General features: G+C 42.1%; 2 protein-coding genes across 2 annotated transcripts; one reads left to right on the plus strand and one right to left on the minus strand.

The window, feature by feature from the left end:
* Nucleotides 1–82,129: 82,129 nt before the first annotated feature.
* On the plus strand, nucleotides 82,130–173,419 carry LOC126177315 (probable G-protein coupled receptor AH9.1). Its single transcript, XM_049924450.1, has 7 exons — nucleotides 82,130–82,223; nucleotides 116,139–116,288; nucleotides 141,438–141,706; nucleotides 150,950–151,147; nucleotides 167,381–167,576; nucleotides 173,246–173,346; nucleotides 173,408–173,419. Exons 1-7 carry the CDS (start codon nucleotides 82,130–82,132, stop codon nucleotides 173,417–173,419), a joined length of 1,020 nt encoding a protein of 339 aa, XP_049780407.1.
* A 19,875-nt stretch (nucleotides 173,420–193,294) lies between these two features.
* On the minus strand, nucleotides 193,295–240,844 carry LOC126174955 (replication stress response regulator SDE2). Its single transcript, XM_049921425.1, has 6 exons — nucleotides 240,632–240,844; nucleotides 233,829–233,943; nucleotides 213,829–213,940; nucleotides 203,643–203,812; nucleotides 198,921–199,017; nucleotides 193,295–193,579 (listed from the first exon to the last, which is right to left on the minus strand). Exons 1-6 carry the CDS (start codon nucleotides 240,722–240,724, stop codon nucleotides 193,435–193,437), a joined length of 732 nt encoding a protein of 243 aa, XP_049777382.1. The 5' UTR covers nucleotides 240,725–240,844; the 3' UTR covers nucleotides 193,295–193,434.
* Nucleotides 240,845–269,265: the final 28,421 nt, after the last annotated feature.

Consider the following 269,265-nt stretch of genomic DNA (forward strand, 5'->3'; position numbering starts at 1 on the left):
TCATTTTCACACGACCTGTTTCGGACTGTTATAAGCCCATCCTCAGGTGTCGCACTGGAAACCGGTCGTGTGAAAATAAAGTAATTTACAACTGAAGCGGTATTTTCAACCTCTGCAACACTGAATAACTTCTACGTACGGTGATAATCCATCCATCAGCCTGGAAACCGGATTCTAAACTTTTCACATTCGGGAAAAACTTTTGGAGCGTGTAACTTCTCTGTTACAAACTTCGTATCATTTAAAACATATCATGTGCGTGTAAATGGACGTAAGAAGGTAGTGTGAGAAAGAAATAATCACAGATACTGTAGGAGCGACATGAGCTTACTAAATCATCATCAGTGATGAGTGTTGGAAGTATGCATTTATAACACATCCAGTAACTGAAACTGTTAGCCATTATTACTTGATAAGATGACAAAATAATCATTTTTTTAAATCAATAACATACGACGGCCGTTCAATAAGTAGTGCAACACACTTTCTTTTGAAAGAAAGTTGGTTATATTCAGCGTTCCAATACACCACATCATTCCTCATTCTTTTGGCTACAAAACCCTATTTTTCACGATAATCTTCGTTCAGTGCGATGGCCTGAACACCACACAACTGAGAGGACCTGTACGTCGGCATGGTACCACTCTACTCGTCGACGTTGAAACTAGCGTCTTGCTGCATCAATGATCTCCCTTCATCCAAGTACTGCTTTCCGCGGAGTACATCCTTCATTGGGTCATAGAGATGGAAATCGGAAGCTGCGAGACCCGGGCTATAGCGTGTGTCATTTATATAGACTGGCTTGCAAAACTTAAGAGCGGAAGTAAGTTTCGCATGATGTGTCACTGTCAGGTAACATAGCTCGATGAAATTTGAACCGTACATAGAAAGAAATCCTACAAAGTAGCACAAAAGGTAACTCAAAGAAAGACACAGAGGAACAAAAACGAAACTTTTATTCAGGAACAATAATTATACTGAATTATGGAGTGGGACACAGTGCCGAGTTCCAGTTGATGTGGTGGCTCTCCAACTCACCAGAAGTGAACCCGATCGGACACATCTGGGATGTGATTCAAAGTGGCCACCGCCACCCTTCCAGGAATTTACGGAAATTAGGTGACTTGTGTGTGCAGATGTGGTACCAACCCTCCAGCGACAGACGAAAGCCTCATTGTTTCCATGGCACAACGCATCGTCGCTGTTGTCCGTGCCAAAAAAAAATGGCTCTGAGCACTATGGGACTCAACTGCTGAGGTCATTAGTCCCCTAGAACTTAGAACTAGTTAAACCTAACTAACCTAAGGACATCACAAACATCCATGCCCGAGGCAGGATTCGAACCTGCGACCGTAGCGGCCTTGCGGTTCCAGACTGCAGCGCCTTTAACCGCACGGCCACTTCGGCCGGCGTCCGTGCCAAAGGTGGACATATCAGCTACGAGGTTGGTGGTCATAATGTTCTGGCTGATCAGTGTACGTACTTACGTTTAGTACCCGCTCCTTGGACAACGACTGTCGTTTCTTGCATTTCACTGGAGACGGGATTTGTGGCTCCCTGTCTGACAAGGATGACGCACTACATCTGTTTAATATCACCATCACTTGTTAAGCACGTATGTCATCATTGTACTATTCATGTACATTGTCCGCACAGTCGAGCGTTTACGACATCGTAGAATCAACTAACTCATCTTGCAAAATCGCTAATATTTCATCTGCCACTTCTTTCTAACTGCTGAATTCCTCGGGCTCTTTTCTGACAAAATGTCAACTTCGGAAACTGATGCTGTAGATATAACGCGATGTTTGTTGTTTACCGTTGCCAGTGTTCTGCTTTGTATCACCACAACTAGCACGGTATCGCTGTTGTGGATTACTCATCGATTAAGCAGTTCATTTACACGCCGTAGCCCCATGCTGGTCTCATTATTTGATACCTCCACTCGCGCCCCCTGTTGCCATTATCTACCTGACATGGTACGCAATATGTGTGGGCGTCGAAGCCGTAAACTTAGTTGGCCTTCTGCGACGTCGCACTCAAATGGTAACTCGTTAGAGATTTTATTTCAGAGAAATTTCCTTGAGTACGCGACGCCCTGTGTTCTGACGTCCTTAACGTAATATTTTCTTTCGTACCAGTATAAATTACGTTCTTAGAAATCTCGGATTGTTATAGCTCCAGTGCGTCTCGTACTGAGAGGTGCACTGCAGTTTCCATATTCACTTGGCGTCCACCATTCATTCTAAAGTACCAAAATCTGTTGAAACCTAAGGAAACGTTGCAAAAATGCTTTCAAGCAGTTTCTCCTCCCCCCTAATACCATCGGCTTTTCCCAGCCTCCACTTAACACTCATCGGCATGTTGCGATGTCATATACCTTAGCTATCCTCGATTACCTCTTGGTAATTGTTCAACAAATTTTCCTTACGTGCTCAACCGAACGTCTCATTTTACTCTTCATCCGTCCGCTGAATGTGAAACGTTATTTACTGTGTCCGCAGCTTGCACGAAGGAATTTTCCACTTGCCACATTTCACTTCCACACTGCGCTCTGTCACACGCACGCGCAATTTTAGAATTTTCGCTCTAGCTAGAGACTAGTGCTCGACAGTAAATGCGGCTTTAATTAAAATTCTGACCCCGTGTGCCTGGGCAGACGCGTGGACCCGTGGTGCGGTTGCGCGTCGGCAGCCGCACAGTGCAGACAAAAGACGAGGCCAGGAGGCGGCCTGTGTTTGTGTCGGGCCGGCTCTGGCCCTTGCCGCGGTAGGGCGCTTTGTTAGCGCTTCCATTAGGCGCCGACCGGCATCTCCCTAGCGTAGGTGTGACAGCCCACGCCGCCGTCTCAAGGACGCTCCACAAGCAGTGTTACCTCCACAACCCCTCACACGAGCTGGCGGGAGCGTCACACACGCACGCGTTCAGTATCACTGTTATACAGGGTGAGTCACCTAACGTTACCGCTGGATATGTTTCGTAAATCACATCAAATACTGACGAACCGATTCCACAGACCGAACGTGAGGAGAGGGGCTATTGTAGTTGTTTAACACAAACCATACAAAAATGCACGGAAGTATGTTTTTTAACACAAACCTACGTTTTTTAAATGAAACCCCGTTAGTTTGGTTAGCACATCTGAAGATATAAACAAATACGTAATCAGGGCCGTTTGTTGCATTGTAAAATGTTAATTACATCCGGAGATATTGTAACCTAAAGTTGACGCTTGAGTACCACTCCTCCGCTGTTCGATCGTGTGTATCGGAGAGCACCGAATTACGTAGGGATCCAAAGGGAACGGTGATGGACCTTAGCTACAGAAGAGGCTGGAACAGCACATTACGTCCACATGCTAACACCTTTTTATTGGTCTTTTTCACTGTCGTACATGTACCGTACACCCCGCAGTACATCTGGTGTAATGTCGCCGCAGGCTGCCACAATACGTTGTTTCATATCCTCTGGGATTGTAGGCACATCATGGTACACATTCTCCTATAACGTACCCCACAGAAAGAAGTCCAGAGGTGTAAGATCAGGAGAACGGGCTGGCCAGTTTATGCGTCCTCCACGTCCTATGAAAAGCCCGTCGAACATCCTGTCAAGGGTCAGCCTAGTGTCAATTGCGGAATGTGCAGGTGCACCATCATGCTGATACCACATACGTCGACGCGTTTCCAGTGGGACATTTTCGAGCAACGTTGGCAGATTATTCTGTAGAAACGCGATGTGTGTTGCAGTGCTCTCCGATACACACGATCGAACAGCGGAGGAGTGGTACTCAAGCGTCAACTTTAGGTTACAATATCTCCGGATGTAATTAATATTTTACAATGCAACAAAGGGCACTGATTACGTATTTGTTTATATGTTCAGATGTGCTAACAAAACTAACGGGGTTCCATTTAAAAAACGTAGGTTTGTGTTAAAAAACATACTTCCGTGCATTTTTGTATGGTTTGTATTAAACAATTACAATAGCCCCTCTCCTCACGTTGTTCGGTCTGTGGAATCGGTTCGTCAGTATTTGATGTGGTTTACGAAATATATCCAGCGGTAACGTTAAGTGACTCACCCTGTATTTCTGCATTACCGGAAATATATACAGGGTGATCCATTGATAGTGACCGGGCCAAACATCTCACAAAATAAGCATCAAACGAAAAAACCACAAAGAACGAAACTCGTCTAGCTTGAAGGGGAAAACCAGAAGGCGCTGTGTTTGGCCCGCTAGATTGCGCTGCTATAGATCAAACGGACATCAACTGCGTTTTTTTTTTAAAGATAGGAAACCCCATTTTTATTACATATTCGTGTAGTACGTAAACAAATATGAAAGTTTTAGTTGGACCACTTTTTTCGCTTTGTGATAGATGGCGCTGTAATAGTCACAAACGTATAAGCACGTGGTATCATGTAACATTCCGCCAGTGTGGACGGTATTTGCTTCGTGATACGATACATTACCCGTGTTAAAATGGACCGTTTACCAATTGCGGGAAAGGTCGATATGGTATTTATGTATGGCTATTGTGATCAAAATGCACAACAGGCGTGTACTGTGTGTGCTGCTCGGTATCCTGGACGACATCATCCAAGTGTCCGGACCGTTCGCCGGATAGAACGTTATTTAAGGAAACAGGAAGTTTCTCTGCCTCGTGAAGACTGGGTGTTGTGTGATGTCCTTAGGTTAGTTATGTTTAAGTAGTTCTAAGTTCTAGGGGACTGATGACCATAGATGTTAAGTCCCATGGTGCTCAGAGCCATTCGAACCATTTGAATTTGAAACAGGAAGTGTTCAGCCACATGTGAAACGTCAACCACGACCTGCAACAAATGATGATGCCCAAGTAGGTGTTTTAGCTGCTGTCTCGGCTAATCCGCACATCAGTAGCAGACGAACTGCGAGAGAATCGGGAATCTCAAAAATTGCGGTGTTGAGAATGCTACATCAACATCGATTGCACCCGTACCATATTACTATGCACCAGGAATTGCATGGCGACGACTTTGAACGTCGTGTACAGTTCTGCCACTGCGCAGAAGAGAAATTACGGGACGATGACAGATTTTTTGCACGCGTTCTATTTAGCGACGAAGCGTTATTCACCAACAGCGGTAACTTCAACTGGCTATTGGGCAACAGAAAATCCACGATGGCTGCGACAAGTGGAGGATCAGCGACCTTGGCGGGTTAATGTATGGTGCGACATTATTGGAGGAAGGATAATTGGCCCCCATTTTATCGATGGCAATCTAAATGGTGCAATGTATGCTGGTTTCCTACGTAATGTTTTACCGATGTTATTAAAAGATGTTTCTCTGCATGACAGATTGGCGATGTACTTCCAACATGATGGATGTCCGGCACATAGCTCGCATGCGGTTGAAGCCGTATTGAATAGCATATTTCATGACAGGTGGATTGGTCGTCGAAGCACCATACCATGGCTCGCACGTTCACCAGCCTAGACGTCCTCGGATTTCTTTCTGTGGGGAAAGTTGAAGGATATTTGCTATCGTGATCCACCAACAACGCCTAACAACATGCGTCAGCGCATTGTCAATGCATGTGCGAACATTACGGAAGGCGAATTACTCGCTGTTGAGGGGAGTGTCGTTACACGTATTGCCAAATTGGTTGACGGACATCATTTTGAGCATTTATTGCATTAATGTGGTATTTACAGGCAATCACGCTGTAACAGCATGTGTTCTCAGAAATGATAAGTTCACAAAGGTACATGTTTCACATTCGAACAACCGAAATAAAATGTTCAAACGTACCTACGGTCTGTATTTTAATTGTTCGTCTAAAATTGTGAGCCATATGTTTTTGACTATTACAGCGCCACCTATCACAAAGCGAAAAAAGTGGTCCAACTAAAACATTCATATTTCTTTACGTACTACATGAATATTTAATAAAAAATGGGGATTCCTATTTTTGAAAACGCAGTTGATATCCGTTTGAACTATGGCAGCGCCATCTATCGGGCCAACCATAGCGCCATCTGGTTTCCCCCTTCGTTCTTTGTAGTTTTTTCATTTGACGCTTATTTCGTGGGATATTTGGCCCAGTCACGATCAATGGACCACCCTGTAGGCTGTTCAGAATCACATTGAGGCGACAAAAGTCACGGAGTAGCGATATGCAGTATCGCGGGACACAACATATAAAAGGGCAGAGCTCTCATTTGTACCCAGCTGATTCATGTGAAAAGGTTTCAGACGTCATTTTGGGCTGAATATGGGAGTTAACAAACTTTGAACGCGGATTGGTAAATCGAGATACAAGCATGGGACATTCCATTTCGGAAATCGATACCGGATTTAATGTTCTGACATCCACAGTGTCAAGATCGTACCGAGAATATCAAATCTGAGGCATTACCTCACACCAAGGGTAACGCAGTGGCCAACGGCCGTCACTTAACAATTGAGAACAGCAGCGTTAGCGTGGAGTTGTCAGTGTTAACAGACAAGGAACACCCCGTGAAATAACCGCAGAAATCAATGTGGAGTGCATGGCGAACGTTTCCGTTAGGACACTGTGGTAAAATTTGGTGTTAATGGGCTATGGCAGCAGACGACCAACCCAAGTGCCTTTGCTAACGGCACGACATCGCCTGCAGTGCCTCTTTCAGGCTCGTGAACACACGGGTGAACATATCGGTTGAACCCTAGGCGACTGCAAAATTGTTGCCTGGTCAGATGAGTCCCGATTTCAGTTGGTATGAAAAAATGGCTCTAAGCACTATGGGACTTAACATCTGAGGTGATCAGTCCCCTAGACTTTGAACTACTTAAACCTAACTAACCTAAGGACATCATGCACATCCATGCCCGAGGCAGGGTTCGAACCTGCGACCGTAGTAGCAGCGCAGTTCCGGACTGAAGTGCCTAGAACCGTTCGGCCACATCAGCCGGCTCAGTTGGTATGAGCTGACGGTAGAATTCGAGTGTGCTGGAGACCCCAAGAACCGATGGACCGAATTTGTCAACACAGTACTGTGTAACGTGGTGGTGGTTCCACAATGGTGTGGACTGTGGTTGCATGGAATGGGCTTAGTCCTCTAAATAGAAATGGTTATGTTCAGCTATTTCAAGACCATCTGCAGCCGCTCATGGACGTCATGTTCCCAATCAACGATGGAACTTTTATGGATGAAAATGGGCAATGACGCTGGGCCACAATTACTCCCGATTTGTTTGAAGAACATGCTGGACCGTTCGCGCGGTTCCCCCGGTCGGAGGTTCGAGTCCTCCCTCGGGCATGGGTGTGTGTGTTGCACTTAGCGTAAGTTAGTTTAAGTTAGATTAAGTAGTGTGTAAGCCTAGGGACCGATGACCTCAGCAGTTTGGTCCCATAGGATATTAGCACCACCACTGCCATTTGGGTACCAAGATCGCCCGACATGAATCTCATCGAACATTTATGGGACATAAGCGAGAGGTCAGTTCGCGCACAAAATCTTGCACCGGCAACATTTTTCACAATTATGGACGACTATAGAGGCAGCATATCTCAATATTTCCGCAGGACATTTCCAGCTACTTGGGTCTGAGCCACGTCCAGTTGTTTCACACGCCAGGCAAAAGGAGGTCCGATACGGTATTAGGAGGCATCCCAAGAATTTTGTCACCTCAGTGTAGTTTGCTATTGACCATCTGGAGGAGAAGAGTTGTAACGTCCAGCACTGAGCACACGAAAAATCTTACGTTTCATTCAACTAGCTCAAACTCGCAAACTACTCACTTTATAAATATGGAACTTGCGCCAACGTGTACTGAAAGAGCTGCACCAAGTTCTCATTTTCGAAAACACATTATTAACACGATACCAGGGCACTTGTAAGGAGTGTGTCAGAACTCTCCATTACATTGATTAAATATTATTCTGAGTATCGAAAATAATATAACCAACTTAAGGCTATTCTTCGCATTGTTTAAGATTGGAAATAAATGAGCACTCAGATATAGATAGTTACAATCTGAGGGCGATTGTAAGCATTGCTGCAAGACGAGTCAGTATTGTTGATCGAGAACTCGGAGACAGAAGACGTGTCATACTCCCCTCACGTCGGTGATGGCAGACCTTACCACACAAGGCCTGATTTCATTTATGTAGCCGGGAGATATTTAGATGGCTTACCTACGCTTTAAAACGGAATTCAATGTAAAATTCGCAAGCATAGCGTAAAGCGCAATTGCAGGTTTAGGCTCGTGATTATTAGTCCGAGTTTGCAATAATTCCATGTTTTGCTTGTCAGTTAAAGAAGCCTCCTTATCCTCCAAATAATAATAATTATTCTCCACATCTAATTCATAAATATGCTGTGGTTATTAAATGTTAATGTAACTTTGAAACTGAAATAATTTTGTTACTCTGGCACTCAGACATTATTGACTCTTTTGAAGTCTTTGACAGGCATTTCGCCATTATTAATACTTGTCAAACTGTTATTGGTCATGATGATTTCTGAAGTTTTTTAACACACTTCTTTTATGAAATCCCTTCTTACAAGTTATTTAGGAGTTATCAGGACTCTTTATTAAATTCCTTCTTAGTAACAATAAGCTTTAGCCGCTGCTTCTGCATGCTGCTGCGAATTGCTGTAAACCACTTGGAAAAAGGCAGTCATCTAAAGAGGTGAGTGCTAAACTTCAGGTCAATACAGAGACACTGACACAACACAACATGTCATGTACTCTAATCCAGTAAATTCCGTTGCACAAGTCAGATTCTGTAATTCTTATTCAAATGCGCAGTCAAATAGCCTAGGTATTCATTGTTACAGATTCATTTCTTCCCGTAGTTTTTCATATTCAAATACGCAGTCAGATAGCTCATCCAAATGTTAGTTTTAAGTTTTTCATGTAACGGTCTGTTGAGGGCTTAAATGACAGTGAATCTGACACTCATACAACACGCACACAGTGTTACGCAGGTCAGATTCCTATTACTGACAGCTCAGGTTGCTTATCGAGTCCATTTGCACAAATGAACATAGGACATATTTGTTGTAGGTAAGTTACACATGTGTGGTAGACACGTTACTCACTTTACGAAAATGCTTTTTCTGACGACGTTATCGAATTTTCGACCTGAGGGAAACTTTTTTGTCACTGAACACATAAACACATGAACAGAATGTAATCTTACGAATGCATCAAATTATCATCTACATAAAATCGGAACTCTTCCATAGTTTTGTAACACCAAATAATGTCATTTAAATGCGAAGCACAATGTTCCGTTCACGCAGCAAGTACTAAGTGGTCGTACGTTTGGTTTTGTTACGAGAAAGCTCCCTGAAACACAGTGCAAGTGGGAAGTGTTGTGGTGGGGAGGAGGTTTGGCGGCTTGGAGTGGTTTCTGCGGCTACAGGTATTGTGAAATTGCGGAATGCGGATCGTGCCTCGCGCGTGGATTCCTCTCCTATAACTTCCGTCGCAGCTGTCGATCCCTAAAGTAATTTTGAACATTCTATAGTAGGGAACAGCTCAATTATCAGGTTTTCCCTAACATCAGATAGTAGGATTTCCTTTCTTGTAACTGCCCCACTCTACCGTAGTAAGCGTGAAGTTATTTGCCTTCCCCTTCTACGCGACCACTTTGAGTTTGCTTGTAAGAAGAACAGGCCTTATTTGTTTAGCGGGAACGTTGTGAGAGCGCAGTTGAGGAATATTTTGCACCCTTCAGTGCATCTCAAGACATCAGCTAAATGTAAACATTTACCATACACTGAAGAGCCAAAGAAACTGGTACACCTGCCTAATATCGTGTAGGGCCCCCGCGAGCACGCAGAAGTGCCACAACACGACCTATAATGGACTCGACTATTGTCTGAACTGGAGGGAAGTGACACCATGAATCCTGCACAGCTGTCCATAAATTAGTAGAGTACGAGGGAGTGGAGACCTCTTCTGAACAGCACGTTCCAAAGCATCAATAATGTTCATGTCTGGGGACTTTGGTGGCCAGTGGAAGTGTTTCAACTCAGGAGAGTCTTCCTGGAGCCACTCTGTAGCAATTCTGCACGTGTGGGATGTCGCATTGTCCTGCTGGAATTGCCCAAGTCCGTCTGAATGCACAATGGATATGAATGGATGTAGGTGATTAGACAGGATGCTTACGTACGTGTCACCTGTCAGAGTCGTATCTAGACGTGTCAGGGATCCCATATCACTCCAACTGCACACGCCTCACACAATTACAGGGCCTCTACCGCCTTGAACAGTCCGCTGCCGACACGCGGGGTCCATGGATTAATGAGGTTGTCTCCGTACGCGTACACGTCCATCCGCTCGATATAATCTGAAACGAGACTCGTCCGACCCGGCAACATATTTCCAATCAACAGTCGAATTTTGATGTTGACTGGCCCAGGCGAGGCGTAAAGCTTTGTATCGTGCAGTCATCAAGGATACACGAGTGGCCCTTCGGTTTCGAAAAGCCCATTCGACGATGTTTCGTTGAACGGTTCGCACGCTGACACTTGTTAATGGGCCAGCATTGAAATCTGCAGCAACATGCGGAAGGGTTGCATTTCTCTCACACTGAACGATTCTCCTCAGTCGTCGTTGGCCTGTTCTTGCAGGATCTTTTTCCGGCCGCAGTAATGTCGGAGATTTCATGTTTTACCGGGTTCCTGATATTCACGGTACACTCGTGAGGTGGTCGTACGGCAAAATCCTCACTTCATCGCTACCTCAGAAATGCTGTGTTCCATCGCTAGTGCGTCGACTATAACACCACGTTCAAACTAACTTAAATCTTCATAACCTACCATTGTAGCAGCAGTAAACGGATCTAAGAACTGTGTCAAATACTCGTTGTCTTATACAGACGTTGCCGACCGTAGCGCCGTGCTCTGCCTGTTTACATATGTTATTTGAATACCCATGCCTATACCAGTTTCTTTGGTGCTTCAGTGTATACCGTTATAAGTAGTCTTAAAGTATATGTTTCGAAATAACCATATAACTTCTGATTTATTCAGTACATTACATGTTTTTTCTATGCTTGTTTGTTTTCGTGATGTGAGTGGTGCTCTTAATCGGATGGTTAGAGGGTTAGCAGTATCGGATATCCGATATTAGGTTTGGATTAGTTATCTCGTATTGACAACTTCATGTCAGAAGCGTAAATAATGGAATCACAAGTTCATGTTCGAAGCTGTTAATGCAGTTCAAGAAAAAAAAAAAGGGTCTTTAAAAGCTTTGAAAGTCTACCATGTGCCGAAATCAACTCTTGAAGACTATATAAAACATGAACCAAGTGATATATTTTATTTAATAAATACGAAAGTTGAACGAAAGTGCATCGTAGGAGATGAACTGGAGGAAGAGTTAATTAGGTACTGCAAGGTCATGGAGTGCAGGTATTATGGAATAAGATCTTCCGAGGTCAGTCAACTAGCTTTCCAAATTGCTGTGAGAAACAGTATTGACCACCCATTTCGACTCGTAAAAGTAACGGTGGGAAATAAATTGTTAAGGAGTTTTTAAAGCGACATCCATCTCTCAGCTAGCTAGTGTGAGAAGCTTTTCCAAGGAAAGGGTGAACTGCTTAAAGACATACTAAAGCCAGAGATAGAGGAAGCAGGTTTCAATGGACCGAAAGTATTTATTGTGGATGAAATTGGATTAATGTTGTACGAAGTCGACGGTCGAAGATAGTTCATATTAAAGGGAAGAAATAGGTTGGAAATCTGCCTTCTCAAGAAAGAGGAACTCTTATGACGGTGGTTTCCTGCACGAGTGCGACAGATATGTTTGTTCCACCTTTGATAGTCCTCCTTCGAAAGAACATGAAGGCTGCTGGATGGTTGTCCTCCAGTAAAAGTAGCTAGCTGTCACCGTTCTAGATGGATTCAGCGCAGTATCTACGTGGATTGGTTTCATCATTTCTTGAAGAATATAAAACCGACTCCAGAAAACGCAACTTTTCTCACTGGTTGAGCATTTCTTCCACGTAAGGGTCATCGACGTCATCCACCCAACACGAAAACATGGAGTTGTGATTGAGTGTCTAACTCCCCATACGACCCACAAGTTGCAGCTCTTGGAAGTGTTCTTCAGGGATCCGTTTAAGACTTACTACAACCCACATGTAGAGTCTTGGGTATTTGAACATCCATTAAGAATCTAAACTTCGTATCAGGTACAGGGCGAGTTACTAACTGTTGCCACCAAGAATAACTCCGGAAGTATGATAGGAGCTGGAAAGTTTGTGGGACAAAACTTGTATGGGACAATGGGGGCCATAATATGACGTTGGTTTCTTGTTGCTAGGTAGGGTCGCTTCAGAGATATCAAGGTCAACTTTGATTTTTAATTGGGATGCTATAGTTTGGTACTTATTTTATGATAGCGGCTATCGAGACGACTCCAATGATGTGTAACAGTAAGGTCTTTGAACGTCAACGAAGGTTGCAAAGGTGGCCTGAACGTCCGTTTACAGAAGGTATTCGAAGTGATGACCATTGGTATCAATGCAGTGCTGCAATCTTGTTATCATGGATTGAGTGGCATTCCTTAGCACATCGGCACTTATCGAAGCACATGCTCTGACAGTTCTCTCTCGCCTATCTTCAGGTGTAGTTGGAAAGTCTTAATAAACAATGTCTTGTACGAATCCCCACAAGAAAAAATCCAGAGACGTCAAGTCTGGCGAACGAGCCGGCCACGACACATCTCCTTCGCGTCCAATCTAACGATTGGGGCATTGTCTCTGCAACTCATTTCTAGTCATCAGCGTAAAATGTGCCGGACACCCATCGTGTTGATATCACATTCTGTCCCTTGTTCCTAAAGGTATTTCTGGCAATAACAGACCTAATATTTCTTGCAGGAATGTGGTGTACTTCCTACCATTAAGATTTCCTCCGATAAAATAGGGGCCTATAATTCTGTCCTCCAGAATCCCACACCATACATTCACCGACATGGTTTTTGGTGTGCAACTTGCCGCAGCCAACATGGATTTTTAGTTGCCCAATAATGCATGTTACGCAAAATTAACATTTCCATGGTTCATGTATGTAGCCTCATCATTAAATAAAATCAAATTAATAAATGTGTCATCCCTCTGAATCTGAAGTTGAGCTCATTGGCAGAATTCAATGCTAATTTTTGGTGAAGACTGATATGGTAAGGATGATATTTAGCGCGATGCTGAACACGAGCAACACTACTCTGCCTCATGCCAGATTCCCTTGCGATTTGACGCGAAGTAACACAAGGATCTCGAGCCACAATGGCAAGAGTACCAACTTCCGTTACCTCGTTAGTAACTTTCCTTTGCTGGATATGTTTCCGATGCGTTAAAGATCCAGTCGTTCTCAATTTATCATACATATATTTAAATGTACAACGTGTAGGGTGAGTACGTTGAGGATATCTTTGAGCGTAGAAGTCTCTAGCTCTCACTGAATTTCGTTGGCACTCTCCGTAAATGAGAAGCATATCGACATGTTCTTCGAATGAATACGTCATTCATATTCCCTTGTTCGACAATACTAGTCCTACCGTTCCTAACAGTGTTTTACTGCGAAACCGACGAATGGTGTTTACACGTCAATGGCACGTTAAATGGATACTCCGTATTCGGCGAATATTTACTATCTGCACGATAGACGAGAGAAAATTGTCAGAGCATGTGCTTCGACAAGTGCCGATAAGGAATACCACTCAATTCATGATAACAAGACTGCAGAACTGCATTGATACCAATGGTCATCACTTCGAACACTCTCTGTAAATGGACGTTAATGCCACCTTTGTGACATTCGTTGACATTCAAAGACCTTACTGTTACACATCATTGGATTCGTCGAACCAAACTATAGCATCCCATTTTAAAAAAACAAATAGAAAATAAAAAAACAAGTTGAACTTCACATGTCTGAAGAGACCCCGCCTAGCAACAAGAAAACAACGTCATATTATGGCCCCCGTTGTACCATGCAACTTTTGTCCCACAAACTTTCCAGCTCCTATCATACTTTCGGAGTAATTCTTGGTGGCAATAGTTAGTAACTCGCCCTGTATATTGCAAGGTGGGTGTCGATACATCTGAACAGACTGAACATATACAGGTCTATAATGGTAATGTACTTTCGTCGCAGTGAGAGAGACAGTTTGAACTCTTAGCCTTTTCGGAAGTTGAGAGAGCTGAGGCAAGTGTGATGCATTAGATACTGCGAAAGATATTCCAGTTATTTATAGTGGAGAGGGCAGGCTCTTCAGTGTAGTAGAACCTTCAGTTCTTGAGGCTTTTATATAACAGCTCACTTAACAACTGCAAATAATTATCAAATAAACGCCGGCCGCTGTGACCGAGTGGTTCTAGGCGTTTCAGCCTGGAACCGAGCGACCGGTACGGTCGCAGGTTCGAATCCTGCCTCGGACATGGATGTGTGTGATGTCCTTAGGTTAGTTAGGTTTAAGTAGTTCTAAGTCTAGGGAACTGATGACCTCAGATGTTAAGCCCCATAGTGCTCAGACCCATTTGAACCCAATAAACTGCACAGAAGTCCGCTACATAAACACGAGCTCAGCGAAGTTGCTGTGTCTGCTCACGTAAGAGAACTGGACAGCAAAAATGCTGGAGATGTATAGCCTGTAAACAGAAAAGCGAGCTGCGCTCTTGGTGGGTGTAGATGCCTTTCCTGGAATAACGCTACAGCTGCTGTACTGGAGGGCCAAGAATCAATTTCTCCTCTAGCAGAGTAGAACAGCTTCAGTGATCCACGTACGTTCTGTTCATATTCGCTGGTATTATTAGCAACTAATTTCTATATTCCATGTAGTGTTAACGCACTGTGTCGCCAGTGATTCATAGAATGCGCTGCGGAGTGGTTGGTATATCTTTAAGAAACTGTAGTCGATTCCTGTGACGTAGTGGAGTAGAAATTATGGAGAATCGGTTGCTCGCTCTTCAGTTTGTGGAGCTGTGGAGGAAGGAAGCGATCTACCTTCCCTCGTGGGTCTACCTTGTAGTCTCGCCTCTCCAGCCCGTCACACCCCCAGAACACAATTTATCTGTTACTGCGGTTCTACAGCACTTCCGTGTGGCGCATTTAAAATTTGTTCTTAGTCCATTTCTTTAAAAATAAACATTAATTTTATACCATTAAATATAATTTTTAATAATCTGCAATTATTCGTTCCCTGCAACATGGAAAGTAATAGTTCTAGGGAAAAAAATGAATAGGATGTTTTCTGTGGGAAATTTAATGTAGTTTAATTTTGTACTGGGAAACATTTTCGCTAGAAGCTGCAGTTTTCGAGTTATTTAAGAACACGAAAATATGACCTTTGAACGCCCTGTCACTCTCCCCATACCCAACTCATACTCCACCAGTAAGGATTTTTAATATGTTGCTTATGGAACTCTTCCCTACCGTTCTACAAAAATTTACAGCAACAAGAATTGTGCCTTTTCCAACTACAAATATCATGTAGACAAGCTGCTCTTTCTGTCGAGCCATCTCAAATACGCAAACTCAAAGAAACACGACAACGGAAATACGCTCATAAATAGCTAACCAAATCATTCAGTACGCAGGCTCTTGCCTCACTGGTTCAAGAAGTATGTACGGGGAGACACCTGGAAGTACTTCAGTGTACCCTCAACAATTGGTGGGCAAAATTCAAATTGCGGGAACTTTTGCCTACCACCTGGTATTTACTTGCGTATGCATCACCATGACAACAAACAAAACTGACGTATGATCTGACAATGAAAGAATGGTCAGAGATACGCGTTCAGAACCACCGTTTGTTGTAGTACGGCAGAGAACTGTAGAGCATTGTTCCACTGGCGTGACTGGCTCCCATCCGACGCAGCGGCACGCTAAGGCGACAATACGAACCGCACCCGCAGGAGCGCCGGAAACCGTTACCCCTCAGGACCGCACGAACGGCGTTGAGTAATGCCGCTGCCAGCACGACGCCCCAACAGTAGACACGTGGCCGTAATAGGGCCAGAGAGACCTGGATACTCTCTGGCGAATAATAATTTTGTTCCCTGGACACTGCAACGAAGAAGGTCGGAGGCAGTCATTTCAGCTTGCAGACGTGTTGAGAGGTGCCGCATTTCGGGCCTCTTAACACTTCATGATTACTATATAGTGGCAGTATTACGTACTGTGGCATGTATTTATTTGATGATGCACCGCTTATATCGAGTACAATGAGAACTATTTTCTGTTATACCTTTGTTTTAACGGTGTTTAGCTGGTGGTAACGTCTTTGGAACTATACTTTGCTGGACCCTCTCATCCTACTGTCACGCAGCGCTTCCTTACTACGTACACGCCTGTACATCATTGATATGCTGCCCTAACGTTTCTCTTGAGAACAAGCAGAAAATTAAACCCAAAATTTATACCATTCTAAACCACTCACCTTTACCTGTTCACTCTGATATTCAAAGCAGATCTGTTTCATTAGCATCACTGCGAAGGTACATACAACACGTGCAATGGTTTACCTTTATTTCTTGTGAACATGACGAAACAACATGAAAAAACAGAATATCTATTAGTGAAATTTGCCTGGTGCTATCAAGAGCCGCAATACATTCCTTGTCAAAGGCTGCCATTAATTTGCTTGCCTTATTGAACACTTTGTTAAATGACTATTTTTATTAGGTGCATGATTAGTGCTTCGAACTCATTTAAATACGGGGTTCTATTCCTGTCGCAAGTAATTATTATACAATATTTTAATAAAACGTAGGAAAAGCTTCTGTCTGTGGAATTAATGATTTGTTAAATGTAGTTGATAAGATTCACTATGGAACCGAAGTATGGGAAATTAACGTTTAACAACAGCAACGCTTGGTCCTTCGTTAATAGACTGACACTCGATCTTCGAGTTGAAAGACAGTAACGATGCCAAATTATAAACGTAATTTTTTAAAAATGTCATAAAAGCTGTTACACCTACTGTAGACAGAAACAATAACTCTTCCGTTATTGCCCTGATCTAAACTGCTTTTAAAATTACATAATTTTTCTTTGAATTTATGATTATGTCACGTAATGACAGTTACTCCAAAGAGTAACCAAGCCAGTTAAAAGTATTTAAGGAACTGAAGGCAAAGTAGTTGATCTACGCTCATTTTTTTTGTTTTTTTTGTTTTGGTTTTTAGGACGCAAAACTGCTATGGTCATTAGCGCCCGGTCCGTGACTTGGGAAACAGTAAAAAACCGAAAATGGAAACCAGCAGCAATGGGAACGAAAGTCATAAAATTGGAGAAACTAAAAGCAGAAGGAAGGCTTAAAAATCCACTACAGAAAGGGGTTGGTTGTCCCAAAAAAAAAAGCTTCAAATGACTGACGTCATTTCACTGGCACTAATAAACTCGAGAACGCGATCGGCTGAGCGCGTGTCATCTGCTAAAATCGACGATATATCAGGCGACAGCTGTAGACGGGAGCGTAACGGATTAAAATAGGGGCACTCAATTAAAAGATGTCTTACCGTCCACAGCTGAGAGCAGTGGGGACAGAGTGGGGCAGGATCGCCGCTTAAAAGATGTCGATGGCTAAAAAGACAGTGCCCTATCCGGAGTCTAGTTAAAATTACCTCCTCCCGACGACGCGTTCGGGAGGAAGAGGTTCAAGCACAAGGAAGAGCAATTTATTATGGGGAAGTGTCGACCAATGTGAGTGCCATAAAAAAACAACACGACGACATAAAACGCTCCGTAGATCGGCGAAGGGAATCGATTGAATAGCTGGCCGAAGAAGAGAGACTGCAGCCTTGGCTGCTATGTCGGCCGCCTCATTTCCACAGATACCAACGTGTCCCGGGAGCCAGAGGAACGCCACCGAGACGCCCCCCAGGTGGAGCAAGCGCAGACAGTCCTGAATCCGGTGGACCAGAGGGTGCACGGGGTAAAGAGCTTGGAGACTGAGGAGAGAGCTGAGAGAATCTGAGCAGATAACGTACTGTATCCGCTGATGGCGGCGGATGTAGTGGACAGCCTGGAGAACAGCGTAAAGCTCCGCAGTATAAACCGAACACTGGTCGGGAAGCCGAAAGTGATGTGGGATGTCGCCAACAATATAGGCACTCCCTACACCTAACGATGTTTTCGAGCCATCGGTGTAAATAAATGTGGCTTCCGTCATTTGTGCGCATAGAGCAGCAAATGCCCGACGATAAACAAGTGAAGGGGTACCATCCTTGGGAAATCGACAAATGTCACGGAGCAGGCAGATCCGGGGAGATCTACGCTGAGTACGCCTCTAAATACTAGTAGCCACTAATCATAGCAATATAAATAATTCAGAATTACAAATTAAACGCACAAATTAGAGACAGGTGACGTCCGTTTAAAAAGTTTGTCAACGAGGAGTAACAGTAACAGAGATGCACGTTGACTGAACAGATTTTCTGACAAGTAGGGTGTGGCAGTGAGTGGCGTAGTGCCTCTGGTATACGCACAAAAATGTACTGAGCTTTGCAATGGTTTCAATGAGGAATGGCGACAGTTGGTTAATGATTTCGAACTGACGGGTTCATCTTCGTATGGCTCTTCACGCTTATATTTATTTGTTGTTGTAAAAATTGACAACAGCTAAGTAAACAACAAGAAATCCATTCATATTATGGAAATGAAATACGCTTTGGCGTCATTGGCCGGGTCCGGCTGCCTTGTTGCAGGTCTTATTGCATTCGACGTCACAATGAGCGCTCTGCACGACGGATGGGGATGAAATGGTGATGAAGACAACACAACACCCAGTCCCTGAGCGGAGAAATCTCCGACCCAGCCGGGAATGGAATCCGGGCATGTAGGACGGCAATCCGTCATGCTGACCAGTCAGCTATCGGGGCAAATCATAGATATTATAAAAATGGATATATATATATATATATATATATATATATATATATATATATATATATATATGTGTGTGTGTGTGTGTGTGTGTGTGTGTGTGTGTGTGTGTGTGTGTGTACATGTATGTTCCAGGTCTCCTCCTAATCCACTGCATCAATTTCAAACAAACTCGGTACACATACACCATACTGTCAGTCAACAGTAGCTGTAGGGGTAAAAGCCAGCTACGTATCAAAGGGGTGGGGGTGAGGATGAAAGAGAAGCGTAGCCCGCGACGCATTAATTCCCTAACTTCATTGATCCAGTATCTGAATATGAGAGCAACTAGCGACTTGCAACCAACTTGACTCATAATTTCAAAGCATTACGAAACATTTTTCTCGCTGACAACCCCTAAAAATGACAAGCAGAAACGTTTATCGCTTAATAGTTTTCCGCTTTTCACGCAGTAAAATCACTGTACGAGGCATGACATAATTTATTACAGCTTTATTATTAATTATATTCGCAACACATGTTGGAGACAGTATACACGTTTACTGTTGAATGTAACCGGAAAATTAAGTCATTGTACGATGTAATGTTAAGGAGACATGACGTCGTAAACATTAAGCACAAAGCCAGGCGCTGCACGGCACAGGTGCGGATGCAGAGCTGTAAATAAGTACCTGGGCATCGCCGGGTTTCTGTGCTGTTGTAATATAAAAGTTACCAGCAGCTCGAAGATGAACCTGTCAGTCCGAAATCGGTAACAGCGCTATTTGCGTAAATAAGCAGAATTATTAATAGCGGCTGGTTGCTGCCCTCTTCTTCACAGGCATCAACTTCTAAGAACGTATTTATTGGCACCTAGAAACAATCAGTTTCGTGGTATGGGACTTAGATCGTTCTTAATAAAATAGTTGTTTCCTAGTTTGTCTCATTATTTTTTGGGGTCATGAGGCGAGCACCATAATCCTGTGCCATCGGAATACCGTCTCAGTTCTTTTGGATACAAGTCAGTTACTTACAAACAGAGAGATTTTTTTTTCACTCCTGACAAACGTCAGATTTGGTGCTTAGAACGCTTCCCATTTCCATTCTTCACATGAATTATGCTGCCTTTAACGTCCGTAAATTGTATTATCATGATATGTCTAACATTCTTGTAAAAGTTGTTGTCATTGTGGTCTTCACTCCTGAGACTGGTTTGATGCAGCTCTCCATGCTACTCTATCCTGCGCAAGCTTCTTCATCTCCCATTGGTGTATTCATCTCTTGGTCTCCCTCTACGATTTTTACCCTCCACACTGCCCTCCAATACTAAATTGGTGATCCCTTGATGCCTCAGAATATGTGCGACCAACCGATGCCTTCTTCTGGTCAAGTTGCGCCACAAATCTCTCTTTTTCCCCAGTTCTGTTCAATACCTCCTCATTAGTTATGTGCTCTACCCATCTGATCTTCAGCATTCTTCTGTAGCACCACATTTCAAAAGCTTCTATTCTCTTCTTGTCTTAACTATTTATCGTCCACGTTTCACTTCCACACATGGCTACACTCCATACAAATACTTTCAGAAACGACTTCCTGACGCTTAAAATCTATACTCGATGTTAACAAATTTCTCTTCTTCAGAAACGCTTTCCTTGCATTGCCAGTCTACATTTTATATCCTCTCTACTTCGACCATCATTAGTTATTCTGCTACCCAAATAGCAGAACTCATTTACTACTTTAAGCGTCTCATTTTCTAATCTAATTCCCTCAGCATCACCCGATTTAATTCGACTACATTCCATTATCCTCGTTTTGCTTTTGTCGATGTTCATCTTATATCCTTCTTTCAAGACACTGTCCATTCCGTTCAGCTGTTCTTCCATGTCCTTTGCTGTCTCTGACATAATTACAATGTCATCTGCGAACCTCAAAGTTTTTATTTCTTCTCCATGGATTTTAATACCTACTCCGAATTTTTCTTTTGTTTCATTTACTGCTTGCTCAATATACAGATTGAATAACATCGGGGAGAGGCTACAACCCTGTCTCACTCCCTTCCCAACCACTGCTTCCCTTTCATGCCCCTCGACTCTTAACTGCTATCTGGTTTCTGTAGAAATCGTAAATAGCCTTTCTCTCCCTGTATTTTACCCCTACCACCTTCAGAATTTGAAAGAGTATTTCAGTCAACATTGTCAAAAGCTTTCTCTAAGTCTACAAACGCTAGAAACGTAGGTTTGCCTTTCCTTAATCTATTTTCTAAGATAAGTCGTAGGGTCAGTATTACCTCCCGTGTTCCAACATTTCTGCGGAATCCAAACTGATCTTCCCCGAGGTCGGCTTCTACCAGTTTTTCCATTCGTCTGTAAAGAATTCGTGTTAGTATTTTGCAGCCGTGGCTTATTGAACTGACAGTTCGGTAATTTTCACATCTGTCAACACCTGCTTTGTTTGGGATTGGAATTATTATATTCTTCTTGAAGTCTGAGGGAATTTCGCCTGTCTCATACATCTTGCTCACCAGATGGTAGAGTTTTGTCAGGACTGGCTCTCCCAAGGCTGTCAGTAGTTCTAATGGAATGTTGTCTACTTCCGGGGCCTTGTTTCGACTTAGGTCTTTCAGTGCTCTATCAAACTCTTCACGCAGTATCGTATCTCCCATTTCTTCTTCATCTACATCCTGTTCCATTTCCATAATACTGTCCACAAGAACATCGCCCTCGTATAGACCCTCTATTTTTATCCACAATGAAACTATTACTGCTGCTACTACACGGCTGCCAATCTGGTTTTGAGGATCTCCCGTGTCATGGCCGGTGCGACTGTCTGTGACGACGGCTAACACGGCGCGCCCGCCGCGCACGCAGCGCAGCGCTTGCCTACTCGCGACAGTTCCTTCCGCTGCTCTGCTGCGTGGCGTCTTCCCCTCCGGCCAGCTCGTTGGACCTGCCCCGCGCACGGACAGAGAATAGCGGCTGGTCGCCCGATGGCCTCGCAGGAAGCGGCTGTCCATTGCTTTCAGGCCGTTGACCGCCATACACGCCGCCGTAGGCCCTGATGCTGGCGCAGCAGTTTCGTAAAACGACTTCTGACGCACTTTCGCAACAGCCAACAAAAAAAAAAAAAAAACTTTTCTCAGTACAACGGCGGCACCCTAACTGCCCTTCCCCAATTCTTTATTTATTCGCACGATACAGAAAGTCCACACACACACACACACACACACACTCACACTCACACTCACACTCACACTCACACTCACACTCACATATACTCGGATAAACTTAACGGCGGAAACAAATGCGAACACTTGCGAGCAACGCTGCTAACTCAAAATTCCAGAATTAACAGTGCCTGACCCGTTATCGCCTGAGCCAGCGCACAAAAAGAGACGTTAACATGGAATGGCAGGTATCTGCAACTGGCTACCGAGGTCTCCAACTGTGTCAGTAACGTACATTGTAAAAGCTCAATGAAAGCCATGTGTATCGTAATTCGTCCGTGAGGCGAACTATATATTATATGCAGTAAATATTTGAAAATCGTTCGCGAGGATACCAGGACAAAAACCTGTATCAGAGAGTAAATATGGCGAGTTTGCTAATAACGGTTCAAATGGCTCTGAGCACTATGGAACTTAAAATCTGAAGTCATCAGTCCCCTAGAACTTAGAACTACTTAAACCCAAGGACATCACACACATCCAAGCCCGAGGCAGGATTCGAACCTGCGACCGTAGCGGTCGCGCGTTTCCACACTGAAGCGCCTAGAACCTCTCGGCCACAACAGCCAGCCGCCGAGTTCGCTGTTAGTAACGTAATGAGCTCTGAAGTTAAGATCTGCGTATCACAAGAAAGACTCATTTCTTTGTTTTGTCATTTGTAGTGGCGCCTTCATACTGGAACAGGTTGCTTGTCGCAGGTTGCAGAAGAAACATGTATTCATATTTTTGAAACTGTTGTTGCATCTCCCGCGTTAAAAACGCTGCGATGCCAGCAGCATTACTACTGACAAATCGCCACCGCCACAACATAAGTCACACTCTTTCAACTCTGGTGAAATGATTTGTGGTTTTTACTTACCTGAAGAATAAACGTCACACTACGCTGCTCACTGAAAAACTGTCGCAATCGACACACGTGTATGTGCAATGTTCTCCGATTTAATAGATAATTGCTTCCTGTATCACAGCAAACTTCAGAAATATTTCTCCCCTTATAGCTGTAAGTTACTTAAAATGCAACAGGCTGCAATCTGAATAATGGAAATTAGTATTTAAAGTAACTGACACTGTATTCCAGTACCCAAAAAAATCACCATCCAACTCTCATTTACAATATCTCGAAACATTCTTAACAGTTCTCAATGCCATTTATTTTTACAGTCTCCGAACAAAATCGTCTTCCTCGACCACAAGTTCAGAGATCTCTTTTCAATCTCTCAGGAAAAAAAAAAACAAAAAACAGAATATTTCTTTGTCCGAAATGCCACAGAAATTAATCGTAATGCTACTGTCAAATATTTAAAATAACCAATATTAATTATATATTTTGAAATAAGAAGATGCTGTTGATTTAAAGGTCATTGACTCATTTCCAGTTTACATCATTTACTCACAGATGTCACTTGCACCGACGGCCCATAATTTTCTCTTTCAAGTTCCCATCATTCACATCGGATGGCAACACCCTCGTTTGTCACGAATCGTCTCCTTTTTTCACACGTGTTACGAATATTATTCTGCGGTATGAAAAATAAAGAAATAATTAACTCATTCTTACTCTTTTCTTAATCATTTTTAAATAAACTTTTACTTAAATTATAACTTCATGTGGGTGCTAAGAAATTTATCTGTATTTTTATGCGACAAAAACACGCAGCGTGCTATCTGAATTCCCTAATCCTGCCAGTGAAAATCTACGAGAAAAACATGATCCTAACAACTCGCTTTGTAATTTTAGTGCATATGTAAAATACGAGCTGAGCTTCAGTAAAACAAACATAAAGCCATCAATTTATACTACCGCTTACGTTTATTACATATCTTCAAGACAAAATTGTCTAGAACCTTGCGGAATACTTAGGTACACGTGAAAACAGTTCCAGTAGTACGCATTTATTTGCCAAGCATCTTGATATAATATTAACGAGTGCAAATGCCTCTACACAGTATAAGTAGCAAAAGCCAAGCAGAAGTGAGCCATCTACACCTCGTACCTGTCGACGAGCGAGTGACATACAGCACTTCCTGCTGGCTGCGTAGCGGGAAACAGAGCGGGATTCGTATTGCTACTCAGCAAAAAAATGGTTCAAATGGCTCTGAGCACTATGGGACTTAACATCTGAAGTCATCAGTCCCCTAGACTTAGAACTACTTAAACCTAACTAACGTAAGGACATCATACACATCCATGCCCGAGGCAGGATTCGAAGCTGCGACCGTAGCAGCAGCGCGGTTCCAGACTGAAGCACCTAGAACCGCTCGGCCACAGCGGCCGGCGGGCATACGTTGAGATATCAAGGAATAATTTCTATTGCACTTGAGACGGCTCTAGCTGGTAAAAGCCTTGAGGGAACAGACATTGGAATATGTAAAATAAAGTGGATTTCGTGTGCAAGTGCTATTCACAGGTATAGAAAAAAAAAACATGAACAGGCACGCTTGCCGGAGTCGCCCGTAGATTGTGAACCTCACTGGGCGACAAATCTAGAGCAAACTTTATGCATAAGCTCTCAGATCAATTCTCAGTTTTTTTAAATCGTTACGCACTGCTTACGGTAGTTACTCTGTTGAATCAAGATGTTGATATATAATAACATATGCATTTTCATAAAGATTTGCAATACAGTGTGAATGACAGGTGAAAGTATGTTATACGTCATGTGGTAACAGCATCGTATGGAGTATGTAATGCGCAGAAAGAGAGGTCTAGTTGCAAAGTTGGAAAACTTTCGAATCACCAATACACGTCCGAACCTAAAAAAAGAAAGAAAGCTAAAGAATTAAGGTACAGTATGTTGAAATCGATGAGACAGCAGCCGAAGTACAATTTCAGTTGGACAATGAGTTGAAGGAACCGTTTGCGCATTGAATTAAAATAATTTTGTACCAACAACGAGAAACCTAAATGAGGGAGACCTAACTGGAATGAATGTTTTAATGCGTCACTGCGTGAGTTAAGAGTTTTTCGCCGCTGAAGATGGAGTATACACAATAGCCAAAAGTCATTGCTCGTTACAGCTTTCGCTTTCGTTTCGTTGTTCCTTAATTCAGTCTGTGTCAAGCAGGTTCTCCAATAACTTCAACTTTCCCCATTTGCCATAACTTTCTCGTCTAGTTTCTTACCGTATTGTTCTTAAATCACTTAATCTGCTTTAGCACAAGTAACCCCTGAAGCAGTGAAAGGCCGTAAAGAACGGTACAATATTCTCAAAAGCCTGAGAGTAATGGGGTGAAAGTACAGAAAGAAACTAATAAAATAAACGGCAAATAAACATGTGGATACATTGAAAGCAAAAAAATTCTAGACGTAAGACTTTGTGTTAAGAAGGCTGTAAGGCACAAGTGATCTAAATCCAGTAAGAGGGCAATAATGGCATTTAAATAAAAAGGTTAGTAAAATGGGCACGTATTAGTAATACTTCAAAGAATCGAAGGTCACGATTTTGACCTCCCATCGACGGCGGTGTCATCGGAAACGGAGTAGAAACTAGGATTGTGGAAAGATGGGGAAGTAAATCGGCCATACCCTAATAAAGGAAACCCCTCGGAAGTTGTCTTAAGCTATTTAGCGAAGCCTAGGAAAACCGAAATCTAGATGGGCGGTCGGGAATTGGAACCGCCTTCCTGCAGATACGAGTCCAGTCAGCGTCTTGGCACTGCGCCATCTCGCTTGGCGAAAGCAACACGAGAGGAAACACACCGCGTATGGAAGCATTCAGATGTTTTTGTTCCCAGCATCAAATGCGAATGCAATGCGACAGGAAGTGGTTACTAGTGGAACGTCATATCCTCCGCCTTTCACTGCATGTGGCTTGCAGAGTTATTTTTATGTAGATGTAGAACTAATCAAATAAGATTATTTAAGATGACAGAAACGAGAGAAAAATCATGGTTAGATTGGTAAACGAAGAAATCATTTTTTCTTCAAGAGTCCTGTACTGGCACGAAACGTTGACGATTTACTGAAGCGCTTATAAATGTCCGTTGGGAGAGCATCAATATGTCTAACGGATCTGCACGGCTAGCCAAAAAAAAAACGCGTAACTACAAAAAAAAAAAACGAATGGTTGCGGGATCGAATCCCAGTAGGCCCATGAAAATTCGTTTAACCCTTAACCGTCAATGAAACGAGGATACGACAGAAACAATATGCTGTTAGGATTTCGCGTTAAAATGTATATCCTCTTTCTCCGGTTCGATAACTGGGATAGGTTAGGAACACGCATGCTGAGGGTTGAATAACACTCAGGCGGTTTTTTGTTCTACTGATTTTTATTTGTATGAACTAGTTTTCGGCTTATTAGGCCATCTTCAGATAACTACTGGCTATTGTTTACAAGAAGCTTGTGTTCTTATGAACCAAACATTCTGGCCAAAGATACAACGCCCTTACATACGTTCTTTAGTTGTGGTATTTTCTTTGGAATTGTCAAACGGGTATTTTGACTTTTTGTTCTGTAAAACTTTCTTTAACATTAAAAATCATGTTGTATGGATTCCCAGTACCATGTGTGACAACAATAAGAATCATTTAGAATACACATTATTACAACTTTACAATTTTTTGGTATTTGTTGTGAACAGTTGCTCTGTACATTAATTGTTGGTTGTACAACAACGATGTTTTCTTTGGCGGTTACATTTTGTTATTAGAAAGTTGTGCATTAATATATACCAAATATTATAGTGTTACAGTTGAGTTACAGTTAGGAATGTAAACACATAAGGGATATTACATTATATTGGGGTGCGAATTTGTTTACTGTTGGGACACTTTGTGGTTAGTAGTAGGTTTACTTTCCTGTGTAAAGTTTAAGAGTGGTGACGTGCTCAATTGCAATTGGTCATTTAGGACCAGCTGGGGATTTAGGGATAAGTGTCTTAATTTCAAGTGCTTCTAGTAGGCAGAGTTTTCTGCCTTTGATGGCTATATATAGTACTTCTGTGTGCGTTAGGTATTTGTGACCACCTTTGAGCACTTGTTCAGCAAAGGTGGAGTCTGATTTATTTAATCTCCAGCTGCGTTCATGTTCAGTCAGCTTGACCAATCTACAGTTTATCGCAGTCAGTGCAGGTTATTTTGTAGACCCCACTGTCGCTTAGTTTATTTGTTTTGTCCTTGCTGTTGAATAGGAGATTAGCTGTAGTACCTCTTACATAAAATGATGTTTTATAGTTTTGGGCTTTCAGTCTTTTGGCTAGTTCGCCTGATAGCTTACGTAGATGGTTCAAATGGCTCTGAGCACTATGAGGTCATCAGTCCCCTAGAACTTAGAACTACTTAAACCTAACTAACCTAAGGACATCACACACACCCATGCCCGAGGCAGGATTCGAACCTGCGACCGTAGTAGTCCCGCGGTTCCGGACTGCAGCGCCAGAACCGCTAGACCACCGCGGCCGGCGCTTACCTAGATATGGTATAGTGCACCAGTTGGTTTTTGGTGTAGTTCTTATTGCAGAGGGGGCATAAATGTAGGGCAAGATTTTCCTTCTTTGTTTCTTGTGCAGGATTTTGACAACTAATTCAGGGTTGTTCCATCACATAATTCAGGGTTATATGCAATATATTTAATGGTGTCTACTTTTGTTTGGAAATTCTGTTTTGACATTGGTGTGGATGTGAGGCGATGTACCATGGAATGGAGGGCTGCATGTTATCTGAAGATGGCCTAATAAGCCGAAAACTAGTTCATACAAATAAAAATTAGTAGAACAAAAAACCCTCAATATGGAAGAATCCATAAATAAGACACGCATGTTGCCTAAAGTAGCGTCCAATTAAAAGACGCAGTCGGTCATTGAAACGTACGACTGAGCTGTGCTGAGCATTGTATCTAACTGAAATATGCACTGAGGGAAAGCTGTTAACCAGAGACTGGATGCATTTCCAACCGGAGTCGCCGAGTGGTCCTAGGCGCTTCAGTCTGGAACCGCGCGACCGCTACGGTCGCAGGTTCGAATCCTGCCTCGGGCATGGATGTGTGTGATGTCCTTAGATTAATTAGGTTTAAGTAGTTCTAAGTTCTAGGGGACTGATGACCTCAGAAGTTAAGTCCCATAGTGCTCAGAGCCATTTGAACCATTTTTGGATGCATTTGAAATCTGTTTATGAATTGTGTGTACAGATAAAAACGAAGTGAAGAAGTCAGGAAATCAGACTATAGAACGCAGGCTAGAAGAACGTGCAGGTTAACAAAACAGTTATACACCTACATACCTGAATGGAAATAACGTTATCAGGCAGAAACAGGAGTGACATACAGACAGGCCCTTTAGGATGCTTATCTTAGTAGATTTGCAGAAATGAAGACATCGGCGCACATTAGGAAGAGATCGAGGTCAGTCGAAGGAGTGAGAACATCAAAGAGGAATATGAGCCTTGAATGACTGAACGCGTATTGTGGTGTCCAAGTGAGAAAATTTGTTATTCGATTTCCAGGTCGTACATGAGTCCCACGAGGTTTCATTGGCCATTTCATACGACGGCAGCTGCTAGTAAGGCTGATACAGATCGCGTTCTGCTCTTCAAGACGACTGGTGACGCCGTAACGCCCCGCGACATCACAACGCAATATCACTTCGTCGGCAGTAGCTGGCTGCTTCGCTCACCTAATACGGCAACAGCCAGTCGTAAAAATAACACTTTGCCGGCGCACGGGGGAGATTACTTTCTCCCGGTGGCGTGGCCGAGCTGCCGTGGCTCCTCACGATATACGACCACCTAAAGGAGAAGGAAACCATCGCATCAGCGTCTTCTCAATTTCGTTATCGATGATTTATTTCTGTAATTAATAGCACTTCATTTCGTGAACTGTAGCTTTGTGAAGATATAGGCGATCCTCTAGAATGCATCACACAACATGCTATCCCTAACTCTGCCTATCTTCACTCCACTTTTTTGGTTTGTTGATACTTATTTAAAATGTTACAAAACTGCAATTCCTATTGAACGATAGGAAATAACGAGAGGTTATTCACTTTTTTAAAACCATTTGCGGTCTTAGGGTTATGTGGATCACTTTTCCAATATTTTTCGATTTCCAGGATACTTTCCAACACATAAGAAGCTGCTTGGTTTCAGTAATAATACCACCTCAGACAAAAAGGAATTTTTGGTAAATTTCTGCTTTAGTGAGAAGCTGCTGTTCTGTGACTATCGTCCGCAGCTCGTGGTCGTGCGGTAGCGTTCTCGCTTCCCGCGCCCGGGTTCCCGGGTTCGATTCCCGGTGGGGTCAGGGATTTTCTCTGCCTCGTGATGACTGGGTGTTGTGTGATGTCCTTAGTTTAGTTAGGTTTAAGTAGTTCTAAGTTCTAGGGGACTGATGACCATAGATGTTAAGTCCCATAGTTCTCAGAGCCATTTGAACTATTTGAACCTGTGACTATCTCTTTCCAAGTGCCTCGAAAAATCTGCTCCATTTGCGGCATAAAATGTATCACCAGTAGACGTAAGCATGTAGCGATATCCCATTGCCTCTGCTTTGAGAGTCAAGAACATGAATGGCCTAATCAGCTACCTTCATGCAGTCATGTCGCGAGATTGTTATGTAGGGAAATGACTACATGGAATACCTTTAGTAATTATTACGCGGGTAACAACAACTTCTAGCGCCACTAAGGAATCTTCTAGATTCATGAAACAACCTGAGCAGAGAGATAATAAAGCGATGTAAAGTACACTGTGAAGCCGACCAAGGACAGTGGAGTGACGCTTACCGCGCGTGTTGTACCTCAGCTAGTGGCACACAGAACGTCGTCATCGTGTATGGTGCCCTGATGTACGAAATTGTAGGACGAAAGTAACTTTCGCATGATGGGGCACTGCCAAGCAATATAGCCTGATGAAATTTGGACCTTATACAGAAAAAACTACTGCAGTAGCATCAACTGCGCAATTCTTTTAATGAGACTATGAAAAAACCCCTTAGAAAAATTATGAATGACTGTGCTAGTAAACTTCTACGTTGTTTGATACAAACACAGCTGAGTAAAACTGAACGTACTCAGACAGTTCTCTCTTTACTTATTCTGATCATCACTAAACTGACACACAATATTTTTCAGCGCAACGCAATCAGACTTTCAATAATCCCTACAAAAGAATGGCCCCGACTAACAATAAGCTACAGCTTTCATGAACCACTTACTTCACAAGAATCTTCATTACTCGAACTATTGCAATACAGCGATGGCCAAGACTGCCAACTAAATAAAAGATTCTACCTACTGAAGGCACTAACTACTGATAGGCATAGTCATCAAATGAAAGATTTTGATAGAGAACGAACAATGTATTTACCTTAATAATGTTCAAATGTCACCATTATATATATATATATATATATATATATATATATATATATATATATATATATATATATATATATATATATATATATATATATATATATATCTTTACAAATTTTCTTTTTCTGGCGGACACACGTCCAGATCGTCCGCTTATAGTAACATATAATTCGAAAGATACCTTGCTATAGATGTGCACAAAAAATTGTGTGTGTACGTCACCATTAAGAGAGGTAAAAGAAAGTAGACATACACACATGAGAAAAGAGAAAATGTTTCCTCTGTCTCTCACATTGCTACCCCTCACACGTACCGATCAGGTGCTGTTGTACCAATGACTCACGAAAGCAAGAACGTTTCGTGAAACCACATTCTAGGGACGTACATGTTTAAAAGCTACAGACAGTGATTTGCAGTAACACACGCACAACAGACAGCTACAATGCCACAACTACTACTAACGATCCAGATGATGCAGATTTTCTGTGGTTTTCCTCAGTCGCGTAAGCGGATATCCGGGTAGGTCCCTCTGTACAGGACACGAATGGTTTCCTTCTCCGCCCTTGTACTATTCGAGCTTGTGTTTCATCTCTAATGACATCGTTGTCGATAAGACATGAAATCCTAATCATCTTTCATTTCCTTTTACAAAATACGTTAACGCAACGTCAGACTATTGCGTAAAATATTGAGTTAAATTATTTTTGTCTTATTACATATTATTACCGAAAAATGTATTTGTAAATTTTTAAGGACAGTATCTGTTGAGTGACTCTACAGAAGCTAAATACATTCTCCTTCGAGACGATTATTTAGAAAGTCTTTCGTGCAAATTACGCGTCATATCTTCATGTAGCGTTTCGACGAAAAGATAGAGGGACACAATTTTTGTGTAGACAAAATAATAAGAATAATGCGGACGTTGATAATTGTAATTCTATTGTTGTTTTTAAAGATACATTTAAATGTGCACTGGTCGTAATTTCAAATAATTTTCAGATTTATAATTGCGGTTTGATGAATCTGCAGTCCAAATTTAGTAATGCGTATGATTTTGCACCTGATATTACTTTACACATTACAACGGCATTCAAATTGTGCTGTCATAAGTTATTTTGTCCCCATTAACACAAAATTTATTTTTCAACGCACTTCAAATGATCAAACAAATAAAGAGAAATCAAATAATTATTTCAAGAATAACCGAAGCTACAATATAGCATTTGCTGTTGGTCATTTCTGAGTGTATCACTTTAAGATAGACAACATGTTTTGTCACAGATCAGATCCACTGACTTAGTTGGTCGAATTTTGACCATAGGCGATACTAGTTTGGATTAAATACGTAAGCATAATTAAGAAGAATCTTAGCACCAACGTGAGTCTCGTTCCTCTAACATTCGCCGCTTATAGCAGGGAAGTAATCTCCATCTCGTTTTGTTCTGCGTTAGGTTTTTTGACTTGCATTTTGTTATCCTGTTGTAACAGCAATGCCTACCACATTTTCAAAAACTTTCTCCTCTCGCCAGTAGGGTTACTTGCAAACATTACTGCTCCTAACATTGATTCAAAGAGTCCTCACCGCTCTGAGAAATTTTCCAGCTGGGTTTCCTGGTATCTATCATACAAGTATATGGCGAACATTAATAAAATGGAGAAAGAAAGGTGCTCTGAAAGTATGTCCGGAAACGCATCCTTGCCACGGCAGCTGGCGCTGACGAATGAAAGTTCCTGTGACCAAGCGCGTGTATTCCTTGTGTGTTGCAGGCTGTGTGATGGACGCAGCGTACTATAAGCAGTAGAATGGTCTGGTATTCATGTCGAGAACAAGCCGAGATGGTGTTTGTGTTGGGCCAATCAGATGGAAAAGATCGAGGGGCAGCACGGCTAGACCGAAACAACTACCCTCACAGACACCAACCACATCGCACAATATTTCAAGCCCGTTTTGGTCGTTTGTGTGATCATGGTCCCTTTCAGACAGACGAACGTGCAGGTAGGCGGCGGACTGTGCGTACACCAGATTTGAAGGACCGGATTCTACAGGATATTGAGTCGAATCCTAGCGCAAGCTCCAGTCAAGCAGCCTGCCAACATGGTGTAAGCCGAAGTACGATTATGTGACTACTGCACGACAACCACTACTATCCCCATCACCTGCAACGAGTGCAAAGGTTATCAACAGCGGATTTCTCTCTGTGAGCAGGATTTTGCCGATGGTTTTTGCACAATTAATAGGGTTTCCGTCATCAGTCCTCTTTACTGACGAAGCAGCCTTTACCAGAACTGGCATCATCAATATCCGTAATCGTCTGAGGGCTACATACAATCCTCGATGAATGGTTGAGGATTCTCATCAGCACCGGTTCAGCATCAATATGTGGACAGGGATTCTTGGCGACCACACCCTTGGACCGGTTATTATTCCATAACGCCTCGACGGAGGAACGTACCCGGACTTCCTGCGGAATACTCTAGCTGGGCTGCATGAGAATGTGCCTTTGGCAGTACGACAGGTTATGTGGCTTCTACATGATGCCAGGATAGCCGAGAGCGCTAACGCGCTGCTTCCTGGACTCGGGTAGGCGCGCAGGTCCCGGATCGAATCCGCCCGGCGGATTAACCACGGTGGCTGGTGTGCCGGCCAGCCTGGATGTGGTTTTTAGGCGGTTTTCCACATCCTCCTATGTGAATACCGGGCTGGTCCCCACGTCCCGCCTCAGTTACACGACTTGCAGATATCTGCAACACATTAACACTATTTCACGATTTACACTAGACGCAGACAGCTGGGGTACACTAATTCCGTCCCAGGGGTATGGGGTGGCGGCAGGAGGGGCATCCGGCTACCCCTTAACCATTAACCATGCCAAATCCGTCCTTCACCCTGCCGACCCTGCGCGCAATGCGGGATAAAGGCAGTAGCGAAAGAAAGAATGTGGTTTCTACATGACGGAGCACCACGCACATCCGCATTACAGTTCGCCGAAACCTCAACAACGTCTTCCACGGACGTTGGATAGGACGAAGGTCACGTAGCATGGCCTGCTAGGTCACCGGACTGGATTTTTACCTCTGCGTTCCTGATGTGCAGGCCCTTCAACAGCGTGTTCACAACGCCTGTGATGCTATTAGGAGAGAGACCAGAACGTGAGAAAGAGTGCGGCAACCCATGGTGCGACGCGTGAATGCCTGCATTTCATGCATGGAAGCCACTTTGAATATCTGTTGCAACTGACGTGGATGCAATGCAGCTCTTTACTGTGTTCCGGGACGATTTGCTGTTTTTACACGCACACCGTCCACTTCCGGACATTTGTTCGCAGCCGGCCGGAGTGGCCGTGCGGTTCTAGGCGCTACAATCTGGAGCCGAGCGACCGCTACGGTCGCAGGTTCGAATGCTGCCTCGGGCATGGATGTGTGTGATGTCCTTAGGTTAGTTAGGTTTAATTATTTCTAAGTTCTAGGCGACTGATGACCTCAGAAGTTAAGTCGCATAGTGCTCAGAGCCATTTGAACCATTTGTTCGTAGGGTCTTTTTTCCTCCATTTCCAGTCAGAAATCCGTCCCTGCAGTTTTTCTGTTTTATTAATGTTCACCCCGTATAATGACTAAAATATTTAATGTTGCCTTTACTGTACTGTAGAACTAAATAATGCCGACCGTATTTAAGAAACGTATAGCATTCTTAGTTTCTGCGTTGCATCCTGTCAAGAAGGTGCCCAAGAGGTTTGAAAACACCATAAAATTGTTTTGAAGAGGTGGGTGAACTTACGTGCTGTATGAACTTCGTATCTAAAGCAGAGCTCTTTGATGGAAATATATCTAGCATCCGTTATAGCTTCGACAGTGTTGAATATTGCAAAACTGACTGTCTGTATCAGAAGGAGCGTCCATCACTCGCAAGCAGTCTACGAGAGATGAAAGGGTACGTACTGCTGCCAGAATACACGCTCATAAAGGAGCACTGAGGCAGAATTTCAGCGGTATCTATCGACACTCTCGTGCAGACGATCGCTCCTAGAGAAATGCACATATCTCTCCGTTCCTATTTACCCTCCTCTTGAGAAGCTACTGCGAAAGAACTCAAAAGGAACTGTCTGCGGGGCAGGAGGATGCTTCTGCAGCATCAATATGCACAAGCTCTCCAACTCTAATGGATTGGTAAGTGTTAGCCCTCTACTATGACGATACTGTGCTGTGTTCTAAGAAGCTAGACGAGCAGAATACCCCTTTCAAAAACGATTCAGCCAATGGTTTTTCATCGTCATCATCATCATCATCATCATCGACTGCCAAATTTTTTCTTTGTTTTCTGCCATGTCGATGTGACATAGGCGTCATTTCTATTTTGTCTGTCGTGCAGTCTCTGGACAGTACAAGCAACAGAGAAAAGCAAGCTGGAATTTACTGACTAAGGTAGGAATTGAGCGCCTAGGAAACTGAAATGAAAAGTTGAAAGTCCCCCAATGTCATTGAAATTCTTAGAGATAGATCAGGAGAACGGAATGGATAATCTCCTCAAGATATGTTATGAGATGAACGTCAATAAAAGTGAAACAGGGATAACGGACTGTAGTTGAATTAAGCCAGGTGAAACTGGATGAATCAGCTTAGAAAGTACTCGTAATGTGCTAAACTCAGTAGCCTAGTTTTGTTGCTTGGACAGCAAAACAACTGACAATAGAAGAAAAAAAGGACATAAAATGCAAGTTGGCAATAACAAGAATAGTTTTTCTGAAAAAAAAGTATGCTAACAGAGAATATAAATTCGTGTGTTTGAAAGTCGTTTCTAAAAATATTTGTCTCAAGTATAGCGTTATAGAGAAATAACTGAAACGACGAGCAGTACAGACAAAAACAGAACAGAAGTTTTTGAAATTTGGTGTTTCAGAGAAATATTGAAAAACAGATGGGTAGATCAGACGATAAATAAACAGATACAGAACCAAATCAGGTAGAAACGAGATTTACGGCACAACTTGGCAAAAATAAATCGCTTATAGATGGTATACAACACAAGAAGCGAGGAATAGTTAATTTGTCAATTGGACGAAGTATGGGAGTAAAAATTGTGGAGGAAGATAAAATCTTGAATACAATAAGAGCATAGAAACGGTCACAGGTTGCACAAGTTAATCACAGATGAAGATATTTGCACAAGACTGAAGACTAATAAGATTGGTTGGTTGGTTTGGGGAAGGAGACCAGACAGCGAGGTCATCGGTCTCATCGGATTAGGGAAGGACGGGGAAGGAAGTCGGCCGTGCCCTTTGAAAGGAACCATCCCGGCATTTGCCTGGAGCGATTTAGGGAAATCACGGAAAACCTAAATCAGGATGGCCGGACGCGGGATTGAACCGTCGTCCTCCCGAATGCGAGTCCAGTGTCTAACCACTGCGCCACCTCGCTCGGTGAAGACTAATAAGAAAAACATTTGCAGCAGAAATGCTTTATTAAATTTCCGAATTTAAGCCTTTACGAATTCAGTACTAATTCGATAAGTTTACAGAACGTAAATTGACACTGTTTTGTTGAAATTAATATGGAACGCACTAAGAAAAATGAACCATTTTAAAACTTAAGTCAGCATCAGACAAAGCCTATTAGACAGGCAAATTTAACCTTCGGTTGTTCCAAAGTACAGTTATTCTTCCTTGGTAAATTACACTCCTGGAAATTGAAATAAGAACACCGTGAATTCATTGTCCCAGGAAGGGGAAACTTTATTGACACATTCCTGGGGTCAGATACATCACATGATCACACTGACAGAACCACAGGCACATAGACACAGGCAACAGAGCATGCACAATGTCGGCACTAGTACAGTGTATATCCACCTTTCGCAGCAATGCAGGCTGCTATTCTCCCATGGAGACGATCGTAGAGATGCTGGATGTAGTCCTGTGGAACGACTTGCCATGCCATTTCCATCTGGCGCCTCAGTTGGACCAGCGTTCGTGCAGGACGTGCAGACCGCGTGAGACGACGCTTCATCCAGTCCCAAACATGCTCAATGGGGGACAGATCCGGAGATCTTGCTGGCCAGGGTAGTTGACTTACACCTTCTAGAGCACGTTGGGTGGCACGGGATACATGCGGACGTGCATTGTCCTGTTGGAACAGCAAGTTCCCTTGCCGGTCTAGGAATGGTAGAACGATGGGTTCGATGACGGTTTGGATGTACCGTGCACTATTCAGTGACCCCTCGACGATCACCAGTGGTGTACGGCCTGTGTAGGAGATCGCTCCCCACACCATGATGCCGGGTGTTGGCCCTATGTGCCTCGGTCGTATGCAGTCCTGATTGTGGCGCTCACCTGCACGGCGCCAAACACGCATACGACCATCATTGGCACCAAGGCAGAAGCGACTCTCATCGCTGAAGACGACACGTCTCCATTCGTCCCTCCATTCACGCCTGTCGCGACACCACTGGAGGCGGGCTGCACGATGTTGGAGCGTGAGCGGAAGACGGCCTAACGGTGTGCGGGACCGTAGCCCAGCTTCATGGAGACGGTTGCGAATGGTCCTCGCCGATACCCCAGGAGCAACAGTGTCCCTAATTTGCTGGGAAGTGGCGGTGCGGTCCCCTACGGCACTGCGTAGGATCCTACGGTCTTGGCGTGCATCCGTGCGTCGCTGCGGTCCGGTCCCAGGTCGACGGGCACGTGCACCTTCCGCCGACCACTGGCGACAACATCGATGTACTGTGGAGACCTCACGCCCCACGTGTTGAGCAATTCGGCGGTACGTCCACCCGGCCTCCCGCATGCCCACTATACGCCCTCGCTCAAAGTCCGTCAACTGCACATACGGTTCACGTCCACGCTGTCGCGGCATGCTACCAGTGTTAAAGACTGCGATGGAGCTCCGTATGCCACGGCAAACTGGCTGACACTGACGGCGGCGGTGCACAAATGCTGCGCAGCTAGCGCCATTCGACGGCCAACACCGCGGTTCCTGGTGTGTCCGCTGTGCCGTGCGTGTGATCATTGCTTGTACAGCCCTCTCGCAGTGTCCGGAGCAAGTATGGTGGGTCTGACACACCGGTGTCAATGTGTTCTGTTTTCCATTTCCAGGAGTGTATTTTCTGTACTCGAAAAGGAAACATTAAAAAAATAACGCATGCCTACATATCTTGCTTGCGAATGAATTAGCATAGTAGCTTTATTGTTAAAGTAGACGTCATTTCGTCAGAAGACCTGATACCCTTGGAAGAGTCAGTCTTGACAGAACTATCCCACCTGGTGTATAAGACATAATTTCACTTCCAACGAAAACAGGTGCTGACAGGCGTGAATATTGCCGAACTATCAGTTAATACGTCACCGTTCCAAAATACTGACACGAATTCTTTACAGAAAAACCGAAAAAATTGTAGTAACCGACATCGGAAAAGACCAGTTTGGATTCCGGAGAAATGTGGGAGTACGAGAGTCAATACTGACCTTGTATCTTCTGTCAGATAGGTTAAAGAAACGCAAACCTAAGTTTATAACATTTACAGACTTAGAAAAAACTTTTATAATGTTGACTGGAGGACACTCTTTGAAATTCTGAAGGTAGCATGTGTAAGGCACAGGGATCGGAAGGAAATTTATATCTTGTACAGAAACCAGACACAGTTGTAAGAGTCGAGGAACATGAAAGCGAAGCATTGGTTGAGAGAGGAGTGATAGAAGTTTGTAACCTATCCCCGATGTTATTCAGTCTATTCTTTGACAAGTTTGTAAAATTTGGAGAATAAATTAAAGCTAGGGCAGAAAAAATATGAAACTTTGAGGTCTGCCGATGACATTGCACGAATAATTCTGTCAGAGACACCGAAGGACTTCGAAGAGCAGTTGCATGGAATGGACAGTGTCTTGAAAGGAGGATATTAGCTGACCATCAACAAAAGTGAAACAAGATAATACAACGTAGTCGAATTACGTCATGCAGTGCTGAGGGAATTTGATTAGCAAAGGAGTTATGTGAGCAGAAAAATAACTGGCAATGGCAGAAGAAGAGAGGATATAAAATGTAGACTGACAATGGCAAGAAAAGCGTTTCTGAAGAAGAGAAATTTGTAAACATCGAATGCAAAGGAAATCTTTTCTGAAGGTATTTGTCTGCAGTGTAGCCCTGTATGGAAGTGAAACGTACGAGTAGATCATAAACAGTTCAGACGAGAAGAGAATGGAAGCTTTTGAAATGTGGTGCTACAGAAGAATGCTGAAGATTATATGGGTAGTTCACCTAACTAATGAGAAGGTACTAACTAAAATTGGGGTGAAAAGAAATTTGTGGCACAATTTGACAAAAAGGAGGAATCGGTTGATAGCACACGTTTTGAGGCATCAAGGGATCACCAATTTAGTATTGGAGGGAAGTGTCTGGGGTAAAAATTGTAGAGGGAGAGCTAGAGTTGAATACAGTAAACAGGTTCAAAAGGATATAGGCTGCAGTACTTATTAGGAGATGGAGAGATGCATCGAAGGGCCGAAGATCAAACAATAACATGTAACTGTAAGAGGCTAAGATATTCTGCTCTGTTCTTCAGGTCTCCGTCTTAAAAAATGTTCTTTCCTATATGTTTTCTCACCTTAAGGCAATGTTTCTTAATAAGGATAACGCATGTTTTGGCATTATATCAACGTGTAGCGGATATTCTTTCTCAAAGGGCCTATAGAATGTTCTATGAGGGACTTTGAAAATTGGAGGTATGGTTCGGAGGTGGCCAGGTGTAGCACAGATTGATGCGCCCTTTAGTAATATTAACTTTTCACAAAGAACATTTTTTTCGTGCGATGCGTCGTTTTAGAGATATCTTGTCGTCTCGAGTTGAAACAAACACCTTGTATAAAAAGTGATTCGGCCGGCTCTACCTGTGGGTTTCATGCAACTCGCAATGTCTTCAAATACCATGCCCAAGATTTTGATGCTTTTCGACTGTAATTAACAAACCACATAAAACACCATCCATAAAAAAAACTGGTCTACATTTCTGATGGTGCTGCAAGCCCATATAAAAAAAATATTAACATCTTTCACAAAGATTTTGGACTTGATGTGGAATAGCACTTTTTCGCATTATGCCAAGAGAAACAACGCGTCTGATGGTGTCGGAGGTGCAACAAAGTGAGCTGTCACAAAAGCTAAGCTGCAGTGGACCGATAAAAACCAGTCTTGACACCTCAGTCACTTTTTTAATGCTATAAAGAACATGTACAATAAATTACCTATTTTTTTGTAATATGTGAGTAAATACAAGAACTCTATGTCACAATTTTGGAGGATACGTTCAACACTTGTCAGATTATTAAAGGCACTCTATCATTTCATTGTTTTACACCTCAGCACACAACTTACGTAAGTGCAAGTTCACATCAATATCCCCTGATAGTGAACATCGGTGTGGAGTACTTATACCATTGGCTAGATATAGTGGCTTGAGTTTACGATGAACAGTGGCTGATTGCCGAAGTTGATAATATTGGTTGTCGAAACCAAGATTAGCATGCTTCACTTTACCCCCTCAAGAGGACCAAGGATCTCGTTCAAAAAAGTTGAGAAGGAGGAAGTTTAGATGCTAGTTTAAAATGTACTGAAGAAGCTGACTCCCCTGGAATTTACAACCGTGATTGGGCGAACTTTTAAAGTAACGCCCAAACTGAATGAATAAATTTCTCAGATATCAACGAACGACGCAGTAGAAACAAGTAAGATGAGAATGACATAAATTAATTGTTCTTGTTGTTGTTGTGGTCTTCAGTCCTGAGACTTGGTTTGATGCAGCTCTCCATGCTACTCTATCCTGTGCAAGCTTCTTCATCTCCCAGTACCTACTGCAACCTACATCTTTCTGAATCTGCTTAGTGTATTCATCTCTTGGTCTCCCTCTACGATTTTTACCTTCCACGCGGCCGTCCAATGCTAAATTTGTGATCCCTTGATGCCTCAGAACATGTCCTACCAACCGGTCCCTTCTTCTGGTCAAGTTGTGCCACAAACTCATTTTCTCCCCAATTCTATTCAATACCTCCTCATTAGTTATGTGATCTACCCATCTAATCTTCAGCATTCTTCTGTAACACCACCATTCGATAGCTTCTATTCTCTTATTGTCCAAACTATTTATCGTCCATGTTTCACTTCCATACATGGGGCTACACTCCAAACAAATACTTTCAGAACTGAGAAATGACTTCCTGACACTTAAATCTATATTCGATGTTAACAAATTTCTCTTCTTCAGAAATGCTTTCCTGCCATTACCAGTCTACATTTCATATCCTCTCTACTTCGACCATCATCAGTTATTTTGCTCCCCAAATAGCAAAACTCCTTTACTACTTTAAGTGTCTCATTTCCTATTCTAACTCCCTCAGCATCACCCGACTTAATTCGACTACATTCCATTATCCTCGTTTTGCTTTTGTTGATGTTCATCTTATACCCTCCTTTCAAGACACTGTCCATTCCATTCAACTGCTCTTCCAAGTCCTTTGCTGTCTCTGACAGAATTACAATGTCATCGGCGAACCTCAAAGTTTTTATTTTTTCTCCATGGATTTTAATACCTACTCCGAATTTTTCTTTTGTTTCCTTTACTGCTTGCTCAATATACAGATTGAATAACATCGGGGAGAGGCTACAACCCTGTCTCACTCCCTTCCCAACCACTGCTTCCCTTTCATGTCCCTCGACTCTTATAACTGCCATCTGGTTTCTGTACAAATTGTAAATACCCTTTCGCTCAGTGTATTTTACCCCTGCCACTTTCAGAATTTGAAAGAGAGTATTCCAGTCAACATTGTCAAAAGCTTTCTCTAAGTCTACAAATGCTAGAAACATAGGTTTGCCCTTCCTTAATCTAGCTTCTAACATAAGTCGTAGGGTCAGTATTGCCTCACGTGTTCCAACATTTCTTCGGAATCCAAACTGATCTTCCCCGAGGTCGGCTTCTACCGGTTTTTCCATTCGTCTGTAAAGAATTTGCGTTAGTATTTTGCAGCTGTTACTTATTAAAATGATAGTTCGGTAATTTTCACATCTGTCAACACATTTTTCTTTGGGATTGCGATTATTATATTCTCCTCGAAGTCTGAGGGTATTTCGCCTGTCTCATACAGCTTGCTCACCAGATGGTAGAGTTTTGTCGGGACTGGCTCTCTCAAGGCCGTCAGTAGTTCTAATGGAATGTTGTCTACTCCGGGGGCATTATTTCGACTTAGATCTTTCAGTGCCCTGTCAAACTCTATATACTCCTTCCACCTTTCTGCTTTCCCTTCTTTGCTTAGAACTGGGTTTCCATCTGAGCTCTTGATATTCATACAAGTGGCTCTCTTTTCTCCAAAGGTCTCTTTAATTTTCCTGTAGGCAGTATCTATCTTACCCCTAGTGAGATAAGCCTCTACATCCTTACATTTGTCCTCTAGCCATCCCTGCTTAGCCATTTTGCACTTCCTGTCGATCTCATTTTTGAGACATTTGTATTCCTTTCTGCCTGCTTCATTTACTGCATTTTTATATTTTCTCCTTTCATCAATTAAATTCAATATTTCTTCAGTTACCCAAGGATTTCTACTAGCCCTCGTTTTTTTACCTACTTGATCCTGTGCTGCCTTCACTACTTCATCCCAACTTTTTGCAGTTTCTTTAGTTTTAATCTACAGTTCATAACCAATAGATTGTGGTCAGAGTCCGCATCTGTCCCTGGAAATGTCTTACAATTTAAAACCTGCTTCCTAAATCTCTGTCTTACCATTATATAATCTGATACGTTCTAGTATCTCCAGGATTCTTCCATGTGTATAACCTTTTTTTATGATTTTTGAACGAAGTGTTAGCTATGATTAAGTTATTCTCTGTGCAAAATTCTACCAGGCGGCTCCTAACCTACCTGCCCGATTAAGGGATCTGACATTCCATGCTCCGATCCGTAGAACGCCAGTTTTCTTTCTCCTCATAACAACGTCCTCTTGAGTAGTTCCCGCCCGGAGATCCGAATGGGGGACTATTTTACCTCCGTAATATTTTACCCAAGAGGACGACATCATCATTTAACCATACAGTAAAGCTGCATGCCCTCGGGAAAAATTACGGCTGTAGTTTCCCCCTGCTTTCAGCCGTTCGCAGTACCAGCATAGCAAGGCCGTTTTGGTTAGTGTTACAAGGCAAGGTCAGTCAATCATCCAGACTGTTGCCCCTGCAACTACTGAAAAGGCTGCTGTCCCTCTTCAGGAACCACACGTTTGTCTGGCCTCTTAACAGATACCCCTCCGTTGTGGTTGCACCTACGGTACGGCTATCTGTATCGCTGAGGCACGCAAGCCTCCCCACCAACGGTAAGGTCCATGGTTCATGGGGTGAGGGGATGGGGATAAATTAATTAGTCAATTTTCAGCAAAAAATAACAAGTAATCAATATAATTGGTATATTTTATTGCATTAGCCTAGATACTTATGTTAAAATAAATATATTTGACTCGTACTTATAATCTTCATAATAACGGTTTTAATTTGTAGGCCACAGTGTGCTGAACTAAATGCTTTTTATTTGAAAGGCCTAAGGTAACCCCGCTGACGAATAATTAAAAAATCGCAGGTGCTTGCAAATACAAGAAGCGCTTGATGCGTGAACCAAAAATGTCCGTCATTTCTAGTCGATAAACAATAAATTTTTTTAAAAAATATTTTGAGTCCACTAAACATTAGGGTATTCATCCAGCAAATATCAAATTCATTCTTTGCTTTTTTAGCTCTCCTGCGTCTCCCTAAACTGTCTTTTGTCATCATTTTTACACAGAAGTCCTCAAATTCTTTGCGGTTATTCTTTCAACCTGACACCATTGAAATTCCAAAAGCAACTTCAGCAGCACTGTTTTTCAATAATTCTCCTTTATTCACCCCATGCAGCGCCATCAGAAATTTTATCCGCGGACACTGCCATATTCTTTATTTCTGATGTTTTCTACTCACAGCAAACGGGGGCAATGCAGAAATGCAAAATGCAATGTTAACTTCTTTATGGCCATTGGTTAAATTTAAATTCAATTTTCACCGTTGAATGTTGTCGCTATTGTTTCCGAAGTGTCCAATGAAGGCTAGAGACCAAAATTTAATCTTTTATTACCGTCTCTAGGCATACAGCGATACAGCCTACATTATATTTAAAAAATTTGTTTTTCGTAGTCCATGGTCCATAAGCAGTCCAATTTTTCGTAAACAATAGAGATTTGAGGAATTATGAAATGATACTGATTGCTCATCAACACAGACTGAGCAACAGCTTCCACTCCAATCTGAACTTTTCGTAGACGTGACTTTCCTATTGAATAAATACAGCGCTTAACGTTTTCTGCCTACCCGTCAGTGCCAAGTTGTCTGAAGTTCCACAAATATTAATTGGATTTTAGCTCTAGATTCTATCAAAATAAAAAGCGCAACGAATATCTACGAACCGGACTTCAGAAATACCGATCAGGAATTGAGCTTTACTAAATGCTTCTTAGGAACTTTCCCTTACAGAGCGAATGAGGTTAGGAGGAAGGAGGGCGTGCTGATAATCACATTGGGGTAAAATGAACTAAACTGATGTTACAGGACATTTATTCGCAAAGTGGAACGTGCTCCTGAACTTCGTTAAACATGGAAGACGTGAAAAATATTAATACTACGGTTCCGTATGAATAAACTATACTAATCATCATTATTCATCAGGGATGACGCTGGGACAGGAACGTAACACAGGTGCACGTACGCTCTCGCGCAAGGACTCGAACATTCATTCACAGAGTAACCGGAGATAAAGTCCACCATTTTCTAGCAGAAGTTGAGTCCACAAAACTTCTTAGGTTCCGCAGTGGAAAGATTTACGAAACTCAATGGGAAATAGGTTGCATGAAATGAACTGTGATGGTGTAAAGAGCAAAAACTGTCCAATCTGAATTTACTTAAATGAGAGTAAAATTACCACTCGTGAGAACCATTAACGCTTCTAACAAATGACTTTACAGTTACAGAAAGTTCCTGACTCGATAAATCTGAGCTAACTTCTATCCAAAACTGGCGTCTAAGTGAGCACAGGGTCGGCACATCATACCCACCACAGACCAGCTCAGCGACTTCTTCAAAATGGTTTAAATGGCTCTGAGCACTATGAGACTTAACTTCTGAGGTCATCAGTCCCCTAGACTTAGAACTACTTAAACCTAATTAACCTAAGGACATCACACACATCCATGCCCGAGGCAGGATTCGAACCTGCGATCGTAGCGGTCGCGCGGTTCCAGACTGAAGCGCCTAGAACCGCTCGTCCTCTCCGGCCGGCTAGCGACTTCTCTACGACCGACTAACTCTGTACTAAATCGAACCTGGCTTGTCTCTGTGCACAAAGGCCGAAAGACTTGGAGAGGGCGAGCTGCTCAGACAAAATTTTTAGTGGTGCAAGATCTCTCCTCTAGTCGGAAGACGGAAGAGAAAACGCCTGCTTCCTCATCCTCAAAATTTCCCATCGGTTCGACATCTAAAATTTGAACAATACGCCACTCGCTCATGTTTCTGAAAGACCCAACCTCTAGAGTGCCCGTCATGAAAACCCTCCGTCTCTCCTCCTCAGTTGCGCCTCAGGCTTCTGCTGCAAGGCGGAGGCACGCAAGTCCTCTTGAATTCTTCAACGGTTGCCGTTACACCCACATTCACTCAATCCAACGACCATCCATGTTCAGGAAAAGTGGTTATATGCACATGGTCTGCTGAATATCAAATGTAATAAAAAATGAAAACAAAACACACTCAGTTTCGGATTCCAGCATGATCTTCCGCCCCGGCTTGGGAAAAATATGAGAAGACGCAGGCAGAGAAAAGACACTGTACAGAACTCGATAAAACCACAAAAGTATATGAAAGGCTTATTGACTGGCGTCTTTCATTAACACTTACAGATCATACTTCTAAATGACTAGGTCTGTCTTCGGTGTAGTTACGTTAGTCTTTATTACAGGTGCGGGGTGACCTTAAAAGGCATCCAATACTAACATCCAGAATGAGAGTTTCACTCTGCAGGGGAGTGTGCGCTGATATGAAACTTCCTTTCAGATTAAAACTGTTTGCCGGTCCGAGACTCGAACTCGGGACCTTTGCCTTTCGCGGGCAAGTGCTCTACCATATGAGCTACCCAAGCACGACTCACACCCCGTCCTCACAGCTCTACTTCTGCCAGTATCTCGTCTCCTGCATTCCAAACTTCATAGAAGCTCTCCTACAAACCTTGCAGAACTAGCACTCCTGGAAGAAAGGATATTGCGGAGACATGGCTTTGCCACAGCCTGGGGGATGTTTCCAGAATGAGTCTCGGTCCGGCACACAGTTTTAATCTGCTAGGAAATTTCGTATCAGCGCACACTCCGCTGCAGAGTGAAAATCTCATTCTGGAAACATCCCCCAGGCTGTGGCTAAGTCATGTCTCCGCAATATCCTTTCTTGCAGGAGTTCTAGTTCTGCAAGGTTTGCAGGAGAGCTTCTGTGAAGTTTGGAAAGTAGAAGGCAAGATACTGGCAGAAGTAGAGTTGTGAAGACGGGGTGTGAGTCGTGCTTGGGTAACTCAGATGATACCGGAACGGAATTTCGCCAGCACGGTAGCTCAGCGTGTTCGGTCAGAGACCTGGCGAGTCTCTGTAACAAAAAACTGAGTGAAAAGATCAACAACGAATTTCAATGGATGTCATGTGACGTCTGCTTCGACCAAGTCATCGAACAAAAAAAAATGGTAGAGCACTTGCCCGCGAAAGGCAAAGATCGCGATTTCGAGTCTCGGTCCGACACACAGTTTTAATCTGTCAGGAAGTTTCAACGCTAACATAGCTCCCTTATTGAGCATGGAAGGGATCTGCAGTTTCAAACAGGAGTTAGACAGACAATCTTTAATTGTGTTGCTATCCATAGTAATTATTTGTTTTTTTTTGTTTCCATTTGTTCTCAGTGAGGTGCTTTTCGCCTCTTTACAGTCTATGGCCGTATTCTTAACCATTCCCAAAAGATGTGAATCTCCTAGTCCTGCCGATTTGGCGTGGAGGATAAGAGTATTGCTGCTGCAATTCGATTGCGTGCCCCTGTAAGTTGAGGAGTTTCTCGATAAAATCTTGTGGCAGCCTCTGTGCTGATTAAGAACTTCGAAAAATAGAGGTCATTTCTACACATAAACCTGCGGTAACAATCGATGCGCCCACAGAATTTGGTCTGCGGTATGCTTAGGGTCTTCGAATTTTCCAATACCTTTTTAAATGGAAATTCGGTGAGAGACAGGCATCCTTTCTATTTTCCCGTATAGAACGGAAAGAACCCTAGCTTTAAGTTCCGCATATTTTCTGGCTTTCGGCCCTCTGTACTGTATCCTTGATGTAACGGCGGTTTGCAACTTTGAAATGCGTATCCTCAATTCTCTGAATACTGAAGTTTAGAGATGATTTTTTTTTTTTTTGTATTACCAGTTGGTTGTTTACTTGAACATCTTTTACTTTTATATTTATTACCTTCAAACATTCTTTGTTTAAAGGTTACATACAGTGTGACTGAGGAGGAGAGGTGCATGCTTTGAAGGCGACCGCTGTGGCCGAGCGGTTCTAGGCGCTTCAGTCCGGAATCGCGCTGCTGCTGCGGCCGCAGGTTCGAGTCCTGCTTCGGACATGGATGTGTGTGATGTCCTTAGGTTAGTTAGGTTTAAGTAGTTCTAAGTCTATGGGACTGATAACCTCAGATGTCAAGTCCCATAGTGCTTAGAGCCATTTGAACCACTTGATTACATGCTTTGAGGGGTGATACTAGTGGTGATTCTGAACAAAAAAAACTCCTTATAAACATACGCCCTTTCCTTAACCGTTTTCAGGTAAACCAATGAAAACAACTAGGAACGGGGAACGTGTGGCACCGTCCTTACTAACCGTGTCAGTACGCAGTTCACTTGCGCAAGGTGCAGTTGCTTACCTCAAGTTTCAGTCCGACAGTGTTTGTCGTATTGCACGGTACTACAGTGTTGTTACGTGAACAAGGAATACGGTTTTGTGTAGTGAAAATGCTACTGATCTTCACACATGCAGAGTATGCTGACATGGTGTTTGTCTATGGTTTCTCCAATGGGAATTCCCGACCTGCTGCTCGAGAATACCAACAACGATTACCGAATCGTAGAGTGCCAGATAGCGAGGTGTTTCACGGATTGCGTGAGCGTGGTACGCTTCCCAGCATAAATATTGTCTCTGAACGTCCCGTACAAAAAACTCTTAACGAAGTAGAGAACACTCTTCAAGTAGTGGAACGCAACGCTGCCCAACTTGGTATTCCACAAACACGAGTGATACGCACAGTATACGAGCACGGTCTGTATGCATTTCATCCAATGTTCCAATCTGTGTGAAATCTTATGGGACTTAACTACTAAGGTCATCAGTCCCTAAGCTTACACACTACTTAACCTAAATTATCCTAAGGACAAACACACACATCCATGCCCGAGGGAGGACTCGCACCTCCGCCGTGATCAGCCGCACAGTCCAAGACTGCAGCGCCTGAGACCGCTCGGCTAATCCCGCGCGGCTGCCTTTCATCGGCAGAGTGTACAACATCTGCATGAAGGAGATGCTGCCGCCCGGCAAGAATTCTGTCAATGGATCATTGCCAATGAGCCATTAATTCTACGTATTCTGTTCACTGATGAGTCAAGATGTCCCTCCAACGGAATCAACAACACGCGCAACTCTCATGTATGGGAAAATGAAAATGTGCACGCTACTGTGAAAACGAATTTTGAACGACATTTCTCAGCCAACGTGCGGTGCGGTATTATTGATGACCAACTCATCGGTCCAGTTGTTTTAGATAACCGTCTTAGTGGGACACGGTGTATTGACCTTCTTGAAAATATGTTACCACAATACGTAGTGGATATCCCATTGGCAACACGAGCTCGTATGTACTTTCAGCATGACGGAGCTCCTACACACTCCGTACGGCCAGTGACACAGTATCTAAACACGTCTCCTGGTCGTTGGAACGGTCGCCGTGGAGTCACTGCTTTGGCCACCAAGGGGTCACACGATCTTACCCCATTGGATTACTGTTTGTGGGGGGGTTGCTGAAGAGCGACATCTACAAGCGCGGAGTGGACACAAGAGAGGAACTTCTCGCTCGTATTTTACAAGCTTGTGCCCATGTAAAGGAATGCAAAACAGAGCTCCGATCTGTGACACATCACCTGTCTACAAGAGCAGCAACATGCGTTGAAGTCGAGGGTGGACTGTCTGGACATCATCTGTGAGGAAATGTACACAATTAAAAAACCATAAAGTAACAGTATCTTAATTTACCGTCACCTGCACCTTTCCCATTCCTAGCTGTTTTCATTGGTTTACGCGGAGACGGTTAAGAAAATGGCATCTGTTTATCAGGAGTTTTTTGTTCAGAATCACCACTAGTATGACCCGTCAAAGCATGTACCTTTCCTCCTGATTCACCCTGTACATCGTTGTTTAATTTGGCCTAAGTATTTTAATAAAATATATTGTATTGTAAGGTTGAGATGTGAAGTTTTTCATCTTATATGTATTATTGTTCATCGTATATTTATTTTTTATTCATTCATTTATCTTTCTTTGTTTTATCAAGAACTTTAATTTTTATTTTAGTGTTATGACATTAATAACTATATTATAATCAGCATTTAAATAAAGATAAATCTTGTGTCGTTAAATAATTATGGTGTTAAGGTTTTCAATTCATTATGAAGAGTTAAATTTAATTAATTTCAGGTAATTTTAATTCTAGATGTTATTAGTCAGGATAAGGAAGCCATTAACAGTAATCCTAAGAATGTTGCAGTTCAATTTAGTATTAAATTTAAAATGTTAGTTGATTGATCGAATGTTGAAAATAGATTTGTTACCATTTTCAGGTTAAAACCCACCAATTATTGTAAGCATTACCATAAAGAAATTATTATAATTGTGAGGGCCGCAACAGTTGCATTATAAATTTGATTATCTCCAATTAAGGATTTTGACTGTCCTAATTCAGCCTGCATTGCTGAAAACTAAGTGTTACTCTGTGATTATAGAAATGGTTCAAATGGCTCTGAGCACTATGGGACTTAACAGCTGAGGTCATCAGTCCCCTAGAACTTAGAACTACTTAAACCTAAGTAACCTAAGGACATCACACACATCCATGCCCGAGGCCGGATTCGAACCTGCGACCGTCGCGCGGTCCAGACTGAGGCGCCTACAACCGCTCGGCCACCCCTGCCGGCTGTGGTTAGAGAGTAACTGCACCAGTCTTATCGCGTAAAATGATGGAACTGTGAGCACGATAATAATCAATAAGTAAATGGAACGGTAATAATCGAAAACGGTTATTCTGTTTCGTCATATACGGCTACTAAATTCCAAACACTATAGATATTGTGATTCTTCAATTTCTCCAGGTGTATTTTATGACGAAATAAATCTCGGGTGAACAGCCTGGTATGAGTGTGCATAGGACACAATATGTACATCAGCGCACCTGATGATAGGAACGTGGTCAGTTGCCGAAATATTGTATCCTATGCACACTCATACCAGGCCGTTCAGCCCGCATCTCGTGGTCGTGCGGTAGCGTTCTCGCTTCCCACGCCCGGGTTCCCGGGTTCGATTCCCGGCGGGGTCAGGGATTTTCTCTGCCTCGTGATGGCTGGGTGTTGTGTGCTGTCCTTAGGTTAGTTAGGTTTAAGTAGTTCTAAGTTCTAGGGGACTTATGACCACAGCAGTTGAGTCCCATAGTGCTCAGAGCCATTTGAACCATTTGAACCAGGCCGTTCACCCGAGATTTATTTCGTCACTATAGATATTGTAGTTCCGATTCGAACTACGGAATGAGCACTACAGCCGAAGATTGTATGACGCGATAATACACAGGTATTTGGAGAGTCAAAGAGATAAGTCACCCCATCAAAATTCTTCTCGCACGTCTATTCCTGTCGCGTTTTTAAGGTCAGCGTAATTAAGGAAATTACTTTAAATTACTTGAAGAAACACGTCCGTTGAATCTTGCAAGGGGTTTTCTTTGCTTATGGGGCGAATATCATCAAAGGAGGCTGGCGCTTTTGATGTAGAGGCACGCAGTTTTCCACAAGAAGAGTTCCGGCGAGCGGCAATTTGCGCCCCTTTTGAGCGGAGTGTAACAGCCGGGGTGATTGATGGGGAGGGGTGCTAAATGACGAGGCCTCACTGCTCCGTCACTCGTGGGTCGCCAAAAACAGGCGCGCCGTGGCGCACACAATACGCCACGCTCCACCAAAGAAAAGCCGCCGTGACAAGCGCGACCTTAATGACGCGCGGTCGCGCCACTGTCCGGTCCCAGCAGGGAGCGCGTGATGGACGCGGCTTAAAGCGTGCGTCGCGCACAAGCTGCCAACCCTGTATGCACCTACGAACCCAACCAAAAACCTTAGCAGCGACACTTTTTGCCTACGTGTTCTCCCTACCGCGCGTTATAACGAAGGCTAGAAAACAATACACTCACTGACTGGTACGATAGAAATACTGTGAATAATACAGGAAGCGCAGCTGAAAATTTCAGGTAATGGTAACACAAAACAAAGAGAAAGAAAGATACAATCAAATTAACGTACCAAGAACGAATCTTTCACGCTGCAAGCTTCCACGTTCGAGTCTCGCTCCGGCACACAGTTTCACCCTGCCAGGGAGTTTCAAATTAACCTGTATTCGCCGGAAAAGCAAACGACAAATGCCTAAATACGTTTTTGACAGAGTCATTAAAGATATTCCTAAACGACAGCGAAGACGTCTTTCAGAAACGAGTGAAGCTTTGATATCACAGAAATTATGCAGACAGTTTTGATCTGTGACCATGGTAGTTGACTAGAGTGCTCCTGATGCAACTGCTGCTTTGCAAAAACAGACAATGTTTGATGAGATACCGCAATCACTGGTTATACTAGGTTACTTATAATCCGTCTTGATTCCAAAACTGTTTGTTCACATGACCGGTTTCGGTTCCTCTAGAACCATCTTCAGATCTGCAATTTCGGTTACAGGAGTAACCCGTCCACACAAAGCAACCTTCACATGCTGCGTGGAGGTTGCTGTGTGTGGACGTGTTACTCCTGTAACCGAAATTGCAGATCTGAAGATGGTTCTAGAGGAACCGAAACCGGTCATGTGAATAAACATTTTTGCAATCAAGACGGATTATAAGTAACACTGCAACTGCTGCTGTTGAAACAAATTGTAGCTCAAATGGTTCAAATGGCTCTGAGCAGTATGGGACTTAACATCTGAGGTCATCAGTCCCCTAGAACTTAGAACTACTTAAACCTAAGTGACCTAAGTGACCTAAGGACATCACACACATCTATGCCCGAGGAAGGATTCAAACTTGAGACGGTAGCGGCAGCGCGATTCCGGACTGAAGCGCCTAGAACCGCTCTGCCACCGAGGCGGGCTAGAGGTCATCAGTCCCCTAGAACTTAGAACTACTTAAACCTAAGTGACCTAAGTGACCTAAGGACATCACACACATCTATGCCCGAGGAAGGATTCAAACTTGAGACGGTAGCGGCAGCGCGATTCCGGACTGAAGCGCCTAGAACCGCTCTGCCACCGAGGCGGGCTATTTACGTTTCAGCAAGACACTGCCCGCTCCCACACGGCGAGTGTTTCTACTGTGTGTTCATGCCTGCCAAATCCCATATGGGCCAGTAGTGTAGCCGTAACTCTCCCTAGTTGAGAACATTTGGAGCATCGTGGGCAGGGCGCTCCAACCAGCACGGTATTTTGAAGATTTAATGCCCCAGTTAGCCAGAATTTGACACGGTACCCATCCGGAGTACTTTGGACAACTCTGTCAATCAATGCCTAGCGGAACAGCTGCTTGCATAAGGGCCAGAGGTGGAGAACGCGTCATTGACTTGCCGTCTCTCTTGAATAAATCATCCAGTTTCTCTGAAACTGGAATCGTTTGCTTGTCTGTACATGTACGTAACATTTACCCATTTCCGTCCCATTCGCATCATGGCTTCGTGCTGCGTCGTTTTCTTTTCTTAAAGTGCATAATCCTGTAATTCGTTGTGGCATGAAAGCAAAGAAGCTCTGAATGTGATCTTGAAGAATTTCTTGCCTGAAATACTCGCTGTGTCATTTCATGAAGATCAGATCGCTTGCTGGGGCCTACGATCGAAGTATTCGCCTTTACATCTGATGGCGGACATGTTCTATGCGTGACAGATCAGGGCACCAAGTAGGCCAGCTCAAGGATTTGGACGCTCCTCAAGGTGTCTGTCGTGTGAATAGCGGTGAGGGGTCTTGAATTATACTCTTGCAACATGGCATTCTGGAACCTCGGTCAGGCATTCAGCCTCCTTTCAACAACTACCAAATCACTCCTGTTGGCACAGCTGATAAGTATCTCCCTATAATACGACTGCACAAGTTGGACAGATATGTATCCCGAGAATCGCTCAGACTTGTCACTGGCTTGTCTACAGGCACATAAGCATCGCTCCGAGCGCCACAAACAGAACCGAGATTGATCACCGAATACCACACAGCGCCACTGAACGAGCCAATTGACTGTGGCTTTACACCATGGAAGTGTCTGCTGTCTGTGGCGTAGTGTCAGCGGTAAAAAATCCATTGCAACTCTAGGTCTTGTCTCTGCTTCCAGTAATCTGTTCCAGAAGGTTCGTGACGACATAGCCATGCCTGTAACGTGGGTCCATGTTTCAGACGTTGTCATCGGTTTACACGTTAGAGCCAGTCGAAAAATCATACGATAGTCTCGTGGAAACACATCTCGCAGCACTGCTGTCCTGAATCCATCTCGTTTACCATGCGCAGTCACTGCACAACAGCCATATCTCTGTGTGATCTTGCGGTGTGATTCTACCATGCCTCTAGTGCCAGTGATTCAACCTTTCTCAAAGTCAGAAAGACGGTGATAAGCTGGACGTGCATGGTATGCTGCGTTGCAATCTCCACCTGGAAAGATCCTGTAACGCTAAACACACCCGGTAGCCATTACGCACTAACACCATTATTCATCTATACGAAAGTTTTAAGGGTTCCGTGCCTCAATGTATAAAAACGGAACCCTTATATGATCGCATTGCTAGCAGTCTGTCTGTCTGCCCGTCCTTACTCTCGGGAACGAGTGCGCGTATCAAGCTCAAATTAATGTGACATATTAAAATCTGTAGTTCTTTGGCATTGTAAAAATTTTAAGCTTCTAAGTCAATTCGGTCAAAAAATAATGCCGTTTATGTCATATATTTTCGTACTCGAAAACTCACTCATCAAAACCTACAGGACGCTTCCCGTTGACCCAGAATCACGAAATTTATGAAGTCGATCAGTTTCACACTGCAAGTAAACCAAAAAGTCCGGCAATTGCTTATTTTTATTATATCACACACAAAAAATGTCTTTTTGGTATTAGAGCAAACATTGCACTCATCGTCCGTCAAAAGCATAATACACGAATATTACTGCATGCAAAGAGAAAATGTAAGTTGTAATTACGTTTTAGTAAGAAAACAAAAAATATTTTATTAAAGCTTCTGTATCTACATATAAAACTGGAGTCACCTGCTCGCCTCTTTTTGTAGGTCCGGGCTAGTCTGAGGAACTACTGCATGGATTTTGACACGCTCTTCGAATTTCCGGGACCGATATCTTGCCACTATCTGTATCGAAAACAGGCGAAGATCGTTGAGATTCTCGATTCCCAGGATGGATGAACTATGTATATTTTTAAGGTCGCACAGAACCCTGAGTACGTGAGCTCTACTGGCACCTTCACAATTTTGATAAATCATTTCAATTCACCATTGCCTTGAAACAGCTACTTTCAAAATACAAAAGTTGTACAGTATGAAAGCCGGAAGCTGTGGCCGAGCTGTTCTAAGCGCTTCAGTGTAGAACCGTACTGTGCTACGGTCGCAGGTTCGAATCCTGCCTCGGACATAGATGTGCGTGATGTCCTTGGGTTAGTTAGGTTTAAGTAGTTCTAAGTCTAGGGGACTGATGACCTCAGATGTTAAGTCCTATAGTGCTTAGAGCCATTAGAACCATGTGTAGTATGAAAACAACCAAACAGGGTGAATAGGGTCGAAAAGACATTTTCACGTGGACATTCTTTTTTCTTCTAAAATACTTAAGAACTAGGTCCTTTTCCCTTCAGATTCTAATGTATTACAGTACATAAGCGTTCTTCGTTGTTTCACAAAACTATCTTCTTAAATAAGGCGATTCGTGTCATAAGTCGTGCGAACAGAATCGGTACAAAAATGTGTACATCACATTAAAATAGCAGCACATTTTCCACAAGTAAACCTCTTCTTCCACTCTGCACAGAGACAACTGTTAGTGTACCATTCTCTGCCATTGCCTTGACACTGAATCCAAGTTTCGCCAATTTTGAATCGCCGTATTTAATCTTGCTGAATTCATTAGATGTGTCATTAATTTCATTTGTTTCTTCGGAGGATTCTGATGAAGATGACTGTGATAATTGATGCTATGGGTGCCTTCAGTTCTTAACCGGATGCTCCTGGCTGAGAAGGCATCTTTGTTTCCTTTCCCAATCTTTTCTTGTTGCTTTTATTTTCTCTACTGGAAATAGAGTAGCGTAAAATGGAAATGAGCGCATGGCGTCAGTGGCCGGGAGTGACCAGTCGGGAAGTTCGGCCGCCAAGTGCAGGTCTTATCGAGTGCGACGCCACATTGGACGACTTGCGCGTTGACAATGGGGATGAAATGATGATGAGGACAGCACAACACCCAGTCCCTGAGGGGCGAAAATCTCCCACCCCTGCCGGGAATCGAACCCGGGCCCCCGTGCGTGGCATTCCAGTGCGCTGACCCTTTTTTTTTATCTCATTTTGTTCGTTTTCGTTTGTTGTATCCGCACGGCGGACGTCGCAAGACACCCGTTTCAGTTCGTCGTTGATCCATTAACTCAGTTTATTTATTGCAGAGGGTAGCTATCCCTCTAACCTAACACGCTGAGTTACCGTGCCGGCTCCGTTCAGCTATTGTGACAGACGGAGTGGCGTAGGGATTAAATGTTAATCAACATGCTTCACAGGGATGGGGAATACTGAATTATCAGTCTGAAAGTGTTCGGTCAAGATGTTCGTGGTTTTGATATCACATATCAATCCCATCCGACCAGTGTATCACAGTTGGCAACGGAACTGCAGGTTTCTGCCCAATGCTAATAGAGATTGTGCGGGATCTACCAGACCCAATGGAGAACACCCTCTGAGCCACGCCTCCAGTGGCTCTGGACTATGTGCGCTCTCCGTCGCCACGGTATGGGATGGACAGTGGCAGAGACTCAGCCCACTCTTGCTCAAACCCCCAACGCTAGACACTTTCACTCGTGCTTCTTCCTTGTGACATCGATAGCTGGATTCTCTTTCTTGCTGCATCATTTGTAATGGGTCTTTGTGCGTTTGGAGAAATAGAAGTTAGTCTTCTGTTTCTTGTGTAACTTGTCTGCTAATAATTTTCGCTCCAGCCCAGCTTTCCTACGATGACAGTCGCAACATCACCCTGTAGCCCATCTCTCTGTCGTTGTGTACGAAGTCGTACACAACAGTGTTGTAACACTTTCTACCAGCTGTATGTTTAATACCCAAGAATCTTTTTGCTAAATGTCGTGTCCCACTGACGAGTCATGAGAAGGAGTGGAAGGACTGCAAGAATGCGCATCAAAGAACTCACTTGGCAGGAGGTCTCGTGGTCGTGGGCTGCCTTCGGTGCACTTGCTCCACTGAAAAGAGGGCTGTAAAGTGAGTTAGAATACGGAACTCAGCTGGGGTCTCAGGGTACACTGGATGCAATCATAATCATTGCATGAGGATATGTACACTGGAAGCACCCCTGGCACATCTGTTTTATACACAGTTATATATGGTTCAAATGACTCTGAACACTATGGGACTTAACATCTATGGTCATCAGTCCCTAGAACGTAGACCTACTTAAACCTAACTAACCTACAGTTATATATACAAAGTATACTAACTGCCTTCTTAGTAGTGTAACTTCTCATAGCTCCGTGAGTCTAAGTCCCCTAGTGGCTACGCAGCACTGCACTACAATCTCACAGCATCGTAACTCCAGCTAAACCATATCTGACCGACTGACCAGCTGTTCCATCACTGCCCAACACCATAGCGGCTAGCCTTTTTATAGCCGGTAGTGCACCCGGCACCACTTGTTCTCGAAGTTTCCAGTACTCTCGAGCATTGCGTGTGTGTCGGGCGGCAGCACGTGATGCCTACATGGCGAACAGGCCGTACCGCGCTATGTTCGCTGTGCCCAAGGGTTGTGGATTGTAACAGCTCTCGAGCCTCGTGTTGCGGCATACTCCGCTCTTGTTAGCAGAGGAGACATTACACATAAGCTGCGTCCGGTCACGTCCGTCTCGCTGGTAGCAAGAATTTCCAAGCCTATATCTTACTTGATTTTTACCCCTTTTTTCTATCATTCGCGACATAAAGAACATTTTGATTTTGGTAATAAAATTCCATTAGAACTACTAACAGCCTTGGGAGAGCCAGCCCTGACAAAACTCTACCATCTGGTGAGCAACATGTATGAGACAGGCGAAATACCCTCAGACTTCAAGGAGAATATAATAATTCCAATACCAAACAAAGCAGCTATTGACAGATGTGAAAATTACCGAACTATCAGTTTAATAAGTCACAGCTGTAAAATACTAACGCGAATCATTTACAGACGAATGGAAAAACTGGTAGAAGCCGACCTCGGGGAAGATCAGTTTGGATTCCGTAGAAATATTGGAACACGTGAGGCAATACTGACCTTACGACTTATCTGAGAAGAAAGATTAAGGAAAGGCAAACTTACGTTTCTAGCATTTGTAGACTTAGAGAAAGCTTTTGACAATGTTGACTGGAATACTCTCTTTCAAATTCTAAAGGTGGCAGAGGTAAAATACTGGAAGTGAAAGGCTATTGACAATTTGTACAGAAACCAGATGGCAGTTATAAGAGTCGAGGGACATGAAAGGGAAGCAGTGGTTGGGAAAGGAGTGAGACAGGGTTGTAGCCTCTCCCCGATGTTATTCAATCTGTATATTGAGCAAGCAGTAAAGGAAACAAAAGAAAAATTCGGAGTAGGTATTAAAATCCATGGAGAACAAATAAAAACGTTGAGATTTGCCGATAACATTGTAATTCTGTCAGAGACGGCAAAGGACTTGGAAGAGCAGTTGAAGGGAATGGACAGTATCTTGAAAGGAGGATATAAAATGAACATCAACAAAAGCAAAACGAGGATAATGGAATGTAGTCGAATTAAGTCGGATGATACTGTGGGAATTAGATTAGGAAATGAGACACTTAAAGTAGTAAAGGATTTTTGCTATTTGGGAAGCAAAATAACTGATGATGGTCGAAGTAGAGAGGATATAAAATGTAGACTGGCAATGGTAAGGAAAGCGTTTCTGAAGAAGAGAAATTTGTTAACATCAAGTATAGATTTAAGTGTCAGGAAATCGTTTCTGAAAGTATTTGTATGGAGTGTAGCCATGTATGGAAGTGAAACTTGGACGATAAATAGTTTAGACAAGAAGAGAACAGAAGCTTTTGAAATGCGGTGCTACAGAACAATGGTGAAGATTAGATGGGTAGATCACATAACTAACGAGGAGGTATTGAATAGAATTGGGGAGGAGTTTATGGCACAACGTGACAAGAAGAAGGGACCGGTTGGTAGGCCATGTTCTGAGGCAACAGGGGATCACAAATTTAGCATTGGAGGGCAGCGTGGAGTGTAAAAATCGTAGAGTGAGACCAAGAGATGAATACACTAAGAAAATTGAGAAGGATGTAGGTTGCAGTAGGCACTGGGAGATGAAGATGCTTGCACAGGATAGAGTAGCATGGAGAGCTGCATCAAACCGGTCTCAGGACTGAAGACCATAACAACAACAACAACAATAAGTCCGCCGCTCGTGGTCTCGCGGTAGCGTTCTCGCTTCCCGAGCACGGGGTCCCGGGTTCGATTCCCGGCGGGGTCAGGGATTTTCACCTGCCTCGAGATGACTGGGTGTTTGTATTGTCCTCATCATTTCATCATCATCCAGGAAAGTGGCGAAATTGGACTGAGCAAAGATTGGATAATTGTACGGGCGCTGATAACCACGCAGTTGAGCGCCCCACAAACCAAACATCATCATCATCAACAACAACAATAAAATGCTTAAATTAATCCTTTAACATGCGTTGTGGTCGCAAATCTGGGGTGGCCGGCAGTACGAATTGAAGTGTGCTGTGGAGCTGCTGGGCAGCGACTGGCGGCCGGCGAGCCATTAGGCGGGCGAGTGCGGGCGCATCAGCAGGGCCGTCGCCCACAAGGCCAGCGGCGCCCCGCGACCAGTAAATCGCGCCGCCCTCCGCTAGCCGCAAATGAAGGCAATCCCGGCCGTATATCGGCGTGACCGGCAATTACTGCCGCCACAGGTAAAGCGCCCCATCACTAGCGGCGGGCCGGCGACGTGAGTCCCGGTCGTTAGGGTGGCCGGCTTTTACAGGCACTGCCAAGGCCTCCCAGCGAACACAGCCACGTCTGCGACAGAGATACGTTTCTAACCGGAGCTTACAAATGGAGCAGCCTTAATTCGGAATTTCAAATGGTGTAAACTACGAGGTTAGTCGTCCAGACTGGTCCTAATGGGATACCAATACAGTTCTACACACGATATACGAAACTACTTGCTCTTTTTCCAGCAGCAGTTACCCGTAGCCCTCTGTAGGTGCCAGGCGTTCCAAGGGACTGCAGAAATGGGCAAATCCACTCTCGTTTTCAGGAAGGATCGTCGAAGAGACGCACTCAACTGTCTTGATCAAAATACCCGACACCTGTAACTGCACATAAATGTAGTGCGCTTCCGCCCTTCGCTTTTATGCTGCCCCAGGGCAGTGTAATAGGTCCTCTGCTTTTACGATTTACATAAACGATCTGGTTGATGGTATTGACAGCGGCCTGAGACTGTTTGCCGATGGTGCTGTAGTCTACAGGAAAGTAGTATCACACGAAAGTTGTGAACAAATCAATGAGGATTTGCAGAAAATAAATGCGTGGTGTAATGACTGGCAGTTATCTCTCAATATTAGTAAGTGTAATCTACTGCGTATAACAAAGCGAAAATCCCCATTAATGTACGAGTACAAAATAAATGATCAGTCTTTGGAAGCGGTAACATCAGTCAAGTATCTGGGTGTGACCATTCGAAATGATCTCAAATGGAATGATCAGATTACACAAGTAACGGGTAAGGCGAACTCTAGATTGCGGTTTATTGGTAGAATCCTGAAGCGTTGCAGTCCTTCAACAAAGGAAATAGATTACAATACGTTAGTTCGTCCAGTCTTACAATACTGCTCTTCTGTATGGGGCCCTTACCAGTTGGGTCTGATTCAAGAGATTGAGAAGGTCCAAAGAAGAGCGGCAAGATTCGTGACTGGTACATTTCGCCATCGCGAGAGCGTTACAAATCTCAAAGAAAGTTTAAGTGGGACACACTTGCAGGTAGACGACGCGCTAAACAGAAGAGGCTGCTCTCTAAATTCCGAAATCCTATCTTCACCGAGGATGTAGAGCATATATTATTACCACCAACTTTCAAATGGCGTAATGGTCATCATTCAAAGATAAGGGAAATAAGAGTTCGAGCTGAGGGTTTCAGACAGTCGCCGAGCGGTTCTAGGCGCTACTGTCTGGAACCGCGCGACCGCTACGGTCGCAGGTTCGAATCCTGCCTCGGGCATGGATGTGTGTGATGTCCTTAGGTTAGCTAAGTTTAAGTAGTTCTAAGTTCTAGGGGACTGATGACCTTAGAAGTTAAGTCCCATACTGCTCAGAGCCATTTGAGCCATCAGACGGTCGTTTTTCCCTCGCGCGATAAGCGAGTGGAACAGAGGGGAGGGGGGGGGGGGGGGGGGGGAATATGACTTTGGCGCGGATTGTGCCCTCCGCCACACACCGCTTGCTGGCTAGCAGAGTATATATGTAGATGTAGACCTCTGCTAGCACACTTTCATGGAAGTGTCTGAATGTCTATGGAGAAATGGCTACCCATTCTTCCTCAGTAGCTGAAACTAGAAAATGTAGTAAATTTGGACACTGCAACTGTAAATGCAAATGTCGTGTGACTAGGGCCTCCCGTCGGATTGACCGTTCGCCTGGTGCAAGTCTTTCGATTTGACGCCACTTTGGCGACTTGCGCGTCGATGGGCATGAAATGGTCCTGATTAGGACAACACACCACCCAGTCCCTGAGCGGAGAAAACCTCCGACCCAGCCGGCAATCGAACCCGGGCCCTTACGATTGATATCCTGTGGCGCTGACCACTCAGCTACCGGGAGCGAACACTGCAGCTGTGAAGCTGTGAAGCGAAATCAAAGTTCTAACGCCTGCCGCAGGTGTTACATTGGGTTCAGGTCGAGCCTCTCTCTAGTCATTTCAGGAATGTTACCATCCGCAAACCGTTCAATCACACATACTGCTTCATCACAGGGTGCATGGTCGTGCTGATACAGGCAGTCATCGTCCACGAACTGTGCCTCTACTGTACGCAGTAAGCAATACCGCAGAATTTGTTCATATCCTTCAGAATTCAGAGTTTTCTTAAGTGGAATGAAGGGATCACAACCTAACTACGAAAAACATTCCCAAGCCGTAATAACTCCTCCACTGTACTTCACTGCTGGCATTACACATGATGGCGGCTAACTTTCTCCGAGCATACGCAAAACTAAAACCTTTCCAATGAATTGCCACAGGGCATAGCGTGATTCGTTACTCAAAAAACACTGACTGTAGAAAAGTGTTGCTTATGAAGAGCTGTTCGACCGCTGTACTCCATTATTTTTAACTTCCCACGCACTGTCATCGCCATACCTCGATTACTGGTAGCACTTCCGAACTCACGATTGATTCTTTCTGCTGGTTTCATACCACTTTTTACAACCATCCTCTGCAGTGCTCAAGTATGAGGTCCACCAGGTCTCGGTTTAGCTGTAGTTCTTCCTCGGCGTTTCCACTTCACATTAACATCACCAACAGTCGAGTTGAACATCTTTAAAATGGCGGAAATGTCCCTAGTGGATTTGCCACTCAGTTCACAACCAATGGCTAATCCACACTGGCAGTCACTGAGCTGTCCTGACCTATCCACTCTGCTGTTACCGGCCGGCCGCGGTGGTCTCGCGGTTCTAGGCGCGCAGTCCGGAACCGCGCGACTGCTACGGTCGCAGGTTCGAATCCTGCCTCGGGCATGGATGTGTGTGATGTCCTTAGGTTAGTTAGGTTTAAGTAGTTCTAAGTTCTAGGGGACTGATGACCTCAGATGTTAAGTCCCATAGTGCTCAGAGCCATTTGAACCATTTTTTGCTGTTACCGCTTCTCTGTTGACAACACAATAATCTCGCCTCCTTTTATACTTCTATGATACTGACGACGGGGAAAGCAAGGGAAGCATGCGTGGGAAACGCATGACTTCCAACCGCACGGGGCTCGTCGAAGTTCGGACGATATTAGTGCATCCGCACTGAAACAATGTCGAGTTGAAAATTTGTTCCGGACAGGGATTCGAATCCGGATTTACCATTTTTCATGAGCAGTCGCTTCGGTCATTCGGTCACGATCCCTGATTGACTCAATTTACCAACTTATCGCACTCTGCAGCGCAGAATCCCTGGTCCGTTAACCCCCTGCTCGCATATTACTGAGTCTCGTAGAAGTCTGGACGATATCAGTGCATCATCACTAATTAACTTTTCTTACAGAAATGTATATACGAAGGTCTTATTTCAATAGTGGTACAGGTCCATTTTTGTTCATTTTCAGATACAGAGTCCTAAAGTTAAATGAACGCTGAAAAATCTGCAGTCGAGATACCAGAAATATTCAAGCATATGGCTTCTTGCTAGAGATAACCCTTTCTTTCTGTTTGTTTGGATCATTAATTTCAGAAGCATTATAGGCAGAAAATTGGAGGTAATAGACTTGTACCACTATTGAAATAAGCCCTTCATATGTGAGTGGTGTATGTTCTTTCCCGTAACTGGCAGGTCCACCTCTCTCGACATCTAGTGGTGAATCCGGGGGTCCGCATTCTTTTTATCAGCTAAAATTTTATATTGCTGATGTTAGTCTGTTGTAGAATTTTAGAACTCATTTCATGCCCGCGTGTTGTTTCCTTTGTGCAAGTCTGAAATTTTCTTTATAGGAATCAACATGGATTTCACAGATACTGATCGCGTGAAACCCAGGTCGACCTGTTTGACTACGAGACCCAGAAGGCGATAGAAACATACGTCCGGGTTGAGCTGTGTTGCTTCGTTTACAGAGGTGTGTGTGTGTGTGTGTGTGTGTGTGTGTGTGTGTGTGTGTGTGTGTGTGTGTGTGTGTGTGTGTGTGTGTGTGTGTGTGTGTGTGTGTGTATGTGTGTGTCAGAGAGGGGCGTGGGGGGGCGGGGAGGGGGATGGGGACAGACAGAAAGAAAGTGTTTGTGAGGGTCCAAAATGGTTCAAATGGCTCTGAGCACTATAGGACTTAACTACTGAGGTCATCAATCCCCTAGAACTTAGAGCTACTTAAACCTAACTAACCTAAGGACATCACACACATCCATGCCCGAGGCAGGATTCGAACCTGCGACCGTACCAGTCTCGCGGTTCCAGACTGTAGCGCTTAGAACCGCTCGGCCACCTCGGCCGGCTGTGAGGGTCCACATCTGCGTGTTTCAACATATTAATTTTAGGAAAACTCTTGTCTGTATCGAAGATCAACATTTTACAGTCATTTTACGTATTAGTGAGAAAACTAGCATACGATGTTGCTGTTATTTTTCACGTCATCATTCTACGGTTGCTTAGTCATTGTTTCCCATGTGCTAATATTCACATCACTTGATATGAACTACACAAAAAATTCTTGACAATATTTTTTACAGACAGTATCTTTTTAGGTCTCTACAGTAGGGTTTTGTCTAGTAAGTACCACACTGTCATTCCTGGGTACATTATAACTCACTACTAACAGCATTTGTGCTCTATAGATTTCTTCCCTGACTTGTTTGTTGTGGCAGCTTTCGGTTTCGTAGTAACCGCTTCTGCATTAATTAAAATTTCCGGGCTGGATTGCCGTGGTCCATATATAAAACTGCTTCTCCTTCCTGACGTTTCGTTGCCTACTGCGGTCAACATCTTCTGAGGTGAGTCGGCGACTGGCTGCTAGGCGCTGGTGGTCCAGCTTATATAGAGCGCTTAGATGGCGCCACCACTCCTCACGTGCTTTAGACTTTAAAACTATCTCTGGCTAGTGCCATCCCTCTCGATTATAGCCAATCGATAGTCACTTCGTTGGTACAGAGTCGACCGCCATATCTTGTCTAGTTTAATCCTTCTGTTTTATTAAAATTATTTTCTTGCTTGTACATCTCTATAGCTTCTCTATACCTGCGGGTATAATAATGTGAGGTCCTAGCTATCACGGCCGGCCGACGTGGCCGTGTGGTTCTAGGCGCTACAGTCTGGAACCGCGTGACCGCTACGGTCGCAGGTTCGAATCCTGCCTCGGGCATGGATGTGTGTGATGTCCTCAGGTTAGTTAGGTTTAAGTAGTTCTAAGCTCTAGGGGACTGATGACCACAGATGTTAAGTCCCATAGTGCTCAGAGCCATTTGAACCATTCTTTCTTAGCTATCACGTTTGTCTCACTAAATTTTATTTCGTGATCACCGTCTTTGAAAACGTGTTCCGCTACAGCTGATTTGTCAATCTGTCCCAATCTACAGTTCCTTTTGTGTTCCGTTAGGCGGGTATTAACACTCCTTTTAGTTGTTCCACGGAACACAAGGAATTGACAAATCAGCTGTAGCGGAACACGTTTTCAAAGACGGTGACCACGAAATAAAATTTTGTGAGACAAATGTGATAGCTAGGACCTCACATTATTATACCCGCATGTATAGAGAAGCTATAAAGATCTACAAGCACAAAAATAATTTTAATAAAAAAGAAGAAGGATTAAAACTAGAGAAGATATGGCGGTCGACTCTGTACCAACGAAGTGACTACCGATTGCCTATAATCGAGAGAGATGGCACTAGCCAGAGATAGTTTTAAAGTCTAAAGCACGTGATGAGTGGTGGCGCCATCTAAGCGCTCTATATAAGCGGGACCACCAGCGCCTAGCAGCCAGTTGCCGACTCACCTCGGAAGATGTTGCCCGCAGTAGGCAACGAAACGTCAGGAAGGAGAAGTAGTTTTATATATGGACCACGGCAATTCAGACCGGAAATTTTAATTAGTGAAGACGCCGGCCGTGAAAGTTTACATGTTATGATTAACCGCTTCTGCCTTCAAAACAGAATGACTTCCTTGTTTTGTAGTAGTCGCGTAATTACAATCGTCCTCTAGTTCCATCAGATGCAGGGGTCAGTTTTATAATGGGAGATGGGGTACATATTCTTTACATGGCCAGCCGTATCTCTTCCCGTAACTCTTCCTGCTCGTACCTGGCTACGTAATGAGTGTTTCTGCGTGCCCTGTGGCCAGGATGCACCTGCTGGTTATCGGTCTGCCGGCCGCACGCCCCCTCTTTATTCATTCTGCTAAAGCGCTCGCCCCTACTGACAGCGGGTATCAGTCAGGCTGTGTCACTGGCGCGGCCGATAAAACAGACGCCGCAACCCGACGCCAGGAAAACACGGTCGCCCCGGCGCCGCCCTCGCACCCCGGCGAGGCCGGCCGACACCCGACCCGCTAAACATAGCCGCGCAAACACCGGAAAATTCTTTTAGGGCCGCACACGGCGCCTAACCAACGGTTCGTCAAACACCGACCAACTTTTTCAATGTTAAAGAACCAATTACGGCCGGTCAGCCAAAAAGTGAGCTCCGTTACTAAAATCTGGAGAACAGTGTGTGTAACACACCACTCCCTGACCGCGCCTATCCACTAGTGGTCGTTAATGTGACCACCACCGCCTGTTTCTCTGTTACCGGGGGAACGGGGATAATTCTGTAGCATGGAAAAATTCCAGCTAAATATACTACTGGCCATTAAAATTGCTACACCACGAAGATGATGTGCTACAGACGCGAAATTTAACCGACAGGGGTAAGATGCTGTGATATGCAAATGATTAGCTTTTCAGAGCATTCACACAAGGTTGGCGCCGGTGGCGACACCTACAACGTGCTGATACGAGGAAAGTTTCCAACCGATATCTCATACATAAACAGCAGTTGACCGGCGTTGCCAGGTGAAACGTTGTTGTGATGCCTCGTGTAAGGAGGAGAAATGCGTATCATCTCGTTTCCGACTTTGGCAAAGGTCGGATTGTAGCCTATCGCGATTGCGGTTTATCGTATCGCGACAGTCCTGCTGGCGTTGGTCGACATCCAATGACTGTTAGCAGAATATGGAATCGGTGGATTCAGGAGGGTAATACGGAACGCCGTGCTGGATCTCAACGGCCTCGTATCACTAGCAGTCTAGATGACAGGCATCTTATCCGCGTGGCTGTAACGGATCGTGCAGCCACGTCTCGATCCCTGAGTTAACAAAAAATGGTTCATATGGCTCTGAGCACTATGCGACTTAACTTCTAAGGTCATCAGTCACCTAGAGCTTAGAACTAATTAAACCTAACTAACCTAAGGACATCACACACATCCATGAACGAGGCAGGATTCGAACCCGCGACCGTAGCGGTAGCCCGGTTCCAGACTGTAGCGCCTAGAACCGCACGGCCACTCCGGCCGGCCCTGAGTCAACAGATGGGGACGTTTGCAAGACAACAACCATCTGCACGAACAGTTCGATGACGTTTGCAGCAGCATGGACTATCAGCTCGGAGACCATGGCTGAGGTTACCCTTGACGCTGCATCACACACAGGAGCGCATGCGGTGGAGTACTCAACGACGAACCTGGGTGCACGAATGGCAAAACGTCATTTTTTCGGAAGAATCCAAGTTCTGTTTACAGCATCATCATGGTCGCATCCGTGTTTGACGACATCGCGGTGAACGCACATTGGAAGCGTGTATCACCCGGCGTGATGGTATGGGGTGCCATTGGTTACACGTCTCTGTCACCTCTTGTTCGCATTGACGGCACTTTGAACAGTGGACGTTACATTTCAGATGTGTTACGACCCGTGGCTCTACCCTTCATTCGATCCCTGCAAAACCCTATATTTCAGCAGGATAATGCACGACCGCATTTGTTGGTCCTGTACGGGCCTTTCTGGATACAGAAAATGTTCGACTGCTGACCTGGCCAGCACATTCTCCAGATCTCTCACCGATTGTAAACGTCTGGTCAATGGTGGCCGAGCAACTGGCTCGTCACAATACGCCAGTCACTACTCTTGATGAACTGTGGTATCGTGTTGAAGCTGCAAGGACAGCTGTAACTGTACACGCCATCCAAGCTCTGTTTGACTCAATGCCCAGGCGTATCAAGGCCTTTTATTATGGCCACAGGTGGTTGTTGTGGGTACTGATTTCTCAGGATCTATGTACCCAAATTGCGTGAAAATGTAATCACATGTCAGTTCTAGTAAAATATATGTGTCCAATGAATACCCGTTTATCATCTGCATTTCTTCTTGGTGTAGCAATTTTAATGGGCAGTAGTGTATCTAAACTATTTGGGAGACAATCTGAGCTGCCGTCTTAGGTTGTTTGCAGATGACACTGTCGTTTACCGACTAATTAAGTCATCAGAAGATCAAAACAAACTGTAAAACGATAAACCGATTTAGAAAAGATATCTGAATGGAGCGAAAAGTGGCAGTTGACCCTAAGTAACGAAAAGTGTGAGGTCATCCACATGAGTGCTAAAAGGAGCTCGTTAAACTTCGGTTAGACGAGAAATCAGTCTAATCTAAAAGACGTAAATTCAACTAAATACCTAGATATTACAATTACGAACAACTTGAATTGGAAGGAACACATGGAAAATTTTATGGAGAAGGCTAACCAAAGACTGCGTTTTATTGGCAGGACTCTTAGAAAATGTAACAGACCTACTAAAGAGACTGCCTACACTACGCTTGTCCGTCCTCATTTAGAATAGTGCTGAGCGGTGTGGAATCCTTACCAGATAAGACTGACGCAGTACATCGAAAAAGTTCAAAGAAAGGCAGCACGTTTTTTACTATCGCGAAATATGGGGGAGAGTGTCACAGAAATGATACAGCATCTGGGCTGGATATCATTAAAAGAGAGGCGTTTTGCGTTGCGACGGAATCTTCTCACGAAATTCCAATCACCAACTTTCTCCTCCGAATGAAAAAATATTTTGTTGATACCGACCCACATAGGGAGGAACGATCACCACGATAAAATAAGGGAAATCAGAGCTCGAACGGAAAGACATAGGTGTTCATTCTTTCCGCGCGCTACACGAGATTGGAATAATAGAGAATTGTGAAGGTGGTTCGATGAACCCTCTACCAGGCACTTAAATGTGATTAGCGGAGTATCCTTGTAGATGTAGATGTAGAAATAATGGTCTTTCCCGACTCTACTTTTTCCAAAGGAGAGTTATTACAACAGGAAGCACGGTTTTTCCTTATACCCCTCGGAAAAGAAGCTTCCTAGATGGTTGGCAGAAGACAGCACCTTACAGCAAGTACTACGTGTGTCAGTAGGAAACCAGTAAATCATCTACCATCATTCTTTAAATAATCGAATTCCCACGTATAAAACAGCTGCAAACGTCCAATTACCTTACAGATGACTTAATGTATTAAATATTTGACGTTAAAGACGTAAGAAAGAAAAAGTTAAGCGGAAATTTGAAATTACGTTTAAAGTTTGTTGGAAATCGCTGACTGCTCTCATTATCAAACACTGAGTGAGTGACGGGTAATTTGCCTCCGTTTTAAGCAAAAACTATTTTTTTACGCATCTCAGCGTTCGTGACATCATATCTTCTCATCTATGTGTCGTACAATGATAGGGTAAATTGCGGTAGTCCTACCACAGCCTATGTTGTGCTCCAATAATATCCGATCCCATATTTATAAAATGCGACATCAGGTGGTATAAAATTGAACTAAATAGTCGTACGAGTAAGCAAAAAGAAGCGAGTGGGCCGCTGGGTGTCATGACAGAAAAATAATTAACATCTAAGTTTGTTCGGCTGTTTTTATTACATTCTCTCTCTCACGCAATTGTAAGCAATTTCAAATAAGAATCTGATGATAAAGTAATTGTTTTGTATCATGCAGATTTTCATTATAATCTGCCATTCATTTAGGCGTAAACAAAGGGTAGAAATCTTTGATGTTATGTCTGGAGTTCTCGTGTGAAACATTGAAGGTCTCACTGCGTAAGTCGTAGCTATGGCGAATTTGTTAACCGTACCGGTACGCCTTATGTGTTGATGGAAATTACACACCGAATAAAAATTGGTTCACCTGACCAGTATGACGAAGGAGGGTACAATAAGTGGAAACAGGATGATATGGACGAGTCCATATTGAAACATCAGAATGGTGAAACTGGATTTAATGAAGCACATAGAACATACAAAGAACCGAAGCCTACGCTTCATCGTCATTTGAAGGTTTTAAGTAAAACATCAACATTTGATATGACAGCAGAGCTGGAAGTTGAATTAGCACAGCATTGAACTAATTTAAAGTCCAATTTCTTCCGGAGAAATAACTACTGAATTAAGGAAACTTGCGTACCAACTTGCTGAGAAATATCATACACCGCGTCGCTTGGATAAAGAAAAAAAGATAGCAGGTAAAAATTGGTATTACAGGTTTATGAAAGGTCATACCACTTTGTCCTTCCAAGTTCACGAAGTAATATTGGTTGCACGAAGGAAGTGGTTTAATAAAGGGAGTTTTTATGAGCTTTTTGATGAATGTGAAGAAATACTAGATGAATGTAAGTTTACTGTTGACCAACTATGTAACGTGGATGAAACCGCATAATCAACAGATACCGTCTAAAGTAATTGATCAAAAAGGCAGACACCCAGTAGGAGCATTCACAAGCGGAGAAAGGGATCTTACGCGACATGTATATATCCAACGAATGCAGCAGGCGAAATCGTACCTCAGATGTTAATATTTAAGCGCAGCAGAATGCATGATGTCTTAAAACGGAGAGCTCCACCGAACACAGCATTTGGATGCTCGGAAAATGGATGTATAACATGAGAACTGTTAGTCCAATGACTAGAACATATCATGAAATGTACGGAAGTTTTACTGGATGAGCGTAGCATACACGCTAAAACTTTAGAGGCAATGCAGCTGGCTCGTGATTATAGTATAATCATGCTATCATATTCTGTCCACACGACTAATCGCCTGCAATCATTGAACAGATTCTTCTTGAAAACATTAAAAAGTAACTGCAGTGAAGTGGCTTCTTCATGGTTACGTTCAAGTCCTGACAGTGTCATAAAACAGGCTAACATTACAGAATTCGTGAGTAATGCATACCACAGACAAGTTCATACGGGCGTAGCACTAAACTGTTTTAAGGCAACAGGCTTGTGGCCATATAATAGAAAGGTTGTCAAACGATAGGACTGTTAAGCTGTTACTGAATATGTTGTTGATCAGCTGGACCAAGAATTGGCTGATGGAACTGAAGCGACAACGCAAAAATCTGGAAGGCCGCCTAACGTTGCGACTGCACTAATGAACAGTTTAGACTTTCCACAATGTTTCAAGAATGTGGACTCGCAAAAAATACAACTGTTGCCAAAATTAATAGTCAACAAATAAAGTCTTACTTAAACACTTTATCTCCTGTCCGTGTATAACAACAATTATCAAGGTAAATACGAAATGGAATTAACATCAACAATGGAATTAACATGAAGTCTTTACAGAAAGGAAACAGAAGCCAAAGAAAATAAAAAGGTGAAACTTGTGCATAAACCCATAAAAAAGAGACAGTTAGATGAAAACTTTAACAAGTAAAAACAGGACAGAGTCAGCGGTTGTCACATTGCTACACGGAAAAAGTTATTAACTAGCTGCGCAAGCCGTTTCCATTTAGCTGTTGGAGCATAATTGTTTTGTGAATTAATAGCTGCAATGTGTGTTCCTTCGTGCTTCGTCCAACAATGGGCGAAATCCACACTTCTATCTCTCTCCCAGTAATGCATTCATGTCTCAGAAAAAATCCTTACCAACATACTGTTATGACGGTTTTCTTAGTGGGACAGCAGTCTGGAGAAAAGGTTAATCTCGATACTGGTCGCCCTTTAATCAGAGGGAGCGGGTGAGAAGCTGGAGGAAAGTGGCTGGCTGGACGGCGGTTTCCGGCAATGGAGAGGCTGACTTGCCATTCACTCGGTGACGGAAACCCTGTGAACGCTGGACTGAAAGAATTTGTCCCCTTCTCGGAAATGTTTGTCAAGACGCTTTGTGACTCCTGGAGACGCTGTGGAACCATGGTGGATCTGAGAACTCCGAGGCTGTTCTGACAACCCGGAATGGTGGTTCCCAGGCCACCGTTCTACCGCAAAATTCATCTGGAAGGAGCAAGAGAGGTGGGGGTAGCCGAGGACTGAGTGACCAATGACAGTGGCTGACGTTGTTTATGAGATGGATAATCATAAGATAGTAGAGGCCAAGAGTGGCGTAGTGGAGTACAGGTGTGAAAATAGAAGCGAAGACAGTGTGTGTTGGTCCGCAGTCGGGGCCGGCAGCGGAACAGTGAAGTGCTGACAGCGGTGTGAGGATTTGGAAGCAGCCCGGAGGACGAGGGAGCAGCTCTGCAAGGAGCCGGGGGCAATGGAGAGGTCCATTGCTCACTGTCAGAGATAGAGTTCCCTAGCAAACTTCTATAGCTTCCATTATTGGTGGAATCAAACAATTCTGATCGATCGAAGACTCGAGGTCGGGTGGTTTGTTGGTTTAGTAACCATCAGGAAGTATTGAAACCGTCTCAGGGTGTAACAGAGGCTAGTTCAAACAAAGGTTGCGCTTTGCGATACGCGATCGCAAAATGGCTGCAGAATGGGAGTCACGCAAAAGCCATTACAATAAAATATAAAAGAGCACGGGAATTGAAATGAGAGAGAATGCTTGGATCCCGCTTCATATAATTGACTTTATAAAAATCAAATCAACATGATCCTGCCGGTGCACAAGTCGCAGGTGGCTGTTAAAGTTCAAATACATGGTCACTATATAAACAGAAATTCTGTACAAGCCACAAACCATTTAGGGAGTTAAACTAAAGGGAACGTGACTTGATTATAAAATTATTACCAGGATAGGTAGTGCAGATATGCATTCCCTACGCACAACCCAATTACAGGAAACCATCTCGCCATGCAGCAACTCCGCGACACGGTGCATTCAACACCAAATCCGTCTTGCCTACGACGCGGAACACACCACTACAAAATGTACTTGAAACCGTCTCCTACAGTGCTCTATGGGCGCGCCACGCTCCCTTTGACCCGTACTACCGGAAGCGCCCGGAGCATGCGTCCTTCAAACCTCACAGACAAAACCTCCAAAAATACCAACTGTTCCTAGTTATAGGAACTCACAATTCCAGTTCTGGACACCGAATAGAGTCATACCGACAACTGATGTAGCATACGAACACGGCTCAGTTAACAGGGTAGATTTCTCCAAATTGTTGGGTGTTCACATTGATGACAACTTGAACTGGAAGAAGCATATTACTGAGCTTCCCAAACAATCAAGTTCAGCTTCTTTCGCTCTTCGTATAATTGCTAGTCTTGGTAATAAACAGATCGGCCTCCTAACTTACTTTGCATATTTCAACTCAATAATGTCTTATGGAATAGTTTTCTGGAGTAATTCACCACTTAGACAAAGTACTGATTGCACAAAAGAGAGCAGTGAGAATAATTAGTGATCTTCACCCAAGGACGTCATATAGGCACCTATTTAAGGAGTTATGTATTTCAACTGCACCATCAGACTACATATATTCGCTAAGGAAATTCGTTATAAATAATCCATCGCAATTCGCAAAGAACAGTGATGTTCATACGTACAACACTAGACGGAAAAATGACGTTTCCTATCCGTTATTGAAGCCGTCAGTTGCTCAAAGAGGAGTACATTATTCAGCAACAAAAATCTTTGATCATTTGCCCAACAACATAAGGTGTCTGGCAGGTATCAGATCAAGTTTTAAAGCTAGCATAAAATCATTTCTTTTGGATAACTCCTATTCCATCGACGAGTTTCTGTTTCAGAACTGGTAAAAAAATATGTACCTCTAAATGTAGTTGCATGTGTAGAACTAAAAATTTCAAAAAATGGCTCTGAGCACTATGGGACTTAACATCTGAGGTCATCAGTCCCCTAGATTTAGAACTACTTAAACCTAACTAACCTAAGTACATTACACACATCCATGCCCGACGCAGGATTCGAACCTACGACCGTAGCGGTCGTGCAATTCTACACGAAGCGCCTAGAAGCGCTCGGCCACATCGGCCGGCTAAAAATTTCAGTAATATTAATATTAGCACTGTATATATATATATATATATATATATATATATATATATATATATATATCTTGTAATCTGACTTGTTCTACATTATATCGATAAAATAATCGTAAAAATGATCTAAGGAACATGAAATAACTAAACTATAGTCTGTTGAGTATACCGTCATCTTTACGTTAAGTTATTTCGCAAAATAAATGAAGTATAGACAGAATAAAATTGTATATTGAAAGTGAGTATTTAACAGGCAACTTCCAAACGTAAACATATTTCCCAGGACAAAACAAACTTGTACGGAACTCTCCTGTGTCCTCGAAACTTGTCATTAGGCAGTGGCAAGATTCGCCCAAACCGATCAAAAAAGTGGCAATGGATGAGCAGTTCGTTTCAGATGTATTCTTGCGCTCTGCCACGAATATGCTCGAAGTCTGACACAAAAGAAACGAGACTGTCGCTGAAATTTTCTGAACTTACCAAGTGTTCGGTTAGTGGGAGTCAGCCTCAATGAAAGATCAATTTGCATTCTTTCCTTCCACTGTTAAAAAAATATTCCCGCATGCCACCCGCCGTCGAGACTAAGTACGAGCTGCGCTCTATATGCATTGCCACGTCTGTATTAAAGTGCTCGCTCACTCCTACTGAATTGATCGACTAAGGAGGATCTTGTTTAGGGGTAGGGACACAGTCAAGGTCGAAAAACAATCGCGTGCTATTACATCCAAGACAAGCAATTCCTTAGTGATGCGAGAAGACTCGTTTCTTTTGCGTAGAGGTGCTATAACACTCCACACAAACACTTCCTCGTCTGAAGATGATGATCGGCGAATGATACTAGGGATCTGGCTTGTTGCGAAAGCAAAACATGTGTACTGTTGCTTTACAAACTATAACGGCACTCATCCGCGAAGGGAATTGTCTTACATCGATCCGCAGTTCCGCGCAAATGTACACTGGACACTGCAAACGGTGAAGGTTGTCACGAGGGTGACAAAACCACGTGAAACCATGTGTGTCTTCTACTCGATGACAATACTACCAGCAGGGGAATTAACGTAGGGGCTATACGGGAAGAAATCACTCTTTTATATCTTCGAGTATGCATGGTAGCAAACATAGGTCAATGGCGCGCGTCGTAGCACGTAGCTGCTCTTGGCTGAACTATCTGCATATCGAACCTTTGAGAAAAATTTGTAGACACAGCTTTAGTCAAATGAAGGACAAAGGCCTCTAATCTACCAGTGATATACCGACGTAACTTTGCCTCTAAAGGATGATTCGAAACATTTCGATCAAGTTCGCTATCCAAACTGCAATTCATTCTCACAGGACTAGTTGCCGTCCTATGCTCAAGTATGTGGTTGTCTGTTCTACACAGATGAGGCGAGTGAGTTGCGTGGCTGCTGGTTTACGCAGCACTACTGTGATTAAGAAACAGATTTCTTGACAGTTTCTTTGCGTTTTACACAGTCTGCTGATTCCTGAAATTTCTATAATGTGAGCCACACTTTTAGGGCAGAGTTATTAAGCTGTGCACTTTGAGGTAAGAAGAGTTATTAAGCTGTGCACTTTGAGGTAAGAAACTAATGGCTGGAAAAGAATATTTAGTTTTTTATTGGTATAAACAAATTGCGGCAACTGACAATCTCAATCCATGCATTATAAGATAATCAATTTACAGACTACAGATGGGATTAAAATCATTTGGACCCATGTCTTGCACACGTTTATGAAACTGATAATTGCTGCTCCACATTGCGTTCTTCGAAGTGCGAACTTAACTGGCACCTAAGCCGTGGCATTGTTGCTATCGATACCACACATCCGGCCGGTGTGGCCGAGCGGTTCTAGGCGCTACAGTCTGGAACCGCGTGACCGCTACGGTCGCAGGTTCGAATCCTGCCTCGGGCATGGGTGTGTGTGATGTCCTTAGGTTAGTTAGGTTTAAGTAGTTCTATGTTCTAGGGGACTGATGACCACAGTTGTTAAGTCCCATAGTGCTCAGAGCCATTTGAGCCATTTTGATACGACACAATCTTCTTATCATGGATTGAGTGGTACTCCTTATCACATCGGCACTTTTCGAAGCACATGCTCTGACAGTTCTCTCTCGCATATCTTCAGGTGTAGTTGGAACGTCTTTATAAACAATGTCTTTTACAAATCCCCACAAGAAAAAATCCAGTTTGGCGAACGAGCCGGTCACGAACATCTCCTTCGCGTCCAATCCAACGATTTGGGAATTTTCTCTGCAACTCATTTCTAGTCATCAGCGAAAAATGTGCCGGACACCCATCGTGTTGATATCACATTCTGTTCATTGTTCCTAAAAGTATTTTTTCTTGCAGGAATGTGGTGTACTTCGTACCATTAAGATTTTCTTCGATGAAATAGGAGCCTATTATTCAGTCCTCCAGAATCCCACACCATACAGTCACCGACCACGGTGTTTGGTGTGCAACTCGCCGCAGCCAACATGGATTTTCAGTTGCCCAATAATGCAAGTTATGCAAATTAACATTTCCATGGTTCGTGAATGTAGCCTCGTCAGTAAATAAAATCAAATTAATAAATGTGTCATCCCTCTGAATCTGAAGTTGAGCCCATCGGCAGAATTCAATGCGACGCATACAATTCGTACCAATTAATTCTTGGTGGAGACTGATATGGTAAGGATGATATTTAGGGCGATGCAGAGCACGAACAACACTTCTCTGGCTCATGCCAGAATCTCTTGCGACTTGACGCGAACTAACACAAAGATCTCGAATCCCAGTGGCAAGAGTACCAATTTCCGTTTCCTCGTTTGTAATTTTTCTTTGCCGGATATGTTTCCGATGCGTTTAAGATCCAGTCGTTCTCAGTTTATCATACACATATTTAAATGTACGACATGTAGGGTGAGTACGTTGAGGATATCTTTCAGCTTATAAGTCTCTAGCTCTCACTGAATTTCGTTGGCATTCTCCGTAAATCAGAAGCATTTCGACTTGTTCTTCGAAGGAATACATCATTCATATTCACTTGATTCGACGATACTAGTCTTATCGTTCCTATTAGTGTTATACTGCGAAACCGTCGAATGATGTTTACATGTCAGTGGTACGTCAGATGGATACGCCGTATTCGCCGAATATTAACTATTTGCACGATGTACGAGAGAGAATTGTCAGAGCTTGTGCTTCGATAAGTACCAAAGTGATGAGGAATACCACTAAGTCCATGATAATAAGATTGCAGTAGTGCATTCATACCAATGGACACCACTTCGAACACTTTCGGTAAATGGACGTTCAGGCCACCTTTGTGACCTTCGTTGACCTTCAAAGACCTTACTGTTACACACAATTGGATTCGTCTCGATAGCCGTTATCAGAAAATAAGTACCAAAACAAGTAGACCATGTCTCTGAAGCGACCCCACCTAGCAACAAAAAACCAACGTCATATTAAGGCCTCCGTCGTCCCAAGCAACATTTGTCCCACAAACTTTGCAGCTCCTATCGTACTTTCGGAGTTATTCTAGGAGACAATAGTTAGTGACTCATCCTGTATACTTGGAGGTAGTAGCCAACCCAAAAACAAACGACTTATAATGACTATTAGTGTGCAAATGATGTAAATACTGATCTAATGTTGTTCATTACACCGTCCACAGTAACCAAAGAATTATCTGCACCTATATTCGTTACGCCCTGTTTATACGTATAAGGTGCGGCAACCAAAGATCTAATCTTTCAGTGCGGATGCACACCAAGCCCAGTATCTTTTGGGAATATGAAATGGTGAGTGAGGGGTTCATGGGTCGATGAGGCAACGTTAGTAGCGTGTATCAGGCTGGGAATATGGGTCGGATGGGCAGCGTGCTCGGATGACTGAGGCGGTTAACCATTTCGTGGGTGATGGGATACATATTTCTGACTAAAGTAATATGCAGTTTTGAGCGTTTGGACGTCTAAAACTCATCTGTGTATAGTACTAGGATGTAGCAAGATGTTTTGGGAACTTATAGAAAGGTACTACGGACCGTGGGATGGATACAGAGGGCTGTGAGCGATCCTATGGGATGGCGTATGTTTATAGGTGGTAGTGCGTTTCTTTTACGAAAATCAGACAGAATCACCGTCTTCTCCACTTCAAGAATTTCTGATGTAGCTAACTGTGTTTTCTTACATATCATAGAAATTTTTTGATGTATTAGTACACGTCTCGGTAATTCTACTGGTCTGTACATAATCTGTATATAGTGGGACATATATGCCCCAGAAAACTTCATAGTATGTAGAAAACATTGTTGTATGTGGTATGTCGAAGCCTTCTTCAAATGTTCTGTTGAAAACTTGTGTGCGATATTTCATGTTTTTCGTTGTCAGGAGAATAAATACGTTTTGGTGATGATTTGCTATACTTTCTTCCATTATTCCCATCCTGATAAAATTATTCAAAAATTAAAAATTTAACTGTAAAAATTCTATGTTCACAGAAAAATACGGATTTGAAGTGAGATTTCAGTGACCGACTACCTCCTCCGAATGCGAAAATATTTTGTTGACACCGATCTACGTAGGGAGAAATTATTATCGTGATAAAAGAAGAGAAATCAGAGTTCGCACGGAAAGATGTTAAGAGTTTGGCTTTTCTCCACGTGTTATTCGAGAATGGGGCAGTAGAGAAACATTCTGAAAGTGGTTCGATGAACCCTCTGCGAGGCACTTAAGTATGAATTGCAATGTATACATATAGATGAAGATGGCTCTGAGATATTTTAGGGGAGTTCATCGTACCATGACTTGTGCCCACTATTTCAGGTTTCCACGAACAAGAACCACGAAGTTTATTTCAACATTATAGATGCCCTTCTGCGCGATTAGTATAATGTCCGGAGTGCAGTCCACTATGACAAGAGCCGCGTTCACAAGGTTCCAAGCGTATGTTGCCGGTTTGCAGCCTAGTTCGTAAAGTCAACCAATCTTAATTCCTAGAAAATGTCAGGGACTTTTTGAAATAGGGACGGATACGTACCAGTCAATATCCCATAAATCTAGGAACTCGTTCGACGATAATTATCAATAAGTGAATGTGGCATAGCTGAGGAAAGTTGTCGACTCTCTCCCTCACAGAATGAATACGACTTTCCAGGCTAGAGACGTTGTGCGGCAGGAAGCTGTCACATGAGGAATATGTGGCGTGAAACGTCACTGTACCATCGGCTGGTGGACTGTGTTAACTAAGGTTAAAGCCTACTATGAGGTGCGGCGTGAATATTGAGAGTTAGCGAGATGTCTCCCCAGAGGACTACTAATCTTTTGTCCGGTGTTCTTAATACGGAGACACTTGTTTGAAACCCCGAATACTCTCGTTCTACCACAATTCCAGTTTTTTGGGGAATGGTTTCTTTTGTGGAGATTTCTCACTTCTTCACTTTGCTCTTTCCCAGGCTCTATCTAACCTTTGGGCACTAGTGCTTCTTTCAACTTCAGTAATAATGTGGAGCTTGTACATCACGCGGTGCGGTGCAGCCCTCACGGCCCTCAGAGGAGATGGATACGAAGGCTACCTTTCCGGAATTCCCCTTGTGTACAACGGGGGACGCTGCGTCGGAATGCAAATGTGGCGAGTAACGGAAGACCCCTGGCGGTTGGCTTGCGACCTCACGTACCCAGACAGAACGTCATTAGGGCTGCACTGTTCAAGGAGCCTGCTGCGTCCTTTCCCTTCCTGTCCCTTCGTTAAGCTATGAGAGCGTAATCTGGCTCGCGCACCTAAGAGGCAAGCACTGGCGCACACATTCTCATCAGACGTCCGTTGCAAAGACTTGCTCCGAAGTTCTTTATATCATTGTTTGCCTGACATGTCCACTAAAACATACAGTAAAACCATTAATTCATGTACCATCATTTAAAAAATCACTTTGCAATTATGGAAAGTCTCTCGGGAAGTTATCAAATTCAATCTGAAGAATAATATAGCAGGCATAAAAAGCTGGGAAGTGAATCACATCTTCCAACTGTGGGAGAAACGGATTACGCAGCGGCGCTCCTGCCCGAGAACAATAAGATTCGCTTTGACCAGGAGAGTTGTCCTTTGTTGCTAGGGAACCAGGAGAAACAGCAGTGCCAGATTCACATACAATGCTCTCCGCAGAAACGGTGTCTTATCGGATGTTAAATAAGAAAAGCAGGTATTACTACTTTCTACAACGAATTTCAATTATATATTGTGTATAATAGCGATAGACAGCACGAAACAGGTTATAGTGCATTGGCAGCGATGGTGGTGATGGTGGTGGTGGTGGTGGTAGATGTAGTTTGCTGTTTCAGTTGATACAGCTAGCTGTTTAAGTTGAAGTACTGCTAATTAAACTCAGCTGGGGAGAATGTAGTCCTAAAGCTGAAAGGCTACAACGTAGTGAATTAAGAGCATGGATTTGTCTACTATGTGGATGTAAGTGAAGAGAAAGTCTTAGCTGTCAGACTTTTTAAATAAAACTCTTCTGGATCTGTGACCTAGTTGCCGTGAGAAATCCACAAATATTTCGGCTATTACTCCACCTCCCGTCATCACGGAGAGGTATATTACTAGTTTAATACCTATACAATTTTATACAGGGTGTAACAAAAATGTACGGCACAAATTGTAGGACACTTTCCTCGCACATGGAAGAACAAATGATGATGATGAACATGGGTCTGGAAACGCTTTGTATCCATGTCACAACCCATTTTCACCAAGTCTTTAATCATGGAAAATACACAAAAACAGAATGCACCAGTATACCATAAGCAACTCTTTCTCACAGGAGACGTTAAAATACACCCTCCGAGGGAACTGATAGGGGGTGTTCAAAAAGTCCCTCCGCAATGCCGTATGATTATTAGCCGCGCGTGCCGTATGCCGCAGTGAATATACCGAAATGAAACTCAGTGAAATATAAGTTATTAATTTATTGAATATTCATTTTTACTTATAAATTTTCACATTAAATGTTGAAAGTGTCCCTCCTGTTGTTGAATACACAAATTCGTCTAATAATGTTTCCAAACACAAGCTGTAACATTTCTTCTGTAACAGAAGCAGTGAATGTGGATATTGCAGTTTTCAATTCAACTATAGATTTTGGACGGTTCTTATAGACAGTTGCTTTCGCTGCACCCCAGAAGAAAAAGTCAGATGGTGTTAGGTCAGGCGATCGTGGAGGCCAAAGTCCCTGTGAAATTATGCGATCACCAAAAACATTAGCAAGCAGTGAAATTGAAACGCGAACTGTATGCGCGATTGCACCATCTTGCTGAAAATAACCGTTCAGTATTTCACTTATCACAAGTTCTCCTATGAATGGGTACAGAATATCACTGCAGTATCGCTGTGCGTTTATTGTTTCGTAGAAAAATATGGGACCCACAATCCCACGTCTAGAAATTGCAATCCAAACTCCTATTTTCACAGAATGAAGTGGTTTCTCATGAATACACAATGGATTTTCAGTACTCCACATACGAGAATTTTGCGAGTTCATGTACCCGGATTAATGAAACCACGCCTCATCAGTGAAGAACGTTTCATTAAGAATATCCCTTCCATTTTGTTGAACGAAATTTTTGAACCATCGACAATAATGCAGTCTCTTGCCATGATCAGTATCTTTCAGTTCTTGCACGACTGTCACTTTGTATGGGAAAAGTTCTGATTTTTTCCTCACAGCTGTGTGGGCCATTCCGACACTAACATAGATTTCCTGGGCGAGTTTTCTTACTGACTTGTTCGGACTCATTGACATTTTATCGGAAATATCGAGTAGTTTATCCACAGACAAAACGCTAGGACGACCACTTCTCGGTGTATCTGTCGCTGAACCCGTACTTCGAATTTTGTTTATCAGATCTCGCACAGTATCGCGATGTGGGATAGTTGTCTCAGTGAAAACTGAATTAAGTGTTTGACGAACTGAAACTGTGTATTTACCGCCAGCTTTGAACACTTGCTCGACTAAAAACACACGTTCTTCAGTCGTTAGCATTTTATGACAAAAACGAAACAAACGAACAAAGGAACTGAAATTAAATGTTCACGTCAACACGTATCGACACACACTAACGATACTACTGACACTGGACACTAACGATACTACTGACACTGGCTGAGATAAACGAAACAGTGAAATGTTGGGAGAGTCCACTTGAAGGGGGGTAACCCAGGCAGGCGAACAATCATAGGGCACGCGCGGCTAACAATCATTCGGCACTGCGGAGAGACTTTTTGAACGACCAGTATATGCATCAGCACGCCGTCGTAGCGAATCTCGGATGCGCTGATGTAGGCCTATCCCTGTGGTATTGCGTATGGCTTCGTAGTCTTGCATAATACAGGTAAGGAGCCTCTGAACACCTTTTACTGGGGTTCCAAACAACACCTTTCAAAAGCCCCCACAAGTAAAAGTCCAGTTGGTTTAGGTCCAGAGAGCTTCGAGGCCAGGCAATTGGTCCATGTCTACCTATCCACCTGTCATCGAATCCGTTATTTAGAAAACTACGGACTTTAACACTACAACCAGGAGGTGCACCATCGTGCATGAAGTACATGTTTTGTCGCACAGCTAAAGGCACATCTGCTAACAGATAACCTTGTCCGTTGAGCCTGAGCGAAAGAAGTGAGACCCTAACAAAGTCACCAACAATGTAGGCCCAAACGTTGACGGAAAATCTTTGTTGATGACCTGCTTTAACAGTTGCGTGAGGATTGACGTCTGCTCATGCATGCAAATTGTGAAAATTTACCATCTGACCTCGCTGAAACGGCGCCTGATCTGTGAACTGCAGCGTTGCACTAAAATTAGGATTGACATTTCGTTGAATAAATCATCGCAGAAGAGTACCCATGTAGGAAAATCAGCTGCCTGCACACGCTGTAAATGGTATGGATACAGCTGGTCCTCGTTCTTGTCTAATTGAGGACGAAATTCGTCACGCTTTACAATACTTTGTACTCACTGGCATCCGGTATATTACAAATGCATTACGCTGACATTGACGACTTATCCCTGCAGAATTTGTGATGTTCATGGGTTTTTATCTTCAGAAAACGATAAACATGTAGTTTTCTGTGAGTAGTTCATACAGTATATACCTTCAGATCGGCAAAAACTTTACGATTAATTTTCATCTGATAAGGCATGGCCTTGAGGGATATGCAAATGGACGGAATTTACATCGGCTGCTCTAGTCTCTTCTGCATGCTCAGTACATGGGTATTTGATATGCTGCCAAGTAGGCGAACCTTCACATTTTTTCGTGGCACAGTGAACAGTAAGTAACATACATATGGTGAAATAGTTTGTGGACACTATAACTGAAAGCCGACGACTCCAGTACACGCGAATGCAACGTGACAACGATACGACTTATACTCGTACATCCGACAATATTTTAACTTGTTTGGATGAGTGTTTTGATGGGAGGTGGCTCCGTCACTTTCATTTACCCCTACATGACTTCTTGTCGATGTACCTTAAGGATGCTGCTTGCGTTGTTTCTTCTTGCGACGTATAATATCAATGCTAATAATTTTGTTAAGATTCTGTCACCTGTTGGTAGCTTGTACAAGTTTTACCTAGAATTGTTCTCAATGACTTCTTGATGTCGTGGAGCTGCTAACCAAAGCCACTGGCTACCGTTGTACGGCCCTTCTCCAATACATTTGGTGTGAGGACTGTAAAAGAGTTCTAAATACATCAAGCAGCTACGATATTATAGCTCAACATTCTCTGACAAAACTGTTATATTTTAAATCGTCTTGAACAATCTTGCAATATACCGTAACAGATATCTGATTTCCAAATCATTACATCAGTACATATCTAACTATATCCGTTACTTCTAGTGACCTAGTTTCAACTTAGTAACGAATGAACAAATCGATGTTTTTACAACTATCGATGGTTCTTCTTCCCTGAGGCGTCCAAAACACCTCCAAGCAGTGACGGCACGGCACAATTAAATGTCCACATAACAAGCAGGTCTGCTAGGGTGCTGTCGCACCTTGTAGGCATTCTGTATGCATCCCATTTCATGGATTTTTTCTACAAATTATAACTCAGGTGCAAGCTACACTTCATGCTTAAAAACGCAGAAGAAATGTGATCGATGTGTTGCTGAAATTCCTACAGAAACCTGAGCACATGCGTTTAAGACCATGTGCCGTCATATTCAGTTGTGTGAATCGCGTAATGGTGGCCACATTTTTTCCATAAGGTTCCATTAACTTTTGGAATACTCCTTCAATGTTAAGTCCCTTCTCTGTGTCAATCTTTGTAGGTGAATATTCTTGATCGCGGTAATATAAACGACAGCGACGCAGTCGTTCTTCAGTGTCGGTGAAGATTCGGAGAACTGATGGGAAGGCGATAAGGCGGCCTGGCTTAAGAAGTGGGCCACGTGTCCCTGCGGCTGCTGGACGCGCTTGTGTTTGCATGCTGAGGTCGCAGGCATGCGGGGGCGGGGGGTGGGGGGCGTGGCGAGGCGGCCGGCCATTGCGTGCCTCCGGGTGGCGGAAGCTGCCGCCAGTAATACCCTGGGCCGGACCGGACCGGACCGGCCTACTTCGTGGCGCCATCAGTCTCGCCACTGCACCTCAGGAGCCCGCTGGCGTGCGGCAGCACACTCATTCAGCTGCATTTGCATCTGTGTTCTCCGCGTCCAGCTCTTCGCTGCGATGATCTTCCGTTCGCACTTTTTAAATACTCGACACGAGCGACGAAACATTGAAGGAATATTCCAAAAGTTAACGGAACCTTATGGAAAAGAGGCGGCCACCATTACGCGATTAACACAACTGAATGTGACGGTACATGGTTTTAAATGCATGTGCTCAGCTTTCTTTAGGAATTTCAGCAACACATCGATCATATTTCTTCTGCATTTTTAAGCATGAAGTGTAGCCTGTAGCTGCGTTATAATTTGCAGACAAAATCTATGAAATGGGACGCATACAGAATGCCAACAAGGTGCGACGGCACCCTAGCAAACTTATGTGGGCATTTAATTGTGCCGTGCCGTCGCTTCTTGGAGGTGGTTTGGACGCCTCAGGGAAGAAGAACCATCAATAATTGTAAAAACAAAAGAGGAATGGAAAAACGATTTGTTCATTCATTATTAAGTTGAAATTTGGTCACTAGAAGTAAGGGATATAGTTAGGTATGTATTGATGTAATGATATGGAAATTCGATATCTGTTACAGTATATTGCAAGATTGTACAAGCCGATTTAAAATATAACAGTTTTGTCAGAGAATGTTGAGCTATAATATCGTAGCTGCTGGATGTATTTAGAACTCTCTTACTGTCTTCGCACCAGCTGCATTGGAGAAGGGCCGTACAATGGTAACCAGTGGCTTTGGTTAGCAGCTCCACTACATCAAGAAACCATCAGAAGGCAATCGTAATTGAGAACAATTCCAGGTAAAACTTGCGCAAGCTACCAACAGGTGACAGAACCTTAACACCATTATTGGCATTGATATTATACGTCGCAAGAAGGAACAACGCAAGCAGCGTTCTTAAGGTATACCGACGAGAAAAGTGATGTAGGGGTAAATGAAAATGAAGGAGACGCCTGCCCATTAAAACACTCATCCAAACAAGTTAAAATACTGTTGGATGTACGATTATCAGTCGTATCGTTGTCACGTTAGCTGTTTCAGTTGTGGCTTCGTTGTCAGATCATTAATGATAAATTGATTCTCATATTCATACTAACGGAAATCATGTTTTCTCAGCCAGCGTCAGTCGGAATAGACAGTCAGCGTGTGGTACAGCAGGAAGCTGTCATATAAACGCAACACGGATGAGGACTTGTGCGACGTAGACAAAAGTTGGTATGCGGAATTGTACATCTGAAAGATGATACCTACACAAATTTCGCGCCTGTCGCATAAGAGTGGCGATTCTGGTGCCAATATGAAGATGTAAGTCACGTTCGCCTAAATAAACGCTTAAACGGCCATGAGCGTTAGTTACCTTTGAGATTGGACGTGGTGAGTAGAGGTTAGGCAAGAATACCTTTAAGGCAACGGAGACGCCATTACCTTTACGTTACTGAGTCTCAAAGAGTTCGTACAACGAGGCAACAGTAGCTGGATGTTCCTTCTCCGGTACTGCAGAAAGACTTTGTAAGCAGGCTGTTTAGGTTTTTATGTTGGTAACGCCACGTAGCGCTCTGTATGAAAATCACTGACTGTGCTGTGTGCAGTCTGTGGCTGATTTGCATTGTTGGAATATTTGCTATTGTAGTGTTGGGCAGTTGGATGTGAACAGCGCGTAGCGTTGCGCAGATGGAGGTCAGCCGCCAGCAGTGGTGGATGTGGGGAGAGAGATGGCAGAATTTTGAAAGCGGACGATTTGGACGTGTGTCCATCAGAGAGAGTAAATTTGTAATACTGTATATCATGAACTGATATATATATATATATATATATATGATGACTTTTGAATATTATTAAGGTAAATACATTGTTTGTTCTCTATCAAAATCTTTCATTTGCTGACTATGCCTATCAGTAGTTAGTGCCTTCCGTAGTTAGAATCTTTTATTTAGCTGGCAGTAGTGGCACTCACTGTATTGTAGTAGTTCGAGTAACGAAGATTTTTGTGAGGTAAGTGATTCATGAAAGGTATAGGTTACTGTTAAGCAGGGCCATTCTTTTGTAGGGATTATTGAAAGTCAGATTGCGTTCCGCTAAAAATATTCTGTTTCAGTTTAGTGTTGATCAGAATAAGTAAAGAGAGAAGTGCCAGAGTACGTTCAGTTCTGCTCAGCTGTTTGAAAATCAAAGAACATAAGAGTTTTACCAGCACAGTAATTCATTAATTTTTCTAAGGGGATGTTTCAACTTGGCAGGAATGCAGCCACTGTACGTGATTGCTGACAGAGGTCGCAGTAAGACCGGACTGTGGCACTACCGACAGGGAAGACCGTCGTGTTCGACATACGGCTCTGGCGCATCGTACTGCATCTGCAGCAGCAATTTGAGCAGCAGTTGGCACCACAGTGACACAACGAACTGTTATAAACAGGTTACGTACGGACAGCTCTGAGCCAGACGCCCTGTAGCGTGCATTCCACTGACCCCACCGTTTGCGGCTTCATTGGTGTAAAGCGAGCGCTCATTGGAGGACATGATGAAGGTCTGTTGTGTTTCCTGACGAAAGCTGATGTGTTGGTTAGATTGAGGTCACTTGAGGGCATGCAACCAACCTCTCTGCGTATTAGACACTCTGGACCCACATCTGGACTTATGGTCTGGGCTGCGGTTTCATATGACAGCTGGAGCAATCTCGTGGCTACCCCATGCACCCTGACTGAAAATCTGGTGAATCGACCTGTTGTGTTGCCATTCATGAGTAGCATTCCAGAGGGTGTTTTCCAACAGGATAACGTTCGCCCAAATACCGCTGTTGTAACCCAACATGCTCCACAGAGTGTCGAAATGTTGCCTTGTGTTGCTTGATCATCAGATGTCTGAAAGCGAGCACATTCAGAACGTCATCGGACAACTCTAGCGGCATCCACACTGCGTATTAACTGCCCCTGTACTGACCGACCAAGTGCAACAGGCATACAACTACATCCCTTAAACTGTCATCCAGCACCCGTTCAACACAATGCATGCATGTTTGCATGCTTACATTCAACCTTCAAGCGGTTACACCTGTTACTAATGTCCCAGCATTTCATTTCACATTTGCAAAGCTTATCTTGCAGTTACATCAACCTGTGATCTTGCAGTTTTAATCACTTACGTATGTGAAATTAGAAGGAAGGTCAGCGTTGGCCGTAATTTTGATGGTTTATTGACAGCAAAATCGATTTTCAATCACATAGTAATCATCTTCAGTGCTGTAGTGTACAAATTAAACTCATAGGAACTGGTGTCAAGTTATTACCAGTAACCAAAGATATGAAACGATCACAATACATATGTTACTTGGACAAATATGTTCCCGAAATTTCGTTACACTGCATTAATTATTTTTTGATCTTGCGATTTTTTCCGTCAGTGTATACTACGCTTGTGTACCTGTTTGAAATCTAGCAACTGCCCACTAAGAAGCTCTTGGTGAAGAGATGGAGATGACTTTTGGATCGAAACATTTTTGCGAAGTGTTTACCGAGAACTGTATGAAATATCTCTCTTTGTGGATGATGCTCTAGGTGTCAGACACACGTAACAGCAGTTACTTGGGATCTCAGGGTGGAGAGTGAATCGATGTTTCGAATCTGATCTTAATGGAGATATTCTACTTCTTTCTGTGCTATTTCGGCACCTACAGTGAAAGAGAAAAAAAGTTTTAGAACACATGTTTGCTTCGAGCAGAGAGACGTAGGCCTGTGGTCCCGATAAGCAGCATCGAGAGAACTGGGACAGTTTATTTCTTTCTGCAACTGCTCTATTAGTCCGAACACAAAACGTGACGTTAACTTCCAGCTTTGCTTTCTTTAAAAATTAAATTAAATTACAAAAATGGGAAGTGACAGGCCTTCGGATTGTTCCAAGCTAACTACCGTCTTTTGGGTGTATATTAAGTCCATCTATCTCGTAGCGTAACTAACGTCAACTCACCACATCCAATGTCAAAGATAACTAAGACTCAAGACCGTCACAGAGTGTATTTAAGTTCAGTTACTGCCTCCTATTGGTTAATACGACCCTACCTAGGACAAGCATGAGGCAAATAGTGGATGATGAAGACGTAAGGGTAGATCAATTAGGAGAATGGTATAGTTATTGTTTGCTGCTCTGGGGAAAGGGATGTAGGTCGGTAAGTGGAATAAGAGGTAATCAGTGCGAAAATTGGACCGAAAAGTGTGGAGCAGTTTACTGTGTTGTAAGAGAACAGAGTGTATCCCACACACTACCGCATTAATATGTCTTTAAAAGTGAATAATAAAGATTGTCTTATTTCTGTGTTGCCTCTAAGTTATTGCACATGTTTTGTATAAGACGAGATGCAATTTCTGTATAACAATTTAGAAAACATATACCACACCATGCATAATAAAATTATAAAATAAAAACAAACAGATTTATATCAGGAATCGAACCTTCCATCTCAAAATTCTAACGCAGCATTCTACCCACTGCACTAACTGTGCAGCAGTGCTTCACTATACTGAATTCAAATAACTGTCATATATGTAATAACAGCGTTGCAAAATGCCGTTCTTTGACGTACATTTTTGTACTGATGTAAGGAACGTACGAATTTGTGGCGAAGAGTAATACAGTTCTTTTATTATCTTTTTTGTGCGTATTATTGAGAGTTTTTATTTCTAATGATTGTTATGTCAGAAATGTCTGTGCATAGTTTCTACACGAACAGATTGCACGAAGAGAGTGGCCAAGACAATATGGTCAGTTCTCTTACGTACGGAAGTAATTGAAACAATTACATTTTTTCCAGATAACGGCACTGCACTGAATTATTCACTGCTTATAGGACAATTACTTGTACACAGATAAGTGAAAACAAGCTTTATCACTACTGGTAGAATACAATTCCCATTGCTTGGAGATGTTAGCGTGGCCATTGTGGTACAAATAGCGCAACGTGGTCTCTCGACTGAAGAATGTTTTTTTACAGTATTTATGACGTACTATCACATCAAAAATCATCTTACGAATGCACTTCATTAAACGTATACACATAAACATCAGAGTTCATTCCCACAGTAAAACTAACCACAAACACATCATTCCTTAACAGCAGTTTATTCAGTACCCTTGAATGTTGGAATTTACCGCATTAATTAACTCCTAAATTTACGAGATGCTGTTGCAAACACTAAAAAATAAAGTATAAACGCACTGACGGTAAATAACTGTAACACCGAACAATCATTTATGTTTAGTAATGAAATTAGTAATGAACACACTTGTCTAGGTACCATATTTAAGTGATTAACATTGCAACACCGCAGGTTAATGTAAGCGAGATGAGCCGTTGCGTTGCAAATGCAGCTAATAGCCGGTGTAAGAGCCGGAATGTTGAATGCATGCATTGTTTCGTATAGGTGCTGGGATGGAGTTCCATGCCTGTTACACTTGCTCAGCCAATACAAGGGCGGTTAATGCTGTTTGTGGATGACGCTAGAGTAGTCATCCGATGATGTCCAATATGTGCTCGGTTGGAGGCAGAACTGGTAATCGAGCAGCACAAGGCCACATGTAGACACGCTGCACAGCACATTGAGTAATAACAGTGGTACGCGGGCGAGCGTTATTCCGTTGGAAAACACCTCTGGTACGCAGTTCATGAATGGCAGCACAACAGGTCGAATAACCACTTTCTACCCACAAATTTGCAGTCAGCGTGCGTGGGATAATCACGAGAATGCTCCTGTTGTCATACGAAATCGCCATAGCGCCAGGTGTAGATCCAGTTTGTCCAGCACGCAGACAGGTTGGTTGCAGGCTCTCAACTGGCCTCCTCCTAAACAACATACGGCCATCACTGGAGCCGAGGCAGAACCAGATATCATCAGAAAACACAACAGACCTCCACCCTGCGCTCCAATGAGCTCAGCCTTGATGCCACTTACGTCGCAAGTGGCGGTGGTTTGCCGTCAGTGGAAAGCTCTACATGACGTCTGGATCGGAGCTGTTCTTGAAGTAACCGGTTTGTATCCGTTCTTTACGTCACTGTGATGCCAACTGCCAATCAAATTGCTGCTGCAGAAGCAGTACGATGTGCCAGAGCCATCCGCCGAACACGATGGTCTTCCCTCTCGATAGTGCCGCGCGGCCATCAGGATCCCGGACTTTTGCGGTCGTACGTTCTTGTGACCACCGCTGCTAGCCATCATGTACGGTGTCTACATTCCTGCCAAGTCTTTCTGCAATATCGCAGAAGGGACGTCCTCTTCTCGGTGCCTTGTTACAGGACCCCACCCAAACTCAGTCAGATATTGATAATGGGGTCTTAGTCGCCTTTAAGGTATTCTTGACTAACAACTCACCATGTGCAATCCCTCAAAGGTAACTAACACTCACGATCGTTACATCGTGTATTTATGGCAAACCTTATTTGCCTGCCCATAGTGGCTCTGCTAACGCTACTCTTGTGCAACCGGCCCGAAATTTTAATGGACATCATCTTTCAGATGTAGAGACACGCCTATCATCTTTCGTTTGTCACACAACTCCTTGCCGATGCGATTTTTTTCCGTCGATGTTACTTCCCGCGCGGGTAATACAAACTTGTGTTGCCGAGGCACCGATGAAGTGCTATTATAGTAGGAGACATACCGGGTGATCAAAAAGTCAGTATAAATTTGAAAACTTAATAAACCACGGAATAATGTAGATAGAGAGGTAGAAATTGACACACATGCTTGGACTGACATGGGTTTTATTAGAAAAAAAAAGTATTGCTAGACGCGTGGAAGATCTCTTGCGCGCGTCGTTTGGTGGTGATCGTGTGCTCAGCCGCCACTTCCGTCTAGCTTGGCCTCCCAGGTCCCCAGACCTCAGTCCGTGCGATTATTGGCTTTGGGGTTATCTGAAGTCGCAAGTGTATCGTGATCGACCGACATCCGACGCCAATGCCTCACCGTAACTCCGGACATGCTTTACAGTGCTGTTCACAACACTATTCCTCGACTACAGCTATTGTTGAGGAATGATAGTGGACATATTGAGCGTTTCCTGTAAAGAACATCATCTTTGCTTTGTCTTACTTTGTTATGCTAATTATTGCTATTCTGCTCAGATGAAGCTCCATCTGTCGGACACTTTTTGAACGTTTGTATTTTTTTGATTCTAATAAAGCCCCATGTCATTCCAAGCGTGTGTGTCAATTTGTACCCCTCTATCTACATTATTCCGTGATTTATTCAGTTTTCAAATTTATACCGACTTTTTGATCACCCGGTATATTCGTGTCTGAGAATGTCGTAATGTTTCATTTGAGTCAGTCAACCACTATCACTGATTTATCGTGAACATGTGGATACGTGGAGAACGTATCAGGTAGTACTTACTGCGTCTAAATGAACAAGACAGGCGTTTCAAAATTTTAGCCACCTGCAATGTTTCCTTTAGAGCGTAAAAAAACTACTCCACGCTCCGAGTTCCTGTGATATTACGCATAACTGGCTAAAAGAAAGCAGGTTAATAGAAGCTGCTACAGAAGATTTCTTAACGTAAACAAACTGGCATTTAACACCTCGTATCCAGGTTAATGTTTGTCGGAGCACTTTCTCTTCACCTGTGGCCTACTTTCAAGGTACGTTCTCAGATCTCGTCTTGAAATTATTGCGCAATGAGCCTTAATTAAAGGCAATGTAGGTGGGCAGGCCATTTCTTTTATTCAGCGAGTAACCCAGATGCGGAAGCAAATGGCTTTAAACTCTTGTCCTTAGTGGGGGGCGGAGCTCAGTAATATGTAAATGAAAGCATCTGGGATTAAAATCCAACTGGCGTCTGGGAAGGTATTTCCTCAGCCATTACAGCCCTCGCTTTTAAATCTCTTGATGGCGCAATAATTCTGCAACAATGGGAGGTTTATGCCGAAGTTGCTGAATCTGGTTTTATTTTCTTGTACAAGTTCCATATCTTGCTAGATTAACATCGCCTTCTCATAGGCAGCTAAAACGTCTGTGCGTAGCACAGCGATGTACGAGAGATATTAATCCCGATTGTTTTCATTTTCGTCTGCAAAGTAGGACGAATATTTTGCCTTACAAAATACATCAGGAGATTCACAATGCTCTAGGCAACGTGCTCCATCTGGCGGTCTTTTTTTTCCTTCCGGAAAGTTTGTAACGCAGTTCAAAGCTGTCGTCTGGTTAACGGTACACGAGCTTACAGGTATACCGTTAGACTGCACACTCCTTTTTAACATGTGTCTTAGTCAATGGAGGCACATCGACAGCAAGTAAAGTAGCAACGGACTACGTCACAGTGTAATTGAAAAATTACTGCTTCCAATAGACGTATACAGATTAGCTGCCAAATAAATTAACTGCCATTAGCGCAGTGCAGCCTTACACCTATATGTCGCTTCGTTGGAAAATTGTTGCAAAATGTACAAGCAACTGTACACCTGCATACGATCTACTGTTAACACAAAAAGGTGCTCTTGGCTCAAAAAATAAAACTGTCAAGTCAATGTCCGCAATTAGGAAAAAGCACCGATCTTATTTGATTACAGGGCCGCCAATCAATCACGTGGGAAAGTTCACGATATTGTTCGCGGATGACGCTCCCGTATACAGACAAGTCGCACCGCTATAAAATTGCAGCAAAGTGCAGGAAGGCCTACAGAACGTCCACGCTTGCTGCAGAGATTGGCAGTTGGCCTTCAGTATTAACGAATGTAACGAACGCGCGTAAATAAGTGGGAAGATCTATCACTATATGATCACACGAGTGCCGAACAAATACTACAAGCAGTCTCATTCATTAACACTTTCGGGACGCGAGGCCCGTATATGTGGCCCGATTGTCGCGTCACGCACCCAGCGCTGTAACTAGGGGCTGGCTTGGAATATCGACACGGGCATCCTAACGAAAGGGTAATTGTTCTGGCTAATTTCTGGAGGGGATCGTCAACGCTTTTTTACTATATGTCATCATAGCAAAGAAAAGAGGAGAAGCACCAAAGAGTCATTTGCAGTTTCGGAAGTGTCTCGTCAAGGAGCTTGTTGGCGACGTCAGGACTCAACCAACCCATCGAGGAAGAGGCCACGCTCTGAGCATGGTGGCCTACACAGAATGGACGGCCTGTACCATGCTATCGCAAGAACAGACACCAGAAAACAGGGTGACTGTGTCGTTTTCAGTGATCGCTCCAAGCCAGGAGGGCGGAAACGGTCCCCCTTTTTTTGCGAAACTTGTCCGTCCAACCCTTCTCTTCATATGGCTGAGTGCTTCAACAGGTATCACAAAGCAGCAAAGTACCGAAAGCACTTGTAAAATATGGTTTCCTATCGAAAAATCGATATGCCAAAGTTGTAAAGTTTGTTTTAAGCAAATTTTATGTAATTTTGTAGTTTGACATAAATTACATTTTTCATCCCTCAAAATCGACTTATTTTCTTCCCACGGACGTCCCATAAGAGATAAAATTGTATTTTATATGTCGTTTTAAAGCTAAAACTGAAAAGAATAAGATACAACTAACTTTAATAAGTCTAATTCAATACTTCACCTCTCAACTAAAAAAGTAATAAAAAATCAAAGTTTTCATTTCTTTCTATTTTAACACCACCGCCAAGTCAAAAAGTGCGCGATATGGAATAATGAAATACACTCCTGGAAATGGAAAAAAGAACACATTGACACCGGTGTGTCAGACCCACCATACTTGCTCCGTACACTGCGAGAGGGCTGTACAAGCAATGATCACACGCACGGCACAGCGGACACACCAGGAACCGCGGTGTTGGCCGTCGAATGGCGCTAGCTGCGCAGCATTTGTGCACCGCCGCCGTCAGTGTCAGCCAGTTTGCCGTGGCATACGGAGCTCCATCGCAGTCTTTAACACTGGTAGCATGCCGCGACAGCGTGGACGTGAACCGTATGTGCAGTTGACGGACTTTGAGCGAGGGCGTATGGTGGGCATGCGGGAGGCCGGGTGGACGTACCGCCGAATTGCTCAACACGTGGGGCGTGAGGTCTCCACAGTACATCGATGTTGTCGCCAGTGGTCGGCGGAAGGTGCACGTGCCCGTCGACCTGGGACCGGACCGCAGCGACGCACGGATGCACGCCAAGACCGTAGGATCCTACGCAGTGCCGTAGGGGACCGCACCGCCACTTCCCAGCAAATTAGGGACACTGTTGCTCCTGGGGTATCGGCGAGGACCATTCGCAACCGTCTCCATGAAGCTGGGCTACGGTCCCGCACTCCGTTAGGCCGTCTTCCGCTCACGCCCCAACATCGTGCAGCCCGCCTCCAGTGGTGTCGCGACAGGCGTGAATGGAGGGACGAATGGAGACGTGTCGTCTTCAGCGATGAGAGTCGCTTCTGCCTTGGTGCCAATGATGGTCGTATGCGTGTTTGGCGCCGTGCAGGTGAGCGCCACAATCAGGACTGCATACGACCGAGGCACACAGGGCCAACACCCGGCATCATGGTGTGGGGAGCGATCTCCTACACTGGCCGTACACCACTGGTGATCGTCGAGGGGACACTGAATAGTGCACGGTACATCCAAACCGTCATCGAACCCATCGTTCTACCATTCCTAGAACGGCAAGGGAACTTGCTGTTCCAACAGGACAATGCACGTCCGCATGTATCCCGTGCCACCCAACGTGCTCTAGAAGGTGTAAGTCAACTACCCTGGCCAGCAAGATCTCCGGATCTGTCCCCCATTGAGCATGTTTGGGACTGGATGAAGCGTCGTCTCACGCGGTCTGCACGTCCAGCACGAACGCTGGTCCAACTGAGGCGCCAGGTGGAAATGGCATGGCAAGCCGTTCCACAGGACTACATCCAGCATCTCTACGATCGTCTCCATGGGAGAATATCAGCCTGCATTGCTGCGAAAGGTGGATATACACTGTACTAGTGCCGACATTGTGCATGCTCTGTTGCCTGTGTCTATGTGCCTGTGGTTCTGTCAGTGTGATCATGTGATGTATCTGACCCCATGAATGTGTCAATAAAGTTTCCCCTTCCTGGGACAATGAATTCGCGGTGTTCTTATTTCAATTTCCAGGAGTGTAGTATGCCAGTAATGAGCGTGTTTTAAGCTTCATTTACAAAAAAATTACAGCGAGAAGTCAAAAACTGTAGATTTTACAAGCGATGAAAGAAACCTAAGGGATATGGAACCCGCACAGCGCCCCCGAATTGCTCTGCTTTGGGGAAACGCCCTCCGTCCCGAAGGAGTTAAATATCTGGGAGCATACGAAGAGAGCTATTGAAAATGGAAAGCACACCCATAAACTACTCATAGGAAAGGAAGATGCCAGACTTAGATTCAATGGTAGAATCCTCAGAAAGTGAAGTCCACTCATTTAGGAAGCAGCTTACAATAGCTTTGTTAGACCGATACTTCGGTATTGCTAGTTAGCCTGGCACCCATACCAGAAAGGTTTGATACAGGAAATACACTTGATCCAAAGAACAGCAGCGCGTTTTATCATAGGTTGATTTAGCAAGCACGAAGGAATCACGGAGATGTTCATCTAACTCCAGTGGCATATGTTACAAGAGATTCATGGTGCATCACGCTGTGGTTAATAGTTAAATTTTGTGAGCGTACTTCTGTAGAAGAGTCAACTAATACATTGCTTCCACTCACGCGCACTATTTTCGATTGAAACAAGAAAGGGGGGGGGGGCGGGAGGTTAACGACCCTACACACCTCTACTCTATTTGCAATTATAGTGTACTTCTATCATCTCTTACTACGAATGCCTAGTCGCCCCTGGAAAACTGCGTGACCTTGCTGCAACCTTCGGCGACTTGTATTCAACTCTCTTACAAATCTTAACCGCATGTGAATCTGTCTGAATACTACTTTACGAAACTTTTCAAATAATAATGAAGTTAGTTATTCTTTTAAGACTAAATTAACTTTAGCCTTGAGAAACTAAGCAAATGAACCTAATCAAGTTCTGTTACAATGCGACTCGTGAAAGTTTCTTATGTAAACGGACCACACAAACATTTCATCTATTTTAAAATAGAACTTAAGCAAAATAAACGCAAGGTACTTGAAATAAGAAGGTATTTTATTAATCCAAATAAAAAAACAATTACTACAATTTCTGTTACCAAAAGTATGGCTTTCCCGTTACATCTCTTTGTACAGAAAGAATTGTCGGTACTTTGTCTTGTCTCAAGCACTGCTGTTGAGAATATGGTGCCAAACTGTTTCCACAGTATCTTGAAGTCTCATATCATTTAGACCAAACGCATCATGCTGTCCACCTTTTGGAACCATTCTTGAAATAAGATGAAAGTAAGATGATACAGTTCTTGCAGTACTATAATTCTGGATAGAAATATCTTGCATCCGCGGCTGCAATTTATATGAGGAGACTCATTACTGCAACAGTCCTAATTAGCGTCTTCCTCTGTGAGTTGTACCAGTGTTAGCACAAAACATTAAAAACTTGAAGAGTGCACCATTACGTGATCTAACTCAACCACAGCTAGCTGGCTGCTCCTCCCAAGAAAAGGCTTTCCAGAAACGAAGACGAGGCCACCTGCTAAACCTGTTCCGAAGCTATCCTTTGCGTCAGTCTACTACGCATTTCTCCCGTAGAAATGACGTTCCAGAAATGGAAACGAGCAGGGAAAAATCTTGTGAGTTCACAAGTCTTAAAGCTTCGCAATTTCGTACTCTGAATACCTTTCTTTGCTTTCATACAATGAAGGCTTTCACGACCGGATGTTTCAGCTGCCGAGAATTCTTCCGGGTTGTATGGACGTGGCCCATGGAACTCTTCTATCCCTGACGTTTCCTCCAAAGCTACGTTGGACATCTTCGGAGCTGCTCCTGGTTGTGCTGAGTCTTGCCGACTGACGGGTCGGACGTCGAAGAACGGCCTAGAAACCGTGGAAAGTGGGCGTAGTATAGATTTCACATGATAGCAGAAATAAACATTGCCAAGAATGAAATATAACTATCGATCATCAAATCTGAAAATGTTACTTCAGTCTTGATACTGCCAGTCCAGGACTTAGGGATCATAATTACATTCGAATTTTATTTACACTGATGGATTGAAGAAAAGTGAGTCCCATTGCTGCTCCGTTATTTCCCCCTCAGCGAGTATTCTTCAGGATACTATTCCTCAAACAATTTTCTGGCTATGCTGCTGAGCAACGTCAGAAAGTTAAAGTACTGATGCATGTCAAACTTTTATCATCTGCACTCATTCCCTAAGTGGCCGTTTCACTTCATAGTTAAGTCCAGCACATTAAACTCCAAAAACGTGGGAAAACAATCTCCTTCTTGCGGAAACTCAGCTACCTGGAAGAGCGCTGAATTAAACATTTATAAAGCGAGTAGGGTCGGTCTGCTCGCACGCATTTTTGCGCTGGTAGGGAGAGAATCCATGCGTAAGTAAGATAATAGGTGTCTGACACTGTTAGAAAACTCGCAGCTAAGCAAACCTAAACTCTCTATGCTGCCTCTCCGAGTTACAAAAGTCTCTCAGAGGCATCTATGAGTGAGGCACTACTGGATGACATACAGCTATCACCTCTGATGGAGAACCTAAAAGTGACGGGTCCTTCCACCGTTACATTCTCAGCGTGCCATAATGTAGCGGTATGACTTTTATATTTCGAAAACCAAAACCATGAAAAAAATTTTCAGATATATATTCTACTCTTAAGGAGGCCAGGTGAAGAATACAGGATATATTTTGAAATTTGGTGTTATAAGCCATCCATATGTATGTGGCGAATTATTTTATGTTTGTTGCTGTGTTTATCTAACTACGACATTTAGACAGATTAGTTTAGAAAACACCCATCTCAAATTATAAACATTATGAGCATTGATAACAATGTAGAGACTATCACCAATAACTGCAACTGGCTGTTTTGCTTCGGACGGTGTTCGGATGCAGTCGCTTCAACACTGTGCAAAGGTAAATGCCAAAGTCATGAGCTAAAAGCATCCTAGCTTTCATTTTACTATAACGCAATTTACATGCGAATATTTTTTCCCAATGCACGAGGGCTATTCATAAATCAACCTCCGATTGGTTATTAACCATTCAAGCAAGCGCTTTGCAGATACAAACATTTATTTATTTTTAACAACTAATCGTAAGTAAATTTATGAACAGCTCTCATAGAAAAAAAATTCTACGAAAATTTCGTTAAAATGATGTGCCGTTAACTATGTCGTGTGATGCGCAGTGTCTAAACAGGCGTGCGGGATAGGCCGCCCGCCAAACAATCCAATCTGGCCATAGGTAGGCTCAAGTAGCGAACGTGTGATGTGTTTCTCTACTGTACGCCCGCTCGTTCAGACGTATTAAGTCAGGGACGTAAGTAACAGAATATTGACAAAATGAGAATAGGGACTTGATAAACATAAGGGTTGAGAGAAACAAACACAAAAGCAAAGAAAGGAAGGAAGGAAAATGAGAAAAATGTTTCGTCGAAGAAGAGAACATTAGAGAAAGAGCTCATCTTAAAAAGGCGTTACTTCATTAACAATAATTTTGATTATGGAATATGAATAGTGAGTGGTTGCTTTTAGCATATCAAGTTCTTTGAACAGGTTTGTGTGAGTTGATTACCTCTCCGACCCCTCCCAAATGAACTGAGTTAGATATTTACAGATCTAACCGTTGCCAGTTCATATTCTTACCTTCCACATCTCTCCATGTGTGACACGTACTGCTGTCAGAATCAGATGCTAACTATTATCTATAGGCTTGGAATAGGGCGCGGACCCTATACTAGATGACAAAGACTTGGATTAATATTGACCATAAAATTATGATTAATGTTCACTCAAATGTTATATAGTTCCAATAACTCAGAGCACTAACACGCATTTTACAAAATTAAAAGTCTGAAAAAGTTAGATCTTACAGCATGAGACGTTGCAGGCGCCAAGTAAAAGCTAGGCATCAAAATTTGTAATAGTCGTGTCTCGTCGCTGAATACAAATTTTCCTAATGGGTGCAGTGGCTCAGCAGTACTCTTTACTTTAATCTTCTTCAAGCTTCACTATAAATCATTAATGTACTGTGGCCCTTTGAACCTGCATCGGCTCTCGCAACCAGGATAAAACTGCTGCACACATCATTGGCGAAAAAGGCACAGACTTGCCTCCTGCCTGACTCACAAATGAATCATGTCTCTGTCTGCTCGCTACTGTTTTCCTACTCTTCGAGCGTACTCCAAAGAGTTCCTTTCACCTGAAAATCTATGTCCCTAACATTGCCAGTATGTCTACTATATAATAGTTACAAAAAAACTTTTTAATTTTTTACGACAAATTCAATTCTTAAGCTTGCTTTAGTAAAATTTACACAATACTGACATTTACCGTACATAATAAGAATATAAGAAAAAAATTCATTCGTGAAAAGGAATAGAATTCCATAATTTAAAAGTAATGCCGTGTCATATAGTAAGATACTGTGTTGTAGTGTCACACACTAATCTCAAAAATCTCATTTTCGTTGTCCGTTTCTTTTGGAGCCCATCATTCACAACCACGTAGGCAACTCGTCACAACCATTGTTTATAAAATTTCACTAGTGCGTATTACCTAGTCCTTTTACACAATTTTCATCTAAAGGTTCTACATAAGTAGTTGAAATATTCCAATATAAATAAATATCTAATTGTTGAATGTCTAATATCTAGCAGCATAAACACTTGATACCATTAAGTTGTTCAATGGAACAGATTCCGAGGAGGAGCTTGCACCACACTAGAGAAACTTCCGTAGGCTTCACTTTGAGATCATGTAAGATCTTACGCAGTTCTTGAAGCAATTGCAGCGAAATTGCATCCTAGTCTGATACGATACCTGTAACATCTCCAAACATGTAGGAGGAAATAAAATTATTTTAAGCAGTTTCCGTCCAAAAATTATGATTTTTTCTTTCCTTAAATAACTACCTTGTTGGATTGTACTGAATCGTCTCTCTCTTCATCGCCAGTGTCAAAGTCATCAAGGACACGCTGAGACTTTTTAGTTGTTCGTTTGCAGCGTCTATATCGTTTCCCTCCAACTACCACACTGGATTTACTGTCTCTCTTTCACATTACCGTCTTTTAATCTCCACACCGACTACAATTATTCTGCCGTATTCGTAGTTGTATTAACCCTTTGGTTGTCTTGTATACGCGTAAACTAAATAAAATTGTTAACTTTTCAGAATCTTTAACTTTCGATCTTTGAGAGAATACTGATAAATACAGACACGAAATCCGATACAAAAGCGTATGTTCGTGTGAGAACAACAACGATCCACTTAGTGTTTGGTTCCGTGTACAACGGCAAATCATTGAAAATAAAAGATCCATTCTCTTCTCCCGTTGTTATCAAGCTGTGCCAATGCTCCGTTCTTACCGACCAAACTGAATTAAATTTCCATGAAATCCAGACCATTAGCTGCTTACATGCGTTGATAAAAAATCAGCGGGGACAGTTGAAAATGCGTGCCCCGACCGGGACTCGAACCAGAGATCTCCTGCTTACATGACAGATCGACTGAGCTCTCGAGGACACACGGGAGAGTGCGACTGCAGGGACTTATCTCTGGTAAGCTCCCCGTAAGACCCACCTACTGTCCACACACATGTCCGAAAGAACAGACTCCATTGGTGATCTTGCAGTGGGGGTCAGATATTATGAAAGAACAGATACCATCTTCATATAGACAAGGCTTACCGGCCAACGATCCTCTTCAGAGCAGATGCAGTCATATTGCTCAAACTCTTACGGGAATCGGTAGATTGACTGCCGCGAGTAATGAGTATAATGGGCAGGGGCACTACAAATTTGGTGTGTAGAGAGTAAGTTGTAATGTGGGTCTCACGGGGAGCGTGCCAGAGATAGGTCCCTGCAGTCACACTATCCTTTGTGTCCTCGATGTTCAGTCGGATAGAGCGTCTGCCATGTAGACAGGAGATCCCAAGTTCGATTTCCGGTCGGGGTACACATTTTCAAGTGTCCCCGTTGATATTTATCAACGCCTGTAAGCAGCTAATAGTCTGGATTTCATTGTAATTTCATTCTTCGAGAGCTGGAAGATCACCAATGGCACAACAGACACCATATTCATATCAACTGAATTAATGTCGTGCAAAAGTGCTATGCTCCATCAAGATACGCAAAAAAGTTCAATTGGAAACATACAAAAATATCCTTCAACTCGGCCCATCAAACGATAGAGAACTCCAGCGAGTAATTACACAGAAAGCCAAACAAACAAAAATGGAAGGACCCTTCTCCGAGGCAAAGGGCGCTTGACGTCGTACTATATATAGTTCGCCACCTGTAGCTGGCAGCGCTGCCTGGTGGCGGTTCACGGAATTGTCCTCAATAGCGAGCTAATCACGCGAACGCTGCTTTGTGACCACAAGCTTGTTTGCACAAAGCTGCGTGCGTGGTGTTTGTAACCAACAGCAGTAATCAGGTCGTCGGCAATTAATAAATGAGTGAAGCAAACGTGGTGTAATGTTTTTATTGTGCACACCGGTGAGTACTTCATTCACTAAATACGGCTGCTTTACTCTGAAACAAATTTCACTTCTCAGTAATAACTCATCAGACTATAAATAGGTCGGCCATAGGACCGGTCTTAATAGGTCTTAATATGGCCGATATAATTTTCACGTTTCAATCGCTCACATAACTCCGAATCCACTTTTTTTAGAGGTTCGTCTCAGAAGGTTCAGAATATGATAAGCTTGGAAGATCCCTAGCTCATTAAGGACTGGACTTTCGCTCTTTTTGAGATGACAGAGAAAAGAAGCGGCCACGGTCCATCTAAAAGGCATCGGACAGAGTGTATGAACTCCGCTCCTATGACTGTCAGGCACACTTCCTTGTTGAACGAGCAACGACATCTGCACCACACAAGTCCTGTTTCGTGGTGACACCAACACGACGAGGAAGCGCATTGTCTCGGCACAAAATCGTCAACGGCCTTACTATGTAACAATAAACTAAAACACTTCGTGGTCGGGCACAGAGAACCACACAGTGGAAAAGTTTGTAGATTTGAAACATTTCTTCTGGCGCTATTTCTTTTCCAAGGAGAAAACAAATGCTCTGTCACATGGCGTCGTTCGGATGCAGTATGGAGGGGCATGGGATTAACGCAACACACCCCTCTTCCCTGTCGTTTGTGGCGTTCCAGACTTCTCATTCGTGCAGCTTCTCAGCTGGCATCACGAGGCTAAGTGACTCCCGAACTAACTTCTTACCATGGCAGAAACGGGAATTGAAGCCGGCTCCTCCACATAGTAGTCACACACGCCGACTAATCAGCCACGAAGGTGGTAAAAAAATTAATCTTTCGACAAATCTCGTCCGCGCCAAGGTCTCAATCCAACTACACTACTGAAACTTCCTGGTCCTCTAGTTGTCCTTTGGTGGTCAGAGGACCTACAACAGGCCCACAGACCGAATGGATGCTCTCATGGGCCACTCTTCTCCTAACAAGCATCTATCCTTTGGAGGGACTGGGGTGGGAGCGGTGTAGGACGCTGCACTGGTTTAAAAAATAAAAAAAATAAAAAATAAACTTCTAAAAACGCCATCAAGGCATTTGTTTTCGCCCAGGCAAAGAAATAGTGCCAGAAGAAACGTTTCGAATCTACAGATTTTCTAGTTCTTCCACGCCTAACATTCTGATCCATCTAGAGCATTAACTTCACAGAAAAAAGGAGACTTGAGATGAAGGTGGCATCGTCACAACTAAATCACTCCCAGCTTAATTAGGCACTATGATTACTTCACGTGGCACTTACCGTCGATAGGAGCAAGCTCCACTCCAACGCCTACAAACCGAATTCTAAGGAAGAGACAACCAGTAAAAACAAAACTAATTTTCTAGAAGATCCTGGTTATGCCTGCTGTATCACATGGCAGTTTCGTGCAGACAAGACAGCTATGAACATCGAAATAGATACATGCCTCTTAAATGACTTTCTAGGATATGTGAACGATCATCAGTGATTTGCTCACGTAAACAGGAAAACCGCTATATTAGTGAGAGTTAATAGCGAGAAAATTAAAAACTACGAGAACATTTAGAAACATCATACGCAAAACATAATTAAAGAGAAACACAATCTAGGTCACTTTTTTATTTTATTGGAAACCCTTTTGTAGGTCATCCTCAGATCCATTGTCTATGAATTACAGAGAAGTACAGCTCTTCAGTTGGCAAATATTCAGTTAAGATTCGTCTTTAACTGAATCTTTGCCAAAGACGACCTACGCTTGGCAGTAGTTCGCAATTAATGTCTTTCTATACAGTGGAAGTGGTCACGGTAGCCTGCGAACATTATGGCTTCAATTATGAAAAGAATAACTAATCGAACTATCTTAAATGAATTTTAAATTACAGGCTTTTGGGGTGCAAAACAGTAAATCTCTTTAAAGAGAAGTCATTAGATAGTTTACAAGAGAGAAGTCTATTTTTCTAATTTTTCTAACGACGAGATAGAAAAAAAATAGTGGTTGAGTAAGAGGTCACGAAAACAGAGGAAAATAAGCCTTCATTTTTCTTGCAGTCCAATCATCAATCGCACACAAAGAACGCGTCACAATATTCCGAAAAAGGCAAGCACCCTTCACCGTACTATTTCAAGCGTTATATGGATATTAAATGTAAAGGTAACTACATATTTCCGTTCCTATCACTACCTTACTCTTCGGAGAATTTCTCTCTTTTTACTATGTGTTGCATCTTGACATATTTGTATTGACACTAACTTCAAATCCACTTCCCCGGAACAGATACTTCGGAGAATTTCCAAAGTGCAAACTACAAACGACAATGGAATGACATGAAACAGTCCTTTCTGTTGATAGATAGTGAACGGGTCATTGACTTTGTAAAGTAATTAATTTGTTCGCTTTAATCCTGCCGCTGTTCCTGGTACTGAAAAGTTATTCTTACAAAACCCATCGATAGGACAAGTGAACGCCCTGCGCAGCTACCTGCAATAACATGAAATAACATGAAATAAGATTCATCGACTTACTCGCAGTTTTTCTCAGAAATCTGTTCACTTGGAGATCTCTTTTGGCGAAGTTATATGCCAGTGTATCCGATGCCTTTCTTCCATTTTTTATCTTGTTTGGTGCTTACGCTCCCTGTCTGAAAGTTGCTAGCGTAAGCAGAAATGTTTTACTTTCTAATTATTTCCGCCATTAACTGAGAAAGGCTAGAATCGTTTACGTACTGGGATAAAAACTGGGAGTGATAAACTGCCACGGAAGTCGCAGTAGCGCCTGTGACAATTTTAACGTCGTTGACACCGACACAATGGAGCACTTTAAAGTCGATGCTTTGGAACGTGAGGAGGAACATACTAGCGAATATCAGAACGTACTAACAGAGGGTGGGCAACTTGTACACGTAGTGAAGACAGATGGAAGACACGCTGCCTGCGTTACTCATTCGGCAAGTCCATTGCCCCGAAATGCAAAGCACTTTTAATGTCTGTAATATATATATATATATATATATATATATATATATATATATATATATATATATATATATACACTCCTGGAAATGGAAAAAAGAACACATTGACACCGGTGTGTCAGACCCACCATACTTGCTCCGGACACTGCGAGAGGGCTGTACAAGCAATGATCACACGCACGGCACAGCGGACACACCAGGAACCGCGGTGTTGGCTGTCGAATGACGCTAGCTGCGCAGCATTTGTGCACCGCCGCCGTCAGTGTCAGCCAGTTTGCCGTGGCATACGGAGCTCCATCGCAGTCTTTAACACTGGTAGCATGCCGCGACAGCGTGGACGTGAACCATATGTGCAGTTGACGGACTTTGAGCGAGGGCGTATAGTGGGCATGCGGGAGGCTGGGTGGACGTACCGCCGAATTGCTCAACACGTGGGGCGTGAGGTCTCCACAGTACATCGATGTTGTCGCCAGTGGTCGGCGGAAGGTGCACGTGCCCGTCGACCTGGGACCGGACCGCAGCGACGCACGGATGCACGCCAAGACCGTAGGATCCTACGCAGTGCCGTAGGGGACCGCACCGCCACTTCCCAGCAAATTAGGGACACTGTTGCTCCTGGGGTATCGGCGAGGACCATTCGCAACCGTCTCCATGAAGCTGGGCTATGGTCCCGCACACCGTTAGGCCGTCTTCCGCTCACGCCCCAACATCGTGCAGCCCGCCTCCAGTGGCGTCGTTACAGGCGTGAATGGAGGGACGAATGGAGACGTGTCGTCTTCAGCGATGAGAGTCGCTTCTGCCTTGGTGCCAATGATGGTCGTATGCGTGTTTGGCGCCGTGTAGGTGAGCGCCACAATCAGGACTGCATACGACCGAGGCACACAGGGCCAACACCCGGCATCATGGTGTGGGCAGCGATCTCCTACACTGGCCGTACACCACTGATGATCGTCGAGGGGACACTGAATAGTGCACGGTACATCCAAACCGTCATCGAACCCATCGTTCTACCATTCCTAGACCGGCAAGGGAACTTGCTGTTCCAACAGGACAATGCACGTCCGCATGTATCCCGTGCCACCCAACGTGCTCTAGAAGGTGTAAGTCAACTACCCTGGCCAGCAAGATCTCCGGATCTGTCCCCCATTGAGCATGTTTGGGACTCGATGAAGCGTCGTCTCACGCGGTCTGCACGTCCAGCACGAACGCTGGTCCAACTGAGGCGCCAGGTGGAAATGGCATGGCAAGCCGTTCCACAGGACTACATCCAGCATCTCTACGATCGTCTCCATGGGAGAATATCAGCCTGCATTGCTGCGAAAGGTGGATATACACTGTACTAGTGCCGACATTGTGCATGCTCTGTTGCCTGTGTCTATGTGCCTGTGGTTCTGTCAGTGTGATCATGTGATGTGTCTGACCCCAGGAATGTGTCAATAAAGTTTCCCCTTCCTGGGACAATGAATTCACGGTGTTCTTATTTCAATTTCCAGGAGTATATATATATATATATATATATATATATATATATAAACAGTAGTCTTAGTAGTCTCTGAAACCATTGTAGGTACAGCTGAAAAGATAAATGAATCTGAAACTAAAATTCACTGTTAACAGATTCCTCACTAGATACAAAACCGCTGGAAGGATGACGAACTATTTCTGATGCACCGTTGTATGTCATGTCGGGGAGACTTCAGAACCTAAAGTATTGCTCCTCGTTCTAGTAACACCGCATCTCATCAGAACAGTACCTGGACACTTACGTGCCGTATTTCAAAATGGCAGTACCTGGTAAAATGGCTCTGAGCACTATGGGACTTAACATCTGAGGTCAACAGTCCCCTATGACTTAGAACTACTTAACCCTAACTAACCTAAGGACATCACACACATCCATGCCCAAGGCAGGATTCGAACCTGCGACCGTAGCGGTTGCGCGGTTCCAGACTGAAGCGCCTAGAACCGCTCGGCCACAGCGGCCGGCGCAGTACCTGGTCACATATGGTTAGATATGTTCGACCTTCCTCTCAATAAAGACTAGTATCACTATTTCTCAAGTTTGCTTTTGCGTCTGACATCTTACCCATCTGACTTCAAGCCAGCTTTCAGGTGTTCATTACTATGTGACAACACTAATTTCAGTCATCCCAATCAGAATGACGTTTACGTGCGAGTTTGCTTTCATTGTGAATAAACAAAGACGTAACATATTATTTCACTGTCATGCATCGATGAGTCGTATCACTACAGACTTTGACTTTTAAGACAGAGAGAGCCAAAAGAAAGATAAGTTGACCAGAGAGCAGTGAATCATAATCTTGACCTAACACCATTCTCTTTAAATTTTACGTTGCTGGAACTGTTCCTCCTTCAAGGGAAATTGTCCTCATCTGCTGAGCGGCAACCAACATTCCTTCCCTATTGGCTATATTTGGAAAATCATCTAATTGATGTTAATGTCTGTTCGTTCAGTGTGTTCCTTTCATTATAGTTTTTATTGTCCCATATAAAATGTTTATACAGGAAACGTCCAGTTCCTTCTTTATAACATATCTCTTTCATTCAGCAGTGTATAACTACATATAGATCTTAAAAGTCGCATCTCGAAAGTTTCTCATTTCCTCTTATCTGTTCCGTCTCTTGTCCAGTTCTTGCTGTCTTATGTTAACATGAGGACTGCTATCGCTTTATAGAATTTTATTTGCTTCGAAAGCTCGGTTTCCGCTCGTAGTTTACAATTAATTGTACCAAATATTCTCTGAAACATGCTTATTTTATTGGCAGTCTCCCTTCTCTATCAGTAATTTGCATTATACCGTCAGTATTTGAAACTGCGAACTTTTTCTTCTCTTGTACCATCTACACACACCAAAAAAAGTTTTTCATCACCCCGGTTCGCAGAACTCCTGAAGATAGACGTAGACTGTGGATATTGTATCACAGACACAGTCCCTTGCACTGTTCAGAGATGTCACTAAAGTCGCCCAAAGATGTAAACAACCATGCATGAGAGCGCCTATCAGACGGTGGGGGTCCCACAGCCGATCAGTTCCAGTCATTTCACCAGGAAGGAGGTACACAGCTCTTGTTCTCTGTTGTTCAACGATGCCTAGACACCGTTAGATTGCGTCCGCATTATTACTTTGTGCCAGGAAGGGCTCTCAACAAGGGAAGAGTCCAGTTGTCTCGGAGTGAACGATAGAGATGTTGTTCGGACATGGAGGAGATACAGACAGACAAGAACTGCCGATGAAATGCCTCGCTCAGGCCGCCCAAGGGCTACTACTGCAGTGGATGACCACTACCTACGGATTATGGCTTGGAGGAAACCTGATAGCGACGCCACCATGTCGAATAATGTTTTTCGTGCAGTTACAAGAAGTCGTGTTACGACTCAAACTGTGCATGATGCGCAATTTCACTCCCGACGTCCATGGCGAGGTCCATCTTTGCAACCACTACACAATGCAGAGCGGTACAGATGGGCCCAGCTAATGCCGAATGGACCGCTCGGAAATGGCATCACGTTCTCTTCACCACTGAGTGTCGCATATGTTTCCATCAACACAATCGTCGGAGACGTATTTGTAGGCAACCCGGTCAGGCTGAAAGCCTTAGAAACATTGTCCGATGAGTGCAGCAAGGTGGAGGTTCCCTGCTGTTTTGGGGTGACATTATGTGGGGCCGACGTACGCCGCTGGTGGTCATGGAAGGCGCCATAACGGCTGTACGATACGTGAATGCCATCCTCCGACCGATAGTGCAACCATATCGGCAGCATATTGGCGAGGCATTCGTCTTCATGGACGACAATTCGCGCCCCCATCGTGCCCATCTTGTGAATGACTTCCTTCAGGATAATGACATCGCTCGACTGGAGTGTCCAGCATGTTCTCCAGGCATGAACCCTATCGAACATGTCTGGGGTAGGTTGAAAAGAGCTGTTTATGTACGACGTGACCCACCAACCACTGTGAGGGATCTACGCCGAATCACCGTTGAGGAGTGGGACAATTTGGACCTTTTTCTTTGTGTTCTGCGTTACGGCTGGTCTTGTAATGGGGGAAGCCTCGTCAGAGAGGTCCACCGCATGAGGGCCCAGGGAAGTGATTCCAGTGGTGGTTTCCCGTTGCCTTCCACTGATGATGATGAAATGATAATGAGGACAACACAACACCCAGTCCCTGAGGGGAGAAAATCTCCGACCCAGTCGGGAATCGAACTCGGGCCCCTTCGTGTGACAAACCGCCACGCTGATCACTCAGCTGTCGGGGCGGACAATCTGGACGAACCGTGCCTTGATGAACTTGTAGATAGTATGCCACGACGAATACAGTCATGCATCAATGCAAGAGGTCGTGCTACTGGGTATTAGAGGTATCGGTATTTTTGTTTTTTTTTTATTTGGTTTTAGGGCGCAAAACTGCTATGGTCATTAGCGCCCGGTCCGTGACTTAGGAAACAGTAAAAAACCGAAAATGGAAACCAGCAGCAATGGGAACGAAAGTCATAAAATTGGAGAAACTAAAAGCAGAAGGAAGGCTTAAAAATCCACTACAGAAAGGGGTTGGTTGTCCTCAAAAAAAGCCTCAAATGACTGACGTCATTCCACTGGCACTAATAAACTCAAGAACGCGATCGGCTGAGCGCATGTCATCTGCTAAAATCTACGATACATCAGGCGACAGCTGTAGACGGGAGCGTAACGGATTAAAATAGGGGCACTCAATTAAAAGGTGTCTTACCGTCCACAGCTGAGAGCAGTGGGGACAGAGTGGGGGAGGATCGCCGCTTAAAAGATGTCGATGGCTAAAAAGACAGTGCCCTATCCGGAGTCTAGTTAAAATTACCTCCTCCCGACGACGCTTTCAGGAGGAAGAGGTCCAAGCACAAGGAAGAGCTTTCACGTCCCGCAATTTATTAAGGGGAAGTGTCGACCAATGTGCGTGCCATAAAAGAACAACACGACGACATAAAACGCTCCGTAGATCGGCGAAGGGAATCGATCGAATACCTGGCCGAAGAAGAGAGACTGCAGCCTTGGCTGCTATATCGGCCGCCTCATTTCCACAGATACCAACGTGTCCCAGGAGCCAAAGGAACGCCACCGAGACGCCCCCCAGGTGGAGCAAGCGCAGACAGTCCTGAATCCGGTGGACCAGAGGGTGCACAGGGTAAAGAGCTTGGAGACTGAGGAGAGAGCTGAGAGAATCTGAGCAGATAACGTACTGTATCCGCTGATGGCGGCGGATGTAGTGGACAGCCTGGAGAACAGCGTAAAGCTCCGCAGTATAAACCGAACACTGGTCGGGAAGCCGAAAGTGATGTGGGGTGTCGCCAACAATATAGGCACTCCCTACACCTAACGATGTTTTCGAGCCATCGGTGTAAATAAATGTGGCTTCCGTCATTTGTGCACATAGAGCAGCAAATGCCCGACGATAAACAAGTGTAGGGGTACCATCCTTGGGAAATCGACAAAGGTCACGGAGCAGGCAGATCCGGGGACGGAGCCAAGGCGGTGCTGTACCCCAAGTTGTCAAGAAGGTTTTAGGAAAGCGGAAGGAAAGAGAATGGAGCAGTTGACGGAAGCGGACTCCCGGTGGTAGTAGGGAGGAGGGGCGGCCTGCATACCCTACATCAAAGGAGGCGTCGAAAAAAATGTCATGGGCTGGATTGGCAGGCATGGAAGACCGATGGCTAGCATAACGACTCAGAAGGACTTCTCGCCGATTGGACAGCGGAGGTTCAGCAGTCTCACCATAAAGGCTTTCCACAGGGCTGGTGTAAAAAGCTCCAGACACTAAATGTAATCCACGGTGGTGGACAGAGCCGAGACGCCGAAGAATAGACGGCCGAGCAGAGGAGTAGACTGTGCTTCCATAGTCCAATTTCGAGAGCACTAAGGAGCGATAGAGGCGGAGAAGGACCACTCGGTCCGCTCCCCAGGAGGTACCATTCAGGACACGGAGGGTGTTAAGCGATCGCAGACAGCGAGCCCAAAGATGGGAAACGTGGGAGGACCAGCACAGTTTTCTGTCAAACATAAGACCCAAGAATTTAGCGACGTCTGAAAACGGAAGGGTGACAGGTCCTAGATGTAAGGAGGGTGGAAGAAACTCCTTACGTCGCCAAAAATTAACACAAACGGTCTTACTGGGAGAAAAACGGAAGCCGGTTTCGATGCTCCAAGAGTGGAGGCGATCGAGACATCCTTGAAGACGTCGTTCAAGAAGGCTGGTCCGTTGAGAGCTGTAGTAGATCGCAAAATCGTCCACAAAGAGGGAGCCCGAGACATCAGGAAGGAGACAATCCATAATTGGATTTATGGCAATGGCAAACAGTACAACACTCAGCACGGAGCCCTTGGGTACCCCGTTTTCTTGGGAGAAAGTACGGGAGAGAGTAGTGCTCACCCGCACCCTAAATGTTCGCTCTGCCATCAATTCGCGAAGAAAAAGAGGCAGCCGACCTCGAAAGCCCCGAGAGAATAGTGTGCGGAGGATGCCTGTCCTCCAACAGGTATCATATGCTCTCTCCAGATCAAAAAATAGTGCTACTGTTTGGCGTTTCCGGAGAAAATTGTTCATGATATAAGTGGAGAGAGCAACAAGATGGTCAACTGCAGAACGATGCTTTCGGAATCCGCATTGGGCAGGTGTTAAAAGACTGCGGGATTCCAGCCACCAAGCTAAACGGTAATTCACCATACGCTCCAAAACCTTACAGACACTACTCGTGAGAGAAATGGGGCGATAGCTAGAGGGGAGATATTTGTCCTTTCCAGGTTTCGGAACAGGAACGACGATAGCTTCCCGCCATCGTCTGGGAAAAGTACTGTCGGTCCAAATGCGATTATAAAGGCGAAGGAGGTAACGCAGACTATGGGTTGATAATTGCAGCAACATTTGGATGTGGATACCATCCGGTCCTGGGGCGGAGGAGCGAGAAGAAGAGAGTGCATGTTGGAGTTCCCGCATGGAGAAAACAGTACTGTAGCTTTCGCGATTTTGAGAGGAGAATGCAAGATGTCGCACTTCCGCTGCACGTTTCTTCGGGAGAAACGCTGGCGGGTAATTTGAAGAGCTCGAAATCTCAGCAAAGTGCTGACCCAATGAGTTAGAAATTGCGACAGGGTCCACTAATGTATCATGCGCGACAGTGAGCCCAGAGACCGGGGAGAAACTAGGCGCGCCTGAGAACCGTCGAAGCCGACTCCAAACTTCCGAGGAGGGAGTGAAGGTGTTAAATGAGCTAATAAAGAATTTCCAGCTTGCCTTCTTGCTATCGCGGATGACACGACGGCATCGCGCTCGGAACTGCTTATAGCGGATACAGTTGGCCAAAGTAGGATGGTGGCGGAAAACGCGAAGAGCACGTCGCCGCTCACGTATTGCGTCACGGCATGCCTCGTTCCACCAAGGAACTGGGGGGCGCCGGGGCAATTCGGAGGTGCGTGGTATTTAACGTTCCGCAGCTGTAAGAATAACGTCGGTAATATGTGTGACCTCATCGTCGACGCTGGGAAAGTGACGGTCATCGAAAGTCGCTAGAGACGAAAAAAGTGTCCAATCGGCTTGGGAAAACTTCCACCGTCGCGGGCGCATATATGGCAGTTGAGGCTGGAGTCTAAGGACGCATGGAAAGTGGTCACTCGAGTGTGTATCATCAAGGGCGAACCATTCGAAGCGCCGAGCTAGCGGAACAGTACCGACCGCAAGGTCCAAATGAGATAAATTTGTTGTGGAGGCAGACAAAAATGTAGGGACCCCAGTGTTGAGGCAAACTAGATCCGCTTGGTGGAAGACGTCTAGCAATAGTGAGCCACGTGGACAAGGATGTGGAGATCCCCAAAGCGGGTGGTGGGCATTGAAGTCCCCAACCAGCAAATAGGAGGGTGGAAGCTGACCAAGAAGATGAAGGAGATCAGCTCGTGCCATTGGTGTGGACGATGGAATGTATACAGTACAAAGAGAGAACGTGTATCCAGAAAGGGAAAGACGGACGGCGACAGCTTGGAAGGAAGTGTTTAAGTGGATTGGGTGATAATGGAGAGTATCATGGAGAAGAATCATAAGTCCTCCATGGGCTGGAGTGCCTTCAACAGAGGGGAGATCATATCGGACGGACTGAAAATGTGGGAGAACAAAGCGGTCTTGGGGACGTAGCTTTGTTTCCTGAAGACAGAAGATGACCGGTGAGTAGGATCGTAAGAGGATCGACAATTCATCCCGATTGGCTCGAATGCCGCGGATATTCCAGTGGATAATGGACATAGGGTGAACAGAAAATGGAGGAATGTGACCAAGGTTGCCGTCAACTCAACGACTGCTCAGAGCTTGCGACCGACAGCATGGAATGGCATTCAGCCGAAGGCAGAAGATCCTGATCCATAGGTTGTTCAGGAGCAGCTCCTGCCACCAGCGATCGGCCGGTTGATCGGCCACCAGCAGTGCGCCTCGGCGACACAGAAGACGGCCGAGGGCGATTTCCGCCAGGTGGTGCTGTAGATGGGACACACCTTGGCGGAGAAGGAGATGAACTGGGTTTCTTTGTAACCTTCTTGGAAATATGATGTTTAGATGAAGGAGGAACCGATGGTTGTGAAGTTGGGGTACATAAAAAATCTTCACGACTATGCTCTTTTATCGAAGTCTTGGTGTCTGACTTTTGGGCTCGAGATTTAGCAGAACCCGATGAAGGGTGAGCCATAGAGTGGGCAGGCGAAAGTGGTGAGGTTGAATGGGCGATCTTTGCGCTGGACGATCTGACGATCGTGGCACTAAAGGTGAGGTCGCAAGTCTGTGTGGCCGCCTCCTTTGTTGGCCGAGGAGAAGCAAGGACAGTGCTGTATTTTCCCGTCCGAGGCATGGTGGGCTGTCGACTGGCGAATAATTTTCGAGCAGCAAAGGACGACACCTTTTCCTTCACTCTGATTTCCTGGATGAGCTTTTCGTCCTTAAAAACGGGGCAATCTCGAGAGTAAGCAGGGTGATCACCCATACAGTTGATGCAGCGAGGGGATGGAGATGGACAAGCACCCTCATGGACATCCTTGTCACACGTAACACATTTGGCCGGATTGGAACAGGACTAGCCGGTGTGATTGAACCACTGACACTGATAGCAACGTGTAGGGTTTGGGACGTAAGGGCGAACGGAAATTATCTCATAGCCTGCTTTGATTTTCGATGGAAGTTGAACTTTGTCAAATGTCAAGAAGACAGTGCGGGTTGGAATGATGTTCGTGTCAACCCTTTTCATAACTCTATGAACAGCCGTTACGCCCTGGTCAGACAGGTAGTGCTGAATTTCTTCGTCAGACAATCCATCGAGGGAGCGTGTATAAACGACTCCACGCGAGGAATTTAAAGTGCGGTGCGCTTCAACCCGGACAGGGAAGGTGTGGAGCAGTGAAGTACGCAGCAATTCTTGTGCCTGGAGGGCAATGACTGTTTCTAACAACAAGGTGCCATTCCGTAATCTGGAACAAGACTTTACAGGACCTGCAATTGCGTCGACACCTTTCTGAATAATGAAAGGGTTGACCGTGGAGAAGTCGTGACCTTCGTCAGACCGAGAAACAACAAGGAACGGTGGCAACGATGGAAGAACTGTCTGTGGCTGAGACTCAGTAAACTTACGCTTGTGAGCAGACATAGTGGAAGGTGAGGAAACCATTGCGGAAGAATCCCCCATGATTACCGGCGTCTCCGATGGCGCGCTCCTCCCTTGTGGGGGCCCTCTCTGAGGGCACTCCCGCCTTAGGCGATTGTTCACACCTCCCGACAAACGGACGGAGGGACCAATCGGCACTTTCGGAAGGTATCAGCTCGGGTAATCACCCCTCCCTGGGCCTGGCCGTTACCAGGGGGTACATACGTGTTCTACCTGTCTACCCGGGGCGGGGAATTACGCGTTACCCCGTCACCTGCTACGCACAAAAATGCGTGGGTCGGCCTTCAGACACGCACAGGGAGGAAGAAAGAGAAAGGGAAAGGAAAGAAGAGAGGTCTCAAACGCCGCAGCGGAGAAAAGGGGAAAGAGAAGAGGTAAGGAAAAGAGAAGGACAAAGGAAGGATGAAGACATACAAGCAGAGAAGGCGAACAATGCGTTACATTTACGAGCGTCCGTCTCCAGATTTAGACACAAACCATACTCCCAGAGGGGGAGAAAGGGAAGGAAAGAACCAGAGGTGAGGGAAGGAGGGTCGCTGATGGGGGGGGGGGGGAGGGAAGGATGCGCAAAAGGAAGGTATGCAGGCTGGAATGGAAGGAGGGCCACATTAGCTCGTATCTACGAAAGAGTTGTGGACCCCCTGGGGGGGAGGTATCGGTGTGTACAGCAGTCTGGACAACCACCTCTGAATGTCTCGCTGTATGGTGGTATAACATGCAATGTGTGGTTTTCTTGAGCAATAAAAAGGGCAGAAATAATGTTTATGTTGATTTCTATTCCAATTTTCTGTACAGGTTCTGGAACTCTCGGAACCGAGGTGATGTGAAACTTTTTTTGATATATATATACACACTACTGGCCATTAAAATTGCTACACCACGAAGATGACGTGCTACAGACGCGAAATTTAACGGACAGGAAGAAGTGCTGTGAGATGCAAATGGTTAGCTTTTCAGAGCATTCACACAAGGTTGGCGCCGGTGGCGACACCTACAACGTGCTAACATGAGGAAAGTTTCCAACCGATTTCTCATACACAAACAGCAGTTGACCGGCGTTGCCTGGTGAAACGTTGTTGTGATGTCTCATGTAAGGAGGAGAAATGCGTACCATCACGTTTCCGACTTTGATAAAGGTCCGATTGTAGCCTACTGCGATTGCGGTTTATCGTATCGCAACATTGTTGCTCGCGTTGGTCGAGATCCAATGACTGTTAGCAGAATATGGAATCGGTGGGTTCAGGAGGGTAATACGGAACACCGTGGTGGGTCCCAACGGCCTCGTATCATAGCAGTCGAGATGACAGGCATCTTATCCGCATGGCTGTAACGGATCGTGCAGCCACGCCTCGATTCCCGAGTCAACAGATGGGGACGTTTGCAAGACACAACCACCTGCACGAACAGTTCGACGACGTTTGCAGCAGCGTGGACTGTCAGCTCGGAGACCATGGCTGCGGTTACCCTTAACGCTGCATCACAGGCAGGAGCGCCTGCGATGGTGTACTCAATGACGAACCTGGGTGCACGAATGGCAAAACGTCATTTTTTCGGATGAATCCAGGTTCTGTTTACAGCATCAATAAAACATCCGAGTTTGGCGACACTGCAGTGAACGCATATTGGAAGTGTGTATTCATCATCGCCATACTGGCATATCACCTGGCGTGATGTTATGGGGTGCCATTAGTTACATGTCTGGGTCACCTCTTGTTCGCATTGACGGCACTTTGAACAGTGGACGTTACATTTCAGATGTGTTACGACCCGTGGCTCTACCCTTCGTTCGATCCCTACGAAACCCTAAATTTCAGTAGGATAATGCACGATCGCATGTTGCAGGTCCTGTACGGGCCTTTCTGGATACAGAAAACGTTCGACTGCTGTCTTGGCCAGCTCATTCTCCATATCTCTCACCAATTGAAATCGTCTGATCAATGGTGGCCGAGCAACTGGCTCGTCACAATACACCAGTCACTGCTCTTGATGAACTGTGGTATCGTGTTGAAGCTGCATGGGCAGCTGTACCTGTACACGCCATCCAAGCTCTGTTTGACTCAATGCCCAGGCGTATCAAGGCCATTATTACGGCCAGAGGTGGTTGTTCTGGGTACTGTTTTCTCAGGATCTATGCACCCAAATTGCATGAAAATGTAATCACATGTAAGTTCTAGTATAATATATTTGTCCAATGGTTACCCGTTTATCATCTGCATTTCTTCTTGATGTAGCAATTTTAATGGCCAGTAGTATAGATATGAGGTATATTAACTAGGTAGACCGAGAAAATAACAGATCCGCAGCAAGCTACAGCGTCTGTGTGTGCCGACAGGTTACTCGGCGGCGTCGCTGCTGGCCATCCTCTTCGCCATCCCCTTCGGGCTGCGGGTGCGCGTGCACCGCGAGGCGGGCCGCTGGGCTAGCCTGCCGCAGGCCTTCTACCACGCACACCTCGAGCTCTTCCTCGGCAACGCCTGTCTCGGTGAGTACCCCCCCCCCCCCCTGCGGTGGGGGAACTACTTTTGGACACTGCTCTGTCCTCTTCCATGACTAAGGTATCGGCGTGCCTGGTACCAGGTCGAACCGCTCTGCGATGCCATCGAGGATGGAAGGACTAGAATATCTGGGGTTGTCACTTGCCGAATTTCATTGCATTGCCATTGCTTTTTTCCGTTTTTTATTGAACAAGTGGCAGAACTATGGGGAGAAGATGACATGTAAAACAAATAATTTAAGACGTACACTGAGATGACAAAAGTTACGGGATAGCGATATGCTCATGTAAAGACGGCGGAAGTACCACCTACACACGGTATAAAAGAGCAGTGGATTGCAGAGCTGTTTGTTGTATTCAGGTTTTTATTTATTTAATCGTGTCAGAAGCATCGTACATAAAATCAGAATGATTAACACATACATATCAAGTATATAACAAATACAAAAATTGTGTAAAAGTATGAAGATATATAAGCAGGGTCGAGTAGTTTTTTATTTTATTTTATGAAGACTTGGACCAGAACCTGGCCACGTCCAGCGCTTCCGGGGTGGCATTCATCAAATACTTCATGGTGCAGGTCCTTGGGCACAGCACACACTGCGTGAGGTGGATGGTGGTTTGAGTGTGTCCACAGTCACACAGCGCGGGTTCATTTGAGAGGTCCCATTTGCGCATATTCTCTTTGGATCGTGTGACACCAGAGCGCAGCCTATTAAGAGATTTCCATGTCGTCCATCCTTCCATATGGCCGGGAGGGAGTTCTTCGTTTGGGACTAACCATTCCCCAAGGTGCGCGTTATCTTCTCGCCACATTGCCAGCCTCACTTGCTGCGGTGTCCCGACGACGTTTTCTGCTGTGTGCAGCAAGCTTTTTCTAGATTTTAGTTGACGGTGGGCTGGCTGGTGTTTGTACAGCGGGTGGGCAGGTGAGGTCAACGCCTTTGTCTTTTCCTTCCTGGCCGCTACTTTCCTTCTAATATCTGGTGGGGCCAGGAAGGAAAAGACAAAGGCGTTGACCTCACCTGCCCACCCGCTGTACAAACACCAGCCAGCCCACCGTCAACTAAAATCTAGAAAAAGCTTGCTGCACACAGCAGAAAACATCGTCGGGACACCGCAGCAAGTGAGGCTGGCAATGTGGCGAGAAGATAACGCGCACCTTGGGGAATGGTTAGTCCCTGTATTCAGGTGATTCACGTGAAAATATATTGACATTATTACGGCCGCACGACGGGAATTAACAGCATCTGAAGGCAGAATGGTAGTTGGAGCTACACGTATGGGGCACTCCATTTTAGAAATCGCTAGGGAATTCAGTATTCAGTGTCAAGAGCTCGCCGAGAATACCAGATTTCAGGTTCTATCCCTCACAACGGAGAACGGAGAGGTCGACAACCTTCACTTAACGACAGAGAGAACCGACGTTCGCAGAGAGGTATCAGTGCTAATAGACAAGTAACACTGCGTGAAATAACCGCATAAATCAGTGAGAGACATAAGACGAACATGTCCGTTAGGACAGAGCGGTGAAATTTGGCATTAACGGGCTATAGCAGCAGACACCCGACTTGAGTGCCTTTGCTAATAGCAATACATCGCCTACAGCGCCTCTGCTGGGCTCGTGACCATATCGGTTGGGTCGTAGACTACCGGAAAACCGTAGCCTGGTCGGATGAGTCCCGATTTCAGTTGATAAGAGTTTATGTTAGGATTAGAGTGTAGCACAGACCCCACGAAGCCGTGGACATAAGTTGTCAGTAAGGCACTGTACAAGCTTGTGGTGGCCCCATAATGGTGTGGCTGTGTTTACATGGAATCGACTGGGTTCTGTGTCCAACTGAACCGATTATTGACTGGAAATGGTTATCTTCTACTAAAATGTAGACTTTCACGGCCGGATGTGTCATGTCCATTATAATTATCCGGGCTGTTATGCCGTGGTCGGTTGATGAATTCTGTGTCAATTCCCAACGTTTCGTCCCCGTCTGCGGAGGACATCTTCAAGGGGGTCTGTAGCTCGATGGAAGGTCCAACACACGCTCTGGCTCGCTACTGACTGACAGTAGCGAGCCAGTGGGTGTGTTGGACTTTCCATAGAGCTACAGACCCTCTTGTAGATGTCCTCCGCAGACGGGGACGAAACGTTGGGAATTGACACAGAATTCATCAGCCGACCACGGCATAACAGCCCGGATAATTATAATGGACATAAAATGGTTATCTTCGACTACGTGGAGAGCATTTGCAGCCATTATTGGATTTCTTGTACTCAAATGACGATTGAATTTTTATGGGTGACAATACGCCACTTTGGCAATTATGGACGGCAACAGAGGCAGCATTGTTCAGTATTTCTACAGGGGACTTCCAAGGACTTGTTGAGTCCATGCCACATCGAGTTGCGGCACTATGGCGGCTAAAAGGACGTCCGACACGATATCAGGAGATGTCCCTTGACTTTTGTAACCTCAGTGTAATATTAACACTCTGTGGAGATACGAGATGTATTTGGCCACTAGCTCAGTGTCCGGCCGCCGCAGCCGAGGACCAAGCTGTCACTGGCAAGAACACTGTTTTAAAAATATTTTCCAGTTACTGAATTAGCGTTGTAAGATGACAGATCATTTTGACTACGGGATTGTTTTCGGAAGATCTGAACACCGCAGGAGCTGAAGTTTCATATTTCTGTGAGTGATAGTTCGGGAGTTATTAGCGTTTTACCGAAATATTGATATTGAGTTCACCTCCGGATTAAAGCAACGAATATGAAATTCGATATGGAGGTATAATTAGACATTATTTTCATGGAGTCGGTGCCATTTTGTGATCGGAGTAGTAGTTTTGGGGTTATAGGTATTTACTGCTATGTCCGAGCTAACATTGTAGTAGAAGACATTGGTGCAATAACCAGTTAAGTCTAGTTTATATAATATCGAGTAAAACCAAGAAAAAAACGTTAACATACTGGCAAAAAAAATGTTATCGTTCCCATCTTTTATTGAACCTATATTTAAACCACCAGCACATCGTAATAGTATATTACGTAACCAAAGTAATATTTATGCTGAAACTTCCTGGCAGATTAAAACTGCGTGCCCGACCGAGACTCGAACTCGGGACCTTTGCCTTTCGCGGCCAAGTGCTCTACCATCTGAGCTACCGAAGCACGACTCACGCCCGGTACTCACAGCTTTACTTCTGCCAATATCTCGTCTCCTACCTTCCGGGCGTGAGTCGTGCTTCGGTAGCTCAGATGGTAGAGCACTTGCCCGCGAAAGGCAAAGGTCCCGAGTTCGAGTCTCAGTCGGACACACAGTTTTAATCTGCCAGGAAGTTTCATATCAGCGCACACTCCGCTGCAGAGTGAAAATCTCATTCTGAATATTTATGCTATTTTTTAATTTCGTCGTAAAGTACAGAAAGGCCTACGGAGCTATACGCCAGCATACAGTTAGGTTCGTTAGCAATGCCCATCTCATAAAACGAGAGATGATCAGGGAGCGTGAAAGAGGAGACGCAAGCAGGAGCCGTGTCGTACTTGAGCAGGCAGAGAAGATAGTGACTCTCACTGCGAGGCTCGGCGACAAGCGCACAACTTTGTTTATTAACTGTTTATATACGAGGTGTGTTTGGAAAGTTTTAAGAATAGATCCGCTACTGCTTGCTGGTTTGGTGGGCAGGTACACTGAGGGTGGGGAGTGAGTCATTGCCTTGTCCTTGAACGCCCTCTAACAGGAAACTGCGTTTCCTTTGTTCAGTTCTTTGTGGTAGCTGATTGAATGTGGGTCTGTTAGGGCTTGTTGCTGGATTCTGTCAGCGTGAAAATGTACGTAAAAACGGAGCAACAAGTTTGTGTGAAATTTTGTTTTAAAACTGGGAAATCAGCTTCTGAGACTTACGAACTATTAAAAACAGCTTTTGGAGATGATTTTATGAGCCAGTCAAATGTTTTTGTCTGTTTCAACAGATTTAAAAAATGGCCGTGAATCATTTGAAGATGAACCACGGTCCGGCCGTCCTTCCACCTCAAAAACGAATGAAAATGTTGTTAAAGTCGCGACTTCTGGTCATAGCCTTACAATTAGGGAGATGGCTGATGAACGTAATTTAAATTTCTATGCAGTTCACTCAATTTTAACTGAAGATCTGAACATGCGTCGAGTGTCCACAAAATTCATTCCAGAAGTGTTAAGTGACCAGAGACAATACCTACATGAAGTGTGCCAAGAACTGATTAATCGGACTAAGAATGACCCAGGTTTGTTAAATAGGGTAATTACAAGTGACGAATCGTAAGTATATGGATATGATCCTGAAACCACAGTGGATGATTCCAGGTTCATCACGACCGAAAAAAGCATGGCAAAGTCGGTCGAAGGTGAAGACAATGTTGGTGAATTTTTTTTTTTTCGATTCTACCGGCACTGTGCATCATGAATTTACACCTGGAGGACAGACAATTAACCAGGAATACTACAAATGTGTCCTTGAGTGTTTTCGCGAAAAGGTGCGAAACAAAACGCCTGCACTGTGGAAAGACAGGAGTTGGGTGCTACACCATGACAATGCTCATCGTGCCTTCTCCATCGTTGAATTTTGTACCAAATTCAAAATGCCTGTGCTGCCACAACCGCCATATTCCCCTGATTTGGCCCTTACGGACTTCTACCTGTTTCAAAAACTGAAATTTTTCACTGAAGGGGAAGCGATTTGGCTCGATTGAAGACATTCAGGCAAATACGGAGAGTGTCCTTAACACACATCAGGAAAAAAATTTCCAGGAATGTTTCCAAAAGTAGAAACGCCGTTGGAGTCGGTGTGTTCAGTCATAAGGGGACTATTTTGAAAGAGATACATCACAGTAGTATGTGAGTACCAACATTGTACAATTACAAGCCCATTCTTAAAACCTTCCAATCACTCCTAGTATATGACGCCAACTAGACTGCTCACATTATCCAAACACCGGCTGGAGTGGCCGAGCGGTTCTAGGCGCTACAGCCTGGAACCACGCGACCGCTACGTCGCTGGTTCGAATCCTGCCTCGGGCATGGATGTGTGTGATGTCCTTAGGTTAGTTAGGTTTAAGTAGTTCTAAGTTCTAGGGGACAGATGACAGAAGTTAAGTCCCACCGTGCTCAGGGCCATTTGAACATTATCCAAACGTATAGCTTCTCAACCGTCATTTCAGTAACCTTAAACTCAAGCCCGCGTTTTTAAATGGGGTTTTATTTAAGATTGTTAGCCACCGGACGATTAAAGCGACCAATGAGAAACGCCCTCGTGCAGGCAGGCACAAAAATCCGAAGCCACCTTACAGGACAGTCTTCTACTAGTATTCAGGCTGACAACATGTAGTCACTGCGAGTCAATATTTTATATTGTTCAAATTAAGATATAAGTCAGCCTCTGGAAACGTTTATTAGACAGTCTTGGCCTAGTTTCAAGGGAGGCACCACGTATGTGCAGTGGTCTGAATATGTTATTACGTTAAAGTGATTTAGTGTGTAACCTCCCAACACATAAATCAAATAATAACCTCCCAACAGTAAAAACATATAAGTATATAATTCACATTCAGCGTAAGCACCCAATTAAAAATTCCGTAACCTACCAATAATAAAATGTGACTAATCTCTCAAGAAAATTGTGGCTCACTTACAACCTTTCAATAATTAACTGACTGTGAATCTAAACTGATAAATTTGGACGTCAGCAGTGCTGCGTCATGGCCCTGAAAGATCTTACCTCAATAAGGTCGCCGGGTACCGCGTATATATATCTGCTCCTATAAGAAATTTTTCTGGCACAGCTCAGTGCAATGCTGGCCGATAGATTTGTCATGTATAAAAAGAAACAACTGATTTTTCTTTAAAATAATCGGGATGACCATGGATTGGAGAAATTGGTAAATTCTTTAAATTGAGATGAATTATTGTCAAAAGTTACTTTTTATGAGAAAGATTATTATTAAGAGATTTTTTCAAAAACATTTACATGGGACTTGATATAACAATACTATATATGCGTGAGGCTGCTTTTACCTTATACTACAATGCTCAGGCACCGCCATCGCTCCACATGACCGGCCCAGACAACTCCATACACCAGACTGCTAGCTACTACTACTACTACTACTACTACTACTACTACTACAACTGCTACACAGTTCCTACTGCATACAACACTGCTCTCTGGTCTGAGATTCTGTTATAGCTTACATATAGCAGGCAGCGCGTGAGCAATCCGTCGAAATTACATCTGCTCGAGTGCGCTAGCAAAAAATTTCTTAATCATGGACCTCTGAGATCTGAGATCGTCAGTCCCCTAGAACTACTTACACCTAACTAACCTAAGGACATCACACACATGCATGCCCGAGGCAGGATTCGAACCGGCAACCGTAGCGGTCGCGCGGTTCCAGACTGAAGCTCCTAGAACCGCTCGGCCACACCGGCCGGCCTGCTCGTGTGGAGCCACGACCGATGGATGAGAAAATCAGTTGGGACGTAGAGACAATTTTGCTTGACACGAGGTAAACTAACTCTTAATCGTGAATCAGGAAAGCCGCGCGGGATTAGGCGAGCGGTCCAAGGCGCTGTAGTCATGGACTGTGCGGCTGGTCCCGGTGGAGGTTCGAGTCCTCCCTCGGGCATGGGTGTGCGTGTTTGTCCTTAGGATAATTTAGGTTAAGTTGTGTGTAAGCTTAGGGAGTAATGACCTTAGCAGTTAAGTCCCATAAGTTTTTACACACATTTGAGCTTTTTTTTTTAACCAGGAAACTTTTAGGTGTGCTGGACCTTCTCGTTATGAGTTGTTCAATGCAACCGTTCCACATACAACAATTCGCAACACCTTGCGATGTTAGCAAGACCGACGCAGTAATGTTTTATGGTAGAAACACTCCTCACCTCGTCCTAATTAATTAATCAATTAGGAAGGGATAAATGGTTCAAATGGCTCTGAGATCATCAGTTCCCTAGAACTTAGAACTACTTAAACGTAACTAACCTAAGGACATCATACACATCCATGCCCAAGGCAGGATTCGAACCTGCGACCGCAGCGGTCGCGCGGTTCAGACTGAAGCGCCTAGAACCGCTGGGCCACTCCGGCCGGCTAAGAAGGGATAGGAAGTGCTGAAAGTTCTTCGGTGCACTGATATTTCCGATACATCTTCAGCCAAATTCTTCATTTGTGTGTATATGGCATCAGTAGCTGCTGCATCAATAGCTTATTATTATAGGTACTGTATGTGCAATTACTTAAATGCGTGTTTTCACCAAGACATACTTGTTATTTAACTCATTTAAAACACGACCAATGGTAGTGTTTTCTGCTCTTTCTCTTACTTAACAATGTCGATGCAACATCTGCATGCACTCTTCACTAGAGTTTCCGTCTCTCACACTGGCAATGTACATAATAAATAAAATAAACTGGCTGGCTACAGGCGGAGAGCAATGAAACAACAAGGGCGTAGTTTAGTGTAGTAGTAGGCTATGGGAACGTCCGTAGACATTGGGCAACAGCTGGGCAGAAGGCAGCGGCGAGGAGAGCTGCTACTGCGCTCCCCACCTCACCCCCGCACGCATTGTTAACAGCTGTTCACTGCAGTGCAGATACTTGGAGAGCCAGGACTGTGCTTCTGTCAGCAGAGTATGCTCAAGCTGACAATATTATGCCGAGCAGGCTGTTGGCGAAACCGCGGCTGATGGTGTTCTGTACAGCAAAGAGCACTCGCGCCGAACTGTCCCTACCGTACCAACGCCATCCCTGAGCCGCATTAAGCGGAGCGACCAGCAGGTGCGCACTCGCGCTGCCCCTTCACTAGCGAACGACGGCCTCTGTGTCGCTGGTAGCATTCCCTGTGGATACAGCGCCGTCCTAAACGCCGGGAACAGCGCGGTGCTGCGACCTGCTCTCGGGAGTTCCCATACGCAGTTACAGCCGGTGCGCTGCCATAGGTGGTCCCGGCTCCTGTTGTCACATGTTGCTTGCGGAATTCCGCCGCTTCAGTTTTCAATACGCCGGCAACCGAAACACGTAAGGGTGCTAATAACGGAAAGTGCGCGTCGAACTTGGAGTAACTTTAATAAACCTATTTCCTAATAACAGATATTGGAGGGGAAGGTCAGTGCTTCAGATACTGTCTACGACAAAGTCATTAGAAAGGTAGCACAAGTTGGGACTGGGAAAGAATGGGAGGAGAAGCGGACGTGCCCTTTCAAAGCAACCACCTCGCTCGCTTACAGACTCATTCTACCCGATGACGATGATGACCAACTCGATGCAACCAAATTACCAAAGGTTAGCAGATTCAGATGTAAAGGGTTAGTAATAAGACACAACGGGGCTATAGACGCAGAAGCTACCCAGTGGATAACTACAGGGTGGTCCATTGATCGTGACCGGGCCAAATATCTCACGAAATAAGCATCAAACGAAAAAACTACAAAGAACGAAACCTGTCTAGCTTGAAGGGGGAAACCAGATGTGAAACGTCCCCTTAGAAAAAATATTGAATTACTGTGCTGGTGAACCCCTTACGTTATTTGATTTTCAAACAGCTGAGCAGAACTGAACGTACTCAGACATTTCGATCTTTACTCATTCTGATCAACACTAAACTGACACACAATATTTTTAGCGCAACGCAATCTGACTTTCAAAAATCCATACAAAAGAATGGCCCTGACTAACAATAACCTACAGCTTTCATGAACCACTTACTTCAGAAAAATCTTCGTTACTCGAACTACTGCAATACAGCGAGCGCCAATACTGCCAGCTAAATAAAAGATTCTAAACTACTGAAGTCACTAACTACTGATAGGCATATTTAGCATTAATATTGTTCAAAAGTCATATATATCAGTTCATGACATCCAGTCTTACAAATTTACTATCTCTAATGGACACACGTCCAAATCATCCGCTCTCAAAACTCCGCCAATCTCTCTCCCCACATCCACCACTGCTGGCGGCTCACCTCCAACTGCGCAACGCTATGCGCTGTTAACAGCCAACTGCCCAACACTACCATGGCGAATATTCTAACAATGCCAACCAGCCACAGACTGCACACAGCACAGCCAGTGATATTCATACAGAGCGCTATGTGGCGTTACCAACATAAAAACCAAAACAGTCAACTTACAGATGCCGCTATGTTTGGCCAGGTAGATGGCGCTGCCATAGGTCAAACGGATATCAACTGCGTTTTTTTTTTTTAATAGGAACCCCCATTTTTATTACATATTCGTGTAGCACGTAAAGAAATATGAATGTTTCAGTTGGACCACTTTTTTCGCTTTGTGATACATGGCACTGTAACAGTCCCAAACATATGCCTCACAATTTTAGACAAACAGTTGGTAGCAGGTAGGTTTTTTAAATTAAAATACAGAACGTAGGTACGTTTGAACATTTTATTTCGGTTGTTCTGAGAACGCATGCTGTTACAGTGTGATTACTTGTAAATACCACATTACTACAATAAATGCTCAAAATGATGTCCGTCAACCTCAATGCATTTGGCAATACGTGTAACGGCATTCCCCTCAACAGCGAGTAGTTCACCTTCCATAATGTTCGCACATGCATTGACAATGCGCTGACGCATGTTGTCAGGCGTTGTCGGTGGATCACGATAGCAAATATCCTTCAACTTTCCCCACAGAAAGAAATCCGGGGACGTCAGATCCGGTGAACGTGCTTCGACGACCAATCCACCTGTCATGAAATATGCTATTCAATACCGCTTCAACTGCATCCGAGCTATGTGCCGGACATCCGTCATGCGAGACGTACATCGCTATTCTGTCATGCAGTGAAACATCTTGTAGTAACATCTGTAGAACATTACGTAGGAAATCAGCATACATTGCACCATTTAGACTGTCATCGATAAAATGGGGGCCAATTATCCTTCCTCCCATAATGCCACACCATACATTAACCCGCCAAGGTCGCTGATGTTCCACTTGTCGCAGCCATCGTGGTTTTTCCGTTGGCCAATAGTGCACATTATGCCGGTTTATGCTACTGCTGTTGGTGAATAACGCTTAGTTGCTAAATAGAACGCATGAAAAAATCTGTCATCGTCCCGTAATTTCTCTTGTGCCCAGTGGCAGAACTGTACACGACGTTCAAAGTCGTTGCCATGCAATTCCTTGTGCATAGAAATATGGTACGGGTGCAATCGATGTTGATGTAGCATTCTCAACACCTACGTTTTTGAGATTCCCGATTCTCGCGCAATTTGTCTGCTACTGATGTGCGGATTAGCCGCGACAGCAGCTAAACACCTACTTGGGCATCATCATTTGTTGCAGGTCGTGGTTGACGTTTCACATGTGGCTGAACACTTCCTGTTTCCTTAAATAACGTAACTATCCGGCGAACGGGCCGGACACTTGGATGATGTCGTCGAGGATACCGAGCAGCATACACAGCACACGCCCGTCGGGCATTTTGATCACAATAGCCATACATCAACACGATATCGACCTTTTCCGCAATTGGTAAACGGTCCATTTTGACACTGGTAATGTATCATGAAGCAAATACCGTCCGCACTGGCGGAATGTTAACGTGATACTACGTACTTTTACATTTGTGAGTATTACAGCGCCATGTATCACAAAGCGAAAAAAGTGGTCCAACTAAAACATTCATATTTCTTTACGTACTACACGAATATGTAATAAAAATGGGGGTTCCTATTTAAAAAACGCATTTGATATCCGTTTGACCTATGGCAGCGCCACCTAGCCGGCCAACCATAGCGCCATCTGGTTTCCCCCTTCAAGCTAGACGAGTTTGGTTCTTTGTAGTTTTTTCGTTTGATGTTTATTTCGTGAGATATTTGGCCTGGTCGCTATCAATGGACCACCCTGTATATCTAGGAGTAGATGACGCTCGCAACCTGGAGTATCGTATGACAGAAAAAGGCTCGTTCGAACCAAAGGTAAAGTACTGTAACGTAGAATTCTGAATTAAGTAGCAATTAAGAGAGCAGAGTGGTCAAAAAAAGAATAATAATAAGACTTACCACGTCGAGCACGTGTGTTGAGGGCAAACAAAAAAAACGCGTAGCTGAACTGCCTGCCTCAGCAGAGAGTCTGAATTATTCTGACAGATCGCAATGGTTCAGAAATAACGTCCCAGAACCTTCCAGAAATCAGAAAGGTCAAAACATAAACAGCTGCCGGAAGTGGAAATCGAACCAATGACATGCACATCACCAGACAGCGAATACTACCGCTACAGCAAAGCAGTCAAACAGAAAGGAATAATAGTATCAGCTATTGGAGCTATAGACGTAGCTGTTACTCATCAGATAATGACATTTTCAAATAATTGGGGCCCCCACATCATACTTTGTGTGACAGGAAAATGCTTTTTCGAGCCAAAGACGAACTATATAAAATAACCATCAAACCAGAAATACTCTACGGGAGGTATGAGCTGCAAAGATGACATGAGCAGGCACTGCATTCAGCAAAAATGAGCATAGTAGGTGTTGAGATGGTCATGTGCAGCCTCCCGTAACGGTAATGATTATATAACAGGAAGTTTACAAGTAGTACCAATTACAAGCAAGCCTAAAGGTTCCAGACAGAGAAGTTCATCCACGTCTTGCACAGAACGGATGACTAAGTCCCCACCGGTACAGTTTAGAGGCAAGAGGCAAACCCATGGCAACTTAGAAGACAGCTGTACAAAGAGCATGAAGAAGATGGGACTAGTCAAACAAGATGCGTAACAACAGCGTAGCGCCTCACCGTCGGAAAAGCCGATTACGTAAACGGGACAATTCGTGGAGGAAGTAGGAGATGCAGAATGAGTTCTTGGTATTCTATCGAGCGTGGTGGCGAATAAGACACTGAACTCGCAATCAAGAGTATAGGTTTCAAACCCCGTTCCCCCACCCAGATACATAAGGTGAATGCTATGATGGTTCCTTTGAAATTAAACAGCTGATTTTCTTCCTCGCGCTGAACTTTCCATCTGCCTCTAATAATCTCATCGTCCGGAACTAACTCCATTATTTTCGTCATTTTTTCTGTTTCCCGTCTTTTCCCTTAGTTCTACATCTACGTGAACAATAGAGTATTGTTCACAATAAAGTGCCTGGCAGAGGGTTCAATGAACCCCCTTCAAGTTGTCTCTCTACCGTTCCACTCTCTAACGGCACGCGGGAAAAACGAGCACTTAAATTTTTCTGTGCGAGCCCTGATTTCTCTTATTTTATCGTGATGATCATTTCTCCCCATGTAGGTGGGTGTCAAAAACATGTGGTGAAATTGAATCTCTCTCTAATACGCTGCTATGATAAGAAGACGCCGGCCGCGGTGGCCGAGAGTCTACTACGGTCGCAGGTTCGAAACCTGCCTCGTGCATGGATGTGTGTAATGTCCTTAGGTTAGTTAGGTTTAAGTAGTTCTAAGTTCTAGGCGACTGATGACCTCAGATGTTAAGTCCCATAGTGCTCAGGGCCATTTGAACCATTTTGATACGAAGACGCAGAGAATGATTACAGACGTTCTGATAGGTCGAATGTGACGGTGAGTACCACAGATGTGCGAATGAGACTACAAGACGGAAAATGTGCGAGTAAGACAGAATTTTCTAAAACTTCTTGTAGGCATATTCTAGAACCGAAAATTATATGTGCAATGTTTTACAAATTTCGATCCTCAGCGAAGTTCAACGCGTTTGAGACATCATTATTTTAGCAACGATCAAAAATAGATATTTTGTCGCAAAAATACCAAGACATAAGAGAGTGGTTACACAGACTCATCCAAAACCACGAAGAGGTAAGATGGGAGCCATGAAAGAAGCAGAAGAAAAGAGAAAACGACTTACTGTTATTCAGGACGGAGTGAAACTTATAGAGAAGGTCGAAGTGAAGAGCAATGTAAAGACATCAGAGATGAGATAATAATTAAATCACGTTCAAATCCAAAGAGAATCAAATGAACAACTTCAGCTGCAAAAGAAAATAATTAAAAAAAAGAATAATCGCTCTTTGCGAAACTCTATGATTCCAAGCACGCAGGAATTGCAGTTTGACACATGCGGCCTTCCGTTATAACACAAGAGCACAGTCAATATCGAAGCGTAGTCATTGGAAAAATGGATGCCGTGGTACAATGAAATATAGTATATACGCAAACGTTTTAGCGGAAAAGTAAAAAGTGATTCATCAATTTAAAAAAAAAAAAAAATCAAAAACAAATCTTTCGGTTGATAAAAATCTTACGATATTTTCTAATAGTAGCCCTTTGCCCGGACGAAGCCAGGTAATGTATCTAGAAGAAAATAAATAAATCGCGTAAACTTGTGGTTTACTTTTATTTTACTCTAGGAGTTCATAAAGCAATCTGCAGGCAAACGCGAACGTCTTTGAAGCATTAAAGATGCAACGCCCGCTATCGGCCAAACATTACCGCTACTATCAGATATTTGTTTTGGTAACATATCAGAAGACACGGCCGAAGTGTTTGTTATAAGGCAGCTGTGATCTCAAACATGGCGATAACAAAAAAATGGTTCAAATGGCTCTGAGCACTATGGGACTTAACATCTACTGTCATCAGTCCCCTAGAACTTAGAACTACTTAAACCTAACCTAAGGACATCACACAACACCCAGTCATCACGAGGCAGAGAAAATCCCTGACCCCGCCGGGAATCGAACCCGGGCGTGGGTGGCGATAACAAATCAGTCACCAAGCACAAACATGACTTCTGTCGACCTTTAGTTGCCAAAGGGCTGCTACGTTTTTGTATGCTACGATGCCAATCGTTAACTGCTACAGCCACCACACTACTATCTATGTCCTGTGTTTCTCCGCATGGACAGAACGCTTTGTTATTGACAGGGTTTTTTAACAGTTACAGTATCAGTTCACAGATTTAGACCGGTTTTTACTGCGAATAAAGACTCTGACATTAGAAAGATTAAGGTTCGAGAAAGCTCCTCGACCACGATATTATTACCGGTGATTGCATCCGACCTGCTATCATCGCACCCAACCCTAACGGACGACGAACAATAAGATGTTTGGACGACGAGTGCGATTCAAGAAGCAAAGAAGATTGGGTTTAATGTTCCGTCGATATCGTGGTCATTAGAGACGGTCCACTAGCTCTGAATGTATCAAGCACAGGGACGAAAATCTGCCGTGCCCGTACAAGGGGACACTCCAGCATTTGCCTCTAGCGATTTAGGGAAATCACGAAAAACCTAAATCTGCATGTCCGGACGGATTTTAACCGTCGTCCTCCCAAGTGCCGAGTCCAGTGTGTTAACCACTGCGCCACATCGAAAAACCTAAATCTGCATGTCCGGACGGATTTTAACCGTCGTCCTCCGAAGTGCCGAGTCCAGTGTGTTAACCACTGCGCCACATCGCTCGGTAAGAGTGAGGTTCAATTTTAGATACCGTAGACGCTGGGGGCGGGGGGTATACTTTGCCTAACTTTTTATTTTATCGTCCATTTAATCACTTCGACCTCTTTTACGTTTACTCGTTGTTCTCTTATGCTTACCTTTTTCTTAGTTTGATAAATATTCAGCTTTGGTTCACTTTCGGACGGCAGGGAGAGAGTACTTAATCATGAAATTAATTATCGCGCTAACTGTACGATAAACTATTAGAGGAACTGCCTTCGCTCTTAGTCTCTAAAGGCACGTTCACGCCGAACATAGAAATACATGTTGGCAGAAACACAGCCTGGTAAATTTGCCACGCAACATTGCCGGCCACACGAATTGCAGCCTGGCCTGATTGGCCGTGCGGTTCTAGGCGCTAAGTCTGGAGCCGAGCGACCACTACGGTCGCAGGTTCGCATCCTGCCTCGGGCATGGATGTGTGTGATGTCCTTAGGTTAGTTCGGTTGAATTAGTTCTAAGTTCTAGGCGACTGATGACCTCAGAAGTTAAGTCGCATAGTGCTCAGAGCCATTTGAACCATTTGAATTGCAACCACATGATCGTCAACACTGAGAGCCAGCGCTGCTCGGCATAGCATGCAGCAATACATTTTCGGGCTAGAAATGTTTACGCGGGCCACAGTACTGTCGAGAAAGGGGGCGAAAGCGAGCGAACTAAACAGTGTGGCTCCCCTGTTTTTGCGTCACACGAGGAAGAAAGTTAGCAAGAACAAGAGAGCTCGGACTTTGTGGATGTTTTCTTTCTTAAGTAAGCGAACTGCTGCCGAAACTTTTACTCGTGAACTGAATGTATCTCTTCTAGAATGTTGAAACAATTCTGAAAATATCGTAAAAGCAGTTCTTCCGAGAAGAGGTGAGGCAAGCACCACTGTGAAAAGCTGTAGATCACTTCACAACCAACATTTTGGTTTTTTGATACTGGTGATTCATAGAGAAGTTTGACGTACCTTTTCAAAGTGCACTTTTTTTCTCATCAGTATGCCAAACGTTTGCAACGCTACGGTTGAAGGGCTGTAGGACTACAGAAAGGTATTTACAGTTATGTTTACTGTTGTAAAGATAAGCATCTCGCGTATTCCATCGCAGATAAACTCTTTTCTTACGTTGTCGCCATTTGCTTTTTACTCATAATATTAATAATGATTCATTCGTTTTCAAAGTCCTTTACTTATCCTATACTTACATGTACAAACAAATATGATTTAATGATTTTTGATAACATTTGGTATACAGCGATCTAAACTTAGTTATAATGAAGAAATCAGTTTTGATCGCAAAATTATGAAGCTAATGCCGACACGTTTCAGTCTGTGCACATCATCTTCAGACCACTGCTGAGCGGAGCCGAACTGTGTGTCACGAGACACATTCGTCAACTGCTACACGAGTAGCAGACGAATGTGTCTCCTGACAGACAGTTCGGCTCCGCTCAGCAGTGGTCTGAAGATGATCTATATAGATTGAAACCGGTCGCCACTATCTAAATTACCTTCATAAATTTGCGATCAAAATTGATTTCTTCATTATAACTAAGTTTAGATCGCTGTATACCAAATGTTATCAAAAATCATTAAATCATAATTGTTTGTACATGTAAGTATAGGATAAGTAAAAGACTTTGAAAACGAATGAATCATTTACACCAGGCGTGTATTAATCATATGAGTAAAAAGCAAATGGCGACAACGTAAGAAAAGAGTTTATCTGCGATGGAATACGCGAGATGCTTATCTTTACAACAGTGCAGCATGCATTTAGAAGAATTACGGAAAAGAACCGCCATGTAAACCAAAGATTGTGCGTTGGTATCAGCAATTTAAGGGGCACTTGTTCTGTAAACACAAAAGAACTGGTCGACAATGCACGCCAGACGTAACCTTGGAGAAGGCGAGGGAAAGTTTCGTACGCAGTTCAAAAACAAAAAAAATCAACCGTCCGCGTGAGCCACTTACTTCGAATACCGCAGCAAACCGTGTGGAAGATTTTGCGACGGCGATTATGTTTCAAACAGTACCGTCTGCGGCTCGTTCAAATGGCTCTGAGCACTATGGGACTTCACATCTGAGGTCATCAGACCCCTAGAACTTAGAACTACTTAAACCTAACTAACCTAAGGACATCACACACATCCATGCCCGAGGCAGGATTCTAACTCGCGACCATATCAGCAGCGCGGTTTCGGACTGAAGAGCCCAGAACCGCTCGGCCACAGCGGCCGGCTCTGCGGCTCGTGCAGCAATTAAAACCGGAAGATTATGGCCGGTGCTTTCAGTTTCGCGACACAATTCAGGAAGCAATTGAGGATGAACATTTCGGCTCGGAGGCGACAAAGCAACCTTCCGTTCACATCTGGAAAGGTTAATCGCCACTATATGAGAGTGTGGGCACTGAACACCATCATGAAATTGCGACGCATGAATGAGATTCGCCTAAGGTTGATGCTTTCTATGAGAATACTGTGATAGATACCCCTTACCTCTATGTGTGGCAGTTGTAGTTGTCTCCACAGCTGACTGCTGATTCCAATGATTTCATTTCCCAACAAGACGGGGCACTTTCTCTTTGGAACATCGATGTTCGTCGCTGTCTAAATGACGAAGTGCCATTCACTGGTTTGGGCGTAGTGGTGAAAGTGATGTGGCTTCGTTCCCTTGTCCCCCATGTGGTCTCACCTGACGCATTGTGACTTTTTCCTTTCGAGCTACATTAAGGACAAAGTTTACGTACACCAGTGCTAAGAACAGTGGTGCAACTTAGAGAACACATCAGTGATGCTGTGATGACCACTGATAGGATGTACCTACATGAGGTACGGGACGAACTTTACCGCTTGGACGCGTGTCCTGTGGCCGAGAGGCACTGGTAGCACAGCTGCGGAGCGCAAAATGCAAAGTTTAAGAGTTCACGGTTCAGCAATCATATTTGTAAATGTAATACTTAGGAAAATATACAGCTTTGAAACCGAATAGGATCCCTGTATTTAATTGTGGTTCAGTAGAACAGTGAGAGAACTACGAATTTCATAAGTACGACCAAAGTTATGGGACATGAAAAGTAATGTCTACAAATACCGTAATAAAAAGAAAAGGCAATTGGCAAATTGCTGCTCATGAACACAGAAACACAAGTGATGAGTCTTAAAAAAGTTATGAAGTCGTAATAAACTATTCAGAACACAATTATGGCGCACTGTTGCAGGTATTCTTTTATTACGATGGTAGCACTGAGAATGTCGTTTTTCAGGTTGTGGTCTTTGGAAAGGTCTGAACACTTTCAATTATTCATTGCACAAGAACCAAACATTGTACAGTTATCATACATATATCATTTTGAAGAGAAACCCTGAAAGTTTTTTTTCCGTGTATACCGCCACAGCGTAGTTTGGTAATTTGCTGATAATCAGCGCTAGTCGCAATTTTAGAGCAACATGTATATCCATACATTCTGTATGATAACTCTTATTGTACATATTTTCTAAACAACAGGAATTTGTTCGATGGTGTGATTTAATGCTATTTCCTGGAGTGTTCCTCGAAATTGTCAGATAATTTTATGTTCCACGGATCATTTGTATGACTAATTGTAGTAGTGTGGCACGAGTCTTTTTCTTAAAAAAAGTACAGATGTAAATTAGTAATTCCTAGCCATTATCTTTTATACAGAACATAACTGAAATTGCTCTGCGGAACAAGGGACTCAAGGCGAAACTTCAGTAAATAAAAAATATTTTTAATTGTAACCCATGCTCGTTACGCGACTACTTTTAAAAGTAATTTATTAGGCGTGACCCAGTGCATCACTTCTTTTACAATTCCACTCATTAATAACCAAATAAACCGGGCCGTTGTACTCGTTGGTGGGTTCTCGTCAGTGTGATGCAGTATGGCCTGGAATTCGGGTGTGCGGCGTCTCCTAAGAGCACCGCAGTCACGCCTACTAACAGTGAAAGTACCCCTCCCTCGAAGCCAGTGCGTAATTTCGGCGAAAATGATACGCGGTGCGGTCGGGCGTTATGGATAACGATCTTGATAAAGGCGACAAGCAGCTCTTCCATTACCGTAAGCTTCACCTTACAGAAGGATCATGTGGGTGTATTCTGGAAACGTATACTCAGCCATGTTGCTCTAACACTCACAGACACGCGAACGAGGCTCAAACCAGATCAGAGAAGTCAAATGACATCAGCCGATCAGACGGAAGCACCCCTCACCATGACTACCCTGCTGTATACTTACCCAGCAAACATGTTTTCAAACGGCTGTAACAGGACATGTGTTTCAATTAAAATATTGTCTGCTCAGTTCCCTCTACAATCCTAAAGTTTTTCCGGGGAATTTTAGGGCACCTGTATGAATATTTACTGTAATTTTTAACTAAAGCTAACAGTTACAGACGAAAATGTTCTCCTTCAAAAAATATAATTTGGCTCTGAAACCAGTGAATCATTTTATTTGGGTATCAGAGACTGTACTAACTGACTAGGTTGAAAAGCGTCACATCTCTTCCTCTTGACATATTAGATTAAAGTACTATAAAGTTACGGGCTTTTAATGAGTTTCAAAACAAGACGGTAATATTTATCTGAACAAGAAGAAAATTAGCTGCTAAACAACCATAATAAACTGAGCCATCGCATCGCCGATCCCGCATTATAGCACCGCTTCCGGAATTCAAGGCCATCCTGCTCCGCATTGAATTCGTCTCGATGATTAACGGCGAGGGTTGGTGCGCCGACCAGCCTGGATGTGGTTTTGAGGAGGTTTGGCAGTTGGTTTGGGGAAAGGTACCAAACTGCGAGGTCATCGGATTAGGGAAGGATGGGGACGGAAGTCGGACGTGCCATTTTCATAGGAACCATACCGGCATTCGCCTGAAGCGATTTAGGGGAATCACGAAAAACCTAAATCAGGATGGCCGGACGCGGGTTTGGGCCGTTATCCTCCCGAATATGAGTTTAGTGTGCTAACCACTGCGCCATCTCGCTCGGTTTTTGGGAAGTTTTCCACATCCGACTACAGTAGGTAAATACTGCGCTGGTATCGGACCTCAGATACGCGCTGCGTTAATATTTATAACGCGTCTTCACACTTGAATACGAGATTCACTCTACGCTCCAAACGTAGAATACACAGATTCCGTCCTGGGGGGAATAGTGTCATCAGGAAGGGTATCGGGGCACTATGACACTACCAAAACCCATATACCAATTCCAACCCTGTAGAAAAATGGAAAAGGCAAGAAGGAAGAATAAAAAGATATGAATAATAAACTAAATGAATTGTATTGAAAGAGATTAACCACTATTGCAAGAATGGATTACAGACGTTACTAGATCGCTTTTCTCGAGCTGCGGCGTTATCTGCTGGAGCCCTTCTAGTCGCGCTCAAGAACATCAATAAACATATTCGCCGGCCGCTGTGGTCTAGCGGTTCTAGGCGCTCAGTCCGGAACCGCGGGACTGCTACGGTCGCAGGTTCGAATCCTGCCTCGGGCATGGATGTGTGTGATGTCCTTAGGTTAGTTAGGTTTAATTAGTTCTAAGTTATAGGCGACTGATGACCTCAGAAGTTAAGTCGCATAGTGCTCAGAGCCATTTGAACCATTTTAATAAACATATTCACAGACTTATCCGTGCCTAACGGGCCCCACACACGAGCGACGGATTGCAGCGATTCGTCGCACGGGCGACCGATCGCTTCGCAGATCGCCCATTTGTTGGCAAATCGCAGTGGTCGATCGCTGATTGCTGGTCACATGGCAGTCCCAGGTAATCTGATGGATCGCTTGCGATTCGAGGAAGCAATATGGCTGTCCGACTGGTTACCAGCGGTGTGTGTGCGCCAATATGGCTGCGATACGTTCCTCTATTTTTTTAAGCCGTGGTTGTGCAGTTTTGTTTCGTTTCGCTTTGCCCACATTGAATAAGAACTCTAAATTTATAGTTATCCAAAGGACCAAGAACTACTCTGAGAAGTGAAGAGGAAGCCGGAGTTGACATTTAAAAGTAATTCAAGACACCCTCAGATTCTGCTGTGATTATTTTGAAGCTTATGCTATAGAAGTAGAATGACGATAAGTTCACAGTAATAGTCGCCATACAATTGGATTCATCTTTTGATTTTCAGTTGTTTATGAAATAATTATACGCATTATTAAAACTTAAATTTTAAAGAGAATGACATATGTACCTACTGTAATGTTAAGAGGGCATTTTTAGGTAAATGTTCAGAGCAAGTTTACTATACAGTTATAATAAAGTCACTTCTCATTTCATGGTAATCTAGCTCTCCTTTGTACAATTTATAACAAGAGTAACGGTAATCTGTAGCGCCGCAATTAAGAACATCTCTACAGACATATCGAGTAGACTGTAAATACATTCAGTTAAAATACAAAATTAGCGAATAAAAAGAACTGTAGACAAACGTTACGAAATGCATTGGCACACTGGAAAGATATGCACGACCCATTTGGTGTCAGTGGTAAATGTAATCTATCCTGTAAAGGAACGTACAGTTCTCAAGAAAGACTTCAAAATAAGTTTAATAAATTATAATTCTCGTTTATTTTAATTTATGTTTTCCGGGTAGCCTGTTCCTGAGGTTCTGGAAATAAACTGCAACTGCTGCTAAACACAGCAACTCATTTTCCATAGCATAAGTTCACGACACAGTGACGTTCATAATACTGCTTGAAATTGCTTCGAAAATCGCTCGTGTTCGGGTGCCGCGGCGAGCGACCAATTGCAGGTAGTATTATACCGCTGCGAACCGTCGTTTGTGGGCTGGGCCCTTAAAGGTTGCCACACAAGTAACCGCATGCTTGGCAGGAACGTTTGTGCAAGCATGCTTGAGCGAGCATGCACAAATTCCTGGCGCAGAGACAGCGTTCAAAAAAAAAAAATGGTTCAAATGGCTCTGAGCACTATGCGACTTAACCTCTGAGGTCGCCTAGAACTTAGAACTAATTAAACCTAACTAACCTAAGAGCATCACACACACCCATGCCCGAGGCAGGATTCGAACCTGCGATCGTGGCGGTCGCTCGGTTCCCGACTGTAGCGCCTAGAACCGCACGGCCACACCAGCCGGCACACAGGGTTCAAACATGCTTGTACAATCATTAGTTTGTTTATCAGAAAACGTCGAGGTCAGGCGACGATTCTCTGGCATTGAAAACCTTTTCGCTTGTCACGAATTAAAAAAAAAAAAAAAAAAAAAGGGGATATGTGGAGTGGTTAAAGAAATTAAGAACTTCCACATTAAATGAAAAATGTCCATATTAACTACTCGAGATAGACCCGCTATGGAAACTATCTGACATCACTCATGATTTTCTTCTCACTTTCTTCATGTAATATTGTGTTCTTCAACTTGACGTACAGTACAGTACAGCCTTTGTACAGAATTTAATTTGACAGAACCAAATGAAAATTAAATCAGGCCAGATCACTGACAAATGCTCGCACAAGTCTCACTATTCTTGGTATAAATGCTCAAACATACAAACGCTTGAAACCTTTCACAAGCATGCATAATCGAAATTCGATCAAGCTTCAAGCTGCTTGTACAGTCCTTATGCTTGCGGAAATTTATCCTACACACTCACAAACATGCTTGGTGAAGCATGCTTGTGCAAGAGTGCTTGTCAAGCATGCAGTTACACGTGTGGGGGCACCTTAAGAGCACTTCCACAGATTTTTTTGGCAGAAGGAAAAACAAAGGATGGGTCAGTTGCATTACTCGCAATTCGAAAACAACCTTCAACCATGAATACCTGTGTATTATTTAGTCCGACTTCTGTCAAACACTACGAAGCACAAAAATTGTGCCGCGTTTGTGATCCGCGTGTATTTCTCTATGAGAGCCGCTTGTACCTACAGACTGAACAAGGCAGAAACAGTATGTTCGTTCTCGTTACGACATAAAAAGTTTTGCTGGTTTACGACACATCCAAAATTTCCCTTAATTTATGTTCGGTACGTAGAGTTAACGGTATTTTATTTTATTTTTAACTGCGCTACGCAGCTCAAAGATATTGTCAGCATCACTTAATTCTATATCCAACTCACCTCAAATAAGTTTGCTGCTGTCTTCCTTCAGTCTTCTGGTTGACACGTCTACAGATTTACACAACTGCCATTTTTCAGTATGTTTACTCCTTCCCTAGTGACTAATACCAACTTCATGATCGATTACCGAAAACAGTATCGATCTCTACATGGCTTACGACTACGATTTTACGACAAATTTAATGATTGATTTTCGTACATAAACATTTTATAATCAATGCCTAAATATTTGAGAACAGTTACGACACAAGAAAAAAAAATAGAATTTCTTCTAACTCTCGCAGCCATAAGTTTGCACTTCACTGCTTCGAGCAGTTCTGTTGTTGTGCAGCAGAGGGTGCTGGCGTACCACATACATAAACACTCGTAACACTAGAATTTATGTACGTATACAAATAAAGTAAAATGAGTAAAATTATATTCATCGTCGAAAACACGCAAGTGCCATCTTTACCGTTCCAACATCAACCTTTAAATTTTAAAACTAAAGTAGAGAGAGAGAAGTGAAGGATGAAAACATAGATGATGATGTTTTTTAATTAGGGTTCTGAGCGGCGAGGCTATCAAGGCGGGCAAATAAAGAAAGCAGTGCCCTCGTAGCGACTTACATATTCAGATTTTGTTGATGCAGTTTACCGTCCCACCAGCTGTGTAGTTGCAGCCAGGCAGAAATTCTTTGTCACCCTAGTAAACAGACGAAAATAAGAATGAGAGGAGTACATATTAGTGAAAATCACGTTTTCTGACACTGAAACACTGGATATATTTCAAATAATTTGTCCTCAGTTTGCACTGCTTATGGTTCTATCCCCGAAAATTATCGGAAAAGCTGATGCTCAAGATACTATGGTATTTCTGGCGAGAATAACCAGTTAATGTCAGACACTCGTACAGTTATGATTGTGAATCAATTTCGATCATTACTGCAACGTTTGATCTGTAGTCTATCCACCCTTTTAGTGCATTTTATAAGCAAGATACAGGGAGTTGGTGAGCTCACTTACATATTTTCGTGACGCTAACAGAGTGAACACAATGGAGGGGGAGAGCAGACTCGCCTAGATCGTGTTTTGTATAACACCTACAGTCAGTTGGCACCAGAAATGTAGTGCCTAATAAATTAGTCTACGTTCGCATACAATTCGACTAGTGCCGAAATCAAATTCACATCGAAATCAATTACGACTCTTCTGACTCAACTTCCGGCACAATAAAATCGGGGTTAATTTTCATTTTAAAACAAAATATGCTATATTTTCAGTTTAATTCACTTTTTGTATTAAATTCGAGCGTAAAAATATTACCGTGCAGTATTATTACCGTTAATCACTTATTCACCTCTGTACGCAAAAAATGAAAAATGAAGAAAGGTTGAGAGCAGCGTAGCTTTGGAGAATTCTCAGCTGCCACACAAGTAACCGGTAATCGATCATGAAGTTAGTATTAGTCACTAGGGAAGGAGTAAACATAGTGAAAAATGGCAGTTGTGTAAATCAGTAGACGTGTCAACCAGAAGTCTGAAGGAAGACAAGGAAGCTTTTTTGTAAATACATGCGGTATGTCTTAAACTGAAGCCCTCCGCACACGGAGCAACACAAATGAAACTAATATATAAGAAACTGTCAGCCTCGATTGCGGTAATGAAACCAACATTTACCTAGGTTTCAGTCCAAATAATTGAGCCTTCTTCAGAAGATATACCTGAATCTATAATTTGTCTAAGAGGACATGGTCTAGAAATAAAACTAAAACAGCTTGAATAGGCGTAGTCATATTTTCAAGCTCGTTGTCCATCAATTCTACTAATAAATAAAAAATAAATCGAAAATTTACATTTTCGGCCAATTTGACGAGCGTCCCCCCTTGGCTATTGTTGTCCATCAGTTCTACCAATAAATAAAAAATAAATTGAAAGTTTACATTTTCGTCCAATTTCACGAGCGTCCCCCCTTGGCTCTTGTTGTCATTAGTTCTACTAATAAATCAAAAATAAATTGAAAATTTAAGTTTTTGGCCAGTTTCACGAGCATCCCCCCTTGGCTCTTGTTGTCCATTAGTTCTACTAATAAATAAAAAATAAATTGAAAATTTACATTTTCGGCCAGTTTCACGAGCGTCCCCCCTTGGCTCTTGTTGTCCATTAGTTCTACCAATAGCCGGCCGAAGTGGCCGAGCGGTTAAAGGCACTACAGTCTGGAACCGCACGACCGCTACGGTCGCAGGTTCGAATGCTGCCTCGGGCATGGATGTGTGTGATGCCCTTAGGTTAGTTAGGTTTAAGTAGTTCTAAGTTCTAGGGGACTTATGACCACAGCAGTTGAGTCCCATAGTGCTCAGAGCCATTTTTTTAGTTCTACCAATAAATAAAAAATAAATTGAAAATTTACATTTTCGGCCAGTTCCACGAGCGTCCCCCCTTGACACTTGTTGTGCATCAGTTCTACTAATAAATGAAAAAGAAATTGAAAATTTACATTTTCGCCCAATTACATGAGCTTCCCCCCTTGACCCTTGTTGTCCATCAGTTCTACTAATAAATTAAAAAATTGAAAATTTACATTTTCGGCCGGTTTGACGAGCGTGTCCCCCCGCAGGCGTGGGCGTGATGATGCTGCTGGCGCTGACGGTGGAGCGGTACGTGTCGGTGTGCCGGCCGGGCCGCGCGCGCGCGCTGTCCGGGCCGCCGCGGCTGCCCGTCGTGCTGATCCCGCTGCTCACGTTCGCCGCCTACATGCCCACCGCGTTCCGCTGGCGCCTCAGCGCCTGCAGCGACCCGTCCACCGGTGGGCTGCTCTACCGGCGCGTCGCCAACCACCTGCTCGAGGGCTCTCTGCTCTACGACGTCTACAAGGTCGCGTTAGAGGTAAACACCTGCCGCTTTTCCTCTCTTATTCCTCATTTACTCTGATGTGCCACAAACACTGTGACCACTAAACACCGTGAGACTGAATGTCGCTTAGTAACGGCTGCAGACACATGTCAGGATAAGATTAGTATTCAAGCTGATTCCGTGATAATCACTAGTGGCCATTAAAATTGCTACACCAAGAAGAAATGCAGATGATAAATGGATATTCATTGGACAAATATATTATACTAGAAATCACATGTGATTACATTTTCACGCAATTTGGGTGCTTAGATCCTGAGAAATCAGTACCCAGAACAACCACCTCTGGCCGTTATAGCGGCCTTGATACGCCTCGGCATTGAGTCAAACAGAGCTTGGATGGCGTGTACAGGTACAGCTCCAAATGCAGCTTCAACACGATACCACAGTTCATCAAGAGTAGTGACTGGCGTCTTGTGACGAGCCAGTTGCTCGGCCACCATTGACCAGACGTTTTCAATTGGTGTGAGATCTGGAGAATGTGCTGGCCAGTGCAGCAGTCGAACGTTTTCTGTATCCAGAAAGGCCCGTACAGGACCTGCAAAATGCGGTCGCGCATTATCCTGCTGAAATGTAGGGTTTCGCAGGCATCGAATGAAGGGTAGAGCCACGGGTCGTAACACATCTCAAATGTAACGTCCACTGTTCAAAGTGCCGTCAGTGCGAACGAGAGGTGACCGAGACGTGTAACCAGTGGCACCCCATACCATCACGCCGGGTGATACGCCAGTATGGCGATGACGAATACACGCTTCTAATGTGCATTCAGCGCGATGTCGCAAAACACGGATACGACCATCATGATGCTCTAAACAGAACCTGTATTCATCCGAAAAAATGACGGTTTGCCAGTCGTGCACCAGGTTCGTCGTTGAGTACACCACCGCAGGCGCTCCTGTCTGTGATGCAGCGTCAAGGGTAACCGCAACCATGGTCTCCGAGCTGACAGTCCACGCTGCTGCAAATGTCGTCGAACTGTTCGTGCAGGTGGTTGTTGTCTTGCAAACGTCCCCATCTGTTGACTCAGGGATCGAGACGTGGCTGCACGATCCGTTACAGCCATGCGGATAAGATGCCTCTCATCTCGAGATCTCGACCAACGCGAGCAGCAATGTCGCGATACGGTAAACCGCAATCGCGATAGGCTACAATCCGACCTTTATCAAAGTCGGAAATGTGATGGTACGCATTTCTCCTCCTTACACGAGGCATCACAACAACGTTTCATCAGGCAACGCCAGTCAACTGGTGTTTGTGTATGAGAAATCGATTGGAAACTTTCCTCGTGTTAGCACGTTGTAGGTGTCGCCACCGGCGCCAACCTTGTGTGAATGCTCTGAAAAGCTAATCATTTGCATATCACAGTGTCTTCCTCCTGTCCGATAAACTTCGCATCTGTAGCACGTCATCTTCGTGGTGTAGCAATTTTAATGGCAAGTACTGTATTACATCCATTCACGGATGATGGACAAGGGTAAATGAATAGCCATTTATTGAAACGGTAGACGTCATTTTTTTATCATTTTTCGCTTTTTGCCTGCTTATGAAACAGTAGATGTAGGCCTATAATTCTATGCTAAATGCACTGAAGAGCCAAAGTAACTGGTACACCTGCCTAATACCGTGTAGGGCCACTGCGAGCACGCGGAAGTGCCGCAGCACGACGTGGTATAGACTCGACTAATGTTTGAAGTAGTGCTGGAGGGAACTGCACCATGAATCCTGCAGGGCTGTCCATAAATCCGTAAGAGTACGAGCTGGTGGAGATCTCTTCTGAACAGCACTATACAAGGCATGCTCATTAATGTCCATGTCTGGGGAGTTTGGGCCCATCGAAAGAGTTTAAATTCAGAAGAGTGTTCTCGGAGACACTCTGTAGCAATTCTGTACTTGCGGCGTGTCGCATTGTCCTGCTGAAATTGCTCAAGTCCGTCGGATTGCACAATGGATATGAATGGATGCAGGTGATCAGACAGGATGCTTACATACGCTAACCTGTCAGAGTCGTATCTAAACGTATCAGGGGTCCCATATCACTCCAACCGCACACGCCCCACACCATTACTGAGCCTCCACCAGCTTGAACAGTCCCCTGCTGAAATGCAGGGTCCATGGAAATTTTTTTGGGAAATTTGTGGTAAGGTTTTATGAGACCAAACTGCTGAAGTCGTCGGTCCATAGGCTTACACACTAATTAATCTAACTTAAACTAACTTACGCTTAGGACAACACACACACCCATGCCCGAGGGAGGACTCGAAAACCTCCGACGTTGGGAGCCGCGCTAACCGTGACAAGCCGCCCTAGACCGCGCGGCTACTCCGCGCGGCACAGGGTCCATGGATTCATGAGGTTGTATCCATAACTGTACTCGTCCATCCGCACGATAAAATTTGAAACGAGACTTGTCCGACCAGGCAACATGTTTCCAATCATCAATAGTCCAATCTCGGTGTTGACGAGCCCAGGCGAGGCTTAAAGTTTTGCGTCGTGCAGTCACCAAGGGTACACGAGTGGGCCTTCGGCTCCGAAAGTCCATATCGATGATGTTTCGTTGAATAGTTCGCACACTGACATTTGTTGAAGGCCCAGCACTGAATTCTGCAGCAATTTCCGGAACTGTTGCACGTCCATCACGCTGAACGATTCTCTTCAGTCGTCGTTGGTCACGTTCTTGCAGGATGTCGGAGATGTTTTACCGGATTCCTGGTATTCACGGTACACTAGTGAAATGGTCGTACAGGAAAATCCCCACTTCATCGCTTCCTTGGAGATGCTGTGTCCCACCACTCATGCGCCGACTATAACACCTCGTTCAAACTCACTTCAATCTTGATAACGTGCCATTCTAGCAACAGTAGCCGATTTAACAACTGCGCCAGATAGTTCTAGTCGTACATAGGCGTTGCCGTCCAGAGCGCACTATCCTGCCTGTTTACATATCTCTGCATTTGAATACCCATGCCTATACCAGTTTCTCTGGCGCTTCAGTGTGTCTTAATTGCAAGTAATTTTAAAATGCTGTTGTTTCCTTCATATTTTGTTAAAAGGTCAAATATTCTAGACATCTGCCTTTTTATCAAAATATTTCATGTTACCTTGTTACTGAATTGACTATGTATTTTGACGCCTGTTAGTGAAGAGCACAATAATGCATTATAAAATCGGGATTACTGTGTATTAATTTTACTGTTTGAAAGGACATTTAGCACCATGGTTTCCTGAGATGAAGGTGTATATTTTCTTGGAAGGAAAAGTAAATCAAACCCTCAAATCAATACGAGAAATACATTGAGGTGATAAAAGTCATGGGATAGCGATATGCAAGTATACAGATGACGGTAGTATCGCTTACAGAAAGGATAAAAGGGCAGACCATTGGCGGAGCAGTCATTTGTACTCAGGTGATTCATGTGAAAATGTTTCCGACGTGATTATGGCCGCATGACAGGAATTAACAGACTTTGAACGCCGAATGATAGTTGGAGCTACACGCTTGGGACATTCCACTTCGGAAATCGATAGGGAGTTCAATATCCCGAGATGTCCAGCGTCAAGAGTGTGCCGAGAATACCAAATTTCAGGCGTTACCTCTTACCAAGGACAACACTGTGGCCGACGGCCTTCACTTAATAACCGAGAGCAGGGGCGTTTGGGTAGAATTGTCAGAGCTAACACACAAGCAACGCTGCGTGAAATAACTGCAGAAATCAACCTGGGACGTACGACGAACGTATGCGTTAGGACAGTGCGGCGAAATCTGGCGTTAAAGGGCTGTGCAGCAGACTTCCGACACGAGTGCCTTTGCTAACAGCAGGACGTCGCCTGCAGCGCTGCTACTGGGCTCGTGACCGTATCATTTGGACCCTAGAAATACCTAACCTGGTCAGATGAGTTCCGATTGTAGTTGGGAAGAGCTGATAGTACGTTTCGATTGTGTCTCAGACCCCACGAAGCCGCGGACCCAGGTCGTTAACAAGGTATTGTGTGACCCGGTGTTGGCCACATAATGATGTGGGCTGTGGTTACATGGAATGGACTGTCTTCTGGTCCAACTCTACCGATCATTGACTGGAATGGTTATGTTCAATTACTTGGAGACTATTTGCAGCCACCCATGGACTTCAATTATGGATGAGAATGCGCCTTATCCGTGGGCCGCAATAGTTCGCGATTGGTTTGAAGAACATTATGGTCAGTTCGATTGAATGATTAGGCCACACAGAGAGCCTGACATGAATACCACCGAAAATTTATGAGATATAATCGAGAGGTCAGTTCGTCCACGAAGTCCTGCACCACCAACACTCAGTTATGGATGGATATACAGACGTGTTTAAATTATTAGACATTTATTACACACTTACATCCACATACAGATTATATTTGTACATTCAATACTTTGTATGCATGCCTTTGTTCTTAATCAACATTTTTTCTTATTTGGTATGGTTTTATTAACTTTTCACATGACATTTTAATATCATTGTCATGGTACCAGATTTCCTCTAGTTTCTCCTTGAGATCCTGTTTGGTGGCTATTGTAAATTTCCTTATCCTCCGTTCCACAATAGCCCATAACATTTTTATTGGGTTCATATCAGGGCTTGTCCCTGACCAGGGCAACACTTTTCACTTGCTTCTCTTCCACATACTTGGAAATACTTTTGGCTTTGTGGCAAGGTGCCCCATCATGCATAAAAATGGCATCTTTATAAGGGGGAAAAGTTACTTTTCAAGGATTTCTTTACACTGTTCTTGCCTCATTGTCCCTTCAACAATGTGTAATCTGCCAAGACCTTTCACAGGCACCACACGCCAGACCAAAAAGGAAGTTGGATACTTCACACATTGCTGCACACACACACACACACAGCTTTGAACTGGCTCCAGGTCTGCGAGGAGGAACATACTGGCTGCTTTCTTCAATCACAGTGAATACAGATTCATCACTGAATCATACCTGAAGCACGTATACAAAGTTTCAAGTTAGAAAACTTGGGAATAGTACCATAGGAGGCCTCAACATTCCAAAATTCAAATGTGCATTTCTTCAGTATAAATAAAACATCACAATTTCAAGCCAAAACTCCTAACTTTAGACATCAGACCCACTTAATTTACCATATAATTGCACACACCATAACCCACTTCTCATTTGTCCACTCCTGAAATTGTTTAGCCCACTGCAATCTTTTGGGTTTTCATGGCAGGTGTGATTTTCTGTTTTTCCTTGGTCGGCACGCCTTTAAACCACATTCAAACAGCCTCCTCCTCACTGTCACAGGTGAAACTTCAACACCCAAATCTTTCAACTGATGGCTCATGTCAGTAGAAGTAAGTTTACTGTTCATTGTTGCTACGTTTGTAGGTCTTCTCATTGTTCTAGGACTGATTTTTCTTTTACGTCCACATTTTCCTTTCCTGTTTGGCTTGTATTCACCACATTTCTGCACTGAAAGTGCATGACTTATTCTGTAAAAAATACTGATGGGAAAGGGGGAGTAGGGGCATCGGAAATAGCCAACGCCCCTACGAATGGGAGTGGGGGATGGGAAGGAGGTGACAAGTAATCTGAAACAACAAACATTAGTGCTCTGTCTGCTGTATTTGGTGTTGCTAGGTTGACAACTGACATTTAGGGGTGGATGTATGATTCTGTGATTTCTGCTCTTATTTCACGCAGTGTTGCTTGCCCATTAGGACTCAAAACTCTACGCAAACACCCCTGCTCTCTGCTGTTAAGTGAAGGCCGTCAACCACTGTGTTGTCTGTGGTGAGAGGTAATGCCTGGCCGCACAGTCTGGACACTGGAGAACTCTGTATATTGAAATCCCTAACGATTTCGAAATTGAAAATCCCATTTGTGCAGCTCCAACTACCAGTCCGTTGTTAATTCCTGTCGTGCGGCCATATTCACGTTGTAAATCTTTTCGCATGAATCACCAGAGAACAAATGACAGCACCACCAATGCATGTCCTTTTAAATACACATCAAAAAAAGTTTTTAATCACCTCGGTTCCGAGAGTTCAGGAACCTGTACAGAATATTGAAATAGAGATCAACATAAACATCATTTCCGCCCTTTTTGTTGCTCATGAAAACCACACATTGCATGTTGCACCGCCATACAGCGAGACCTTCAGAGGTGGTGGCCCAGATTGCTCTCGCTTCCCGCGCCCGGGTTCCCGGGTTCGATTCCCGGCGGGGTCAGGGATTTTCTCTGCCTCGTGATGACTGGGTGTTGTTTGATGTCCTTAGGTTAGTTAGGTTTAAGTAGTTCTAAGTTCTAGGGGACTGATGACCATAGATGTTAAGTCCCATAGTGCTCAGAGCCATTTGAACCAACCAGATTGCTCTACAAACCGGTACCTGTAATAACCTGTAGCAGCACGTCCTCTGTCATTGATGCAGACCTGTATTCATCGTGTCATACTATCCACAAGTTCATCAATGCACTGTTGGTCCACATCGTCCCAATGATGAGTGTCGCATATGCGATTCGGCGTAGATCCTTCAGAGTGGTTGGTGGGTCGCGTCGTCCATAAACAGCCCTTTTTAGTTTATCCCAGGCTTGTTCGATAGGGTTCATATCTGGAGAACATGCTCGCCACTCTAGTCGAGCGATGTCGTTATCCTGAAGGAAGTCATTCACAAGATGTGCACGATGGGGGCGCGAATTGACGTCCATGAAGACGAATGCCTCGCCAATATGCTGCCAATATGGTTGCACTATCGGTCGGTGGATGGCATTCACGTATCGTACAGCCGTTACGGCGTCTTCCGTGACCACCAGCAGCGTACGTCGGCCCCTGATAATGCCACCCCAAAACACCACCTTGCTGCACTCGCTGGACAGTGTGTCTAAGGCCTTCAGCCTGAGCAGGTTGCCTCAAAACGCGTCTCCGACGATCGTCTGCTTGAAGGCATATGCGACTCTCACCGGTGAAGAGAACGTTATGCCAATCCTGAGCGGTCCATTTGGCATGTTGTTGGGTCCATCTGTACTGCGGTGCATGGTGTAGTGGTTGCAAAGATGGACCCCGCCATGGACGTCGGGAGTGAATTTGCGCATCATGCAGCCTATTGCTCACAGTTTGAGTCGTAACACGACGTCCTGTGGCTGCACGAAAAGCATTATTCAACATGGTGGCGTTGCTGTCAGGGTTCCTCCGAGCCATAATCCGTAGTTAGCGGTCATCCACTGCAGTAGTAGCCCTTGGGCGGCCTGAGCGAGCCATTTCATCGACAGTTCCTGTCTCTGTGTATCTCCTCCATGTCCGAACAACATCGTTTTGGTTCACTCTACATCTACATCTACATACATACTCCGCAATCCACCATACGGTGCGTGGCGGGGGGTACCTCGTACCACAACTAGCATCTTCTCTCCCTGTTCCACTCCCAAACAGAACGAGGAAAAAATGCCTCTGTACGAGCCCTAATCTCTCTTATTTTATCTTTGTGGTCTTTCCGCGAAATATAAGTTGGCGGCAGTAAAATTGTGCTGCAGTCAGCCTCAAATGGTGGTTCTCTAAATTTCCTCACTAGCGATTCATGAAAAGAACGCCTCCTTTCCTCCAGAGACTTCCACCCGAGTTCCTGAAGCATTTCCGTAACACTCGTGTGATGATCAAACCTACCAGTAACAAATCTAGCAGCCCGCCTCTGAATTGCTTCTATGTCCTCCCTCAATCCGACCTGATAGGGATCCCAAACGCTCGAGCAGTACTCAAGAATAGGTCGTATTAGTGTTTTATGATCGGTCTCCTTTACAGATGAACCACATCTTCCCAAAATTCTACCAATGAACCGTAGACGACCATCCGCCTTCCCCGCAACTGCCATTACATGCTTGTCCAACTTCATATCGACGTGACTGTGTCAAGCGCTACACTACTAATGGAGTATTCAAACATTACGGGATTCTTTCTCCTATTCATCTGCATTAATTTATATTTATCTATATTTAGAGTTAGCTGCCATTCTTTACACCAATCACAAATCCTGTCCAAGTCATCTTGTATCCTCCTACAGTCACTCAACGACGAAACCTTCCCATACACCACAGCATCATCAGGAAACAGCCACAATTGCTATCCACCCTATCCAAAAGATCGTTTATGTAGATGGAAAACAACAGCGGACCTACCACACTTCCCTGGGGCACTCCAGATGATACCCTCACCTCCGATGAACACTCACCATCGAGAACAACGTACTGGGTTCTATTACTTAAGAAGTCTTCGAGCCACTCACATGCTTGGGAACCAATCCCATATGCTCGTACGTTAGTTAGGAGTCTGCAGTGGGGCACCGAGTCAAACGCTTTCCGGAAGTCAAGGAATATGGCATCCGTCTGATGCCCTTCATCCATGGTTCACAAGATATCATGGGAAAAAAGGGCGAGTTGCGTTTCGCAGGAGCGATGCTTTCTAAAGCCGTGCTGATGCATGGACAGCAACTTCTCTGTCTCAAGGAAATTCATTATATTCGAACTGAGAATGTGTTCGAGAATCCTGCAACAAACCGATGTTGAGGACATTGGTCTGTAATTTTGAGGATGCGTCCTTCTACCCTTCTTATATACAGGCCTCACCTGCGCTTTTTTCCAGTCCCTCGGGACTTTACGTTGGGCAAGAGATTCGCGATAAATGCAAAGAAGACGCCTGGACACTTTTCTTGTTGAGAGCCCTTCCTGGCACAAAGTAATAATGCGGAAGCGTTCGAACCGTGCTACTGATCGTCTAGGCATGGTTGAACTACAGACAACACGAGCCGTGTACCTCCTTCCTGGTGGAATGACTGGAACTGATCGGCTGTTGGACCCCCTCTATCTAATAGGCGCTGCTCATGCACGGTTGTTTACATCCTTGGGCGGGTTTAGTGACATCTCTGAACAGTCAAAGAGGCTGTGTCTGTGATACAATGTCCACAGGAGTTCTGGAAACTGTGATGCAAAACTTTTTTTTGATGTATGTACTTTCTATACGCGATTTTACCGCCATCGGTATGTGTGCATATCGCTATCCCGTGACTTCTGTCGCCTCGGTGTAAACTAAAATAAACTAATTTTAAGACAGTTTATTGACAGAAGGAAAGGGTGGCGGGTCCAGAAGCCCCTCGTAATGCATGCACTGCCGCTGGCTGTAGTATTTATTGGCGGCCTGCTGCCTGCTCTGAGTGCCCTGGCTGACGGCGCGCCGGTGCGGCAGCTGGTGTTCAAGGTGTGCCCGACGCTGCTGCTGGCGGCGCTGAACCTGCGCATCATGCTGGTGTACCGGCGGTCGTGCGAGCGCCGGCGCCGCATGACGCTGTGCCGCAGCGCCTCCTCCGACCACGACGACACCCGCCACTTCGCCGAGGAGCGCCGGCTCGTCCTGCTGCTCGGCAGCACCTCCATCCTCTTCCTGGTGAGCGGCCGCTGCCCGAGCCGGACACTCGCCCAGTTCGGTGAACCGTACTCGTAGAGAAATACAGCACACTGTACCACGTAGGTTTCACCGAGTTGGTGACTCCGATAGTTGGCCTCTGTGGCCATCACATCAAAAACTCTCAGATGTTTATTGAGAAAATTAAACTGATCAGAGTTGATCCGAAAGATATTTGCCCCCCTTCTTGCAGCGGTGTACTGTAGGTCTCTAGAAGAGCGTAGCGTTCCAAAGGATTGGAAAAGGGTACAGGTCATCCCCGTTTTCAAGAAGGGACGTCGAACAGATGTGCAGAACTACAGACCTATATCTCTAACGTCGATCAGTTGTAGAATTTTGGAACACGTATTATGTTCGAGTATAATGACTTTTCTGGAGACTAGAAATATTGTAGGAATCAGCATGGGTTTCGAAAAAGACGATCGTGTGAAACCAAGCTCGCGCTATTCGTCCACGAAACTCAGATGGCCATAGACGCGGGTTCCCAAGTAGATGCCGTGTTTCTTGACTTCTGCAAGGCGTTCGATACAGTTCCCCACAGTCGTTTAATGGACAAAGTAAGAGGATATGGACTATCAGACCAATTGTGTGATTGGATTGAAGAGTTCCTAGATAACAGAGCGCAGCATGTCATTCTCAATGGAGAGAAGTCTTCCGAAGTACGACTGATTTCAGGTGTGCCACAGGGGAGTGTCGTAGGACCGTTGCTATTCACAATATACATAAATGAACTTGTGGATGACATCGGAAGTTCACTGAAGCTTTTTACGGATGATGCTGTGGTATATCGAGAGGTCGTAACAATGGAAAATTGTACTGAAATGCGGGAGGATCTGCAGCGAATTGACGCATGGTGCAGGGAATGGCAACTGAATCTCAATGTAGACAAGTGTAATGTGCTGCGAATACATAGAAATAAAGATCCCTTATCATTTAGCTACAATATAGCAGGTCAGCAACCGGAAGCAATTAATCCCATAAATTATCTGGGAGTACGCATTAGGAGTGATTTAAAATGGAATTATCATATAAAGTTGATCGCCGGTAAATCAGATGCCAGACTGAGATTCATTGGAAGAATCCTAAGGAAATGCAATCCGAAAACAAAGGAAGTAGGTTTCAGTACGCTTGTTCGCCCACTGCTTGAATACTGCTCAGCAGTGTGGGATCCGTACCAGATAGGGTTGATAGAAGAGATAGAGAAGATCCAACGGAGAGCAGCGCGTTTGGTTACAGGATCATTTAGTAATCGCGAAAGCGTTACGGATATGATAGATAAACTCCAGTGGAAGACTCTGCAGGAGAGACGCTCAGTAGCTCGGTACGGGCTTTTGTTGAAGTTTTGAGAACATACCTTCATCGAGGAGTCAAGCAGTATATTGCTCCCTCCTACGTATATCTCGTGAAGAGACCATGAGGATAAAATCAGAGAGATTAGACCCCACACAGAGGCATACCGACAATCCTTCTTTCCACGAACAAGGGAGAACCGATAGAGGTACTCAAGGTACCCTCCGCCACACACCGTCAGGTGGCTTGCGGAGTATGGATGTAGATGTAGATGTAGATATTTTAGTCAGCCTGGTGTAACGTATTACTATCTTTACGACGTTTCTCATCGAGCCATATACGTTATCTCGCATTTCCAGGTGCTTCTCTCACACAAATAATGATAATAATTCAGGGCCGTACCAGCCCAAACCCTTCCTAACCATTTAGAAAAAAAAAAACGGATCTGGAAAATTATTAATTTAATTACTTTAATCATTTAACTACAAGTATGCAATTTTTTTTTTTTTAAGTAGCTGCCCGGGGAGCTAGGTAATCTCGAAAGAGGAAGCGGCACTCTTTGGTGAACGCTTGGTGAGTACGTATCGTAGCTCTTAAGGGAGGTTTCAGATGATAGGAAGCAGGTTGAGTTTACTCCGATTTCCTATCCTGAATTAATCAAGTTGCTTCATGCACAACATGGAGTGCTATATTGGTACAACGAAAGTCGGATGGACGTCTCGACCACTCAGTGTATCGCAAACCAACGCACATTGATTTATATCGCCCAGAGTTTTCACCATCCAGTCCAGAAGAGAGCAGATTTAAATACACTGGTACACAGAGCAAAAACTGTGTCTGACGAGGACCACCTGGATTCCGAAATTAATCATGTGAAGTATGTGTTCCGAAAGAACGGCTATGGGTCTTGTGATATGAAGTCAGCGTTCGCTAAGAAAAGGAAACGTGAAAATATTGACCGTTCATATGACAAGCCACCGATAGCATTCCTTCCCTTCTGTGGCGCTACATGCAGTAAAATAGAGTCCTGGTACCAGATCTACTTTACGCCTCCTAAGAAGATAAAGCATATGCTGCGCCTTGTGAAGGACAGCCTCGGCCTCAGGATGCCTGGAATTTACAACATCCCATGCGCGTGTGGTAGCACTAACATCAGTCAGTCCATCCGCACCGTTTCCGACCCCTGTGCAGAACATCAACAACATACACTACTGCCATTAAAACTGCTACAACAAGAAGAAATGAAGATGATAAACGGGTATTCCTTGGACAAATATATTATACTAGAACTCACATGTGATTACATTTTCACGCAATTTGGATGCATAGATCCTGAGAAATCAGTACCCAGAACAACCACCTCTGGCAGTAATAACGGCCTTGATACGCCTGGGTATTGAGTCAAACAGAGCTTGGATGGGGTGCACAGGTACAGCTGCCCATGCAGCTTCAACACGATACCACAGTTCATCAAGAGTAGTGACTGGCGTATTGTGACGAGCCAGTTGCTCTGCCACCATTGACCAGACGTTTCCAATTGGTGAGAGATCTGGAGAATATGCTGGCCAGAGCAGCAGTCAACAATTTCTGTATCCAGAATGGCCCGTACAGGACCTGCAACATGCGGTCGTGCATTATCCTGCTGAAATGTAGGGTTTTGCAGGGCTCGAATGAAGGGTAGAGCCACGGGTCGTAACACATCTGAAATGTAACGTCCACTGTTCAAAGTGCCGTCAATGCGAACAAGAGGTGACCGAGACGTGTAACCAGTGGCACCCCATACCATCACGCCGGGTGGTACGCCAGTATGGCGATGACGAATACACGCTTCCAATGTGCGTTCACCGCGATGTCGCCAAACACGGATGCGACCATCATGATGCTGTATAGAGAAGCTGGATTCATCCGAAAAATTGACGTTTTGCCTTTCGTGCACCCAGGTTCGTCGTTGAGTACACCATCGCAGGCGCTCCTGTCGGTGATGCAGCGTCGAGGGTAACCGCAGCCATGGCCTCCGAGCTGATAGTCCATGCTGCCGCAAACGTCGTCGAACTGTTCGTGCAGATGGTTGTTGTCTTGCAAACGTCCCCATCTGTTGACTCAGGGATCGAGACGTGGCTGCACGATCCGTTACAGCCATGCGGATAAGATGCCTCTCATCTCGACTGCTATTGATACTAGGCCGTTGGGATCCAGCACGGCGTTCCGTATTACCCTCCTCAACCCACCGATTCCATATTCTGCTAACAGTCATTGGATCTCGACCAACTCGAGCAGCAATGTCGCGATACAATAAACCGCAATTGCGACAGGCTACAACCCGACCTCAATCAAAGTCGGAAACGTGATGGTACACATTTCTCCTCCTTACACGAGACATCACAACAACGTTTCACCAGGCAACGCCGGTCAACTGTTGTTTGTGTATGAGAAATCGGTTGGAAACTTCCCTCATGTCAGCACGTTGTAGGTGTCGTCACCGGCGCCAACCTTGTGTGAATGCTCTGAAAAGCTAATCAATTGCATATGACAGCATCTTCTTCCTGTCGGTTAAATTTCGCGTCTGTAGCACGTCATCTTCGTGGTGTAGCAATTTTCATGGCCAGTAGTGTATTAAAAATCGAAAATTGGGTAACACTGCAGTTGTTGAGAATAGCCTCAAACACAAACATAAAATACTGTTTCACGTAACAAAAGTTTTGTCCCAGCTACTAGATACTGGAAGACTGTAATTAAGGAGGCTGTAGAAATAAGAATGTGTGAGAAAACCTTCAACCGTGACAGCGAATATAATCTTAGCGGTGCATGGAAGCGGACTCTCCATCCAGAGGTGAACGTCTTCGACATCATGACGTAGTTACCGTCCTATCAGAAGCCGTCTTTGGGCTACATAAGACCATCACCGCAGCACTTGTGAGACAGTTGCTGCTGATGAAAACGATGGAAGTGATCGTCGAAAGCTCGAGTTTTTACTCTGAACTGACGCTGCAAGAAGTATGAGAATGTTTCATATAGCAGTGCTGTCGCGAAAGACTTCGCTCTCAAGTTATTGATCTACCTTACCATTGGCTGCTTCTTTATTAACACACTATTTTAGGATTCTGTCGCAATTTCAACTGTATATGAGGGTTAGTGAGGTGAATCGTAAATTCTGTTGTGTTTTGGCAAAGGGAGCGCATTTTAACATGGAAAGACAAGAAGTGTACGTATTTCTCTAAACTAGTCAATAATTACGTTTCTTGGAAGGAAAAAAAAGTGAGAAATGTGTGGTATTTCTGTTCAAATTTCGGCATAAACCTGTAATACACTGTGTTTTAATAATGAACGGCTGATACTGACACTAACCAAACGATTTTCTTTCTACAGCTCAATTACCTGAGCAATTTGAGAAAAGTTCGCACGAAATAGTGGGCCATCTTTTTTTTCTATCCATCTACAGGGTGAAAGACTGAACAATTCACCTCAAATATCTTTCAGTTCGTCAAAAACATTGATAATAGATTTTCACTTTGATGAGTGCTCGGTGGCATTTTGCACGTTGTCAAGAGTGCTGAATGCTTCCGGGCTACCAAACAGTTGTATTGTCTAGAGAATTATTATTTGGTTTCCAAAAAGGAATAATTCTGTTCGACAAAATAGATTAACTCCTTTTGTAAGTCTAGATCTACACGGATACTCTGCAAATCACTCTTAAGTGCCTGACAAAGGGTTCATCGAACAACCTTCACAGCAGTTCTTTACTATTTCACTCTCGAACAGCGCGCGGAAAAAACAAACACCTATATCTTCCGGTGCGAGCTCTCATTTCTCTTATTTTATTATGATGATCGATTCTCCCTATGTAGACCGGCATCAACAAAATATTTTCACATTTGGAGGAGAAAACTGATGATTGAAATTTTATGAGACGATTCCGACGCACCGAGAAACGTCTTTGTTTTAATGTAGAGACGGCTCTCCCATATTTCTCGATAATACAAAACGTACTGCCCTTTTTTGAACATTCTTGATGTACTCCGCTAATCCTATCTGGTATGGATCCCACACCGCGTACCAGTACTCCAAAAGAGGAAGGACAAGCGTAGTATAGGCAGTCATTTTAGTAGATCTGTTGCATTTTCTAAGTGTTCTGCCAATAAAACGCAGTCTTTGGTTCGCCTTCCTCGCAACAATTTCTATGTGTCCTTTCCAATTTAAGTTGTTCGTCATTGTAATTCTTAGATATTTAGTTGAGCTTACCTTTAGATTTGATTGATTTATCCTGTAACCGAAATTTAAGGGACTCCTTTTACCACCCGTGTGGATGACCTCACACTTTTCATTATTCAGGGTCAAATGGCAATTTTGGCACCATACAGATATCTCTTCTAAATCGTTCAGTAATTTGTTTTAATATTTTGATGATTTAAGTGGGCGATAAACGACAGCACCATCTACAAATAACCATAGACGGCTGCTCATATTGTCTGCTAAATTGTTTATCTATATGAGAAACAGCAGAGGGCCTGTAACACTACCTTGGGGAACGCCACAAATTACTTTTGTTTTATTCGATGACTTTCCATCAGTTATTACAAATTCTGACGTCTGTGTCAGGAAATCACGAATCAAGTCACATAACTGAGACGATATTTCGTATTTGATAACAAGCCGCTTGTGAGGTATGGTGTCAAAAGCCTTTTTGAAATCTAGAAATACGGAATCAATTTGAAATCCCTAGTTGATACCACTCAACACTTCATGAGAGTAAAGAGCTAACTGTGTTTCACAAGAAGGGTGTTTATTAAATCCATGTTGAATTTACGTCAATAGATCTCTTCCAGGTAATTCATGATGGTCAGCATTTACAACTGTCCGTCACGATGATAATAGATTACATCTTCAAGATATGAAAAGATGAAAAAGAATTTTTTTTCTTTAAATGAGTGCCAGCAGTGGCGAGTTTTGAGCAACACCTACACTTCTTTAGTTATCATGTTAATTTTTTTTACCAAAACTTAGCAGAGTTTATAAAGATTCATCTCACTAACATTCTAATGCAGTTGATATTGGGATGGAATCCTGAAATAATGTATTATTTAACTAGCAACTGAGAGCAACACTGGTCACTAGCTAACGAAAAAGATCATTTTCGGTATAAAAAAAGTATAATTTTTCCACTTATGCTGTCGCAAACCCACAGCAATTCTTATCTCACACGCTACCGATGACCGTTACTAAAAAAATACAACTACTTGCACATCATGGTATGTACACCTAGCTACGTACTCTGCAGGCCACCATAGACCACCTGGCGTGGTGCACCTTGTAGCATTACTAGTAATTTCCTTTATTGTCCCATTCGCAAACTGAGCGACAAAAAATCGACTGTCTGCATGCCCCGACGAGCCGTAATTTCTCTTGTCTTGTCTTCGCGATGCTTACGCGAAATATACGAGGGTGAGTCAAACGAAAACATTAAATTTGTAATAACAAATCGAAATTTCGCGCCGCTATCCTATAAGTTGGTAAGCGTGCTACAAACAGCGTGCAGAAGGGCCTGTAGGTGGCAGCATAGTGCAGATGCAAACATACCGTCGCAGTATCAGTATAAAGATGGCCGCCCCACTTGCAACTTGCACCAGGGAAGAACAGCGTTCTGTTATTCGGTTTTTGCGTAGTGAAGGTGTGAAACCTATTGAAATTAATCGACGAATGAAGGTTCAGTACGGTGATGCATGTTTGTCACAGCAGCAAGTCTACGAATGGAGTAGGAAGTTCGAAAATGGTGTGACTTCAGTGGAAGATGCTCCTCGTCCAGGTCAGGCACAACGAGTTATGACTCCACAGAACATTGCAGCAGTTGAAGCCATAGTGAAAGAAAACCGCCGAGTGACACTGAATAACATTGCAGCATGTTTACTGATTAGACATGGGTCAGCACACCACATTGTGAATGATGTGCTCCAGTTTCACAATATGGGTGCTACGGCATCTGACTCCTGAAATGAGAGAACGACATGTTGATGCTTGTGAAGAACTTTTTCGGCGCTTTGAACGAGAATGTGATGGCTTCCTTGCAAGAGTCGTTACTGGAGACGAAACCTGGGTTCACATCCACCAACCGGAAATGAAGAGAGCGAGCAAGGAATGGCGCCATTCCTCATCACCAAAACCAAAGAAGTTTCGAACAGAACCATAAGCAGGGAAGGTTATGCTGATTCTCTTTTGGGACGAAAAAGGCGTCATTTTGGAGCATTACATGCCTAGGGACCACTGTCACCAGTGCATCATACACAGACTTCCTAAAAAATTATCTTCGGCCTGCAATCAAATCAAAGCGACGTGGATTGCTGTCAGCAGGTGTCCTTTTGCAACATGACAATGCAAGGCCCCACACTGCCCGTACAACAGCTGCAACAATCACAGACCTGCATTTTGAGTGTCTTCCTCATCCACCGTACTCACCAGACCTTGCCCCAAGTGATTTCCATATGTTTGGACCATTCAAAGACGCAATGGGAGGAAAGAAGATCCGTTCTGATGAAGAGGTACGCTACGTGGTGCATGAGTGGTTGTGCGGACTATCAAAAGAATTTTTTTCTAAAGGAATTTATGCACTTTGTAAGCGCTGAAGGACTTGCATTGAGCGTGGGGGAGATTATGTTGCAAAGTGATACAGCTTTGTATCACTTCTGCACAATAAATAATATTTAAAAAATATTTAACGTTTTCATTTGACTCACCCTCGTACGTTGGTGCAAGTAGAATTTTTCTGCAGTCAGTCACAAGTGACGATTCTTTAAACTATTTCAGTGGTATCTCGCAAAAACAACGTCGTCTTCCCTCCAGGAACTCCAATTTGCATTCACAGAGCATCTCTGTAATACTCGCGCCTTGATCGATACTACCGCTAACAAATCTTCCGTTCTTTTCAAAGGAACAGTCCTGTTATCTGCCTTAAGCAGCTGAGGAAACCGATGAAAAATCTAAATCCGGATGGCTGGATGGATATTTGACCCTCGTGTTCAGCACATACCAGCAGTGCAAAAACCCTGAACCGTTTCAAACTGCTCCAGACTGCACAGCGCAAAAGGACCAATTGGCAGGCAGTTTCAGTCCATCAGAGATGGACACGTGTTGTTGAATTCTGAGAACAGCTACAAAATGTGGTTGATCCATTCTGAATGTATCTTCTTTCAGCTTTAGTGCACAAAATGGCTGGGGTCATAAATCATAACTTAAAAAAACAGCCGGTTTCTGAATAAAGCATTTTGTGGCTCTTGAAGTTAGGTAAAACATTGGGCCTAAATAGCTTCAGTAGGTGGCTAAAACTTTAAAGGCTAATGACGGTGGGCGTGGAACGTTAGTTAAAAAGCAGTAAACATAGTGTAGAGGTGAAAATAACAACTATAATAGCTAGGAATATAGATGCAGATCAGAAGAAATCTCCCTTATCAAACGAGTCTCATGCAGTATCTACATCAAACGAACCAGAAAGCATCCTAGAAAATGAAAGGGATTAACTATCATAAACAGTGGTTTAAGAGTGGCTGGAAGGGGCAGAGAAGAGCAGGTTTCCACTGGTTGTATGATGATTACCAGACCAGTCTCCAGTAATCCCCTCCATATAAATTTCCAAGTTGAGAAACACAAGAAACTGTCCACCTCATATTCGAAGAAAAAAGGGTAAGAAAATACAAAACCAACCCGTGATATCACCAGTAAGAAACAATAAAGATGCAAAACAGTACAAACTACAACCCAATGGCTGCAAAGAGCACTTTTCTGGAAGCTCGCGAAAAGCCGTCCTCCGTCATAAACGCAGAAGATGAAAGATGTAAAACAAAGTGGCAATTGTATCTTGTCACTCACCGCTAACCAAAATATACATCTACATACATACTCCGCAATCCACCATACGGTGCGTGGCGTAGGGTACCTCGTACCACAACTAGCGTCTTCTCTCCCTGTTCCATTCCCAAACAGAACGAGGGAAAAATGACTGCCTATATGCCTCTGTATGAGGCCTAATCTCTCTTATCTTATCTTTGTGGTCTTTCCGCGAAATGTTAAGTTGGCGGCAGCAAAATTGTACTGCAGTCAGCCTCAAATGCTGGTACTCTAAATTTCCTCAGTAGCGATTCATGAAAAGAACGCCTCTTTTCCTCTAGAGACTCCCACACGAGTTCCTGAAGCACTTCCGAAACACTCGCGTGAAGATCAAACCTACTAGTAACAAATCTAGCAGCCCGCCTCTGAATTGCTTCTATGTCCTCCCTCAATCCGACCTGATAGGGATCCCAAACGCTCGAGCAGTACTCAAGAATAGGTCGTATTAGTGTTTTATGAGCGGTCTCCTTTGCAGATGAACCACATCTTCCCAAAATTCTACCAATGAACCGAAGACGACTATCTGCCTTCCCCACAACTGCCATTACATGCTTGTCCCACTTCATATCGCTCTGCAATGTTACGCCCAAATATTTAATCGACGTGACTGTGTCAAGCGCTACACTACTAGTGGAGTATTCAAACATTACAGGGTTCTTTTTCCTATTCATCTGCATTAATTTACATTTATTCATATTTAGAGTTAGCTGCCATTCTTTACACCAATCACAAATACTGTCCAAGTCATCTTGTATTCTTCTACAGTCACTCAACGACGACACCTTCCCGTACACCACAGCATCATCAGCAAACAGCCGCACATTGCTATCCACCCTATCCAAAAGATCATTTATGTAGATGGAAAACAACAGCGGACCTACCACACTTCGCTGGGGCACTCCAGATGATACCCTCACCTCCGATGAACACTCACCACCGCGGACAACGTATTAGGTTCTATTACTTAAGAAGTTGGTTGGTTGGTTGGTTTGGGGAAGGAGACCAGACAGCGAGGTCATCGGTCTCATCGGACTAGGGAAGGACGGGGAAGGAAGTCGGCCGTGCCCTTTGAAAGGAACCATCCCGGCATTTGCCTAGAGCGATTTAGGGAAATCACGGAAAACCTAAATCAGGATGGCCGGACGCGGGATTGAACCGTCGTCCTCCCGAATGCGAGTCCAGTGTCTAACCACTGCGCCACCTCGCTCGGTATTACTTAAGAAGTCTTCGAGCCACTCACATGCTTGGGAACCAATCCCATATGCTCGTACGTTAGTTAGGAGTCTGCAGTGGGGCACCGGGTCAAACGCTTTCCGGAAGTCAAGGAATATGGCATCCGTCTGATGCCCTTCATCCATGGTTCACAAGATATCATGGGAAAAAAGGGCGAGTTGCGTTTCGCAGGAGCGATGCTTTCTAAAGCCGTGCTGATGCATGGACAGCAACTTCTCTGTCTCATGGAAATTCATTATATTCGAACTGAGAATATGTTCGAGAATCCTGCAACAAACCGATGTTAAGGACATTGGTCTCTAACTTTGAGGATCCGTCCTTCTACCCTTCTTATATACCGGCGTCACCTGCGCTTTTTTCCAGTCGCTCGGGACTTTACGTTGGGCAAGAGATTCGCGATAAATGCAAGCTAAGTAAGGAGCCAATGCAGTAGATTACTCTCTGTAAAGCCGAATTGGAATCCCATCAGGACCTTGCGATTTATTTATTTTCAACCCATTCGGCTGCTTCACAACCCCAGGGATGTCTACCACTATTTCCTCCATACGGGAATCTGTACGAGACTCAAACGGCGGTATGTTTGTACGATCCTCCTGCGTGAAAGATTTCTCAAATGCTAAATTTAAAATTTCAGCTTTCGTTTTGCTGTCTTCCGTTGCCAGGCCACACTGATCAGTGAGTGACTGGATGGAAGCCTTCGACCCGCTTACCGATTTTACGTAAGACCAGAATTTCCTTGGGTTTCCAGCAAGATCTTTTGCTAAGGTATGACGGTGGTAGTGATTGAATGCTTCGCGCATCGCTCTTTTTACAGCAGCACGAATCTCTACTAACTTTGCCTGTCCTCATTCTCCCGATCTTACTTGTACTAACTTTTGCCTGTCCTCATTCTCCCGATCTTACTTGTACCACGATTGCAACTGCCTTTGCTTCCTGAGCATTCTCCGAATTGCGCTGTTAAACCACGGTGGGTCTTTTCCGTTTGTAACCCACTTTTTTGGCACATACTTGTCCAATGGGTGATTTACAATGTGTTTAAAATTTACCCATAATTATTCCACGTCCATCGTACAGGAAGTAAATGAAGTCGATTCATTTACTAGGTGGGATGCTAACAACGGCTTATCCGCTCTTTCTAGTAAGAATACTCTCCTAGCCTTCTTGACTGACTTTTTAACTTTCGTAACCATAGTCGTAATGACAACACATCATGATCACTAATCCCTGTCTCAACACTGACACCGTCGATGAGGTCTGGTCTGTTCGTGGCTACCAGATCTAAAATATTTCCATTACGCGTTGGCTGTCGATTTAGCTGCTCAAGACGGTTTTCGGATAATGTGTTCAAAAGTAATTCACACGACGGCTTGTCTGTACCACCTGTAATTAATCCATAGACATCACAGTCTATACTAGGTAGGTTGAAGTCGCCTCCGACTAATATAGCATGATCCGGGTACTTCTGTGATACAGAATGTAAACTCCCTTTGAATGATTCTAGAACTGTCACAGTGGAACCTGGTAGCCGGTAACAACACCCCACAATTTACTTTATTTCCCCGAGCCCTGTTAAACGTGTCCAGATAACTTCACAATCACACTCTACTTCGACCTCAGTAGACACCATATTTTTGTCAACTGCAATGAAGACACCACTTCCTACAATATCTAATTTGTCTTTCCGATACACGTTCCAACCCTCACTAAATATTTCAGAACTTCCTATCTCAGGGTTCAGCCAGGTCTCAGTCCCGAGAATAATTTGCGCGCCACACACTTCCTGGAGGGCAGTAAATTCAAGAACTTTAATCTGAACACTCAGAAAATTTACTGCTAATATCTCGATAGCTGAAGTGTCTTTATACTGAGCGCGTCCTGATTTCCCTGCCTGCAAGTCGACTGGTGAGTGTTCATCAGGACACCTCGCACTACTGCCTAGCCTAAAAAAACCATGTGCACACCACAAGTACTCTGCTACCCAAGTAGCCGCTTCCTTTGTGTAGTGCACCACTGACCTATCTAGGGGCGTCCTACAATTCCCCACCCAATAGCGCAAGTCTAGAAATCTGCAGCCAAGACCGTCACAGAGTCGACGAAGCCTCTGGTTGAGACCCTCCACTCGGCTCCAAACCAAAGGACCCCGATCCACTCTTGGAACGATGGTGCAAATAGAGAGCTCTGCTTGCACCCCGCGTGTGAGGCCAGCGGTCTTCATCATATCCGCCAGCCGCCTGTACGAACTGAGGATCGCTTCAGAACCCAAGCGACAGGCATCATTGGTGCCGACGTGAGCAACTACTTGCAGACGACTGCACCCCGTACGCTCGATAGCCGCAGTCAAGGCCGCCTCCACATCTTTGATGAGGCCCCCCGGCAGACAAACCGAGTGCAAGTTGGATTTCTTTCCAGCCCTGTACGCTATTTCCCTGAGGGGCTCCATCACCCGCCTAACGTTGGAGCTCCCAATAACCAGCAAGCCTTTGCCCCCGTGTGCCTGCTCGGGCCCTGCTGAAGGAGCAGCCACCTGCCTACTGACAGGATGAACGGGCGAGGCCAGCCGGCCAGCCTCCTCATTGGCCCTCCGCCTCGAGCGAAGCGAACGCGTTGCAGTCCGCCACTCTCCCTGAGGTGAGGGCGGCCCCAACGCACCGGGTACACCAGAAGGTGCCTCGGTGGCTGAGTCAGCGGACGCAGCAAGCGACACCTGGGGTGCCTCAAGCGACGCGCCAGACCCTCCGCCGTCGCTGCACCTCGAGGTAGCATCCTGAAGGCGGCTGACCGTGGCCAACAGCACGCTCAGCTGCTAACCGCGGCCAGTTCCTCCTGCGCCTGCACACAGCACGCACACATCCTATCTATCCTACTGCTAATATCCAACGACTCCGCGAATTTACACTCTACGGCTATCAATAAGCAATATTAGTCCTCTCAAATACGAGAATACGCAAGGATTTTATGTAATTAAATTTGCAAGCGCACAAACACTAGGAAAGAAATTAAGAATCAAACTACAAAACAAATATGAAAGCTAAATATCCGACTCGCTACTGCACTGCTGCTGCACTGATACTTCACCAGCGGCTGCTCAAGGCTCACTGAGCTGTGTCAAAAGCGCACAATAATTTAATCCCCTACCCCAAATCCTAACTCAGATCCTTGGTACGCTCTTGATTGGTTTGTTGTACAGTACGAAAACTATTTCTTCGATAATCACTGCAGCGTAAAGCCATACCCACACGGAACGTGAGCTCATCGTGAAATACACTATAAGTGGTTTCCATCATGGTTGGTGCTGCATCATACGAAAAGTGCTCCTGACAGTGATTTGCGAGAAGTTGTCAGCTGTATCTGACTCGCAAATCACACAGCTTGTTTACAGAAATGGACGTGCGTAAAATTGCTATCTTAGCTCTATTAAAACGTACATTTCCTCCCTCGTCCGCATGCGAGACGTGTTTTTCAATCTGCAGTATACATTAACAAAAACTTCAATATCCATGAACATGATAGAAGGGGAAAAAAAGGTCAAATATTTTTTGACATGATTTGTCTGAAGGTAAGGAATGGAATAGAACAGAGAAACATTCAACGCGCATTTCTACGATGCCACACAACAGGAGACTCCACGGCCCACATAATCCATCAAACAAATATCCTCTAGTACTCTTTGAGATTCTGAAATTCTAAGTTCAACACTGAACTTTAAATCCTCAATAGGCACCTCATTAGCTGTACAAGGGTTCGAGCATCATTCAAAGACGCGCAAAATGTTTCTCTAGCATATTTTACTTCATACTTTTAAAAAATCTTTTCATAAAACATTTGACCGTTTTCTAATTTTTATTTTAAAAATTTTTGATAGCGAACTATCACAATAACGTTACTTTTTGTGCGCCAAATAGCCGTCTTTGAAGAGAAGAAATTTTTAACAGTTCATTTGCACAACTAGCAGCAGTTGTTCGTAAAATATTTCAGTTTTCCCTCAAATCACCAATTAATTACATCTTAATTGCCTTGATTACTTTCAAGCAATTATATCTGTTATTGCAAACCTGGACCCCACGCTGGTCAATTTCATATCCCATCGCCCACTTCCCTACATTTGTATGGGTATGAAAATTCGGACAAAAATTCATTGCGTAATTTTCCTTCGAACCACTAATTGTTTCTTAATTACCGCGATTGCTCTTAAGGTGTCTATGTGCAAAACTATACCTCGCTTTGATCAGTTCGGTACCCCATTTGCCATTTCACACTCTTTGTTTCGCTATCAAAATTCGGACAAAAATACTTTGAGCAATTTCTGCAGTCTTGTTTCCGCTCTGATTAAAAATTTGACCAAAAAGGGAAGCTCCACGTGCAGTCAATAAGGACATACGCTTTTCAAATTTCCGTTACAAAAAGTACTATACTAATTCTCAATAGTCTCCAGCGTAATATAAAAAAAATTGGCCGGGTGCGAGTAGGACTTGAGCACAGTACATCCATTCCGGAATTCGAGGATATCGACGATTTTTGCCTGTTAACGACATTGATACTGGCCAGATATGTCACAGGGATTCCAGAACTTTCGAGAATGTTTTAATTTCAAGTTTGAAATCGGATGACGAAGGATAAAGACATATTTTTTCGTGCGATATATTTAGACATTAACAATTTCCGGATTTTTTCCTTTGCTTACACTGTGAAACCTTGCTTCTTGCCAAATTTGATGATTATGAGAGAACGGAAAGCATCCTACAGGTTTTAATGAGTAGGTTTTCGAGTACCAAAATATGTGACATAAATGGCCACATCTTTTGATTGAATTAACTTCGAAGCTTAAAATTTTTATACCGCCAAGGGTCCATGGACCTTAATATCTGTACGTGACATAAATTTGGTAGTGATACATCTGCTCGTCCCTGATAAGAAGGGTTCATAACAGTCGGACAAAAATACATTGAGCGATTTCTAAAGCCTTGTTTCCGTTCTGCTTAAAAATTTGACCAAAAAGGGAAGTTCCACGTCCAGTCAGTAAGGACATACGCTTTTCAAATTTTCGTTACAAAAGGTGCTATACTAATTTGCAATAGTCTCCCGCATAATATAAAAAAATTAGGCCAGGTGCGAGTAGGAGTTGCGCACTGAGGGTTCCGCACAAACTTAATTACGCTTAATTATGTATACAGACAGTTCATTTGCACAACTAGCAGCAGTTGTTCGTAAAATATTTCAGTTTTCCCTCAAATCACCAATTAAGTACATCTTAATTGCCCTGATTACTTTCACGCAATTATATCTGTTGTTGCAAACCTAGACCCCAAGCTAATCAACAGAGCGATCCTAAAAGGGTTCCGTTTTTATAGATTGAGGCACGGATCCCTAAAAATTACTTCACCGTTCTCAATTTTTAGTAAAATCTTGAGGGCTTTCTAACTAGATCACTGTTTCTATTGCTCGTGGTCTCGCGGTAGCGTTCTCGCTTCCCGAGCACGTGGTCCCGGGTTCGATTCCCGGCGGGGTCAGGGATTTTTCCTGCCTCGAGATGACTGGGTGTTATTGTGTCGTCTTCATCATCATCATTCAAGGCAATGGAAAACCACCTCCACTAGGACATTGCCTACTAAGGCGGCGCGGGTCTCCCGCGTCGTTCCCCTACGCTCTGTAAAGAAGTATGGGACTCATCATCATCAGCAGAATATTTATAACATGTGAAATACAAGACTAAACAAGAAAAGGCAAAACCTCCCATTGCAAGTTCTCTTGAAAAAAAAAAAATAACTTGCTGTAATATTGCCGTCAAATACGTTAAGATGGGGCTCGACTACGGTGTTGCAGGTGTGCGTGTCGCCCATGGTGATCCTGAACGTGACACTGTCGCAAGGCAACCTGAGCCGCTTCCCGTACCAGGTGTTCCGCGCCGTCGCCAACCTGCTGGAGGTGACCAACTACTCGCTCACCTTCTACATCTACTGCCTCTTCTCGGAGGACTTCCGCGCGACGTTGTTGCGCACGCTGCGGTGGCCGTGGGGCGGCGAGGGGGCGGCGATCCGCGGCTGCGGCGGCCGGCGCGGACCGGGGGCGGTGGCCGGGGGCGGCGGCTGCGGGGCGGCGGCGGACAGCGCGGGAGACAAGGTGCGCCCCCACGGGGGGCCCACGCCCCCCACCACCACTACCACCACCACGGCGACCGCGGCGGCGGCGGCAGCGACGGCCAACGGTGCCGCCGGCAGCTCCGACCACAGGCCTTCCAAAGCGCGCAGCCTGTGGCGTGGACTCTGCAACTGCGTCGCCGTCAAGGGCTACAAGATGGAAGCCGGCCGCGCTAGTGTCTAGGCCACAGCGCCCCTCCACAGTGCCGAACTCCCGATAGCGCGATCCCCCGGCGCACAAGTTGCTTACTTCTTGTCAGCCTCTCCTCTGAACCGAGTGACAAACAATTGTACTCTGTAAACAACAAGTTGCTGGTTCACGTTTTCTCCTCCCTGTGACATAGTTTCCAGCAGAAACGCAACACCCAAATCGATCGCCAGACTTACTGCGAAGAGAGGCCCGATCAAGAAAATATGTGCTCGAGGACAAGGGCAGCACTGACCCACATTTGGTTTCAGGACAGAAACAAGTGGATCCGTTTGTGCACTAGTGACAAATGTACAACAGGATACTAAACAAAAACAGAACTGTGAGAAAACAACACTGAAGTCAGTCGTACTTTACTCGAATGAAGAATTTATATACTCGTCTCCAGTTTCGGGCCTAAGCTCAACTTCAGATGGCAGCATACACTTTTCATTCAACATGCACATTATTTATCACTCAGAGGAAAAGATTTTTTTTTTCAAAAATGCTATAGGTGTGTTTTCGAAAACAGTACAGAATACAATCTGCAGATCTGCAGGGCTGGCAAACTTGGGTGTACACAAGTCTACTTGTAAGTCAACATGGTACACAGAAGACATTTCATTTAATTTTAGGAAAAATCCCATGACAAAGTATACCAGTATTTAATTTACACAAGGAAAGTTTGTCATTTATTTCAAAAACTGATGTCCCACAGCTACACTTTATTTTCATTTTATTTATGTTTCAGTTTTTTGGGACTATTTTCAGGGGCACAGTCTCGTTCTTCAACACTCGTTTGTGTAGGGGAGAATGTTGCACCATGGAACACTTTTCAGATCGTTCCCTCTAGTCAGCCCTGTAATTGAACTTTAACATATTTTCTTATTCCATTTGTAGGTGATAGCATTCACTTTCCATATGCTGCAGTCTTTTCCAAAATTACAAAAATTACTACAAAAGTGAATTTCCAAATGTGAAAATATTTTCCAAGATACAGCATGGCCATGTACCTCAGAACAAATAATGAAATATAAAAGTTTTGCACTTGAGAAATTCTTGTCAACACCATATTAAAGAGTCTATCTGTTACATTACTACTCTGCTAAAAACCACTAATCAATAAGTGAAATCAAATTAAGTAGAAGTATCATCAATTACCAACTAAAAGTTACACACATTTTGAAACAGAAGCTAAGGAAAACAAGCACAAGTTTACATTCTCAAGACTGGTAAAATTGTTGATACACTAAAAAAATCAGTTCATTTTTAAATGTCACATGTTCCATGGTAGAAGACCACCTCCTGTTACATGGTACAAGATGTTGCACAACCAATGATACATGGCTCAACTGCACACACATTATATAACTAGTTCTAAAAATATGTAGAGTTTTACTCGCCACAAAACCGTGTAACTGAATAATAACCAATATCCTCCACATAACTTTAATATATTACACAGTCACTTAAATATGTTGAACTAAAAATATTTACAAATGTTGCACAAAACACAACCTCATGTCCCTTGATGACTAAAACAGTAAAAAGTGCCAGAAACTGCTTGTGGTAGTCTCTAGTGTGATTCTAAAGTAGGTCACTAGATTGAGTATGTATGTTTTTGGTGTTTATGGGCACTCAGCAGTGAGATTATCAGTGCCCTTGTGAATATTAAAAGAAATGAATGTTGATAAAAGGGCTGAAAATGTTCACACAATCACTTGCTCACTCTAACCTCACATGCATTGACCATTCATTCACTCTATATCACACTCCATAAGACAAGGGAAAAATAGTGAAACATGGTACACCTGGGATTAAAATAGAAGTAAAACCACAGAAGAGCTAAAAAAATAAAAAAATAAAAAAATACAGGCACAGGAATTTTTGACTGACTGACCATTTAGAAGAACAGGGTGAGCTAGTCCCCTAGTGAGCTAGTCAGATCTGCTGGCAAATGTGCCAGTGCCCTCACTGTTTTGAAATTACAACCAGGAAACATCGTGTTCCAATGCACACTACTGTCAAGGTACAACACTAACCCCTATGCAGCAGATCTGTTAAGTTGGAATCTGACATTGTCAATGTGACAAAAGATCAATGCTGGAATCATTGACCTCAGTGATGATGTCAGATTCCAGGTTACTGTAACAGCTTGGCTGTGTACATGAATGAGTGCCTGAGAACTGGGATGCAACCCCTGAACTTGTCACAAAAAAGTGAATAAGTACAACAAAAATAAAGTGTAGTTATGGACTACTTCATTAGCTACAGACTCTCAAAAGAATTCTCCTTCTAAAATAATGGATTAGATCATGAAAAGAATCTCACAATTTGAAGATATGTCCAAAGCTATTTACAGTTAAATAAATCATTCATTTGATGAAACTGTAATTGGTGGCAGTATTTTTTCATCATTGGAATTTTAAATAGTGACAGAGTTCTATACCAATCATTGTTACAGTGATGGAATAAAAATATTATTTTTGTTCTAACAGCAAAAAAAGTATGGAATTGATTCAATTCGTGAGGCTCCAGAGCAGATGAAGCAGAGCAGATTACTCAAACAGAAGCCAAATGCTTGGCACACAACAATAACAAAAGGCATTGTGTGTTAGTCAGTACATTTAAGAAAACAAAAGACACTATGGTAACAATATTTAATAACTGAAACACGTCCAGTACTGTAAATAATGTCAGTTATCTTCAATTCTGTTCCCACAAACTGACTGAAAAGAAATAACTGTAAATACCTTCCTGTGAGTAACTTTTTGTACTGTAGCTATTGGACTCAAGACAGTCACTTGTCTTTTCTCATTCAGTCACAAATGACAGTTCTGTTTCAAGCTGTCTTTTATATGGTGTACATCTTGTGCATATTTTTCTCTCTCTTTTTTTCACCTACAATGATAATCGTATTTGCTTTGTACAGACTGTGAATGCACCCTACACTCTGCTCTTTTAATTATAAAATCGTCACTGCAGTGCAAAACTACTCTTCAAATTAGAGTAAGCGTAGTGCAAAGTTTTAGATGGATTGATGTCTTTTCATCACAGAAGATTCTCAGATACAATCCTTGTATTCCATGTTGAGTAACTCGTGGATTTTGAATAACTACAAAAAGATTTGTATTAAATAGACATTAAGGTTTTACTCTGTATACCTCTTTACACAAAAGAATTTGTACCCATTCCGTATTAAAACTACTTGTCTGTCATTTTCTGTATTCGTGATACAAATCCATAACATGTAAATTTTGTGTGAACTATGTGGTGTTAACTATGTGATATGTAACAAGTCACATTTTAAATTTTAAGCTGAATAAAACATACTTTTGGCCTATTAAACCAGCTATAAATTATTTCTCTTCCTCAATAATGATTGAATAATGTTTTCATAATGTGTTACCACTAGGCAGACAGTCACAACAAGCACCAATCTCTACTTATTTTGGTGAGAGTAAGTCATTAAAACTTTTGTAAAGATGTATGCACAATTAAATATTGTCTTACATCATCAGTTCCCTAAAAGTATGCCACAGAGGTGATGTAGTCATCATATAAAACCATGCAAACATCACTATATGACAAAGACAACAATGATGTTGATGATGATGATGATGATATGTAGTAAACATCCTGCGGCAGGGAGGGCCATCCATTAAGCAATACGAAATGGATCTGCATAACCAATCAAAGATTGTAGATTGTAGATTGTATTTTATTGGTTCTGTTGTCTACATAGCAGCTTATGCATAAGACATTGGACAAGTCAAGTTATAAATATACAGGCTGAAAGTAATTTCAAGGCATACATATTTAAGCTTACAATAATACACTTTACACACAAGTATTTATATAACACATTTCATAAATTTAAATATTCTTCAATGGAATAAAAGCAGTGATGCTGTAAATATGACTTTAGAGATTTTCCAAATGTATTGACCTCAGTGATAGCTTTTATGTTTTCAGGAAGTTTGTTATAAAGCTTAACTCCCATGTGAAAAGTACCTTTTTGGCACAGTGCTGTGCTGATTTGAGTCATATGTAAGTTCCTGTTTTGTCTGGTAAAGTGCTCATGTATATCACAGTTTTTTTGTAGCCTCTGGTCCTTGCCTATTACATTTAATTTAAAGAACAAAAGGGTTTCCATAATGTATACACACGGTAATGGGGGAATACCAGATTTCTTAAACAGGGGTTTACAAGAGTCTCTAGGCTTGCACCCAAACAAGATTCTAATGGCCCTTTTTTGTAGTTTAAAAGTGCTATTAGCTATTTTAGAGTTTCCCCAGAAGGTGACCCCATATCTAAGACGAGAATGAAAGTACGCATGATATGCATTCAATACTGTTTTCTCACTACAGCATGATTTTAATGAACAAAGAAGATAACATGTTTTGCTCAGTTCTGCATTGAGACATTCAATATGCTTATTCCATCTGATGTTACTCTGCAGCCAAAGTCCTAAGAATTTGGTTTCAGTACTGTTACCAACTGGTTCGTCATTGATAGAGACTGATGGGATAAACATGTCCTTGTTAGGAACATTGTGGAATTTTAGAGCAACGGTTTTCTTACTGTTTATTACAAGCTGATTACTCTGTGCCCAGCTGCTAAGTTGTTTCGTTACCATGTTTACTGTCTGCTGTAACTGTTCATCGTCGTCTCCTTTTAGTAGAATCGTGGTGTCATCTGCAAATATGATTGATTTGTGTGCATCAATATTTAAGCTTAGATCATTTATGTACAGAAGAAACAGAAGGGGTCCCAACACGGATCCTTGAGGTACACCACATTTTATTTGTTTATAGTCAGATAAGTGATTAGATACAGTTTTTAGTTCAATATTTGTGTGCTTGACGCACACTGCCTGCATACGATTTGTCAGGAAGGAACTGATCCACTTGTTGGACAGACCTCGAATACCATATCTTTCTAGCTTTGATAGCAGAATTTTATGGTCCACCATGTCAAAAGATTTTGACAAGTCAATAAAGACTCCTATTGTTTCCTGTTTTTTGTCCATCAGGTTTAGGATGGAATTGATGCACTCATAGACAGCAGTTGTCGTTGACCTCTTATTTCTGAATCCATGTTGTTCATTACATAGGATTCTGTTTTTATTTATAAATTTCATAAGTTTCTCATACATAACTTTTTCCAGTACTTTAGAGATGCAGGAGGAAATTGTGATGGGTCTGTAGTTATTTACATTGTCTTTATCCCCTTTTTTATATACAGGAATAACTTTTGATGTTTTTAACACACCAGGGAAAGTGCCTGCCTGAAGTGAGCAGTCGCATAAATGTGTGAGTACTTCAATTAGGTTTGATGCGCTCTTCTTTAACATTGTTGCAGGTATACCATCAATACCTGCCGATTTGGAATTTTTTAGTCCTTTTATTGCTTTAGCTACTTCATCTTGTGAAACAGAACTGATGTACATTGATCCTCTACATGTACTTATTTTATATTCATTTGCCTGGATGCTCTTAAAGTTTGATTGTAACATATTTTCAGCAACACCTGTGAAAAAGTTGTTAAATGTGTTAGCTACTTCTAAGGGGTTTGTTACTTTTTTATTTTTATGTGATAGTGTTATATTTTTCCAAGGTTGTCTGTATTCTCCACATTCTTTTTTTATAACACTCCACATAGCCTTTGATTTATTAGCTGAATTATAAATGATATCATCATTATGCATTATTTTTGCTGCTTTTATTACTTTTCTTAATATTTTGGAGTATTTTTTATAGTATGCGCAGACTACAGGTGAGGAATTTTTTGAGTTACATATTTCATGAAGTAGTCTTTTCTTCTGGCATGAAACCCTTATTCCCTTCATGTCTTCTTGGCCAATGAAATAGCTTCACTGTAAAAGACAGCAGGGAAGCATGACTAGATGATCACTTACAAAAAGCAGAACAAACCAGCCATTATGAAAAAACACAAAGATCTCCTGGCTAATAGGATATGTAGGAGGTCACATTTTACACAGAATCTTAAGGATACGGGGTAGTTATAAATGGTGGAAAAATCAAAAAAAATTTATGATTTTATTAAATTCTATAGTCTTTCCAGATTAAATTGATACATACATTATAGGGTTTTAAATTGAAAATGATCTATATATGCCAAATTTTAAAGTTACGCTCATGTATGCTGCCAAGACCCCTTTATTTCTGTTACAGAAACCAGTATTATTTCGGAAAGAACTGTGAACTTTCTGTTTCCAGCAATTATACGTATGATACATTGTATGTTGGTAACAGTGCAGGTTTCTAGTGTCTGTAAATGATTATCTTTGCTAGTATTTACTTTTGCTACATATATTTGGGGAAGTACATTTCCTTTAGTGTGTAATAAATGTGAACTATGCCATGCAGCAAGAAATTCAATAAAAGGAAATTCCGTGGTAACCAGTTCACAAAGCCACACTGTTGAAAGTAAGCTGAGTATCAGTTCTTCAGGGAAGAAACTCTCACATGGCATGCCTCCTGGTGATTCAAATTTTTGTGTTAACAATGACGCTGTTTGTAGTGGATTTGTTGTTGTTGATGTGGGCACCTTATCTTCTTTGATAAAGGAAGTGGCGAAATGTAAACAATGTGATGGTGTAGGCTGTATGGAAATAACTGAACAACAAACTAGCAGGAATGGTTTAGCATCAAAATTAGTTGTTCTGTGTAGATCCTGCAATAAATTTAGCTCGAAAATGACTTAGAACATTGTGCATAACTCATATGATGTGAATTCAAAGTTAGTGTATGCAATGCATGCAATAGGAAAAGGAACAAAGGCTGCTCAAACGTTTTGTGGTTTGATGGACCTTCTTCCTCCTTCCAGTAGGTTCAGCAAGTACATAAAAATACTTTTAGGTGCCTTGATTGTTGTGTCTAAAGCATCTATGAAACATGCAGTAGAGGAAACTGCAAATATTAGTGGAACCAGGGACATTGCTGTAGCACTTGATGGGACATGGCAACATCAAGGACATTGTTCCTAAAATGATGTTTTAAGTGCTACTTCTCTGGAGAATGGAAAAGTTGTTGATGTTGAGTGCTTATCTAAGTACTGCTACACCTGCCATGGTAACACTGAAGGACATATTGAACATAAGTGTTCTAAGAATTATGATGGTTACAGTGGAGGTATGGAGTGTGATGGAACTCTAAAAATATTTCAGAGGTTGGTGCCCATTTATAACATTAGATATACAAAGTACCTAGGTGAAGGGGACTCTAAGGCTTTCAATAAAATTAATGAGTTCAATGTTTATGGTGATACCTTGGTAACAAAACTGGAGTGTTGTGGGCATGTGCAAAAGAGGATGGGTCCTAGATTGAGGAAGCTACGAAGAGAAATGAAAGGAAAGTTGCTATCTGGTGGAAAATTTCTGACTGGCCATGACAGACTGACAGAAACTGAAATAGACCTTCTTCAGAGTTATTATGGACTAGCCATTAGATGAACTGCATCTCTGAATGATGTTACAGCAATCAGAAAAGCTGTATAGGACACTTACTTTCATAAGTTGTCGACAGATGACCACCCTGTTCATGGACTTCACCCTAAAGAAGTAGATTCTTGGTGTGGTTACCAAAAAGCAAAAGGAAGTGGTCAGATATACCATCATAAGCATTCTCTTCCTGGGCCTGTTATGAATGAAATAAAATCAATTTTTAGAGACCTGAGTGACCCTGTTTTGCTTAGTACATGTCTTCATGGGGGCAGAATACAAATGAAAGTTCCAACCATTGCATATGGCAAAGATTACCCAAGAATGCTTTTGTAGGACTAAATACATTAAACGTTGGTGTACGAGATGTAGTGATATGTTTCAATGACGGAGTGGTAGGAAGGTTGGAAATCCTGAGAAATTTAAGCATAAAATGTGGCTCTAATATGGAACATCAATTGCTTGCCTGTGACAGACAATGAGTGGAAGAAGCTGAAAGGTTCACTATTCAGGTTACTAAAGAAGCAAAAAGTGCTAAAAGGAATGCCAAGAGGAAGCTTGAAAATGATGAAATGCTGCAGGATGAAGACTATGCTTCAGGAATGTTCTGAGGCACAGTTTAATCAGATTCATATCTTCATTCACAATTTCCTGGAAGTTGTATTTTTCAGAATGCATGTACAAATAAATGTTTCCTGAAGTTTATAAGGCATTGCTCTAATTGTTTCCTGTAACTTGCAATAGTCCATACTTATGTGGTAGACTTAAGCTTTATTGCAGAATCAACTACATCATGGAAAAAATAACACTTTTATTAGGAAAAAAATTATAAAAATTAAAATGTAAGATGCAATGTTTTTTATCCTTGTAATACAGATAATAGGTGGAATTAAATAGGTCTAGTACCTCAGCCATCATGTCATGAATATCTGGTAAAAATTTGGTCTCCTTCAAATGTGTAACATTGGAGTAAATGGTGCCTCAAGTTGAGGAAGCATTTTGGAAAAAAAATGCATCAATTTCTTTGGATCAATTTCTTCAGGTTCAAAAATATTCAAAATACTTCTAATTTGTTTAGAAAGTGTTCTGCATTACCTGATACCAACAAAAAATCTGTAAAACATATTCATTATAAACAGTGCCTGAAAGAAATAGGTGTTGATTTTTACATAATATTGAGCCAGAAAAGTATCCTGTATCCTTGAAACAAGAATGACATTTGTTTTATTGTAACCTAAACTAGAGGACAGATCATGTAGTAAGTTGATTACAGCCCTCATATGTTGATATAAAACATGTCCTGTTGTTAAAATGTGGTGAACAGATGTCTGTACACCATAAGCACTGCACATTGGTGGGTCCTCTTACTGGGTGAAGAAGACAGTAAGTGCCCTACCCACAGATGCAAGACAATTACTTTCTCTCTCCTCATCATGAGGATGAATCCCAAGGCCATGTTGTCTGTATCACTGATTGCAGCTCATTGTTCCTCAACCACAGTCACTCTTCCTCCCAAAGATCAAGATCCTTTGTTTCAGCAATAAGACAACTCCATTTATGGGAGCAGCACATTGAGAAACTGTATTTTCCATGCAGACATCCTTACTTTCTTCATTTGCTGCTTCTTTACCATGAATTCCCTTGTCTGGTACCCAGCAGAATGACACCTCACTTCCCTGCCTCTGTAGAAGGCAAATGGAGTTGTGGGTCATCTGGACATGTTTCTCTGCTGGGTATATACAACGGATAGCCCAAAGGGCACTTAGGGTGTTTGTGCAGGTGATTCAGCATCACACACTGTGAATATATTAGGTAATTCTGAGGACATATTCAAGAAAAAACACAGCACAGCCAGTGGAATTTCCCTGCTGAGAACATTCACTGTAAACTATAACATCGCTGCACTGGCCAGAAAAATTCTGTGAAATGTGGGTTTAAAAACATACTCTCTGGTACAATTTTTTCTGAACACTGACAATTTTTCTGGGTCTCCATATTAGCCAGGGTAGTGAATGAGTCTAACATTAATAAAGCACAATAATATGGTCTGCATTAAGTGCTACTAGGTCCTCCTTCATAGAAATCTCAAATGGCCTCTTTGCTCACATCCTGTTTATGAATATTTGCTCCATTGGAAGGCAAGCAGCAACGGTATGAGATGCTGGTGGCTACGGGGTTGAGAATATCCTGCTCACATTTCTCATCATGAGGATCTGCCCTCAGAAGACAAATGGTAGCTCACCAGCCTCAACACACAGGCTGGATATCAGACTAGTTTATAAGCACTATTGCCAGCCTAATTCCTTCATGGTGACAGCATTAACAGTTTAAGATATGATGAGACAGCTGAAACATAAACTGACTACCTATCAAAACCTGGCCTCCCTTTTGAGCCCTTTGGTAGCAAAATTTGAACATCATATTTGAAATTCAGAATATTTTATATAACTGAAGAATCTGCGTCTCAAACCAACCAATGTATTAGTGAGTTCTAATGTGGTCTTTCTGTCCACAAGAGTGCCTCTGGTGGATTCATTACAAGTCATGGGGAGGGGCACCTTACATGTTTTCAAACATTTGCTTACCTCAACATAACTTTTATTTAATGAACAATATTTTGAGCAAATGGACAGTGTTGTTGTGGCTAGCCTCCTGTCTCCCATAGTAACCAAGCTTTTTATTGAAGATTTTAAGGACAAGGCACTTTGTCAGTGGCTTTGAAACCTATGTGCTTTTGGAAATATGTGGACAAAACCAGTGTGGTATGGCCTCATGGAACAACAACATTTCCTTCATTTTTGAAACATCGTAACTCCATCCATCCAAACATCTGCTTCATCATGAAAGTGGATAAAAAGAGAGACCTCTCCTATCTGGACATCATTGTTCATAAAAAAGAAGAGTGTTCCTTGGACCACAATGTGTTTTGCACACCAGCATGCACCAATCTGTATCTAAGAGCTGTGAGCTGTCATCCACTGTCCCAACGCAGTATTATAAAACAATCTGGTTCATATGGCTAGAGCTATGTCAGATCCACAGAACTTATCAGCAGAGCTTAGCCATCTCCACTTTGTGTTTCTCCAGAATGGGTACTCTGGTACATAGATTCAAAACATTCATAAAACTTATGGGAAGGCCAGCGGGTCACTTTGTTGACAACTGCCAATATTTCAACAGGCAACAACACTGTCATTTTTAAGGTGAAACTACAGAAAGTAAGCACTGTCAAGGTGAATTGAAATCCTCCATTTGCAGAGCAGTTCTGAGAGAAAACACACACACACACACACACACACACACACACACACACACACACACACACACACAGTAAACACTAGTGCCAACAGTCTCTCTCTCTCTCTCTCTCTCTCTCTCTCTCTCTCTCTCTCTCTCTCCAGAATTGCCCTGCAGACCAAGATTTTAAACTCACCTGCACAATGCTTACTTCCTACAGTTCTGCCTGGAAAATGATAGGATGGTCACCTGTCAAAATGCCAGGAGTTGTCTTCCACCCTCCAACATAAGTGCAAACAATGCTAGGTTCCATTTACTGGTAAGACCACCTATGTCTAATGAAACAATGAATATATAAAATCCCATGCTGGTATGGGAAGGCTTACATTGGCCAGATGTGTCATACTGTTAAAGATAGATGTGATGAACATAGATGACACATCATATTAGATCAGCTGGATAAATCTGTTATTGGTGAACACTGTCCTGACACGGGACAGGGCATGAACTATGGAAAGACCAAGATTCTTTTGTCTGCCTCCATATACTGGGACTCTATCATTAAAGAAGCAGTTGAAATATGTGTAAATAATGACTTTGTTAATAGACATACAAGTTTAGCTTATAAAACTTGGGAACCAGCACTGGTGGCACTAAAGCATTGTCAGCTGCAAGTATATGAATACAATGAGTCTGCATCAAATTCAGGACACTTAAGCTGGGCACCAACACTCTGCTCATGTGCATATGCTGAGTCTACAACTTGCAGCTGTGCTTGTCCCATGCCGTGCATGCAAAGACCATGGACCGTTTCTTCAGCAGGGACTCTAGATATTGATTTTCTCCACAATTCATTTATGATGATGATATAGTCCCCATCCCTTGGTGCCCGGGCTTTTCTAGAAAGTCAGTGCATAAATTGGTGAACCACAACAGCAATGCATTAGTAATCATCTGAAGATGACAAGCAAGTGTCTAATGGAAATATTGTGCATTTTTTACAACACTATCTGATGGGACACTTGCAAATCATTTGGGGAATAAAAATATTCAATTTGCTCCCACAAACTGTGGCATTGGCATTTTAATACATTTAATACCTTTAGGTATATTCTTCAGGTGTGGTAACCATGTCAATCTGTCATCAAATGAGAGACCCAGAAAAGTTTTAAAATTGAGAAAAGTGTAACTCATATCAAGAATAGGTAGGTTAAAAGGGCGAAAGGAACAATTAAAATCAACACAAGCACATTTCTCTGAAGAAAATTTAAAATTTGTTTTATTTGCCCTTTCCTCCAATCATCTTATCATTTGTTGCAGCTGATGATTTTTAGGTTGTATGTCACAAGCATAAATAACTTTAGGGAATATAGTGATAAGTTTATTGTTCATGCAGTATAGAGGCCAAGTTTCTACGATTTCCTAGTCTTTTTATATTGTATACCTTGACCTGTACCACATCCCTGAAGGTTCCTCATCTTGGTGGATGTACAGATCATGATGAATGAATGACTGATAGAGGAATAACAGAATCTATAAAGTCCACAAACAATAAACTGTGAACAGGAGACTTAACTGTGTCCATAATACCACTGAATGCTATAGGAAACTGTAATGCTTCAAACATATTGCTGAGGCACACCAGCCTCCTGCTCAAATAGCTCTGAAAGAACATCACAGACATTTCTGAAGAGGAATCACCATATGAATACAGGACCACTGCATGAAAGACACATTATTTGTATCCACAGATTATGTGGCCTGTAATTTTTAAAAAAATGTCATGATGATCTCCCCATCGGCAAAAGATTCCAGTCTCCCATTTGGATCTGCCAAGGGAGAGGTAACTATGAGAAGAAGTTTGAATAACCAATAAAAGGACAACATATTATGAGTCAGAGTGTAGACTGTCAGAAGTTTGAATGTGGCTGGAAAGCTAGAAAACCTGGAAACGAAAATTCAGAGATTCAGTCTATAAATCATGTGGATCAGTGAGTTGAAATAGAAGGAAAATATGGATTTCTGGTCAGACAAGAATAGGGCCATATCACTAGCAGTAGCATATGTTGTAATGGGAGTAGAGTTTGTCATGAATAGGAAGGTGGGGTAGAGAGTGAGTTACTGTGAATGTTACAGTGATAGGATTCTTCTCGTCAGAATCAAAAGCAAATCAACACCAACAACAATATCTATATCTGTACTCTGAAACCACCATCAGATGCATGTCAGAGGGTATGTCCCACAGCACCAGTTATTAGGGTTTCTTCCCGTTCAAATATTAATGTAAACATCACAAGTTAAGGTTGAAAGGACAGAAAAAGTGTGTGAGGACATTGAACAGTTAATATAGTATGTAAAGGGTGATGAAAACATAACAATTATGGGCAATAGTCACTTTCAGGCAAAAGAAATCTACTAGTATCAAATATTAGCCTTATTTGAGGAAGAAATTTCAGAGAATGTATATTTGGATCACGGCATTGTATGGAAATGACCCATGGATTGTAGGAAAATCAGCAAAAAAGAGAATTGAAGTGTTTGCATGTGGTGCTACAGAAGAATGTCAAAAATTATGTGGACTGATAAGGTAACAAATGAGGAAGACCTTAGTAGAATCAGAGAGAAAAGGAACTTATGCAGAATACTAACAAGAAGAAGGGACAGACTGATAGGAAATCTATTGAGATCTCTATGAATAACTTCCATAGTGTCAGAGGGTGTTACAGAAGATAAAAACTGTAAGGGGAGGAGAGAGATTGGAATATATCCAACTACTAATTCAACACATTAGGTCCACTGCTGCTCTGAAATGAAGATGTTGGCATAGAATAGAAAGTCATGGCAGGTCACATCAAACCAGTCGAAGATAGATGACCACAAAAAATAAAAAAAGGAATACACAGCTCTTCTGACACAGTACAGCTTTCAACAGCTTGATCCCTGGGACAGGTTGCTGTAGATTTCCACAACACGTTAATAACTGTTTAGCCTCATCAACATGCAGCAAATTTTTGTGTTAGAATCAATTAGTGATATGTGGATGCACCTACTCTTTTTCCATGAGTGCTGCAGCAAACACTGTTGCAAAGATTAGGGGTTGCAGCGATTTCGGTTCAGTGTATGATGCTTGCTTAAGTCATATTTGGTTCCTAGATTTTCTTTTCTTCTCTGAATACCATACACATATTTACTGCTCAATGGATGATTGAAGAGAAATCAATTGAGGCATATGTAGTTTCTTCAGCGTGCATGGCGTATCACTCTTTCACACACAGCCTGACTTTCACACCCCATAGCGCTTTTTCTACATTTCTGGCCATCATTGGGCTGAAAATGTATAGTTTTACTTGTGGTATTACGAACTAAGCTTTAATACACTACTGGCCATTAAAATTGCTACACCAAGAAAAATGCAGAATATAAACGGGTATTCATTGGACAAATACATTATACTAGAACTGACATGTGATTAAATTCACACACAATTTGGGTGCCTAGATCCTGAGAAATCAGTAACCAGAACAACCACCTCTGGCCGTAATAAGAGCTCGGATGGCGTGTACAGATACAGCTGCCCATGCAATGTACAGATACAGCTGCCCATGCAGCTTCGATACCACAGTTCATGAAGAGCAGTGACTGGTGTATTGTGAAGAGCCAGTTGCAGTCGTAACACATCTGAAGTGTAATGTCTACTGTCCAAAGTGTCGTCAATGCAAACAAGAGGTGACCGAGACGTGTAACCAATGGCACCCCATACCATAACGCCAGGTGATACGCCAGTATGCCGATGATGAATACACGCTTCCATTGTACATTCACTGCGATGTCGCCAAACACGAATGGAACCATCATGATGCTGTAAACAGAACCTGGATCATCCAAAAAAATGATGTTTTGCCATTCGTGCACCCACGTTCATCGTTGAGTACACCATCGCAGGCGCTCCTGTCTGTGATGCAGCGTCAAGGGTAACCGCAGCCATGGTCTCTGAGCTCATAGTCCATGCTGCTGCAAATGTCATCGAACTGTTCGTGCAGATGGTTGTCGTCTTGCAAACGTCCCCATCTGTTGACTCAGGGATCAAGACGTGACTGCACAATCCATTACAGCCATGCAGGTAAGATGCCTGTCATCTCGACTGCTAGTGACACGAGGCCATTGGGATCCAGCACAGCGTTCCGTATTACCCTCCTGAATCCACCGATTCCATATTCTGCTAACAGTCATTGGATCTCTACTAACCTGAGTAGCAATGTCGCGATACGATAAACCACAATCGCAATAGGCTACAATCCGATCTTTATCAAAGTCGGAAATGTGATGGTACGCATTTCTCCTCCTTACACGAGGCATCACAACAATGTTTCACCAGGCAATGCTGGTCAACTGTTGTTTGTGCATGAGAAATCACTTGAAAACTTTCCTCACGTCAGCACGTTGTAGGTGTTGCCACCGGCGCCAACCTCATGTGAGTCCTCTGAAAAGCTAATCATTTGCATATCACAGCATCTTTCTCCTGTCTGTTAAATTTCGCATCTGTAGCACGTCATCTTCGTGGTGTAGCAATTTTAATGGCCAGCAGTGTATGATCTGACGAAACTGACCAATGTAAACGTAAATGATTTTGTTTTTCTATCATTACAGTCAATCGACCCATTACATTTTGCACTTCAATGACTTCTTTGTCAGCCCATAACTCCCTAAGCTCTGTACTGTCTATGTACCTGATGCCTCTGCATTTTATTACAACTTATGGTGTAGTTCAGTCACAATGTTGTACTTGTCCAGCTATTTTGTCCTCAAAGGGTTGGTAGCTTGCTGTTATGTCACCGTTTTGAATAGTAATGATCCATTATGTAGTGGCTTAACAGATCTGAAAGTTCAAGCTGAACTGTCAAAAGCTTTTTTGGGTATTGAAGGCCGAATCATTCTTGAAAGTACCTTCTCATCTTATGGCAATAAAGACATTTTGACATGCCAGTGATGCACTGTTATAATGCAATGCCTCTACTCTGGAGAATGGCTACTCAGGGTATTTACCCTCCCGTGTTCTCTTTGTTGGATGGATGCCCAACAGACTACCACAGCTGCTGGGAGTGATGCTTTGAGAATTTGTTGATGCTGTAGGATTCCCGCAAGCAACTAGGAGATACAAAAAGTCCACTCACACAAAGCCCCACTTGTTAAGGTGAGCCTTATACAACTGTGTTGCAGCAAATTCCACAGAGGTTGCCTGCTAATAACTGTTTAGTCTCATCAGCATGCAGCATATTTAAAAATTGAGATATTCTTTATAAGTATTTACACCATCCTCGCGATCTGAATAGTTAAGTCAAGATCCCTGTACCACTTGACAGACATTCCACCACCACACCTCACAGTGGTCACTGGAGCATTCCCAGAGTTTTATGTTTACAGAGGTTGGCAGCACTCACCAGTCCCCAACTCAGGAGCCAAGTTCCCTGAGGTACTCACTATTTGGCATGATTCAGAAGTCAATATAATGAAGAATTGTGGTAGTGTACCAGAGATGTAAATTATCTAAGTGGACTTACATGTCACCAAATCCCTTCCTTTGGACATTGCTGCAGATGTTCGCCTGAAATCACCACATAAAACTTAGTACCATCAGTTAAGTAGCAGTAATTTGTATAGCTTCTTGTAAGACTGTTGACAGCCTCTCTAGGCCTGTGGAGCTGCACACTGCACCCATTCCACAGTATCCACAGTGTTTCAGGCAACTCCAAGTCCAACTCCAAGCTCCTTCAAAATTTTATAAGTATACAAATACTGAGCAAATTTTAATGTTTTCCAGAAGGTCCTATGTTTGAAGACAAAAAATAAAGCACCCATTAAAAATCTCAACTATTTCCCTCACCCAAGTCTCCCAACTTTTTAATGCCTTCTGGGTACTTTCATGACTGTTTCTTATAAACGGATGGTAGTAAGAGCACTTACTCAACCAACTAGAATCTTATTTTCATTCCAGATGGAGTACTGTACAGCTTGTTCGTATCTCAGACACTAACTGGCATAATAATTACCTTTCTGTGCTCTGCCATTTGCTTTCTGCTTCCACCTAAACTAAATTCTTAAGTCCACACACTTTGCCAAATTTTGAGATTTTTGTTGTAATTACATTTAATAACAGGTTTTTATTTGCTTGACAATTATCCTGTAACTCCACAGTAAATGCTGTCCTACACTTATCTTTGTAGTATATTTACAAACATTCTTTTAAATATTTTCTTTACCATCCAATTTATACAGTTTCTTCTAAGTATCCTTCAATAATAAATGCCATTGTACATCTTTCTCATTTCTAGGAAAATTTGGTTTGACCTCTATCTTTATAAGTATTTACTTCAGATAAGTAAGTTTTGTACTGAACCACCCATCTTGCTTATCAGCAGTTACATAGTACTAGGTCTTAATTGTGTGTAATGACTTGGATGTTTTGTGCTCACCTCTTTTACAAAATAACTCACATTATCCTGTGAAAGGCACATACCCACAAGTCCGTTATATGGTCTGCTTCCCAGTGTTCCCACAACTGATGAAAAAGGAGTGACAGATGCTGAATATTGCTTCCAACCCTGACCCCCACCTCTCTCTCTCTCTCTCTCTCTCTCTCTCTCTCTCTCTCTCTCTCTGTCTGTCTGTGTGTGTGTATATGTGTGAATTTAAACATTCAGTTCAATCATAATGACCGTGTTCTCCTCCAATATCATGTCTCTCACCTTTCCCTGTGGGACCAACTTTCCCCTCTGTACAAAATCTAGCTTGTCATATGAAGCTTAGTGGCCACAGAACTAATGCAGGAAATCTGGAGTTTCCGTAAATCCTTACAAAAACTGAAAACATATTTCTTTAGAAACACCTGTTATAAAGTGTCAGTACTTATGCTTAATAGCGCAAAAATGTGAAAAATTTTGATTTTTTTAATTATTGGGTAATTCATTAGATTGATTCTTTAAGAATAACATTGCAAAGCTTCATAATCAAATTCTGGCTAGAAATACATTTTTAAAAATTTGTTTGGGCATCTGCGCCTGACACGCCCCCTCTTTCTATGCCATGATCCACACCGTCTCTACACTAGAATTTTTTTGTGCTTTACTTTTTCATTCCCACAATTGAAATGAACTACAAAAGAGTCCAGAAGGCTGCGAGAAAGATTATCTTTGCTTGTTCCTTTGTTTACAACATGGTTTTTTTTAATAGTGCGTGCTACAAACTTTTTCCAGTTTTCAGTTTTGCATAATGGGTTGTAACAGTGGATGCACGTTCAGAAAAACTGTAGAAATCTCAAATTTCACGTTAAAAGGGACAGAAAATTTAAATAACTGTGTTACAGATGCTGCTGCTAAGTGTGAAAAACATTTTTTGACAAAGTCACCGAGTTCATCGAAGAAGAAAATTAGTGAAGGAATTAATGCAGTGTTTGCCTTGGTTTGCCTCTTGCAGACTTAGATGTTATAACACCAACTTTTAGGTACCTAGCGAATATTGAACTGCTGAAAAAAAGTCTACAAGGGAAAACACAGAATACAAATGAGACCTACAATCACCCAATATGGATGCATCGTCCAAAAATAGTATTTGTCCTCAATTGTTGTGAAGATAGCTGCATGTGATGCCTGTCTAAGTGTTCAGTAGCGGAAATGTAGGTTGTATTAAGTGCCTGCAGAGACTAGGATTCCATCCGTGTGCATTCACACAGAAGATACTCAGACAAATCAATGAAGCGCAACTGAATGAAGCTCAGGCAGCAGAAGAAAAAACTGCAAAAGTTCGCTAGGCAAAGGGGGCAAGGTTAAGAGATTACTCCAGGAAGACAAAGACGAGAATAAAGATTATGGATATGGACATAATTAGTTGCTAGAGGTATAACAATACAGTAAAAATTGAAATAAAAACTTTATATGCAAATTGTCGTAAGCTGACTCTTTTGAGCTATAATGTACCTTTTCTCAGGAACTATAAAAGCTGAAATTTGGCAGAGGTCTTAAGAATTACTTACTAAATAATCCTGTGCAGCACTTTTCCATTATCTTTCCTCTGAGAATAGTTCTCCTTTAAAATTTGAGAAAAACAGAGCAGTCCCGGCTAACACAAAACTGAAAAATTAATTTCAAAGCAACTATGACCTTAAACAAAAATCTTTTCCACATGTTTTATTAGCCTCTTATGCAGACGTAAACTATGAAATTCCAGTTTCATTTGCAACTGCCGGCTTTCTCAGTGTATTTCAGCTATGAAATCTTCATGGGTTATCAACTGAGTGGCGTCGTCTTCTAGTCGCAACATTTCAATGGATTGCGTATCCATCATCTTCACCTGAAGATCATAGATGCACAACCCACTGAAACATTGCGACTAGAAGACGTCACTTGGCTGATAACCCATGGAGATTTCATAGCTCCAGTTTTACTGCTTGATTAGCTTAAGAGAAAGGGTACATTATAGAAACAATGGTAATTAAAAATTCACATCCTTATAAAACATATGTCAATCCACATTTTCAAACAAAAATTACAAAGAATATCAAGCAGTATGTTATACATAACAGTCTCAAGTTTTACTATTTTACCTGTAATATTTTTGGAAATATATATGTTTAAGCACAAGAATGCATTTGCCCTACATCATTCCTTAAATCAAACAATGGAAACTCCAGCTTGAAATGTCAATAATCTCAGGAAAAGACAGATTGATACTTACCATAACGATGAGATATTAAGTTGCAGACAGTCACAAGTATAAGATACACATTATTTTTCAGCCATGGCTTTCATCAGAAAAGGAAACATACACATACATTCATTCACATGAGTAAGCACACTTCAAGCACACATGACTGTCATCTCCAGCAGCTCGGACCAGAATGCAACTGTCATGCAGAATGGTTGTAGCAATCTGGAGGGGACAAGGAAGGGGAAGGGATAGCAGTGTACAGGTGGGGAGCAAGAAGAGTGCTGTTTGGCAGAGCATGCAGGTACTAGACTGTCAATGGGTGGAGTGTTGGGAGGCTGTAGGGCAGGGAGGTAGGGAAGCGGGAGAGGAGGGGGCAGATAGGGAGGGAAAAAGGAGAGGAGTGGGAAAAGGGAAAAGATGAGTGGGTGCGTTGGTAGAAGGCAACACACAAAGAGAGTGGTAGATAAGAATAGGGAGGAGCTTACAGGACAGAGAAGGGGGGGAGGGGGGGGACTGTTAAATGAAGGGTGTGGAGACAATATGTTGTTGTAGGTTGAGGCCAAGATAATTTCAGGAGCAGAGAATGTGTTATAAATCCAATCTGCACATTTCAGAAAACCGGGTGATGGAGTGGAAGAGCCATCAAGATTAGTTACCAATACGTGAGGCAATGATGTAACATTTTTAATGGGGATTCTGTTCTACTGTGATTATGGAATATGATGTATGGTTTTGTATGTGTGAGGTAAAAGATTCTGACACTTACAATATGTAATATGAGATTTCACTCATTCTTGAAAATGATTTATTGTCAAAATTAGGTAATCACACAATTTAAATAAAGAACATTTACACTACAGCCTACAATGAGCCATGTTTTCTTTTATAAGAAGCCTTTGTTGTAAAAAATTTTCAACTATAAAATTTTCTTTCTACATACTTGCTTCTCCCAGGGACACTTTATCTTCTTTGATTAACGTAACTAGCATATAACAGCATTTCAAGTTTGACTTCCAAGTATTGCATAGTTTGTATGGAGAGCACCGAGCACATCCAGTATGTGATGAACTCGAACTCTACCAACAAAATTTTGAAGGTTGTTCAGAGATAGTTTCTGAGTATTTTGGTGTAAGAGACCAGTTGGATTGTTACAGAGTAATTGCATTTCCATTTGTTTCTTAACCCACTTATATTTGTATGTTTTCAGTGAAAATACTTGCACAATAGTGTAAATGTCAATGACTATTACTGTGTGCCCTGTTAGGAAACTAACTTGTTCCATCCACTCACAGTACTTGCTGTAAACAACAGTAAATACCCACTTTACTACTTTTCCTCTAACTTGCATTCATCACAGCCCAGTTCTTCGTCTCCTCCTCTGCTCCCCCCCCCCCCCCTCCTCCACCCCCCACCATGTTAGTAAGCACATTAACACCCATTAACACCCTTCGGCCCACCATGTTGGTAGTACGTTAACAGTGATACACAGCAGTAAATGATGAAGATTTGGCCGATATGCTGCTTGTGTACGAGTTCACTGAATGCAATTAAAAAGTGGCACAACAATGCTATGCTGAGTTGTTCCTGCAGTGATGCAATCACATTACAGTACATTTGCATCTGAGTGTCTACTTATGAAAGACCTTACTTTTATTACTGTGTTTTGGGTTGTACATTTTGGTGATTGCATATTATAGGTTTTTTAACTGTTATGAAGCATTTTCACAAAAAAAGGTAATTGGTGTAACAAACCAAATAAACCATAAATATTACATTATTACTCTATGGTTCTCTCATACCTAAATATTCAGAAAATATATCTGAACAAACCCCAAAATTTTGTCACTGGAGATCACGTTTTCCTGTATACATGAATGCTGCATCTTATCACCCAATGCCCATATCGGAACTAATTAAAATTGTTAGTTTCATTTATGTACAGTGAATCAGTTTTAACTTTAACTTATCTACTGCATAATACTTAAAACACATATAACATCATTAAAAAACTAAAATTCACATTTCAGTAATTTTGAAATCTGTGTAACTGCTACAAAGTGTCCCAATCTAAAATGCCTCATGCTACTATACTGCAAAATTTCACACTTTGCTACAAAACTAAATAACTATGTAGCTCAAGTCATTACAGTCAATGTTATTTTGGTGCTAAAAGTCTGAACACAATGAATACCACTATTTTATGAAATAATTAGCCATTTCATGGAACGCAGAAATGCTGGGATAGTGCTTCAAATATCAGAGAGTTACAGATGATTTTACACACACCAGCTATGGCTAGTTACATTGTCACTGTTTCTGTGTGGTATAGATTAGATGTAGGGATAGCTTGAGATAGTGCACTCCATACATAAAACACAAGTAGTTAACAGAAAAAGTAGCCACTGAGATCCTAAACACAATGAAAAAACCAATACTACATATTGCTAAACATATGTGAAATATTTATGGATTACAATATATATGGTTATACACTACAATGGTTGAGGGGATTGCTCATAAACAAGATGAACACCAAACCACAATAGAGCATACACAGACTTGTTGCCATATGACCAGTCATCAGACTGCCATCTTGTAAGTCCCTACAACTGCTAAAATAGTTCACACTATTTGCCTGTGAATTATTTTGCTAGTAATAAAAAGATAGAAGGGTGGGATGGTGGAGATCAAGTGAAAAATGCAAAGTAGGAATAGTGTGAAAAAGAGCCACTTTGAACAGCATTGAAGGACTGTGTAGTGTTGTTTACAGAAATTTAAATTGGAGTGATGACTGACATGTATATTTCCACAATTTCTCTTGCAGAATGTACGAGTTGGATTGTCAGATATGAGCTTAACATAAAAATGGGGGATAACTATTGTAAACTACAATCTTAACCCATTTCTGCCTGAATTAAGTTTCAGTTCTGTCTTTTAGAAATAAGATATTTATTGATTCACTGTCATCAATGAGACTACTACAACAAGCTAAACAACAGGGCAATTAATAATTTGAGCGACATAGGGTGTAACATATATGTCACGCTAGGCAGATCATACATTTTAAACCGAGTGAGGTGGCGCAGTGGTTAGCACACTGGACTCACATTCGGGAGGACGACGGTTCAATCCCCAGCCATACTGATTTAGGTTTTCCGTGATTTCCCTAAATCATTTCAGGCAAATGCCGGGATGGTTCCTGTGAAAGGGCATGGCCGATTTCCTTCCCAATCCTTCCCTAACCCGAGCTTGCATTCCGTCTCTAATGACCTCGTTGTCGACGGGATGTTAAACACTAACCACCACCACCACCACCACCACATACATTTTAAGTGTAACTGCAAGACAGTAAATAAAATAAAGCAGTGTACGTCATTTACCTTATGTTTAGACAACAACATTCACTTTTTGTAATATGGTACAAAACACACTACGCACAATTCAACACGACATTTGCAGCACATTGTTCTTGGAGTTCCTTTGCAGTTTTCAGCAGCACAACATCTTTTTTTTCTGTGGCACCACAACTAACAGATGATTTTTTTTTTAATCGTATCTGATGCCATGCAGCACTCTGCCTCGATATAGACTACCTGCAGGGTGACCAGGACCTCTAGGATTGTTCCATTGGATGTCAGGTAACATTTCACAATGTAGCACCAAAACTGGAGCTGTGGCATATTCGTATCTCTCTTTCCGTAGAGGAGCACACATTATGTACAGACACATCCCGTAGACATGTAGAAATTGGCCACCATAATTTCTCTCCTCTGATACTGACTCTATATAACTTTAAATATTTGTCCATTTGGTCAGTTCCCCCGAATTTTTGGTGTATTCTCCAATAACATGTGGTCACTGTACAAGTATTCTTTTCTTGTTTTGAATATCGGCCCACAGAGTTCACTGGATTGATCCCATGGCTGGTCGAAGCAACTGTTACTACAGAACTTTCTAGCCATCTGGCAATAATGATTCCACTTTCCTTGCTGCTCTCGTAATCAAAATCTCCTCTTATTCCTTTTGGACATTGTCTTAGAGGGTATAAGTTGACATTCTTTCAGCAGCTGATTCTCACGAATAGTGCCAGTTGCACAATAACCTCGTTCTTGTAGGTGAACCAACAATGTTGGTAATGTAAACAGATTGTCAAAATAAAACCTGTAGGCCAGATTTTTACTTTTATCAGGAAGTGGATCAATCATTTGAACCAAAAGTGCAGCACATTTTCCAAATGCTTTCTTGTACATTTCGTTCCTTTGTGGATCAGTTTCCTGGAGTATTTGAAAATCCACTGGATAACACATCTGTGTTTAGGTACCATGCTTTGTACCCAAATCTAATGGGTTTACCTTTCACAAATTGTTGTCATTCAAGCTTGCCAAAATGCTTTATTATGCTCTCATCATAATCCAAATCTTGCTCAGGCTGAAAGTTTACACATTTTATCATTTACATTGATTTGTGTGTTATCACAAGTGAATGAATCTCATAATTGTTTCGAATCTGCCTATTCTCATCACATTGTGCACAATTTCATTTCTCATGTCCAACCCTAAATCCCAGTATCATCATCTGCTAGGTAGAATTCCTAGAAAACCTTTTGTCTCTTTGAGTATTATTTTGGGATCTAGGCAGTTCTTGAACAAAACTGTATTTTGTAGCTTCAGTACTTAGAAATTTAATTATTATTCATTTCAAAACAGTTAAAAGCACTGAACTGGAGACAAGCTGCCAATTTACTGTGATCATTCTCAGGAAATAAAGTGTTATTGCTTTGCATATCCTCCCTTCTCCAATCTCTTACTATAGTTTTTGAGATCTGTAGCTTTTCTGTTTCATCTGAAATGACATTTCCTGGTTAATATCATGAGAACAGGCAGTTTCAGGTTCACCACCTAACCTATCTTTGTTGGTCAATACCACTTCTGCACCAGCATGAAATTGCCTTGGTCCAATATTATCTATCTGTCCACCACTATTTTCTTCCCTACAATGTTCATCCAATTCTACATTAACTTCAGAAGGCTCAATAAACATATCCATTGCACCTTCCTCCTCCTCCTCCTCCGCAAGAACATCCAGGATTCCATGCATAGACAGGCCTCTGGGAAAGTAGGGAACATTATATTGACTGTTCTGCCTAGTATTAACATACGGGCACCACACAATTAAAAATTGGATTTGGAACCGTAATAATGAACTGCATTTTGTGGCTAACCTATAATATAAATTTCGGCACCTTTAACATTATACTTAAGCAAAAGTTTTAAAAATTGTGTGGTATATTGCTTCAGAAAATAGTACTTACTTCTTATTCCAAGTCATAATCTTATTTGGAAAAAGTCTTCAGTTGATGAACAACCAGACACTGTCCTCTTCCTGTTTTCTACTGGCAGAAACTTACTTAAATATCAACAATAGAGCTTCCTTAACAGAGACATACAACAACAGGCATTTCAAATGCATGCACTGTTGGCAAAAAGAGAAAACAATAGATGTTATCTGACATATACGTTATGCTAGGCAGAAATGGGTTAATAGACTTGCACAACACCATGGTTACCAAAAGCAGCACAATTTCCAGAGAACAATTGTACACTTAAAATTTAACACAGGAGAAGCATTATCACCACCACCACCATCCATTTGACATCCAGTAACCCTGTTGCTCCTGCATACTACATTTTATTTGAATGTAGTACTAATGTTTCCCTCCTATAATCATATAGCCCATCATTACTGGAAACCTTACAAACAGTACCAATTAAGTTTCTAGCCAAAAAAAGGAAAATGGAATGGTCATGTTCTGCTGACAGAACCATCTTGGCTTGCTTGTAGATTGAAACCTGAACCACAGTGCTTTTAACTATGACATACAATAAGAACTCTCAATGCACCATTTAACTATGGGCAAGGGACGCATTATGGCATTAATAAGGGAGGGACTGGTAAAGAATATCCACTGAACAATACTGAATAGGGACTGGTAAAGAATATCCACTGAACAATACTGAATAATAGTTATTTTATTATTCATACAAATTCAATTGTTAATATATTTGTATAATAATTATTTTTACACATTTTATTTTACAAAAACATACAGTACAATCACTTGATTCCTTAAAAGGAGACTGATTCAATAATATTACACAGCTTGTGTTATCCTTTTGTCAACACTTAACTGACTGGAACCATTTTGAGAAGCACTTTTTGATGACGTACTGCCATCATTGTCGTCACTGAGGCAATCATCACTATCCTCAGTGTCAAGTTCATTATCAGCATCAATCCTACAGAAGGAAAAAAAATCCAAAATTATATGGAGTAATAGTGAAAGTTTATCTATTTTCTATAGAAAATATATTATGGAACATTGTAAAATCTAGGATGGACTGTAACAATATTATGAAAAGGATATTTACTACTAACCATATAGCAGAGATAGCCACAGCAAAAAGACTGTCAGAGAATGAGATTTTGGTCAACAAAGCCTTCATCAGAGATAGAACATTCTCTCTCTCTCTCTCTCTCTCTCTCTCTCTCTCTCTCTCCCCCTCCATCCCTCCCTCCCCCCCCCCCTCATTTTCTAACAGTCTTTTTGTTATGCCTACCTGTGACTCAGCATTCCGCTATATGGTGAGCAGCAACTATCCTTTTCATAATATTGTAATAGAACACTGTTGTATTTTACCACAGAATTTGTTGAGTACAACGCACATAATTCATTAAAAGAAATCAACAGACAAAATTAAAATCTGGGTGACTTAAGTTTAATGATATGAAATATTAGGAAAAGTCTGGTTTACAGCATTATTATCACAAAAATAGAATGCAAGTGATGGACAATAACACAAAATTGCTATATGAAAACCATGAAAAGAATACAAAAGGTTAAAGTGCAAGTACAGGAGAAAGGTTAATTCTCTGAACGACAGCAGCCTGGCAACATTCTCTTGATTTCGACAATACTTACAGCTTCTTTAACAATAAGTGACATTCCTGAACATTTCAGAATAAAACTGTGAGTTCTGAAATTCAAAAACCTAAATGAATGTCATTGTATGACTCTCAATGTTTAACAAGTTCTAGACAAATAAAACTTATATAACCTTTATCATACAATAATTTGGTGCCTACCACTTCATTTCAGAGTGTTGTTATTTCCGTGCAAGTGATCTGCAAGATCTACTAATGGTGGTCAGAATGCATTTATAGTATACTGTTAAGCGATAAATGTCAAAATTGCCAGCTAATAACTGGTGTAACCTACAATGGAAAGAATAGCAAAGAAACTTCTTGTCCTTCACATGCATGTATCAGGCTGTTATCATACAACAGCAAAAATGACAGGAATCTGCAAATGATTCAAAAAGCAGTAACAGTAACCACTTCAGTCACAAATTACCACAGAATTTATTGAGGACAAAACGACACGTCTTCCAGAGACAAATTCTTTCATCAAGATGGTTAACGTTGTTCTCAAAAACCTTGGAAAGTTCCTGACTGTCTTACTTCAGGTTTTTGCACCACACACTAATAACATTTGGACAGAAATGCAACATCAATGTGCACGTTTTCTGTTAAAATTGACAGAGAGAAAGAAAATGTTATGCCATACTGTAAAAATGTACATTTTCATTTTCTTTCTTGCAGTTTGTTTTAACTACGATGGCTGAGCAAGTAAAGTAATAGACAGATTGTTCCTCCTATATACAGTAAAACTTCTCCTAATGAACACTTTCGAATAGCAGACTCCTCTCAAAAGAGGACATTTTAAAATTCCCCTGTAAAATAACTCTGGCCTTTGTAGTAAAATTCTTCTGAACAGCAAACACTCTCGCTAATGGTCATACACACTGAAATGTATCCCCCAACAATGAAAATTCGAAATAACAGACAGTGCGAAAGGAAAAGATGTTTGAAAATTAAACAGCAACAATCTGTATCATCCTTCTGAACATTTTTTATGTTAAAGTGCACACTGTTTCTGTCTTCAAGCAAGGGGGCTTATGTACTGTAGTGCTAAGACATTACAAAAACAGAAATAGTTGAAACTGAAGGAAAAGTTTGAGATCAATGTCTACAAAAAGGAAAAGCTCAGTGGTTGAGGCACGACAATGAGGTCTGCTGTTGAAAAAACACAGATCAGTGTGATTTTAAGAAACAAGGATGACATTCTGAAGTCATGGAGAGGAAATGGTAACCTTACCAGTAAATGCACTTTTCCTAACATAACAGGTTTAAAAATTCTTTCTTTTTTTTACTTTTGAATGGTTCTGCTGTGTTTGCAGCAATTACTTGAAAGTTGTTGGACCTCTGATCTGCAAGGAAGCACTCCAAACTGTCAAGGAGTTGGGACTTAAGGATTTTAAAGCATCTGTAAGTTGGCTTGTCAAATTTAGAAGCAGTCACACCATCTCTTTTCTAACTGTTGTGGTGAATTGAGGTCAGTGGATGAAAACATGTCAGATTGGAAAGAAAGGGTAACAGGAATTTGTGAAGCTTATGAAGAAAGAAATATTTTTAACCATCATGGAACTGGTCTTTTCTTCAGAACTCTTCCCAGTAAAACAACAGCCTGAAAGGTGAAAACTGTTCTGGAGGCAAAATTTCAAAAGAATGACTCACTGTACTACTGTGTGTTAATATGATAAGCAAATTTGAAAAGCCTTTAAGTATTGGTAACGCTGCAACACTCCAAATGTTTAAGGATATGACTTAAGTAAACTGAAGGTGGAGTGATATGCAAATAAATTATCTTGGATGATGAGGGCAACAATGACTGAATGGTAGCTGGCATTTGATTGAAGAATGGAAAGACAAAGGAGGAAGATGATTTTCTTTATAGATAATGCTACTTCTTCTTGTGATGCTGCACTAAAAAAATTTGAAAGTAATGTTTTTGCCACTAAATTCAACTTCATATTGCCAACCACTGGATCAAGGGTTTATTCAAAATTTCAAAGTGTTTTACTTGAGACATATTTTATCTTGAATGGACAATGTTGAATTTGGATATGAACTCTGAAAATCTATCAGAGTATTGGATGAAATTCTGTGGATTTCTTCAGCCTTAAAACAAGTAACATCCACCACAATCAACTGCTCTTTCAAGAAGGCAGGGTTCATTTACGACAGGGCTTCAGCAATTGATGATGGTCTTGAAGAAAACAACCCCAAGGAACATGAGCATGAAATTCACACTTTAGTAGAATCTGATGGATATGCCAATGTCAATGATGCACTGTTCATGGAAAGTACATCAACTAGCGTATGTGAACTCCTACCAGAACTTCATGAAGAAGGGTGTGGTGACAATGTCGAGAATGGACTACAGGATGAAGACAATGCTGACTAGGGACCAGAAAAATTCACATTTCCCCCACAATACTCCCCTCCCCGCCCCCTCCCACCCAGTGTTCAAAATTCTAATTTGTTTATGCTTGGGGCCATTTGCCACTCCTGCCTGTAGTGCCCACACAGTGCGCAACTGGAAAGCAAAATCTGTAAAATTTTTCGACTATCTTGAAATTCTTCCCCTAACGTTAAAATACAGTTACCGTACATTGGTTTTCTACGCTGAATGCCCATGAAAGTTCAAAATTAACAGTCTGCAGACTTTGAAATCATTGAATTGGGTGGAGAAAGGCCAACCCTAGAAATGCCTTAAAATGGAGATGCATTCAGGTAATGGGTGGGAAAATGCTGCAGCTTTTCAACAGAACAATCATTTTTGAAAGCTTAAAGACAGCCAAACAAAGACAACGAAGGTTATTTTGGGGAAAAAAGGTATTAAAGTTTCTGCATGAGCAAACACTCCAGTCAAAAAGTTTCCAATCGACACTTTTTTTAACAGTCCTTTTCAACGAACTAACGCTTTGTCTGTCTTCACGTGTGTGTCTAATCATTTACAAACAAAATAGTAGGTGTGAATTTTGACAAAAATAGACATGAATTTTGCAAAAAATAAGTGTGAATTTTCCCAAAAGTAGATGCCACTTTTTGTAGTTCCTAATGATGACATAACTGGACTGGACTTTATTCCAAGGTAAGAAAATTGAAACACTACTTTTCAGTGAAAAGTGATGAAGAGGGACTCAGTTTAATGTTAGTAGCTGAAACACACATTTAGCAGACAATTATAAATGACACCCTGGATCAGAAAAAAATATGATTACTTCAAACCAACCCTCCAGAACACATGAAAAAAAATTTAATACTGTATTATGCTAGTGTATGGGTAGTACTGTAGTTAAATAAAGATAAATCTTCACTAATTTACTAGTACAATATACAGATGTAATGTACTATTCTACATACAGTACACTGTATGTACTGCACTGTACAATGCATTTTTATTCTTTTCTTAATAGTGGACACTTCTTAAAAGGGGACTTTTTATTTACTCCTTGGATGCTGTTTATCTAGAAGTTTTACTGTACATTGTTTCTCAATGTATATAATTTTACCAAAAATTGTATACACAACAATGTGCTGTTTTGTTTCTTCTTCAAAGTCAGTTTTAACAAAACCTATACATATTTGAAAAGTTTTATTTATAGATGATTGACTTATGATTGGAGAGCTACTATGCAATCTCAATTGTCCAAAAATTTTGTAATGCTGCCCATTTGCAAATTAAAACTATGCGCAATAATGTCACTGAAGCTACTATATGCGCACAGGTAGCAGCTGGAGAAGCCTTTCTCACACCCCATACAACAATCATCTCAATTGATTTACACACTCAATTTAAGCGATCAGAGTGTTTTCTGCATGTTGTCCTCTCAAGAACTGGTAATTCAAAGAACCATTTCATAATCTTACCACAGTGTGTCCAAAACATGAAAACTGTTGTATACTCTGAATTTATGTAACAGTATCCTAAAAAAGTTAAAAACCTTAATAGCAACTAAAACCATATCTTGGAACAAAGGAGTCTTTTTCATTTATATTCTATACCTCCAAAGCGGTGAAGTCGCAACGAGGAGCCAAAATTGACATCCTGACAGTTCGTAGGGATACCCCATTAGGAGTAATATCCAGTTCCCATTCTTATTCAGTAATTGCAAAGCATTGCTGAAATTGCTAGTCACTTATAAATTAAACGACATATACTGTGTTCATGAAGTTTTAGGTATTGTTGCACTACACAATATGAATTTATTCTTGAAGGCACTGAGTTTATATCAATGTCAATTCATGACTAAAGCCACTGTCAGAAGTATCTATGAAGCCCCCACAATACAAACATAGACAAAGATAATTTGAAATTCCCGAAGAAACAGGTGTGGCACATCTAGGTGACTGCAGTTACTACATTATAGCTTGCATCTGCATGAAGAGTATGTGAAAAATGGCATAATGCAAATTATAAGCTCCTCTACCACGTGTGGGCACAGAGCAATGGTAAGCCGGACCTTGCTCTGGGCTTGGTACGTACTGCAATTTCTAATTCTGTTCTTTGGGATAACTGGCAAATTTTAAATTGATTGGCATAAAATGATTCAAAATTTTATACAAATTAGAAGATTTTATACTATACTAATTTCTTCACTTGAAATCTATGGCTATTCTAGAAAAGTAATTAAAAGCTGGGAACATATGTTGGAATATGATTTTCACACATACCACAAGCATGTCTTCTTTTTCTTTGGCTTTGAGCTCATTTCCTTGCTCTCCTGTTTTCTCTTCACGCCATTTCCACCACTTGTTGATGCCTTGAATCCTAGACACATGAGAAGTATAAACATGTAATTCTCAGTACACTATAAAAACAATGTACAAAAAAATACTATTAACAGAGAAGATGAAGTGCAACCACTCATATACAGCTGATGGAAGAGTAACAAAACACACACAACAGAAACTCAGCATCATACAGCTTGCTGGCAATATGACAGTCTTCTTCAAAAAAGCTATGAAGCACACACTTAATGTTAGGAGACTGATGAAGATCAAATGCACTGATCAAGTAAGGAATGAAGACACCCTAAGATGAGTCAGCGAGAAAAAATGCCCAATAAAGAATGTAATAATTGGTTGAGATCAAGTTTTACTCCTCCTTTCCCCCAAATAACAAAACTGACTATTCTTTGATGAATCAGGATCCATCCTGGCTACCACTCCCTTCTTTTAGTTCAACTGTGCGTAACATATTTTTCTCCTCAAAATGATTCAGTATGAGCCGTAACAGTATGTATACAGTATTTAGTGGAACTCATACTGTCTGCACAAACTATGTTGATACTCAGCACAGCAGCTGATAGGAGCAACCATAAAGGCATTTCCCCTTTATTATCATCCTAATCAACCACTGCACTGAGTGTCAACTTCATTTGCGCGGACAGCAATTGGCAGCCAGTCCCAGGAAACCGAGACCATCACTGGTAGAATGAATGAGAAACAGCATCTGAATAACTTTTTTTTTAATAATGGAGGCAAGTTTCGATCTGAACTACTGTTTTTGTGACCAGATACCTTTATACATTTTCTTTTAGATGTTAATATGAGTTTCGACAATAACATGAAAAGGAAAGTTGCTACTCACCATATTGCGGAGATGCTGAGTCACAGACAGGCACAAGAAAAATGCTGTCACAAATAAGCTTTCAGCCTGTAAGGCTGACACATGCACACATGCACACGCACGCACGCACGCACGCACGCACGACTTCAGTCTCGGGCAACTGCAGCCACACTGCCAGCAGCACCACCAGTGCACGATGCGAGTGGCAACTGGGTGGGAGTAAAGAGGAGGCTGGAGTGGGGAGGGGTAAGGATAGCAGGTTAGGGGTGGCGGACAGTGCAGTGCTGCTGCGGAAGAGAAAAAAGAGAGAGAGAGAGAGAGAGAGAGAGAGAGAGAGAGAGAGAGAGAGAGAGAAGAGGGCAGGTGTCTGCACAGTCAGGAGGTTATACGGAGGGCAGAGGAGAGGTGGGGAGGTGGGTGGGGTGGCGGAAAAGAAGAGAAGTAAAAAGACTGGTTGTGATGGTGGAATTAGGGCTGTATAGTGCTCGAATGGGAACAGGGAGGTTGGATGGGTGAGGACAATGACTAACGAAGGTTGAGCCCAGGAGGGTTACGAAAATGTAACATGCGCAGTTCAGAAAAGCTGGTGGTGGTAGGAATGTTCCATATGGCACAGACAGTTAGGCAGTCATTGAAATGAACGAACCGACAAACTGTGGCCAAGAAACAAGTGGACCACCCTGTTGCTGAGCACACTGCCAAACATGACATCCTTCATTTCAATTATTGCTTCACAGTCTGTGCCATATGGTTCGTTCCCACCAACACCAGCTTTTCTGAGTTGCACAGATGAGAACTTTCCCTACAATATATGTACATTCCCGTAACCCTCATGACCTCAAGCTTCATTAGTCACTGTCCTCATCCATCTGGCTTCCCTCTTCCCATTCCAGCACTACACAACCCTCATTCCACCATTGCACCCAGTCTTTTTACTTCTCTTCTCCCCCCCCCCCTCCCCCACCTCTCCCTTGCCCTCCGCCTAAACTTCCAACTGCACATGGCTGCCCTATCCTCTCTCCACCTTGTCCCTGTGTGCTCCCCAGCAGCACTGCACTGTGCGCCACCCCTACTCTATTATCCCTCCGCCGTCCCGCCCCAGGCTCCTCCTTATCCCCACCCAGTTACCACTCCCATCATGCACTGGTGCTGCTGCTCATGGTGTGGTTACATTTGCCTGAGACTGCAGTCGTGTGTGTGTGTGTGTGTGTGTGTGTGTGTGTGTGTGTGTGTGTGTGTGTTTTTTTTTTTTTTTTTTTTTTTACGAAGGCTTTACAGGCTCAAAGTTTTATTTGTGACAGTCTTTTTGTTGTGCCTATCTGCGACTCAGCATCTACGCTATATGGTGAGCAGCAACTTTCCTTTTCATACACTGTTACATTCCATCCTGGATTTTCTATTGTTTAATACGAGTTTCGAGTATTTTAAATGAACAGAAGTTCTTCAAGCTTTGCTTTAACAGATGGAAGAGACACATGGTTGTTAATCTCGAACTTGGTCTTACAAAATATATAAACACATGCAAAAATATACAACATATATACACAATTTACTGTGAGGGTATTTCCCACAACTGTACTTTTACTTTTACCTTGTAACACATTGTCACATTGAAATGCCTTTGATTGACACATTTTTTTTTATTTTTTAAATAATTCTGTGTATTTTATGATGAAGGAATCCTGTTTACAACATATCAATGTACTGGCCACTGACCTGTGCACATGTGACGTGACAGACTATGCAACTTTCTTCGTGTTATCCTCCATCTTTTTATGTTAGTTTTATGTAATTTTTACCACTACCGACAAACTGTACTGTGTAGCACTATGTTGTTTTAATGTTATTCGTAGTACAACTGTTGGCATTATTTATAGTGTTACACTTATAATAATTTTTTTACATTGAGCAATTTTCTTTCTGTGAGTTTCCTAAACTTGTTTCTGAAGGTGATTTCCTTGTCAGTTTAAAACTGCTCATGACTAATTTACACACAGTGATCCAAATTGTGTTTTTCACTCCTTTAGACGCAGTACTGAGCATCTGTGTAGATGCTGTAAGGAGAGGTGTGTCTTGTGGGGGCATACAGAGATGCTTAATCATATGCAAGCCTATGAGTCTACTTCTATACATTTCAATGAACTAATTTTAATAAAACTGTACACAACAATGTTATACAGCGACAGCAGTTTACCAATTTAATTTCAAGTTAAAACCTGCAAAATTTTCTGAGGTATAGAAAATTAGCTAAACCCCCAAATTTTCTGTAGGTAATAATAATATACTGTTTACTTGTAATTAGAATGTGCGTACAGTGAATAGGAAATGTACATGAAGAATGAATCGGGAATTGGTGGGCCAATAGGAATGTGAGTTTGTGCATAATGTTGTGCAATAGTGGAGTTGGTCACTGAGTGAAAGATATAGTGTAAAAAGAGCCAGTACTGCATTCAATGTACTTTGTGAAGCAAAGTTATCAAGAAGTCATAATCTAGTCACCAAAGAGTAAGGTTTGTCTGGAGTGGCTCTGAAAAGTAATATACTACCAAACTGTGTTTTGGTGAGGTACACTGTGATTGCTGACAGTATGAAGTAAACATGTGCAATGATGTCTGGTTTGGATAATGTTTCTGAGAATTTATGTTGTTGCTGATGTAATGCATCACACAGGCATCAGTTCGAGACATCATTTCAATACTAAGTAATGAACTCTGTAGTATTTTTGGTGTGTATAACAAGTTACTGGGCATCACGTAAAATTTAGACTGTTAGTTAACTTGACTTTCATGATTTATTACCAAGAGTTAGTGGATTCAATATAGATACATACTGTTATTGTGACTGTTATATGAATGATCTGAGGAGTACAATAACAGCTCAACAATTAAACCGTACTCTATGAATAGTGCATCAGAATTGTACACTTGCAGTTATAGTATGGGCTTGGTAGTAGCTTTTTGTGACTTCAATATTTTAAAATATAGATCAGTTACTCTTCGAAGAATTTATGTCAATTAGTAAGGAACCTAACCCCAAAGTGTGGTGTCAACTTTCTGAAAAATTATAGTTAAGATGATGTAGTCTATAGACAAGTGAAACACAATTAGTTCTTCGTAGCTTTTATTGTCTGGGATACTTCGTGTGTCACCACCAATCAGATCGCTGAATGTGTGGAGCTTACCGAGGTAAGTGACACATTCTTGCAGGGACATTTTCCAAAAGTAACAACAGATTTGTGACCCCAAGAACCTCTTCATTCGTTATTTCATCTACCCATTTAACCTCCAGCATTTTCTGTAGCACCAAATTTCAAAACCTTCTATTCTCATCTTGTCTGTACTGCTTACCATCCATATTTCACTTTCATATACAGCTACACTCCAGGAAAATACGTTCACAAAAGACTTCCGAGTACTCAGATTTGTATTATATATTAAAGAATTTCCCTGTTTTAGAAACACTTTTCTTGCCGCTGTCAGTCTGAATTCTACACCCTCTCCATTTCTGCCATCATCAATTATGCTGCTGTCCAACAGAAAAACTGGTCTCCGACTTCGTGACTCATTTCCTAATTTAATTTCTTCAGCTTCATTTGACTTTTTTTTACTGCACTTCATTATCACTTTTTGCAGAAGAGGTGAACAACATAAATGAATCTGCTTCCATTTACATCTAAGACGACTATTAGGAACCTAACTAACACTACTTTTTAAATAAAAGAGTAACATGTCACACAGTTCGAAAGATAAATTGTGACTCAAAAGTAGTTTTCTCTATACAAAAGGGAGTCCATACACCGTAAATCTCTGCAATGTAGAATTTACCTTGTTCAACAGCATCACAAACTTTTTCTGTTAACACAGATCGCTCTTCTTCATATTTTATGTCCTTAAATTCATGTTTCGGTTCCAAGCACAGTCGTTCAAGTTTCTTCTGCCGTCTTTCTGCTGCTTCCTGTTCCCTCTCTGCTTGCTGAGCTATCCAGTTTTTTAATCTGAAATAAAATCAATGTTAAAACCAAATACACCATTCATTATATGGGTTATAACTTTCCTCTTACACAGCAAATGTAACAATTAAGTAACATTATGTTACAGAAATGTTTCTCGACAGAATATGTAGTAATGCATAATAACGGTACCTAGATAGTAATGGAAAGTTCAGGAATGAATCATGACAATTTCGTTATACCTATATAGTAATACGTAGCACATGAGCTACAAGTATACTTATAAAATTAGGAAAGCCTTTGGATCACACTATGTACAAAATTTGATGAGATATTTGGTACTGATTTATTTCTCTCTTCTAGGTACATATTGACTTTGTTTACTATGAGGAATGATTAAGTGTGACTGCTCTCTTAAAATCTGAAAATTTCTTAACAGATTTAAGATTTAAATTTCCTTTGTACATTATTTTTATGGTGGTAGCAATCTCATGATGGTAGTATGCAAACATATGTCATTACAGTTGGTGTGGATAAACACCGTGCAATCGCACCAGTTCTTTCATTTTGCAAGTGCACAATGACTGCTGATACCTATTGTCTTTCACAATAAAAATGCAGATACCAATATTCAATGCTTTCCATGTATCTGTGGCCAATGACCTAAATATAATGCTACATAGCAAACAGGGAAAATGTAGAAGACTGCAAAGTGCAATTGCAAACAAACAAATACTTTGCAATACTTCTCAGAGACAATATGACATGAAACAGCAACAAATACAGTGAAAATCACCATCACTATGATTCTTTCAGACCTCTTGCTTTAAAACATCCTCTATGACTGTCATGGTAAAAAAAAAAAGTTACAATAAACTACACGACAACTGACAACACATCATACATAAACTGCATGACAACTGACAATACATCAGTATACAGAGCAATTCCTCTCAGCTGTGACTTCTTGTTCCTACCCCTAGGGACCATTATGTTTCTGTTCATGTTACATAAATGACACTTCAGTAATACCTCTGCCGTCTCCTGCAATCATATTTATGGGGATCATTCTGTTCCAATTACTGCTGTCCTGATTTTTCCAGAACATATTTGCAATGAACTAACATGCAGTTACAGTTATATCCCACATTTATACATATGGAGGAGTAGAGAAGGGGAGGGGAGGGCAGGAAGGGGGAGGAGAAAGAAATTATGAGAACAAAATAGCACAGACTTTGATCAATTTAAGGAATTTTCAATATCTTGAACATTTTAAACAAAATTGTCAATACTGGCACAAATAATCTTGCAGAGAGAGTGCCTGCACCTTCAGCACTGTAATAGATGTGGAAATCACTTCCATGTTGCTTGTCTGCATAAATAAACTGAATGAGGACTGTCATTTATAAAATTCTAACGGCAGTAGGGCTAGATATGGTGAAAAGTGAGAAAGGAATACGCCTCAATATCATGGCAACAGCTAATAACAAGAAGAGAAACTGCCTAGGTGAAGAGGCATGTATAAGAACAAAAACTCCACAGAATACAGACTAGCACACACTGAGGAGGAAGCTAAGCTGGTAAACTTTGGTGTGAGGATACAATAGCCATCGGTTCCGATCACTGGAAGTAAATGGCTTGAGACCAACAAGCCCAGCCATTCAAATTCAAATGAACAATTTTAAATGCATAATAGAAGATAAAAATCAAACCCGGGATGGAATGTAACAATATTATGAAAAGGAAAGTCGCTATTCACCATATAGCAGGAATGCTGAGTCGCAGATAGGCACAACAAAAAGATTGTCACAAATAAAGCTTTCAGCCAGTAAGACATTCATCAAAAATAGACCCTCCCCCCCCTCCCCCCCACACACACACACAAACGTGCGCGCGCACACACACAAATGTTCAAATGTGTGTGAAATCTTATGGGACTTAACTGCTAAGGTCATCAGTCCCTAAGCTTACACTCTACTTAACCTAAATTATCCTAAGGACAAACACACACACCCATGCCCGAGGGAGGACTTGAACCTCTTGATCTCATGCCATTCACTTCCAGTCATTCTAAAAGATAGTTACAGTAGTGTCACACCAAAGTTTACCAACTGAACTACATCCTTCATGTGCGCTAGTCCGTGTTCTGAGCTTGAGTGCGGCAGTCTCCTCCGCCTTACCCAGTCTCACAGGACTTGGGGTCGCAACACCGACTTAGGTGTTCTGGTTCTTAAACATGGCTCTTCAACTACAGTTTCTCTTTTATTATTAATTGTTGCCATGGTATTTTTATGTACTCCATTCTTATTTTTTAACACACCTATGCGAATTGCTGTTAGAATTTTATAAATAATATTCCTATTTCATTTTATTTTCTGCTCACAAGCATATGTAAAGGTTATTTTTAGTGCTCTTCTCTTGTTTGTTTTGAGTAATTTGACCTAATGATGGGATCTGTCAGCCCAAAACCAGCCATACAATTGAAGCGGTGATTTCAATGTCTAGTCATTATTGGATATTGTCTTTCTGTCTCACAGTATTTAGACTATACACCTTAAATTTGGTGACCACAATCATGCATTGTGTGTTTTTATGCTGTAAACATTTGTCTTGATTTATATGATTTTTTTTATTGTAACAGAAATGAAAGAAAGAAAGAAACAGTCAATTACTCCCACATAATTGTAATCCACCCACACCATAAAAGATTACTTAAAATGTTGACGATTAAAAATTTAATTCTCTTTCCTGTGAAAGTTGTTCCTTCCTTTTCCCAAGGTTTAAGAATAATTTTGCCGCTTCTGGAAACACAGCAGCTACTATTTCCACAATAGTTCCATTTTTTTTTTTTTTTTTTTTTCAAGTCGACGTATAGTGTTAACGACTGTCCAGATCATATGGAAAGACCAAACATCACACAGTAAAATGACTGTAAAACCTAATGCTATTTCAATATGGTGTGAAATTACATGTTACACTAAGGATGAAGCAATTTCATCAGAAAATATAACAACACAACCAACAGTTTTAGCTTAAACAACATACTGCGATCAGTGATAAGCATGAGTATACCAGTTTTTCTTCAGTCTGCCGCAAAAGGCGAAAACATTAAAGAGTAAAATATTTAGTATTTTTCCAATACCAGAACGTCCATCACATTATTTAATCTAAGCAGGAATTGGGATCATACAAACCTTGGTGAAAGTTGTAAGTATTACATTATACATCCAAAAGAAAAGTGGAAATACAAAATACCTTGCCACGGTTTTTCTGTGCAATGGCCAACACAGAGTGGCGACAGCAATATACAATGAATGTTTGTTACAATTGATACATAAAAAAATGTATTCTTAGAACCAAAAAGGAAAATTTATAACTCAGCTTCTAGTGGTAAGGGCATTCCAAGTAAGCAACAGAAAAACTGCTGTAATATTCAAAGCGAACAGAGCAGTGTCCACAACTAACTAGGTAATACAGCAAACAAAGTGAGGAAGAATATTACATTACTACATGAAGAATTAATGTGGCAACAGGTATCATTGTGCTTTCCACAATTACTTTTACTAGACCCTCCACATTTACATTCCCCAGGAGACCTTTACAGTGTATGGCAGAGACTGTTTTGTATGCACTGTGATGTACCCCACTTCCTGTTCCATTCATGAATGCTTCACATGAAGAACTGGCAAGCCTCCACATAAGGTAAGATTTGGACTTACTGCTAACGTCACATCGATGAGTGAGGAAGTAATACAATGATAAATTCTTCTTGGAATGTCAACTAACAGAATTTCATCAGTATATGAAATGCACAATGCTCTTGTGGCATCAGCCAGTGGAGATGAATGAACATCTCTCTGATGTTTCTATGGTAACTAAACAAATCTGTGAAGTTAAACACTGCTCTTCTTTGAATCTTCTCTATATCTCTACTAAATTTACTTGAAGAGTCTAAGCCTGAAGTGCAATAGCTATGAATCAGTTGCACTATGATTTCTGTAGGTTAACTCTTTTGCAGGTGAATTACACTTCTCTAGTGTTTTTCCAATGAATCAGTCTCAGATTCATCCGTCTTGCTACTATTAGTATGTGGTAGTTTTGCTTTAAATCATGCTCAAGATATATTCTTGAATTTTTGGCTCGTGAATATTTCCTGTGAATAATTGCCAATGGTGCAATAAGACACAATGGATCTTTCTGTCCATTTATACACAATATGTTACATACCTATCCCTGCACCAAGCATCAATCCTCAACAAATCTTTCTGCATTTCACAACATTATTTTCTGGAGTTGTGATTTCCATACATTCAACAGCATCACCCGCAGACATCCTCACTTCACATCTGACTGTCCGCCACATCAAATATATAGTCTGTCCACAATTAAAGTTCCAGTATCAAAATGCTGTAGGAAGAGTATCACTGCTCAGAATGATGTCAAATTTGATCATCATATTATTGACGCAGGGGAAAACACCATGATACAAAAAAAAAATTTTAATGAAAATTTGACCAAACTATAAGCACAATAATATGCACATCAACAGTTGGACGGCACATGCCTGTTCATCATTTCACCCAAGATGCGTAGCTTCACTGTCTCCATGATGGATCATGTACTGCTGATAAAGCTTTTTTACAAGAATGAAAATTGTATGCTAGTAGACCTGCAGAAGTTCTGGACACTCAAGGGTATAGAAAAAGGCATTGGTCCAATGTCAGTTAAGGGTTGGGAGAAAATGATTAAAAAATTCGAAAAGACAGGTTCTTTTGAAGTGGCAGTCTGTCAAAGATGTGACCACAGCACTGCACGGGAGGTTGAGCGATGGTGTGTAAACATCCAGTGCGTGGGAAATTGTCCAAACGTTGGACATGCCCCGAGCACAAAGCGTCAAATACTACGAAACATCCTGCATAGCTATCCACACTAATTCACTCATGTTCAGGATTTGCTTCCTGCTGGCATGCCAGCAAGGCAAATGTTCACTCTGGAAATTCTTGCTCGCATGGAAGTGGATAATGAATGGCCATGGAACATTCTGATGCCAATACACAGAAATACAGGACATGGGCAACGGAAAATCCGCACACACGTCAGTTGGTACCACTCCATTTTGCAAAGGTGACTGTGTGGTACAAGTTGACGGAATCATTTATTGCAGGACCTTCGGAGGAGATGAGTGTTGTGGGTTCTTTAACCTGTACTGTAACTGGCAAACATTATGACAGTCATTTGCTCCCCAACATCATTCCAACCCTTCAACACATGGACACATAGGTAGGATCATTTTTATGCAAGACAATGCTCCTCTTCACACAGCGAAGCCTGTGAAATGACTGTTGCAGAGGCATTTCATAAATATCATAATTATTAGACATGTGACATCTGGCAGTGGGGTTACCTGAAAAATGTGTTCTCTGCTCCAATTATGAACGTAACTGAAATGAACACATGTGTTGTGAAACGCTTTCTGAATGTTACCCCCGAGACACCCTGATCTGTTGTGGAACATATTGTTTCTCGATTTCAACTTATGGCGGAATAAAGTGGGCAGCATATTGGCCATGTCTTTTTCAGTCTCACGACAATCAGAAACTGACGTAATTTTGCTTTTTATGTGTTTTTGGTCTCAAGACAATTGAAAACCGATGCCACTTTGTCTTTTATGCAGTTTTTGGCCCCAAGACAATTAAAAACCAATGTCATTTTGTTCTCTATCTTACTTTTGGCCTCAGGACAATTCAAACCCAACTTTTTCTAGCTGATGTAGTACGACCTTGCCATGGTAGATAGACTTACCTCACTAACAGTACCACAGCTGTTGACAGCCAACTTGTGCAATCGTGCACATTGAACAGTAGAGATGTTGTACTGTGAAACTTAAACCATATCCATCATATTGCAATTCATCTGACATTTGTACCTGACCCCATTTATGTTAATATTCTTAAGTGTCATCTATTGGTCAAATTTTTGTTAAATTCTGTTTTTGTTCCATGACGTTTCCCTCCTGTGTTAATAACATGGTGTTCAAATTTGGCATCATTCTAACCAGTGTTCCCTTTCTACAGTATTTTTAAACTGGAACTTATAATTGTGGATGCCCTGTGTGTATATTAAAGGCAGCAGCAGTAGCCTGATTAACACTTCCTTGTAGTACGTCCAAAGCCATTTTCATATCTGACAGCTACTCCCACTAAGAACAGTGTTCTGAGACCTAGCTGCTTCAGTGTTCAATGCAGTTACAATACTTGCCTTATATTTTGTAGCTTCGTATTTTGTTCACTAACAGTGTGGAACTGTACTGAATACCTTACAGAAGTTAAGCAACAAAATATCAAACATGGTGCAGCCACATACTGCCTTCTGCATCTCCTGGATGAACAAAATCAGTTTAAATTCACAGAAATACTGTTTGCAAAATCCTTTTTTATTCCTGCAAAGGATATTTTTAGACACGGAGAATATCATGAAACAGAAGTGTATAACTATGTGCATCTGTCCAATGAAACTTCTTGAAAACGGGAATTACCCACACATTTTGCCAATTGCCTGAATGGCACAATTTCTCCAAAAACAGACAATAAATGGGTGGAAAGAACTATTACTGTTCAGTTACACTATTATGATAAATCACTGGAAACAACAACAATTTCAAAATATCCAGGAGCAACAATTAAGAGCTACCTGAATTTGAAGGACCCTTCCAAACAAGAATTAGGCTGAAACTCATTATGAGAATAGCAAGGAAATGTCACACATCTCTGGATGAAGTGTCTTACGAGACACTTGTTCAACTGATTCTTGAGAGTTCCTTATCAGTGTGGGAGCCCTAACAGGTAGGATTAATAGAGGAGATCTAATATAGAGCAGCACATTTTGTCATATGTTTATTTATAAACGTAAAATCCAGGGTGGAATAATGACAATTTTATGAAGAGGATAGATTGTTACTCGCCATATAGCGGAAATATTGAGTCGCTTACAGGTGCAACAAAAAGACTACTAAACATGTCAGCTTTCAGCCAGAAGGCCTTCTTCTGAAAAGAAAATATACACACATATTCATGTAAACACAGCTCACACACACAACAGCACTGTCTCTCGCAGCTGGGACCAGACTGCAAGCAACTGTGCATGATGGGCGAAGGAATCTGGGTGGTGGAGGTAAGCAAGAGGTTGGGGCAGGGAGGGAGGATGGAGAGCAGGGTAAGGGTTGAGTACAAAAAAATGCTGTTTGTGGGAATATACTGAGATGAGGCCACAGAGGATTCCCCTTACAACGCAGTACCATCCAGAACTGGAAACAACTATGTCTCATAATGCATTGAATGAGGAATGTCATATCCACTATCCTTCCCACATCTCCCACAGTGGTATTCCATCACCCACCAAACTTACTCAATATCCCCGCGCATCCCTAGAGAACCTGTGTTCCCAACCCTTTGCCTCATGGCTCACATCCCTGTAATAGACCTAGATGCAAGGCCTGTTCCATACATCCTCCTCCCACCATCTATTGCAGTCTGGTCACAAACATGCTGCAACCACAGTGCTTTGTTCTATGTGGACATGACAATCAACAAGCTGACTGTCAGCCTGATTGGCCACCAACAAACAGTGACAAAGAAACAGCTGCACCACGCAGCTGCTGGCACATGTCCAACACAATACTCCTCATTTTAACGACTGCTTCACAGTCTGTGCCATTTGGACCCTTCCTACCACCACTAGCTTTTCTGCATTGCTCAGGTGGGAACTCTCCCTGCAATATACATTCCTGTCATAACCCTCCTTGCATCAATCTTCATTAGTCACTGTCCTTCACCCATCTATCCCCTTCCCTGTTCCCACTCCACAGCTTTCTATTCCACAAGTGCACGCATAGTCTTGTTACCTCTCTTCTTTTCTGCTCCCTCCTCCCCTGTCTAACCTCCCGACTGCACCTAAGTGCCTTACCCTGTCTCCACCTCGCCCCTCTACACTCCCACAGACAGCCTTTTACTGTCCACCACCCATAATCTGCACTCTCTCCTGCTCCCCTCCCCAGCCTCCTCCTTATCCCCACCACCCATCATGCGCAATTGCTCGTAGTCTGGGCCCAGTAGCCAAAGATAGCAGTCGCGTGTGTGTGTGTGTGTGTGTGTGTGTGTGTGTGTGTGTGTGTGTGCGAATGAGAGAGAGAGAGAGAGAGAGAGAGAGAGAGAGAGAGAGAGAGAGAGAGTTGTCTTTTTTGGATGAAGGCCTTCTGGCCAATAGGTAATATTTTTAGTAGTCTTTGTTGCACCTGTCTGCAACTCAACATCTCCACTATATAGTAACAATCTCTTCTTTTCAAAATATTGTTATTATTTAGTACATGTGAGACAGTTACAGAGAGGGATGCTTATCAAAGTAAAATTAAAGACAATACAAGAAAAAAGTTTTGTTTCATGGTGAGGTTTACAATAAAATTCTGACAGAGTACATTACAAGAAGAATCAAGCAACATATTACTTACTTCTGCACAAATCTAGCAAAATTAATCAGAGAAATTGTATGTCCTACAGAGGATTACTAACAGTTATTCTTCTCATACACCTTTATCTACACTCACACCCTGCTAACCACTGTAAGTGCATGGGAAGTACCATTGTACTGCTTACCAGGATGTCTTCTCACTCCATACAGGTGCAGTGTAGTTAAATGACCTGTGTGTACTGTAATTAGTGTAACCTTGTCTTCACAGACCCTATGAGTGATATAGAGGAGGTTTCAGTACTCACCTAAAATCCTCATGTAATGCTGGTTCCTGAAACTACATAAACAGGTCGTTACGGGATAGTTACGGTTTTTAAATTTCTCAGCAACTCTCTCCCATGAATCAAATAACTCCATTCATAAACAAAACAGCAAATGGTGGGAAACAACAGTGGTACCAAAAGCACTCCCTGTCACACATTGTATGATGCACTTGGAATTTGTAATAACCTCATCATGTAAAAACAGTTTCTTTACAATGATAATTATGCCACCATCATAATTGTCTAGCCTATCCCTGTGATATATATTCCAATCTGACTTACATTTCACTGCTATTCACTTCTGATTTCAAACTGCTTTATATTCCCAGTAACGTGTGAGTTTTATTAGCATTAATAAAACACCAATTCTACGACTCTAGCAGGGACACACTAAAATATTAGCATCTCCTCTTCCTGATCTGCCTAATTAATGTAGCTAATCTGTTTCTTTAAAGTTTAGTGCCACCTATAGATTGCTGCATGTAGAGACAGAGCTCTGCCCCTCTAATACAGTGCTGTGTGTCCAGGGGCTATAAGATTAGCCCCCACTATACATAATAAGTCCAGTTTTTATGATAAGGGGTTGTACGTAACACACACATGTCCAAATAATTGTTTCATCATTTATTTTAGCATGAAAAGCAGTCAAACACAGCATTGTACACTGAAATAGTAACCATTACTGCACTATTACTGCATTACCGTAACAAACAATTGCTAAGATTGGCAACAACCAGAAACAGCAAACTAATAGGCCAAAGTCTCCCAAATTCTACTTATTTGAAACAAGGAGGCTGAGATGTCAATAAACAGAAAAGTGTACGAGTAATATTGCGAGTGATACATGACAATGAAGACAAACAATTATTTTATGTTTTACACTGACCACGCTTTTTTTTTTTTTTTTTTTTTTTCAAAACTCGGAATGACCAGCAACAGCAAAACAAAAAAAGAGAACTTTTTTAATCTAATCATATCAGCATTATCATTTCAATCTGCCAAGTTAGTACGACTTTCCATCCACCTCTCATATACACTACAGGTGCACTAAAGTGTGTTTACTCCGATATGATGCAAGCATGAAATACAGCATACTCAAAAACAAATGCAAAACAATAGTATCTAATACCATTTACAACCCTTTACAATCATCTAAAAAAATTAAATTTTTGGTGAGATCCTCAAAGCATCCACAACTGAACAATAAATGCTCTGTAAAATCACATACTACTAACAAAATATAATTTTTGTGTAAAATATCTATGTTTATGTCACCTTTTCTCTTCATTTATATCCCTCAGCCGTCGCCCACTCAGGTCTCTGCATGCCTCTCTATTAGTTGTTTTTTCTATTTGTGCACCGATTGCCCTAAGCATGGATCCAAAACCTATTGAAGAAGAAAATTTATTTTTAACTCTGTATGATAATTGCCTAATTAACAAGAGAATGCATATAAAATCAAACAAAATGTAAAACAAGCAAAAGGCAATCACTCATCTACAGCAGACAGAAACAAATAACAGAAAACAGTATTCACACTAACTTTTGAATTCTTGCCTTTTTCCTAGCAAAAATACACACATTCATGCACACAACCACAAAGACAACAAAATGCACATTCCCAAGCCTGTTGTGAGACTAATTACTGATTATTGATTGTTGAGAACAACTGCCTGGGCTGATGAAGGTGGGGAGACATAAGGGGAAGATGCACAACACAAGGAGAGTGTAGAGGATTAGTGCAAGACAAGTCTTTCAACTGATATAACTCAGCAGCTGGACAACAAGACGAAAGGAAGAAAGAGGGACGAAGAGCTTATAAGATATGTAGAAAGGGAGGAGGGATGGGAGGGGAGAAGGGAAAGGGCGGATTAGATGGACTCCACATACTGAAGGGGGAGGAAGAGTGGTGGAAGTACACGATATGAATGGGGAAGGAGAGGTGTCAACAGAAGAGAGAAGGAAAAAAAGTACAGTGAGGCAGTGGGAAACAGATTGGCGGAGGTTTAGTCTATGGCGATTGCGAGTGCACGATATGCTGGACAGACAATTCTCACAGGCATAGTTCATAGAAGCTTGTGCTGGAAAGAAGTATCCAAATGACTGCACAGTGAAGCAGCTGTCGACGTCATTTTTGCTGTGGTGCGCAACATGTTCATCAACTGGATGGTCAAGACTCATTTGCCACAGTTTGGAAGTGGCCATTCTTGCAAGTCATAGAATGCTGTACAGTAACTGCAGCAAAACCAGTATACAACATGTCTAAATTCACACTTAGCCCTGCCCTTTATTGGACAGGAAAACCCTGTGACTAGACTGTTGAAGGAGGTGTGGGTGGGTGTGTGGGACAGGTATTAAAGCTGGACCAACTGCATGGAAATGACCCTTGGAAAGCAGAATTGGAAAAGGGATGGAAAAGTACATTATGTATGTCAGGTGGATGGCAGAACACAACTTTGGGTGATGTGGGTAGGATTTTGGGTGACATATCCCTCATCTCAGGATACAATGAGAACTAAGAAAGTGGTTGAGATTTGCAAGGCCAGGGTGATATTGGGTGATAAGAAGAGTGCTGGTTGGTGGCTGGTTAACTGGTTTACTGGTGTTGGAGTAGATGGCATGGGAGACCTGTTTGTGGACGAGCTGGAAAAAATAGTGTCTATCAGTAAAGGTTCTGTTATGGTTATCAGTATATTTCCACAACTCCTGCTTTCCACTGCAGAAATTGCATCCCTAGGTGGTGAGGATGTAAGGAAGAAACTTTTTGGCATGGAGTGCATGACAGCTATCGAAGTGGAGGAACTTTTGGTGGTTGGTGCACTTGCTATGAGCAGACGTATCCAGGGAGCCATCTGAGAGTTGGAGATCAATATCTAGGCAGGTGACTTGTTAAGTTGAGAAGGACCAGTTAAAGCAGACTTGTAGGTGATGAGGTTATGGAGGAAAGAAAAAAGGTTTCCAGGGGACATTTGGAAAGGTAGTGTTCCATAGCTGTAAGGCCATGAACATGAGAGATGATAGTGAATAAGGATACTGCATTAACAGTGATCAACAAGAAGTCTAGTGGTAACAGGACAGGAACTGTGGAAAAGAAGTGAAGGAAATGAGCCTTGTCTCGGCTGTAGGACAGGAAATTATGGACAACAGTTTTGAGGTGTTGGGCAACAAAGGCAAAGATGCATTCTGTGGAAGCACTATACCCAACCACAATGGTACAACCTGTAGGGAGACCTGTTTGCAGTCTTTGGGGAGTGGGTAGAAAATAGGAATTTGGGGTAGGGGGTGGTGCTAGTGTAAGGAGGGAGGTGGGTTCAGGTATCAGGTTTTGGGATGGACCTAGGGCTTAGATGAGCTGCTGGAGGTCATTTTGGACTTCAGGAATGGGATTATGGTCATAAAGTTTGCATGCAGAGGTGTCTGAAAGTTGGCGGAGATGTTTGGCTCAATGGAGAGAAACTTAGGAAAGGAAGATGAGGCCCGGTTGGAAGTGACGAATTTCGGAAAGATTACCATGGGATAACTGGAAGGAAAGGGGAAAGATCACAATTAGAGGGAAGTTAGAACTGTTTCAAATGAGGTTCTATATGGAGTTTTGAGTGGATGTTGTCAATGGATGTGACAAAGAAATGTCTCCACTGCAAAGAACAAGTAAAGGAAAGACGGTCCTTCACAAGTTGAGTATGGTTGAAATTAGGTTAGGTACTAAAGATGATTCCTTAACAAAGTACAGAGACTTCTGCATGGATGCAGATAGATTGACAAGTGTTACATGATAGGAATAGGGTGTTTCATGGACGACTGAGCAAGTTTTTGGGGACATGGACGGCCGAATAAGTCAGCAAGGGATGGTCCAGAAGCTATGAGCAGTTGACGGGGAGGTGGGGGGGGGAGGGGGGGGGGGGAGTTGGACTAGAGTGGTAGGCTCTTACTCAGATATAAGAGTAGCTGGAATAGCTTCCTCGAATTGAGCTGGAAATGCTGTTCCAACTGCTGAAAGGCAAATTTCTACTGCAGTGATGGCATTCAAGAAGTTGTAGCCACAGACTGAAAGGATTTTTTGGAAATAGTGGAGGCTGTCATGTATCGTATGAGCTTGGTTTGTATGATTATGAAGGACTTGATTGGTGTGCATGAGGGACTGATGGAATAGGAAAGAAGGAGATTCTTGCAGTAGGATGGGTGACAGCCTGGGATGCCAATTTATTGGTAAGTTCGTTAGGTGGGATACCATGTGACACAAGATTTCAGGACGAGGATGTGCGACTAGAGTTCTGCAAAGACAAAAGATAGTTTTCAGAACTGGCAGAGACAGATAGAGCAGGAATTCATGGTGGGATTATCGGGAGACAAAAGGATGAAAGGATTTACTGAAAAAATTGTTTAAACAGACTGAAAATAAGAAAACTGACAATTCTGGTTGAAGTGTTATAATGGAAATAAATCATAGGTGGTATACAGAAAACCATGCAGAAAGCTAGAAGGAAGCTCAAAAAATGTTTTAAAGAAGCAGGAAGAAATAGGCATGCTCACAATGAAAAACGTTCAATCGCAAATTACACACACAACAGTGAGAAATGCGCTACAGTACAATGTGATCATAAACGAACACAAGCAATCAGCTAACAGTCAAGTTGGGCATCACGAATTGGCAGTGGAGAATATGTTAAAAACAGAAGTGGAGCGAACTGATGTAAGGTGCACATTGTTTGCAGGAATGTGCTGTAAACTACAGGAACACAGTGGGAAATATTAGTTGTAAATATTTCTCTATTCACAATAGGGAGGAGAAAGGTACTCATTCACAAGTCCTCAATTATCAAATAATTTTTAAAGTTCATCTGAAAGACCACACAATAACAAGTGAGGTCACGAGTACTACAAAATTTAAAATAACCAAAATAAGAATAACACCAATAAATTTATTTAGGCAGTATTTTAAATAAGTTATGACACTGTCATATGTCACTGAATTAATAACTATGGTAAGGAACATTCTGGTAGAACGTTAATAATTAGGAGTAAAGGAGAGTTAATAGCTATTGCACATCATGTTTTAGTGGACTGTAAGTCATGAATGAACATGAATTGTTGCAGCCAGCAAGAAATCATAATGGCACAATCCACTTTCTCATGGGTACATCTCATTGGGTAATCACAGCAGATGACAGACCAAGAATATCTGGATTGGAATAGTAAACAATTAAAGCAAAGGTATTATTAATATTATTATGCACTTGCTAAACAATACTGAATCTGCTTGCTTTATTCGTCTCTTGGTTTCTCTCTACAATTTTTACTCCCCATGCTTCTCTCTGGTACTAAATTGGTGATCCCTTGAAGCCTCAGAATGTGTCCTAGCAACTAATCCCTCCTTTTAGTCAGGTTGTACCAAAATTTCTCTTGTCCCCAATTCTCATTAATTACATGACCTACCCATCTAATCTTCAGCATTCTTCTGTAGCACCACATTTTGAAAGCTTCTATTCTCTTCTTGTCCAAACTATTTATCATCCATGTTTCACTTCCATACATGGCCACACTCCATACAAGTACTTTCAGAAACGACTTCCTGACACTTAAATCTATACTCGATGTTAACAAATTTCTCTTCTTCAGAAACGCTTTCCCTGCCATAGCCAGTCTACATTTTATATCCTCCTACTTCGACCATCAGTTATTTTGCTTCCCAAATAGTAAAACTCATTTACTACTTTAAGTGTCTCATTTCCTAATCTAATTCCCTCAGCATCACCTGATTTAATTCATCTACATTCCATTATCCTCGTTTTGCTTTTGTTGATGTTCATCTTATATCCTCGTTTCAAGATACTGTTCCATTCCGTTCAACTGCTCTTCCAAGCCCTTTGCTGTCTCTGCCAGAATTACAATGTCATCGGCAAACCTCAAAGTTTTTATTTCTCCTCCCTGGACTTCAATACCTACTCCAAATTGTTCTTTTTCTTCCTTTACTGCTTGCTCAATATACAGACAGAATAACATCAGGGATAGGCTACAACCCTGTCTCTCACTCTTCTCAACCACTTCTTCCCTTTCATGCCCCTCATCTCTTACAGCTGTCATTTGGTTTTTGTACAAACTGTAAATAGCCTTTCGCTCCCTGTATTTTACCCCTGCCACCTTTAGAATGTGAAAGAGAGTTTTCCAGTCAATAATGTCAAAAGCTTTCTCTAAGTCTACAAACACTATAAATGTAGGTTTGCCTTTGCTAACCCTATTTTATATGAGAAGTCGTAGGGTCGGTATTGCCTCACGTGCTCCTACATTTCTCCGGCATCAAAACTGATCTTCCCCAAGGTCGGCTTCTACCAGTATTTCCATTCTTCTGCAAAGGATTTGTGTTAGTATTTTGCAGCCATCACTTATCAAACAAATAGTTCAGTAATTTTTGCACCAGCCAGCCCCTGCTTTCTTTGAAAATGGAATTATTATATTACTCTTGAAGTCTGAGAGTATTTCACCTGTCTCATACATCTTGCTCACCTAATGTAAGAGTTATGTCATGGCTGGCTATCCCAAGGCTATCAGTAGCTCTAATAGAATGTTGTCTACTCCTAGGGACTTGTTTCAACTTCAGTCTGAACAGTGCTCTGTCAAATTCTTCACGCAGTATCGTATCTCCCTTCTTATCTTCCTCTACATCCTCTTCCCTTTCCATAATATTGCCGTCAAGTACGTCTGCCTTGTATAGACCCTCTACATACTCCTTCCACCTTTTTCCTTTCCCTTCTTTCCCACCTGGGCACTTTATTTTCATACAGACGGGTCTCTCTTCTCCAAAGGTCTCTTTAATTTTCCTGTAGGCAGTATCTATCTTACCCCTAGTGATATATGCTTCTACATCCTTGCATTTGTCCTCTAGCCATTCCTGCTTAGCCATTTTGCACTTCTTGTCAGTCTCATTTTTTAGACATTTGTCTTCCCTTTCGTCTACTCTATTTATCACATTTTTATATTTTCTCCTTTCATTGATTAAACTGAATATCTCTTGTGTTATGCAATGATTTTTACTAGCCCTCGTCTTTTTACCTACTTGATCCTCTGCTGCCTTCACTATTTAAAACTACCCATTCTTCTTCTGCTGTATTCCTTTCCCCCGTTCTTGACAATCGTTCCCTAATGCTCCCTCTGAAACCCCCTACAACCCCTGGTTCTTTCAGTTTATCCAGCTCCCGTCTTGTTAGATTCCTACCTTTTTGCAGTTTCTTCAGTTTTAATCTGCAGTTCATGACCAATGAATCGTGGTCAGAGTCCACATCTGCCCCTGGAAATGTCTTATAATTTAAAATCTGGTTCCTAACTCACTGGCTAACTATTATATAATCAATCTGAAACCTTTGAGTGTCTTCAGGTCTATTCCATGTATACAGTTTTCTCTTATGATTCTTAAACCAAGTGTTAGCTATGATTAAATTATACTCTGGTCAAAATTCAAACAGGCAGCTTCCTCTTTCCTTCCTTTCACCCAGTCCATATTCACCTACTACTTTTCCTTCTCTTCCTTTTCCTACTATTGAATTCCAGTCCCCCATGACTTAAATTTTTATCTCCTTTAACTTTCTGAATAATTTCTTTTATCTCATCATACATTTCCTCTATCTCCTCCTCATCTGCAGCACTAGTTGGCATATAAACTTGTACTACTGTGGTGAGTGTGTGCACCATGTCTGTCTTGGCTACAATAATGCATTCAGTATGCTGTTCATAGTAGCTTATCTGCATTTTTATTTTTCTAACCTACCTGCCCGATTCAGGGATCTGACATTCCACACTCCGATCCGTAGATCACCTGTTTTGTTTCTCCTGACAACGACATCCTCCTGAGTAGTCCCCACCAAAAGATCCAAATGGGGGACTATTTTGCCTCCAGAGTATTTTACCCAAGAGGATTCCATCATCATTTAACCATACAGTAGAGATACTTGCCCTGGGTAAAAATTACGGCCTTAGTTTCCCCTTAAATTCAGTTGTTCACGGTACCGGCACAGTAAAGTTGTTTTGGTTTATGATAGAAGACCAGATCAGTTAATCTGCAATTAATATGAAGCTCACACATTCAGGCAGCTAATGCTGTTATAAATGAACTTGGGTGAAAGAAGGAAATCTGGGAATGTTGGAGTCAAAGGGTCAGTAAAAGTAATAACATTAAAAAAGTGTCCTACCTGTTCCCACAGTATCGTTCTTGGTTCCCAGAATCCCATTACTAAAGGGGAAACAATGAGCCAAAAATAATACACGTGTTTAACGTGAGTAATAGCGTCACAGGTCTCTCAGAAAGAAATGTTCTATAACTTACTTGTCAAACATGCTGAATACCGGTATAGAAAGAAGCACCATCAATCGCAAAAAGTAATTGCAAAAGTATGTTCAAATAAGTCATTGTAAATTTCACATGTGATGGTATCTTGTGAACAATTGGCAAACAGATTATTTTTATGTAGTACAAATTTTTTATGCAGGATTCAAATGCAGCCACAGCAGAAGGGTCAGAATTAGAGTTGTGCACAACACTGGTTTCAGCCTGGCCAGCCCATGTGTCACTTGCTGGCCCCTATGTGTCACACGATAGCTTGCTGGGCTGGCGGAACCATCCACTGCACTAAAGACAGGACGCTTGCAGGTCAACCCATCAGTCTGTCAGCTCACCAGCCTGCTGTACTGTGCACTCTGCTACCAAGCAGTGATCCAGCCTGTTGCATGTGCTGCAGTCCACTGTTTCTGTGGTTACATAGACTTTCCCAGAGTAGTGACTAATGATACTCTTTTTGGGTATACAGCCAGATAATGTAGTCATCTTGACATAATATTTCAACAGACCAACTGGCTGCCATCTTCAAGTGGGTATGCTGATGCACAATCTCACCAGAACTGAGTTTCCAACAGATTTGGCAGCTCCTCTGTATGGAAACTCAGTTCCAGAGAGACTGGGCATCAGCATACTAACCTGAAGACGGCAGCCAGTTGGTTCATTGAAATGTTGTCTCAAGATGACTACATTATCTGGCTACATACCAGAGAAGAGTATCATCACAATTTGCCTATGTCTGCTACATCCTAAAACTTCTGTGGAAAAGATATGGCCCTGACAGTGTACTAGTTTATGCCTAGGGCAGTAATAGATTCATACATTGTGACTGTTAGTGGTTCCGCCCTATTTGAGCAATGTCTTTAGTTCTGATGATGAACAACTTGGATATTAAGAATCTATCCAAAGGTATTCTTTAATTGTTATCGCTATCACATGCACCCTTGTGATCACAAAAAGCACCTACATGAATACTGGAACTGGTTGGAAGTAAAATAAAATTATGAACTGGCACTACTATGAAGTAAGCATGCCCAAATATTCTTCGAAACTGCTGCCCACATGCCCCTGCACATTTAATTGAAATTATAACAAAGGAGGAGAAATATTACAATTTGCAGACAGAGGCAGAATTTAATGCAGCAGAAGTGACAGGGTACTCCTGCGTGATTGAGATGCAACAGGCCAATGGGACTTGTCAATCCCTGGCCTGATGGGTTGTGCTCAACTACAGTGTCCTGTGATTCAAATGGGCTGTCCCTGAGCTGGACAGGTGTGTTGTTGCATATGAGCCCATTACATCATTTTATCTCCATGCTAACCAAAACTCCTTCGTGTAGCTTATTCATTTTGACAACATTGTGAGACACCAAGTCATACTCAAACTATTTTTGTGCTTCATGGTGTGTATCTAGTGACTAACTGAACTACAATTTTTGCTTCAAGCAACCAATTATTATTTGTTATCGACTCTGGGCCACCTTCAGCAATCCACACACACTTGAAGGGCAAGCTGTCAATTTACTAACTGGCTAATAGGCAGTCATAATTTTTTTTCCATTCAATGTTAATGTAACTCCAATACATCTTTTCAAGCAGCATAACTTTCATTTCTTCACATTTTTTGCCTCTTTGCCTACTTCTTTTACTTTCTATAACTTTTTTTTTTTTGCCTGATCTCAACTTGTCTTGTATTCTCTTGTCTTGTATTCTTTTCAAAGTACCCCCTCTTTCTTCCACTTTCCTGATATTCTAATTTGCATTTGTATGGCATTTCATTTTCCACTGCATTAACATAATCCCTGAAGAGGAAAATATTGAATTAATAATTATTTTGTGGTTTGACTACTGTTTGTCACAACTGACCATCTGCAATCTGCACCTTCCTCTTTAAATCCTAATTACAAAATATACAGCCAAAAGGCAGCAACATGTTTCAAGTGCAGTCTGTTTTAGATGAAATGCATTCTTATAACATGAAAATAATTCACTTCATGTAAACATTCTGGTTTCTGGAGTTCAATGGTCACTTCTCTTTCAAGGACTTAATTACTTGGCAATATTCACTAAAAATAATGAAGGCTGTAATAGATCTTAATATAAAAAACAAAAGCAATGTATTTCAAGCATTCAGAACTCAATCTACTTAACCAGTAATTTTTGACAAAAATGACAATAAAAGAGCACTGGGTTAAGATCAAAGAAAAGCCATCAGGTGTGTGTGTGTGTGTGTGTGTGTGTGTGTGTGTGTGTGTGTATTGTTGACACGCCAAAAGCTGTAATTGTGAGAGTCTCTTTTTTTGTGCCTATTGTGGCTCAGCATCTCTGCTATATGGTGAGCAGCAACTTTCCTTCTCATAGTATCGTTACATTCCATCCTGGATTTGCCAGTGTTTCATGACAATAAAAGAGGTTTACAGGAAAAATTAAGTTTCACAGGAAAAACCTAAAATAATCCACTGTCCAAAATAACCACCTCAGGCTAGAAAGATGAGTGGAAGGGAGCAATAACACACATCATTTGCTTGACTTGATTCACAAAGAGAGGCTTGCAGAAAACATGTATGTTACATGCACACAAAGGGTCATGGTATTCGGAAGATGCAAAGACAGCAAACCAAATCAACTATATATTAATTTCAGAGAGACAGGAGTTTCCCCACATCTGACTAGGTGAGTACCAGGCTGGTACCCAAGTCCTGCTTTAGTTACACAATTTGTACATTCCTGGAAAATGTTCGCACTCTTTCATATGAATAACACTATACGCAGAAAGTTGGGGGTGAACATATTCAGTTCTGGAGAGTGATACGCTGTCGGCAGGAAGGAACCCCGTGTGGATGTGGGGCAAAGGTACAAAAAAGTGTTCTGACATAGATACTACAGGGTGTATACATGGACAAGGAAAAATATTCCGGATTTTTCCCAGATTTCTCGGTTAAAAATACACTTTCTCCTGGATGAAAGTACACTTTTTCCATGTTAAGTAACAGTATACTTTTCCTCGTAACTGTAAAACTTATCAATCCTTTCAATGGTTGTGGTACATAACACCAGCGTAGAACTTCCCGGCACTTTAGAAAATGAAAATCAGGGGAAAAAACACGTTTTGGAAAGATGTTTGATGTGCAGCAACATGTATGCTACATATTTTCGAATTACGAAAGTATTAATTCAAATTCGACCAAACACCACATGTTACCTTCTGAAGGATTGAAATTGAGATTGCGATGCGCTTTTGTACGCCAGGCTTAGCTCGTGTCATGCGATCTCACCAGCCGATGACAGCGGATATTCAGAGCATAGGACACGTGATGTAGTCAGCCAATAGCAACATCACTGTTAAGTAGCGCAAACACACAAATAGGAAAAGGTAATGGTTTAAATTAATATACATAGTGCTCCTACAAGAAAAGAAAAGCTTTCACGTTTAATGTTGGTCTCTAAGATTAATAAGCTGCAAGAGAAGCTAAGCTTTTGCACATAATGTTGATCTTTTTTGAGCATGTTACACTTCAAGATACAAATGTGCCAGTAACAAAGACAAATGTTTGACCTTCTGGGCTCGTAAATACTCTAAATGGTCGTCTTCAAAGATTTGATTTTTGAACAAGAGTCAAACGCTCTGTGATTTACGAAATTCATTGGACATTCGCGCACAGAGTTCATCTTGCATAAAAGGAAATTTACTTTGAAAGTAACACTTTTCAAACAACCATTTGGAATACTTTCCTGTGACCTGTTAGAAATAGGTTCGTTTCAGCAGTTGCTAGAGAGTGCCAGATAACAGGCGTCGCCACACTTGCGCAGCTATGACGACGCAGGAAGCCAGTGCGTTCGTACAAGTAAAACATTAAAAGATCTTACATTATGTCAAAAAAGAAACAAGACATTAGAGCATACTCCAAGAGCATGGGAATTTTGTGAACCATACTAAAATGCATAATTCAGCTTAAAGTGCACATTCGTATGTCCAGATTCAGATGTAAATTGTCTTGGAGTACCAGTACTGTATTACCTCATATTTTGTTCTTTATTATGGCATAATGCCACATGTGCTAGAAGATGAAATCGTGAACTTGAAATGCAGCGAACAGTTGAAACTAGCCAATAGTGTGGAATTAAACACTTTGTTTAAAATAAATTGACTGCCTCAGCAGAAAAGATCAATGAAAGTCAAATGTCTTTAACAAACCGACAAAAATGACTTCATCGTTCTGCAAGGCGATTAACACTTGCTGTCAGAAAGGTGGAATAATATATTTTAGCCCTCTGTCATTATGTGAATGTATTTTAATTCACTTGATAGCTCCCAGTCACAGAAATCCATTTTGTTTCATTTGATGTGAGAGCAATAAATGAAGAGGAAACAGGAAGATCACTTAACGTAAACACGGGTTACGTGGAGACTACCACCACCCCACTGCTCTGTGCATCAGCTCCAGAGCTACGATATTTCCGAACTGGGGCAATATTAGACAGTGGCGCTCCCCCTCCCTTGAGTGTTTGAGGTAGGACGCCAAAAATTAAAACAGTTGACTTTTCAAAAATATCTTCATTTTGAGCATACATCTTTCTGAAGAGTCTGATACATAAAACATATATGTTCGAGGGAACATAAGGCATGTCATTTGGTCTTAAGTGTGCCAAAGTCCAGTGCCACACCTCTTCACATAGCATTCTTCCATTGCACGTCTCTGTATTTCGCTCTGTGGATTTCAAACATGTAATATTTTGTAATGGGTGCCAAACTATATTCAGGCCAGTGGAAATTAAAATGCCCTGTGGTGCCTCTCCAGCTAACAGTTGGCCGGTTTGACATCCTGCCCCTCTTAAAAAACATCTCACAATTAGTACTGGATGAGGTTATTTGTAACCGGCAGAACAAGAACTCTTCAGAAAATTTGCAGTCTTTACTGCCTATTAGCTAATAACTTGCTGTTTTGTGTGACATAAAATTAAATATAGGATACATAAAACGAGTAGAGACAAGAGACAAGCACAACAGTACACGTTTCTTCAATCCTTAAGTTTTAGCTTTTTTCTCTCTCTAATCTTGCCACAGCTTCATATGGTGTGCTTTCCTTTCTGGGAAAGAATCTATTACCTCAAAGTTTGTTAACATTTTGCTACATGAAAAGACAAAATGCCGTTGTCTAGTACTAGAAAGCTGTTAATACAAATTCTACCCAAGACTGGTGTGGTTTCTTGATCTGATTACACCTATTTTTTCACTGTCTGCTAGATAAAATGAAATAGGCCTGCCTAATACTGCAGCAATTGTTACACACACCAAATAAATGAGACTGTTTTAGCACAAATTGTCATTTTTATAATTCCTGCCAGTGTCGAAACTTATTCTCTGGTTAACTTCACTAACCCTGCCACAATCACCGGTTTAGTTATCCTGCATTTATTCTCCGGTTACATGAAAAGGCGTTATTACATGTTTGTACAACGCGTTTTCCGCACTACTTCCAGAATAGAACTTTAGTGGCTGATAGCCGGGGACTGTATAACTGGCCCTTAGCAGTCCGGTCAAAAATTTTCTGTCAAAATTTCATTTTCTTGGATACACGGAGAAGACAATACGTAATCTTTGTTGCCTGATCCTGTAAGTCATTTATTTCCACTCTGGTAGTCTGAATCTATGGCATTCACTAGTAATTAAACAAAGCCGATTATTTGCAAACCCAGTCAAACCACATAAACAGCGATTGGCATTCACCAGTTTGGCTTTATTCCACTCAGCTTTTATAGACCCGTCCGCTTTTGTCTGCAGGAAAGTTTATTTCTAGATGCGATGGGGATTCTCCTGGCAGAGACATCACGTATACTATGCTCGCATTCAAAGATAAAGTTATGATTCATTCAGAAATCAACTTAGGATTTGGTCAAAAACCAACAGGGATGCTTTCAAAATCATAAGAGTAATCGATATACCAACATGCGCTGGATGCTAGGTGCTTTGTGAAACAAGGTCTTTTTTCTCAGTAATATGAATTTGGCATCCCTCCCCCAGAGGCAGATACCCCGGTTTGCATCCACCCCCTAGTATCGGGCCTGCTGTGCATGTGTGACTCAGGCACCTTAAGCACACCAGGAAAATTTTTCCGGATAGCATCTGGCTGTTTGCTGCTATTGCTTACACAGCTAACTGCCACACTTCTGGAGCAGAAAGTGGGAGAAGGTACTACTCATACGCGTGTCAACTGCACATGCCCATAAGTTCGCTCGCAACTGCTCGAACGAATCTAATGTCAACAGTTGTTACGTCATGCTCATCAGAGGCAATTTGTTGTTATGAAACATTGCATAGTCTTCCTAAAGCCTCTGACACATTTTGCTGTAGGTAGACACTTGTATGAGCACTGTGTTTTGTTGTTGTATGTGATGCATTTCCTTTGCAACTTAAGTTTTTCTTTTTTCTCTTGTTCACTTTTTATTGCTGCAGGATTATTCTACAGTAGCGATATACAGTAATATTCTTTGTTAGATTATTGGTTCTTACCAGTCAAAGTTACAAAAATTTAACTGAAAACTAAAACAATGAAAAATTCACTGAATTCTAAAAAAGTCCCAGGTTTTTCCCAGTTTTCTCCCGGATGAAAAAATTTCTGGGTTTTTCCCGGATCTCCCGGGTCGTATACATCCTGTACTAATGGTAACCTGGTGGCTGCATCTATGGAAGTAAAACTGCAAACAAATCACAGAAAACACAACCATGCATAGTGCAGTACGAGGTTCAACCACAAGGGACAATTCTGGAACTTGCCAGTATCAAATGGAAGAACGCAACAGATTTGAAGTATTTGATAAAACAATAGAGGAAATGAATGGAAGTTAAACGAAAGACAGGCAGATTTGAAAAAAGTGATTCAAGCAGCAACCAAAAACACACTGCCAAATGTAGAATGTATGAAGAGGAAGTGTTTCAACAATACATGCAAAACAGCGATAGAAGCCAGCATCACAGCCAGAATTGCATGGGTATAGGAGAAATGAAGAATTAGAAATGGGCTACAGGGAGACACAGAAGGAAACAAGTAACATCCTATGAAGAGAAGAAAGACTATACCCGAAGTGCACCGTTGAGAGTATTGGGAACAACCTTAAGGGAAACAACATTCACGAAGTATATGGCACTGCATGCATAAGAAGGGATATCAACTGCGGGCAACAGTTCTAAAATGCTGATGGAACAATTATCACTGGATAAAACGATATATTATGGGCTTGGAAAGAATATTTTGACAACTTACTGAACAGCCCTGAACCAGAAAACAAGCTGTAGACAACTTGCTCTACAACAGCTGAATCTCTTGTAAATGACCCTATATATGAAGCTGTATCCAGTGTTTGAAATGCTGAAAGACCACAAGGCAGCTGGAACTGATGGAATTCCAGTGGAATTGCTGAAATATGACAGGCATAAACTTCCTGAGATATTGTCTCACCTTGTTCTTAAAATTCATTGAGGTGCAAAAAATACGTGATCAATGGAAGGAATATATAATTGTTCCTACACAAAAGAAATCAGATGAATGAATCTGCAGGAATTACAGAAAAATTCCCCTACTTGTCACAGCATATGAAGTACTGTAACGTATAATGTTGCAAAGACTTACCCCCTAAACTGAGGACATAACAGGGGACTACCAGAACAGGTTTTGGATAAACATAACAACAACATTTTGCTTCAGGACCATAAACTAAATGTATGGGAATAAAACATGAACATGCACTGCCTGTTCAGACCTTCAGAGGGCTTATGATTTTGTTCACAGAGAACCAATACGGAAAATCATGTCAGAATATGGAATTCCTGAGAAACTCATCAGCTTGGTCAAAATTTGTGTGGAGAAGGCAGTAAGCATGGCAACATACTGCAGGACATTATCAGGCTGTTTTAAGAACAAAACTGGACTGAAAGAAGGTGGTGATCGGCCTCAACCTTTTCCATGAAAAAGAACCATGAAAAACCAAGCAAGCTACAAATGGAAACATCACATATAAACAACCAAATATACTGGCCTACGCAAATGGTTTTAATAGGAAATAACAGTGATGAAACACACTGTTCAAGAAACTAAATGAAACCACCGTGAAAATAGGTTTAAAAATTAATGAATAAAAAACAGAATACATGGTAAGACAAAGGGAAAACATGAATCCAGAAAACTAATACATCATCATTATCAGGCCAGTGCTCTGCACGAAGCCGAAGCATGGAATGTGACCAAACAAAAAGAGCACCAAACCTATGTCTTCAAAAATAAAGTTTACAGACAAATCAATGGGCCAATATTCAACCATGAAACACAAAGAGGGGTTTAAAGACCCAATGAAGAACCAGTTACGCTAACCAACCACAACCACTGGTAGTGAACATAGCCAAAGTGAGATGTTTGCATTGGTCGGGCCATATTGTCAGAATGGACCCTGGCAGAATAATCTGTACGACAAGAAGACTGAAGTGTCAAGACCCCCTGGATGACCAAGAAGCAGATGGCAAGATGAGGTGGCCTCCAACTGCAGAGTGTCGAGTATCACAGAATAGAAGAAAGCAGCACAAGACAGTAAGAACTGGGGGCAGACAGCGAGAGCGGACCACAGCAGTATGGGATCATAATGTCCCAAAGAAGCCAACAGAGTGAGTGAATATGAGACTTGGATCACACTGAGTTATGTCTCACATACCAATACACATCAAAATTAATCCCAATAAATAACAGAAAATATTGGGCTGAAACTGTCATGGATTGATACAGCTGTAGATACACATCAGAAATTTAGTTTTGTCACTGTCCACAAGAGTTAAGCCAATAACAGCAGCAAGTTTTTGAATTATGTGTAATAAATACCATCGCCGTGCCTAACATTTGTAATTTACATTACTCTTAGTATTTATGAATACGAAAAGTCTCCCCTAGAAAAACTGCTAGAAGCAACATTCATCATCAAATAATGAGAGCTTTATCCTAGGGTTCTATTACACCCAATAAGTACCTGCAGTAGATGTGTGTTCTGCTTCTCATTAGGCACTAACAATTAACATTTATGCAAGCGACACAAGTGACTTGATTTAGATGTTCAATTTGGTTTTACCAAGGAGGTTGTATTTATTTATTTTTTTTTTTAATTCCATCATTCTAATATCAGTAATTTGGTTTTTAATGGGCAGCTCTGTGCAATGATCTTGATTTGTAAACATTCATTCGTTCTAAGATTATATTACAGACACACCATAAAACAATCACTCAAATTTGAACTCTCACAGAGGTTAATGAAAGCTGTAAGACCAAAACTACATCTTCATCGGGTCTGTAGGTACAGTAAACACTCCATTCATCTAACAAAATCTCTTTTCCATTCAGGATTCCCTAAATTCTTCAGAACTTATGATTATTTGTAGCACTCTATAATTTCAATTAAGCTACCTTTTAATCAGTTTTAAAGCTACCTGGAAGCTGGTTCATGTTCCTCAATTGTGATCATCTGAATGCCATCAGCTGATATCAAAATTAGTAACTTACACTTATTCTCAAACCACACACTAAAATACTGGAATGCCTGTAAGCCTCAATGGCAGAAAGATGCACCAATTCAATGAAACCTATAATCCCCATTGAATAAAATCAGTAACAGAATTGCTTCTGAAAGGAGAGTTCTGTATGTTTTTTTCAGCGATGTGTGTGTGTGTGTGTGTGTGTGTGTGTGTGTGTGTGTGTGTGTGTGTGTGTGTGTTATGTGATATCACAGAAGGGCTTCATTCCACATCTATGTTCTGAAACAAAGGATAAATGTTGATCACAAAGAACTGAGGAACTATGGCATCTAATAAGATCTTACGAAGTTAAGGTTGTTTGTTAACAAATAAATTATTATTCTTGTCTACAGTTTTATTATATTCAACTACTCAACAACAATCTTCAAATCAGAGAGGACAGGAACAGATGAGATACTACATTTTCCTGTCACAAAGTCCATTATTTTGTGTATTAGCATGCACAAAGGGAAACAAAAATGGGCAAAGTCTTGAGAGAAAACACAGAGACAGTAAGACCCAAGTATGACCTGACAAAACGCAAGTGATAAACAAATACAAATGAGAAGAATAAAAACAATAAAAACGAACACACACACACACACACACACACACACACACACACACACACACACACACACACAAGCCCACAAGCACAGGAAAGGGTTGATTTTACATTGGTGCTGTTGATCGATGATGGTGGGTGATTATAACTAACTAATTATACCTAAAAACAAAGATGATGTGACTTACGAAATGAAAGTGCTGGCAGGTCGACAGACACACAAACGAACACAAACATACACACAAAATTCAAGCTTTCGCAACAAACTGTTGCCTCATCAGGAAAGAGGGAAGGAGAGGGAAAGACGAAAGTATGTGGGTTTTAAGGGAGAGGGTAAGGAGTCATTCCAGTCCCGGGAGCGGAAAGACTTACCTTAGGGGGAAAAAAGGACGGGTATACACTCGCGCACACACACACACATATCCGTCCACACATATACAGGCACAAGCAGGCTGTCTGTATATGTGTGGACGGATATGTGTGTGTGTGCGAGTGTATACCCGTCCTTTTTTCCCCCTAAGGTAAGTCTTTCTGCTCCCGGGACCAGAATGACTCCTTACCCTCTCCCTTAAAACCCACATCCTTTCGTCTTTCCCTCTCCTTCCCTCTTCCCTGATGAGGCAACAGTTTGTTGCGAAAGCTTGAATTTTGTGCGTATGTTTGTGTTCGTTTGTGTGTCTGTCGACCTGCCAGCACTTTCATTTGGTAAGTCACATCATCTTTGTTTTTAGGTATATTTTTCCTACGTGGAATGTTTCCTTCTATTATAACTAACTAATTATTGAATTATGACTGATCAGGTGACTTTATATTTACCAGACACTGACCAAATGCCAATACAACACGAGGATGAGGTGTGGTTAAATGAGCAAGAGATGACTGGAACAGAAAGGAAAAATAAATTATCAGAATATGGCCCTGAGACCAATAATGACAACCAGGAGAGTACTTAGGTGGTAAGCAGAATGGAAACATTTTTGAGATAACCTGACTGGGTCAAGTGAGGTAAGTTTAAGATATCATTATGTTATACTACAGTGAATTTGACTTTGATGATGGTTTATGCATAAGCTATTTAGCTGGTTTGTTTTTCCATATCACCCACCCTCTTTTCCAGAATCTTTCCTCACATTTTATAGGCAATAACCGCTGCATAACTCATCACTCAATTCACATTTACTGGTTTATAATATACTAACACTTCTCACTTTAATACCGATCAGCCACATGAGACAGTGTGTCTACAAGATTTGATTTTGTCATCACTTCTCAACACAAAATATTCAACACTTTCAGTTTTCTGTTCTTTCAATATACAGAACGCTGATAAGAAATGTCAAATACTGCTCCAGGAGGTAGTACTGGTCAAAACTAGAAGAAAAGTTCTGGTACTGATATGCCCAAAAACCAATGCCTGGCACGATATGGGCCACTGAAGGTATGTAGTTCACAGTCTGTATTTTATTTACAGGTGAGGCAGGATTCACAAGGGATGGCATAGTTAAATACCACAGTATGCACATGTGGGCAGAGGAAAATCCTTGAGCAAATGTGAAGGAGTGACATCAGGACCACCTGAGTATCAGTTTAAGGACAGGAACTATTGGTGACAGGCTCATAGGACTATACACTTTACCAAAAAGGTTAACAAGTGTTGTGTATCACTGATTTCTGCACCTTGGATTACTAGCACTATTGGAGAATGCTACCCATGCAGAAAGACAACTGTAGTTTATGGATGATGAGACATCACCCATTTTCTACAGATTGTGTGAGGTACCTCACCACAATGTCTCATGGGCAATGAACTGCTAGAAGAGTTGCCTATTCCCCAGACCCGAATCCTTTGGAATTTGACTTCGGGGACATTTAAAGACATTGGTGTATGCCCAACCCACTGACTACAAGCAGATGTTACAGAAGCTTGTGGCCAATTCATGTGACATTATCAGAATGGGGCCAGGTCTATTTGAAAAAGTGTGTGATTCACTGCGAAGAAGGATTGAAATATGTATCGGGACACATAGTAACCGTGTGCAGCACTGCAGATGGTTTTTAATTCTATGTTATATATAATGGTATGTAATACACAGATGGGAAGGAAAGAAGAGATTGGTCCACATCGCAACAGATACTGGTTTGCAGACATGTTGTAGAAACTTGCCTTCTACTTTTGACTAATACAACCTACTGCACAAAAGAACAACACTTTTTTAACACACACATTTCAAGTTGTACAATTCTCCAATTTCTCATTTAATGCTGATACTGAAGTTATTTTTGTAGAGATAATTCTTTAATAAAATACCTGCAAATAACCCTAACATAAACTTATTTGTATTGCAAGTTGCCTTACTGGAACTTTCAAAGCTCTGTTTACCTTGATCTTGCAGCAAGAAAAATTAAGAAATTAATCTTTTTTTGAAGTGCCTAGGAAAGAAATATCAACTCATCTAATCAAATTTTAATGACTCTATAGAGAACTCAAATTATGTAGTAAGATTTAATCACCTTATTTCACCTGCAGCAATATTTTTTTGTGCTAAGCCTTATACACAATATTTTTTGGTGCTAAGCCTTATTTTTAAACTAGTGTAATTTCAATAACAGGAAAGTTTGCAAGTGAACCTTTTCACAATGTAACAATATTATGAAAAGGATAGTTGCTATTCACTGTATAGCAGAGATGCTGATCGCAGTAGGCACAACAGAAAGACTGTCACAAAATGTTACACTCCATTATGCACAAAATGTTACACTCCATTCTGGATTTTCCAGTGTTTTCATTACATAATACACACCTCAATGACCAGAATAATGCCCTTAAAGAATGCACTTACCTCCTTTGCCTCCAACAAGTCTAGGAATAATGTGCACATTCCCATCTTCAATGCTGTCAGTGTTACACAATATACGGCCATTGTACAGTAGGTAAAACTCAGCAGTGTCCAATCCCTGCAAAATGTATGACATATTTTCATTGAAAACTTTTTTCTTCTGTTTTACTTCATTTATTTAGTTACAGAATGTTGCATGTCTATAACTAACGAATAACAATTTATTATTTTCTGAGCAATAAATGTGAAATTGTTGAAATCAAATTCATTCTTTCTATCAGGATACGAAAAATACTGAAAATATGTAAGCAATATAATACATTTTAGCTTGTGAAATAAGAGGAATAATGTTAAAGTTAGCAAACATATCTTTGTTCTTCAATCAAACATATAGCCCTTAACTGTTTTAGACTTCTTCATTGGTTTGTACTTTTCTTACCAGTTACGTGCTTTCAGCAGTTCAGAGACAAAACCCAATGAGGTTTCTTAAATCACACAAGTGAAATATGATTGGCTGATGGATAGAATTGAGTTCTAAAAAAAGAATAAAGTTATTTTTTCTACCATATTCACTGAACTGAGGGCCTAAAATTGTTACTCTGCTTGTCATAAGCAGGTCCGTCTCTCCTTGTCCACAACTTTCCAAAAGTTTTATTCATGTGTACAAATACAACTAAACTACTATATAACATGTTCTAAGGAGAACCATTTGTTCTTCTGCATCACACAGGTAAATATTCTGTGAGCAACAGTTTATTCTCAAGAGGGGAAGACAGGAAATTACGTCGTAGCCCTTGCACTGCCTGGAGGGTTTTTTTCCATCCTATAAATTTCAATCACTGATTTTCAACATTTGCACAAGGAAGGGTGGGCGTAGAGGAATTAACTCCATACTGAGGTCACTAGGGATGCACTTCAATCAATGTAAAGAGCACAACTGGCCATTAACTAACTGAAACTGTTACTGCAACTGCACGATGAGTTAATCCCTGTGATGTGGAAGAAAGTTACAAATGTGTATTTTGTTAAAGTGAAATACAATAGAATGACTCAATTTTATGAAATAATATATTTTTCTGGTCTTCATTTGCAAGACTTTTTGCTGCAGCTTTCAATGCTAACGTATTCAGTGCAACCCTTCTCATCTCTGCACAACTACTGCAACCTATAACCATTTTCACCTGCTTATTGTATTCAAACCTCAGTATCCGTCTACAATTTTTAATCCCCTCCACCCCCCCCCCCCCTCCCAAACCCACAACACATCCTTCCATTACCAAATTAACCATATCTTGATACATCTATCAGCTTACCTCCTCTATTAGTCAAGCTGTAGCACAAAGCTCTTTTCTCCCCAATTTGATTCAGTACTGCCCCATTAGTTACTTTATATACCCATCTATTCTTTTCTATTTTCCTCTGGTCTATACTGTGTTTTACTTTCATATAAGACTGCACTCCAAACAAATACCTTCATAAAAGAAATGCTAACATTTAAATTTATATTGCTCTTTCTCACAGAATCTTTGTTTGATGTTGTTAGTGAGCATTTTATATCTTCTCTAATTTGTCTATTATCAGTTATTTAGCTGTCCACAAAACAAAGCTCATCTATTAGTATTAGTGTGACATTCCCTGAGAACCACCTGTTTTAATTTGACTGCATTCCATTACTCTTTTTTTACTGCCATTGATGTTTTTAACCTCTTTTTCAAAACGCTTTCCATTCCGCTCAACTGTTCTTCCGAGTTCTTTGCAGTGTCTGCCAGAATTACAATGCCAATGGAAAACCCTAAAGTTCTCACTGCTTCTCCCTGAACTTTATTTACTTTTCTATGTTTCTCCTTGGTTTCCTTTAACACTTGCTCAATGAACAGATTGAAAACATCAGGTTTAGGCTACAATTCTGTCTCTTTCCTTTCCCAGATACTGTTTGCTTCTCAGTCTTTAGAATCTTGCATATGCAGTCTGGTTTCTGTACAAGTTTTAAATAACCTTTTGCTTCCTCTATTTTATCCCTGATAATTTCAGAATTTCAAATAATGTATTACAGTCAACATTGTCAAAAGCTTTTTCTACATCCACAAATATTAAAAATGAAGGCTTATCTACCCTCAAGCTATCTTCCAAGAAAACTCAGAACTGCCTCACATGTTCCACTCATTTTGACATAGTATAAACTGAATCTTCCGCAGGTCAGTGTCTACTAACTGCTCAATTCTTCTGTAAATAATTCACTGTATTCTGTGATCATGACAAACTGATGACCTGGAAATACACATGCAGCACCTGTTTTCTTTGATACTGGAATTATTACATTTTTCTTGAAGGCCGAAGTACTTCCACGACACACATTATTGCATCACAGATTAATGTAGGGTTTAGTTAAAGTTGATATCAATCAAAAAGACTGGTTCAGATACCACAGTGCTTTACGCACCATAGTCATATTTTAAGTGAATGACCGCTGAACCGACTTACTCAGACTGTTATAGGGCAAACTTTAGTTTAACATGAACTCCATTATGCAATTTTCACATTAATGTATCACTGCAGAGGAAGGAGTAAGTCACAAAAACAAATTCTAGCACTTACTGAGGAGTGATCCCCAGACTTTTGGATTTGCAGACACTTACCCACACAGATGTTTATATTATAAATGGAGTCCCAAAGCTCTAGGGTCAAAATTATGCTGATGGTACTTACACAGACTGCTGATAAGGGATAAGGAACTAATAGTTGTAAATAGTTTTTTAACCAACATCAACAACCTGCACCTTACAACTACTACTGAAGTTCACAGCAACTTGCCAATCTCAATGTTTGTGTTATAATGACAAATAAAATTCTGCTGCATTCTTTCATATGTGCCATATGTGCCTAAGACATGATCAATGCAACTTGGACCCTAACAGTCAGTTTCTCTTTAGTATCTGCCTGGGGGTTTCATATACCAATAAGGTCACATAGTCTTACAGAAAAATCCACAAGAGCAGGATCTGACAACTGAAGCACCTACAAGACATGATCTTCTCTTCCAGTCCAATAATGAAAATATCTGTTGTTCAGGTCCACATTAATATCAAAATGGAATAGTGCACTGTTCTGCTGAAATAACAAAGCAACATTTTCTCACATTCAATGTGTGTTATAGTCTCCAATAATGGTGACAGCACATTTTGAGTGAATGGCCAGTTAATGAGACCCATTCAAACAAGGTAACAGCAATTACGGTCATATTATTTGCTATGTTACAATTGCAGGTCCAACACTGATAATTATTCATTACAAATTATCTGAAACGAGCATGGGCATGGGGCTTTGCAGCACACCATACACTGCTATTGCAGCAACTAAAAACTTCATCTTGACTAAGATACCTCATCCATAAACAATAAAACTGTGTAAAGATATGCTCTGCAATACTTGTTAAAATAACTCACTGAAAGAAAATGGGTTCAAAATTATTTGGATTATTGATAGTGCACAATATGACAAGAGTGTAATTGCTATTTTCCCAGCACTTCACTTCACACTTTATTCTTTGAAGCGCAGATTTCACGAGCATATTGACAGGGGTAATTCATTACTTCTGCTCCATGATCCATCATCATCAACCTAATTCTGCTGTGCAAAAAATTCTTTCACAAGAACCTTGGCCATATCCCTGTGCCTTTAAAGATTCAGATTTTATTGTACAAAGGGTACTTAAAACATCACAAGTATTTGTGAAAGCCCCATAATATTTCGCTTGTGCAACTGACCACCATCTTCAAGAGTGATGAACATATTTTTAAGCTACGAATACAGCCTACCAATTATGCCAGTCTAAATAGGAAATGTGAAGGCAAAAAATTCTGTGGGAAACAGTGAAGAAGCCTTTGCTGGTAGGGGGAAATATTGGTACACCACCCACCAGCCGACGATCAAAGGACTGAGGCACACATGCAAAGGTTGTCATTTTTACCATGCACTGCCACGAGGTCATCCCAGCCGCCTCAACTGCAAGCCACATGCCAAACATACAGCATCTCATTTGTACTCTCCCATAGGTAAAACAAACGTGACAATTTGCACTGCCCTGTTTGTATACATTCACTATCCCTAATTGGTCTTATTTGGTACAGGTCCCATACTTTTGCCATATTCTAGAATGGATCACACAAATACTTTGTAAGGAATTCCCTTCATGCACTGATCACATTTTTCTTGTGTTCTACCAATCTGCTTTACATATGACAGATTATGTACTCATTCTGTTTAATATACCTACAAATTATTACACCCAGGCATTATCAGAATGATTCCTACTGTGCCTCGTTGATTATGTAGTCATAGGATATTACTTTTTTTCCTATTTTTATTTTGTGAAGTTAACAATTTTACATTTTTGAAGATTTAAAACAAGTCTGCTATAGTTATACTACTCTGAAATCTTATCCACATCTGAATGAATATTTGTGCAGCTGTTTTCAAACAATACTTTTATATATATATCTGCACCAACCACAAAAAGTCTGCAAGGTCACTAGGCCCTAGCACAATATGAGTGGCAGGGGTAACAATACACTTCCTGGGGCACATTTGAAGTTACTCCTACATCTGTTAATGACTCTACATCAAAGATAACATGCTATCTCTTCCTTACCAACATATCCTCAATCCAGTCACAAATTTCACTTTATACTCTATACAATCGGATTCCTGATAATACGTGTATGGGTGGTAGTGCATCAGATGCTTTTTGTAAGCCAAAAACGAGTGCACCTAGAGCTTCAGTAAGATAAATTGGTCTCACCACAGAAACACATTCCCATTCTCAGTGTTGGGTGGTTCCATCCCATTGTTCCAAACGAGGTAGCAACATCTTTTGTGCTGCTTGCTTCGTCCGTTATTAATATAACATTCTCTCCTCACTTCTGCATGACTAATGACCACCTTGCCTCATTGTGCAAACAGAGGCACGTGCATACTGGCTGCTCTGCAATCTTCCATGATTGCCTTGATCAATGGCTCTCGACAACACTTTTTTATAGGTCTTCCATCAGGCCCTGGAACTATGTTCAATTTTAATTATTTCAGCTGTTTCTTGATGCCAGTCACACTATATTTATTTCACTCATCTTTGCAGTGGTTCAAGAATTAAATTGAGGGAACACACTCAATTTTTCTGTGCAAAGGAACATCTAAAAATAGACCGCATTTCAGCTTTTGCTTTCTTATCCTCATTTTCTGTTCCTGCCTTGTCTAAAGTATCTGAGTGCTAACATTGCCAATAACAGGCTTTATGAGAGATTCTTTGACAATATTCTGTTATGGTGTAACTGCTCTCACAACAGCCAAATATATTTCATTTATCACCTCTCTATCTTAAAGCTTTGTTTTACACTTATCGTGCAGTAATCTGTTCCTTTTGAAGTTTCTTTACAGTGACTGTATATCTTGGAGGGTCCCTCCCATCCCCAACTGTACTAGTAGGTACATAACTATCCAGTGGACTATTCTTGTTAACTTGAGCCATAGTCCTCCTATACTCTCCTGTCCAGAACTAAATGTTTCATGTTTCTCTTTGAGATAACACACTGCTGATTCTTTATCTGGACTACTGAGCGCATAAATCTTTCTACTTGATTTAGATGCCATTTATACTTTTGTAATCACCGTTGCTACAACTGCCTCATGGTCACTGGTACTAGTTTCGATGTCGACATCCTCAAAGAGGTAAAGTCTATTTCTTGCCATTACATCCCACAACTACAAAAAAAAATCTTATAAACTATTCAGCATCTTAACAATTATACAAACCAAAGAATGTTCTATCAATTTGATTTCTGCCATGTCACAGCATTCATGAAATAGGAAAGCATTAAGATTTCAAAGGGATGTAACAGTGACATTTTCTACTCAGTATGGTGAAGTACACGTTAATTTCCCTTGACACAGACTGTGTCCGATTGCAAGAATCTACAATTTTATGTTAATCCTGGAATGAGGTCAGGAAGAACATGAAAAAACCCTACAATTTATTTAATAAGTCTAACCTTTTATCATGTGCAGCGTGCTCCCAAGGAAGATAACAGTTTACAGAACAGGTATTCAACAAAATGATAACAACCAACATCCATGATAAGAATGTGATAGCCCCAATTCCATGCGACAAGTGTCAAGAAAGTCTCCAACTTGTCTATGGCAGTCATCATCAAAGCAGAATTGAACCTAACATCCTTTTCGCATAATGGGTACTGAAATCAGAACTTAAATTTTCCTATAATGCCAATCAAATTATAATTCTGCTTTCCTCCTAATATCACTATCAAGCAACCAAAAAGGTGATAAACTTATCAAATAAATATTACAGTGACTTCTTGAAGGATATTAACCTCAGCATATAATTGAGTGTCTACTACCACAGAGAACTTCTCTGCCACGGCATGGAATGTATCAATTTTAGTAATAACTGTGGGCAACTACACAGGGTGTTCAGATTTTCGACACACCCCGTCTGGTATTGACAGTCTGTACTGTGCCTACTCCATCTACTACTTATAAATACAAATAAATATGCAAATGAGCTAAACAAAATCTCTCACTTCTAATTAAAGACATCTGAATATCACACGTCGGTATGTAAGACTGACATTTCCCTTGTAACAAGCAGTCAGGTCGCATATAATTTCAAAAATATCACCGAAGAAATAAATTTATTATTATCAGATAACAGCTGCAAGACGCTCGGTCAAAAATCACTTCTAGTAATAATTACAATGGACAAACATGTTACTACCTGGAGTAGGAAGCTAACGTACCGTCCATTCCGAAACTTCCGTGATGATTTTCTCGTATGTCGCTGGTGTTTCCACATCCACGACACGTTTCATGTACTGCAATTGAATAGACATATTTGTCGTCCTCTGCCCTCGGCTGGTAAACAATCTAAACCACAACTCACAAACACAACTCGTCCACAGATTTTACTACCAATCAAGTGAGTTCACTACAAAGATCTTGTATCTGAGAATGTTTCTTATTGGCTGCAGTATCTTTGATTTTAGGAAGGAAAGGAAGTTAGACTCAATGGTGGTTCCCGAAACGGCAAAGCACATTGGAAGTCTGCCACATCACTTCACGGCACCTTCCCGTCAGGATTCATTGGCATTGTCTGTCATCAACTGACTTGGGGCAGTATCGAACGTTGAAAATGAAGTTATCAGTTACCACTCGTGATAAAAAATTAGCAGTACAGCTTCGAAATTGCGGAACACTAATCGTCACGTCACGTCCCGTCCTGTCAAAACATTCTGCAATGCATTTCAAATAGCGGCATCCCCATTGGCCTCCCCGTCACGGTCTAATGCTCGGTTTACACTAGCAAGTAGCAAGTTATTGCAGCTTTTACTTGCGCGGAAGAACTTGCCGCGCGATTTGCGAGTGTAAACATATCGCCAAGTCGACTTGCGACTGTAGCAATTTATTGCGGAAGTGACTTGTTGCACGTTTTCCGCTTCCAGTGTGAACACCACGCAAGAAGTATCTGCAAGTAACTTGCAGCTTTTAGGATTTATGTCTATTTCCTGCAAGTAGGAAGCACAAGTTATAGTAAGTATGTTGTCTGCATAACATTCATATTTAACATTTTACTTACTGTGGTGAGTTAATTTTATGCGACCATCTTACGTATTATATGCAGACAAATTTCAGAAATGGAGGAGAAACGGGAATGGATGAAGCAGGATACAGAACATTTTATTGAAGCCGTGGAGAGTTACCCCGAAATACGGAACGTGCATAACCGAGACTTTAAGGATAGAGTGAAGAAGATGAGCGGTTTAAATGAAATCTCGTCGATATTCGACACATCTATAAAAGAAGTACATAGGAAGTAGCATAACTTGAAGACACAACCCCTTTGCCACCTGCATCCACTCGCTTGTTGTTTTAGGAGTCTAAGACGATGTGTAATTATTACATGTTCTATTTACTTAGCTTTTCACTTTCCATTTTATGAGCATTAGAAAAAAAAACATTTTTATAACATATCATTCTGTAAAATGCAGTTTATTTCAATAAAAATTTTATTTCGTTGTTGTGTTTTCACATACCTTCAAATAATTTTCCCTTTTCAAGACGTTAAAAAAGGCTCTACATACATCGGGTACGATCAGAGAAATCGTGCAGACGGTAATATGAAACAAGTACATTAGGGACTTGTATGAGTCTCCTACAAAGAAAAGATTTCAAACTTTTTTGGTTGTATGTTTCACATAAATAAATGAAATGCCTATTTTATTCGTAGCTCACCAGTAGCTATAAATCATAGAGTGACTAGCAAACGTTCCTTTGCTAAAATAGCAGTACCGAAGTTTGTGTCTCGTTTTGATATGACGGGCGCTATTAACATCAACAAATACGGAGGATCATTTGAGGACATTCTGCAAAAGTATCCATGCTCTCGATACTAAGTTCTTGCAAAAGGTTATTACAGGCACCATTTTGCGATCTTCTCATTATCTACTCTCTAACCAAAATACTTCTCTTTTTCTTTTTCACGTTTTGCATTACAATTACAAAAGCTGCAGCATATCTCACCCGCCCACTTGTCATTTTACACTTCGGCTGACACTCGTAGTGGTACTGAAAGCATATGTAAACAGTATCAGCAAGTTGTTGACGCAAGTTTCTTGCCAAAGAACTTGCGGAAGAATCTTGCTTAATTCTTGCGCTGCTGTGTAAACACAGCTGCAAGCGGCTAGCAATAACTTCCAGCAATAACTTCTGCAAGCAACTTGCTAGTGTAAACCCAGCTTAATAAATACAGTCGCGACACTCTCGCTGATTTTTGTTACACACCGCGACAACACCGCCCCAACGGTGGAGTAGCTACACTGCTGAATACGGTATTCAGTAAATGTAAACAGTATCGTTTATATTCATTTTTAAGATGGTTTTTACGTAAGGCAGCATATGTAGCGTAATCAATTGCAGTAATAATAGGAAGAAGACACCACATTTGTCATTCTTCAGGTTTCCTAAGGACCCTGAGAAGTATGAAACATTACATTAGAGCGCTCTTTACTTACGATTTTTTTTCTAAACTGTATCGAGTTACTGAATTTGTTTTCTTTTTTAGGAGCAAGAAATGTTTAATGAATAGTAGAAGACAGGACCTGCTACAAAAAGATGTCCTTTATTTGCATAATAACGTGAAATTTTGTGTGTTACATTTCGAGTCAAACCAGTTCTGAGCGCGGAAAAGAAGACATTGGTATGAAATGCAGTTCCTACGTTATTTGACGTGCCGAATAAGCTACAATTAGTGGTGATGAAGAGAAAATTGCCATACAAACGTGAAAGTGTTACTGCAAAAACAATAAAACTGTCTCCTGACACAGAAGAAACACATACGAGAGACACATATAAAATCTGCAACACAGGCATCTTTTGAAGATGAAATGCTTAGATTACGTGAAATTATTCGAGTGTTGGAAAATCGTGTGAAATGTAAAAACGAGCAAATCATTAGACTTCGTACAAAATTACTATGTGACAAGGAAAGTGCCCATCGTAAGAATAAACTGCAACCACAACGCCACAGGACACAGGTACAAAAGGACAAGCTCATTTTAAAAAGTATTGGTTCCAAGTACTTGAAAAAAGATGCTCTCGATTTATTGATAAGCCAGATCAGTATATCATTGAATGGAAAACGTGGTGCGAGATGGAAAGATGAAACTAAACTATTTGCACTCAATTTGTTGTATTACAGTACTCAGGCATACAGTTTTATAACACTGTTTTAGCCTTCCATCAGTACTTATCTTACAAAGGTATGTGGAAGATAAACAATTAAATTGTGGGACAAATAATAACATATTTCATCTTTTAAAGCAGAAAGTGCAGTAGTTGCCAGAAACTGATATAATTGTTAATCTGTCTATGGATGAGCTTTCACCGATGGAAAATTTGATATATGACAGCTCTAGGGATAGTGTTATTGGATTTGAAGACATGGGTTTCATATGTACATTTGTGGTTGCTAATACTGCATTAGTATAATGATTAACGGCATCTTCTCAAATTTTAAACAACCATTAGTAAATTATTTCTCCAAAGGACCAGTAGGAGCCACCCATCTGACGTGCATATTTTTCGAAGTTGTCAAAAAACTCACAGAGATTGGTTTGGATGTAAAAACAAGAGTGACTGACCAAGGCTCGAATTTTGTGGAGTGGAGGCACAGACTGGGTATCACACCAGTTAATCCATGATTAGTACACGAAGGGAGTAAGATCTACTTTTTTTATGACACCCCACACCTGATAAAAAGCATACATAATAATTTATTCAGGTATAACATTATCCACACAACAGATGAAGGAGGGATTGGCACTGCTTCATGGAAGGACATTCGTCAGTTGTACTCAAGTGATTGAGAAAGGAAGTACAAGTTGGCCCCCAAGCTCACTAAAAGAGCTGTCCAACTGCCAGCATTTTCAAAAATGAAGGTAAGCACTGCAGTTTGTGTGTTAAGTCATACAGTAGCAGCAGGCATTGAGACACTTGTTACTTGTGGCACCATATCATCATCTGCTACTGCTGCTGCAGATTTTTGCCATAAAGTAAACGATATTTTTGACACATTGAATGCATATAGTGTTAAAGGGCCTGTATCCTTAAGGAACTGCATTACAAGTGCCTCAAGACACTTGGAAATATTAATGACACTGAAGCCATGGATACAGTCTTGGAAATTTGTAGATGTTGATGGGAGAGACTTTTCATCTAGTATTAGGCGTGTTAAAGGACTTCTGGGTAACATAAGCGCTTTGAACATGTTTGTTGATGATGTTTTGGATGGAACCAAATTATATTTATTAACACGCAAAATTAATCAAGATCCACTGGAAAACTTTTTCTCACTGATAAGGCATAAAGGTGGTTTTTCTAGTAACCCATCACCACGACAGTTTTGTGCTACATTCAATAATTGTGCTTTAAGGAAATTAAAGAACACACACAGTGCAGCTACTTCCCATAGTAAGGGGATCAACTGGGGTCAGCCAATAGTGGATATGAAAGCAGCGCCCAAATTACTTGTTTCACCACTGTTGGACATCAGCGACACTAGTTCAGTAAACAGACTACCAAATGTGGAAGTCCAAACAGACCTCGTAGAGGCAAACAGCATGAGATACGTTTTTGGTTATGTATTAAAGCAACTGCTTACAATTCATGACTGTTATAAATGTAGGACAGTACTTGTAGATGGCAGCCAAGACTTAGACACAAAATTTATTGTCATTTTAAAAGTTATGAAGGCAGCTTTGGAAGCCTATTTATTTGTACAGAAGATGTCAAAGAATTTTTAACTCATTGTGAGACTTAGATGACTTCTACTTTTGATGAATATGCTCACATAAGTAATTGTGGTGCTTTCTTTGTGAACATGTTGATGGACATCCCCAATTTTCCATCTGGGTGCTGTGCTGAAACCAAGCTGCTGTTAATAAGACTGTTTGTGAAAGTGAGGCTCTTTTACATTATTAAATTCAGGAATCAAGACTTAGTTTGTAGGAGCCAGAGAAGAAATAAAAAAGTGATGAAGCTGGCTCATTTGGGTTGCTAAAGTGTTAGGACTGGCCAATTCATTTAATTTTATTTTCGTTGAATGTATCAATGGGATATTATAAAGATTTAAAACAGTCATGCTTTTTATTGAGATAACCTGATACCACAAAGAATAAGATGGAAATTGTATTTTTGGAAGCGGGCTTCCTGCAAAGCAGAACGTAATGAAAAGTGATGTGTCATTGTATGCTACTTCTTGATTATTTCTTCAAGAATATGTTGCAGCTTATGTCACTTCATTCAATAGTTCGCGCTCTGTTTACTTATATTTCACAGTTATTTATGTCTCTCGCTGTTCTCCTAACACTTGTGACGCAAAATATACCAATTATTTTGTAAATTACGTACAAAACGAATTAAAAACAAACATTATTTTATGTCGCATCTGCGGTCAGAGGAAGGCGAGCTTTCTGGCCTCTAGGGGCGCTAGTGTCACTTGAACTGTCAAATGGTAACAACTTTCACACCAGTGTCGCGACTGTATATATTAGACTGTGGCCCCGTCCTGTCACGTCATGGCACTGTCAACTGTCAAGTGTCAAGGCTTCTCAGGAAGAAAGTTTTGATGGTTGATGTCATCCGTCCGTTGTTGATCACGTGATCCCTAGCTCATTTCCTCCCGATACACGTCCACTTGCAGATCTTATTTCCTTTCATCATGACGTTCCATAGTTGATATCAGTTGTTTGTTGTTCATTGTTTGTTATAAATAATTTCGCTTCGTTATTTATTTTCTTAAATTTTTTAATAAATGACTAAAGATTACCTGAAGCAGTGAGGTAGCAGTCCAAATTGTAGGACTGGAGCGTGCTAATTTGCTTGCCCTCTACTACATTCAGAATGTGAATTTTTATACGTACCGGCACCGAATTAAATATTTTAAAATTAAATGGACTAAAAGAATGTGCAAAAAAAGTCATCTGCAAGTCCCTTTCCACAGGTGTGAATTCTTCCATTCAAAATTAAACATACAAAAATTAGAGACAAAATATTGCAAGACAGACAGGGTTATAAATTTTAAATATCCAGGTGAAATCCTTGAAATTATAGGATGGGAAAAGATCTCACACAAGACTTGACTACAAGACTTGACTACAAAAAAAACATAAGAGATATGTAATAACAAATGCATGTCAATTCAAACAAAGACCAGAAACTACAACAGTGTAATTAAGCCTGAAATACCATATGCTAGTGAGGCACTAACATTCCATATGAAAAGCGACTTGGAAAGTTTGTTGAAGGAAGAACACAAAATTATGTGAAAAATTCTTGGTCCAAAGCTGAGACAAGAGGGAAACACATTACACTCCAGGAAAACCACACAGAAAATGTCAAACATAGCAGCAGTCAGAAAAGAAGGTTAACATTCAACAGGTACATCAGCAGGCTACTGTTAGCAAGGCTCACCAACAGAATTCTAACATATGTACAAGGGTCAAGTCAACAATACCATGGGTCATACAAGTCAAACATCATCTTGAACAAGCGCAAGTCGATAAAATAGAAACTGAAGAGAGAATCATGTACAGAAACGATAGATACAAGTGGAATGTTAGGTCAGAAAATGAAGTCCCAAAAACATTAGAGACAAAATGAGAGAATCACGGAAGATCATAAATTATGCTCAAGTGAGGCACAATGCTTTATGTAATCGTACAGGGTCCCAACACAAGTAATAATACTGCCCTGGGCGGCGCTGATACTACCGCTAAGCACCCAGTGCTTCTGATTCGCTGCTAGGTTGCTGTTTAATGTTAATGTTTTACTGTCCCTGTTAATACCTATTAACAGACCGAATATCGGACTGGCATAGTATGGGAGCGCTTTATCGAATGGGAGCGTAAAAATCCGATTTAAAACTAAATAATTTAATTATTTTTTATCTTAGGTCCATTGATAGTGACGGGGCCAAATATTTCACGAAATAAGCATCAAACGAAAAAACTGCAAGGAACGAAACTCGTCTAGCTTGAACGGGAAACCAGATGGCGCTATGGTTGGCCCGCTATATGGCGCTCCCATAGGTTCAAATGGTTCAAATGGCTCTGAGCACTATGGGACTTAACTGCTGAAGTCATCAGTCCCCTAGAACTTAGAACTACTTAAACCCAAATAACCTAGAGACGTCACACACATCCATGCCTGAGGCAGGATTCGAACCTGCGACCGTAGCGGTCGCGCGGTTCCAGACTGAAGCGCCTATAACCGTTCGGCCACATCGGCCGGCGCTGACATAGTTCAAACGGATATCAACTGCATTTTTTTTAAATAGGACACCCCATTTCTTATTATATATTCGTGTAGTACATAAAGAAATATGAATGTTTTAGTTGGACTACGTTTTTCGCTTTGTGATAGATGTCGCTGTAATAGCCACAAACGTATTAAGTACGTGGTATCACGTAACATTCCGCCAGTGCGGACGGTATTCGCTTCGTGATACATTACCCGTGTTAAAATGGACCATTTACCAATTGCGGAAAAGGTCGATATCGTGTTGATGTATGGCTATCGGGAGCAAAATGCCCAACGGGCGTGTGCTATGTATGCTGCTCGGTATCCTGGACGACAACATCCAAGTGACCGGACCGTTCGCAGGATAGTTATGTTATTTAAGGAAACAGGAAGTGTTCAGCCACATGTGAAATGTCAACCACGACCTGAAACAAATGATGATGCCCAAGTAGGTGTTTTAGCTGCTGTGGCCGCTAATCCGCACAACAGTAGCAGACAACTTGCGCGAGAATCGGGAATCTCAAAAACGTCGGTGTTGAGAATGCTACATCAACATCGATTGCACCCGTGCCATATTTCTATGCACCAGGAAATGCGAGGCAACGACTTTGAACGTTGTGTTCGGATCTGCCACTGGGCACAAGAGAAATTACGGGACAGTGACAGATTTTTTGCACACGTTCCATTTAGCGACGAAGTGTCATTCACCAACAGCGGTAACTTAAACCGGCATAATATGCACTATTGGGCAACGGAAAATCCACGATGGCTGCTACAAGTGGAACATCAGCGACCTTGGCGGGTTAATGTATGGTGCGGCATTATGGGAGGAAGGGTAACTGGCCCCAATTTTATCGATGGCAATCTAAATGATGCAATGTATGCTGATTTCCGTCCCATCAGGATAATTTCTTCATGGTGCATGGTTTTTTTGTCTTAGAGTACGTCTGCTGGTTTATCCCACATCCATGACACTATCAGAGGCCAGTCATTGTAAGTTTTCTGGAACAGTAGTTCGTTACGGCTTAATACTCGTAAAAGTCCTGAGTATTGCAGTCATAGCAGTGTGTGAATTAGTGGCTGTCTGCAACATTACTGGGAGCATGTCACAATGTCTTTATGTATCAACACTTTTGTAACTCCATAACATGATGCCGAGGATGGGCATAGCCTGTCTATGTAGATGTTCACTTGTTGTAGCATACACGGTGGTCCATTGATCGTGACCAGAGCAAATATCTCACGAAATAAGCGTCAAACGAAAAAACTACAAAGAAAGAAAATTGTCTAGCTTGAAGGGGGAAACCAGATGGCGCTATGGTTGGCCCACTAGATGGCGCTGCTATAGGCCAAATGGATATCAACTGCGTTTTTTAAAATAGAAACCCGCATTTTTTATTTGATATTCGTGTAGTATGAAAAGAAATATGAATCTATTAGTTGGACCACTTTTTTCGCTTTGTGATAGATGGTGCTGTAATAGTCACAAACATATGACTCACAATTTTAGACGAACAATTGGTAACAGGTAGGTTTTTTAAAATTAAAATACAGAACGTAGGTACGTTTCAACATTTTTTTCGGTTGTTCCAATGTCATACATGTACCTTTGTGAACTTATCATTTCTGAGAATGCATGCTGTTACAGCGTGATTACCTGTAAATACCACATTAATGCAATAAATGCTCAAAATGATGTCCGTCAACCTCAATGCATTTGACAATACTTGTAACGATATTCCTCTCAACAGCGAGTAGTTCGCCTTCCGTAATGTTCACACATGCATTGACAAAGTGCTGACGCATGTTGTCAGGCGTTGTCGGTGGATCACGATAGCAAATATCCTTCAACTTCCCCACAGAAAAAAATCCAGGGATGTCAGATCTAGTGAACGTGCGGCCATGGTATGGTGCTTCGATGACCAATGCACCTGTCATGAAATATGCTATTCAATACTGCTTCAACCACACACGAGCTATGTGCCAGACATTCATCATGTTGGAAGTACATAGCCATTCTGTCATGCAGTGAAACATCTTGTAGTAACATCGGTAGAACATTACGTAGGAAATCAGCATACATTGCACCATTTAGATTGCCATCGATAAAATGGGGGCCAATTATCCTCCCTTCTATAATGCCGCACCATACATTAACCCGCTAAGGTGGCTGATGTTCCACTTGTCACAGTCATCGTGGGTTTTCCGTTGCCCAGTAGTGCATATTATGCCGGTTTACGTTACCGCTGTTGGTGAATGACGCTTCGTCCCTAAATAGAACACGTGCAAAAAATCTATCATCGCCCAAATTGCTCTTGGGCCCAGTGGCAGAAATGTACACGACGTTCAAAGTCGTCGCCATGCATTTCCTGGTGTATAGAGATATGGTATGGAAGCAATTGATGTTCATGTAGCATTCTCAACAAAGATGTTTTTGAGATTCCCGATTCTCCCGTAATTTGTTTGCGACTGATGTGTGAATTAGCGGCCACAGCAGCTAAACACACCTACATGGGCATTATCATTTGTTGCAGGTCGTGGTTGACGTTTCACATGTGGCTGAACACTTCCTGTTTCCTTGAACATAACCATCCTGCGAACGGTCCGGACACTTGGATGATGTCGTCCAGGATACCGAGCAGCATACATAGCACACACCCGTCGGGCAAATTTGATCCCAATAGCCATACATCAACACGATATCAACCTTTTCCGCAATTGGTAAAATACTGTCCGCACTGGCGGAATGTTACGTGATACCACGTACATTTGGTTTGTGACTATTACAGTGTCATCTATCACAAAGCGAAAAAAGTGGTCCAAATAAAACATTCATATTTCTTTATGTACTACACGAATATGTAATGAGAATGGGGGGGTCCCTATTTTAAAAAACGCAATTGATATTCGTTTGACCTATGGCAGCGCCATCTAGCAGGCCAACCATAGCATCATCTGGATTCCCTCTTCAAGCTAGACGAGTTTCGTTCTTTGTAGTTTTTTCGTTTGATGCTTATTTCGTGAGATATTTGGCCCGGTCACTATCAGTGGACCACCCTGTATATGGCAGCTCCAGTTCCATGCACACTGGCTGTAATGAAAAAAAACTGCAATGGCGGATGCAATTTTTCCCGATAAAACATCTCAGTGGTTAATGTCCCCATGTCTGACTGCTATGTTAAGTCCTAACAAGACCATAGCTCTGGCCAGGTGTACTTGTGGGTACTTGCAAGTGCGCTGATGTCACACTTATGCCCAGTCTCGCGTAGTGCTCTCTCTCTCTCTCTCTCTCTTTTTTCTTTCTCTAACATTCGAATATTGGGAATGTCCATAGTTGCCTAGTTTGAGTGCCAGTAGAGTGTAAGCAGTGAGATGGTGTATAGATTCTCGTGCAGTTGTTCTTTTACTATTTTCATAGTTTGACTTAAAGTAAAAAAGTGCATCTTGTGGTATTATTTGTTCAATTTTTTCTGAGTGGAAACATTTGTGTAGCTTGATAGTCGGAAAGCATGAACAGAGAGAGATTTCCCCTGTGTCATTGGAACAGGTTTCCAAACAACTACAACAAGAAGCATTCTGACAGCAGGAAGAATGCGACTGAAAAATGTAGCTAATAAGTCAACTTACCAAAGGAATACATTTCAATTTTAATCAGTTTTGTATAGCTTATAGAGTAGAATAGGGTAAAATATTCCGGAGGTAAAATAGTCCCCCATTCGGATCTCCGGGCGGGGACTACTCAAGAGGATGTCGTTATCAGGAGAAAGAAAACTGGCGTTCTACGGATCGGAGCGTGGAATGTCAGATCCCTTAATCGGGCAGGTAGGTTAGAAAATTTGAAAAGGGAAATGGATAGGTTAAAGTTAGATATAGTGGGAATTAGTGAAGTTCGGTGGCAGGAGGAACAAGACTTCTGGTCAGGTGACTACAGGGTTATAAACACAAAGTCAAATAGGGGTAATGCAGGAGTAGGTTTAATAATGAATAGGAAAATAGGAATGCGGGTAAGCTACTACAAACAGCATAGTGAACGCATTATTGTGGCCAAGATAGACACGAAGCCGACACCTACTACAGTAGTACAAGTTTATATGCCAACTAGCTCTGCAGATAACAAAGAAATTGAAGAAATGTATGATGAAATAAAAGAAATTATTCAGATAGTGAAGGGAGACGAAAATTTAATAGTCATGGGTGACTGGAATTCGAGTGTAGGAAAAGGGAGAGAAGGAAACGTAGTAGGTGAATATGGATTTGGGCTAAGAAATGAAAGAGGAAGCCGCCTGGTAGAGTTTTGCACAGAGCACAACTTAATCATAGCTAAAACTTGGTTTAAGAATCATGATAGAAGGTTGTATACATGGAAGAACCCAGGAGATACTAAAAGGTATCAGATAGATTATATAATGGTAAGACAGAGATTTAGGAACCAGACATTTCCAGGGGCAGATGTGGACCCTGATCACAATCTATTGGTTATGACCTGTAGATTAAAACTGAAGAAACTGCAAAAAGGTGGGAATTTAAGGAGATGGGACCTGGATAAACTGAAAGAACCAGAGGTTGTACAGAGTTTCAGGGAGAGCATAAGGGAACAACTGACAGGAATGGGGGAAAGAAATACAGTAGAAGAACAATGGGTAGCTTTGAGGGATGAAGTAGTGAAGGCAGCAGAGGATCAAGTAGGTAAAAAGACGAGGGCTAGTAGAAATCCTTGGGTAACAGAAGAGATATTGAATTTAATTGATGAAAGGAGAAAATACAAAAATGCAGTAAATGAAGCAAGCAAAAAGGAATACAAACGTCTCAAAAATGAGATCGACAGGAAGTGCAAAATGGCTAAGCAGGGATGGCTACAGGACAAATGTAAGGATGTAGAGGCTTATCTCACTAGGGGTAAGATAGATACTGCCTACAGGAAAATTAAAGAGACCTTTGGAGAAAAGAGAACCACTTGCATGAATATCAAGAGCTCAGATGGAAACCTAAACAAAGAAGGGAAAGCAGAAAGGTGGAAGGAGTATATAGAGGGTCTATACAAGGGCGATGTACTTGAGGACAATATTATGGAAATGGAAGAGGATGTAGAGGAAGATGAAATGGGAGATGCGATACTGCGTGAAGAGTTTGACAGAGCACTGAAAGACCTGAGTCGAAACAAGGCCCCCGGAGTAGACAACATTCCATTGGAACTACTGACGGCCTTGGGAGAGCCAGTCCTGACAAAACTCTACCATCTGGTGAGCAAGATGTATGAGACAGGCGAAATACCCTCAGACTTCAAGAAGAATATAATAATTCCAATCCCAAAGAAAGCAGGTGTTGACAGATGTGAGAATTACCGAACAATCAGTTTAATAAGCCACAGCTGCAAAATACTAACACGAATTCTTTACAGACGAATGGAAAAACTAGTAGAAGCCGACCTCGGGGAAGATCAGTTTGGATTCCGTAGAAATACTGGAACACATGAGGCAATACTGACCTTACGACTTATCTTAGAAGAAAGATTAAGGAAAGGCAAACCTACGTTTCTAGCATTTGTAGACTTAGAGAAAGCTTTTGACAATGTTGACTGGAATACTCTCTTTCAAATTCTACAGGTGGCAGGGGTAAAATACAGGGACCGAAAGGCTATTTACAATTTGTACAGAAACCAGATGGCAGTTATAAGAGTTGAGGGACATGAAAGGGAAGCAGTGGTTGGGAAGGGAGTAAGACAGGGTTGTAGCCTCTCCCCGGTGTTATTCAATCTGTATATTGAGCAAGCAGTAAAGGAAACAAAAGATAAATTCGGAGTAGGTATTAAAATCCAATGAGAAGAAATAAAAACTTTGAGTTTCGCCATGACATTGTAATTCTGTCGGAGACAGCAAAGGACTTGGAAGAACAGTTGAACGGAATGGATGGTGTCTTGAAGGGAGGATATAAGATGAACATCAACAAAAGCAAAACGAGGATAATGGAATGTAGTCGAATTAAGTCGGGTGATGTTGAGGGTATTAGATTAGGAAATGAGACACTTAAAGTAGTAAAGGAGTTTTGCTATTTGGGGAGCAAAATAACTGATGATGGTCGAAGTAGAGAGGATATAAAATGTAGACTGGCAATGGCAAGGAAAGCGTTTCTGAAGAAGAGAAATTTGTTAACATCGAGAATAGATTTAAGTGTCAGGAAGTCATTTCTGAAAGTATTTGTATGGAGTGTAGCTATGTATGGAAGTGAAACATGGACGGTAAATAGTTTGGACAAGAAGAGAATAGAAGCTTTCGAAATGTGGTGCTACAGAAGAATGCTGAAGATTAGATGGGTAGATCACATAACTAATGAGGAGGTACTGAATAGGATTGGGGAGAAGAGGAGTTTGTGGCACAACTTGACCAGAAGAAGAGGTCGGTTGGTAGGACATATTCTGAGGCATCAAGGGATCACCATTTTAGTATTCGAGGGCAGCGTGGAGGGTAAAAATCGTAGGGGGAGACCTAGAGATGAATACACTAAGCAGATTCAGAAGGATGTAGGTTGCAGTAGGTACTGGGAGATGAAGAAGCTTGCACAGGATAGAGTAGCATGGAGAGCTGCATCAAACCAGTCTCAGGACTGAAGACCACGACAACAACAACATAGAGTAGATCGGAGACATACTTTTTCATTCAGGGCCACGCTACCATTAAGGGGATGAAACACATTCTTTGAACAAGAAACTAAGTTTAATTTTTTGAATAAATATTGTTGAAACAGTAATGGATATAAAAAGAACTAGAAGTAAACGTACTATAGTTTTTAATTCGCATTACAACCGTCACCAAAATTTGTTGACAAAGGCATTTTTTAGAAATCCCTTTCCCTTGCTATTTTGTTTTTCACTTCGACATTTGACAAATAGCAAAACGTATACAATCATTAATACCAAATTCAGTCATATATGATAAAACAGTCTTCCAAAGATGCATGTACCTGTGTTTGTGCTTGGTGGACAACATGAAAATATATTCAGCATATTTTTGACATGAACAATTGTATGCTTCCTTTACAAGCGAAAAATTCAAAATTCCACCTGCAAAAACACACGGACTATCAGGCACAGCATGGGAAGCAACGGCTTTCACCTTCACTTTATTCTTCTCCTTGGTCCCAGTATTGATTTCAGTATTATCATTGGCCTTATAAACTCCAGTGAAAGAGCGATGAAGATGACTATAAGTAGTGAGGCAAGGGGGGAAGGGAGGGGCACCAGTGCAACTTGTTAGCGTGAGTTGTCTACATTCAGGGGTTACTATACATTCAGGGGAACCCTATTGTTCTCTTTTGATTGACAGGTCCTTAAGCTGTTGTTCTGCTAAGAAGATTATGACCCCATCAGCATAATCTGTACTTTTGATTAACAGGTCCTTAACCTATTGTTTGGTTAAATGGGTTCCAAAAAATCTCTAACCATCCCCCTCTCCTTCCCCCTCCCCCTCCTCCACCTTATCCCCCTGGGAACACCCCTCACTGATAAAAACACACTTTTGATATCAATTTCATTGACAAATTAATTAAATCGACCAGTTAACTAACCGCTGCCCTCTGGGAAACCTTCCAGCCCTCACCCTGGAAACTGGCGCGAAAATGATTCATTTGATCGCCCCATTTGGCGGAAAATCGATTGCAGTGCATTCAATATTGTGTAAACATTTTAGACAATGTGTGGAACATTGTTTATTTAAACAATTTATGGGATACAAGGCAGTGTATGGAATATAGTTTATTTATGTACCTATTTAAAGAACTTGGTGGGAAATGGATCACAGTGTATAGAATATTGTTTAAACAATTTCTGGTAGACAAAGCAATGTGTGGAATATTGTTTGTTTAAACAATTTATGGCATACAAGGCGATGTTTGGAATATAGTTTATTTATTTAGTTAAAGAATTTGTCAGGAAATTGACTGCATTGTATAAAATACTGTCTTTTTAAACAATTTATGGGATACAAGATGGTGTGTGGAATATAATTTATTTAAAGAATTTTTCAGAAAATAGAGTGCAGTATGAAGTATTCAAACAGTTGCATGGAAACACTGAGAAGGCTCAGTTTACATTTGCTGCTGCAGTTAGGGATGTTAAGGCTCATATTTTTAATTTTCCTCACTTTTCGAAACACACTGATGTCTAAGAACAGATGGGAAAATCAGAACAATTACATTGGTATCCAAATGTTCATGACATATTTCGAAACCCACCGCCACTTTCAGCAGACAGACAAATTACTAGACTCCCAGTGACAAACTTTTTTTTTTCAGATAGAGAAACATACAGCAGTCATACTGCACTGACAGTTAAACCCTGCAAAAGGGGTCTACAGCTCACAAATGGAATGAAGTGCAGTATAGTAGCGACTGTTTGGGGTCTTCCATGCGTGCATGTACCATGAGGGCGCAGCCACTAAAGTCAAAACTGCACAGTGCCATAATTACAGATCACATTACTAAATATCATTGACCACATATCGGCCTACTTAGATCTCACGGGCCCCAAACAAAGCATCAAACAGCGGAATTCTGTTGGTCGGAAAGTACAGACTCGCTTCCTGTCTCTGTCTTTCTCAGGAGGCCACACCCAGTTTATTTCTGTGAACCAATATCCCGAAACATGCAGACAGAGGTTTTTATCTCTCTTCGGAATACGGAGTTCTTATTGGCTAATGCTGGAGACAAAGGGAGAGCTGACGCAGTTCTGTTATCAAAAATACAGTGCAATAGGCCATTTACATTACCCTATTAAATTAATTGTTAGGAATTTGCATGAGTCAAATAGATCGCTTAAAACACTCATCGCCACCTTGTGACGATTCTTCTTCATAAAAAAAACAAATGTTCAATGTTTGAGCATTACAGACAAACATTATGCAAATCAAGTAATGAAATTTCCGCCACGATTCTATCACAGTGCTTATTGTATCCGAGGTCCTGTATGCACCGATGTATGAGAGCACAAACACACTCCTCCATCACAACGTTTCCACTAAGCATTTCTGGTGAAAAACTAGCGATTGTGAGGCAAGTGCTGTCCACTGACTACAGGGCAGTCCTGTCCGCACTGACCAGAGAGAGACACAACCGCACAGGTCGTGCCTCCCCATAGAAAACACTTGCATGCAGTGATGTACTGAGAGCACTAAACACGACACACTTAAACAACAACCCAACCCATAGTAGTAGTAGTAGTAGTAGTAGTAGTAGTAGTTGTCGTGGCTAGAAGTCAGAGAAAGCTATCAGTCGGGAATCTGACTTTGCGATTGGGTTTTTCAAGCACCATAGAACTCCGAAAATGGTTTTCTCCGCTACTTTTGGAAGGAGAAAGGGCTGCTGCATGGTGGATAACGACAACAGCAAATACCACTGCAAGATATAAAACACTCGGACATCCTGCACACTCACCTTCCAGATGTCCACATGCAGTGCACCTGTCTCCTCATTCACCATCAGTGTACACCGAAATTCACAGGTCGTTGAAAACTACTGTCATGATCATAGCCGCAGTCATGTATGTGCGTGTATGCCAGGGTGCACCACTCCCTTGGCATTGGAGGGTGTCGAAGGGGGTGGGGGGGGGGGTGGAGTTATTGGAGTGGTAGGAATTTGGATATTATTACATACAGTGCAAGCACCCATCATTTTGAATCTTCTCTCATGCAACACACACGTCTGCTTCTTTTGCACCCACCCAGCACACTGGTCACTACGCGAGCCCTCACTGCCATGAGCAACATCGGACAGGTTGGAGCATTATTTGTGCCTCTCACAAGCTGAACTAATCCATTACTTCCGGTTGCCGACTCCTCATGACCGCCAGTGCAGCCAGCCCTGGTGTACTCCGAAAAAAGCAGCTACAAATTGGGTGTATACAGCAGTTCTAAACAATTCCACCCTGACATAGACCCACCTGTTTAGAAAACCCAGTTTACCCAATCTGAGCCAGCGATGTTATTGACAATACACCTCGAATTCTTCACATGAAATATAGATTCCTCCTTTTTGTAAAAGTCAGTTCGAAGACAGGAGAAATCGAAGCATATAAGCTTTTTTCCCCATCGCTGAAGTATCGTTACTTGTTGTGAAAATCCTATAAAAGTATGGCATAGGTTACATTACCTCTAAGTATTTTCCTCATCAGGTAAGAAAAAACTCTTGTCTTATCTATTACATCATGCATCACAGGACTACAATATTAAACTCATTTTTGGCTCATGACAGAATGCTTAGATCTACAACTGTCACGGGATGCCTCCTCACTTTCGAACCCTTTCATAAGGTAACCAAATGTCTCATAATATACAAAGTTTCTTAAGGTAACAACACATAGAAGTTGTATATATAAGGTTTGTATTGCGTATCACTTCATAAATTCGGTAATACATCTGATTTATTACGATGGTTGTCTCTCCCTGTGTAAGTGAGAGATTCCAACATCATTAAAAGATATCACCGCAGCGGAAAAAACTCTAAGTCAGGAATCATATCCGTGGTGCCCTAAGCACATGCCAGGCGGCATGTCACTGATATCAAATTTCTAGGCAAATTAATGAAACTGATCATGAGAATCACTTTGCGTGGTGAGGAATTTTTCTTTTTCAGTAGTCAGATTACACTCACCACGTAGTTGAAATGGGAACCCTGGAGGAAAGACGATGTTCTTTTCGAGCAACACTATTGAGAACCGACATTTGAAGCTGACCGCAGAAGAATTCTACCGCCGGTAACATACATTTCGCGTAAGGACAGCATTATTAAAAACACGATCACAACGACTGTGTCAACGTCACCCTGCATAAAAAGCGGTCTTGGTTCCACAGGCATATACAAGAGTTGCTGACAACGTTAAAGCTTTCTGGCAGAAATGCTGTATGCGATTTGGAATCGAGTTTCTCTATTCAACCACATACTTGCGTTGGATCCTGTGGAGACGTATTTTAATGATTACAGCCTCTGGTGAATCATATTCGTGGCACTCTTATATCTCGAAACAAGTCACCTTTTTCGAACCTATCTGCTACAGTAAGACTCCATCGTGGTTTTAGAGAGTCCCTATGCATCTTGTAACTGCTTCTCAGTCGTTCCCCGCCACCATTCCAGCTTTGCGCGTGTGATCGTTCCAATTTAAGCGAGAACTGAGCAGAAGTCAGAGAGCGCTATATATAACATCTCCTGCACCGCAGTTAGAAAACTGCTGCGGAAGCAAAGGGAACTTCACAGCAAACATAAACATAGCCAAAGCCTTGCAGACAAACAAAAATTACGCGAAGCGAAATGTAGTGTGAGGAGGGCTATGCGAGAGGCGTTCAATGAATTCGAAAGTAAAGTTCTATGTACTGACTTGGCAGAAAATCCTAAGAAATTTTTGTCTTATGTCAAAGCGGTAGGTGGATCAAAACAAAATGTCCAGACACTCTGTGACCAAAATGGTACTGAAACAGAGGATGACAGACTAATGGCCGACATACTAAATGTCTTTTTCCAAAGTTGTTTCACAGAGGAAGATTGCACTGTAGTTCCTTCTCTAGATTGTCGCACAGATGACAGAATGGTAGATATCGAAATAGACGACAGAGGGATAGAGAAACAATTACAATCGCTCAAAAGAGGAAAGGCCTCTGGACCTGATGGGATACCAGTTCAATTTTACACAGAGTACGCGAAGGAACTTGCCCCCCTTCTTGCAGCGGTGTACCGTAGGTCTCTAGAAGAGCGTAGCGTTCCAAAGGATTGGAAAAGGGCACAGGTCATCCCCGTTTTCAAGGAGGGACGTCGAACAGATGTGCAGAACTATAGACCTATATCTCTAACGTCGATCAGTTGTAGAATTTTGGAACACGTATTGTGTTCGAGTATAATGACTTTTCTGGAGACTAGAAATCTACTCTGTAGGAATCAGCATGGGTTTCGAAAAAGACGGTCATGTGAAACCCAGCTCGCGCTATTCGTCCACGAGACTCAGAGGGCCATAGACACGGGTTCACAGGTAGATGCCGTGTTTCTTGACTTCCGCAAGGCGTTCGATACAATTCCCCACAGTCGTTTAATGAACAAAGTAAGAGCATATGGACTATCAGACCAATTGTGTGATTGGATTGAGGAGTTCCTAGATAACAGGACGCAGCATGTCATTCTCAATGGAGAGAAGTCTTCCGAAGTAAGAGTGATTTCAGGTGTGCCGCAGGGGAGTGTCATAGGACCGTTGCTGTTCACAATATACATAAGTGACCTGGTGGATGACATCGGAAGTTCACTGAGGCTTTTTGCAGATGATGCTGTGGTGTATCGAGAGGTTGTAACAATGGAAAATTGTACTGAAATGCGGGAGGATCTGCAGCGAATTGACGCATGGTGCAGGGAATGGCAATTGAATCTCAATGTAGACACGTGTAATGTGCTGCGAATACACAGAAAGATAGATCCTTTATCATTTAGCTACAAAATAGCAGGTCAGCAACTGGAAGCAGTTAATACCATAAATTATCTGGGAGTACGCATTAGGAATGATTTAAAATGGAATGATCATATAATGGTGATCGTCGGTAAAGAAGATGCCAGACTGAGATTCATTGGAAGAATCCTAAGGAAATGCAATCCGAAAACAAAGGAAGTAGGTTACAGTACGCTTGTTCGCCCACTGCTTGAATACTGCTTAGCAGTGTGGGATCCGTACTAGATAGGGTTGATAGAAGATATAGAGAAGATCCAACGGAGAGCAGCGCGCTTCGTTACAGGATCATTTAGTAAACGCGAAAGCGTTACGGAGATGATAGATAAACTCCAGTGGAAGACTCTGCAGGAGAGACGCTCAGTAGCTCGGTACGGGCTTTTGTCAAAGTTTCGAGAACATACCTTCACCGAAGAGTCAAGCAGTATATTGCTCCCTCCTACGTATCTCTCGCGAAGAGACCATGAGGATAAAATCAGAGAGATTAGAGCCCACACAGAGGCATATCGACAATCCTTCTTTCCACGAACAATACGAGACTGGAATAGAAGGGAGAACCGATAGAGGTACTCAAGGTACCCTCCGCCACACACCGTCAGGTGGCTTGCGGAGTATGGATGTAGATGTAGATGTAGATGTAGAAGAAACAGGGAAGAAATGGGAACATGTTGTCATAGCTCCGCCAATGGTGTACGATGTGTAAGGTCGGCGCCAAAACGAATCTTTCTCCTGTAATATGAGATAGTACAAAAGATAGTACGAACAGTTATGGTAGTGTTTCGTATTGGGAAAATTAGGAAGACTCCACATCATACAGAAACTGAAAGAAGGACGAGGATTTTGCTACTGCATTTCAATTCGTTTCTAAACTACATACAGGTACTACAGTCTCAAGGAGATCTACATCCCTCAGGGTGCGTTCTCGTCCGTAGCTCAAACAACCTGTTATCGTTATTTTGGACCATCCAATACAGAAAAACAACGAACTATAAAAGCTCTGTTAACTTCATCTGACAGAGAACTCGATAAGATTTTTACCACATCTCTCTCTTCCGATATATCGAAAACAAATACCGTCGGTTTGATGGCATGGAGCGTATGTGGTGATTCTATTAAATATACAAGTATTGACCCATTGGAGCAGATGGCCAGTGATCAAAGTCTCTTGCACAGACCAGTGTAAAATTTCATCGCCTGTACTGCAGGAGGACTATAATTCACAGACTATCCATCGCAAGAGACCGTCCATGTATTATTGTTCGATATATTGTTTTATTTCCTGCAGTAACATATTTCGTACACTGCCACACATTTTGTTTTTTCCCGCCACGACTTCGAAGTCTGTGTCAGGTTCTAAACTGATATAATCACGTTTCGACCCATTGGTTCTCACAGAAAGCTGGACATTGCATGGTGTAAACCATGTTTCCGCTGCTCCCAAAACACACGCACTGGATGATCGAAATTAAAGACAGTCACAACATAAGAAAACTGGAAGAGTTTTGCGGCATTGTGGAGCATTTCCAAACTGCAGTCCGAGGGTGACTGACAACCTCTACATTTAAACCCATCTTTCACAGTGATGGGATAGCTGATGGTTCGGTGTTACGTGTCGATTGATACCTCATATTGCAGTCATGTTCGCGATTACTTTTTCGATGCTTGCGATCCCTGGGAGGTACTGCCCAGCCAACAAGACTCTTTCTCCATCTCAAACAATCGACGTCAGTCAGTCATTATGTGGTAATCAACAGCATACCAGTGGATGGATGGTACGGAAAAGACACCATCGATGTATTGTAATAAGCATCACAGTTGATAGTGCGATCAATTTTAGCAATTTTATCAGTTTGTTACAGTGCCGACCAGTGACACGGCAGCATGCTTCCTAGTTCCTGTATCATCAATAAACTTCCCCTCGTCTACATGTTGGATTGCACCAACTGTCCCGCTGGACATAGTTTCAAATAAAACAGAGAATAAACTATGAATAGACTTATACTTAAACAAAGCGAAACGACAACACTAGTTACACATGAGATATGCACAGGTACGTTGCAGACACATGCATGCTAGTTTTTCAGTGCAGAAATGAGATTAATGCTACCTGTTCAGTAACAGTCCGTCATTGTCTGGCTTCCTGTAGTGCAGATTATGTGCAGTTCGTCCATTCATTATTAATTCTTAGACATGTACATCAAAGTATACCGGACAGTCATCTACATATTTCTAGCACTTCGATCATAGTGCGTAATGTACGATTACGATTTCCATCGTTCCCTATGTGAATGGGAGTCACAGAACGATCTCCTTGCATTCTCTTTGACCAACGCTGCCTGCAGGACTATCACCAATTTAATCTGCAGCTGACCCGTTGTAGACCGCTACATTCCACGTTTTGTGAAGGAGCAGAGCAAACTGAGTCCGTAACTGCTGTCCCGCACCCATCCAAGAGCACAAAATTGATGCGCCAATGTCGAGGAGGTTAGCACCCCTTATCGGTGTGTAATAGATATTAAAGTGTTGTAATGATATAATAGACAGTTAAGAACAAGAAACGGATAGTTTTTATGCATGATGGATCTCCAGAGGGACAGAGTTTGAAGTATTTTACGTAAATCAACTGTGCTATCAATTCTAAAGTATTATTCTAGGGTCTGAGGTGATTACCAAGAAGCTATTGGTAAGAGAGAACATAAACACATGCGCTCCTAAGGCTACTTGGTTCTGCACTTAAAACACGCTATAATGTTAAGATTGTTGCCGTTTTCGACCTGCTAGTCGTGATGAACGCAAAGCAGTTACTATTATAATGTAAGAAACATATTTCCAGCGCATGAGACACATTGTCCTTTCAGGTTTCTCTACGAAAGCTATGGTGACAAACTGTATAATAAAGAAACTACTTCCTTAAAACATCGATTCTTTGTGATACACGCCCACTATTCACACCCGATCACGTTTCAGAAATTATACCATGCACGCATCAGTTGCATATAAAATGATCGTTAGTAACAGAGAATGCCTTTTACAAAGAAAGAGACAAGCGCACAGCAGCGGTGTTTGGCACGTGAAATTACGCATCATGCCGCTACTAACTCCGTAAACAGGACATCTGTCAAGCAGATGCATACACGGCGATTGCACTACCTTACAAACACGTGTTTCTACTTACAATCACCGTAGTTACGAAAGTGAAGACTCGATTTTATGTCCAAGGTGCAGCAGTGAAATGGACTACATGGCGTAAATCTTTGTTCAGCTAGAGGAATGTGTCGAAACAGGATGGAATGTTTCATCATCATCATACATGAGGTGGAAGTCCTCAGATGACTAAGAGCTTTGTTATTAACGATCGCAAGTAGACAGTGTCTAAGTCACACACAGAACACAATCGATGCATCCCGACAGAACAACGGATAAAAATGGTGAAATGACCTGCAGCAACATATCCCTCTCTCTCTCAAGTGCATAATCAGTCTACTATTAAATCATACCTCGTTACAACTCCATCTGAACCGATCACTGCATCAGTAATTATAGCTATTTTGTGTCTCTCCTACCCATGCGATCATGACATCACTTCTCGTTCTGTATTCGAAATTTGCTTGTAAATGTAGTACAGTTGCCAATACCTAGTGCAAGTACACTATTTTCCTGGTCGGATGGCATAGTATAGCACTGTGCTCTAATACCTCCAGTCACCTCCAACCACATATTCTACAGTTGCAGGGTGTCAGTTCTGTTTTCTGTGTTTGTGCATGTGACGTAGAGGTTAGGTTAGTGTTTTTTAACGTCCCGTCGACAACGAGGTCATTAGAGACGGAGCGCAAGCTCGGGTTAGGGAAGGATGGGGAAGGAAATCGGCCGTGCCCTTTTGAAAGGAACCATCCCGGCATTTGCCTGAAACGATTTAGGAAAATCACGGAAAACCTAAATCAGGATGGCTGGAGACGGGATTGAACCGTCGTCCTCCCGAATGTGAGTCCAGTGTGCTAACCACTGCGCCACCTCGCTCGGTGTGTGACGTAGAGCTTCAGCTTAGAGCTGATGGCGGAATCCATTCTCAGTCAGGTATTTGCCTTGGAAGGAGTTCTCACTTGTGTCGCTATTCCACAGCTGTTTACTGGGTAAATGCTAATTTTTTTTTGCGGTTCGGTCCTACCACGACATACGGTGCGTGCATGTTCGGCAGTGGCACACTATGGGACAAGAGAGAGAGAGGGAGAGAGAGAGCATGTGTTTTAACAGGAATTTCTCAGGTACTTTTGTTCAGGGATTAGCGTGACAGCTGGTCTGTCAGTAGTGGGGCTCGAGCAGACACCCCTTGGACACCAGCATGTGGTGCAGCTGCTGATGGTCATATCGCTTCACGGGGCCGCCGGTGCATCTAAACTCCAGGCAGCTACGCATGTGGCGCAAGCTGGCACTGGGTGCAGGATGGCAGATAGTGTGTGCTTCATGATCGAAAGATTTTTAACAGGTTAATTACGTGTGATGGGCGCTTCATAATGGTATTCCTTGCACAATCAGAATGAAAAATGCATGCATGTCCAAAGGAATTTTGCATCGTAATCAGAATAACACAGGCACTGCAATACCGTATTTATCTGCCAACACTGGGCAAGTGACTTTCAAATACAATGTCTGACCGGTATGGGAATATAGATAATGGATGTATGAGTGCAGGTCGTAGATGCATAGTTGATGACATATGGAAGTTTGGGTCTGGCCATGAGTCTTGCATGGATAGCTAAATGGTAAGGCGACTGCTCACAATAAGTGGGAAATCCAGGATCGAGTCCTAGCCCAGCACAAATTTTCATTGTCCTCATTCCATTCTACAGCTACCTAATTCGCAACTGTGAATGCATTTAATGCATCATCGCAATTGTTAAAATAGTTCGTGTATCACCTTCTATCACATAAATTTTTTAAATAAACAATGTTCCAAATATTGTCTAAATTGTTTAAACAATATTCCACACATGGAAATCGATTTCCTGCCAAATTCTTTACATAAATAAATAAAATGTATTCTATACATGGTCTCATATCACATAAATTGTTTCAATAAACAATATTCCACACATTTTCTAAATTGATTAAACAATATTCCATAAAATGCAATCGGTTATCCACCAAATTCTTTAAATAAATAAATAAACTATATTGTGTAAATTGATTAAACAATATTCCACAGCTGGCCAGTGTGGTCGAGCGGTTCTAGGCGCTTCAGTCTGGAAGAGCGCGACCGCTACGGTCGCAGGTTCGAATCCTGTCTCAGTCATGGATGTGTGTGATGTCCTTAGGTTAGTTAGGTTTAAGTGGTTCTGAGTTATAGGGAACTGATGACCTCAGATGTTGAGTCCCATAGTTCTCAGATCCGAATATTCCACACACTGCAATCGATTTCCCTCCAAATAGCTGATCAACTGAGTCTTTTTGCCGCCAATTTCCAGGTGGGGGATGGACTGGTTTCATTAACTGATAGATTTAATTAATTAGTCAATCAAATTGATATCATAAGTGTGCTTGTATTACCAAGGCGAGCTCCCAGAGGGATAGGTGAGGGGCAGGAGGAGGGGGAGGAGCAGGGGTGGAGGGAAAATAGGTTAACGACCTGTCAATCAAATGAACAGATTATCCCCAGGGTGTCCATCCTCTTAGCAGAACAATAGGTTAAGGAACTGTCAATCAAAAGAGAACAATAGGTTTGCCCCTGAACATATACTTTCCTCTGATGTAGGCAGCCCGCAATGTGCTCTGAGACATAGTTTGCCCTACTATTTTCCATTTATGTTCTATTCCCATTAAAAACTAAATAGCTAAAGCCTACTATACATAATGAAAACTTGTTTCTTTTTTTAAAAAAAAGTCATCTTTCTGAAGCAGTGTGTAATTTCAATAACGTGGGATGTTCCTTTCCCTTATAAAAGTTGTTTATATGACCATCAATATCGACTTTCTGGGAAGCATCCAAAATTGCCATTTGCTTCTTCCTCAGCCACTTTCTTGCTGATGTCTACAGCCTTGTTGTGCAACTTCCATTACACTCTATATTGAACCGTTCTTTCCCAATGATTAAAATAGTATTTGAAGACTGCTGCAGCCCCTTTACAACAGACCACCAGGAAAAATAACTGCCTCTTTCCTTTTCTTTCTCAAATTAGTCGCTCACCAAACACATGGATATGCAGATCTGGCTATGTAACGTATTGTTCTTCCTCTGTTTATCTGTACATGTTGGATTGCACCAACTGTCCCACTGGACATAGTCTGAAAGAAAATAGAGAGTAAACAATGAATAGACTTATACTTAAACAAAGCGAAACGACACCACTAGTTACACATGAGATACGGTTCAAATGGTTCAAATGGCTCTGAGCACTATGGGACTTAACATCTCAGGTCATCAGTCCCCTAGAACTTAGAACTACTTAAACCTAACTAACCTAAGGACATCACACACATCCATGCCCGAGGCAGGATTCGAACCTGCGATCGTAGCGGTCGTGCGGTTCCAGACTGAAGCGCCTGGAACCGCTCGGCCACCAGCGGCCGGCGCATGAGATATGCACAAGTACGTTGCAGACACGTGCATGCTAGTTTTTCAGTGTAGAAATGAGTTTCATGCTACCTGTTCAGTAACAGTCCGTCATTGTCTGGCTTCCTGTAGTAGACTGACAACGAAAAGACTCTATTGACCTGTCATTATCAAGGATTCTCCTCCCATGCTATAGCTATTCCTACAGAAGACTTTCTAAAATGATTTTTATGACCTTGTAAAAGTTAATAGCCTGTTCTGACGATTCATCATGTAGACAGGTTTGAGATCTTTTTCTATATTTTTAATAAGCTGCTTTGTTCAGATAAGGCAGTCACTATCACTCTTCTCACAAATAAACATGTTCCGAGCTGCTATGACAGAATCTCATAATCTTACAATGAGTTATAATATGGTTATAAGTGGTCAACTGAACTACCACCGCATCACTTCTGATAAATCTTGCAAGGTCTCAATCTCATGTAATCGAGACATATGCTTCCTCCCCTCGGATGCATAAATTAGGTCCTCTACCTTGAGATACTTGCAACTGAGAACCTAATAACAATCTTTCATTTCCATTTCCTCCCTAAATTCGTGTCACTAAATTTATTATTTATGTTATAGTATATCACTGAGCCTAAGGAACTCGTACTTTAAAAAATAAGTACTCTCTCTGTTACAGACTTTCTCACAATGGAGTCAACTACAGAATCTCATCCAAAAACACATGTGTCATCCTGGTAACATGCTTGAAGTGGAAATCAAACTCTGACATATCAAATACTGATACCGGTAAATTTATATACACTGGGATCAAAAAATCGCAACACCAAGACGGACGTGTGCGACACATACGAAAGCTGTTAGTCGTGTTTCTATATCTGAAAGACGATATCCGTTCTAATTTCGGCGAGTCGATAGAGAGTGGCGCTAGTGGCGCCACTGTGATGATGCAAATTAGGTTTGCTTTAAATACATGCTGTAACGGTCGTGAACGTTAATTAGCTTTGAAATTCGATGTGGAGAGTTAGTCAAGAATACTTACAAGCCGACAGTGACGCCATTATCAGCACCACACCGAAATTGAACGAGTTCGTGTAGTAGGGCTATGAGAAGTTGAATGTTCCTTCTGCGATATTGCAGAACGACTTGCCAGGAATATAGCCACTGTACGTGATTGGCACAGAAAGGGGTACAATACGTTGCTATAAAAATTTTAGACAAATTACCAGATGAAATAAAATGTCTGACAGACAGCAGTAATAGCTTCAAAAATTAATTGAAGTCATATCTCCTTGACAACTCCTTCTACACCATATATGAATTCTTGAATAGGAATAAATAAATCTATAAATAGATTTATAGATTTATTTATTTCGTGTTTATCTGAGGCAAATTGTATGTCAATCTGGTGGTTCGATCTGTAGAGCTGCCACTCGTAAATAACATTCCAGGGGGCGTTTTCCAACAGTATAACACTCACCCACATACCACTGCTGTAACTGAACATCCTCTACACAATGTCGACATGTTGCCTTGGTCTGCTGAATCACCAGTTCTGTCTACAGTCAAGCACATATGGGACATCATCAGATGACAACTCCAGTGTCATCGACAAACAGCATTAACCATCCCTGTACTGACTGACCAAGTGAAAACGGCATGGAACTCCAAGCCACAAACTGACATCTGATACCTGTGCAACAGTATGGGTGCACGTTTGCATGCTTCCAGTCAACATCCTGACGGCTACACTGGTTATTAACATACCAGAATTTCAAATTTGCAAAGGCTTATATCGTTCTTACATTAACCTGTGATCTTAATGATGTTAACCACTTAAATATGTTACATAGACAAATGTATTCTCGAAACTTCATTATTCTACATAAATTATTTTTTGGTGTTGTGATTTCTTTCTATCAGTGTATGCATAAAATAGCTACATACTTAAGATCTAACTGTTGCCTCACTAACCTTGATAAGCATTTGGAATGGCTGTATTGTTTCAAATAAAAAAAACTAAACTCAGATCGCAGAATTTTAACTTAGTTGTCACGTGAAATTTTTGTTGTGGGCTTTTTCATGGTGTTCAGAAATGGAGCTGAGAATCAAATAATGGGGAGAAAAATGTTTCTCTCATCTCCCTCCACTGACCAGCAACATAGAGACGTTCGTAATACGAATATCATTTGAAGGAAAATTCACACTGGCCGCCACGACACCATGATATCAAGGTGTATTCACACTGTCTGTCTCGCCAGGGCACGTCAAATCAATTAAAGTCACAAGGTCTCAGCTTGCATGGTTATCCTCAATTGTTTTTTCGTGAGAACTGCGATCTTTAATATTTTCTGGTTGTCACCAGTTGATCCAGGCGCACATGTAAGGCTGTTTGTGAGTTTGTGAGTAATTTTACAATTTCCTGGCCGTGTTGCGAGCGCTGCGCAGTTTAAATTCCGTGATGGAGTGACCTGACTGATTTTCTGTTGGGGTTGTCTCAGGGAAACTGGCTTCATTGCGCCTCTAGAGGCCTCCCAGTCCTATGTTTTGAGCCACTC

The sequence above is a fragment of the Schistocerca cancellata genome, chromosome 1 (genome assembly GCF_023864275.1).
Source record: "Schistocerca cancellata isolate TAMUIC-IGC-003103 chromosome 1, iqSchCanc2.1, whole genome shotgun sequence".
In the NCBI taxonomy this organism is placed as follows: domain Eukaryota; kingdom Metazoa; phylum Arthropoda; class Insecta; order Orthoptera; family Acrididae; genus Schistocerca; species Schistocerca cancellata.

Bases quoted from the DNA above. Each gene is read 5' to 3' on its own strand.
- LOC126177315 (XM_049924450.1), top strand. From the start codon at position 82,130: ATGGCCTTGAGGGATATGCAAATGGACGGAATTTACATCGGCTGCTCT. The intron at 151,148-167,380 runs GTGAGCGGCCGC...ACGGTGTTGCAG, and splicing joins GCACCTCCATCCTCTTCCTG to GTGTGCGTGTCGCCCATGGT. The intron at 167,577-173,245 runs GCGAGGGGGCGG...ACATTGTTGCAG, and splicing joins GCTGCGGTGGCCGTGGGGCG to GTATACCATCAATACCTGCC.
- LOC126174955 (XM_049921425.1), bottom strand. From the start codon at position 240,724: ATGTCTATTCAATTGCAGTACATGAAACGTGTCGTGGATGTGGAAACA. The intron at 213,941-233,828 runs GTAAGTGCATTC...CTTCTTCAATAG, and splicing joins ACTTGTTGGAGGCAAAGGAG to GTTTTGGATCCATGCTTAGG. The intron at 203,813-213,828 runs GTGACATAAACA...ATTTTATTTCAG, and splicing joins GATATAAATGAAGAGAAAAG to ATTAAAAAACTGGATAGCTC.